The following is a 276,182-nucleotide window of genomic DNA, read 5'->3' on the forward strand; positions in this document are numbered from 1 at the left end:
TTGTCAGTTGACTCAATGAATAAAATAATGACTAAGTACAGCCCATAACTTTACATAGCTCAGCTTAAAATTCCATTATACCAATTACAGTTTTTATAAGTGACTATTAATCATAACGAATACATTAAAATTAAAATATTGGAAAAAATCAAGCCTCTCCAGCAGCTATTTACCTTACAAATTTGCCTTATAAAATCTTGCTTGTACATTGGTTAGTGCCATTTCTGAAGGTAACGACTTTTCACGATATCTTGATATCCTCATTAAAAAGCTATATTTTGACACATCAACCATTTTTATAAACAGACCAACAGCAGAACAGTTACAAATGATTAATCTTCGCCCAATGTGGTATAAATTAAATGAAGTCACAAAAAGTGAAAAAATAATCTGTTCTATTTTAGTGTTTATTCAAGAGGTGGTCCCCTTGCTTCAGATTATTTGATCAATTAGTGTGGCACAATATTTGATAAAAGTGAAAATGAACAGGAAGAAAAAACTTAAGGACCTAGGCTGGCATCAGTACCTGGCATCCTTGGGTAGCAGTCATACCACTACTGATGTTTACACTGTTCCAACTCCCTTAATTGGGGTGGGGGGATGCTCCAAGCAGCCCCAAGTGGCTGGACCTAGCCACCCTGTTCATTTCCCACAATGCACCTGATCTAGCATCATTCTGGGGCACTGTGGTAAACTAGAGAGTAGCCGGACACATTCATCAGGTGCTGCTTGGTGCACTGTCACAGCAACCAGCTATGCCCACAATGGAGAAGGGGACCAACAGTGGACATATTGTCCAGAGGTACCTCAAAGCTGGATCTGGCCCTGTTTAGGACCATATCACAAATTATGTATGAGTACATGCAGTATTTCCTATAAGATGTGATGCAAGTACACATTTGAAGCTAGCTTTTCAGATACACACACATGAGCACAGCCAGGATTTTTGTTGGGGGGCAAAACCGAAGTGATTAGTCAGTTATTGTTTTACTTGACTGGGGGGCAGTTGCCCCCCTGGCTATGCCCATGTACACACACTCAAACAAAGAGGTATGCTCAGTTCACCAATGTATTCACTAATCTGCAATACGGGAAACAGCCCTGAACTACCCGGTTATTACTGCCTAAGTTGCATTCCTATTCTCTGCAGAGAGGCATCTAAACCCATGTATTCCAGTGGGCTTCTTATGCATATATCTGCATAGGCGCCGACTCCATGGGGCCTGAGGGGGCCCGAGCCCCCTCAAAAATTCGTTTGGGGGGGCTCCGCCCCCCCAATAATTTAAGAAAATTATTACCGTATTTTTCCGGCATTCTGCCTCAGGGTCTTACTGCCCACCCTGCTCTGTTTCCTTGCTGTGTTTGCTCAAACGGATCAAAGAGCAGGGAAAGCCCCTCCCCTCCAGGCAGAGGGAAAGCAGAGTGTGTCTCTGTGCTCCGTGCAGGAGGGAGAGAGAGCGAGAGAGAGCGCGCGAGCTGGCTGACTTGGGTGGGTAGGTGAGGGGAAACTTTTGCCTTCCTTTCCTCCCTCCTCCTGTTATACCCCTCTCCTGCATTCTTAGCCAGCTGCTTCTCTGCACACCCCTCTCCTGCTCCGTGTCCCTTCTGTGTTTTTCCTTCCCTCCCCACTTAAAATGTGGTTAAAAAGCATGGATCCACATGGATCCTCAGGATCTTTGCATTGGGTCAGCCCAAATTCACCATCAGATCACATAGCATGTCCATGGCTACAGCCTGCCCCCCAAAAATCACGCACCCACTGTTGCCTGGGGCTGCAATGGTGCAAAAATGTGGTTAAAAAGCATGGATCCACATGGATCCTCAGAATCTTTGCATTGGGTCAGCCCAAATTCACCATCAGAGCACATAGCATGTCCATGGCTACAGCCTGCCCCCCCAAAATCACGCACCCACTGTTCCCTGGGGCTGCAATGGTGCAAAAACGTGGTTACAAAACACGGATCCACATGGATCCTCAGGATCTTTGCATTGGGTCAGCCCAAATTCACCATCAGAGCACATAGCATGTCCATGGCTACAGCCTGCCCCCCAAAAATCACGCACCCACTGTTGCCTGGGGCTGCAATGGTGCAAAAACGTGGTTACAAAACATGGATCCACATGGATCCTCAGGATCTTTGCATTGGGTCAGCCCAAATTCACCATCAGAGCACATAGCATGTCCATGGCTACAGCCTGCCCCCCCAAAATCACGCACCCACTGTTGCCTGGGGCTGCAGTGGTGCAAAAACGTGGTTACAAAACATGGATCCACATGGATCCTCAGGATCTTTGCATTGGGTCAGCCCAAATTCACCATCAGAGCACATAGCATGTCCATGGCTACAGCCTGCCCCCCAAAAATCACGCACCCACTGTTGCCTGGGGCTGCAGTGGTGCAAAAACGTGGTTACAAAACATGGATCCACATGGATCCTCAGGATCTTTGCATTGGGTCAGCCCAAATTCACCATCAGAGCACATAGCATGTCCATGGCTACAGCCTGCCCCCCCAAAATCACGCACCCACTGTTGCCTGGGGCTGCAGTGGTGCAAAAACGTGGTTACAAAACATGGATCCACATGGATCCTCAGGATCTTTGCATTGGGTCAGCCCAAATTCACCATCAGAGCACATAGCATGTCCATGGCTACAGCCTGCCCCCCAAAAATCACGCACCCACTGTTGCCTGGGGCTGCAATGGTGCAAAAACGTGGTTACAAAACATGGATCCACATGGATCCTCAGGATCTTTGCATTGGGTCAGCCCAAATTCACCATCAGAGCACATAGCATGTCCATGGCTACAGCCTGCCCCCCCAAAATCACGCACCCACTGTTGCCTGGGGCTGCAATGGTGCAAAAACGTGGTTACAAAACATGGATCCACATGGATCCTCAGGATTTTTGCATTGGGTCACCCCAAATTCACCATCAGATCACATGTCTGTGGCCACAGCATGAAGCACAAAAATGATACATCCACTGTTTCATTCAGAATGTTTTTTCCCCTTGTTTTCCTCCTCTAAAAACGATGTGCGTGTTATGGTCAGGTGCGTGTTATAGAGCGAAAAATACGGTAGTTATATTATGCTTTGTAAAATCACAAAATTATGTTGGTATTTTTTATTTTCCTTGTTTGATGATAGTTACCTTTTAAAATACATTCAGTAATGAGTTAAAACAAATAATTATTACGGTAGTAAAAGAGGCGGCGCGAGTAGTTTTGCTCGGTGCGTGCGACTGGCCCAGCCCCTCTTTCCTTTTCCTCTCTTCTGCTCTCCCGCCGGGCGCCTGAGATAGATAGATAGATAGATAGATAGATAGATAGATAGATAGATTCTTTATTGTCATTACACAAGTGCAACATTGCACAAGTGCAACGAAATTGGATGCCATCCCTTAAAAACAACAAAAGCAACACAACAACAACAACCAAACAAACCACATTCCAGCCACACCCACACCCACACCCATCAAACTCCCAGGTCACACTATCGAGTTACTGCATTTAAGAAGGCCACAGCTCTTGGATAGAAACTATTTTTCAGTCTATTTGTCCTTGACTTGATGTTTCTGTATCTCCTGCCAGAAGGCAGTAGTACAAACAGACTGTGTCCCGGGTGAGATGCATCCTGCAGGATATTGTTTGCTTTTCTAAGACAACGGGAACCGTACAGTTCTTCCAAAGATGGGAGGGGATGACCAATAATCCTTTGGGCTGTGGTTATGACCTTCTGGAGCACCTTCCTCTTCCTAGCTGTACAGCTGGAGAACCAGGCACAAATACAGTATGTGAGAATGCTCTCTATGGAGCCTCGGTAGAAGGACACCAGCAGTCTCTCACTCAGATTGTTCTTCTTTAAAAGTCTGAGGAAATAAATTCTCTGCTGGGCCTTCTTCACCAGAGCAGTGGTATTTGCGCTCCAAGTCATGCCCTGATCGATAGTCACTCCCAAAAACCTGAATTCCGCCACCCTCTCCACCCGTTCCCCGTTGATATACAAGGGCTGAATGTCCGCCTTTTTTCCCCTGTAATCCACCACCAGTTCCTTGGTCTTAGTCGTATTAAGAGCCAGATTGTTCTCTCCACACCAAGCACAAAGCCGCTCCACCTCGTCCCGATAGGCGGACTCATCCCCTCCTGAAATGAGCCCCACCACCGTAGTGTCATCAGCAAACTTGATGATTTTGTTGCTGGAATAAATGGCTGTACAATCATACGTATAGAGAGTATAGAGCAGGGGACTCAACACACAACCCTGTGGTGAGCCGGTGTTAAGGCTAAGGGCTGTGGACATATGTGACCCTACTCTAACCCTCTGAGAACGTTCTGACAAAAAGTCCAAAACCCAGAGACAGGTGGAGTTGGAGAGTCCAATCGCCTCTAGCTTGGACACCAGTCTATGGGGGAGGATAGTGTTAAAAGCAGAGCTAAAATCCACAAACAGCAGCCTCACATAACTCCCCGGCTGCTCCAGATGGAACAGAGCAGCATGGAGAGTGGTAGTGATAGCGTCTTCCGTGGATCTATTTGCCCTGTATGCAAACTGGTAGTTGTCAAAAGTTGATGGAAGACAGGAAATAATGTGACGGCGCACCAGTTTCTCAAAACACTTCATGATGATTGGAGTCAGTGCAACTGGTCTGTAGTCGTTCAGACTACTGATTGTGGATTTTTTAGGCAGAGGAACAATAGTTGACGACTTCAGGCAGGGTGGGACAATAGACTGGTGTAAGGACTTGTTGAAGATCTTAGTAAAGACCCTCGCCAGCTGATCCGCACAGCCCTTCAACACCTTTCCCGTGATGCCATCAGGTCCAGCAGCCTTCCTCGGATTCACCATCCTCAATACCTGTCTCACCTCATGCTCCTCTACAGTGAATGAGGGGCCCCTATGGGCTGGTGGCTGTAATACCGGCGTCTCAGGTGGCTCCTTCTCGAAGCGAGCAAAGAAGAAGTTAAGCTCCTCCGCCAGCAAAGGGTCACCGTCGACAGCACCAAGGTTACTTAGCGGTTCTGAGGAGCCGCTGTTGTTTCGGCAGGGGAAAAACCGCCGCCCGCGAACCGCCGAGCTCCCTCTCTCTTTCCAGCCTCTCTCTCTCTCTCTCTCTCTCGCGCTATGGCCAAGGAGGAGGAGAAGCCCTTCAGCCAGTCTATGGCCGAGTGGCGGAGGTTCATCTACAACCCCAACAGCGGCGAGTTCCTGGGGCGAACGGCCAAGAGCTGGGGTGAGGAGGGCGAGCGAGCGAGTGCGGGTGGGGAAGGGAGGGGAGGGGGCGGCCGGCACGAGGGGCGGTGGGAGGCGAGGCGCGGCGGGCACTTGCCTTGCCCACCACGCATCTCTCTCCTTCTCGGTCTCTCTCCCTCCCTCAGCTGGCGAGGGGGCCACAAGGCGGGCGGCAGCAGCAGCAACGGGCCGGGAGCGGATCTTAGAAAACTTCCCGGGGCAGGACCCCAGTATGGGCCCCCCCAATATTTTTTATAAGTCGGCGCCCCTGTATATCTGCAAAGCAATGGACTGAGAGTCTGTTGGGCGTTCTCTACAACTACTTTCTTCCTGGACTCGAGTCCTGCATGCATAGCTAGAGATTAGCTCAGGGCAACAAGTGTTTAGCTGGCAGTCATAAACTCTCATTAAACTGGATGATATCCTGGGTAGTACAGGCTAGGAGGAAATGAATACCTACTGATTTTTATACTCAGTGGAAAGCATTTGCCACTAGCTTAAAGGAAGAAAAGTATGAGGAAATTATGTCACCTTTGTATCACATCTCTCGTTCATGGATAAACTAAAGGAAAGCCCCTTCCCGTAAAAAACAGAGTATATTAAATGTAAGGAATTCAAATCCCTAAGAACACATCCCTGAGTGTGTGAGACTCTAAAGATTCGTCATAAGCTTCCATCGTGTTTTCACCTTATGTATGTCTACTCATAAGTAAATCCCACTGTGTTCAACAGGGCTCGCTTGCTAGCAAGTATGTTTATGATGGCAGCCTGAATGCAGCAATACATTAAGGAGAGTGCCCTTGTAAATCTGACGGACATTCCTTTCTTTTCCCTCCAGGGTTGCTGTTGCTTTGGGCTGGTGGGGCGGTGGTCCTGCCTGACAAGCACATGGCTGCCTCTTCAGGATGCAACTTCTGACCTACTATTTTGAATGAAAGCAGGTGGAGTCAAACAACTGGCAACTCCGGGGCCTCATCCAGCCTTTTTAGCTCATCGGTTATCAGTGCAACTCCCCCAACCCTTGGCCAGAAGCAGGCATTTCTGGCAGCCGTGAAGGAGAGAAAGAGGCAGCGAGAGAAAGGAGCCAGCGGGTGGGTCGTGGCCAATAATTAGGAGTAAGAGAATAATGGCGGGCCCTTGAAAGAAACTGGAAGGAAGCTCTGCGTGTGTGACCCCGCGTCTGCTCCCCTTCCCACGTTCCGTGCCATGCTTGCCCAAACTTTGGAAGTACAACAACCCCATAACCAGGCGCAGCCTAAAGTGCCTTGGCAACCTCCGCACCCCCTTCCCTCTTTATTAAGAGGCGTCTATATGTTTAAGGACCTCGTTTCGTCCTGCCGAAAGCCGGCCCCACCCACCCTGGGGCCCTCAGCCAATGAAAGGGCTGCTTCTGCCACTCGGCGCCCTTTTTTTGCAGGGAGCCTCGCGCGGGCAGCGTGGCGCGAGAAAGGCAGCTCCTGCCGGGAAGCGGCTCCCACCGGCCGCTGCAGCGCCACGCCGAAGCGCCGCCCCTGGCCGTGAGGCCCCCACTGCGGACGGGCACCCGCCGGTGGCAGCTCCTGCCGCGGAGGAAGGGGCCGGGCGGCTCCCCGGGGAGTCCAGGGCAGACGCCCCTGAGGGCTCTCTCCCTCTTTCCGTGGGCCTGGGGTGGGGCGTCGAGGGGGGAAGCGAGTCGACGTTTCCTCAGGGACGGGAGACTCTCAACGGTTGGTTTGTAGGTTTCTTCTGTTTGGTTGTAATATGCCCCATACCTGCCACTCTTGATGGAAGTTGGTTCCTCGTGGCGCCTTCTTTACCGGTTTGGGATATACCTTTAAAAAGGCACATTTCGAAGCGCGTTCTTCCCCTTGAATAATTCTGGGCCCTGCAGATTAAGGGTTGCTGGGACTACAGGCCCCAGAATTCTTTGAGCGGTGGGGAAACGGGCTTCAGATGTGTGGGGCGTCTGCAGCCCTCGTTGCCTTGAAGGCCCAAGGCGGTGGAAAGGTGAAATCCATTTTTAATACACAGCAGTGTAACAAAAATATCGCCACTTGACATGTAGAATTACAATGAAATAAAACCAGATACTACTGGCCTGGGGGTTAAGCAGTTTAAAATTATCTGTTTAGGATAGTTTAGAATTAAACTGGTATCCTAAATAGAAGCTGAATGAAGCTTTTTGGGTAGAAAATTAGCTGCTGTTCCTTTTCTGATGGTCAGTTGTTTTTGGTGAGTGGGTAAAAAGCTTACATGCAGAACGAGGGCTTTAGCCTGTTGAATTTTGGCCTGTTAGCTGTTAAAGGCATTGGAACTCTACCCAGAACAACAATTAGGGTGTGTACTCAAGATCGCTTGCAGTATCATCCTATGCATGTCTACCCAGAAATAACTTGCATTGAGGGAAGTGGGTTTTACTCCTAGGTACGTTTGTAAAGTAGTAACCAATCTATACTAAGGCTGAAATTCTAAACACAGTTTAGCAGTTCCCTTGTTCTCACAATCAGGATTGGAGCAAAGGTAGATTTTGGTTACCCTTTGATGTGTATTTGTTTAAAGCTGAGGATTCTGCTTCATGTTGGTGTTTGTGTGGTGCCATGGGGAGAAAGAGCAGGTGTTTTGCATGAATGCAGAGTCAAAGGGTGTGATCTTGTTAGGAGTTGAGTATTAGGCATACTAATATGTACTCAAACCCCTCCATGTGAAAGTTTCTCAGCTGGGGCTGGGTTGCTGCTTTCCTGTCTGCCTTAAATTATATACATAATCCACAATAAGACTAAAGAACATATGGTAAATACCCTTTCACTTTAAAACACAATGATAACCAGCAAGATTCCAGCTAAAATAGCTGTAAGATCCACAACAGTAAGATCCACCTACATGTTTACAAGAGTAAAAATGTTTTCATCTGGCACCAAAAAGTTATCAGTGTTGGCACTAGGAAAGCTTTCCTTGGTTCGGGATATGATTCCACAAGGTTGCCACCAGAAACAGCTAGTTCTCTTGCTACCACCCTCTGGACTTCTGAAGGAGACACCAGAGAATGTGTGACTTGACCTGTGTAAGTGTAAAACTAGCACTTAGATCATAGGTAGGCAAACTAAGGCCCAGGGGCCGGATCCAGCCCAATAGCCTTCTAAATCCAGCCTGCAGACGCTCCAGGAATCAGTGTGTTTTTACATGAGTAGAATGTGTCCTTTTATTTAAAATGCATCTCTGGGTTATTTGTGGGGCACAGAAATTCATTCCCCCCCATATAGTCCAGCCCTCCACAAGGTCTGAGTGGCAGTGGACTGGCCCCCTGCTGAAAAAGTGTGCTGACCTCTGTCCTAGATCTACATAATGGCTTATGAAAAGATAGGAGATGGCAAAGTTCTGGTTTCCCCAACTGAGAAAGGATATTGTGGCACAGGATAGCTCAGCTGGTAGAACATGAGACTCTTAATCTCAGGGTCGTGGTTTGTGCCCCATGTTGGGCAAAGTTGCATTGCAGGTTGGGTTTGATGACTTTCATGGTCCCTCCCAACTCTGATTCTATGGAGAAGTTGCATGAAAGCACAGCCCAAACGACCATGGGAGTGAAGCACCTTCCTTATGAAGAAAAGTTACAATATTTGGGGATTTTAGTTTTGAAGTAAGAAATGATGTAGTCGGCTGTGACAGGTCTATAACATTATTGCTAAGGGAGAGAAAGCGGATTTAGAAGTTTTTATTCCTTTTACATAACAGAGCATTGTAGAATCATAGAGTATCAGCTCATAACATCAGCAATATACCATGACTGTTAGCAGCGGATGAAACTGGCATATAATGCAGGATTGGCAAAAGAGAGACTTGTTTCACGTGGTGCACAATTAGTGTATTGAATTTATTGCTATAAAATGAGGTAGCGACTAGTTTAGATAGCTTTAAAAGGGGGTTAGAAAACTGGATGAGATTTTCTTTGGCTACTAGTAATGATAGCTCTGTGTGTGTGTGTGTGTGTGTGTGTGTGTGCGCGTGTGCGCAGAAGCAAGTATTATGCTACTGAATGCTGTTGCTGGGTAGCAGCAAGAGGAAAGATACTGTCATCGTGTCCTGCTTGAGTTTCCAGAGGCATCTAGTTGGCCACTGTTGAAGAAAGAAATACTTCTAGAAGGCATATTTGTATCATACTGGTCTTTTAAATCTTGGATGTAGGACCAACATCCACCAACTGATGTTCTTTTGCATGCAAACTAAATAATGGGTTACCAGTTGAGGTTGCTGCAGGAGGATCAGTGCTGATACACAGCTGGGAGTAACATAGTAAGGCATATTAAGAGAGACATTTTCTGTGAAAGGTGATCCATTTAGAACTGGGGCAACATCTGATGACTTAAAGGAACAGAGAATTTCTGATGACTAATGCTTCAGATTAAGATACTCATCAGTTTGGAAAATGGTTTGTTTTTGGCTTAATTTGATGTAATATGGAGACTGTAACAAAATTTGATGTGGTTTTTTTGCAAACTTTTTTCTGATTTCCAGTTGAAATATTATGCTTTTATACAGTTTAAAGAGTGATTTCCCTCCCTTATTTACCATTTTTTATAAATTCCTGTCCTTTGTGGAAATGGTGAATTCTTAGCCAACAAGACCACATAACACTGGTCTTTCAAGACCTACATTGGCTCCCAGTAAGTTTCTGAGCACAATTCAGTTTGTGCTGACCTTTAAAGCCCTAGTGTTGGTGCTGACCTTTAAAGCCCTAAACGGCCTTGGTCCTGTATACCTGAAGGAGCGTCTTCACTCCCATCGTTCAGCCCCGGACACTGAGGTCCAGCTCCGAGGGCCTTCTGGCAGTTCCCTCACTGTGAGAAGCAAAGTTACAGGGAACCAGGCAGAGGGCCTTCTTGGTAGTGGGGCCCACCCTGTGGAACACCCTCCCATCAGATGTCAAAGAAATCAACAACTATTCAACTTTTAGAAGACATCTGAAGGCAGCCCTGTTTAGGGAAGCTTTTAATATATGATGAATTATTGTATTTTAATGTTTTGTTGGAAGCTGCCCAGAGTGGTTGGGGAAACCCAGCCAGATGGGCGGGGTATAAATAATAAATTATTATTACCATATTATATATACCTTGTTTACTGTAATCTGGCAAAACAGGTTTATTGTTTTGTTAATTAAATTCTCAGGTGTGTTTTTTTTGCTCTTGTTCCAGTGTAAAATGTATGCTATACCGAAACAGCAAGGAATAATATATTTTTAAATAAGGGGTTAGGCGATCCACAAGTCCAAATTTACTTGGTATAGTGACCCATTGTTTTATTATCAAATGAATTTTGGATGCCATGTCTTTGTCAGCCGTTGGTTTCATGCATTTTTATTTCAAGTTTGCCTAATTATAACTGCTACTTGGGACACCCAAGTAAACGTTTACTTAATGCTGCTATTATGTGGAATTTGTTGCAATATTTATAAAACTTCCAAAGTTATTCACAGTATTGTTTATAGGAATGTTAAGAACACCAGCCATCTGATAGTACAAAATTGCTTCATAAGCTATAAAATGTTATTCTAGAAACATATGGTTACACAAGTAGTATTAAATACAATGGAGTATTAATATTTTTAATATTCACGATAAAGTTCATTTTAGCACGTAGCAGTGGCTTGTATTTGGCCAACAAGTTGGCCAGTGAGGCATTTGATGGTTGTCACACATGTACTAATGTGTGTTCACATTAGTAGCTTGAAACTCAGTGAGGTCATTTGTATGGATATGCCTTCATGTGACCTTTATGGTTTCCTTTCCCCTACAACCCCTATGGAACTCTTGTGCATTACACTTTCACCTTCCATGCTCATCTGCACTTGTGTGATGACTACTAGTGTCTTTTCACATTGCAGTTTACTCTGCATCTAGTTTTCTAATTGGATGGCAGCTAGTCTGAGTAAAAACACGTTCAACAGCAGTATTTTTCAAGGAACAACAGAATTGATATAGATTGTGGCTAAGGTTGTGTGAATTTGGCTTCCAGAGTTTTAAATGGTCCCTGAATTTTTGGGAGATCAGCACTCTTCCCCCCACCCAAATGTAGATTTCAGACAGTGTTGGAATTTTTTCCATAGTAAGGTGCAACACACCTAACCCTGTAGACTGCTATGGAATGATAGAGTTCTGCTTAAAATCTATTAATATTTTAATTTTTGAACTGACTTGTTTACTGTGTATTTTAAAAATTGAAATTGACAACCTGTGTGTCCGAAGTCATGTGCCTCAGAATGGGGTGTGAAAAGGTTTGCAGTATTGCTTGAGCAACTGACATGATCAGAGTTGCAAGAGAGGAAGAACACAGGTATTAACAGTTCACAAGTTCTTCTACTTCATTCCTGGCCATTTGGGCATATTGGAAAATCTTATACACAATGTATTTATTCATTGAAGTAAAGCTAAAATAAGTCTTGGGGATTGCTGACAGTATGATGGGGGAAAGGGCTGCAGTTTAAGAATATTCTTCAGCGGAATTACATGAAGGAAAACTTGCATAGCTATATCTTTTGTTTGTTTGTTTGTTCTGTGCACAGATTTTTTCTTCTTCTTTTTCCATAAATTTTTATTAAATTTCAATACACTTAAACAATTTTATCCAAATTTCACAAATTATCTCTTTTTGGACTTCCTTCAGCTTCTCTGATAATCATCCATATTTACCTCTTCATTACACATTCCCTTTATTTGTATTGCATAGCTATATCTTCTGCCTCAGGCTGCAGCCTTATTTTCAAGCATTACCACTAGTATTTTTAATTTTGTGCATGCTTTCTTAGGAGTACATCCCACTGAATTCATTAGGTCTTTCTTCCAAGATGACTTTAGGTTCATAGACCTTGATAGCTGCATCCTCAGAACTGTGTCTACCCCACAGAATCTGGTGCCTGACAAAGTGGAAATTCTGCTGCCATGAGCCCTCCAGCTGCGAATCCCAAGATTCTGTATCGGAATTCCCGCCTTCTCCGTATGGTGTTCCTGCAGCTCCACCGGCAACAGAGAGCTGACTTATTTTGTGATGTTGTCCTACAAGCAGAAGGTAATACTTAAAGCTGGGAGGGTTTAAGTTAAGGGTGCTTTGCTTCCTAACAGATTTGGAAATTCCCAGGTGCCTGGAAATTCCTGGCCAGCACTTCTGCTTTAAGGATCCAGCACCTAAAATTTTGACAGTGACTCCTAGAAATTTCAAGTATTTTTCAAGCTTAGACTGCATGGTTAACAAAAAGGAAACATCCGCAACAATTAATTAATGATGTTTATGGCCTATTGGATGTGATAGATGGATTTCCCAGAGCCTGTTCTCAGTGTCATAAGTTCCTTAGAAACGTAGGCAGCTTTCTTGCAATGAGTAGAACCCATTGGTCCATCTAACTCAATAGTGTCTAAGCTTAACTAACAGCAGCCATGGATTGAAGGGACTTTTTGCATGCAAACCTGAGCCACCACTGATTTTCTCTCCCAAAGCAGTTGACATCAATTAAACTTGGTCTGGTGGTCACTGGATAGGTGTGCTTCCCTTCTGTTCTGCAGTTCCAGGACAGCTTAACTCTCCCATTGAAATCAAGGCTTTGCAGTGCTGAACTTCGGCTGGATTATGCCTAGAGTTCTTAACCATGTGCCTCTCCAGTGTAGTGGTGTTTTTATGATAGCAAATTGTTCTTTGTTTGTAAAATGCCTGCTCACAAACAAATGTGAGTACAAATCCACTGAGAACTTCTCCTAAGCAAACCCAGTTGAAACAAACAAGAGTATAAGTGTACTGGGAAAAGTCTGTGTATGCTTATAATAATGTATAGTACATCTCATGCTGTGAATTGCTTTTTGTTAGTGCTTAAGTGCCCTCAAAGCTGAGAGGGCAGAGAACAGGGTGAGCTAAAATAACTTACTTTTTCCAACCATTCTGTTCTTTATTTTAATTGTATCATATCCAGAAGGAATTGTAAAAATAAGTTTAACAGTTTTAAATGAGCTGCTGAGACAGACTCATAAGCAGACTGATCGTAAAACTAAATGGTTTTATGCTATAATATGCCTCAGTATGTAAGAAGGATTAAACAGTACAGCTCTATAATTAGTCGTGAGATAACACTTGGGGAATCTCAAGAAAAATGTTTATTTAGGGGCTGGAACACTTTGGGACCAACTTCTGTCCAGAGGGGGCAAATATCTGGTTTTCTTTGTTGATACAGTACCTGCTAACAATTGTGTTGTTTCCAGGGGAAGCTGTTCCAGCTCACTGTTGCATTCTATCAGCCTGCAGCCCTTTCTTCACAGAGCGTTTGGAGCGAGAAATGCCCCCCAAAGGACACAAGGTGGTGCTAGAGATCCGGGGGCTGAAAATTGGGACTTTACGTAAGCTGGTGGATTTCCTCTACACCTCTGAGATGGAGGTATCCCGGGAAGAAGCCCAGGATGTTCTTGCAGCTGCACGGCAGCTTCAGGTGTCAGAGCTGGAGTCACTTCATCTAGAGGGAGGAAAGTTGGTCAAAAAATCCCTGGGCCCTAGATTAAATCGGGATTGCCTACAGCTATCTAGTCCATTATCCATCCCAGAGTTAACGCTGTTGCAGTCTCCCCCTGCCTGCAGTGGTAGTTCCTTGACGTCATGGCTGTCTTCAAATATGCAGCACACTGTAGTGAATGTTCCATGCACCAAGGAAATTGATAACAATAGCAGCATTGTCCAGAAAGCTGCCAAGAAGGAAAAACCAGAAGCATTCACGAGTGGGAATGAAGACCAGATGCCTAAAGTTCCAGCAGTTACTGCCGAGCCCCTTAGAACTAAAGTTAAAAAACGTCTTACAGGCATGGGAAAGAATATATTAGGCAATAATGAGCATGACAGTTTGCGGACACAGGATGGGACTGGCGATAGCCAAGCTACAACCAGCTTGCAAGAGTCAAAAAAGATTAAGCTCAGTCGCTCAAAGCTCCCCTCATCACCTTTGCCTGTACCATGTGCCATCAAAGACTCTAGCACTGTGGAATCCAGCAAACTCTCAAGGTCCAGCAGACGTCACTGGAGGCAGAAAAGTCTTCCGATCAAAGATGAGCAGAAAGAAGCAGAAGATAGCCATTTGTATGGTTTCTGGAGCCCGCCTCTCCCTCCAGAGGCTGCTAAGAGCAGAAAGCGCAACGCCAGTGAACCTTGCGTTAGCTGTCCCCAAAATGCAGGGCAGATTGGCCGTGTAAGGCTCAGAAAAGTTATCAATGGCAGCTGCTGGGAGGTGGTGCAGGAATCTCCCTCAGCTCAGGCCACCAGGCCAGCAAACTCTATGTGTGCTGTGAAAGAGGAGGGCTCTCGATCTCCACCCAGGTATCCTGAGCCGGAAGGAGTAGATGCACAACAGTCAGTCACCACAACTAGAGGGCTGCCAACAAAAATACAAAGTCCACCTCTTAATGAGAAGAACCTGGGAGAACAAACTGAGAACAAGGTATCCTTGGAAGATGGAGACCCTTATAAATTGGATCTGTTTCTGCTAGACCATCTGACTGAGGATGTGCAGTATGACAAGCTGGTTTCAGCTGGTGAGTTGGAACACATGCTTGATATGTTTCTGGCAGATGATGGTGATGCTGTTGAGGAGCCTCAAGAGGCCACTATTCCAGAAGGCATGAATATTTTATGGCCTGCACCAGGAGCAAATGAGTGTCCACTAGAATGTGCTGAAGTTGAAAGAAAAGATATGTGCTCTCCAGAAGTCTCTGACTGTCCTCTGTGGGTCAATACCAAAAACAGTCTCCTAAAAGGGGAACTGGAGGCTATTGACATGAAGATCAGCAGAGAAGCTCATGGCTCAGCAAATGGGAGACCCTTGCTAGACCCTGTTCCCAGCTACTTTCCATTTGTGAAGTCTGAAACCAGCAGTGACTGTTTTACCTGGTACAAACCAGCTTCTCCCCAACTGGATGATTGGACAGCTCAGCATCAACTGTCCCTGTCAGAGAATATGCCTGCAAACCTTGGTGATCCTTTGCCCATCACTTTGGCAGACAATGAAGACCAGGGTTTTTTGTCCTATGAAGTGGGTTTCTCTGGTGTTGAAACACAGCTCCATGCTCAGACATTGCAGAAGAGCCCTTTGCACCACCCCTTGGGCTATAAGGTGCCTTCATGCTTGGAAGAGGAAGAGATAGATGTCGGTGGGGTAGACGAACTCTTGGTTAGCATCGAATGCGTCAGGCCAGATCCTTCTCCGGTGTCCGAAACAGAGGTGGATGTTGTGAACTAGTGAATGCAGACCATGGGAAGGAGTTGCCTTGACTACCCAGGGGCTGTGAGGGGTCAGGCCTGATGTCAAAAGGTCTGCTGGTCAGGCTAAGAAGGGCCCACTGCTACCCTGCTCACCTCGGTGCCAATAGGATCCCATCAGGCATTGCTGCTACTACTTGCTACCATTGCCATTGGCTCATTATCCCTCTCCCTGGATGTATTTATCCTGGAGGCAACAGCACTTGTGGTTAAAGGGGAGCCTCAAGCCTCTGGTGGGCAGCCGCTATGCCAAGTCTCTCAAAATGCAAAGTATGTGGGGACCTTGGGGGACATTCAGCGTCATGGCTGCCTGCTGCAGGCCAAAACTGAACTGAGACTTGGCTGAGACATCTTCCCAACTGAAAGCAGGAAGCCTGCTTGGGGATGAGTGTGTGACACAGTAAGCAGCAACGCCCCGCCTCATCCCCATCCCCTCTCTCTTGGGGCCATCTGGACTGTTGGACTTCCTTGGTGTGGTGGTAATGGTGAGCTGCACTGCACCCTTTAACTTGGCTCTCTCCCCTGGCTTTGCTTTCTCGCTTGCCCAGTGCAGTGCACTTCTGATTTCAGCCTGCCATGGCCTCTCTCCCACACATGACCTCCCACTCCCTCATGGACACAGGTGACGATGTCAGCCTTCCTGTGATGCCTGCCAGGACAGAGAACTCAGCTGCTGAACTGAGCCTCCCCATTGCCAGGCTGCCCTGCTTGAAAAGGTGGAGAAGAAGAAACTAACACACACTGTCATGAGAGGAGGGTGCCTCAAAGTAGGGGCAGCATCATTGTGTCAAAGTCTCATAAAAGTCTGGCCCTGTGTGGGATAGACTTCAGTGCCACACTTAAAATCCTTGATGGGGCTGCGGTAAACAAATACATTAATAGTATCTTACAGTGCTTTTGGAGTGCTGAGGGAAAAGTGCCCCCCTGCGCAAATTTCAAGTGGTAGGAGGGGTTATTTTACTATCATCACCCCCTCAGCCTTATCTAATCATGACTGTTACGTTTTGTTTTCTGTACAGTGCAGGCTGGCAGGATTCCTGGTCTGCTTTATAGGATAGGTAGAAGCTAGAAACCAAAAAACTGAAACCTCTAGCAGTGGTTCTGTCAAAAAGTAAGGACATGTTAATGGTGGGGAAAGTCCTTCTCATGCACTAAAACTGCACATGAGCACAGTCTGTTTCAGTTCTGTTTATAGCAGGAGGGCCACCAGTTTCCCATCCTTGCTTTATATCTCTCCCCCCACCACCCCCAATAATGGAGGGTATAGCTGCCCCAAGGTGTGAACAAAAAGGGCTTTCGAAATACACAGGATGTGTGGCACTCACAATTCAGTGGACAAAGTCAGTTGTGCATTCTAGGGTAACTAGAGAGTGACTGTGTTCTCAGTGACTCAAACTTATAGTTTGTTTGTGGCTTTAATTTTAATTTTTAATGGTAGGCAGCTAAAGCAACTTTTAGGCCTTGCTCCCTGCCCCACCCTCTTAAAACCCAATCTGGTGAACAGTTACACCAGCAGCACAACTTGGGAGTAGAAGGGACTTTACAGCACTGAAGAAGACATGGGTGGTGGCCTACTGTTCCCACAAGCACACATCAAACACTTTATCACAAAGGTCACACTGGAGCTAGAAACAGCAGCATGACTTTTGCTGATGCCTCTCACTGCATCTGCTGTACTTTTGAGTGGGTGCTCTTTGGGCTGCACTGCAAAAGCTCTGGCCATTTATTGGAGCAGCTGCCTGGAAATGTTAAAAGCCCCTTCAAGGCTGTCTTTTCACTACTTCCGGTAGGACCGACCACTTTCACTGGCTGCTAATGCTGGCTATCTGTCTGTGGAAGCTGATTTAGTAAACAGTTACATACCCTGCTGATTTTGTTTTATTTTGTACAGAGATGGCTCTCCAAAGTCTAATAACAGGTTAAATCACTTGTTTTACATTCAAACCATTTCCCTTGTTTACAGCTTATTCAAGGAGAGGTGTATTCAAGTGCAGTGACCCATGCCGCTGTGCCAACTACTTCCTTTTGACAGCCCAAAGCTCTCATTGTACAGAAAACAATCTGAAAAGTAGATGGCACAAAGGCCATAAGAAATGTTGAGTTGTGACTTTGTTCAATTAAAGTTCCTATATTTCCCCCAGAGTCGTCTTTATTTTGTTTAAATTTATGGCAGCTTATGTTTTAGTTGCAGCACTGGTAGAAAAGAAACAAATTGCACGCAAGAAGCTTGTTAGAAACAGGATGAGGGAAAAACTGATATTACAGAAGAATCATCATCTAGAAAGGAAGTTACTGCAGGATATATATAGGCAGATCATGGCACCAGATTTGGTGCTTTCAGGCTAGAACAAAATGGAAAGAAAGGATTCCAGAGATTTACAAATGACATCCTTTTTGCAGTTAATTAATGAGATAATAATGCATGCTGAATGTTAAGGAAGGTTTGCAAAAACCCTGTGCAGTTACACAGGATTGTGATAGCAGTGGCAAGTCCTTCTAGCTTCCAACACATAAGACATGCCACACTGTTTTTTATGCTGCTTAAGGAAAGATAAGGGCTTCACTACTGAAGGGCAACTGCACAGCATCCAGAAGAACCACTTTTATTTAGGGGCTTGTCCACATTTATTGCTTACCCCATACTTTCTAAACACGGTTCTGTTTGCTCCACCGCTTTCCCCCCAGGAAAACCTGTTTAGTGCCAAATTGGAATAAACATCAATCTGCAGAAAACTCAATTGATGACAGGTTTTTTCCAGGGGAAACAGCAGGACAAGTGGAAGTGTAGATGGGGCCTTAGTGAAGCTGTAGCACATGCTGCACTAACGTTTGTCTAGCCAGATGCTGTCCTAACTGAACAGAATTAAGAAAGTATAAGGCATGACAACAGTTAAAGCTTTATTGAAAAACTATTATTTGCCCATCCCCAAATGACTAACAAAGCAAAACGGTAAAGGGATCAGGAAACAAGCAGCTGGTACGTTCTTCCTTTCGTGGAGGAGGGGCAGCAGCTTCAGAGATGCGACTGGAGTTTCATTATTTACCCCACTTAATCATATCCCATCATGGATGCTCCACCTCTCACACAGGACGAAGTGTTCATCGGCTGTGCTAGATGCAAGGACAGCCATTAGCCACAGATCTTGCTCAGTAGAAAGCAAGCTAATGCACCATTCATATACTATGCTGAGTAGCTGCGGGGGGGGGGGGTATGCTCTTGATTTCAACCCCTCCCCTTTCTCAGGAGATGCCAGCACAGATGGATAGCACAGCTATGATCCAAGATTCCCAGAGCTGAATCCATATAATTAGGCTAGTGGCTGCATACTGCCAACCTGTGCTGTAGGTGATAGTGTACAAGACAGATGGATGGATGGATGAGCAGTCCTCAAAGTATGTGACTTAATGATGGGAGCAGTTAATTTGCCTTTCTTCCCAATTCATCCTCTACCCAGTGGGGGGATAGGGGGGACACAACAACAGAGAGACCACAAAAGAATGACTAGCTTTTAGTCCTATTTCTTGCTCCAGCCAGGCAGTAATCATTTAAAACTACATAGGAATTGGGGTGGTGGTGAGGCCAGCCCAATAAGGCACTGACGTCCAGCAGATCTCGGAGAATACAGCTGCTACATTGTACAAACCTACCATTGGTAATCCTGCCCAGTTGTTTGCTTTATTCTAGGTTGCCCTTCAGCATTTCAACCACCTTGTTTGGTTCGGGAAACTTGAGCTTCCGTGGTGGCCCTTTCTTGAGGCCGCTCCATAACTCCACCTCTAAAAAACCCAATAAAGACAAAATCAATAAAGACAGAAGACAACTCGCCAGCAGCATTTGTATTGTGTTACTTCCAGTCAGCCACAAGCACGCAGCCAAGACGCCATGTCCCTCTGCTGGCTTGTAGGTAGGGTTGTGTGCATTCATTAAACTATTGGTTGCTCTCACAAATAACTCGACATAGCAGTAGCTGAGTAAGTTACATCTCCAGTTGCCCAAGATCTCACACGTTGAGCCAGTTCTACAGCTGAGCTTGTGTGTGGAGTGGTGGAAAGAGAAACCGAATCTAAAGATGGGATGACTGGGCTAAAGCTTGATCAAAGAGCTGCTATGTAGGTCTTGCCAAACATTCAGCCCAGTGTCCTGCTCCAGTTCAGAGAAACCCTGTGAGCAAGGCTCCAGGTGATAACTGGAGCAGCTAATGGTGCTGGAAGTTGTGCAAGCCACCTCTCTTGGCACTGCCTGCCCACTCATCTTCCAGCAGCAACTAGCTTCTTGGACTTGCAGCAGCAAAGGGGAGTAAGGGATAAATAAGGTAGAAAGCACAACAGAACTGGAAGGGGAACCTCAGAATATGGCTATGGTATCTGGTTGAAACCTCAGCTAGCCCAGCTTTTTGATACGCTAGAGAGAATGACCTGGAAGTAGGTAAGTCAGGGGTGGGGAGCTGTGGCCTTCCAGATGTTGTTAAGACTTCAGCCACTCTGGCCCATGGTCTGGGATTATGGGATTTTAGCCCAGCAACATCTGGTGGGCATGGATTGTCCACATCTGGTTTCCTTTTTATGCCAGCACACCCACTCTCTGTACTGTGTCACTGTTGAAGGTTGGAGGAGTATTTACTGAATCCATCAAATCTAATAAACTGTCACAGGCACCAGAAAATAACCATTTCACCTGGGGTGGGGGGTCTGGCAATTATTAGATCCTGCCACCAAACAGTTACAACATTATCAGACACATTCCGAAGCAGACAAAGACTACAGATAAAACATCTGACCGCCTCACCCCACTCCCGAAACAGGCAACCCATCCTAACAAAAAACACTCAACCCTCATATTTAAAACTAATTAAAAATTGGGAGAAGCAGAGGATTTTGGTTGGTGCTAAGTGGTGCCCTCAGATGTCACACTAAGGATCCCAGCAATAAGATGTTCAGCTGCTGATGTTTCAGCCTCAAATTTCTAGTTATGTACATTCTGATGCGTACATACAGGGAACCACAGCTACTATTTATGGTCACACAGCCATCCCCCACCCCCAAATTCTATGGCACAAACCACAGCTGGGGAGAGATACAGAGTGTTTTCTGATTTGCAGTGGGATACGGAGAAGAGCACAAGGCAGCCTAATTGCTTTTTGTACTTGGGCACCCTTATGGCTTGGTGAGTGGATTTGTGAACATCCGGTCACACATATTCTAGACAGATGAAAACTACACCAAGAACTCACTGCCGAAGGTTTCTCTACGAAGCTATATTTAGGGTATCACTAACCCCAAATAGATACGGCAACTCCAGGAAGGTCCCTACTGTCTCTCACTGAAAAGCCTCCCTTGAAAGCACTTACTGGTGCCATCTTCTTTCCACAAAGCAACCTCAAAGCTATTCCTGCGCGGTTTCTCAGGGTTCACCATCACCACGATGTCAGGAAAGGTCTGGTGCAGTGCCTCGCTGACTGCATCGGCACTGCGCCCATAGACTCGTCAGCTTTTACTGTGGAATGAAGAAAAGCTTTCAGAGAACCACCTGAACTGTGATTTGAAAGTCTCTGTTGAACCCATACAGGCCCAAAGCAATGAATGGTTTGACTACGTGGAAGAAAGCACAACCCCACCAGTGTTCAGAGAGTTCAGCCCAAACTTCCCATTCCATTTTCTACTTCATAGGAGAGATGCAGTATTTAGGGATGAGATTTCCTTTTCAAAAAATGTGTTCTTACTAGAGCTGTGGCAATACTCAGTTAAAAAATAATTATAAATTTGGTGTGTGTGTGTGTGTGTGTGTGTGTGTGTGTGTGTGTGTATATTTAAAACCTCCTGTGATTAAATCTGCTGATCAATTAAACTTTTAATACTAGTTCTGATACCAGTTTGCTTGGTGCCTACTGCATTGTCACTTGCATCTGTAGATGCAATTTTAGTCATACCACATTTATAATTTTAGGGCGTTTATTTTTGTATGAACATTTGAATGGTTTTACTCTTTTTTAAAAAACCATCCAGGGAATTGGATTCAAGGGTGATATAATAATTACTTATAAAGAAATAAGTAATCAGCCACAGATGGCAAACAACACCTAAAGAGAGTTATTTCCTCCCAGATGAAGAAAAAGGAGGAAATAATACTTCTACACATACATTATTTAAAACAAAAGCAAAAAAGGTGTGCTCTTTCTTTTGGAACCATTTCTCCCCTCAGATGCAAATGTATGTAGATTTAATCAATTAAAACTAAAATAATTAATATACTTAAGGGTCGCATCCAATACCATCAGTGTGCTAGCAGTTTTCACTCTCTCTTTCAATGCTGGGCAACAGGTCTGCTGGTGGAACTGCCTCTCATGAATGAAATGTCACAAAACTACCATTACTATTTCTGTCCTTAGGAACTGTACCTGCAGGTGCAAGTCGTTCACTTATGGTACTTCTTGTGCAAAAGGACCCACTATCAGAGCAAATTCAACACTGGCTCACTTTAGGATTGTGCTGGGTGCAACCCCAAGATTTCTTCTCCCAGGCAGCAGCCAGCTCTACCCAGGAATCCCTTCTAGAAAGCAAAATGCATGAAACAACCCATGAGGGTACCATCCTTAGTCAGATGATGCAAGTAATGGGCAGGTACACACCAATGCTCAATGATCACACGAAAGCCCAATTCTTCATCCTTCTTCGGTTTCTTGGGCGATTCCTCAGCAACATTCATCTCCACTCCTTCAGATGTTGCAGTCTTGGCCTGAGGTGCCTCTGCCTTCCTCTTCCTCCCTTTGGGGGCCATTCTACTACAAAAGAAAACACAGGAGGGTAGGAAAAATAATGCCCCACTCGCCTGCACATCTCAATGCATGTGGCTGGCCTTCCTAAGAGGAACAGCCAAGAAGATGCAACTCCTTTGGTTTGCTTTTGCTGCCTTATACCAAATCAGATTATGATGCATCTAGCTCAGTATTATCCAAAGGGAAGGATAGATCTTCTGCATGCAAAATACTGCATGCATGCAAGTAAGCAAGCAAGCAAACTGAGCCTTTCTGCAAAGAACATTATAGTATCTGTCAGGACTGCCGCTAGGTCCCAGCTCACAGAGGACCAACGCCCAGTGGATATTATATACAAAAGTCTTTATTGAAGTTTAGTTTCCATTTCCAAGCTCTGGGCGCGCAGGCCCACGTCTTAACGCTAGACCGGCTAAGTCCCCTCTGACTCACTGCTCCACCCACACCAGTTTAAGATTCTAGCCTGGCTCCACCTCTTGCGCTGCTCTTTCCTGCGTTGGGTCCTTCTGCCCTCTGGGGTTCCCTCCTTCCTGGACTCCTCTGACGCGGAGCCTCCTGAGTCTTGCCCCTCCCTCCGGCGGGCTTTAGGACCTGGCTCCCTTCCCGGGCTCCCCGCTGTGCCGCGCTCCTGTACATTTGAACTTGGCGCGCGCGCCCAGCCGGTGACTTTCCTTCTGACCGTTTCCCCGCTTCCTGATGTGGGTGTTGCCAAACCTGACTCCTCTCCTCCCTCTGGTGGTGAGGACACTGGTCCCGACTCCTGGGACTCCCCCTCCCCACTGCGCTCTGGTGGAGACGCTGGCCCTGATCTCCAGCTGCTGTTCAGAGACTCCCCGCTGGCCCCTCCCTCTTGAGGTTTCTCCCTTGGAATCTCCCTTGCTCTGGCCACCGGCGCTCCCTTCTGTGAGTCCTCCGATTCGCTAGAGAGGCTTGTGGAATAACTCTGGCCACTGTCACTGCCTGCGCCCCCCTCGTACTCCTCCTCCTCACTCTCCATTTGCTCCCCCTCCTGTGTCTCTCCTTCTGAACCCCTGACATCCATCCCCCCCTCGAAGCCCCCCCTTCCCCCCTCCCCCTCTTCCGGTGCGGGTTCCGGGTGCTCCATTGTTGTAGGGGTGAGTCCAGGATACAGCTCGTCCCCTGAGGCTTGCAACCATCGAGATAAGTCCGGGAAGTCCCCCATGGGCTCGTCGACGACGACCTCCTCCGCTTCCATCTCCTGCGCGGTGTGCTCGAAATCTGCGCTCGACCCCAAATCACCCAAGAGCCCTCCTCCCCCTGTTGTTTGATGGGGGTCCACCTCCCAGGGCCCCTTCGGCATGTCTCTGCGCCAGCCCACCTCGGGTTGGTCCTCCCACCAATAAGATCCCCCCGTGCCAAAACCTGAAAGTGATCCCTCCGGAGAGCTGCCTCCCGGAGCCGAGTCCTCAGCTGACGAGAAACCCCGGAAAGTGCTGGCCGAGAGTGTGGGTGTGAACAAACAATCCTCGAAAAAGCCCGCCGGCATAGGCTTGTGCGGGAAAAGTGTGTGGAATTCTTCCTTGAGCAACTGCTCTTCCACTGCGTAATCCGGCACCCACCTGTTGGCGCTGGCCGGGGTGTCCTCCGTGGCGAGAAGATATTCAATCCCGTCCTCCCCCCACCTTGAGTCTAAAATCTCAGTGGCTTCATTAAGTGGCTCCCCTTTCGGCGACCCCCCCTTTTTGGGCGCTTCTCTGAGCGGGTCTGGCGCCTTCCCCGGTGCTTGAAACCTGTGGGGCTCTCTGTAGGGCGTGAGCACTGATCTATGAAAGACCGGGTGCATTCTGGAACCCTCCGGGAGTGTCAACCGGAAGGCCACTGGGTTGATCTGCGCCTCTACTTGGTAAGGCCCTAGCTGCTTGTGCCCTAGTTTCTTCTTGGCTAACGATCTGGCTGGAACTGCTTGTGCTGCCAACCAGACCCAGTCTCCCACCTGGATGTCCTCCCCAACCCTCCTGTGTCGATCTGCCTGCACTTTGTAAGCCTGTTTTGCCAACTCTAACTGCCTCCTGAGCTGCTCGTGGATCTCCTGCAACTCCGCTGCCACTTCCTCTGCTCCCTGTGGCTCCCCCTCCCGCACTGTGTCCAGACCCGGGAAGGTTCTGGGATGCCTCCCGTAGTTGGCAAAAAATGGGGTCACCCCCGTGGACCCGTGCTTCGTGTTGTTGTAGGCAAACTCGGCCAACGGTAGATAGTCCACCCAGGTCGATGGCTGCTGGTTCGCGTAGCATCTCAGGTACTGCTGCATGATGGCGTTGACCCTTTCCGCCTGCCCGTTAGTTTGCGGGTGTCTCGCCGACGCCAGGCTGACCTTGACGTTCAGGAATCCCATCAGCTTTTGCCAGAAGTTGGAGATGAACTGGCGCCCCCGGTCGGACAAAATAGACCGTGGTAGGCCGTGCACCTTGAACACGTGGTCTATGAACATCTTAGCGGTCTGCTCGGCCGTGGCCACCTTCGCGCACGGAATGAAGTGGGCCATCTTGGTGAACAGGTCCACTACCACGAGCACTGCCGTCTTGCCCCTTGAGCTGGGTAGATCTGTGACAAAGTCCAGGGCTACCCTCTCCCACGGTACGAACGGTGTCTGTAGCGGTTCCAACAGGCCCGCCGGCGGCTGGTGCACAGGCTTAGCCCTTTGGCAGGTGTCGCACCTATTGACATAGTCCGCGACATCCCCCCGCATCTTAGGCCACCAAAAGTCTCTGGCTACTAAGTCCACCGTCTTCTCCTTGCCGAAGTGCCCCGCGCTGGGCGCGTCGTGCAGCTGTTGCAGGACCTTCGCGCGGAGGCTGTCTCCTGGTACGTAGAGGACTCCCTTGCGTAGGAGCAGGCCGTCTCGCACTTGGAATTCGTCGCCCCTCGCCTTGCCACTGCACACCTCCTCCATCTTGGCTCGGGCGAACGAGTCTGTTCGCAGCGCGCGGCGCACCGCGTCCAGGTCCACCGTGGCTGACGCGCATGCCCACGCCTGTGGTGTGAAAATGTGCTTGGCCGCCGCCGGTGCCTCTGCCTCCAGATACTGCGGTTTTCTGGACAGCGCGTCCGCCAAGACGTTGCTGTTTCCTGGGATGTACTCAATTCTGAAGTCGAAATCTGCAAAGAACTCCGCCCAGCGGATGTGTCGCTGGTTCAGGAACCTCGCCGTGCGCCAGTACTCCAAGTTCTTATGGTCTGTGCGGACCTGCACCGTGTGCTTGGCTCCGACGAGGAAGTGCCGCCACGCCTTGAAGGCTGCATGTATGGCCAGCAACTCCCTGTCCCAAATGGTGTAGTTCTGCTCCGCTTTGCTGAGTTTTCTGGAGTAGAAAGCGCACGGCCTCCAGTCCCCCTGGTGGTCTTGCTGCAACAGAACGGCTCCCACGGCCCTGTCTGAGGCGTCCGTCTCCACTCTCATGGGCCTGCTGGGATTTACGTGCAGTAGGTTCTCTTCGGAAGCGAAGAGCTGCTTGAGCTTCTGAAAGGACTGCTCTGCCTGCTCCGTCCAGACGAACCTCTTCTTCTTGGAACTGAGGGTGTCGGTGATGGCCGCTGTCTGCATGGCGAAACCCTTGATGAACTTGCGATAAAAGTTGGCAAAACCGACAAACCTCTGTACTTCCTTCCTATTGCGTGGGCTCTTCCAATCCAGTACTGCACGTACCTTGGCACCGTCCATAGCCAGTCCCTTGTCGGACAGTTTGTAGCCCAAGAAATCCACCTCCGTCTTGTCGAACTGGCACTTCTCCAGCTTGGCGTACAGCCTGTGCTCCCGCAGCCTCTGCAGAACTTCCCTAACATCTCTCTCGTGAGCCTCCGGCGATTCCGAGAAGATTAGGATGTCATCCAGGAAGCAGACGCACTTCTTGTAGAGGAGACCCGCCAAGACATGATGCATGAAGGCTTGAAAGCAGTGGGAACCATTTTTTAATCCAAAAGGCATAACTCTGTATTCATAAGTGCCCAGCGGCGTAAACATGGTTGTTTTCCACTCGTCGCCTTCCCGTACGCGAATGAGATTGTACGCTCCGCGCAGATCCAACTTGGTAAAGATGCGACCCTTCCTCACCGTCGCCAGCAGGTCATCGATCTTGGGCATAGGGAATGCTGAGGGCTTGGTCTTGAGGTTCAAGAAGCGGAAATCAACGACCAGCCTCTTTTGGGGCGTGTCCCGCTTCTTTACAAAGAACACGGGACTGCCTCCTGCCGCCTTGGACTCCCGGATGAATCCCCGCTTCAGGTTGTGATCTATGAACTCCCTGAGCTCTTGCAATTCATCCTCAGACATGGAGTACAGTTTCCCCGTCGGGAGCGTCGCCCCGGGCAGGAGGTCGATCTTGCAGTCGTAGGGTCTGTGGGGTGGCAGCTTATCCGCCTCTTTCTCGCAGAAGACCTCCAAAAACTCCTTGTATTTGTTAGGCACCGCTTGCAACATGCCCAAGTTCAGCTGTGGTCCATCCTCGTGCCCCTCATCTTCCAAGTCCGCCAGGATGCAGTGTTCTGCGCAGTAAGAGGAGCCGAAGGTCAGTTGCCGCTGGTACCAAGCTAATGCCGGGCTGTGCCTATCCAGCCAACTCATTCCCAACACTATGGGCGTGTCTGACAGGCGGGTGACGTTGAAGCTGATGACCTCACGGTGGTTTCCAATGCGCATCACCATTGGCGGCGTCTGCTGTAGCACTTGCCCTCCCAGTAGCTCCCTGCCGTCCACTGTGACGACTTTCAGAGGTACCGCCGCTGGCAGAAGGGCTATGCCATGTTGCTGGAGGAACTGCATGTCTATAAAATCTGCATTGCTCCCCGAGTCTACGGTGATGGGAATTTCCACCAGTAGCCCATTGGGGAGCTGAAGGGATGCGGTGAGCTGCACTACTGGTTTGGGTGGGAGGGGGTCGGTGGGCTGTAAGATCCCTGGGGATTGCTTCACTGACTTGTCTGGCTGGTCCCCAGAGATGCCATCTCCAGCCAGACAGTGGAGTTTTCCTGCTGCGACTCCCTCTGCTGAATTGCGTCTGTTACTGTCGCTGCGGCTGCAGTATGCTTGTGAAACCGCTGGGGACACTCTTTTGCCATATGCTGAGCACTGTCGCAGATGTAGCACTTCCTGGTTCCTCTAGGAGGCTTCATCTTGACTGCTCCCGGAGTTAGGGCTCCGACTGTGGAGTGAGCCTTAGCACCACCTATCTCCATCGGCTCCTCTCCCCCTCCCAGCGGAGGCATGGATCGAGCGCGCGCCGCCTCCTTGGGGAAGGGAGGCAGTCCTTTCGCTGGCGTGCGTCCCAAATGCCCTTCCTCCCTGCCCCAAGGGCGTCCTTCCAACCGAACCCCAATGGAGAGTGCCCGTTCCACCACTTCCTTGGTGGTTTGGGGTCTTCCCCCCCTTGCGATCTCATCTTTCACAGCTCCGCTCAACCCCTCCCAGAACAGGTCTCTGACGGCAGGCGATTCTTTCTCCCAGGCTAGTACATTCACCAATCCGAAAAAACGTGCATGATATTGCCTCACAGTGGCTTTACCTTGTCTTAGTCCGTGAATCTCCCTCCTAGCGATATCCACATCAATCTCAGATAAAAAACACGCATCCATCACTTTAATGAAGGCAGCCGCATTTTGGAGGGCTGGATCCTTGTCTCTCCATAGATTGCGCAGCCACGATTTTGCCTCCCCCCGCAAATGCGAAATAATAAATCCCACTTTCTCTCCCTCATTTTTAAAGTCTTTGTCAAGCAGCTGCAATGTATAAATCACATCTGCTCTGAAGTTAGGATACTCCTGCAGGTCCCCATTGAAGTGAGATACCAGGCTCCCTCCTCTGTTTCCCAGCCCAATCCCTTCTGGTCTGGTGGCTGGTAGCCTCTGTGTACTTAGCACTTCTAACCTGGTTCGCAGATCCTGGCAGGCAGCAGCTGCTTCCTGTTCTTTTTTTCTGGAAGCCGCAATTTCTGCAGTCAACTGCGTCACTGCGTTTTGCAAACTCGCTATCCTCTCTTCGGTAGTCATTTCCCTGTTTTTCGTGAGCTCGCGAAGCACCAATCTTCACCCCTCGCTGCTTTCCCGCACTCCACGAGGTTGCAAAATTGGTGAAAATGGAGAGGGGACTTACTGTCAGGACTGCCGCTAGGTCCCAGCTCACAGAGGACCAACGCCCAGTGGATATTATATACAAAAGTCTTTATTGAAGTTTAGTTTCCATTTCCAAGCTCTGGGCGCGCAGGCCCACGTCTTAACGCTAGACCGGCTAAGTCCCCTCTGACTCACTGCTCCACCCACACCAGTTTAAGATTCTAGCCTGGCTCCACCTCTTGCGCTGCTCTTTCCTGCGTTGGGTCCTTCTGCCCTCTGGGGTTCCCTCCTTCCTGGACTCCTCTGACGCGGAGCCTCCTGAGTCTTGCCCCTCCCTCCGGCGGGCTTTAGGACCTGGCTCCCTTCCCGGGCTCCCCGCTGTGCCGTGCTCCTGTACATTTGAACTTGGCGCGCGCGCCCAGCCGGTGACTTTCCTTCTGACCGTTTCCCCGCTTCCTGATGTGGGTGTTGCCAAACCTGACTCCTCTCCTCCCTCTGGTGGTGAGGACACTGGTCCCGACTCCTGGGACTCCCCCTCCCCACTGCGCTCTGGTGGAGACGCTGGCCCTGATCTCCAGCTGCTGTTCAGAGACTCCCCGCTGGCCCCTCCCTCTTGAGGTTTCTCCCTTGGAATCTCCCTTGCTCTGGCCACCGGCGCTCCCTTCTGTGAGTCCTCCGATTCGCTAGAGAGGCTTGTGGAATAACTCTGGCCACTGTCACTGCCTGCGCCCCCCTCGTACTCCTCCTCCTCACTCTCCATTTGCTCCCCCTCCTGTGTCTCTCCTTCTGAACCCCTGACAGTATCAATCCTGACAAAGTAAAATATCCTAATGCCATAAGGAGGACACTAGAAAGGCTTAAGTGTTAAGCATTTAGAAATTGGGTTATCAATTCTCTTGCAAAACACAGGAAAATCTATGGAGGTTGATTTACGTGTACACACTTTCAAGCAAAGAGAATGCGAGCCTGTAAACCAATATTCTTAAAAACCTTTTTAATTAGTTAGTTACACAGGGTGGGGTGGGGAGGAAGTGAAAAGCAGCTTTTACTGTACTTGCAAACCGCCCAGAGAACTTTTCTGTTAATGGGCGGCATATAAATACTGAAATTTAAAAGAAAAGTATTAGGAGAGATGGTTATCCCGAAGAAGCGAAAATAACGGCAGAAATAGACCCCTCCCCCCCAAAAAAGGGCGCCAAAAAAATCCAACTAGAGGAGGAAAAAGCAACAGCAGTTAACCAGAGCGGCAGGCAGGATGAAGCCAAACAGCACGAAGCGTATCCCATCGTTGGAGAGACCCGAAACAAAAGTGATAAGAGAGCCAGATTGCAAAAATTCTGGATAGAGACTCCTACCGTTGCACAAGCGAGCAATTTCCCGGGGCCTTTCTTCTTTCTTGCAAACAGCGCTCCAGCCCACGCGCAGCAAGACGACGACAAAGGAAATTACACTGCGGCACCAACCACGTGCGCCGATGATGGGAGGGGAGACCCGGGAATATTAACGCTAAAGTCGGGAAAGTCACAAAGCAGCAGTCTCCTATTTGCCAGTTCAGCAAATGGGGCGCCTTCTGAGGATGCCAGCCTTTGCTATCATTTTTTTTTGTTTTGATGAAAGAATAGCAATCGCAGGACTTTTAACCGCCCCCCCCCCCCCGTTCAAAGAGGTTTTGCAAGGTGGTTGCTACCTCTTACACAAGCCCCTCTGCAAATCGCGAGGAAGTTCTGCAGCAGCCAATCCCGGCTCGCTCCCGATCCTGGCTTCTAAGGTAGCGTCGCTGGTGTAGGATTTCGCTGCAATTCCCCGCTTAGTACTGATCGTGGGCAACCAGATTCCTTTTCATGCGATGAAGCAGTGGAAACATCCGCTGCACCATGCTGGGTTGGTTCTTCTACAAAAGATCACTTAATGCGGATGATCCCTATGTATGAGTTTTAAATATAGAGGGTCCCCCCCATCTATTCCGTTATGCTAATTGAAGGTATAAAAAGAGCGTGGCAGGGCGCAGGAAGTATTAGAGTTGAGTCATAAACGCTACTGTTTTGCACTGTTTCGAAGTCACATCGCTATTACCATATAAAGCTGGCTGTATATTCTAGCAAATAGGCATCAGCTAGGTATTGCAATAACTTCTGTCCGAGGTTTGCTGTTTAGCTCTCTCTTTTGCCTAAAAGAAAATTGGTTTCTTAAAACCAAATTCCCCAAACTCTCCCTATCTTCTAATGCAGTACTCTCTTGTGGCATGGCAGCAGGCAAAGGACAGATCCACACATTCACAGTACTCCCTCACAACTGTTCACATGGGAGTATCTGGTTGAAAGCAGCCATGGGAAGTGATTTTGCGCTGTCAGTGATGGCTGTGAACAGATGATTCAGACTCAAGTCATCATATGGCACTGTAGCAAACACAGAACCTTTTGTATTTTTATGTTGTGGCCACTCTGTAATCTTTGGATGAAGGGCAGTATACACATTTGATTAATAAAATATATGTGGGAAGACACATCCACCTCCTAAGTTAGGAGCCCCCAACTACTTTTAGGGAACTTGTTTCATTATCTAACCTAGCAGAACCACTCCCTAACCACCTTATGCAGTTCCATTGTAAACTGAGCTGCCTGCTTATAGTTCCCAAAGTTTGTGCTATTTTCCTTTCTCTGTTTATAGAAGTCATTCCAAGGATGATCAGCATGGCATCCCTATCCTCACTTTTCCTTCTACTTCATGCTTTCCAAATTGTTCCCATTTCTCAAATCTTTGTCTCTGATTGCATCTGCCTTTAATTAGGAGGAAACAATATAGGCATGCCCTTCAGAAGCACAAGCTGGCATTCTGATCTAAGCAAGGTCCTTCTTACAGGGCTACCATTATAGTGCTGCCACTCTGTGGCCTACACTGTCCTTTCACATCTGGCTTGGCAGTGGTGTCTTTTTTGGCCCAGCCTATGAACAGTTGCAGGTGGGGACGCAGGTGGCGCTGTGGGTTAAAGCCTCAGCGCCTAGGACTTGCCGATCGAAAGGTCGGCGGTTCGAATCCCTGCGGCGGGGTGCGCTCCCGCTGCTCGGTCCCAGCGCCTGCCAACCTAGCAGTTCGAAAGCACCTCCGGGTGCAAGTAGATAAATAGGGACCGCTTACCAGCGGGAAGGTAAACGGCGTTTCCGTGTGCAGCTCTGGCTCGCCAGAGCAGCGATGTCACGCTGGCCACGTGACCCGGAAGTGTCTCCGGACAGCGCTGGCCCCTGGCCTCTTAAGTGAGATGGGCGCACAACCCCAGAGTCTGACAAGACTGGCCCGTACGGGCAGGGGTACCTTTACCTTTACCTTATGAACAGTTGCATGTCTGGGGAAGACAAAAGCAATGCCTTTGCATGTGTGAGGAACAGCCGTACATCAGACGATCAGAGGAAGCTGAGGGCAGTTCTTCTTCAAACACAATTTCTTTTTTCTTTAAAGGTTTAAAAGCAGGTGTGTGGGGGGGGAGTCTGGATTGGTACTATGGTGCAGGGTGTTAACCCTTCCCCTAATTCAGCCTCACAGTTTTCCCCAGGGTGAAAACATACACCTATCTATATGATTGGCCTCAGCTGACTGTTCAGGAGGGGGAATTTTAAGAAGGAAAATAGAAGAGGAAGACTGATATCTCTATCTCTCCCCCTCCCCATTGTAGTCCAGCTTCAAACTGATGCTTCCTCCATCAAAAAACTGGTGGAGACCCTAGCTGGAGTTTTCCAAGATCCTCCCAGCAACTCAGCCAGCAGGCTGACTTCTACAGCCTGGTAGAGAGCACCAAGAAGGATACAGAAGAGTTGAGCCCTAAACAGTAAACAAAATTTACTTGGACACTAGGAAACATCCTTAAAAAAAGAAAGAAAGTACAGAATGCCCTGAGATCTATGGATGAAGGGACAGTATACAAATTTAATAAATAATAATGGTAATAATAATAATAATAATAAGCAAATGCTTGCATAAATCACTACAGACTGTGGAAGTAGTCCAACTCAGAAACAAAAAGGCCCCAGAAGAAGACATTCCCAAGTTTGTTTATTAGAGATAGCCGTATAAGACAATTAACAGAAGTGTGAAGGTGGATGAGTACAGTGAAGTGGAGCTTGTTCGTATCCATGAACAAGCTCCCTGGGTTGGAAATGGAGTTAGCAGCTATAAGAACCCTGTCAATTATGACTCTGGACGGCAGAAGCAGCTACTCCTCCAGTTTGGGGGCAGAAGGGACCCCCTTCTTACTGCACATCCTCAGCATATTACACCATGCAAGCAGCTGATGATGATGATGCAGAGAACAGGAAATCCAGAAGGACTGCATGGCTGCTGCTTACTCTCTGGCACAGCAGCACTTTCAAGTTCAGCAAAGAAACACTGTGTGTCCACCCATCGGCTTGGGATGGGAAGAGACCACTTAAGCTCTGTTGTCGGTGCAGTAGAGGGCAGTGGGTAGCAAGTAGTCAAAACTCTTCAGTGATATCTGTAGCTTCTCAGCCACAGATACGACCCTGGATAAAACCAATTCAAACAGGAGTGAGGTGTCACAGCTTTGACAGGAGGGAGTCAATTCCACCGAAAGTGGTGATTCCTCCCATCCTGCCCATTTACAGTGTCCACCAAGTTCTTGCTCCCCCAGTAGTTCTTATTCATTGCCAGAGAAGCCTGCAGCCCCACATCTAGATGCAGAAACAGGTTCTAGCTTCTATAGAGTTGGGGCCACATCTTATCTTGCTGAAACTACACCTAGCAACTCCTGGAAGGAGGATCAGGGGATGGGGGAAGTCCAAAAGAAATGTGTTGCTGCCAGCAGAGAGGCACTGAGCCCAGGAGGATAGAAGCTCCCTGGCAACTACACTCAGAAGATAGAAGCTCCCTGGCATGTACAATCATCTCCCAGCACCAGCGTTGTGGGCGAAAGCAGCTTGTGGCTGATGTCCCAGGAGAGAGATCAGAATGGCAATGGAAGAGGAATGGGGAGCTAAACAGTAAAGGAACACAGTCCAGTCCTCTGGGCTCTATTTGTCCTTCTTGCTCTCTCCATTGGGGACCTCAGGGACAGCAGGCTGTTCTGGAGACTCCTCTGGGACCTCAGGCTGCTTAGACACTTTCTTGGCTCTCTGGTACAGCTCGTTCAAGTTGAATTCCCGAATCACATTCTCCTGTGACAAAAATAAAGATCAGCATTGTTTTGTGTTACCTTGTACTGACCCCCAGCTTAATACAAGGCGCACATCTGATATTGACAGCATACAAATGAAACTCCAGATAAGAGTGTACCTCCGAAAAATTCCATGAGACTGCTCGTCCCTTTTTATCAATCTGTGGCCGGCGCATCACCTCCTTCCCACCTTGGAAAAGGATTAGTGTGGGCAACTGCTTAGTGAGAGGAGATGTACTGACTTTGTACCTGTGAAGAGACAAAGGGCTTGAGTCCAGGGAGAATAAGAAAAGGAATATCTAGCCAGAGATTGATGTGGGCCAGGAAATTTTCTAGTGATTTGTTTTTCCTTCAGGAAATATTGTTCCACAGTTTCGTTAGTCATAATGAATGCCAACCACAAATAATTATTAGGTCACCATAGCTGATTCTAAGTTTTTAGCCTTGTTTATTAAATTCAACTAAAATAAACATGCTAATTACATCTCTCTAGGAAATCAGAAATTTTTCTGATTTGAATTACCCTAATATGAACTACTCACAACACGGCATCTCCTCTTCCCACACTGCCCTGCTAATGCAAAACAAGTTTTCATGGTGCTGCATATCACACACTTAGCCTTGTGGTCTTCCTCATTCTCCCAAGGTTCCTACAGCAAATAGCTCACCTGGTGCTCACATCAGGGTAGCGGCCCACATCCACCTTCCCAAAGTTCAGTCCAGTGCAGTTGTATCTGGGGAGGCACAGCAATGGTTAGTATGCAGGAAGAAACACCATGAAACAAAGTAGATGCTTATTATTTCATTAATGGTCACATCCTGTTTTCTTCCTGCATGGACTCAAGACAGCATACATATGTGTCCCAGACACTTTCCCATCCAGACACTAACCAAACCTAGATGATCTCAGCTTCAACCAAGGTTGTGGCATCATGTGCTTTCAGACAATAACACAGAATATTAAAGAACACGGAAGGCGCAGCCTTAAGCTGATGCCAGGGGCTTTCTCACTTCTCTCAAGTTTGAACTACTCTGACTAAGCACTGGGAAGCTTCAGATTTTACTGTGTTGAGTTATACAGCCACCCTTTTCCTGCTTATGCAACCACGCACGACGTTGATGTATAACTCAACCCCACAGGGACTAAAAATGAAAACACTTTCTACACTAAGGCCATCTACTGGTCATTGCTGGAAGCAATGGGTTGCTTCAAAAAAAGCCATCGGCAGCCAGGCCCTTGCCAAGAGCCACTTAAAGAGTAATCCTTCACTTTGGTACCTCAGTACAAGGGGGTGGGGGGAGGGCTTTGCCTCAGTTGAATGTCTGGTGGGGTCACCAGAATCTCCTATGGAGTTTTATCCAGAAATTGCCAGTAGCTAATGAGCTATTGCCCCCACCCATCTCCCATTAGTTCAACTATTAGGTCTAATAAACCTCAGAACGGGAACCACAAATAAAGTAAACTCCCTTGGGAACTAATTTTCTTCAATTTTAAATTGCCATTCTATAGAAAGGATTAGCACTAGCCTTCTGCAACCACAAGGGCCTGGATTCATGGACATTCCCTATTTGTTAAGGTTCCTTCCCATTAAAGTTTGCTTTAGAGGATACTAAAGTTTCCTCTTTTAAACCATAACTTGCATGGCTATAGTAACACTCTTTCTTAAAAGCCAGCAGTACATTGGGGCTGCAATCAGAATAACCTGGTGAGTTTATCTTTGTTCACCTAACAAATGAAATATTGAATCTTAGAAATATAAGAATAAGCCACTTTTCATCCACAGATTTCAGGGCAGTTCACAGCATAAAAATACACACTCATCTTAGCCCAATAGTTATTACACTGGAACATACTGGACTCAATGACTTTCTGTACCCTTCAGCACAACAAAAATGCTGCGTGCTGGAGGTAAAGTATGCATCACACTTTAGGCATCACATGTGCCTGAAGTCTGCCTGCCCCTGCGCTAAGACACCATACTTTATTAAAGAGTAAACCACTCACTTGAGAGACAAGTCTGCATAGATGGGAGCAAATGACTGGCACTCATTGGACCAATTAGCAAAGAATTCCACAATCCAGGTTACCCGCTTGTCCCGTTCTAGTTCCTCCTGCAAAAGAGGGATCAAGGCTGACACAATGCACAACCTTCAAATGGCCACATACAACACTCCAATAGAGTTGAAAGGATACGGAAGGACAATCCCTATCCTGAGGCAGGATCACACAACCATCAACCCTCCTCTAACCTGGTACCCTCCAACATGGTTTGTATTCCAGTTCCCATCAGCCCCAACCAGCATGGCCAGTGGGGATGGATGACAAGAGTTAGAGCTTCATAACACCTGGAGGGCATCAGGTTGGGGAAAGCTGCTGCACAGGAGGATCAGCAATCACAATCCAAACCCATAGAGGTCCAGGAGTTGAGAGACACTGGCAAAGAACAGGAGGTTATCAGTAGACGCCTGCTGGATCCGAGCAGCCAGCCCAGCACCCTCTCTTACAGTGGCCAACCAGATGCCTACGGGAAGCCCACAATGGCAGAGCAGAACAGCACTTTCCTTACTTGTGCTTCCTAGGAACTAGGATTCAGATGCAAACCACCTCCAATATTGGAGGCAGTACACAGCCATCATGGCATAGCTCCAAATTGTTCATATACTAGGCCAGGGGTGGCCAACTTCCAAGAGACTGCGATCTACTCACAGAGTTAAAAACTGGCAGTGATCTACCCCCTTTTTTGGGTTCAGGTCAAAGTTGTTGAGCTTTTTTAAGGAGGAGGTAAAATGTTGAGCTTTTTTTAGGGGAGCCACAGTTGCTCAGCTTCTTTGGGGGAGCCAATGATCTACCAGTGATCTACCACAGAGGTCCAGTGATCTACCTGTTGGACATGCCTGTCCAACTTCATGCTTGCACTTCTCTCTGTGTTTAAGACCATCTAGAAAGTGTTCCCTTTGTCTGAACTTCAGAGCTCAGGGCAAGGCTTTTTCAGTTGGGCTGAACCAGTCCCATTCCACCACCAGTAACCGACATCAATTTAGACTGCCAATGACACTGTTTGTTCAGATCTTCTTAGGTCTCAATACTCTCAGTTCTCGTGTTAATATGTACCATTTCTATAAAATATTTTAAATAATATTTAATATTCCATATCTATAAACAAAATTTCCACAATGCTCACAGAGCGGTAAGACTGCATGCAACTTTTTAAAAAAACCAATCAGCAAGAGGAAACAGCAGTACAGAATAATAAACTTGGGGCCTCCTTAAGCAGAGCTAATGCAGTGCAATGGTTAGATAAAGTGTCAAACTAGAACCTGGAAGATCAGGGGTCAAATCTGCACTCAGTAGTGAAGCTCAGTGAGGGACCTTCGGCCAGACACTTTCTCTCTGGCCAATCTACCACAGAAGGTAGTTATGGGAACAAAGTGTGTGTGTGAATGTACAGAATATATGCCTCCTTGAGCTCCAAGAAAGAAAATGTAGAACATACAGTTGGAGCAGCAACAGTGACCATCTATGGCCTGGAAAGTGGACAGTTATCATCATCATCTCCCTGCTGGTTCAGTCACTGCTGGTGCCAGGAAAAGCCAGGAGCTGCAGACTATCCACTTGCCCGAGAATAAATGTTCCAGATCCAGGGACAAAAGTGGGAGGGGAGCATATTTTCCAAGGTGGTCACTGTGGAACCTTGTTGAAGCAGTGTCTCCTTTTCAGCCAGCACTACCTATTTCTGTTTTAACAAGGGTTTTTATTGTGTTCATTTTCTTACTGTAAAGAAACGAAGTCAGCATAATATAATACACTATACCCAAAATAATAAGCTATACCCAGTTTATCCAAGTCCACAAGAACAAATGAGAGTGCAGAGAATAAAATACTCACATCTATTGTTTTATCACTGAAATATTTGATGTATTCAGGACCCAGGTACAGAGGTGGCTTGCAGGTCATCAGGAACACTGAAAAGGCACACACCAAGCACAGCTTAGCTAGCACATTGGTAGGCAAACTAAGGCCCGGGGGCCGGATCCGGGCCAACCGCCTTCTAAATCCGGCCCACGGACGGTCTGGGAATCAGCGTGTTTTTACATGAGTAGAATGTGTCCTTTTATTTAAAATGCATCTCTGGGTTATTTGTGGGGCATAGAAATTTGTTCATTCCCCCCTCCCCAAATATAGTCCGGCCCCCGACAAGGTCTGAGGGACAGTGGACAACCCCACCCTGCTGAAAAAGTTTGCTGACCCCTGGTTTAGCACTATGCTGGGATGGGATTAGGAAGCTGCTTTATATGGGACCAGAGTTTTTGTCCACCTACTACAGTATTGAATTAAAATGACTAGCAGTTGCTCTCCAAGGTAGGTGCTCTACAAAAGCTGTGGTTCCTCCCTGCTTTTGAGATTGGCAGAATTCTCAAAAGCTTCCCTGGATTATATTCTCCCACAGCCCTCCTCCAATAGCTCAAGAAAATGGAATTCAGGCAGCAGATTCCAGCTGCAGTGTTAGATATGGCAATCATGGGGTAGTCTTATTTCCACTTAATGCAAGTTGGCATTGCCCTATAAACAAGAATAATGCCCAAAAATAGAGGGATTATGAAAGATTTATTATGTGGTAATGCAGAACTGGTGGATTTTGCATCTAAAGTCCTATTATTTATGATGTCCAAGTCCTCCTCAATTGATATAACTAAAACTAGAACTAGGATATAACTAGGATGACTCACCTATACAGAGGGTGAGGTAGAGCAGTCCCATTCTGATGTCAAGGCGGAAAAAAAGGATGACATTGGCTACTTTGCTGAACATGAAGATGTTTCCCACATGCTGGTCCACAGTAACTTGAGAGAGAGAAAGAAGCACATTCTTATGGCTGATAGGCCCAGTAACAAGCTGGAATTTTGACTGAAGCTTAACTTTTTAAAAATTTGTGGAAGCTTTCTGTGCAAGACAGATTACATATTTAGAATGCTATTGATAGACACACACACACACACACACACACACACACACAGTGTAGTTTTCTTGTCAAACGAGTGCTGTCCTAGGCTAACTGTACAGTTTTGTATTTTACAGCATTTGCTGTAGCTTTCTACATTTCCTGAGAGTAAGTGTGTTATTTTCATGCCTACAGGTCATTCCTGCTTCCCATATCATTTCAAGCTAAACCCCACATTCTGCATATCCTTTCATCTTAGGCAGTCACTGTTCTCTGCTATATTCTTATCACCTCCATGTTGACCTTCACTTAATCTCACCCATAATACACCAAGTCTTGGCACATGGAAGTTTTGCCCCGCTGGCCTCCATATCTTTGTATTATGGGACAGAAAACAAAAGAAACAGACAGGTCACCTTTTGAAGCCACTCCTACAGCAGGAATGCACAGGGACAATGCACCGATTGTAGCAGAAGAACAAGGGCCTAGCAGCAGCCATTCATCTTAAAACTTTTCAAATCATTTAGGTGCTTTCTGTTTCTGTGTGAATTTTTGCCACAACCTCATCCCACTTACATCCCATTCTGTACCAGCTATTTGTTCAAAACATACTGACTGGACCATACTGATTTTTAAAAAAATAAGATTTTGATACAGGTTAAAGATAGCTGTGAAATCTTTGTTTTCTGAATCATTTGTAAGCTTTACTCAAAAAAGAGAGAGATAAAGAACAAGCATTACTTACTGGATCTGCGGTTCTTCATCATCACAATGGCACTGAGGAACATAAGAATCTCCACCTCGCGCTAAAAAGAAAGATGGCAGTAAGTGGTTGTACAAGCAGAGGGGAAAAGGGACCAGCTGGCTTGTCCTTAGAGCAGATGTCACATTTATCCATCATCTAGCTAGTCATACTGCTAGTTCTAAGGGAAGCTTACAGTTGCTTGGAAGTTTCAGGACCACAAACCAAGCAGGTGCACGATGAAATAAAACTAGAGCTGACTTTTATGTGACAGCATATGCAAGGATCACCCTTATTTTGTACATTTAGTAAATTGTGCAAGTGCTCTATGTTACCTTTTTCTTGTTACATGAAAAACAAATTATGCAGTTAACTACCTCCACGTAAAGGAGGATTTGCAGTGAAAATATTTTTTCACTAAAACAGCTAGTGCAATCTTGCATAAACATCCTGCTCAAATGTTAAAGTGTTTTATGAGGCAAATACAAAAAGAATAGCCATGATATCTTGTTGCAGCAAAACCAAACAATTTTTGTGGTGCTTTATGCAACAAAATACAGCGTGGTACATCTGAAAAACTAGTGTCTAGCACAATATATCACTGTTGTAGACTTAAGATACCATAATAAAAAATTGTTTTTGCTTTATGTGCAGGGCAATTTACATTAAGCGGTACACACAAACTTTAGGGCCAATTCATTAATATGGGAATTGGTCTCAAGTACAACAGCAACCTACACATGGCGAGGTGTTAATAATAATATCAACAACAACAACAACAACTTAGTTATACCCCGCCCATCTTGCTGGGTTTCCCCAGCCACTTTGGACAGCTCCCACAGAATATTAAAAATAGAATCAAACATTAAAAACTTCCCTAATCTTGCAAGTGGTAACAGAAGTCCTCTCAGCCTGTTGCTTACCTGTTACAGAACCTATGGTCATGCCCACAGAATTACACAACCAGAGATGACCCAATTAATACTTTACTGCAACCCATATGATTAAAACATGTATCACATCTAAAGAATTCAAAGGCTGTCTGTCCAAATGTCTTTTTAAGACTGCCCATACACCAGATCCCACAACTAAACTAGTTTTGTGATCACTACGTTCTCCTACATGAGCAATTCATATGGGCAGGAAACTCCACAGTGTGACATGAGAACAAGTGCTATGGGTTACCACACTCAAAGCAGCTTCTTTTGAGGTTTGGACTGGAGATATGAAAGAAGAAGCAGCAGGAAAGGAATTTTGACTTACTGAGTTGCTGAGCACACATGTGCTTTACAACAGAAGGAGAGCACAAAATGAAATGGAAGTTTTCTGGCAGAGTTGCCAGAAATGAAAAAACTATCATAAGATGTTGAGAATTCAGAGACACCTTTATGAGCTCTTTTGAACTTTTGTATGCAGTTTAGTGCAAGAACAGGAGCCATTTGAGGAAAGGGCAGGAAATGGTAAGCAATAGTAGGAGGAAGAACCAGAGGAAGAATGCAAGTGGGAACCACTTTGAATTTACTATCTAAGCTGGGGCTGTTTGTCATGCAAACAAACACTCTGGTGGTATTATAAGCATTGAGATTTGAACAGGACAGCCAGACAAATACCAGCATATTGGGAAGTGGAGATCAGAGCAGGTCTCCACTACTTTAAAGGTAGGTTATGTGTGAAAGTTGGCAGATATTTCTGGAGGTCACTCCCATCAGAGGTTGGGAAGAAATTCACCTGTGCTTCGGGTCCTCTCCTGAGGTAGAGGAGCTTATTACATTAAACACAAACTATTATCATGTCTTGCCTTTGTGTGTGTCATTCTGAAAACCATTAAAACAACCGGGACCTTACGAGTGTAGGGTGATTAATAAAATACTAAACAGCAGCTAGTCTGCAGCCCTTCAGATCGGGTTGGCCTCTTAACTTCCACCAACCCCAAATGACATGCCCAGTAACCAAAGAGGGTGGGAATTGGGGCCCAACAATTTGGGGGGGGGGTATTGGGTTGTTTTATTTTGATTATGTATTCCGGATTTATATTTTGATTATGTTCTGTGAACCGCCCTGAGACCTCCGAGTACAGGGGGGTATATAAATTCAATAAATAAATAAACAATATCTGGAGGGCCGCAAGTTAGTCACCCTTCACTAGTACATGGCGAACCAGCCATCAAAACAACAACAGCGCCATCAGTTGATAGCGCAGAGGAAGAAAAGAAAGAAAGAAAGAAAGAGAGAGAGAGAGAGAGAGAGAGAGAGAGAGAGAGAGTCTTGTTCCTTCCAGTCGGAGAGTCGAGAGTCTCCGGGACGAGGATGCCAAACGGCAGATCTCGACTTCTCTTCTTGCCCTTCTGGGCAAAGGGGAGAAACGTTCCCTTCCCGGCAGTTAGCCGGATGAGCCCCACAGAGGAAAGAAGGCGTGAGGGGGGCGCCAGTCAGAAGGGGCTCCGGGCAAGGCCTCCTCACCCAGTCGAAGTCACAGGGGTTCCCGTCCTCGCGCTGGGTGGGCAGCCCGTGGCATAACGGCGGCACCTTCCGCACCAGCAGGAAGGCAGCCGAGAGCAGAAGCGACAGCGGGTAGTAGGGCTGCGCCAGCCACCGGCAGATTCCAGGCACGGAGTAGATCAGGGCCAGGAGCGGAGCAAGCACCGCCATCTTCACCTCACGCTGACCGAGCCCCTCGCCGACGGCTTCTAGCGCCTGCCGGCGGCGCACGCTCGTCGTTCCTCCGCTCAGGCTCGCTGGCCAATGCCTACGCCAATCAACGTAAAGGCGGAGCTTAGAGCAACACCGCGCACTATCATTGGCCGACTTCAGAATCGCTGGGATGGATTCGGAATACAAACTAGGGGGAATGCTCTCTTGAGGCCTCTCGACGCATGCTGCCGACGTCATGCAGCCATCTAAAATGCGTCACGAGAAAGCAGAGGACCGTCCAATCGGAACGCGGCCCAGTTTCCAGGTTAGTTAGCCAATCACACGTAAGAGGAGGGTTCACCGCCCTCCAATGAAAACAAGGCGAGCCGAGGGGACAGCCAAGATGCGAAGCCAATGGGAGGAGATTGCGCGAGGCACGCCGGGATGATGGAGAATTTCTCCGCTCTCTTCGGAGGGACGGAACCGCCTCCGCCTACCACAGCCGCCGCGCTGGGCTTTGGACCAGGGAAACCCGGAGGACCGGGGACTGGGCCACCTCCCGTCCCTGCCGTGACCCCCGTCGGAGAGAAAGCGGCGGCCGCCAGCGGCCCCTTCTACCTAATGCGCGAGTTACCAGGTAAGTGGCTGTTGGAGGGGGCGGGCTTCGGGGGGCCACTCAGCCTACCGGAATGTAGAGGCGGGCCTTGCATCCTTGGCCAATGCCAACGAGGCGCCGCGGGAGAATGGCCCAATAGAGATACGCGGTTGCGTCTTGATGGGCACTCCTCCCTGTTCCTGTGGGAACTTAGGCCCAACAGGCGAAGCTGACGACTTCGCGGAAGCGCAGGTAGTGGTGGGATTTCGATTGGCAGCTACCGGGGGCCAATGAGGTGCCGGATCAAAACAGGGAGGCGGAGTCATACGGTGCATCCGCATTTGGCGCTGCCGAGGCGGAAGCCGCTGAAGTTCATCATTAACTTCATGGCAAGCCCCTGTTTGCCTTTTCCTCCTTAATAGATGCTTGCTGTAATAATCTATATGGAAGGTCCGTCTGAAAAGCACTGTCTAAACACCACAAGCAAATGGGGCCCAGTGAACATGTAACAATAATATGCCAAAACCTGGCTTAGCACACAGAGCAAGCATTCCCAGAGCAAAGGCTGTGGCTGTTGCACTACCATGGTTTGGCTCAGCACTGCATGCCGCCTCGGGGGTCATGGCTGTCTCCCCCAAACTATGAGTGATCAACAACAAACAGCTCATGGCTTGTCGGGAGAGACAGAACATGAGCCCAGATTGGATGTCATGCATAGCCAAACTTGACCTTGAGTAGTGCATCAGCAGGACTCAGGAAGAAGCACAGCAAGCATGATTTGCGTGACGCCATGATTTGGCTTAGTGATGTGTGCAGACTTGTTTTGTTACCAGACGAGGGTCCTGCAAACCATTACCTGGAAGCAACCTCCCATGGCATAAGTGGGACTTAATTTCAAGTATACATGAATAGGACTTTAGGGATTTTCATCCCAGGATGCCTCAGCCTATCAAGAAGAGAAGTACATTTTCAGAAAGCAGAGCAAAGCTTTTTCTTGATCTGGCTTCACCAAAAGCATTTTGCGTGTATGAGGCTGGACATGTCCTCTTGTCATCTCAACAAAGAAGTCAGTTGCAGGTGCAAGTAGTGTCATATTTGAAGGATTTGCTTGCCAGATTTCTATCTGCCTTTGTCCTGTTAATCCCAACAAGCCAAACATAGGCAGTTCTGTCATGTCCTTTGTTCTTTGCCAGGTACTACAGAACTAACAGGGAGCACAAACCTGATCACCCACTACAACCTGGAGCATGCCTACAACAAATTTTGTGGCAAAAAGGTGAAGGAGAAGCTCAGCAATTTCCTGCCAGACCTACCAGGGATGATAGATTTGCCAGGTTCACATGACAACAGCAGCCTGCGTTCTCTCATTGAGAAGCCTCCCATCTGCAGCAGTTCGTTCAACCCTATCACCGGTACCATGCTAACAGGCTTTCGTCTCCATGCAGGCCCGGTAAGTTAGAGGTGGGGGCTGCAAGGGAGGAAGGAAATATTGACTGTCGGTGGGAAAATAATGACCTGAATGACAAAAAAATTATGCCAGAGTTGTAAATGGATGTTAGGGTGCACTGGAAAAATATGAGTACTGTGAGAAACTTCTAAGAGTCCAGCAGAATGGGATCCATCTCCCTTGATGGAATAGGCAGTAGTAGGTAGGCTGAAGTTAGGGAAGGATCCCAGGCAGGAGTCACAAAGAGAAGTACAGTGGAACCTTGGGTTACATACCGCCCTCCTTACGAATGCTTTGGATTACGAGCTCCGCTAACCCGGAAGTAGGTATTCTGGGTAGCGAACTTTGCCCTGGCATGCGAGTGGAAGTTGCATGGCGGCAACGGCGCAGCAGCAGCGGGAGACTCCCATTAGCAAAAGCGCACCTCGGGTTAAGAATGGCTTTGGGTTAAGAACGGACCTCTGGAACGAATTAAGTTCGGAAACGGAGGTACCACTGTACTGCCAAATTTAGTACTCTCTTTTGCAGAGCAGGTATGAAGAGAAAGGTTGACTCATATGTGAATTCCAGAGTAATGCTTTAGCCATATTCTGTGAAGGGTAGATTGCCAAGGAGCCTAGGGAGCTCCGAGCTCATAAGAGACCCAAGTAGTAAGCTTAGTGAACATAGTAGAAACTTTTCTTGCAAGTTTTGATGGGAGATAATGGTGGGACCAGGTTACCAAAGAGACAAGCAACCCCCTCCCTGCAAATGATTGCACCTGTGATTATTTTCTGGAACAACATTTGTGGTATTCAGTGGACTAACATGCTCTTTTGTTTCTTTTGCACCACCTCAGCTGCCAGAGCAGTGTCGCTTAATGCACATCCAGCCACCTAAGAAAAAAAACAAGCACAAACACAAGCAGAGTCGTACGCAGGATCCTGTCCCTCCAGGTAAGAAGCTTCCTCCTTGGGCCCTGTGGTTGCATTTGCCCTCACCAACCCCTGCCCTTCCTTTCCAATTTAGCATTCCACAGTCTAGCGGCCTAAGCTACCGCAATTCCTGCTTCATTCAAAGTTCCTGCTTCAGTTCCTTTTCTCTTCTTGGCAGAAACTCCTTCAGATTCTGACCACAAGAAGAAAAAGAAGAAGAAAGAGGATGACCCTGAGCGGAAAAGGAAGAAGAAAGAGAAGAAGAAAAAGAAAGTAAGTTGGGAAGAATGCTTCCACCAGCTCAAGTAATTGTACCTTCAGGTGCCAGAGAACTGAATGAGATGTGGGGCCTTTTCTCCTGGCCTTTCATTATTGTTGACAACTTTCATTCTCATTCTTGCATGTGTGTCCATTTTTTTTCTCTTTAGAATCGGCATAGCCCTGAACACCCTGGTGTGGGCAGCTCTCAGGCCAGCAGCAGCAGCAGCCTCCGGTAAAGTCCTGCCATGGAGTTATCTTGGATGGTGCTACAGCTTTGACAAGAAAAGGAGGAACAGCAATAATGGGGGAGTCACCACAGACTCATATACTTCCCCTGCTTCCCCTTCATCCCTACTGAGTGGAACTTCTGGGACTCCATTGATCTCACTATAAGGAACATAGACTTTGCCTGCGACACAATGCAGACTGGTGTCTTTATATGGGAGCCCTGTCAACTCGGGGAGGGGTTTTTTCTTATTTTTTTCCTTTTTACAGAATGGTCCTGACTAAGTTGGGATGTGTCTGCCTCGTGATTTAGTTAAACCTTTGTTGGAGCACTTGGGAGGGTCTGGAACCTCCTCTCATATCATGGGCTTGGAAACTGCACTGTGAATAGATAGGGAGAAACTCTAGAAGTGCTTTCTTTTGTAAAGTGTGGCCCAAGGCTAGTGGGTGAGTTAGTTGCCTAAGTAGAAAGAGCTAATGTGATCCGGCTATTTCTAAAGAGAAGACAAGGTTGGTTTTACCTTCCCGGAGTTGATCCATGCTGATAAGTAGGCCTGCATTAGTATCATCAGCTAGAGAGTTAAGTCGAAAGCATTGACCAAATTTCTTTTAACTGTGGAAGCATGTAAGTCAAGAAGCTATACTGTGAATCCAAGGACAGAACTGGGTATATGGTGATAATTTCCCCTAAGGGCTCACTTACCAGGTAAAGGCTTCTCTACATGTAATCCCTTTAAAAATAAAACTTGAAAACAAAAAAAAGGTGACATCATTTAAATCTTTGCCAGCAGAAGGGAGAAAGTGGAATCTTCAGCAACAGACTTCAGCTGTGAACAGATGGAAGCCTCTGTCAGGAACCTGGACAAATAGAAACCATTGTTTTCCTCTGTCCTATTCTTCTGATTTTTTTCTGAATTACTACCTCAGCAGAGCACCCTGGCAGAAATGGTTCCTTAAAATGTCAGCTGGTCATCTTGCTGGCTAGTCTGTCCCACTTTTAAAGACAAAGATGGTGATGAATCTGCCCCTATCTACTGCACCAAAATTCTTTGGAGTGACAAGAGGAACGTGCTTGGAAATAGCCTGCCGTCTTAACTGCTTCTTCTTTCCTATAGGAAGGGAAATTTTATCCACAGTAAAAACATCTCTTTCCTGAGCTTAAAAATCAGAATGAGGGTGAAACTGCACTTTGATCAAGAGTGCCTCTTAGGGACAAACTGGACATGAGAATGTCAGGAGCCTGATTGGAGTTCCTGTAACTTCTTAAAATCAGATTCCCCCAATATAAATTTTCTGCCTCAAGGGGTAAATGTGGGTCCCACCCCCAGTGAATAAGCTGCTCCAGGGAGACTTTTTATCATGGAAACAGCTAACCCTTTCCCCCCCGTGTTGTGGATCCAGTCCAAACCTCCCACCTGCCAATTTTAATGAAATTTTTAAAAAGTTGAGAGATCCCTGCACAGATCGCCTTATCAGTCCTTTCACAGAGATGATAGGTGTCACTTGGAAATGAAATGCAGGAAACTGCTCTGGCTGACAGTATTAATAAATTGCTTTCTAGTGATATGCTCTATACTGCTTGTCTCTTATGCTGGTCTACTTGCACAAGAAGGCTTGCTTAATGTCCAAGGACTCCTATGAAGTAGGAGTTTGTGCAGACTTCATGTTGCTCCATGGGGGAGCTTGCTTTACAACCAGTGCTTTTTGTGGAAAAGTATAGATTTTTTGGTAAAGTAGGCCTAGTTATGCATTCAGATACATAGGTCTTTCACCGATTGCAGCAAGATGCAGTAATTCAGTTGATAAGGTAGAAAGTGGAAATCATGAAAATCTACTCGTCTCATTTATTTATGTTTGTGTCCTACTTCCCTCTAAGAAGCTCAAGACAGCATACATACGGCCCTCCCTCTGCTCCACTTTATCCTGTAGGCTAGGCTGAGTGTGACTGGCCTAAGAACACCGAGTGAGTTTTTGGTTCCCCTACTATGACACCATAATCATTACACTACACTGCCTGGAAGGAAGGAGAGTTGGGTTCTCCACCTGTATATCCTCCTCCTGATATACCAGGCTAATAAATATTAAAAGAGAGAAGGGTGGTTGGACAGACAGTTAAATTGTTTCTTTTATTCTCTTCCCCTTACATCTTGAAGACATTTGTAACCAAAATTACTAGGTCCTGGATCTATTTTCAGTACACTCCCATTGCTGCCCCCTGAACAATCTGACTGCCATTTCCTTTGCTCTCAGTACTTTCAGAAGAGCAGTATGAGCTGTTTATTCCATCACCATCCTCTTCGCGCTTTTGCTACAGAGAGCAAAACTGAGCCGAGGCAGGAAATGGGGATCATATAATGCTTTGCTTGCTACTCTTCCATGTGCTTACAAAAGAAAGTTGATGATAATAAAGGGAAAGGATGAAAGTCTACTCCACTCCCGACTCCTCTCTACCCCCAATTATCCCATGCATCTAAATTAAAAGCCATTGCTAGTAGGAAAGGTGGGGCAAAACTGGCTGGTCCTGCTCCTCTAAGTCACTGGTGATTTCTGCATCCTGAAGAACAGGTAAGGAATACTTTCTGTTCCCAACCCAGAACCATCAGAAAAATACTGTCATCTCTGCAGCCCTGGGGATATGTTTCAGGAAAGGGAAACATGCCTTCAGTCTACCCCCCCGGAATGTTAGAGAACTTCAGCACCCATTGGCCATGTTCACTGGGGTTGATGGGCATTGTAGTTCAAGAACATCTGGAGGACCAAAGATTCCCCACCCCAGATCATCCTATGTGTCAGGTGGGTGTTCCCGTGCAAGTAGCTCCACAGGCAGCATTTAAGTATTAAGAAAAAAATCCAGGCTGAACTGGGCAGCATCAATGGGAATTGTGGAAGGTAACAGAAACTGGTTCTGCTTCTATATTCTTTAGAACAACGTAAATAGGCAGCACAGGCGGACACACCTGAGAGGAACGAAGTCACCATGTCAGCCACAAGACAATACAAGCAGGACTAACCATAGGGTTGCCACTATTTCAAACAGTGAAAATCCAGACTGAAAAATTGTTGAGCTTTCTTTAGTTTTAAGGGAAAATGAGCACTGCCAGCATGGGCTGCCATATGTTTGGATTTTCCCAGACATTTGGCCAATTTCTGCTGGAAAATGTGGTATTCCAGTATGTCTGGGAAATTCTGGATGTATGGCAATCTTACCAACACCCAAAGCATTGCACTGGAACAGTTTTGAAATGAGAAAACACCCATCAACTACTAGTAGCACCAGGAAGGTGTGCAATATTTCTCTGTACGTAGAAATGCATCACACCAATAATGCGCAAATCATACATTAACAAAAAAGGATACTGGCACTTTAAAAGACTTAATAGTTATTGTGTCATAAGGTTTCATGGGCCAGAGCCCACTTTGTAAAATGCACAAAACGGCATCCTTGGTTCACATGTAAAAGAGGAGGCAGCATTATAATGCAATGCAATCCTAGCAGAGTAGGTGCAAACTTTCCCAAATATTAACAAACTGCCGAAAAAAAGATGGTGAACAGGAACACCGAAAGTGGGACAGCTGTGACAGAGGCACTCCCTAACTATACTGAGACGTAAGTTAGGGTGTCAGATCTGAAAATGAACTCCAACTCGACAACATCATTCTGGAGCCTCCCTTTGAAATCTTTTTTGTTCCAAAGTATGGTAACTTTATAAAGTCTCTTACACAACGGCCAGACAGACTCCTGTAACATGAAAGCTGCCATACTTTATTAGCAGTTGGGAATGCGCCACGCCCTAGCTGATTATATCTTTCATCCTTTTGCCTGATTATTTGTGCTCTGCAGCATAATGTAGCACAACTCTCTCTTGTATTACTGAGCCCTCTGACTGTTGTGTTTCTGCACAGATGTACATCTCCACCCATTTAAGATAACACTTGGTGCTATCTGACAAAGTGATCTCTAGCTCATGACAGTTTTTTCTGCAATAAATTTTGTTAAAGGTACAATTAAACTGCTAAATTTTGTGTGGAGATTTGCATATTTACAGGAGAGCTTTGGGATGAAGGTTTGAGTGGTGTGCTAACTGCAGAAAAATATGCCTCTCTCCCTTTTTACTGGTTTCTTTTAAACTTTTATGTTAGCCTTTTTCCTCTCTGCACCCCACAGTACCTCTTCTCCTGCTATACAGCCACAGGGCTCCCTGCACCACCTGCTTCAGCCCACAGGTAAATCTGCACCACAAGCTCTTTAACAATGCAATAGACCAGCTGAATCAGACCAATAACCCATCTCATCCAACATTCTGCTTCACACCATGTTAAACCACCTGCCTCTAAGCAAGCCTATGAGGACAGGAGAGTGACAGCCCTTTGCTGCTGTTAACCTAACAGCATTTAGTGGCATAATGCTTTGTGAAGACCGAGGCACCACTGACAAACCTATTCTCCAGCCATCTAATGCAGCAACCATCACTGCTTGGAGCAGTGAATACCATACCTTTTAAGTATGCACCGGATGAAGTGCTCCTTTTTTAATCTTCAATCTACTCCCCAGCAAAGTTCACTTGGGAAACCCAATTTCTGGTGTTGACAGAAAGGCAGTAAAGCTCATCCAACATTATGCATAACATTACAAGCCTCTGCCATATTTTCTAACCCTCCCCCACCAATCTAAAAAGTTTACACATTGAAAGAGGTCCAGTCCTTGGCTAGCTTATCCGTTGACAGCTGGTAGCTGGTCCCAGATCCACTAGCAACCTTTGAATGCAGACACCTGCTGGTGGAATGATGTGTAGACAATCCCCCTCTTTTTTGTCTGGGTCCTACATATTCCCACAAAGGAGAAGAAATGGGTCACAAACAATGAGGTTTTGTCCTTCTGCCAAGGAAATAGTAAGCGGTCTGAAATCTGCTACCAGGTCATGCTGTATGGCAGACATTCAACTTTTGCAGACCCAGGGCCCACTTTTAACTCAAACATGCATTTAGGGACCCATTTCTTAATCTCTTACCTTCTATTTGCATGGTGGCACAGCTCCTGTTGCGACCCACCTTGGATCAGGCCCTAATGCACCAGCTGAAGACCAGTGGTGCATGGAACCATTATTTACATGCACAAATATGCCTCAACATTAAACATCCACTGTATTGAACATTTTGGTTTACCTATATTGACAGCAGATACTAGCACTGAAGTAAATTGCAGTGAAACAATGATTAAATTCAACAAAAATTGTGGCTTTCCCTTCAAAACAGAAGTCACAACAAAATCACATTCCATTCCTCCTTCTATGATTTAGGCACAAGTACCGGTAAGCTTAGATGGATTACAAGTGGCAGATACCAAGTTAGGCAAGGTTAAAGACTATTCTTTTGTAATTTGGGAAAAATTATGGCCCTGAAAGGTCTGCTTTGGTGGGGTTTCTTTCTTTTTTTGTGAAGGCTGTAAAAGAAATTGAGTGGTCCATAGGGCGTAGCTGCCTCGCAGACCAATGTATTCTATGCAAATACAGCAGTCTTTGTGGACATAACCATACTATACATACAGCTACCTATGTTTTTAGTTTTAGTTTTGCAAGTCACACAGATATCTGTGCTTCTGTCAGTTTTTTTGAGGAGTAAATAACACCTTTTTGAGTGATGGGAATACCTACCCATGCTCTTATCTTTGTCAAATGTACATTACTTTGATTTCTATTTTTGATCAAGTATTATATTTCATTTTGTGGGCAGCTGTTTAACATGCAACACAGCCAATAGTTAAAAAATCTGTAGAACAGACAAATTAATGTTACACAACTGGACTATTAACCATTAACCATTAACTGGACTATTACCCAAGTAAACACCATCACCAATCACGTCTGTGGCACTTTTAATTAGCAAAGTGTGTTACAATCTTTATTTGCGCCCTCACAACAACCCTGTGAGGTAGGTCACTGCTGTACTCCATTTTAAAAATTTGGAACTGGGATCAAAAATGATTTGCTCAGTGAGAAACTCTGCCAGAAGCAGAAAATGGATCCAGATCTCCTGCCTAGTGCTTAGCCCGATTCTTTACTCATGACCACATCTGCTTTGTGGGGGTGGGGGTGGCAGACTTACAAGCCTGGAAACATGGCAGCCTTCTTCAATGCTAACCATTAGCTTCTTGCAGCCAAAAGCCCATATTGTTGACTGAAGCTCAACAAGTCACTCCCTGTTCATTGGTTTCCCTCTGCAACGGTGTGACTCAAACATAATTTTAAGTTAATTTCATAACAAAGTTACATCATTACTCTCCAAGGGGGTCTCTTGAAATGTGGTATGGCAAGACTTGCAGATTCTTAATGCGTCACTGTGTGAGAGGGGGAGGGTTCAGTCCGACAAGCCTGTGCAAAGCTGTACAGCTAGGCCAATCCAACCTGTATTAGCAGAACCCATAATACTATTCTGTGCAGCAGTGTCAGAAAGAGATATTTAAAACAGAGTACCACAGTTCAAAAGAATATGAGACTTATGAATACAAGGAGAAGATAAGGAGCTGAGTGTGTTCAGCTCACAGAAGATTAAGGGATGCTGTTGACCATCTCAAAAATAGCAGATACAAAAGGGGTTATAAAACAAAAAAAAAAAGGGGGGGGGGGGCGACCAGATTTAAAATTATAGGAAAACTGCCAAGAGGAAAGGGCTGATCAGCAATAGAACCAGCTGCTTAGGAAAGTTGTAGAATCTTCTTCCTTAAAAGATCACCAAGGAAATGCTGGGAACGGAAGCTTAGAAGGTCATCAGTTTCAAGTAAGGACCCTCTGCACAATCACTTACAATACTGCAGTTGTTTTTCACACAGCACCATCTATGTGTATGGCATGTTATAAAGTACAGGTCTGACATGCCCTTATCCCAAGCAGCCTTCAATCTAAAAAAAAGGCAAAGAACAGAGGCAGGGACAGATGAGGGAAGAATATGCAGTTATCACAATTATATGTACTTCAGGTGGGAGGGGGACCGAATAAAATCTCCAAATCAAACTGCCAGCAGAGCCCATAGTTCCAAACAACTAAAGAAGCATCCCATAGGGGAAGCCCCCACCCTCTCTATCCTTGACAAAATATACCATGTGTTTCTCCCCTGCCCCCAATCCCAGTATGAGGCTGTGTCTAGCTGCTATATGTTGAGTAGAAATTCACCAGGGACAGTTTTCATAATAACTTCTGTGCAATTTGCAGCAGAAACTAGTTGAGGCTGTCCCTTCCAACTTACACTGCATGCAGATTTGCCGGTATGGAAGCGTACCATGGCAATGTGCACTGTTGTGGAAGTTAAGTTAGTCTTGTCTCCTAGCAAAAAGGCAAATGAACAGCAGCTAGTGAGAAGCCAGGGTTCCCAAGATTACTTGAATTAAAATTTATTACAGAGCAGCCTAATGAGTCCCACCCACAGGCTATTAGAATTACCGGTAAGCCTTTCTACAATCCTACTAGTCTTCACCAGGAACTCCCTTTTCTTGAAGACTGCCTGCTATAGGATTATAGCCTGCTTTTATGAATGTTTCTGTCAGATGCTTAGTCGCCATTACTGTACTACCACAGCCTTACTCAGCTCTTCCAGATGATGAGCAGGTATTGGGAGATACAAACTAGGTTCAAAGGCTTCTCCTTGAGGCAAAGTAAGCAACATCAAGGCTCTGGTTCAGAAGTGTAATTGGGGCAATTAGCACTCTTGCTGTCATCAACAAGAAGCAGAACACTTAAAAGAGCCGTTGAAGAGCTTAAGCACACATTCTGGGATAATTTAAACTAACTCACCAAGGTGGAATCATCTATGGAAACTGAATCACTCTAGAAGGACCAAGCAGGCCTAAAGCCATTACTGCTGTAGTCGGTTCTGAGCCAAGCCCCTTCCTTAGTCACTAAAGTAGAAGAATTAAAGAGAATCTGTTTCCATAGTTAATAAAAGAATGAATGAAATAAAGCACTGACTTTCTGAATGAACATCATGGTTGTTATTAGCACTTATGACATATATATTTCACATGTTTATCTACCAGAAATTAGAAATCATATTATGTGGATGTATACAAAAAGCAACTGTGCGTATTTATTTATTTAATGCACTTTTATACTCCACCCTTGTTCTATAAAGCATCACTCAGGGCATCTCTTTTACCTTTTATATAAACGGTACTATTTAGGTAATATTGGCATGTCAATAACTTTCCCACACTGGAATCAATGAGAAGCATGGGTTTAATACTGAAGTCAAGGGGACTTTGTCCTGCCTTGTTTTGGCTGGATTAAGACCTCTCACCCGGCAACTGTTGCCATATAGATAGCTGCATCACTTGCTCATAGCTTTCTCCAAAGTCCTTTAGATTCCTTTTCTGTGAAATTCTATTATTTGGATATAAAAATTACCGGCTGCAGAGAATGTAGACTTGAATGTAGTAAAGATGAAAATTTCACCAATAACACAGAACTTCAATTCCCAAGTCTCATTTGGAATGCTGTGCAGTTTTATCAATTGAGATGGAACACAATTTAGAATGTAGCAAGTGCAGTTGAGGGTTATTTACAAATTTTTTGTTTTAATGGCATTTTTAATTTGTTTTTTTACTTTTATATTGCAAGCTACTTTGAGGCCTAGCCCTCAACCTAGGATATAATATGAAAAAATATTAGAACAAGAAAGCTTAGGTTCTGAGATTAGGCTTTTTAGCTCCACAAAAAGATGGCAAAATACATTTGTACTTTAAATGTATAATACATTAAAGATAAAGAAAAACATTAACACAAAATGGTTCAGCAATAAATTCAGCTTTGCGATTAGAATGTTACTGGTTAGAAAAGAGCTACATGAATTTCAAGCTTTTCAATTAATATAATGAAATAAGGTAAGTTGTAATCACTCTTAATTGTTTCAGGTAGTGGCTGACAAAAATCTCCCCCTTGCTTTCTGACATGAGAAAGAACTGTGCTTAGACATGCTGAACTAGAAAGGCTGCTGAACATTAAAACTCACCTCATTAAAAAAACTGGATTTAATATTAACTTCCATACTTAAGGACGGAAGTTCCCCTCTTACTTTATTTGCTGGCAATCTTAACTGCTTTGTATCTTTTTCACAGTAGCACATCTTCTGTCATAACAGATAATTTTATGAGCCCCCAACATAGTACTATGGGTAAAACCTCAGCGCCTAGGGCTTGCCGATCGCATGGTCGGCGGTTCGAATCCCCGCGACGGGGTGAGCTCCCGTCTTTCAGTCCCAGCTCCTGCCCACCTAGCAGTTCGAAAGCACCCTTAAGTGCAAGTAGATAAATAGATCAATAGCTGGCCACGTGACCCGGAAGTGTCTCCGGACAGCGCTGGCCCCCGGCCTCTGAAGTGAGATGGGCGCACAACCCTAGAGTCGGACACGACTGGCCCGTACGGGCAGGGGTACCTTTAGCTTTACCTAACATAGTACTATAGTCCACTCAAAGGATGCTGATTGGAAATATTTGCTTTGGTTCAGGAGAGAACTGTTGGACTTCCACTTTCTATCTGCTTTAAAGTCATAACAACATTGAATTACAATTTTTATTCCTCCTCCTCCTGGCTTTTGAAACCATCTGCCACACTATGTAAGCAAGGTTACACCTTTTATTAGTACACTCCTTTTAGGACTCTTCTCTGTCTCACAACATCATCTTGCAAGCTACCTTCAAAAAGTCTTGCTGTCAATATTACCATGCTATAACACTTGCAATCAAAAACTGTGCAGTATATTAAGGTCAACAAACAGTATTTTAAATTCAGAAAAATATTATTTTCAACCCCTGAAAATGAAGTTAGTGGGAGGAAACTATATTTTTCTGTATGAGGTGCAGTCACCTTAGAGCACTTGTATGATCAAAATCTCCAGAGGTTCAAGATTAAGAGGCAAGCTACATGGACCACTACTTACACAGAAGGAATTAATGTACATCCTTCTCTAACAACTGCAGCAGGATTTGGACTGTGTTGGGCAGGGAGAGGAAGTTTAACACTTTCCCTGCTGAAGCCTGCTATTTGCATCAGAAGGGAAGTGCTGACAGAACTTCCCTCCTCAGATGAAGAGCACTTGCAGGGAGGGCTTTCTGGCAGAAATGTGGCTGAGAGGGGCAGGGAAATCACCATTCTGATCTTGCTTCACTCCCCACCCCACCCCCCTGTGCATGTTTACTCCTTTAATACAATGTCACATAGGTGGGATGGAACTATGTTCAATAGTTTTCTTTCAGGTTACTCAACAGAAACATATCACTTAGATTCTGATATATAATTATTTGGTTTTAAGAGGAAATTCTTCACAGGTCAGACTGATTGGAGGAATTGCTACTTCTTCCGGGAGGGAATTTTGCCCTCCCCCGTGGTTGATGGCTTGGTTTTCTTGCTTGAATTTGCTGGGATGTATTTGCTCTGCAATAACCTTGTGTGGGGCATATGAGCTATGCTTATGGTTTGGGTTCCAAAGCATAATGCAGTTGGTGAAGGATGGCCTTTGTTTCGTACTGGAGATGTGTAATAAATGGCGGTTGCTTCTTTTCCACTGCCTGAAGATATTCATTCTAGATGCAACTACTTTCTGAACCAGTCCTCCATTGTAAGCCTCCTCTGTAACGAGGTTGGAATGTAGACGACTGAATGAGCATTCCTCACTTACCTTCTTGGGAAACCTTTTGCACCAGCTCTGGGAATCAGCACAATGCCTGCAGTTCGAATTACCAAGGATCAGAAGCTAGTAATGTCCTTCCTATGGAACCATTTTGGGTGACACGGCAAGCAATACTGAAGGACAACCACCAGGACTTCTCTCCTCCCCAGGTTAACAAAACAAAATAAAACTACACAAGCATGGAGGGAGTGGCTCATTATATAATTTTTTATTCCTCATTTTAAAATGGCTAGTCATAATAAAAATAAAAGTGTGGCCCACTGCAGGCCACAGTAAAGATATTGCCATAGAGAAAGAGTCAGTAGCGACTGGAGATTGTTGGATTCCTGGGTTGCTCTGATTTTTACTCATGGGCTTTTAGGGGTTAAAAGATTTTTGGCATATGGAAAAATATTGCTTTTTGGTTTGTTTGTTTGTTTTCCCTCTTCTTTCTCTTGCCCAGTTTGTGAATAAAGAACCATGATACCACAATAAATCAATATGGAACAAATCATAAAAGCAATGTAAAAAAGCAGGGGAAACCACCTGGGGGAGGGATTTACTAAATACAAGTAATATATCCACATAGGCGACACAGCTCCAATGCCACTGCCACCCTCCTCCTGCTCAGCACCCAAAGCACGTTCCTGTATCCTAATAGTATGCAACTGGCACCTGTGCATGCTGATTGGCCTGGTTTGTAGGGTATGGCATCCTTTCACTGGGAGTCATTTTACTGAGAAGTCAAAGCCTGTTTGGAGTTGAAAACATGGGAAGCCAAACACTCCCATAGTCTTCTTACCCCCCCCCCCCCCGAGCCTCCCAGAAAAGAAGGATTTATTCATGGGGGAAATCTTCCAGAAGGATAGAGCAGGGATTAGGAAGCCTTTGTCTATTCCCTTCATCTCCTGGAATCCAGAGTGGGGCAGAACAAGCCAAACTCAAGCCTGGCCACAGGCACTGGGATGACCAGGTCAGTGGTACCAATTAGGTAACATATTAGTATTTCCTCAGCCATACTTGTCCAAGGATAGTGATTTAACAGCAGTTTTTGTATTCTGCCTGACCCATTCAAAAGTAAACAAAATGATTCATCTGATACAGCCCTTTGGACTCCTCAAAAATTAAAATGCTCCACACATGGCTTCCTCAGGCCCAGCTAATGGGGTCTGCCAGGGCCACCCCACGCTCCATATGGATATATATATATATATTTTAATATTTATATTTATATATTTATAGATATTTATATATACACACACCCAGTAACTCAGAACAGGAAAAAATAGCATCCGTTAACAATAAAAAAAATTTAAAAATGATCCACTCCTACCGCACTAGGCGAGCGATTGCACAAGGTCCACAACTGACTGTCCTGTTGGTAGTGGGGCAGCCTGCAGCCTGTACCTTCTCTCACAGAGGGTGCTGAGAGCAACTCCCTCCCCTTCTCTCTGGGCAGTGTGCGCTACAAATTGCAGTCTCTTTGTTGGTTGAGAGGAAGAGTGCAGGCTGTGGAGATGAGCAAGGCTAGAATCCTGCTGTAGTGTTTAGGGACTCTCCCAATCCCAGATACTTTAGTTTAAAAAGGTAGCTGTCCCTTCAGCTCTCCCCCCCCACCCCCCACAAAACTGTATTTGTAAAAAAAGGTCCATGCATCTGATGGGGCAACCATTTGGTGAGCAAGTCCCAATCTCCTGCTCATCAGGGATAGAGCATTTTGGAATCAGCCAGGGAGGAGTCAACAGTGGGGATATCACCTCCTCATACAGAGATCTCATACGTAGTCCCACCCACTCCAGAGACCTTCTTGACTCCTCCACGAGTGGGGCTGCTGAGAGGTGGCTGACCAGGGGTGGGTGAGGTTGAGCTCAGGCTTTTGGGCTGTCCATTGGACTTGCTGTAGGAGGGTCTCATCTGCATCTCGTCTCTGGGGAAAAGGAAGGATACAAGGATGTCAGGAAGTGACCACTCATTCAATGGCAATGGAAATGGAGGATGCCTCACACTCGGTAAGGAAAGGAAAGCTTGGGATACATTTTACACTGCTTAAGCAACAGTGCACTTTTTGTATCTACAGAGAACTTATTCTAAATACTTTCACCACCCAGGTAAACACACTAATCTAGAAGAGGATAGGATACTACACACAGAGAATTATTAAGAAAAGATGCTACATGTACCCAATACAACACTCTCTAGAAGGGAAAAAAGGAGGTTCAGTGGGAAGGAAGCTTTTCAGGAAACTGACAGAAGGGCTCATGCTTCCACCATCATGAGAGGAGCAGGTGATTTCTTACAATCTGTCCTTTCCCTGGTGGACCCAAGTGTCTCTTTCATGCATGCCAACAAGACAGGGAAAAGGACCACACTTGGGTAAGGTAGAAAGGCAGACTCATATATAAAAGTTTTATATATGAGGTAGAAACCAAGCAGCTTTCACACAGATCCGGGTATCTTCTAGGAAAGCCAATGGCCACCACACACTCAAGGAAAGTAGGGGTGTTCAAAGCTACACACACTTCACAAAAAGGAATGTGGTACTCTAGAGATATGCACTGCATTGTATAGTGGAGGAAATGGGCTGGTTCACACACTGGAGGGAAGGAAGGAAAGGAGGGAGGGAGGGAGGGAGGAAGGAAAGGGCAGACGAGTGCAGGCATTATTTGTAGATCTCCCCCAGCTACTCCCTCCAAATGCTGCTGAAAGAAACAAAAATTATCTTGGGGTCTCTGGTCAGATCAGAGATAGGACAGGGTTGAATGCGGCTGATCCTCCACCAAGTCAAGGAACACTTAAAGCGCGAGGCAGGTGTCACTTGTACTTACTTTGGTGCCAGTAAAGGCTGCAAGGCCACCTCCTCAGTCTCTGGGACAATGGCCTGCGAGGACTGTTTTTGGCTGCTGTAAGACACAGATTTGCCCAAGTGTGGGGCTGCAGGCTGGTCTGGTGAGCCCAGAGAGCGCACTCTGAGTGCATGTGGTGGTTCTGGCTTGCCAAAGCGAGGTGGCACTGGGCGGGTGAGTGGGTTCTTGCCCAGAGGTGAGCGTTTTGAATCGTCCGAGGAGGAGCTGGTACGTGGAGCATTACTGGAGCCTGGGGTGGACTGGATGCCTGAGTCCCCCAGTGCTGTATCCTCCTCTTTGGCCAGGGGTGGTGGCGTGGGTGACTGCTGTAGCAGCTTCTCTCGCTCCTGCATGGAGGCCACAATGTGGCGTGAAAGATTGTCATAACGGACCGGTGAAGGGTCCCGGGGTGGCTGGTGCTTGGGTGAGCCAGAACTTGGGAAACGACTGTGCAGGTCAGCCTCCCGCTGCTGGGCAATACGTGCCGAGAGGAAAGGAGATGTGTAGCCCATGGGGGCCTCTGGCTCTGGGCCGGCCTGCACTGACTCAAAGTCAGGGCTGTCAGAGGGTGTGAGAAGGCTGTCGTAGGACAAGCTCCCATTGCGCGTCTGGTTCACCAAGCTCTTGTAAGATGTGGATGTGGTGCCCTCGGAGCGGATCGACTGAAGATGGCCCAATTCAAAGCCCATGCCTTGGGCAGACTTGAGGCTGGACGAACGGGAGCCACTGGATAGTGGATCAAAATGGAAACTTTTGCCAAAAGTAGGAGACCGAAAACTCTCTGGCTCCAGACTTGGCTCAGAACGGTAGCTGGGGTTTCGACTGCCCTCAGCAATGGAGGTTGCCTCCTTCAAGCTGTCTCCTCGGCTTAGCTGCAGCAGGAGAGAAGGAGGGAAGAGGAACATATGTAATAGTCATTAGCAAGCCTCCTGGGATGTGGATATTAATTCATAACTATTGGGTGCAGAGTTTGCTTTCTCAAAGCTCCCATAAGCAAGGACCTCTGCTTAATGTAAATGAAGTCCCCACATTTCTTGATGCAGAAACCTCATTTTTTCAAAAACACTGTAAACACAATTATGTAAGCTAGATAATCAAGTTATTACTTATTAAGAGTCAATGTGGTGTAACAGACTGTCAGATTTGGACCTTGGTTTAAATCTTCCCCAAAGCTGTAAATTTCACTGTGTGCCATTGGCTCAGTCGCATTCCTTTATCTAACCTATTTCACAGGATTGCTTTATACATAAGGATTGAACCTGGGATCTTCTGCTTCCAAGCATATATTCTACCACTGAGTTATGCAGACCATTCCTTATATAAAGTAGAAAAACCTCATTTACTTCACTCAGAGCTCCACTAAGGGTATTTACAAATGTAAAAAGAAATTCATTTTTTGGGGCGTCTTATTTAATAAATCATTACTTCACTGATCAAATTCTAGCCAGCCATGGAAGAAGCATTAAGAGTTTAATAGGGGAGCATTTACACGTATAGTTGAAAATCAGCATTTTGAATTGGGCCCAGGAATTAATTGGACCCAGTGCAGTCTGGCCAGGATTGGCTTCATCTGCTCAAAATGTCTTATCCTTCCTCACATGCACTGCTACCAAATTTCCTTCTCCGTATTAATTTTTTTAGCGAGATTCGAACTCGGAACAAGGGCAGTCCTGGGGGGAGGGGGCACTAATATTTTGCTGTATATACCACTTGTCTCTGTCTGCTAACTGAAGACAATGCTTCATATATTTGATGAAGTGAACTCTAGTCCATGAATACTTATGCTGCAATTAGGTTACAATCATATTGCAGCACACTTAGCAAACAGGACTTGCTTTTGAAAAAAACAAACACACTATTGCACTGTAAGACTCTCAGCCCTTAATAATAATAATAATAATAATAATAATAATAATAATTCATGGGAAGAGACAGAGAACTGAAATTGGTGAAATGGTTGTTCTGGCCAATGAAAGACCCCTCTCAGCCCCACGATTCCCAACATTGTACCATGCTAGAATTCTCCATTTATGGCATAATAGCAGCTGTACAATACACTAGAGAAATTTCTTATAGAGAAATTGTCAAATTAAGGCACTAAACCACTGCACAATCTCAAAGAGAATTCCCTTTCCAACTCCACACCCTGCATTGTCTCCTGAAAACCCCACTCTTCATGTTTAACCCCCTTAGTTATTCATTACCTTGGCGCTGGTGGAATGAGGCAGTGCAGCTGAAGTACTGCTGCTGCTATAACCAGGTCGGTACTTGTACATTGTTGGAGTTGGAGGGCTGTCCTTGCTTAGCAAACTGCTGTCTGTGGAGATAAATGGGAATCACACACATACTTACAAGCAATGTAATATAGTTACTTACAGCTTTTCCTGGGGAGTTCCCAGCAATCCTGGTTTGAATGCTTTTGCTGAAATACCACATATCACAAGTGACTGATCCGTGAGAACCAGTTAAGAGCCTCAGGCAGGTGGACACACCATGGAGGTCAAGGAATCAGTCAGGAGGTAAGGGGTGTATTGCAGGAGTGGAGGTGAAATGGAGCAAGAGGAACATTTCCTTAATAAAGACATCACACAAGAAGCTTCCAATCTGTACATGCACATCTTGCTAGTCCTGACCCTTGGGGTGTTCAATTTTGAGCACTGCTAGATGGGAAACAGTAGCACTGACTAGAAAAGAAAGCTCCAAGCATTTCTCCATGAACACATTTTCTTTCAAGGCACTACACCCTGGAAACACTACAGCAACAGCAAAAGCAGGTGCTTTCACAACTACATGAACTGGGAAATAATTCTAGCCTTCTGTTACTGTTCTATATAAGCTCTATAACAGCAGAACAAAGCACAGACCTGTCCTTCCAAGTAACCCCTGTTTCCACCTGAGTGTGGAACAGTCAACAGAGGGAGGAACAGTCAATAAATCCCCAAATCCTGACAGCAGCCTTCACATGTGGACAAGAGCTAAAGCTGGAGATTTACATGAATCGTAACATCTAAAAGGTCATAACCTAGCTACCAACTCAACACCTGTTCTAATAACCTGCCTGAGCACTGAGGCAAGCAGGTGGCTGTATAGTCAGCAGTGCTGTGAATACCAGCACAGAGCTGCCACTGAGTTTTGTAAACAGTTCAGTACTGACCAGCTTCACTACTTGGCACTGCAGTCAGAGGCTACTTCTCTGATGGCAGATTGCTGTAGAAGTGCACAGCTGATTGGATCCCTTGTCTCTCTGGAATGCTCCTCTTACCCTCATTGGTGGCCAGGGTTAAATGCGTCCTCAGACCTGTGTAGCGGCTGAGGTCTGGCTTGGGTGGTGGCGGTGGCTCAGCATCAGCAGACTGGCTCTCCGTCACCTCAAGGCTTCCTTTGGACTGCAGAGACAAAGTGCAGAAGAATGAGACAGGACCCAAAGTCCTGAGCATTGTCCCCAGCTCTAAAATGTTGAAAGTGTTATTAGAAGGACCTGCAGCCATCTAGCATTTCTGCAAGTGTAGTTGTAGACTGTGCATGTCTCAGTTGCTGGATGGGAAGGGAAAGGGCAAGTAAAAATTATATAGGATATAAAAGGCGACAACTCTCATGCAGCAATAGTCACATGGGAGGAAAACAGACCTTCACTTGTCAGGGAAAACTAAGTACAAGTTGTGATAACATGGGGGAAGGATGTCCAAGAGGCTCATTTGGTTCCTACTCACGAATGCAGTGGCACCATCAAGGTCTGGAGAAAGCCAGTGCCTCGGTAGCACCTTCATCTCCTCCTTACCTTTGTTCTCTTTAGCTCAGCCTGGATACCATTGTCCATTATCTTTACAGCTATTTGTCCATCTGATATTTCTGGTCGCAGGAATGGTGGCTTCACTGTAACAGTCTGCTCTGCCTTTGGCCGACCAAGATACCTAGTGAATCATGGGAAGCCAGCAAAGATGAGACAGTGCCTCCTGCAAACATGTGAACCAATGATGATGTTTACATGCTCTGGCAAGAAAGTCTGAGGAATGTTGGAGGCATGAAGTTATTTGTATCCAAAGAACTACAAAGGCAATACTGCAGGTCACAGTTCTCTCATTCTCTAAAATCGAGTCCTGGTATCACCTGTGGCTTCACTGTACATTCCCTTATGCGCTTCCCTGCTGTACAGAATGCACTCAAAGTAGTGTCTTTACACCCTTTGAGTTTCTGTTACATTACAGGCCATATTGCCAGAGTGAAGGAAGAAAGTCAAGCAGTGATGTGACAGCATCTGAGAGAATGTACATTTCCCTGATGTAAGTGTGCTGTCAAAACAATAATTATTTTTAACAAAATACTTAACAAACTGATGTATAACAGGTCTCACTAGTTGAGAACAGAAACAAGCCAAGGTGCATTTTTTATCCCTTTGTTTCTCTGGATAGGAACCTAGGATTAAAAACTGAACACAGCCATCCTTCAAGGATATAAGGCATTGGGGAACAAGATACACCTTCTATCTAGGAAAACTGGAGAAAATTAGAGGCCAAGAGATAACAGTCACCAGAACAAAACAGATGAATAATTACAAAAAGTGTCAAATCATGGAGTAAATAATGCATTCCTTCTTCACAAGTTACATTCATTGATGTAATAAAAGTAAACAGCTTTTTCACACCTGTAGTCTGTTCACACTTACAGGCAGCTGTGATGAGTGCAAAACACAGAGCATGCTGAAATAGTTTATACAAGAAACACTAATAAATGCGCAGCAAAGAGTTACTGGATTATGATTTACATGAGTACAGACATGTAGTGATATAAAGTCATACAGAGTTCTGTTCTCTCTAATGTTACATACATATGTGTGAGGAACACTAGAGCTGTTGGAATTGGAGGTATCAAGGAAACATAACAATGATCTATTGTTAATGAGCCTTGCATATAACCTCAAGCAGGAAAACCAAATATTTTTGTTCCGTGGATAGTTCAAGTAAGCTCACAACCCACTCCCAAAGACTAATTATACTCAGTGGTATAGACACACCTTGACATACAGATCCCAGGAAAAACAGCCACTATAAAAATTACAGATAGGTAGCCGTGTTGGTCTGCCATAGTCAAAACAAAAAAAAATTCCTTCCAGTAGCACCTTAAAGACCAACTAAGTTAGTTCTTGGTATGAGCTTTCGTGTGCATGCACATGAAAGCTCATACCAAGAACTAACTTAGTTGGTCCTTAAGGTGATACTGGAAGGAATTTTTTTTGTTTTGACTATAAAAATTAATTAATCTTTCTGCCACATCTTTAGATAGTTGCCAGCAACCCCTTTCTTTACTTCAATCTACAAGAGGAAGAAGCTTATAGCTGCTGTGTTAGACAACTGTACTTCAAGGTGTGATCTGGCTGTGAGCAATGACTTCCCACATCCCACCACCTCACTGTTGGAACCATTCATATGACTGATCCCAGAGAATCTTCCTCTGCTTCTCTGCTTGTCTCCATTAGCAATCAAGACAATCTAGCTCTTCTCTCTCCAAGAAAGAATAGGGCCTCTACAAATTTCTTAGGTGAGGCAGAATTTACCTGGGGGCTGGGGAGCTGCAGAGAACACGACTGACGTTGTTACAACAGCCATTGGTGAATGGGTTTACTCCACCCCGGAATTTGCCTGTAACCTGCAAGGAGAAAAGATATGTCAGGGAAATAGAGACACTATGTAGTGAAGTCAAAAACTAACTGTAAAATATCTACCTGCTCATTTGTAGTACGACCTCTGGCTACCAAGACCACATGGAATCCCGTAAGGCCTACAACAGGTATGAAAAACAAGCCAGCCACACACATCACAGCCATACTGTCAACAAAGTCAAGGAAGCAATTCATGAAGGACCAGCCTACAACTTTGTTTTTGGGATTCCTTTTCCTCCCACCACCCATCAGTTGGCAGTATCTCAGGTGAACAGCCCAATTGTTCACCAGAATTTGATTAAGGAATTCTTTGCACTCTAGAAAAAGAGGATACGTGACAGCCATACGGATCCCAGAGAGCTCTTCAACTTGACACAGGACAAACAGCAAGCCAAAACCGAATACACCCATGATATGTGCTGTAAGTGAGAGCAGGAACAGGAAGAAATAGCGATAATTGCGCCGCCCAATACAGTTGTTTACCCAAGGACAGTGATGGTCAAATTCCTATCAGTGAAAGGATAAAGAACAGAGTTAGAAGGACATCACCTCTGTAAAACAATACAACACCTGTAGAACCCCTTGAAACTCCAGGAAACCTGAATCCCACCCAGATTTTCATTTCCACAACAGAAGATGCAACTCCTATAACAAGGGTAAGTAGAATGGCTGTGGTCAACCGGCAGATTATGAATTATAGTTGAATGGTGCCTCATCACCTCTCCTGCCTTTCAATATGTGTTGAAAACACTTGTACACACATCACCTTGAATTTCATTATGGAAGGTGAAAAATAAATATAAAATAAACAAGCACGAATACTAGATGAACGCATTTGCTATGGATTACCTTACCCACAATTATGCAATTAATTCTGCCCCCTCCCTCTCAAACCACCCTGGAGCACTGGTAAAAAAGGAAAGCATGCAAGTCTGAGGTGTCTATCCCAACCTATAACACACAAAACTGAATCTTGCAGCCCAAACAGTTCCTGAACTGGATCTCAAAGATTACAGAATGTCCCAAGTTCATTATCAACAATCCAACAAGCAATTCCAATCGCTCCAACACAGCCCTTCTCTTCCCAGTCTCTCACCTCCACACAGTTGTCGCAGACACTGCAATGAGAGCAGCGTGGGGGCCGGTAGAAGCGACACGTTGCACACCATTTCATGCGCACTTGTATACCCTTTATCTCCACAGTCTTGTATAATGGAGCTCGGAAATCATCCTCCTTGTCCTCATCTTCTTCAGCTGAAGCAGCAAGAAAAATTCATAAAATCCAATGAAGTACAGAGCATGTCCAACATGTCCTTGCCCCCAGTTTCACAAACCCATTCACCCTGGCACTGACTTTTTGTTTTTGTGCTTCTGGTGAGACACCCTATCACCTCTCAGAAGTCTAGAGAAAAGGGGATGGATTATGCTGATCCTTGATACATTTTGTAAATAAGCCCACAACAGCTTGCAGGGTTGCTGGTTTTTTTTTAAAAAAAGTCTAGGAGTCTAGTATTCTGCATTTCCATACTGGTCACAGGAGGAGAGGAAGTCCCCTAATTGGTGTCTGCTATGGAAACCCAGGACACCAGCTTCTTAGCAGGCTTGTAAAAACCTGTTTTGTCAAGAATGCTCCCATAGGCTCGGCAGAGCTAAAGGATTGGCTTCCCTTCCTCCTCAGCCAGTACATAAAACAGACCAGCAGTGGAAAAATCCATCTCTCCTCTACTAGCTCACTCAGCTGCCTGCATGAAATGAGCCTTGCCACCTACGGTTACCAGTGAGCTGCTACATACTAGGCTGTCCTGTAATAAGCCATGGAGAAGCTGTGAAAGCAGTGAGATGCCTGGGTCTTCTGAGTGATCCCAGGACAGGGATAAACTCCCAGTCAGCTTGATGAAGAAGAACAAGGTTTGTCCCCACAGCTAGGGCCTTCAAAAATTTGTAGTGTGACACCACAATCAATACTTCCCCCCCCACACCACCTTAGACCAGATTTGGTGGAAAGAACACATTTGGCTAGCTATCAAGACCAACCAAAATTTGTAGAACCTCCCCCCTCCCAAATATAGCAATAGCTTCCAATAATGAATCCAGCATAATTCACACTATAAACACTGTTGAGCTGGAAGATTCCTACCTATCCAGATTACAATAATTTATGCTCTGGATCTGGAGAGTGGAAGTAGCCATCCCTAATCAAAACATTTTCAGATCAATCAGTGCCTTGGAAATTGCTTCACAGGCAATTTTCAGTTCTCACCTCGAGGAAATATGCCTGGATCCATGAAGGTGGCCATACTAAAGTTGGCCAGCACAAAGAGGAAGACCACAGCATTGTAAATGGGGATGATTGGGGAGATATGCAAGCTCAGCCCTGGGCACCTACACAAAGAAAAAGTAAGTTAAAACAGATCTAGTAACATTTTAAGATTAACTATAAATTTATTCAACCTTAAGTAAAAGCACTGAGGTCATTCCACCTAAATAAACCTGGATAACCAGCAACTGAAAGAGAAAACTCATCAGGGGTTTTGGAGTAAAGTGTCATCTGTAAGCTGAGGGCACACATTTCTATTTCGCTATAACATCTGAATCAGGAGTAGTTGTGCAAGCCCTGGACCAGTACCTGAATGTGGTGATGGACTGGATGAGGGTTGAGTTTGAATTCTTGGAAGATGGAAGTTCCAAGTCCCAAAGATAGAACAGTTGCCTGTTCTGGATAGGATCACACCCCCTCTAAAGGAGTATGTAGGTAGTTTGGGATCCTACAAAGCCTATACTCCGCTCACTTCATGGCAAATGGCCAGCGTTAATCCAAATATGCACAGGAACCCATTAGAAGTGTGGAAGCATCACTCTGTCAAATCACTTAAGAATTAACAAAACAATATAAATATGCATTTGAACACATGGCCCCACACTACCCACTTTGGTTCCCAAAGATGTGGATAAAGTTCTTCAAAATTATTCACTGAACAACATTTTCCAGCACAAACCTGATTGGCTGTAATATTTGGATAACTCCAAAATGTGTAAAGTTCTTTAAGGTGAACCACTGCTTATGTACCACTGCCATCATGATCGTGTAGCATTGAGATCACCCAACTCTGTGTAGTACTGGTCTTCTGTGCTTTTAATAGTTGTATTTAAGTGGCATTTTCCCTTTTATAGCAAATGTCAGCTCTGCTGAGGCCTAAGTACTGTAAATATTTTTAGTTTCTACTCACTCCAGTGATGAAGAACCCATTAACATACATAGCTGGAATTCTTAATGATATAATGCTACCAGTGTTCCTATAGATACCAATGTGTACCTCTCACATTTATGTGAGCTCAATTTGTGCACTCGAAGTGCTGGGAAGTTTAAGCAAGCAGTATAGTAAAGTGCAAGCTGGAATGGCCCAGGTTCCAATTTTACCTCAGCTATGAATTCATTAGATGGTTTTAAAGCAAGTCAATATTCTGAGCTTCATTTACCAGTATGCAATATGATACCATTATTAACCACCTTGCAAAGCTATTGCAAGGATTATGGAGATAATGTGCATAAAGTACTTTCAACACTTAGTAAAAGTACAATAAAACAATTTTTTGTGAAATAGCAACTTTCATCATTGGTACATATATATAGCAGTTACCAGTTTTAAATGGTTATTGCTCTCTATTCAATGTATACAGCATGGAGCGTTAAGTTAATACTGCTGAAAATGTTTACATAAATAAGAAAGTACCATTAGTAACATTTGCTTTCCCAGACACTACTTGAGTTTGCGTATGAGCTCTATGAGGTTTGGCATTTTGGACACACTATAATCAGCTGTAACAAATTTGTCAACGAACAGAACACAGCAAGAAAGAAAAACAAGTTTAGCTTGTTTGACTAGAAGATCCATATGCAGAAGAACATCCCACATAAAACCTACAATAAGGCTACAGGTTAAGGAGGGAAGGTGCATCAAAAGTCTGCTTAGAACTAAGTTAGATAAACCTAAAATATTTGCCCACTAGATTCAAAACTTTAATGGAGCACAGCCAGAAGAGTATCAGAGCAAGCTCCTATTTATTTTTAATTAGGTAGACAAAAAAACTAGGCGTAGCCTTAAGTTATCTAAATGTAAATGTTACTAAACTATAAAGTTTGATCAAGGATGATCAAAAGTAGATGCATTGAGATCAATGAACTTAAATTGCTTTGGTCTACTGATTTCAGTGGGTTTACTTGGCAAACACTGGATACCACCCAATAATGTTCCCAACCCAATAGGGAAAGGAATTACACCTCCATTTGTATCTTAAGACAAATGAATTGACAAATGAAGTGCCTGGCGTGCTCTGGTCCATGGGGTCACGAAGAGTCGGACACGACTAAACAACAACAGCACTTTTTCATCCTTTTAAACACATGGTCATGAACGAATTAGGATTCTAATCTATGTTAGTAAATACAAATCAAGAGCCTGGAGATAGGTACTGCCAGTGAAAGAAAAGGATGTGGTTTTGTAAATTTGATGTCAAAATAAGCTCTGAGACTTTTAAAGCTTTCAACTTAAAAAACCCCAAACAAACATTATTTATACTGCTTTGGGCAACAAGGTTTTTGAAGTGGTTTGCAATAAACACCATAAAACTGATAAGTCTTAGATTAGGGCCTGGATGAGAGAAATATGTATAGCAGGCTAAAAAAATTAAATAGGCAGGCAGATAACTGCAACGGGTTCTGTACATAACAGCCTTATTCCCCAAGTCCACATAGTGGTACAAGAATAATTTAGAAATCTAAGGTTTTATTGGAGTCTTTAATTCTTTTATTATGCAAGAATGTAATTATAGGTGATATTAGAATTGTAAATAGCCATTTTAAAAACTGTCACACCTTTTATTATTATTTTTGGTTTGCAAAGGTAAACTGATGAGATTTAGAGGCTACCGCTACCCTGAATAAGATATTGCAGTTCAGCACAGGGATTGCACAGAACAGTCTGCACTAGTTCTATTGCATGGCTTCCCATGGGGTGGGCGGGAAAGGTGTTGATACGGCATGTCAGTCCTGGCAACTGTCCTGCTATATACTAGACACACTGGGTTTACATTTGCTCTAACCTGAGACATCTTTAGAATGAAAGCCAGGCAACTCCCTCACCTCGGCTTGTCTCAATCATAGGACATAACCTGAAAAGTAAGGTGTGTAAGATATACATACCACAATGCTTCTTTTAGCAGCACAACCTCACCCAATTGTATTAGGGATTACTCCAAAAAAACATTAAGATGCTGATCAAATGTACTTTAATTATGCTTCTGTACCAGCCAATTGGCTGTATCCAACACTGAAGCTCTGTTCGGAATACAAAACATCATCTTCCTCTCTTGTCCTCTCCAGCCCACAGAACACCCTTAAAATATTTTATTTTTAAATTGGGGGCATATATGGGGATGAAAGGAAATTGTAGTCCCATTGAACTAACAGAACTCTGCTTGTTCAGCATTCAATTCCCAATCTGACCCACCCTAAACACTTTCTTGGTGCAGTGAATCTTAACAGTGAGTTTGCTATTTTACTCTTCAAGTTATGGCATATGCTGTCATACCATCTCTAGTTAAATCATCAAGTATTTTTCTCGAGGACTTATTTCCCACTAAACAGACTGTGCATGAAAATAAGATGCATTTATTTTCAAGAGACCATGTATATCAGGCACATCCAACAGGCAGATCGTGATCTACCGGTAGATCACTGGTAGATGATTGGCTCCCCCCAAAGAAGCTCAACAACTTTGGCTCCCCTAAAAAATGATCAACATTTTAGCCCTTCATGCCCCACAAAACAGGGCTTTCCTCCTGCCTCAGAAAAGCTTAACAACTCTGACCTGAACCCCTGAAAAATGGGCCTTCCTCCTTCCTAAAAAAAATCTCAACAACTTTGACCTGAACCACTAAAAAATGGGGGTTTCCTCCTCCCTAAAAAAAGCTTATCAACTTCAACCTGAACCCCCCAAAAGGGGGTAGATCACTGCCAGTTTTTAACTCTGTGAGTAGATGACAGTCTCTTTGGAGTTGGCCACCCCTGATGTATATTGAAGCTATGTTGCTGTGCAAAATGCAACTTAATACACAAACTTGAGCTCACCACTCTTAAAAGCTGTTTTTAATTTGGTATTTACCCAGTGCTGTAATCCAGGAGTTGCCTGGTCACCAGTGGGAAGAGAACAATTGCTCCTGACAACTAAGACTGGCAGAAAGAAAACCTTGGCACACCTGCAATACCATGTGGGATATGGGTGTGCCTATGCCCTCTTCATGGGCAACTGGCCTTTTCATACAGAATGGTAACTGCTGCATAATGCTGCACATGCCACCCACCAAGTAGCCAGGGCTGCTCCTTTCATTACATTACTTGTTTGAGCACTACATAGAAATAAGTGGGATGTGCAACAAAATATTGCAGTTTGGAGTGTTCATGTTCAGCGTGCCAGCCAGCAATGTATTCTCCTAGAAGGACACTTGATTCCACTCCTCATCACATCTAGTAGCTGCAGTGTATGCTCAGTCCTGACTGAGAAGCGTAAATAAAAACCAATTTAAAAATTATAAACATTTAAATCAAGATTTTATTTTATTTAAAAAGATAAGTGCCAAGTTTCTTTTCAGGAAAGTTTAGGATATTAATCTGAAGAAATGGATATTAGCTCTACAGTTAGTCTCTTAACTATAGCAATGCTGAAGGGAGATGGGAAGGATTTCTCTCAGTATTCCCTGTGCTTGCTTTGTACTTTGTACCTAAGAAAGATTGCTCTCAAGTACTATCTGCAGGACATTCCTGTGCTAATCCTGTGCTAATCTTACTTCTGCAAATTTCGGCTAGACAATTAGCACACCGCCAGCAAGTGTTTGCTAAATTTGTCTGGCGGGTCAAGAGTCCGTCTCTTAGCTTGCAGAAATATTTTAGCTGCTGTTTGCAGATTTAACCAGGCCTGCCAGAGGCCCCCTTCCTGTGCTTATGCTTACTAATGCAAAAATAAGAAAAGACACGTACAAGCAAGAGGGGAGGGGGAGTGCTTAACTAGCAGAAAGACACGTATGAGGAAGTGCTTAGCCGGCAGAAAGATGTGTTAAGCAAGCAATAAAAGGTTGAACATTTGCCAGCTGATGGGGAAAGTCTGTAAAGGGTATGGGAGGGGGGAGAGTGTTCAGAAAAGTATAAGAAAGTCTGCTGAAGTGTCTTGAGACACAACCAGTTCTTAGGAACTATCCTGCTGGTTGTCTCTGCGCACAGATTGTCTCTGTGCACAGATTTCAATAAACTTTTTCTCCAAAGAAGATTTTGCTTTCCTGGTACTTTTGTTCCCTCCAAGGTCCGGGGATGGCGAGGCTGATGGATCCCTAGATAAATAAGGCTTCATTTCTTTGGGGGCTCGTCCGGGATAAGCCTCCTCCCCAATACGGACCGGAGGGCCAGGCTCAACCAAGGTGAACAGCTCGGCAGCGTTTTGCAGGCTCCCGTGCGCACCCCACCTGTTTCGTGGGGGGGAGCCAGCCACACTGTTCTGGAGTGGAGACATCTTGTTGAGGGAGGAAAAGAGGACGGCGCCAAAAAGGGACAGGTCCGCAGCGGAACAGGTAAGCCCGACGGAAAGGGCAGCCCGACGGGAAAGGGCGAGGCCTGATCAGCCTCACCTGGTTGTGCAGTACAGTGCCAGCCAGGAACAAGGGGATCGGTTGTGCAGTAGAGTGCCAGCCACCAGGAATAAGGGGATTGGTTGTGCAGTAGAGTGCCAGCCAGCCAGGAATAAGGGGATTGGTTGTGCAGTAGAGTGCCAGCCAGCCAGGAATAAGGGGATTGGTTGTGCAGTAGAGTGCCAGCCACCAGGAATAAGGGGACTGGTTGTGCAGGAGAGTGCCACCAGCATAAATTTGGAACAGAGGAAGGAGGGGAAATTATATTGATGTGATTTGTATGTTGTGTGTGTTGCATGTCAGATACTCCAGTGATTGAATTGTCGAGTGTGGGCCGGGGTATTAGTGCCCCTTGGCCGAGCGGTTGCAGGATTGTGCATTTTCTGCCAGGGCGACCTCGCGCAGATCACAATCTGTAGTATATGAAGTGTGAGAGAATTTTTACTGTGAATAGGAGCGGAGTATTTGGAAGAAATGGGTTCTGACCAAAGTAAAAGTACCCCTTTGGAATGCTTTTGGGGATTTAAGCTGATGAGGGGAGGATGAGGACATTGTGAATTAGATTGGCCCACTCAAAAGAATAAATTGGCCGTCCACCAGGACCCTTGATTTGCAATTCATTAATCCATTATATCAGAACATTTTGAATGTCCATTCTGATCAAATCCCCTATATTTCCACATGGAAGACCAATGTGGAAAGGAACCCCCCCCTTGGCTGAAGTCATGATGCCAAAAAATCTCAGGCAGCCGTATCTGCTCAGTCAGGAAGACAGGAGGACAACCCCCAGTCCTCCAGAATTTAGAGAGGGAAGAAGATAAAGTTTTAATGCCCCCACCGCCTTATGCCCCGGCAACAGCCCTGGCACCACCCCCGCCACAGGGAGCAGATGACCCAGCCCCCAATCCCGTGGACAATGCATTGTTAGACCTGGACAAAGATGAAGAAAGGGAGGAAAGAGAAGAGGATGAGGATGAGGAATTTGTAAAAAAAAGATTAGTTAAGTTGACAGATGATAATAAGAACAGGCAGAACGTTTGAGGAAGTATGTGGAACCTTATGCAGGAGAAGTGGACGTCAGTCCCCATTTGTTAAAAACAGTGGGATGTATAGGGGAACAGAGAAGTGGCAGAAAGAGTGGGGAAGGCAGTGAAAAGTGTGACCCTCCATAGGGCACATAAAGCACAGGAGAAGGGCGCGGCCAGAGTGATGCCTCTCCGCAGAGTGTATGACCCTCTGGCCCCCGCGGGACCTGATGGGGTGGTGCCCAATAGAACTTATACAGTTCAACATGTCCCCTTCTCTAGTGCAGAAGTTTGTAATTGGAGGAACCAAAACCCTTCATTTGAAGAAAACCCAGCAAATCAGACCACTGAAGGGCAAAATACCCTCACCACTTATCGCCAGAATGTCTTAAATGGCATGAGGAGGGCAGCCAGAAAACTCACCAACTTTGTGGAGGCCAGAGAATTAGTGCAAGGAACAGAGGAGGCCCCTGGAGCCTACTTAAAGAGGCTGAAGGAAGCCTACCGCCAGTATACCCCCGTGGACCCAGATGAGGCTGCCAACGCCCCAATTTTTAAAGCGGCCTTTGTAGCCCAGGCAGCACCCGATATCCGCAGGAACATTTTTATGGGCCACACCCTTGAATGGATGCTAGAACTAACCCAGACCACTTATGATCAGAGGGAGGAAGAGGCCCAGAAGAAAAAGGAGAAGTTGATGGCCCTGAGGACGGGAGGTCCACCGTTAGGAGGAACCGCCCGGGGAGGAGGGCGAGGCCGCTTAGGAAAGAATCAGCATGCCATCTGCCGAGAGGCACCTACTTCCTCTCCCAGGCTAAAATGAGGAAATATCAGATGCTATTATTACATCCGCGTTAGAAATTCCAAGTCACCACAGCCCTCAACCCAGCTGCCCTATTACCGGTAGGAGAAGGTGGGGAGCCCACGCATGACTGCATTGAAGTAATGGATGAGGTGTACTCTAGCAGGCCTGACTTTAAAGATGAAGCAGACCCCCAGTGGCCATCATGGTTTATGGATGGAAGCAGCTTCATTGAGGCTGGACACCGGAAGGCAGGTTATGCAGTGGTAGCCCTGGAAGACCAGGTGATCAAGGCAAAGCCACTCTCGCCTGGAACATCGGCCCAGCTGGCAGAATTAACTGCGCTCACCAAAGCCCTAAACCTGGTGACAATGAACCAGCCTTTGTTCATTTAATGTTGCAGGAATTGGCCAAGGCACTACAAATCAACTGAAAGTTGCATACAGCACGCAGACCCCAGAATCAGCTAACCAAGCTGACATAGGAAACTGGGTCTAATTGGGTGACAATGTTACCCCTGGCATTACTCAGGGTCCGCAATCTCCCATTAAATTGTGCTTGGGAGACCGGTCCCATATGTCAGAATGTTGTCCCCACATGTTGGTCAGGATATGCAATTGAATAATTATGTCCAGACATTCTTCTGAGTTTTCTTTTGTCTCGACAGGTGGACCCAGGCTCGCAACCCCTGTGTGTTGGCTGCATCAGTTCGAGCCAGGTGATGAAGTGTGGGTAAAAGATTGGGCACGGACGCCGCTACAACCGTGCTGGAAGGGACCTTATACCGTCCTGCTCTCCACACCCACTGCCGTGAAAGTCGCCAGCATCACCCCTTGGGTCCACCACACCAGAGTGACCGCTACAGATTGGACTGTGCAACTAGGACTTCCGGGTCGGCGCCATCGCCGAATGGCGGGCTCCCTCCGAGCTCCGGAGGGAGCCGGCTTGGCAGGGGCTGGGTCCTACCGCACCGGCGATGCGGGGACCCTTAAAAACCACGGCCAGATTGAGGCCGTGGACATGGAGACTCGGCTGGCACCGTTAGCGCTCTCCCGACTCGTGAAGGAGCCTTTTTAAAGGCTACGGATCGGGTGCCGGGGAGAAGCGTGGTGCTTTGAGTTCTCTGCTATCCCTGCCGAGCGCAGCCGCATGCCATCCGGCGGAGAGCGCTGACTTCTTCTATTGAAAATTCGGCTCTAAAGAAGAACCCGTGAGTAATTGGAATATGGACTAAAAAAAAAGGGGATAAATTTCTAAAATTCGGAGCGAACGGGGGAGGGGGAAAAAAGGAAGTCAGCCTACCCCTAAATTGTAGAAGAGCCAAAACAAAGGACTGGACAACTAAGATCGAGTGTAACTTTATCTTGCCGAATCAGCAACTTCGCGAGGGAAAATTATAAGATTGAGCTGGAGGAGAAAAGTGGAATTGTTTTAAAAAAAGCAACCCCCCCGGAATCCCTGGAGCGATTCGTGAAACTGCCTGGAGAAAAGTGATGGAGGTTTTGACAGCTGTCAAAGAGCTGTCAAAAAGGAAGATTAAAATAGAGACTTTGTTATGAGGACTTTGCCGGTTATATTTGTTACAAATTGAATACAAACTGTTTTAAATATCGGTCAACAAGCTACTTGGTCTGGTGGATGTGATTCTGGAAGGGAACTTTGTTACTGCAATCCACCTAGAGGAGCCGAGGGACATTGCATGTGTTTTTCACAGGAAATGTGAACAGCTGAATGGAACTTTCAATCTCCTGGGAAACTGCAGGAATGGAACACTATTTTGTCTACAGAGGTCTACATACTACAGGAAACAATGGAACTATTTGTTGGAAAATGAAAGGAACATGATGCAATGTTTTGCTCCATGAATAACAAACCTCTGCAGAGACACTAGAAACTTTTGGAAAAAGAACATTTCTGTGGGAGAACAGAGAAATAAAAAGGAGGAGAATGATTGATAAGAACAAGGAAACAACAAGAACTGGACAGAACTGGGGGAACATTTGGGATATTCAGGTTTGACAAGCTTATGGATACAAAATTGGAGTTTTTACTCCTGGATATAAAAACCTGGATAGAAGAAATGGGCCCTTATTTGATAGACTCCTTCTACGATTGGACATCCGTAATTAAAGACTGGCAAAGAACCGGAGGGACATAGTGTAATGTGGGAACTCCGGGAAGATATTAGAAGTGGAGGGATAGGTGAAACGCAAAGGGGAAAGAGGGGAGGGAAAATTGGAATCCAAAGGCTGTAAAATTATTATTCATATTTATCTTATTTTCATCTGTACTATGTTTGAAAGGGGGAAACTCGTGGAAGGGTATAGATCGATCTTAGGGGATGAGAATTTGGATAAATTGGGTTATTGATGAAGAGTGTAATTTGGGGATAAGAATTTGTTGAATTTAATTGCTTATTTGGAAGATTTGGAACACAAGAGGGGGTAGGGAGGGGAAGTCCTAGTTATTGGCAATAGATTGGATTTAATTTGTTTTGATTTGTTTTAATTTGGAAAACTTTAATAAAAATTATTATAAAAAAAAAACAGATTGGACTGTGCAACTAAATCCTGATTAACCCCTTTGGCTGACCATCTCCAGACCCTCCGCTGACGACCGCTCTGCTGATATCACACCGGAAGCTGATATCTCTACGCACAGCTGAAGAATTGGATGGGAGGGGCGCCCGCGGGCAGCGTCCCCAACGTGAAAACCCATGCCGGGACTGATCCAGGAAGTCCACCAGGACATTTAATATTTTCATAAGGACTTTCTCTTTTCTTTTTTTTTCTGTTATCTGCTCTATGCCCCACAGCCCTGATCCCACTGAGCCATACCGCCCCTACTGGCCTGCTGGCCTCTGCTACGAATGGTTCGTCTTGCCGGTGGTAAGAGATGGCGTACTCTTTGGCTATTGGAAACTGGGGATTGATGAGATTGCCGTATTGAAACACCCCACTGCCCCGTTGTGGCTCCTCTCCCACACCACTGTCCAGCACGTGTGGATAGTGCTCATACGGGAAGTTGCAGAGACGGTTGAAATCTATCGAGTTCTGGACCGCTCTTGCTGTTGTGGGAGGGTAGTCAACTGTTATCTGGGGGGTAGAGCACTGTACCAACCTCATTTGATAGACCAGGTCCTACTCTTAATCCAGGCGTTAGATGGGACGGAACCTATCTTAATGCAAGTGTTGCAGGGATGAGAGCCTTAACCAGGTGTGCATTGAAATTGCTAAACAAGTGCCAGTAAGAGTTGCCACCCCAGGATTTCAGCTTCCATATGTTCTGGTCAGTAGGGAGGCAGCACGAAAGTTCAATCCACCCAACAGGGTTAGTAGAAAAGTTGACCCACATAGTGGGAGCATCAGCTCACCGGTGGGCCCTCATCCTTGAGGTTCAACAGGTAATCAGGCACGAATATCAGTGGGCTCTTCAACAATGAGCACACCCCCTGAATATTGCTGGGAGGAACCATGGAGTGATTGGGGATGGTGGATGGGAGTTATTACAACTGCCCTTGCCACATGGATGTGTCTCTTTTTCTGCTGGCATGAGCGTCATAGGCTCTGCGGGAGACGACGGCCCGATCCTTCTATCCCCTTGATGATCCTCCTAGTGTTCCTCGTTCTCCTAGTTGCAGGAGACAAGGAAGGTACTGCACCTGGTGAACATGGTCAGATGGGGACTAGATTATTGAGTAAAATATCACGAGGAGAAAATTATCATAAGATGTGGAAAGACAATATTTATATCAAGGATATGTTCAAGTTCACCACAATGTTAAATCTTTCCAATTGTTGGCTGTGTATGCACATACCACCCTATGCTAAAAGGCCAGGTTTGATGCTACATGGAATTCCCATTGATGATATTTTTAATATAGAAAATAGAAAAAACCCTGAAGAAGCTCAGTGGCCGCCCGTAAAATTGGCCCTGTCCGAGCCAGCTTTTATTTGTTTAAAATTTTCTGAAGGGTCAACCCCACGAGGGATTTACCCTGATTGCTTACATGTATTGAATTTTGTATTTGATAGGGCCTGCTCTGCCTTCGTTAATTATGGAAATACCTCCCGGTGTTATCAATCCGATACTAGCGCCAAGTTAATGACTGATATGCACCACCTCCACAAAAGCTCTAGTTCCAATTCTTCTGTTCAGACCCTATTAAATTTTACCCAGGAGCTATGGCACATAAGCCTTCTGTTTTCACAAGCTTTCAAGTGGTCGGAGCAACACCGAAACATCAGTCACCTTCTTCCGGAAGAACTCTGGCTAATTTGTGGCGATGCAGCATTTAAATCCGTTCCCCGAGATCTTACTGGAATCTGTACCCTAGGAGTGGTGGTTCCCCTTTTATATAAGATAGGAGAGTTACCAACATCTCTCAGACTGCGTAACCGCAGGGCAGTGAATACACCTATTAACCATTATGTTGGGACCCAGGTATCGCGGGGCCTACTACCTTCCTTAGGGGCAGCCATGAATTATAGAGATCTTCATTTGCTCGCCAATTGGACAGAAGGACTATTTAATGATACCATTAAGGCATTAAAGGACCTCAACCAAGAAGTGTCTGCTATGAGGGAGGTCGTTTTGCAAAATCGTTATGCTTTAGATGTAATGTTGGCCTCGAAGGGAGGAGTTTGTGCGCTAGTTCATTCTCATTGCTGCATGTTTATCCCAGATAATAATGTCAGCATTTCGGCCACAATTGACCACATGGAAACAATGATAGCTGAAAACCCGCTAAAAACTACAGAAGGTGATCCATGGAATTGGTTATATTCTTGGCTGCCCGATGGTAGTTGGATCAGGAATATTATGGTATTAATAGTAGGGTCACTTATAATCCTTTTGCTTCTCTGCTTTTGTATTCCCTGCTTGATGCAATGCTTGCAGAATATGATGGAAAAGATGATGTCTCGCATGATGGGACCTCGTGTAATTGCTGTAATGAGAGAATATAGACCCCTACCCCAGAACGAATCTAAGTAATAGATTGTTCAAAAGAAGAGGAGGGAGTGAAGGGAGATGGGAAGGATTTCTCTCAGTATTCCCTGTGCTTGCTTTGTACTTTGTACCTAAGAAAGATTGCTCTCAAGTACTATCTGCAGGACATTCCTGTGCTAATCCTGTGCTAATCTTACTTCTGCAAATTTCGGCTAGACAATTAGCACACCGCCAGCAAGTGTTTGCTAAATTTGTCTGGCGGGTCAAGAGTCCGTCTCTTAGCTTGCAGAAATATTTTAGCTGCTGTTTGCAGATTTAACCAGGCCTGCCAAAGAGGCCCCCTTCCTGTGCTTATGCTTACTAATGCAAAAATAAGAAAAGACACGTACAAGCAAGAGGGGAGGGGGAGTGCTTAACTAGCAGAAAGACACGTATGAGGAAGTGCTTAGCCGGCAGAAAGATGTGTTAAGCAAGCAATAAAAGGTTGAACATTTGCCAGCTGATGGGGAAAGTCTGTAAAGGGTATGGGAGGGGGGAGAGTGTTCAGAAAAGTATAAGAAAGTCTGCTGAAGTGTCTTGAGACACAACCAGTTCTTAGGAACTATCCTGCTGGTTGTCTCTGCGCACAGATTGTCTCTGTGCACAGATTTCAATAAACTTTTTCTCCAAAGAAGATTTTGCTTTCCTGGTACTTTTGTTCCCTCCAAGGTCCGGGGATGGCGAGGCTGATGGATCCCTAGGTAAATAAGGCTTCAATGCCTCTACCCGATACATTGAGTTAAGTGACACTTTCCTATAAAAACTAAGGATAAACAATTTCTCCAATTTCATTATTTACACTCATCCACCAGACATTAGCTTTTCATTTTCACTTGAATGAAAATAGCCAGCTCTACTCTGCCCACTAATTATCTGGACATACTTGGATGTCATGGGTATCCCCCCCTTTTTTTGTTACTTTTTTGACAAGTGCAAGATGCAATCCTTTGTTTTAAGAAATAAACCATATAAATTCCATTTAGTTGTAAATTAACATGATTTAATGGTCAAATATGCACCATTGTGTAGGAAATATATGAAGAGGAAATCAATAGAAAAAATTATTTAAATCAGCCTTTTCCCCTTTGCAAATATACGCCAATTTAGTCAAACTTAATTCAAGCACTAGAGCTAATCACAGATTGTCTACATAATCCCCCCTGACAACGACAGAACCTCATCCCATCACTCCTAGGGGGACTTGCTATATTGCATTCAAAGTGCATGGCAGCAAGGCGTATTGCATTCTAGTCACTCCAGGCTGTGGGCAGCTGGATTACCCATTTTTAAAATGCTAAACAACAGAAACTGCTTTAAGAGGGAGTGCTTCAGCCCTTGGACTACCTTGTAAAGTGATCTGCAAGGCTGTGAATTCTGAAGTGGACTCATAATCTGACGCAGGTCACCATCCACCTGTATCAGATTAGAATTATAGAGTTAGAAGGAACCCGAGGTTCATCTAGTCCAAGAATTTGCTGATCCTTATTGCGATCCTTAATATTTTTTATGTTTTGCAGATATTTTTAAGCTGCTGTAACCTGCCCTGAACATTAGACTACAATGGAAAGGCAGAAGATTTTTTTTTCTAAATCCATGCACCATCAACATTTAGCAACTTGTTACTTCACACCCCATTAGCCACCCTGGATAGCCACACTAATTTCCCAAATAACTGTGAACCCACCACTGTGTTCACTTGGCCTCCAGCATATCCTATAGTAAGATGAAGGTTCTGTGAATGTGGTGGTGGGGAGTTAAGGAAGAGAATATCCACCTTGAATCAGTATGTGGTACTGGGCGACATCAGGAAAATTGAGAGCAACAGTGTGATTATAACTTGTGCCTCTCTGGGCTTGTTCACTGCAGGGTGTGTGGCCATATTCAGTGATGGGAATGGGGTGGTGGTGGTTACCTTTGCATCTGTGTAGCCAGGTATTTCAGCTGGCCACAGTATCTATGTGCTGCTCAGAATAGGTGCTAATTACAACTCTGGAAATATTAGTAACACCACAAGTTAATATGCCACAAACACTATACATATCTCACATGCAACTGTGTCTTAGGACAGAAGCCAGACCTATGTCGTATAATTCCATTCCTTAGAGGGACAATGCAGGTCAATTATTCCAAGACAAGGTACTCATTCATATGACTAATCCACAAGCAAACACACAGGCACAGTCTTGGAGGTTGGAAAATGTTAAGATGGTACCCACTGACAAAAGTACTATACTGAAGAATCCTTTCCACAGAAAAGCCTGGGCTCAGGACCCAGCGGGCTTCCCCCTTGAAGACGCCTGTGTAATACCCTAATCTGCTTTGCTGCTGGGAGTTTAATCCCATAGATTTAGGGCAGCATCTGTCCTTCTTTCTCCAATCAGAGCAGTCTGTGATAAACAGATGGATTTGGGCAGCAGGAGCAAAGAGCGGGGAAGGGAAATGCAAGGCTACCTCTAAAAAATGACATATGGAGTAAACCAATTGACAGAATGCTCAGAGCCCACTAAGGGTATCTAAGGGACATATATTAGATTAGCAGGGAAGGGTGAGGCATCCCTCCCAATATAGTCTTCCTCTCCTCCCCCTCATTATCAAAATATCTATAAGGCAAAGGCCAGTTCAACTCTTTTCATTTGTGGGTCAGTGAGAACACAGGCTTAATCTATAATACAGGCCAAAAAGAGGCTGAAGCAGCAGCTAAAAACCGACTCAACAAACCCTGCCTACTGGCATCAGGCCTGTGAATCATTAATGGTGGGCTGGTAGCTAGAGGCAGGGAGGTACTGTCAGTGTATTCTGAACAGCAGAATTAGGCAATGCAAACACACACCAAAGCTAGGAAGGCAATAATTTGCTATGTAGAGAGAATACAACACAAGTTGATATTTCCTGTATGAGCTAAGGATAGAAACTTGAGCTTATGGGTGAATCAAAAGAACATGATATGGAGCCTTTTTGTTCCATGAGACTAGAGCAATGTTGTCCAGGTGTCACAGTGATATGCAAAAGGATAAATGAACACATTCAAATTATTATATATGTACACATCTCAAAGCCACTAGCATTCAATATGTCTACAGAAACAGTCTTAAGGCCAGACAAAACCATGGGAATTATAAGCCTCTTGCAAAGTGAGATAGTAGATGACAATGATGTTGCTGATTCTTGATAATTTTTTAGAGAAGTTATTATGTACTGCATATACATCACAGGCCAAGCATCTAAAAGCTGGGAATTATACATCTTTTACCTAGGATTCACATACCTATATTTTAATGATAAAGCTTTTTCTACTGTGGAAAAAATAAAAGAAATGAGAGAAAACAAGTAAGAAGGCTAGTGACAAAATGAAAGGTAGTCAAGGTATTCAAAGTAGACAGGCAGGTGCTGGAGACTCCACCCTGTCAGAGGAGGTAATATTTAAAGAACTCAGACAGGAACTCTCAAGTCCTATCCCAGTAGTTAACCCAATTTATTTTATAACTTTCTCCCTACAGAAGAGATCTAGGTCAGAAACCTTCCCAAACATCTAATGACACAGACATGCCCAGCCCGTGTTTGTATTTTCTCTGCTACAACTGAAGGGATGAAGAGGTGACTCATTCGCAGCTCCACATCCATTAGTGAGCTGTTTTAGGCCTCCAAGCTATACACTAGTGAAGTTCTTGGCTGTTGCAGAGACAGCTAATAGTGCAAAAGGAGAATAGAATATAGACCCTACTCTGAAGAAGTTGGATACCCACATGGTGTTCCTGATCATGCCAGTCATAATTACTGCATTTCTGCTAAATTACTGTTTCAGTCCAACTTTCTCATAACTTCTTATATGTAGGCCAACCTCCAGCCTCTAACATTCAACTTCTTAGAAATTCCTTACGGGTGCTACAATAATCTATTATGTTTTGGACAAATGGAAAAGTTACTCAACCAGGTCGGAAGCTTCAAAGTGATTGTTTTACATGCAAAATAAAATATGAAAAGTATACATACTTATATGAGAAGCCACTCGCCAGTAAGCACACTATTGACATAGTTAGTGCCCATTTAATCAACTACCTTAATGTAGGAGGGATGGTGCTTCCAAAACTCTACATTAAAATCTCAAATTGTGATATGGATGAATGAAATTTTTGTGGCATCAATAATCCGTTGGTTCCAACTGTTTTTCACCTAGACCAGGGAAATGGGCCTGGACAATGTATTTCAATGACACATGGAAACTGAGACTTATACTTAATGGAACTTTCTCTATTAGAAGCATAGCCCATTCAGTTTCTTAAGATGCCTATGTAACCTGTGTCTAGAACCCTGACACAATCAGGATCTACCAGTATTAGAGAGAAAAGTTCAGTGGTTTGCTCTTACGATTTTAGCCTTCTAGTTCAGGCATAGGCAAACTCAGCCCTCCAGATGTTTTGGGACTACAATTCCCATAATCCCTAGCTAGGGATCATGGGAGCTGTAGTCCGAAAACATCTGGAGGGTCAAGTTTGCCTATGCCTGTTCTAGTTTCTAGATCTCCTAAGAAAAGAGATGCAAATGGTATGTTTAAGCAAACTGCTTCACTAACATGCTTGCTCAGGTTTTTTTTCCTTTCATTTCACTTTATACATCCTGTCCATCATGCATGAATGGCATTCTATTAGTTGAACTCTAGAAATTCTGTTCACATTAACGTTCTGGTTTATTATCAGGGGGGGCGTAAAGAAGAGGAAGGGGGAGCAGGTTTCTGGAAATGTGAAGCTGGTACTAAGGCATTTGCAACAAATTTTAGCTCTTTATTTTTGTACAGCCATAAATGGAAAGGCAACTACATAATATATACGAGAATCATTTAACCAAGTACTAGTGTTCTGAAGATTAAAATGAGGCAGCTGCCTACTATTACTCTAAAGATATTTGCAGGCAAATATGCCAGTTAAGCTTGCCAGAAGAAATATCAACAACCTCAGATACGCAGATGACACAACCTTGATGGCAGAAAGTGAGGAGGAATTAAAGAACCTTTTAATGAGGGTGAAAGAGGAGAGCGCAAAATATGGTCTGAAGCTCAACATCAAAAAAACGAAGATCATGGCCACTGGTCCCATCACCTCCTGGCAAATAGAAGGGGAAGAAATGGAGGCATTGAGAGATTTTACTTTCTTGTGCTCCATGATCACTGCAGATGGTGACAGCAGTCACGAAATTAAAGGATGCCAGCTTCTCGGGAGAAAAGCAATGACAAGCCTAGACAGCATCTTAAAAAGCAGAGACATCATCTTGCCAACAAAGGTCCATATAGTTAAAACTATGGTTTTCCCAGTAGTGATGCATGGAAGTGAGAGCTGGACCATAAAGAGGACTCCCTGGTCCTGAATGGGGTTAACTCTGCCCCTGAAGGACCAGGTGCACAGCCTGGGAGTCATTTTGGACTCACAGCTGTCCATGGAGGCACAGGTCAATTCTGTGTCCAGGGCAGGTGTCTACCAGCTCCATCTGGTATGCAGGCTGAGACCCTATCTGCCCGCAGACTGTCTCACCAGAGTGGTGCATGCTCTAGTTATCTCCCGCTTGGACTACTGCAATGCACTCTATGTGGGGCTACCTTTGAAGGTGACCTGGAAACTCCATCCATAATCTAGCGCAGCTAGACTGGAGACTGGGAGCAGCCGCCGAGACCACATAACACCAGTCTTGAAAGACCTACATTGGCTCCCAGTACGTTTCCGAGCACAATTCAAAGAGTTAGTGCTGATCTTTAAAGCCCTAAATGGCCTCGGCCCTGTATACTTGAAGGATTATCTCCACCCCCATCGTTCAGCCCAGACACTGAGATCCAGCACTGAGGGCCTTCTGGCAGTTTCCTCACTGCGAGAAGTGAGGTTACCGTGAACCAGGCAGAAGGCCTTCTCGGTGGTGGCGCCCGCCCTGTGGAACGCCCTCCCATTAGATGTCAAGGAAATAAACAATTATCTGACTTTTAGAAGACATCTGAAGGCAGCCTTGCTCTGATGTTTTATTGTATTTTTAATATTGGAAGCCACCCAGAGTGGCTGGGAAAACCCAGTCAGATGGGCGGGGTATAAATTATTTATTATTAATTATTATTGTTATTATTATTACTACTACTACTACTACTACTACTGGACCTCCAAAACCTACCTGCTGCAATAGGAGTGCTAAGAAGCTGGCAGCTTCCAGATAAATCCCAGAAGGCAAACAATCCACCCTGTATTAAACTGCAGCTTCCAGCTACATTATAGACAGTTTCAGAAAGGTTGGTTGCCAGGGATTTTTCTCAGAGGCTACAAAGGCCTTAAGCTCCTCCCCCCACAAAAAAACCCCACACCTGAGCAACCCATTTTCATGCAAGATGATGTAAGAATTTTGTAACTTAAGAATGTGGTGACTGAGACTGCTTGTTTTCCTCTCCCCTCTACATCATCTTCCCTCTTCTGTTATGGCTTTTTAGACTACACTGGAGAACAATTGATTTGTAAACCACTCTGGGCAGTTTTCCATCAGAAGAGTGGTATATAAATATTTTGAATATATAGACATGAAATAATGTATGAGAGGCCCCTCAGAGGCTCTAGAAGAAACTCAAAATGCCCTGTAGTAAGTGTATTTTTAATAAGCTTCCAAAACATTTAAACAAAGGGGGTAGGGTGGGAATAAAAGTGGGATTCCTGGAAAAACCTGAAATTTGCAGTTGGGGGAGCGGAACTGAAACTATCAAGTAAAAAAAAACAAAAAATCTAAACTACTTTAAAAATATGAACAGCATTATACATTACATAAAATTGTATCATTCAGTCTATGAAGTGTAAAAGTATTTGTAGCAACATTTTCCAAACAGCAAATATTTAGTCCCAAATGTTAGAGCGAGCTGCAAACACCTGCACCTTAGCATACTCAGTAAGAGTTTAGTTTGTACCCTTGCATTTTGGAAGGTTAATTGTGGGTAATATTCCTACCACAAGACAGGGCTGTCCACTATCACCATTATTGTTTATATTGGCCTTAGATGTCTTGGTGCAAAGAATAAGAAGTAATCAGGAGATTAAAGGAATTGCAGTGGGGCAACGATCCTATAAATTAAAACCTTTGCAGATGATGTGGTGTTATCACTAGAAGAACCATTGGAGTCCACCCCAAAGGTTTTAGAAGAAAATTTTAAAAATATTGAAGACATAGCAGGCTTTAAACTGAATTAAAGCAAAATTTTAGTGAAAAATATGAAGGAGCGGGGGGGCGGGGGAGAATTACAGGAAAAAACAGGTCTTATAATAGAGAAAAAAGTAAAATACTTGGGGGTATGAGAAGAAGCAGTAGTTGTGCTTGCACTAATAGGTGAGGAAATGTATTTAGGAAGCCCTGGAAGTGAAATTTAGGTTGTGAGGTAGGATGATGAGAACCAGGACTTTCAAGATAGCTTTCTCTGAAATCCTACCAGTTTCACACACAGAGCCAGCTAGACAGGCACAGCTTTGCAGTATCAATGAGTGGATGAGATGGTGGTGTCAGGAGGAAGGATTTGGATTTTTCAGACACTAGGAAATGTTTTAGGACAAGCTGAGCCAAAAGGGTCTAGCTGGCTTGACAAAAGGGTCAAGCTCCACTTTTAGGACAAGCTGAGCCAAAAGGGTCTAGCTGGCTTGACAAAAGGGTCAAGCTCCACTTTTAGGACAAGCTGAGCCAAAAGGGTCTAGCTGGCTTGACAAAAGGGTCAAGCTCCACTTGAAAAAGGATGGATGATGCTTAAAATAAAAGATGTGCCACAGCAGTTTTTAAACTGATTGCAGGGGGTGAAGCCAACGGAAGCAAATCTTCCCACTAAGGCGTAAGGGGTATGATTGTTTAAATGGGTACTGGCACATGACAGAAGTTCAGAAAGACGAAAGCACCATAGACTAAAATGAAAAATGACAAAGACAGTCACTTAATGCTATGTTGCATACAACTGAGTAAGTGTCCCATTAGTGCAAGGATTTCTGCTTGTGCGTTGGGACTTTCTTCCCTTTCCTCTCATCTGGTGCCCTCTTAATCTGTTCTAGGGATTCCCCCACCACTCTGAATAATATCTGAGGACAGCAAAGAGAGCCATTTACTTAAAAGTAGGTTGGATACAACCAACAAAATTAAAGTGTTTATATGCTAGAAGACTCGAGTCAAGATGGATGAGCTGGACTACTTGGACTTTGAGGAAAATACAGTAATGGTAGGTGTTGTGTCTGGAGTTTTAATCCTAGAATAACAGGCAGGTATGATTTTAGAATGTAGTAATCTGATTGGCTGTTAGAGCCGTCCAATCTGGCTTCAGAAGGGAAGTTTAAATCAGCCTATCAGGTGTGACCTAGGGTGTGAATAAAGGATATATAGCCTGGGGTCTGGGAGGGTCAAGCAGGCAAGCACAGACAGAGCCACACCCGATAGGCTGGTTCAAGCTTCCCTTCTAAAATTTTACATTCTAAAATCCTACCTGCCTATTATTCTAGGATTAAAGCTTAAAACATAACAGTAGGCATAACAGAAACCTGGCAGAATGGACAGAACCAATGCACATAGTTATCTCTAGATACAAACCCTATAGGAAGGACAGGATGGGGCATACTGAGGTGGTGTCACTCTATGTATGCCAAAGAGGACATGGAGTCCAATAAGCTGGAAATTCCCAAAGGCACAGATTCTTCCTTAGAGTTGTTGTGGGTAGTGATATCGAGCCTCAAAAGGTAATTTAGCACTAGAGAAATGCTGTTGCTCCCCCTGACCAAAATGCTCAATGATCTTGAAAAGGAGAATGAGAAATCAATGGAGAATTGATCCGATCATAACGCGTTGAAAATGGACATGACACTATTACCAACCGGCTCCTTTAGATGGAAGATGAATGACAACTTGTTTAGAGATCAGGAGATTATTAAGAAGGCCAAAAAAACAATAAAGGACTACTTTGAGATAAATTTGAACACTGCAGTGGAAAAAAGAACAATCTGGGACGCAAGCAAAGCTGTGATGAGAGGGTTCTTGATACAACAGAACGCCATAAAGAAAAGATTACAAAATGAGAAAAAGGATAAGATTTTGGGGAAAATTAAAGAGTTAGAGAAGAAACTAAGAGTAAACCCGAAGTCACAGCCGATCTTGAGAGAAATTAAACTTCATCAGGCACAATATTCCAAACTGATAAATCAGGAAATAGAATGGAAGATTAAATTAATGAAACAAAAAACATTTGAATCGGCTAACAAATGTGGGAAACTGCTGGCTTGGCAGTTGAAGAAGAGACAAAAGTTGAACATAGTAACAAATTTGGAAATAGAAGGAAGATATATTCAGAACCCGGTGGAAATTAGAAAATGTTTCCAGAAATATTTTAAGAAATTATACACTCAAGGGCCACAAAATGAGGAAGAGATTGCAAAATTTTTGGAGAAAAATGGACTTAAAAAACTATCACAAGAAAATAGATCACTCCTGAATAGTAAAATAACACGATTAGAGATAGAACATGCCATTCAGAATATGAAGCTGGGCAAGTCTCCAGGGCCAGATGGCTTGACCTCCAAGTACTATAAGACATTAAGTGACTATTTGATTCAACCACTGATGGAGGTCAGCAATGAAATTATGGAGGGAAAGAAGGCGCCTGAATCGTGGAAGGAAGCTTTCATCACATTGATACCAAAAACAGAAACTGAAAAGACACAACTTAAGAACTACCGTCCCATTTCCCTTTTAAATGTGGATTATAAAATATTTGCTGACGTTTTGGCAGGAAGACTCAAAAGAGTTTTAAATGAGATAATTCATAAAGACCAGGCAGGCTTTCTCCCAGGAAGACACTTGTTTGCTAATACAAGGAACATTATTGACATTTTGGAACTTTTGCAAACAAATATTAACACCAAAGCAGTTTTAATTTTTATAGACGCGGAGAAGGCCTTCGATAACATCTCTTGGAAATTTATGAAGGGGAATTTAAAAGAAATGGGAGTGGGGCGGGGTTTTGAAAATGGGATTGATGCGATTTACTCAGAACAAAAGGCAAAACTGATAGTTAACAATGTGGTTACAGAAGAGTTTAAGATTGAAAAAGGGACACGACAAGGCTGCCCGATTTCCCCCTTGCTGTTTATTTCTGTCCTGGAGGTGCTCTTGAACTTGATTAGAGGGGACCGGTTGGTGCAAGGGATTCAGATCGGAGCGAAACAATATAAACTTAAAGCTTTTGCAGATGACTTTGTTTTGACATTGCAAGAGCCAGAATCTAGCACAAAAAGAGTGTTACAATTGATTCAGGACTTTGGTCGGGTAGCGGGCTTCAAACTAAATAAACAGAAGACTAAGGTGTTGGGAAAAAACTTGACAGATGTAGAGTCAGAACGGTTTCAGAGAGAAACAGAACTAACTGTGGTTAAAAAAGTAAAGTACCTAGGGGTAAACATAACAGCAAAAAATCTGAGTCTATTTAAGGACAATTATGAAAAATGTTGGTCTGAAATTAAGAGAGACTTGGACAGTTGGTCAAAATTGAAGCTTTCTTTGCTAGGCCGAATTGCTGCTATTAAGATGAATGTATTGCCTAAGATGCTGTTTTTGTTTCAAACATTGCAAATTGTGGACAAGACGGAGTGTTTCAGGAAGTGGCAGAGAGATATTTCTAAATTTGTCTGGCAGGGCAAAAAGCCCAGAATTAAGTTTAAGATATTAACTGATGCGAAAGAAAGAGGGGGCTTTGCCCTGCCAGACTTAAGGTTGTACTATGAAGCCGCAGCCTTCTGCTGGCTAAAAGACTGGCTACTTCTAGAGGACACTGATGTTTTAGATTTGGAAGGTTTTAACAATGCATTTGGTTGGCATGCATACTTATGGTATGATAAAGTTAAGATCAATAAGGCCTTTAAGAATCATATTGTCAGGAAAGCAGTGTTTAATGTCTGGACAAAATACAAAGACCTATTGGAAAATAAAACTCCAAGATGGCTATCACCTCTGGAGGCCAAGGCTCGAAAAAGACCCAATATGGAGGCCAAATGGCCGAAATATTGGGAAATAATAGAGAAAGAGGGTAATAATTGGAAATTGCAGAGTTTGGAAAAAATGAAAGACAAAGTGCGAGACTGGTTACACTACGCTCAGATCCAAGAAATTTTTAAAAACGATAAAAAGTTAGGATTCCAGGTGGAGAAATCGAAGTTGGAAACAGAATTGTTAGAACCTAAGACCAAAGTACTCTCAAGAATGTATAACTTGCTGTTGAAATGGAATACACAAGATGAAATGGTTAAGTCGGCCATGATAAAGTGGGCACAGGATATTGGGCATAATATTATGTTTGAGGATTGGGAAAGGTTGTGGACCACGGGGATGAACTTCACGGCATGTAATGCTCTGAAGGAAAATGTAATGAAAATGATATATAGGTGGTACATGACCCCAGTTAAACTTGCCAAAATATGCCATGTGCCAGACAATAAATGTTGGAAATGTAAGGAAAATGAAGGAACATTCTTTCACCTCTGGTGGACTTGTCCCAGGGTGAAGGTCTTCTGGGAAATGATATATAATGAGCTGAAAAAGGTATTTAAGTATACCTTCCTTAAGAAACCAGAGGCCTTTCTCCTGGGCATTGTCGGCCAGATGGTGCCAAAGAAGGATCGAACATTCTTTTTGTACGCAACAGCAGCAGCAAGGATACTTATCGCTAAGAAGTGGAAAACTCAAGATCTACCCACGCTGGAAGAATGGCAGATGCAGCTGATGGACTATATGCAACTGGCTGAGATGACTGGCAGAATTCGAGACCTGGGAGAAGAGAGGGTTGAAGAAGATTGGAGGAAATTTAAGACTTATTTACAAAAATATTGTGATTTGGTGGAAAGTTAAGTAGGATGTTTGATCATAAATAATTGGCCACCACAAAATCGGATTGGAATGGGATGTAAAGCGAGACTAAGAGAAATAAATTTGCAGAGGACTATATTTAAATAAGTGGTTATAAAATTTGCAAACTAGATGATAAATTGCATGGAAAAAATCTATGATGATGAAAATGGCAGCGGGAGATGTGAGGAAGTCCAAAGAAGTTATGAAATTCTGTTGAGATAAAAGTAAGGTTGTTTATTGTCTTTGTACTCTATTCTGTAAAAACCCCTAATAAAAATTTTATTAAAAAAAAAAGAGAAATCAATGGAGAATTAAATCAAGGAGGCATCTAATAGAGGAAATGCTGCAGTAATAGGTGACTACCATTATCCTCACATGGACTAAGTGCATATTTGATTCTAGATACTCAAAATGACCCTGCCTTAGAACAACAGGTAATGGAACTGAACAGAGGAGTGATGACCCTGGGGACTTAATCTTGAGTGGCCCCCAGGACCTGGTGCAAGTGTAGTTGAATCAGTTGAGAACTGTGGTCATAATACTATCAAATTCAATGTATGTGAACAGACAATTGCAAAAACAAACAAACAAACAAACAAACAAACAAACAAACGAAACAACAACCCCTGAACCCAGTCACATGTGACTTCAAAAAGAGGAAACTTCCCAGAAAAAGGAAGTTGAAAGGCAAAGTCAAGGAGGTCATATCTACCCAAAATGTTTAAATGTTGTTTTAAATTATAAATTAGAAGTTCAGCTAGAATGTATTCTAGAGATCAAGAAAAGTACACCAGGGCCAAGAGAATGCCTGCATGGTTAACAAGCTTGAATGTGACAATCAATCTCTGTATATTTTGCTAATGAATAATGTTACAAGGTAAGATATTCTGAAGACAGCAAAATAAGCCTACTAGAAAAACAAGATTTTTTTCCCTGCTGTCACTCTGCAAAAAGAGTAATCAGCATTTACAATACTATAAATTTATTGCTCAGATTCTCAGGACCATACCCCAAACTAAATGAAAGGCGAGGCGATTGAGAAATTCATAGCATACAACACAGAATGAAAAACAACTTCAAGTACTCTTGAATGTAGACACCCCCAAGATCTGTTGAATCATGTTTTTCACTGTAGATAACAGGCTTCTTGGAAGCTCAGCTATTACTGCCTGCCAAATATACTGAGTCACATCTTCAGACCTAGAAGGCTCTCTTTTAATCAACAACTGGACTGAGATATTTGCTCCAATTTTTTAAGGCAAAAAGACGCTTTAAAGCACACATTCAAGAATCTTGCATCTAGTAACCTGCAAGGTTAAGCATGTCTGCTACAAGCAGCAAATAAATTAGTGAAAGAAAGCTAAATTATATGTGTGTACTGCTGAGGAGCTCAGCTAAATGAACACTACAGGAGCTAAACAATAGTTCTGCCCTCATCACAGCATAGCAGAATTGCATCATATTGTGAATGGGAAACCGTGTAGCACAGTCCAATGATCACTGCTGACATGCCGGCTCATACTAATCATCATCAATGTATTATTAATTACTATTTATTTATTAATTACAGTGTTCAAAACCCCACAGGTGCCAGGCGCGTTTTGCGACTGGCGCAGGTTGAATTATTACCATGTGGAGATCTGTGGATGCCAGGTTGGCGACTAATATCTCCATCTGTCTGGGTCCTCCAGCTTTCTTAAGCAGGTAAGCAGAAGAACTTATTTATTGCATTTACATCCCATCCTTTTCTCCAAAGAGTACATGGTTCACCCTCCTCCTCAGTTAATCCCTACAACAACTTTGTAAGGTAGGTTAAACAAAGAGGCTGTGACTGGTCCAAGGTAATCCAGTGAGCTCCATGACTGAGTGGGAATTTGAACCCTGATCTCCCAGGTCCTAGTCTGACACTCTAACCACCACACCACACTGACTTCCAAGAACACTTCTGCTATGGGGCAGCTATAAAAATTAAGTGGATATATAAATATGGGGAAAGCAAAATGTCAATTACAGAAGGATCTGAAATATTTTCCATGAGGCTTGAATTTGTTTTATTCAGAATAATGTTTTAATGTGTTGTAAACCACTTTGAGCTTTTTTTCTTTAAAATATAAAGCAGTATAGAAATAATAGCTATTATTATTATTATTATTTCTTCAAACACACACCCATGGCATCTTGGTTTAAGATATATAAGGTTAGCTTATACATCTAAGTTCCTAACACTGGTGATGAAGTTGACAGTAGACAACAAAAGCTTATGTCATAATTAATTTGAACTTTTGTATCCTCTCAGACACAAGGCTTCAATGGAATAAGTACAGAATCAGCTTAAGTCAGTCAAATGAGAAAATAAGTGATGCAGATGCGGGAGTTAAAGTTATCTTTATACTTCAGTAACACCCTGCATCACTTTTGAAAGAAATTATTAAACTCGTACCCCTATTCCTACAACAATGTGAAAATGCTACATGCCCATCTCAGGGAAGTATTTTTTAAAGTATGCTTCAGACACTACATGTTAACAGGTCTTCAAACATCAGGAGTACAACTATGTTGCTTGTGAAACTTTCAATTATGAGACAGAAGCAGCCCTCAGAAATAGAGGTGATGCTCAGAAATGCCATGGAGCATGGAGAGAATTACATTAAATGACTCTGAATAAAACTTAAATGTCAGGAGGGCTTCAATCCTTCTTGAAGAGAAGCATAGTTATGATTCAATTTTAAAATGTTATAAAGTAGGCTAGCCAACTTCAACTAATCTAGAATTAACTGACTGAATTTTCATTCTGAACAAGCCATATATATGTATACATATTTCTAGCTTATAAAGCGTAGGAACATCCAGTAAATACAATTGTAGCTCTCTGCAGAATGCTTCTATAGTATACTTATGGTGGGGAAAAAATTTAAATGCTGTACTACTTTTTATGAGTACCTTCTGTGGATCTGAAAATACATACCTGTTACAACAACTAGCCCCATAAATGCCATCAAAAATTGCTTTCCTGTTACTAAGTTCACTGATTATGTATTAAATAAAAGGAGTAACTTAAAGGATTCCACTAATAGAATTCAAGCACATCACATGGAAGTGATATATACATTTCAGACAAGGTCTGCTAACAGTTGTGGTATATCACCGAAGTTATGAGCTGCTGAGATAGCTGTTGGTAGAACATGAAACTCTTCATCTCAGAGTTGTGGGTTTGATCCCCATGTTGGGCAAAAGATTTCTGCATTGCAGGGAGTTGGACGAGATAACTCATGCGGTCCCAACTTTACAGTTCTATGATTCTAAGATAGCCTCTTCCTTAAGCATTACTCGTTATACTACCTGGTGAAGTAGTGGTATATTTATTTATCCAGAGGCTATGTGCTAGCAAACTTAAACTTTCTGCTATGCAGCACTTTAAACAATCATATTTTGTATGACCAAAAACTTCTGTGCACAAATCACTCTTCTCGCCCTGTACATTACTTGACTTCACAAAAAACTATCATGGAAAACTATATCACTGTGTGTGTGCAAATGTTTTAAAAAGTATTTGAATCATATACAGTGGTACCTTCGGTTAATTCGTTCCGGAGGTCTGTACTTAACCTGAAACTGTTCTTAACCTGAAGCACCACTTTAGCTAATGGGGCCTCCTGCTGCGCTGCTGGAGCACTATTTCTGTTCTCATCCTGAAGCAAAGTTCTTAACCTGAAGCACTATTTCCGGGTTAGCGGAGTCTGTAACCTGAAGCATATGTAACCCGAGGTACCACTGTATTGCATAAAATTATCCCTTCAAGTGTGCAAAATTTAGCCATTTTTTCATACACATCACTGCAATTATTTAACATGAAGACGAATAACAACCTCAATGGTAAACCAGAATAACAGCTCATGAGACAATCCCACCTGTGGCTTATTTTCCTGCCCAAGTATCCAAACTCCTTGTATGACAAGCACTCTGTTCATCAGAAACTGATGTTTTTGTAGTATGCCATTCACAATCTCAGATTGCCTATTGCAATTCTCTTTAATAAATGTCAGTGGACATTTTCCACAGCAACAGATTCTGAAACACAACTGACAACTTTGAAGGTAAGGAGGCTTTCAGTTTTTATAATTAATTGTAATTGATTTTACTCACTGTATGATTTTTAAATACACCATTTAGACTCTGGTCATTAAGCAGCATATAAATATGTTAAATAAAACAAATAACAACCAGACAAGTTATTTAGGCTATTATAATGGTCTCACAGCCTTCAATTAAGTTATGCTTAACAGATATTACTCTATACAGTCAACATATCTGATTATTTTGACTACAAATAAGCCTCCCAATGCTGAGGAACCTTTCCCTTTTTATCTGGCAGATAAATCTTCCCCTATTCACCATGGCAAAAAACATCACTCCTCTGCATTACAGGTAGAATTGTGAACCCAATATATACAGTAACCTCAGTGCTTGTGCCCAAACTAAGCTCTCACACTTCCCAGCACAGTGAAACATTATTTTATCTACTGGATGGGCATTTTAATCTAGGTTCCACTTACATTTCTTTCCAAGAGGTCCCTATAATAAAAGCTGTAGGAATGGCTCTCTTCCACCAGAGAAAAACTGAAGTGTAACCTTGGCCATTGCAAGTGAACAAGATGTGGTGGCCTGGTTTGCACAAACAAATCCTGCCTTAGTAAGACAGGATATGCCCGAGTATTATACACTCACATGGTGGTTCTTTGCTAACTGAAAACTATGGCTTCTCTGGCAGTCCTCTTCCAGAATCTAAAGCCAACTTCACTTCACACATAATAGGAAACTATGTGTAACTTTGGCTTCCTGGTTTGTTTCCACATACCTATACAGTATGTAGGAGCAAAAGCAAGTGCAGATACAACCAATACCTTTCCCCTTAAACTTATATTTAATATGCCCATAAACATGACTGCGAAGTTCAACAAAACTAAACAAATTTAGTCATCAAATCAGTGGGTTCTGAGTGCCCTGATTCAGATTACCATTTCTGTAAAGTCAGCATAACAAAAATGAGTACACGGCTGGTTTTTTCTATCCAGGAGTACTGGATTTTCTTAACAGCCTCTAGACTTACATGCAAAACTGCCAACCCAGTCTATCCATGCCCCCCTTCCCCAAATACTATATATTTTCTTGACTCACGTAAAAGCAAAGAAGAGTGTGGTGGATCCTACTAGGAAGATTGCAGCCGCTGATACAGGGACATACTTGCTGGGTTTGAATCTCTTTCCAGATGCTGCTGGCATGTTGGAGCTCTGATCGATGATCCGCCCTGCAGCATAGCCTAGGCCCAACTGGAGTCAGAAAGGACAAGAAAATGCAGGAGGGACCTTCAAAAAGAAAAGCAACTGTGCAAAGGAGAGACTTTTAAATCTGCATTCAAGTTCTTGTAGTTAGCTGTTACGAGTCAGATCAGATTTATGAGTCAGTATGATCCAGATGAAAATGAATAGTAGTATGCACAACCAAAGTAAGTGTCACAGAAGACAACAATGGGAATTCTATATGTAGTCCCAAGATTCTTGTGGGGCAAGGAAAATTAAAAATATAAAATGAGAGCTTGTACTCCAATTGAAAATTCTAGTGGTTCAAGAAATCGTACCAGGAAAGCCCTGTAAAAATGTGCACTTCCTAGAGTAGAGATGATCCTCTTCTGAGGTGACACAGAGTTGAAAAATGCAGCAAATGAAGTATCAGAATTGGGCTAGACGTTTTAGTGCAAGAGTGCAGGATGAGCCAAATAAGCACCCCAAGGAAGGTGATCAATGAAAGACACAAAGTATATACTAGGTTTTGATGGTTTGCTTTGTTATTATTTTTGTTTCAGAAAACACGTGGTAATTTTGCAATGTAGACTCTGGAACAAGTTTCTCCTTTTTAATCTGTTTGTTGTTGCTCAGCAGAAGGTTATTGTGTTAGCAAATCTGCCATGCTTGTGCACATCATTCTCTGCCCCCCACCTCGTGCCATAAATGTTCTCTTCTTTTAAAGTAGGAGCACTCTCCCCTGATTTCACCAGGAACTAGGGTTGTCTGGCATTCGTTGTTTAATTTTGTTTATTTCTCTCTTGACTACTAAATCCGGGTAACAGCTGGTGCAAGGTTGAGCTGAAAATCCTTTTCTTTCAAGGGGGAGTAGGGGGCACACTGCAAGGCTGGTCTTGTGTTTTAGTCTCCTTATTTGTTCCCTTGTGTACAACAACAAAAATCCTTCAACAAGTCCAGTTTTACTGGTAAAAATTGAAAATTAAGTTTGAGATTGCTTCATTAATTATGGATCAGTTGTGTCTGGAGTAGACCCAGTTAGAGACTGAGTTTTCAAATGTTTTCCTAAAAATCCAAAATGTAACTGACAGTAAAAAGAAAAGATGCCTAGGACCTCCACACCCATGTCCTAGAGCACTTTGTCTGCTCCAAACTGTTGCATTCTCATGCCCCCTTCACACAAATAAAATTAATCCTTATTCATTCATATTAGCTTTAAAAGTCTTTAAATCATTTTGCCAACTTGTCATCTTGAGCTTCTTGTACCTAGAAGAGATAAAAATAAGGTTAAGCATTCAAGAGAAAGTGCAATGCAGTACTGATCCTTAGTACAGATCTGAGAGTTAAGAGCCAAAGTACTTTTCCCATATGAGAACCTATAATTATGGGTAACAGTCTTATGTGACTCAGTTTCCACATCTGTAAAACTTGTGAGACATGTTATATTTAGGACACACATCAGGACATATTTTGCACTCAGAGAGCTTCAAACATCCATTAACTCATTCCGGATTTTGGGATTATCTAAAATTATCTATTAATGTTAATAAAACTGAAACCCAAAAAGGCTTACCTTTATTTTCAGCATATTCAGAGCCAGGACTCCACTCTTTTAAAAAGGCAGATTTACAAAATTACTACACTTCAAAAGAAAGTGTACATTAAGGCAGCTAACTCTTTGTTCTACTAGAATTAGGTGATTGTTTCTCAAAATGTCAGGGTCAAATATTTCATGGCTCATATCTTAAAAGGCAGACTCTTTACTATTATACAGTTTTTATCCTTAAAATAGATTTGCAGAACCTAACTTTCAGATCTGTTACTTTGCCCATCAATCCTTTAAGCCTCTCCCCAGCTATGCACATGCCCTTTGACTGTATTTCCCATTGGTCAGATTCTCTCTCTTTCCTTCTGAACTGCCTTCTGGATGTTGCTTGCAAGATGATTAATAGCCCTCTCTTTCCCTTGTAGGTTTAACAAATAGATTCCTACAAGCAGGAACCTTGTAGTGTTTTCCAGCTCATAATGCTGTTGTGCATCCCCAACTAATAAAAGAACTCCTGTTCAGCAGCCAGCCTGGATCAGGAGCTTTGGAATGCTGGTCAGTGTTGCTCTCCCCCCCCCCCCCGCCATGGGGTGGGGTTTCAGGGAGGTTATTGCTGAGTCCCCCAAGCCTTTCCTTATCCCACTATATAATACCAAAGGGTTCTGTACTGGTTGCAAGCCCAGTTGATAACTAAGCAGTTTATAACAATATGCCGGGGGGGGGGGGGGCTTCTAAGAAGTGTGGTAAAGGGAAAATCTGTGCTTTTTTCTTTTTATCTTCATGCTATTTTTCTGCAGGCACATATGGAAAAACACCTTGCCCTGAAGGAAGGGGAGAAGAAAGAAGCTTGGGGATTTCACCCATCCTGCTCCCATTGTGGCCCCTCCATCATCCAAATGTCATCACATGGATTCCTGTAGAACCAACTTGCCCTGAGGAGACTGGAAAAGAGAAACAGCCTGGTGAACAGCCAACACCCAGCTGCCATAGCAACCCTTCCCCCAAACTGCAGTCACAGTTTAGCTTCTTTGCTACCTATCAACAAGAACATCCCACAAAGAAGGGAGGTGTGATCAGTAGTAATGAAAAACTCATATGAGAAATGAGACATCTGAAGAGTGAACTAATTGACATGATACAGGGAACTGTGGGATTAAATCATTTAACAAAGACGTTTCAGAACTTTAAAACCCACTTTTCCAATTATTTACTAAGTAAGATAGTACTGTCTCTCAGAACAACTTTTGAAAAAGAAACATCAACGATCAGAGTAGAATAAGACTATTGTTTGAGATTACAGGATGAGTCAGGTCCCTAGAAATACAGTAGGAGGTCTGTATACTTTGACTACCCAAATCCAAATAAAATTTCACGAAAGAGCTATTCCCTAGGGCCTAGAGCCAACTATAGGCTGAGTTATTTTAACTGGACCAGACAACAAATTCCAAGGCCAATAGAAACATAGCAAGAAGGTGTGGTACTCAATGTCTAGGAGTAACTATATTAAATGTGATGATCCCACTAGAATATCACAGAACCCTGCAGGACGGTACAATAAATGAATATGTACAGAATTTTTTTTACAATACCTCAAGTTCAAAGTTACCCATCTCCAATAAAAAAGGGAGTCGAAATACAGAGGACAAAGGAACTAGAGAAAGGAAGAACATAAGGGGGGAAAGGCAATGAATCTGTATATAATTTAACTGTACATCCAGAATGTAGCCATTTGGGCTCTCTGGAGCAAAGGGGTAAGAAATGGTGCTAATGGAAATTCCAGGGCAGGCAGTGAGAGAGGACAGGCAAGACCTTGCAGACAGTAACTATACTAAGACTATTTACTTATGGAAACCATCCTCCACTGCTGTTTAACCATGCTGATCCCCCTTTGTCTTATTTGCATCTTTTTTGAGCAGTGACATGAATTTTATTTGACCTTCTACATAGCTTTAAATAACTTCCAGGCTTCCTGGTGGGATCTGATACTTCTGTGTCTTACCACTTCTGTGTCTTACCATCTTCCTTTTAACAGATTCAAAGGGTGGGATTAAACTAATGGGTCCCCTCAGCGGAAGTCCTGCGCAAAGACTAATAATAATAATAATAATAATAATAATAATAATAATAATAATGTATTTATACCCCGCCCATCTGGCTGGGTTTCCCCAGCCACTCTGGGCGGCTTCCAACAAAAGATATAAAAATACAGTAAGACATCAATCATTAAAAACTTCTCTAAACAGGGCTGCCTTCAGATGTCTTCTAAACATGAGATAGTTGTTTATTTCTTTGACATCTGATGAAAGGGCGTTCCACAGAGCAGGCATCACTACCGAGAAGGCCCTCTTCTGTTTCTCTCTGCAATGGGGCTTCCCCCACCCCATACACATGCTAAAAGTAATTGACTCTGGGAGTATCAGGGAAAACCCTGGAGGAGAGGGGGATTGCTATGCATGGCAAGGAAGAACATGACACTAAATTTCTAATTTGGTAGAACTGCTGCACTCTACACACACACACAAAGAAATATAGTGAAATGTTGGCCTTTCTGGGAAATTTCCCACACTCACATGCTAAATTAAATTAAAAATAAATCTGATAGCATTTGTTCAATTATTTCCAAGCAGACTGACAGCATTTCTAGAAGTGACTAGAGGAGGAATGACTACTTCAGAGAGTGCAGAGAGAAGAAACACCAAGATGCATCTGCAGCAGCAGAACAATCTGCCCCAGTTGCAACACCCATGCTTGTCCCATATCAGTCTCTACAATCACAACAAGCGCTGTAACCTTCCAACAGTTTAACCCTCAAATTGTCTCCTATTGTCTCCAAAGACAGACGCATGCCAACCAACCGGACAGCACTTACATCTTCTATTAGATCCTGAGGACTGCTTTGGATAATTCAATAGTTGCCTCATTTTATTGGTTGTATGACTAATTGTTGCATGGCAAAATGTGTGGGGTTTTTTTAAACCAGAAATGTTTTCTGACAGACCTATGGTCCCCCCAAAAGCTTTTGTTGCTTTGCCCACCAGCAACTGAGTGAAAACAACAAGCATTTATGTTCCTACATTTTCTACTTATATGCCACTTGAAAAGAAAGTGGTTAAGAATTCAGAAACTGATGCTAGTCAAGGCACACTGAAATTAATGGATCTAAGTTAATCACATCAATTAATTTCAACAGAACTTACTATGAACAGAACTAAGATTGGAAGCAATCCTGAAAACTAACCATGATTTAACTCTTGCATGTAACAGCAGTAATTTAGCTGTTATTGTCAACCAGTGATGTGGGGTTTCTGGAAAACTTCTGGAGGGAATTTCGATACAAATTATAGAGTAAATTGCATGAGATAATTTGTGGTGCCTTAAGTGATTTAAATTAGAATATTTATTTTATCTGTATTTAGAGGCTTTTAAAATATTTATTAGTAACTGGCGTGCATTCAGTATTAGGAACAAACTTATGAAAGTGAAAAGTTTCTATGGAGAAATAAAGCACTGGAAAATGTTACACCCACATCACTATCTCAGCTAGACAATCTACTTCCAGAATCCTTTTAAAAGCAGCAAATCTATTTGTTTGCTCCATTACCTTCAGTATAGGTCCATCTTTTCCCAGGTACAGGTCAAATAAATGCATTTCTCTCTAGAAAAATACCAGTCGCAATATTTTCCTTTCAAGATGCCCGTCCCCCCCCCAAATGCTCAAATTACAACCGCTTATATGCAGATTTGCACCTCCATAAATTGTACAGTTTCAACAACATCCTGCTAGAGGGAAGGGCATATGCCTCCCTACAGCCCCCCAGGATGACCTACCATACTGTTTTGAAAAGTACCCCAGTGCCCTATATCAGCTTTTTAGGGGACACACAGGGAAGAGGGTATTGGCAAAAATCATCTCCCTGTACCCTTCCTCCAGCACACCACTACTCTTACCACAAGACACAATCCAAATCAACACTTGCTATTTCAAACAATTGCCCTAAATTTCAACTGTATATAATAATGGAAACTCAATGAGTACTATGTTGTTTGCTGGCATACAGAATAAGAATTCTAATTCAGGTAAGAGCTTGTCAATGGAGTTTCATGCTGCAGCATTACCTGAACCATCCTCAGCAAACTGCTTATTCTGTTATTTATGTTATATCAAATTAGAACAAAATACTTGGTGTTCAGTTTTAATTTTCTGCAATCTCTTCTTCCAATGTGACTCAGATATCTCATTTCCAGCACATCTGATATTACCCTCTTTATTCACTCTTCCTTCTTAAAAAAAAATATTTTCTGACTTGAATTATCAGCCCTCACACTTTTCACACATTATCATCTTCCTATAGTTAAATAATGAACATGTACAGTGGACGCTTGGGTTGTGAATGTGCGGGATGCACGTTCGCAATCTGCATCTGTGCACGCGTGGATTGTGGTTCGGTGTTTCTGCGCATGCACAAAGCGCGATTTAGCACTTCTGTGCATGCACAACTGCCGAAACCCAGAAGTAACCCGTTCCGGTACTGCCGGGTTTTGGCGGTCCGCAACCCGAAAAAACACAACCTGAAGTGGCTGTAACCCGAGGTATGACTGTATTGCTGATTTTCACCCTGAAGCCCTTTCATTCAGCCACCATGCTTCCCGATTTACCAAGGTTACCAATACAGTATAAGTAAAATGACTCTCTAAAGTGTTCCCTGGTATTATTTTCTTCATGTTCAAATATTACCTTCTATAGCCTTTCTGGTTGTCTCTTATCCACCTAAGCTTCCTTTTATTAGAAGAATCTGTTTCGTGATTTTCCCCACCTTTCCCCAGACACCATTACTCAGGTCACCATTACTTACTTACCCACACTGTTTTTTCACCTCACTGAACTTAACTCCAAACCCTTAGTCAAGGCAGCCAGTTTTGAAATTCACCCATTCCCCCCCCACAACTTTCCCCAATTCCTTATCCATTACATTTTCATTAAAGCGTCAATAGTCTCAGGTGAACCATCACAGCAGTACCTTAAATCTGCCTCCTTACACAAGCTCCACTATTCTTTACACCTCCAATTCATACATATACAAAGGCTGTACTACTGATTACAATTTCTTTAGCTCCCTAAACCCATATTTTTCTCACTCTAGAACACTATCAACAGTGTTTATATTAGGCATTAGTCTTCCTGAAACAATACCATATTCTTTTTTCAAAAACTTATTGGCATCTCACTCACCACCTCAAAGTACCGTATTTTTCGCTCCATAAGATGTACGTTTTTCCTCCTAAAAAGTAAAGGGAAATGTCTGTGCGTCTTATGGAGCGAATGTGTGGTCTCTGGCAGCGGCGGAGCTGGGGACTTTGGTTTCCAGAGTGGCACATCGCCCGTGCGAGCGTCCCCCACCTGTGTGAGGGGGTGGGGAGAGGTGAGGCGGGGGAAGAGGGCTTTAGAACACTCTTTAGAGTTCCTTCCATCTGAGGGCCTCTGTGACTTGCATGAGAGCAGCCAGGAGCCAGCACAGAGGGGGATCTTCCTCCCTCACACGCTCTGTCAAATTGGGACGGGGAGTTTTTTTCTTGCTTTCCTCCTCTAAAAACTAGGTGCATCTTATGGTCAGGTGTGTCTTATGGAGCAAAAAATACGATAATGCTATCTGTATTCACCAAGGCTTACTAGACTAGAATTCTAAGGATACAATTCTGTGCCACGTGCTGCAGTGGGTTTTTAGCTTTTTCTATTTTATCTGTAAGCTGCCTTGAGTCCCAGACAGAGTAAAAGGTGGGAAATAATGATCATAATAGGTGGAGAGGAAGTAATGGCATATATGATACACAAGCCCACTTCTTCAAGCCACTTTACAAATTAAGCTGTTGTTTTGTTTCTCAAGCCACTTTGCACAATATAGATGTAACTGCGAAGCTTCCTAAAAACAATCTCACAAGAGCTAGTAACTGTTTAAAGATGTTTATCCAAATAAGGCCCAGTTTTTAGCTCTAGTGCTGCAAAGTTCCAAGAATATCTTTATTCAGATCCTAAAGAGGAGTGTCTCTTAAACAGCTAACTTCAAATTATTGTCAACAGTTTTCCATCATATTAAAAAAAGTTTGGCTTGAATAGTTGTTTTTAACAATGTCAATTTCCTGCCGTCTTAAACAACTAGGTTAATATTAATTTAGCCATAAGAATGCTAGTTCTACAGTTCATCATCAAACAAAATCAATGCCCTAACACAGGGATGTCCAACAGGTTGATTGTGTTTTACTGGGATCCCCAGGAGGTTCTGACCTGAACCCCCCCCCCCCAAAAAGGGACATTCCTCTTCCATTCCTCCCTAAAAAATAGAAGCTCAACAACTTTGACCTGAAACCTCCCCAACAAAGCAGTAGATCACTGCCAGTTTTTTATTCTGCGAGTAGATTGCAGTCTGTTGGGAGTTGGACGTCCCTGCCCTAACAGATTCACTGTGTGAAAAGAAGATATTCTATGTAAAATTAAGAACCATTTTTTCAGATATGAATATTTACACCTAAACATATGCATTTCATTCTCATTGATAAAAAAACAGCTCTAGTGTAACCAGTCACCATCAGATCTTGCTTCTACGTGTAAGTATGGACTTTTTTGCAGGGTGGGAGGCTGGACCAAAGCAGAATAAAGTAGAAAACACATTACAGCAGCAATGACAATATTACCCAGTGTGCAGGTTCCTATATTCCCATATTCTTATATAGGGATTTTAAGGACATTACCTCTACAGTGGTACCTCCGGTTACGAACTTAAATCGTTCAGGAGGTCCGTTTGTAACCCGAAACCGTTCTTAACATGAGGTGCGCTTTTGCTAATGGTGCCTCCCACTGCTGCTGCGCTACTTCTGCTCGCATCCCGGGACAAAGTTCCCAACCAGGAGACCTACTTCTGGGTTAGCGGAGCTCGTAACCCGAAGCATTCATAAGGTGGGCGGTACATAACACACGGTTCCACTATATAGCAAAAAGAATAGCATGCAAAATATATACAGTGCAATGTCACATACTCAGTTGCTAGATATTGCACTGCCCTGATGGACATATGTCAAAAGATGTTTTGTCTCACAAACCAGGCCTAAACAGAAGGCCCATAATGCAAGACCTGTGCTGCTTCACTTTCCCTCCCTTATAGTCACTTTTAACCGTTTGTCTTTTCTCTCTTTCTGCTTTAAATTTATGTGAGTTATAACCACTTTTAACTATTTGCTTTTACCCCTCTCCTCTTTAAGACTTATGTGCTTTATTTTATTCACGTGTTTGTATCTTATGCTGGTCTGCGACCTTAATAAAGTTTGTTGTTGTTGTTGTTGTACAGTGCAATAAAGAAACACAGTCTTGCAGTAATATCCACGCTGCTCATATTAAATTAAAGCTTGCTGGCTGGGTAGACTCAAGCTGGTGCTCTTGAGCTCACTAAAGAGCTTCTGAACCAGCATATGCCTCTACTAATGGAAGTGTGGGGGCTATATTTGCATATTATCCCCCCAGCCCCTGAAAACAGGCTGCAGATAATTGGCAGACCTGTCAGAAGAGGGAAGAAGGTGACACAGAGGCAGGAGAGGTGAAATCAACAAAAACTGCTTGCTTTCTCTTTGCTGGATCAAAAGCACTTATGTGAAAGTAAGGGCACCAACTGAAATACACCCACACTCAACTTAAAAACGTACACTTATTCTTTAAAGTGCTTTACAATTCTATTCGGGTTCAATATTTCCTGCTTTCCTTTTATTTTTCCAATCACATTTGAAGGGATCTCTGAAATATTCTGATATGTGTCCTTGCCTGAATAGTTGCTAGAACCTTCTTTCTCTTCGTTATCTACAGGGAAGGGCAAAGTTCTCATCATACAGTACAGGATACGTTTTCCTGCACAAAGATCAGCTTATCACTATATACTGTCTCTTCTAAGTGAACCAGGTTTTCCAAACAACTGGAAAGAACGGGAAACACATATACAGCTATGATTCATTACTGTGATTTATACTTTTCACGATAAAATACATTTAAGGAATGGAGACATTACCACAGTATACTCACTAATTAGTTAAACTTTATCAAGATTTAGATATGATGTAGTGTAACTTTTACCTAATCAAAGCCTCTATCACATGTGAATCACACTGGCCCCACCTTCAGACATGGGTGTTGATTTCACACAAACACACCATGGAAGCAAAGCTGAAAGCCCAATAACTCTCTGTGAACCACATGTACATCGCCTTGGGTTCCATAGTTGAAGAAAGGTAGGATATAAAAAGAATAAATTTTCAGAAATAAAACAATGCCATGTGAGTCTCGCTGGGTATGCCACAGATGGGCACTACTACCAAGAAGGCTATACTCAGATGACAGAAGTGCCTGGAGTGAAGTTTCCAAAGAGGACCTTAATGCACATACAGGTTGGTATGAGAGCAGGCAGCCCTTTGGGTACTTGAGTCCTAAGCCTTGTAGGACTTTAAAGATAAGCTGCAGCACTTTGAATGGTACTTGGAAATGGACTGGAAGCCAATGTAAGTTTCTGAAGACCAGTGTGATGCGTTTCTACTGATCAGCCCCAGCCCCTGGTGGCTATATCTAGAACTAACCGCAGTTAATTCTTCAAAGATTCCCACATATAATACATTTCAGTAATTAATCCTAGGTGTTACAGAGCATAGAAAACAGTGGGCATCAGAATACCGTATAGGTGACATGCCATATAGAACAGAGGGGAACAGTTGGGGTTGCAGGGAGAATTATCAGTATGGAAATATAAAGGAGGAAACAACTGATAAATGATTGTACTGATCAAGGAGTTGTGCATGCGGTATAGGTGCAGAAGGAAAGAGGCTTAACAGAGAGAGGGGTTCAGGAAGAAAAAGGATTAACAGGTAATGACTTAAAAGGAAAAACAACAAGCTAGAACAGTACCCCCAAAAAATTTCCTAGTTAATGTTACCATGCAATCTAAGTTAATATCTAAAAGCAGCCTTCAAATTCATTTAAATTGTACATGCCTGGTATTCTTGTTGAGGAGTTAGGATAATAAGGAAAACATAAGATACTTCAATTCCTGAAGTGCTTCTGCAAGCAAACATTAACAGATGAGGGAGGACCTGCTCCATCCATTACCAAGGTGACTTTGTGTACAGGAGATAAAAAGGTTTACTTCCTGAAAAGCAGGGCAGAGGCAAATGCTGGGATGTCTTCTTAACACTTTCAATCAGTCTTCCTTAAGTAAAAACATGGGGTCTATATAACTGCCCAGGAAGCATTTGTGAGAAATACAGATGGCATGCTCTCCTGAATAATCCCTAGAGAAGAAACTAAATTTCTTCACTTTTCCACCATATGAACACAAAGTAAGAAGCAGAGGAGAGGAGGGCTTGGTAAAGGTAAGAAGTGAAATATGATGTACAAAATATAAAAGTATCAGCTAGTTAACAAGTAAGTATCTTTGCTTTTCAGCAAGATCTTTCAAAGGGTTACTTATGGAAAGCGTTATCGTCAGGAGAATAAGTAATGCCATCTACATTTTGCAAGGCTATGATCACACACCCAACACAATATGGAAGACAAGCCCCGTTTCTACATTTCCAACTTGGTCCCCTCACTCCAGCTATCGCCACACACCTACAGGCCGGGCCCAAAACTATAATTACAAACCTATTAGTAGATACGATACCCTTAAAACAAGCGGCCTTAAGTAGGCCACCACCTTGTCAAGTGACCACGGTTTTATAGAACAGAAAGTGGGGGGGGGGGGGAGAGTGGAGAGAGAGAGAAGGAGCTTATCGGGAAAGGAACTTATCCACTCATGAGTATTACCGACAACACAAGCTGCTACCGGCACGGAACTCAAAAGAAAAACACTTCGCAACCCCTCTAAAAGCGAAAGTAACAGTAGCTGTCGCAAAGAGAGAGCGGGGGTGCGGCTGGGGCCACCTACGCGGGAAGGGCCCTGAGGGGACGTAGGTGGGGTGGAAGTTACACTCTCGGCCAGCCCACGGCAGGAAAAGGGTGGGCTGGGAGGTAAGGCAAGCGAGGGGGAAGCACGCGACGCGGCTACTTCCTTCTCTACTCCCTCACTCTTCACTACCCCGAGGAAGGGCAGGGAGACGTTAGGCCCCGCCGAGCCGTTGCTGATGGAGTCCCTCTCCACGCCCGCCTCGCCCTTAGGTGGAGGTAAGCCTCTCCCTCCCGTGCCCTCGCTACCGTCACCCCCCGGCCCGCCTCGCCTGGCAACTCACCCGCCAAAAACGTTCCCGCTGGTGCCGCCGCCGCCGCCGCGCCTGGCTCCCGCCCTGTGAGGCGAGGAACTCGCTCGCTCGGCCCAAGCAGTGAGGAGAAGCACCAAGCAAGGGGCGCGGGGCGCGCACGCGCGCTCTCAAAGCCGTCCGGGCTCGCGACGCGGCTCGCCGGTTGGTCAGGTTGCTGCTCGCCCGCGCTCCCCCACGCGCGCGTGCGCACTCGCTCCCCAGTACACCCCGCCTTCGCCTTCGCCTTCCTTCGCTCGCGCTCTCGCGGGCATGCGCGGGAAGCGATAGGCTGAATGAAGGAAAGGATTCGTTTGCGTAAAAGGGGAGGAGCCGCGCGTCTACAAATCGTGATTGAGGGAAGAGAGGAGCAGCAGCAATAGCAACAGCAGCATTTCCACACGCATGCGCCGTCTCGTGGTACCCGAGAGGACCAGGACCACCTTACGAAAGAACTGGGAGGGGTAGGGACGAAAGTATAGGGCGAGCATGCGTGAATCGTCCTCCCGTATGCAGATTATTTCTTGACGTCCCACTTCCAAGCACCTTATTGGCACGCTGAGGCTGAGATTGACAAACCTGATATCCAGTCGTCTATTAGACTTCATATAAGGTGACGATCTAGTGGTGTCATTGATTTAACACGGAATTGCTGATTAAAATCTCTCTTGCAGTTTGTAGTGGATCATTTGTAATTGTATTTCTAGATATCTCAACGTTCTTTTAATATACATAAATGTGGTTTGTGTATGTATATATATGAGTTTAATTAAACATTACGCAAACATTGTCATCTTTTTAAAAAATCTGTTCTTTTTTTAATTTAATGTTTAAAATGTGCTGGGCACTGTCCTGCAGCACAACCTTTTACGTGTATACTCACAAGTAGTGCTCATTTATTTCAAAGGGTCTTAATCCCTGGTAAATTATAGGATCGCTGCAGCATTAAACACACTTCTACTTTTGACAAAAGGACTCATTGCACAAGACAAGTTTGGACTCTTAAACATAAACATTTCATAGTCAGCATGTGTGAAAACAAATTTGCATGTCATCTCGTGTTCCTACCTTAATATTTATACAGTTCTGTATCTGAAGAAGTAGGCTGACCCTGATCAAAGCTTCTGTTATATTTAATATTAGCCTGAAAATGTATTAATTGATCTGTACTTTAATAAAGGGTGACCATATTTCATCTACACCTTGTGAAGCAAGCTCTCCATCTAGCTGTGAGAAATGTGATTTTTTTTAAAAAGACCATAAGTTGTGGAGAAAACAGAGAAGCAAGATATGTTGCGGTAACAAGGATTGAAAGCATATCTACAGTACTGTATAGACTTAAAATAGTTTAAACAGCCATTCATTCCTTCTTCCCAAGGAATGATAATTTTGTGCAGAAAGGCTATAGAAGTTTCCAGCACATTTGCTAAATGGTAGTTTACAGACATGACTGTTAAACATAGAAGTTTGTGCTTTAGATATATTCAGTGTTTTTTTCCAGGGAGTACTCAAGAGTACACAGTACCAGCACCTTTACCCCCAAAAGTTAAAAGTGTGGCACTTACTGTAACAACTTCATGGTGAGTACTGGCACCATTTTTCTATTAAAAAACAAGACTTCAACAGAGTATGTTCTAGAAGGAAGCACCAAGATACACTGTATGGTCATTTACAGTGGTTTTTTGAGATATGCAGGCATCGTATCAGTGTGTGACACTGAATATTTTTAGGGGGCACTGAATACTTTGAACCTACAATTTTGGTATGGCTGAATTAGCATCTGCTACAAAGCAGGGTGAGAAATGTCACATAAAACTGCTCCATAGCACATATTTTGTAGATAAATAGGGCTACAGTAAGATAACATTACTAAAATAAATAAGCTTTTGTATTAATGATCATATGATCCCTTGATCACTTTCCTCTGTGGTGTAATACTTCACAAGAACTAAGATTTCCAGACACAAGCCAGGCAATTTAAGTAGCAGTGGTTGGAACAGACTAAACCGAAATGATTTAGTTCCACATTATTAAATTACAGCTACAGTTTTTTCCACCTAAAATCCAGTTGTAAACAAATGGCAATTTGAAGAAGATATGCAGCAACTGCCCAGAGAGCCAGGGGCTTTTGAATGGTACTTCTGAGACTAGTACAGGCTGACAGCCATGGTTGACTCAAGATATTTTGCTTCCTGAGGCAAAGAACACAAGCAACCCCACATTCTAAATGGACTGGCAGCAAAATCTTATTTCCAACACTGACAATCGAACAGCACCCTCTACCACAGGCATAGGCAAACTCTGGCCCTCCAGATGTTTGGGACTGCAATTCCCATCATCCCTAGCTAAGAGGACCAGTGGTCAGGGATGATGGGAATTGTAGTCCCAAACATCTGGAGGGCCGGAGTTTGCCTACGCCTGCTCTACCATACCTGAGGACAGAAGGCTAGCTTAAGGGACACAGGGCAGCCTGTATGGCCCACACAGTTCTTTTCTCGCAACACCCAACTACTCATTCACTTCTTTGCCTAGCCCTGTCTGCTGTCCACACAAATAACTGCTCATCTCACAAGCAGAGCAATGCATGCTGGAGTGTGCAAGCTAGCCTGGCTCCCTTTCTGCCTGCTTGCTAAATCAGGAGCCTTTCCCAATTGTGATACACTGAGAGAAGGCAACTATGATTTGAGAAAGCTAGCTAGCCAGCCAGTCTGCACAGGTCCAGGAACAAGGAAACATCACCACAGCGGATGAGCAGGGAACAGCCAGTGGTCTTACTAGGAACGGCTTCTTCACCCCCACTCCCTCAGTAGCTACTGCATGAGGCAACCATCTCTCTCCCCCTAACAGTAGGGTCAGCTCTGCCTTTGATGGGCTATATCATTGGGCTGCAGCTAGGCTGCCAGACCTGCTCTGACAGTGGTACAGAGGTCTTCTTTTTTCAGTCCAGCCAATTGCTGTTAACTCTTCAGATTTTTATCACACAATTCTGTGCACCTTTATGCAAAATGAGATTTTACAGTGCTCAGTGTGGCTTATGCCCAGGTAACTGTGAACAGAATTGCAGCCTAAACAATTTAAATGCAATTTGTTAACATCTTTAATTTGTGATCTCAACTCCATGTTTCTTTCTTTTTTCTTTCACTATCCATAATCACAGATGTCTGTTGAGAAAGTTTAAAACAGCAGGCTTAACTTCTCACAAGATCTGACAACTGCAATCCATGTTGTGGAAACAATTAAAAGAACAAGTGATCACTTGATGAACTGCTCAGGGAAACCTACCATTTAACAAATCAGTTATGTAAATACTGATCCTTATATCAATACAAAATAAAAAAAAATCCTTCCAGTAGCACCTTAGAGACCAACTAAGTTTGTTATTGGTATGAGCTTTCATGTGCATGCACACTTCTTCAGAATTATTTAGAATTTAGTTAGTAAAAATAGGTTTCAACCACCACTTTAAGAGCAACACTGAGCACTATAACATGGGGGAGGGGAGTACCCTGCAGGGGACAGAAATGTTGTCTTCTTCCCCTTCCTCACCAGGATGTTTATCTTCACTCTCTGGTCTGATTTTCAAACTTTAAGCAGCAGGATTTCATCCTGCCTGCTGTTTGCCAGCTTTGGAAGGGGTCACAGAAGCTCAAACAATCGCAAGCGTGTATGAAAATTCTCTGACATTACTTTTGAGTATTCATGTTTTATTTAAATTGGGGTCACTTGTAGATCATTGGATCACTTTTTAAATACAAACTTTTAGCCTGAAACAGTAACCTGATTTTAGAGGTATGGGGAGAACCGAACCGTTCTATTCTAGGTCAGGTTCAGTTGAGACTTTCTAGTACTGGTTCACATTCTGGGAAACAGTACAATCCTATTCAAGTCTATTCAGAATTGTGTTTGAGTCACTTGCATGAGTAAAGCAACTAATAAATATTAATATACTAATGATGATATCTGATTTAATTCACTGGAGCTTACTCCAAGGTATGTAAAGACAAGACTGAAGCCCAAATTTGGTAGTTTTCAGTGCAAAGCTCTAGCACAGGGTGATAAAATGGCCCTCAACATTTGACACCCACCAGCCCTTGCACACAGGGAAAGCTGGGCTTGGCGAAGGAGGTGTGAGGCTCTGGCAGGGTCCTAGAGTCCTCCTACCTCCTTCCGAAAGCCTAGTTTCCCAGCTTTCAAAAAGAGGTGGGAGGTTCTAGGATGCTGCCAGAGCCAGCTTTGGGAAGGCAGCATGAAGCTGGGGGGGGGGGGGGACACATGTCACAAGTACTCTTGTAGCCCACTTGGTATGAAAAGTTGGACCGCCCTGATCTAGCGTATCAGAATGGATTTTCATACTATGTTTCCATTCATAAGCCTAAGTCATGTGCCTAATTGTAAGCTTCCTATATGAAAATGGCTAGTGGTATTTGTAAGCCATGTTCTTTGAAGTCAAAATTGCCACTACTTTCTTATGCACATTTTTATGTATGTCTTTCTGCCCGATGGAATATTTCTTCTCATCCCTGTATGCTTATTACCCAAACAGTCCCCCTTTGTCCTGCCTTACCCTGTATCTATATGTATATGTTTTTTAATGCTGAAACAAAGTTTAAGTTACATGTAGAGAGAAACACAAACATGAAACTATCAATATTTGGGAATTTATTAAAGTTAAAAATATTTATATATAAAGTTTTTTTTTTTAAAAAATGCCCTCTTTTCACTATTGTCACTTTCAGATAAGACCAGTTTAAATGAATGACACCTCAAAGGAGACCAATTAACTAGCTAGCAGACAACACTTTTGTCCATTATAGCGGTTCAACAAGTCAAACTGTGAATTTTCTAAGCTTCATCTTCTACCATTCTACTCAGGGATTCATTCCAACAATGAAGAGAAAACAGAAAGGACTATTTCAAATTGTTCAAACTATGTTCATCACTTATTGTGACTGCTTTCTCTCTCTTGCCTGGTCCGTGTGAGATGCTGTTCCATCCAGGATTGTAATGGGTTTGTTTGTGAGGGAGCTAGCAGTTACCTGGTGGAGTCTTATCATTTTCTTGCAAAGGCCGGTACTACTTAAGATCCATGAAACGAATGTCCATGATGAGCAGAAAGTTCTTGGGCAACGGGCGAGGTGCTGGTGAAAGCACGGTGAAGACCTGGCGTTCAAGGTCAACTCCGGTGACTACAATGAAACCAGCCACACTTGTTTCAGAGATGTTCTCATCAGTGCCATCAGCAGTACTAACACTTAACAGATGGTGTACCATATCACGCCCAGGTGTAACTGGTACCAGTTTGAGTTGGTTGTCTTCCTGCGACATGCCCAGAGGCAGGCAGGAATCAGGGATAGTGGGAGCACCCACTTTGTATATCTTGACATCAGAGAACTTCACATCAAAGGCATGTGGGTAGAAGCTTCCTCGGAAACCATAGAAATATTCGCGTATGCGGTCATCACGAAACTCCCGCCGGAAGTCCTTGGAGCGCTCGACCACTCCACCTGACTTAGGGAGCAGCACTGTCCGAACAAAGTGAGGCAAGTCCCGCTTCAGTTCATTGTAGAGGCGCTCCTGGTCCAGAACTACCACAACATCAACTTCAAAGGCAGAGGCAGCATGTACAAGTGCCTGGTACCCAGATCCCTTCACCCAGCCACAGGTATTGATGACACAGCCACTGACCGAAGCCCGGCGGTTCACCTCGCAGCGCTGGTTAAATACATCGGCCAAGCGGGATGTAATCTGCAGAAAAAGATGAAGCAGCAGCATGAACCAACAGGAAACCACACAAATCTCATGGGTGAAAGTCTTATGAAATAGCTGGCCTCTTTTAGAAGCTTCCGTCCTTGGAAATCTCCAGGTTGTTTACTAATACTGAAGTTTTAGCTTAGTCACACCCTACTCTGCTTTTCAAAAGTGAATCTGTATTACTTTTCTATAAACATATGAAGCTACTTATTCTGAGCCAGACCATTTATACAATTAGCTCATAATTGTCTACTCTGACTAGAAGCAGTTCTGCACGGCCTCAATAACTTTCCCAAGCCTGTGACCTGAGAACCTTTTAACTGTAGATGCCAGAGAAATAAGTTGGAAATTTAAGAGGCAGAGCCTACCTTCCCCAACCTGCTGCCCTCCAGATATTGTTGGATTTTGATGGGAGTTAAGCTGAAATAAGCTCCATGACCAATTCACTATGTTTGCAAAAGACTAAAGCCTGCTGTTTTAAAGAGAAGTTTCCAGATCAGCCAAGCAGCATCATATGTTTATTTAGCGCAGATGTTGTCTTCATTAATGTTTTCTTCAATAATGAAATAATCAGAGTGGTTTTTAAATATTTGCCTTCATCAGAGACACATCAAGTCAAACATATTAACAAGATCCTTCCTAAACTGTCCTGCCTTACACAATTTACTTCTTAAACCAGTAAAACCAGCATGTCTTGTGTTAATGTCTTTGTGTAAAAGATAATGATCTTTAGTTTCATTGGTGTGGTTTTTAAGGATTTGCCTTAATCAGAGAGAGGTCTGTTATCCAAGTCAAATATATTAACAAGACTCTCCCTAAACTTGTCTTATACAATTTACTCCTTAGGTAAGTAAAACCAGCATATTTTAGTTTATTGCCTTGTATAAAAGATAAGGATCTGAAGAGTTATCGACTATTAACAGCCTAGTCCTATGATGAGTTGTAGGTGCCTATGCCTGTTCAAATAAAAAGGCTTAGGCAGCCCTACATCTACATTGGTCTCCCAATTAATGACAGTTGGAATATAACAGCATGATGAAGCAGATTAACAGGGTTCATGATAATAATTTATTGACTAGCCATCTCTTGTTTGTCCTCCAGCATAACATAGTCAAAGGTGAAAATGGAAATTCAATTTCTAACTATCATCCCTATTCTCAGTTTGATAAGGATATAAAAAACCTAGCCCAGCCCAGCTCCATGGGACTAGGATGCATGCAAAGGATACCATATCACATACTGTTTGAAATATGCTGCTTACCTTGTTATAGAGTTTGATGTTAGTGCCAGGTGTGGTGGACCCAAAGTGATAGACCAGAGGGGCCTGAACCGAGAAGCCTTCTTCAACATCTGCAGGTCGCTCAATATAGAGTGCCCCCATGGTGCCTGGGATAGAGATTGAGCCCTGCCCTACATCCAGCTCCACAAAAGTGGGCCGGCGCCCTAGGCGCACAGCATAATTCAGCAGCAGACGGCAGACTGTTGACTTTCCTACATCTGTGGGGCCCACCACCATGACACGAGGTCCCCGTTCATCCTCACGCTCAGCCTGCCACCGCATCTGTTCCAGGGCTGTATGGGTGTTGAGGTACAGCAGCATGGGAGTGTCCTTGGAGACATAGGCTACTTCAGTCCGACCGGTTAGCTGTACTGAACAGCCATGCCAGGTGAAGACAGCCACTTTGGCACCAGCATCAAAGGTGAATTTCTTGTTGCGTGTCAGTTCCGTTCCAAAGACCTCAGCCATGCCTGTCAGAAGCTCTAGTTGGACCATTTGTGAAGCTTCAACCTCAAAGCGGAGCTCAGTCTCCCTCTCCAACTCAAACTTGGCCACCAGTTTCTTTTCATCTCCAGCTTCCTCTGCCATCTTGTTTCCTTTGCAACTGCTATGGAGACAAAAAAAATTAATTAAACCAACTCATGTTTTAAAAATGAAACATCTACTCTTGTTAGAAAGCTTGCAAAAGTACTGAGGTATCTTTCCTCTCCTGGTGTCCCACCTTATATAACATGTTAAGTTGGACAAAAATGCCCCCTATTATATATGCATTTTTCAAAGGGTGGACACCTTGCTTTCCTGTTTATTCTCTAACCTAAATATGTTTCTGGTTAGGCAGGAAGTTTCCCCAGGTGGTCCAGGGAGTCTGAGGGTTTGCCGTGGCTGGGGGACTGCTTATTATCACTCGCCAAAACGATCTGGATGGGCTTGTTAAACGATACATTGAATTGTAAAGATCACAGTTGCACACTCAAATCTCAGCTTGATCAGCCAAGATATGCACAACTTTCAGACACCTGCACACATCCCCTACGCATTATGCTTTGTGTGAATGAACAAACAAGCCAAGAAACTGCAGATAGCCACAGCTTCCATTCACATACAAACCAGGAGCAACAGTGAAATACTTCCAAATAATCTAGGATCTGGAAGCCAACTTTAAACCATAGCTTTATATTCTGGCTTTAGAAGCCATTGGCAGCAACGATTAACCATAGCTTTATGAGCTGTTTTGCCAAATGAGCTGCCTGAAAATGCTTGAAGCTTCTGCGCATCTCAGCTTAAACTGAGATATGATTGTGCAAACACAGTACAGCACAAACTTCGTCCATCCCTCTTCTTTTGCTTGTAGTACACATTGTAAGCTGGATGATGCGCCTCTGTAAGTGGCTGCATGGCTGGCTATGAACGTGTGCCCGGTGGCTCCATCTGAAGACAGCTAAGGCTCCGTTTTATTTAGGTCCCTAATCAGCAACCAGTTTCACTGGAGGATCCTTCTGAAGAGAGGGTGGAGGGGAGCAGGCCAGTGCTCCCATATCATAGCAGAGTCTCAGCAAGACTTCTAGCGGCAACCTTTCCCCCCACATGCTTAACTACTGAATTGGCATTGTACAAAGGAAGGAGGAGTTCGATCCTGGGGCTGAAAGTTGCTGATCTGTCATTTTGATCCATCTGGAACAGTTTCGTTTCCGTAGAAGCGAAACCGTTCCAGATTTAACCAACAGCCAAAGATTAGGATCTATCCGTATGTCGTCGACACTGGGCGACACACTGCTTCCCCAGCGGGGTTTTAACCCCCAACCCGTTTCGAGTGTTGACAACCGCGTAGCTATCGCCGCGTTTTAGTGCCCCCCCGGCAGAATAGAGGGGAAGGGGCCTAAAGCGAGGCGACGGGCAAGACTCTTCCCCACGAAGAGGCAGTTGCGCTCCTGCCTTCGCGAAGGCTGCACGTCTCCATGGAAACCGACCCGAGGCCTTGAGGAGCTGAGGAAAGTCACCCACCTCCTGAATCCACAGGGATCCAACCACACGAGTCCCGGATCGGGCCAGGCAACGGAAGTGTCGGTTGTCCTGGAAGTGACGGCCGCAGCGATTGTGTGATGTACGCATGCCCCTGAGCCGCCTCCGCCTCCTGCAATTACCTGACGGGGAAGCGGTTGGTGTTCGCGCGGCCCGCTGGGAAATTTAGTTTCTGACCTCCATTTTTAACCCTTTGTTGTTCAGCTGCTAAATACAAACAAACAACCGCGGAAGCACGTTTCCTACGCTATAGGGTAGGGTTATTTCCTTCTCACTACCTCGGATCAAAAACACCCATCTGGAAAATTTCACTCTCCGTGGTTCTGAAGAAAGAAAGAAAGAAAGAGAGAGAGAGAGAGAGAGAGAGAGAGAGAGAGAGAGAGAGAGAGATTAAACCCATGCAGCCATGAATAATTTCTGCTCCTCATCTTTTGGCAGAAAAAGGCATATCATGGTCTTTGATTATTTGCTTACAAATTCACCAAACATCCACCCAAAGAAAAACAAGGCAGCACACTAACGATTTATTGTGGAATAAACTTCCTTGGACCAGAGACTATAAAAGCATATGCCACAAAAGGTCTAATGAAATTTGGGTTTCCCCCGGATTCTCTTTTACTATTTGTTTACTTAGAAAAATACACAATGTTGGGCATCAAAGCCAGTACTAAGTCTTCCCAAAATAGTCCGTTTTGTTTTAAGGGTTCAACTGATGAACTTCCAAGTTCTTACTACTCAGACAGATTGTACCTGCTGCTTGCTACTCTGCACTGAGTCAGTTGTGGTGTAACTGCCCACCCCTGCAAATCTCCAGTCATACCATTACAAAGTTCTCCTTCCCGCCAGCATTGTTCAGTAGCTAAATGTGCTTTACTGGGTTGAGCAGCAGCTTAGAGGCAATGAAGTTGCAAGGATGTCACTTATGGAAGAATCCTATACATGTCTATACAGAAGTAAGTCCCATTGATTTCAATGGACCCTACTCAAGGCAAGTGGCTATGCGATTCCTGCCTTCGTCTGCCTTGCTGCCCTGAACAGGTCCACCCAACAGGATATTTTATGCTTTTTCCATTTGCATCTTTTAAAATGTCAGTTCTAAATTAGGGGAAATGTTCATAATATTTTATTATTAAACCACAACTATGTTACATAGCTTTTTTGGGGGGGTCATGTTGCTCCATTCTTCAGTTGCAGCTATGGAAGGTACCCTTCTCACTCCACTTAGTTACTGACTGAAGCAGAAACAACAGCAAGTGTAGGTGGGGGGCTTTTTGGAAGTGGTCCCCAGACTGTGGAACTTTCTCCTCTTGCAGCTCTTTAGCCTCCAACCTGCAAACCTTTCAGTGAGTTTAAAAAGCCCATTTATTTCAGAATTGCCCTCTCCTAAATAAAGCCTTCATTGTTAGTGGGGGGGGGCAGAGACAAGGGGGGACTACCCATTTTAAAATAATTCTTCACATTTGCAGGAAATTTACATTGCTGTTTTGTTTCAACTGGTCTACCTTTTCAAGTATTTGCTAACACTGCTGCTGTTGCTGGGTTTTTGGATTGCTGTATGTATTGTGTTTTTATGACATTGTGAACCACCTTGAATGGGCTGTGCCAAAAAAGTGGCAAAGGGCCTATAAATAGTATTATAAATAAAAGGGACCCTAGGTGTCTGGATGTAGGCTAAGTTTGAAGGAGATCAAAGAGGCAGCAGAAGGTAGGGAGAAAAAAGATTAAGCGAAAATGAGAAAGGAAACGAAGTATAAGTCAATATAATCAATTCCTTTGGTACAGCCCATATTCATCTTCAGCAAGAATAGAGTCATCTTCAGAATGCTATTACCATGACAGTGATCTTGGTTCCTTTTTATTTGAAGGACATAACAAGATACAGCTTCCAGATGCTTCTGTACCAAACATGATTGGATCAAGTCTGTTGAAGTCAGTAGCACAACCAAGAATGATGTTCTGAGCATCAGACCACTGATTTAACTGTAAACATCACTGTTAATCAAAAAAAGACTTTTGCCCCCTGTTTGTGGTTTGTTAAAGGTGGCTTATTAACCACAGAAGACCCAAACAGTTTTTATACTACTATTTGAGTGTTAAAATGAGAAGGAAAGAATGAGATGTCTGCAACTTACGAAAATGACATAGTACTTTGATGGAAACTGAAGTACAAAGGATCAGGGAGTGCTGTAATTCTAAAACAGCAAGAACAGCCTGTTTGTTTTATTAGGGCCCTACTTGCATGACTTTCATTCAGCTTGCGGCAACTTAGGTTTTGATCCATCAATCGGGGCTTTTAGCACCGGAAGCAATTGCAGCTCCTCAAGGCAAACATAAATACACAAAACAGTTTAGCATGTAACCTTCCTAAGGGAGATGAATTGGGTGACTGTGGATGTCCTTAAAACAAACATTGATGCATTGATGCAGCACCTGCTTGCTGAAGAACTCAAGAATTCAAAAGCTTGCACATTTTTAAGCCGGCAGAAGCTGATCTATCATATCAGATAGGTGTGCCTCCAACTTGTACCTTCAGCCTGAGTGGTGTATGCTTCCACGGAAGAAGGCTAGTGTTTCTTAGTCTCTATAGCACCAGCAGGACGTGCTTGGTCTTCCTGCTGCTGCTTAGTAACAGACTAAATGGATGCTACTCCTCGTCGACAGAACTGGACGCCCAAACTCCTCTTGGAATTAATGGCCCCACATTGATCCCAAGCCAAATTCGTCTGGCAACCACGTTGCGGGGCGGGGGAGGGGATGATGAGGTTGTCAACCTATTCGTTAGGGGATGCCAACTGGGGTGCGGGGTAGCGAAGAGAAAGTCTAAGCAATGACAGAGCCTGTCAAGGTTGAAGCGCGTTGAGAGATCTGGGCCTTTGCGTTTCGGAGTGTCGCCAGGATCCTGGAAGCCCTAAAGTGAGTGGCTAGATGTTTTGGGGGCTGGGGTGATGGTGGAGAAGTGCACCGGAGAATGATATTGCAGATTTGCAGCCCGTGACCCTGAGCTGCGTTTCTCGCCTCTCTCCCTGCGTCAGAGTTTGCCACGGGCGCGCAACGTGGGATTTATCACCTGCGCGTCCTTCTCCCTCCCCACCGCCATCCTGGTCGCCGGGGCCACCCCAGCAGAGCCCCCGCTTGCCCGGCTCCCTGGTCGCCAGCTGCCCGTTCCGCCGATCTCTCCACCCCAGCGTTCCCATTGCGCCTTGCATCCCTGCTGCGGTGGTGCTGGTGGCCCCTGCTTATCCCCTCCCTCTCTGATCCGTGTCTCCGGCCCCTCTCTGACGTAGCAGCAGGCTGAGAGCGGGGAGGGGGGGGGAAGGAAGAGAGTCGAGGAGGAGGGAGGGAGGGATGGATGACTCACAATGTTATGATGCGGTTCCACAACACACAGCCACATTCGTCTACCGACGAAGCACAAAAGCAGCCCTTCGGCGGCACTGAAGCTGCGCTCGCCTGGACGCGACCCCTCGCCGCTCGGCAGCAGGAGCAGGAGCAGACACGGACAGGCAGCTCCTCGCCGCCGCCGCCGCGCACACGCGCCCGGGCGCAGGCTTCAAGGTGAGCAGCGCGGAGGGCAAAGGCGGCGGAGGCGGAGGCGCCGCCGCTGCAACTGAAACTTTGCCTCCCTCGCTCGCGGGGCTCTTGGGGAGTTGCACGTTTCGCCTCCACCTCCGGGCCGCGCCGAGAGAGCCCGATCGCCGCTCCCCCCCCCCACCTTCGGCCAAGTCCCTCTGGGAACTTCGCGACGCCAAATCCGCCTTTATTTTCCTTCCGCGCAGGCAGCCACGTGAGTCAGACTCTGCGGTGATTAACGCTTCGAGTCTCCCCCCCCCCCGCACGCCCCCGACACCTGGACTCCTCCCACTTCACTTCTTTTTCCTACCCCTGATTTCTCCCTTCTTCCCCCCGCCCTTCTAGGAGAGACGAAGTGGACGGGTGAAGTGCGAAAAGCAAGGTAAGAAAGCAGCGCGCAGGGCTTTCTGCTGGGACGCTTCTCGCGCGGCATTGCTCTGGACCCGGGCTGCTTTTTGGGGGGAGCTGGAGTTGCGCGCGGCGTTGCTGCTGCTGCTGCAGGACGGATTGGGAAGCGCTAATGGCTCATGCCCGCACGGTGGACAAATGCATGAGGCTGCTGCTGGGGCTTCCGAAAGTCAGCTTTTTGCGGGGGTTGTAATGCCGCTTTGCTGCCGACAGGGGGCGCGCCCGCACGCCCGAGAGTCGCTGTCGGAACGGGGGCGGACGGGAGGAGGCTTTGAATGAACACGCACGGAAATGACGTCGAGGCCCCGGTAGAGGGCCCTCTTGCAGCCACAATAAAAGGCCCGTGACAAGGGTGGGTCGGAAAAGAGAATATTATCCGAGGCTGCTGCTCCTGGCGGGGGTCGTTTAGTTCAAGGGGCAGCGGGGTACATCATGAGAGGGTTGGGTTTAGGCAATGCAACGTTGCTGACCTCTTTTCTCAAAGGTTGCTCAGAGGCACTCTGCATATTTCAGAATGTTTTCCAACGTTGCCAGTCATTGGTTATGTGACATGCTGTGTAATAGCAACATCTACAATTGGAAGGCTGTAGCTCAGAGGGAGGACAGCTGCTTTGCATGCAGAAGGTGCCAGGTAAAATCTCTGCGTAGGTCTATGACAGCCCTCTTCCTGAAGCCCTGTACCCAGTTAGTGTAGGCAACATTGAGCTGGAAGGGACGATGACCTGAGTCAAGATAAGGCAGTGTTGTGTGTTCATATGAATAAGAGCAAAAGCAGAAAAGCTGTTTCTTAATCAGATGGGCCTTTCAGATCATGGGCGTTGTGAAACCCAAGACTCTGATTCTGTGCAGGCTTAACTGGGAGCAAATCATACCATACTCAGTGGGATTTATTTCTGAGTAAACATATGTAGGCTTGAGCTGCATGGATACAATTATGCTTTAAAGCAAAAGCATAATGAAACCCTGGCCTTAACCTACAATTAGCTGACCAGGTTACGAAAGCTGTGAGGATAAGCTGAACATGTTGTTCAAGGCACCTGAGTTGTGGGCCTGTTTGTGTAAACAATGAGAACAATAGGCTGAACCAGGGATTTGAATTGTGCAGACCCCAAACCACTTAGCACAAATTACAGTGGTACCTCGGGTACTTAATTCGTTCTGGAGGTCCGTTCTTAACCTGAAACTGTTCTTAACCTGAGGTACCACTTTAGCTAATGGGCCTCCCGCTGCCGCCGCGCCACCAGAGCACGATTTCTATTCTCATCCTGAAGCAAAGTTCTTAACCTGAAGCACTATTTCTGGGTTACCGGAGTCTGTAACCTGAAGTGTATGTAACACGAGGTACCACTGTACTACAGTCCTGTCTCTCTTTGAGTTCCCTCTTGAACTTGGTAAAAACCAGGCTGATTTCCTCCTCCCCCCCCCCCCCCCGGTTTTCATTGCCTTTTTTATAGAGGTGGGTGGAGGATTCTAATTACCGAACTGTCTGAATGTAGAGCAAGGGCCCAGTGGTAATTATTCCAGACGGATGAATCCACTGAGCTTTCTATCTGCTCAAATACACATTCCATGCTGTGCAGTGCAGAACATGCCATAACTTCCACCTCCAGAAGAGGCCCAAATCACCTCCTCCTGGTTCTGACACGCACAGTAGGCTTCTCCCAGGGCTGATAATTACTTGCCGTTGTCTCTCCGCAGGTGACTCCGCTTTCGGTCTGGTTCTCATCTGGGGGGGCCCTGGCAGTGCAGCCCCCCCAAACTTCACTTTTCTGAAACACGGCTCTAGCCAACCTGCTTCGCTGTTTCACTTGCGACCGCCTGTGCGGGGGCTGCACAGCGCCGGCTCCCCCCCCTCGACAGGGCATTGCTCTCCAGCCTGTCATGCCCAGCTGTGAGCCAGCGCCACCCGCCGCCTGCCTCCCTACCAAGACCTTCCGCAGTTACCTGCCCCGGTGCCATCGAACGTACAGCTGTGTTCACTGCCGGGCACATCTGGCCAAGCACGATGAGCTCATCTCCAAGGTACGTGCATCCCTGGGACATGGCAGCAAGTTTAGCTATACTGCTGTTATTTATCTGTGGTCTTCCTGGATCTCTGGCATTGTGTGACCCCCCCCCCCCAAAGCAGTGCCACCCCAGGGCCCGACTAGGACACTTTCTAAAAGATGGCACCCTACTGGTGGGATACCTTGCTAGCAATACCTATCGGTCTGTCCAGGAACAGACCTGATCTTTCTGGGGATTTTTGCCTTGAAGCAAAGCAGTTGGGTTTGTGGGGGGAGTGGGTCAAAGAGCCTTTCAAGGGAGAGGGTCGTAACTCCTATACTTTATTTCCACAGTCTTTCCAGGGAAGTCATGGTCGCGCCTATCTTTTCAATTCTGTGTGAGTCTCCTACTGCAATTGGTTTTATTTGGTGTGGGTGGGGATGCGGGGGAGATTGGAAGAAGCAGAGCAGAGGCAGAGGGAGAGAGGTGGTTTCGTTTCACACCGGAAGAATGTAGAGCACTGCTACATCTCATCCGTTCCATTAGAAGGAGGGAAATCTAGAGTGATGCTGCTAGGGTGGGTTGGGTTAGGGTTACATTTGAGTATTTCCAGGGGGAGGTCTTATATATAATGGCCTTGATCCATCATATCTCACTCAGCATTCCATACTATGTAGGCATTCTGATAATCTGAGCTTGACATACTGAGCTCTGGAACTCAAGAGGAACAAAGCAACATTACCTCTGAATATGTGCCCCTCAGCACCCACTACCTGGGGCTTGGGATAAGGGCATCAGCCAGCAAGGATGACTTCTAGCTAGCCTTACACCTGAGCCATTCTCTTTTTAGAAATGAAGCACATCTAATAGAAATTAAACAGTGCGTAATTTCTGTCTTATTGTAGTCTTTGTTCCCAAAGTCTCATGGTCAATCCTTAATTCAGCGCTGGATTCCTCCCTACGTCATCCTGCTGAACTTAATGGTAGCACCACCAGACCTTGCACTGGAACTCCTCGCATCTTGCTTTGTGTCCTTGCAGCTCTCTCTCTCTCTCTTGGGTGCTGGCTCAACCATCCACAGGATGTTGCACTCTTGACCTTCAGGCATGATCTACCCTTGATTCTGAATTGCTGGCAATGAGAACTCTCTTCCCTCTGATCTAACAATCAATCAGAATCTCTACAAAGTGTTTCTTATTTATGTTGTTTCCTTCAAGATGAACCCTTCGTACCTCTGCTCTTTTGACGACTCTTGCTGAACGCATCTGCAAAAGCCAATGTATGAGTAATCTCCTGCCTCACTACATAGAGATGTGTCAGAGGATTTGCTGGTCATCCTTCAGACTTCTCTAATATATGCAAAATATAGCTCATAGTGCGGAAGGCTCTCTCTAGCTGCCTCCCTGTGTGCCATGGTTTTGACAGTGAAGAAAAGCACATAGTTTTTCCTTCTCTTCATTTCTAATTGGCCTTTGGCAGGGAGAAGGCCTAGTTCCAGGGCAGACCGACGTGAGTCATACAGATCTAGCATTCCTCTGTCATACTTGTTGAACCTAGCCAAGCAAACTGTTGTTTTGGAGTTGCGAATTCTTTCTGCCTGAGAAGTAGATGCTCTTTTCTCAGTGGTAGGAACCTGTGGGATTTGCAAAAGCAAGGACCTGCTGGGCCAGTTCTGCGGGGAATGGCGAATAGGATGGCTTTTACAGTTTGTGGAAAGTTCCTATTGATAGTTTCATATTGGTGAATTGACCATTGTCTGACAGCTGGCGCATTTCATAAGCGAATGATGATTCAATGGCTCTTTTCCGGCAGCATTCTGGTTTTGCCCTTACTTGGGCAAACGTGAATGGAACAGTTCATCTAAACAAATGTTATAGAATAGCTTTTATTCCAGCTATGAAACTGGATTTATCGTCCTTTTGGATGTCAGCCCAAAAAAGAGATAAGGAACACAGTTATGCTTCCTTACACCTCACTGGAGAGTTAGTCAGAAGTAATTGATGGGAGACCAAATCTTAGTGTAAGGGTAAGATCTGAATTTCTTTCCCTCTGCCCCAGAGCCCCCTAATTCCACATCTTAGAAGAATTTAACTTTTCTTTCAATGTAGATCGGTTTGAAATCATGAGGGGAAAGCCCTAGTCTTTTGATGGTCCTTGGCTCCAGTAACTCAAGTCTGGCTGCCTCCTGCTTCTACCAGGTTGATCTAGCATTGACTAGGATAAGAACATGACCTAAAGACATAAGAAGAGCCCTGCAGGATCAGGCCAGTGGCCCATCAAGTCCAGCATCCTGTTCTCACAACGACCAACCAAATGCCTTTCGGAAGCCTGCAAGCAGTACATGAGGATTCTCTATATAGTAAGAGATTCTTACGACGAGCTGAAGAACCTTATATTTAGGAGATGATATTTGTACTTTCCAGGGTAAATGAAAGTGACACTTCCTGAGTTATTCTAGGTTCCTCGTTGTTTCTAGGCCCCTAGTTAACAGGGGACCCTGTTGTTTTGTTCCTTTCCCTCTGCTGCTGGATTGGAGAGCATTTTTAAGCTTCCCTGAAGTTTAAACCTTTGGCACTACCTATGGCTCTCAAGTTGTCATAGGCCGAACACCCCACGTTTCAGCTGACAGAACAGCAAGCTTTTAAGACAAACTCCTAAGACAATTGTTCAGCTGGCTGCGGTAGCCTCTGTGTTACAGCTAAGCATGTACCATCAAGCCTGTGATGAGGCAGAGATATCGTGCCTTGAGTAAAGATCAAACACATCTGTCAGAGCTTTCTCTTCCCAGGGACCAGTGTGGAATTGGAATGGTTCTTCCACTACAATGTGAATGTGTCCCAGTCACACTGGGTATTTCTCCTCATGGCCACAGGAGGCCGCTGTGGGATTGAATTCAGAACTCTTCTCTTGTTTTCAGTGCCCCATCTTGGTTCCTAGATGATGAATAGGTTGGCTTTTCTTTTCTTTTTTGAGACAAATGGTAAAGGCATGAGGAAGTGATTTATTTGTTTTATTTAAAAAGCTTATATCCTGCTCTTTCCCACCAGGTGGATTAAAAAGTGGCTCACAATGTAAACTTATTAAAACCACATCAAATGTGATTATATTTTAAACTGCCATATAAAAACAGCAAATTTATACACTAGTATAAAAGAACCACATGTATGGGAGCAGCATTAAACACATTATCAGCCAAAATCCTCCTTAAACGGCTTAGGTTTCAGTCAGACGCCTGAACGAATATAATGTTGGGGTATGACTGTTCTTAAATCTATTTATTTTTAAAGCTTAGGAGATGTGACACTTCTGCATCCTAAGAAAATAGGTGCTTAATAGGTTTTTATCTGGAAACAGGAACTGCTGAGATGTGGTTTCTCATAACCAATTGTGTAAGTCATGTTTCAGTTGCTGAGAACTTTCCATGAACCAATCACATGAAAAACGTAGTGGTGGGGCTTGAAATCCTTTCTTCTTCTTCTATTTTCTTTTGTCTGTCTCTGTCTGTGTGTGCGTGTGTGAGAGTGAGCAAATGCACAAATGTTAGGACAAACATAGTTCCTCACACCCTCTTTGCGTAGTGTTTGTGGTAAACTCCCTGTGAGGTAGAACAGAGCAGGGTGGAACTCTGAGAAGGATAAAAAGAGATAGTGCCTTCTAATTTCTTTGACTGCAGGGTTAATGTGGGCTGTGGTCCGGCCGAACAGCGCCTCTTGCTCACCGGCCTCCATTCAGTCGCTGACATTTTCTGCGAAAGCTGCAAGACAACACTGGGCTGGAAATATGTGAGTAGTGAATACTGGTAGCTTACAAGCCTAGACAATAAATCCCCTTTCGAAACAGGATTCTTGCAAGCAACCTTGTTGGAAAGAGTCAAAATGAGGCAGCCATGGAAAACCTGTCTCTGACTCTGCCCAATTGAGAAGAAGGACCAGGCTGACCCCCTGCCCTACATGTGGGCAACAAGGTCCTTGTCAAAGCCTTATTTATTTATTTATTTATTTATTTATTTATTTATTTACCTACCTACCGCCTTTATCTTCCAAGGATCTTAAGGTGGTGTACATGGTTCTCTCCATGCCATCCTCACAACAACCCTGTGAGGTAGATTAGGCTAAGCGATGGTGACATGGCTTAGTGGGGATTTGAACCCTGCTCTCCCAGGTCCTGTCAAACCATTACACCACACTGGCCCTGAGAAACCATGACACTTAGAAATGTCAGCCTCTAGCTGTCAGGCCACACTAGTAGAAACTCTTGATTCCTACTTCCCCTGTTGAAATTGTGGGTGGTTTTTTGTTCACACACCCCTTTTTAGAGCAACTTTTGTGTTTGGGGTGCTGCAGATTCTATGGAGTTTGTGTGTGTGTGTGTGTGTGTGTGTGTGTGTGTTTTTAGGCAGATGTCTGAAGCAAATGGGGTTAATTCTCCCAATCTCCTCATTTGCCAGGAACAAGCCTTCGAGACCAGCCAGAAGTACAAAGAAGGGAAGTACATTATTGAGATGTCACATATGGTGAAGGACAACGGCTGGGACTGAGGGGGACTCTGGGCGCACACCCTCCTGCGTAGCATGCCTTGCCCTTTCCCAACCCCACACCCACAGCTGGCATCCCGGCACAACCAACCCGCCCCACCCCCCACCCCCACCCCTCCTGCATAGCATCACCTGTGGGAGTGGAGATACCAGGACCCTTCTCCCAAACCTCTTGTACTTTCTAAGAATGCTGGATTTGCAGAGTGGAGGACCCCATCCCTGCCCTTACAGCAGAAGGGGAAGCTCAGAGGGTTCAGGGGACAGTGCTGGGGGTGTTGGATTGGATTCCACATGATCTATATGCTGCCCTCCCCACTCGCTGACAGCGCCTTTCGGGCGGAGCAAGCGGTGGCACCCAGAACCGCACGCAGGTTTTGCACTTTTGCAGTCCGTTACGTAGGACATAAACAGTCCTTCCTGGAACAGGACAGAAAGGGCTGTGGGCACAGGGCAAGCTCTTGAGGAGATGCCATGGCTTAGCGGCAAGTGTTGCATGAAGGAGGTTCTAGGTTCAATCTCTGGAATCTCCAGTTTTTTTTTTATTTTAAAAGAACCTCACGGGACGGCTAGAACAGGCCCTGGATAACTGCTGCCAATCAACATTAACCAGGTTGAGCTAGAAGGGCCAAGGGGGTCTGAGTCAGGAAAAGGCAGCTTTTTATGCTCTTCTCCTTTTTTGGGAGAAATAAAAATTGCGTTTGACAGCCTACCAGTGTTGGGGAGAGGAAATCCCTCTCAAACAGGAAACAAAGGGATCCTAGAGGTAGGGGGTGGGCGGGGGGGGAGAGCAGCCCCTCTCCACATGGAGCCATGGTAGTTCACAACCCCTTTCACCCCTCCCGTTCCCTGACACTGCCGTGGTGTTTCCCCCCATGTCTACTCTATGGAGTCTATTTCTTTTGTTTTGGGTCGGCGTGTGCTTGTGATCCTTGGGCACCATGGCTCCCCCACATCCCCCCACCCCACATGAAGACAGGATGGGGGGCAGGTGGGGGTAAAGCCTTAGCACTGTCACCAGCGCAGGAATTTTTTTTGTATAATAAAGGTGTTTTATATTTAAAAAACAAACAAAATCAAAAAGAGCCATGCTACTAATGGCTTCTCTTTTCCTGCTTCCTTGCGCAGCTGCAGCCCAAAGCTAGCAGTTATATTCACAAGGATTAAGCTTGCTGGCCAAACGTCCCAAGAGGACTTCTCTAAAACAAGAGCGGCTGATTGCTTGAACTTGGAAAGCCCACTATGCTTCTTTTTCTTTTAAAATAACCAAACATCAGCACCATTGGGATGAGCATTTGGAAACCCACATATACAAAAAAATACAAGCCACAAAGTTTCTCCCCATTTGAAAACTTAACAGAACTGTATGTGCAAAATTACCATATTCTAGGAAGTCGCTGCCCATGTCTTCCTTTCCACATCTAGAATGAGTCAGAGCTTTCTTTCCCACAAATTTTAACATTTACCAGCAATTCAGCAACTTTGAGAACACAGGAGGCACCCAGTTAAAGAAGCGGTAACATTTATTAGGAAATAGGCTGCTGTAACGCCTCAGAAAGAGGTGATTTGTAAGAAAGCAACACAACCCTTCAGCTTCCACTCAGATGCCAAACCATGTTGGCTGTGAACAGCTGATGCTGAACAGCCCCATATATATTTGGGGTGGATGGGAGCACTTCAGCTGTCACAGGAGCTATGTTTTGCTGCTGCTGGGCACTATCCGTTTTCTCAGTTACACCTTCCTTTTGCCTCACACAGCAAGGCTCCATGCCTATCCCCTGAATATTGCCAGTAATGGACGTATAGAGGCTTCATGCTGCTGTGGCCACCCACCCAATGCCCTTTTTACATTGCACTGCTTGCGTTGGGCTCAGACAGTAGCACAATGTGAAAAGAGCCTTGGACAGGGGCCATGCCCAGTGCCACAGGAGGCTCTTCGCACACTCTTTCCCTCTCTCCGAATTCCTATGCGGAAGCAAGAGAACCACCTTCTCACCTCACCCAAGATGAAGGGGGACTCATTTTAACTCAGTTTGCTTTCTTTAGGGTGCCCTCTGGGCTGCTGTAGTGCCCAAATAATTTCAACCGTCCTCTCTCGTCTTCATTCAGCAGGAACATCCAGTGTTTCTAGAAGGTGATTCAGAAGGTCCACCTAGAGAGGGAGGGGAATAAAAGTAGATGGAATAACTTCTTTCTACAGCTGAACTGCTCTCTGTCACTGCACCCACCAGCTCCACATCTGCACTGAGAAGGCTATTCACTAAGTGTGAACTGGAATGGCAGAAGATTAAGGAAATGTCTGTTCTTGTTAGAAGACGGCTAAAAAACTCCCTACTTGCCACATCAGAAAAGTCTTTATTCTAGTGCAAGTATGGTGTCTCATTGGCGTAGCCACTGAACAAACAGCTAGATCCAGAAAGTTGGATTCAACTCTTATCTCTCCCCACAAATGCCTCTGTCTTAGTATTCTTTTAATTCCAACCTGAGATTTGTGGGTTGTTGTTTTAGTTCTACGGAGGGATAATACTTTGCATCAAGATGGGAGTATAAGAAATAAGCCACCTTAAAAATAATAATAATTAGATACTAGGATGGTAGGATTCTTAGAGATGCAGGTGACACTGTGGTCTAAACCACTGAGCCTCTTGGGCTTGCCAATTGGAAGGTTGGCTGTTTGAATTCGCTCAACGGTGGTAAGCTCCCTGGTGAGCTCCCATTGCTGTATCCTAGCTTCTGCCAACCTAGTCGTTTGAAAGCACACCAGTGCAAGTAGATAAATAGGTACCACTGCAGTGGGAAGGTAAACAGCTTTTCCATGCACTCTCACACTCATCACAGTGTCCTGTTGCACCAGAAGCGGTTTAGTCATGCTGGCCACATGACTGTGGACAAACGCCGGCTTCCTCGGCCTGAAAGCAAGATGAGTGCTGCACCCCATAGTCGCCTTTGATTGGATTTAACCGTCCAGGGGTCCTTTACCTTTTAAAACCTTTTAATAGAATTCACGTGTTCACATTTCTGGGTATGGATTCAAACCTGTACCGCTCATCTCTTACTTTTGGCCCTACATACAATCTCATATACAAATACTGAAGATCTGGGATTCTCCATTTCCATCATGCCCTTGGAAGATTGAGACAAATGGAGAAAAAGTAGCTTTACACTCCAAATCATCTAGTAGGCAGCAGAGTCAGGGATAAGCAACGTTAGGTTTCCTGATTCCATGTCTGTTACTGTAGCTATCAGCTAATCCTCACTAATATTCAATACACAGAAGACATTTTTCCATTAACAACAAGTATGTATCTCTGCGCCAACCAAATGCACATATTCCAATCTAGTGGTCTGGTGTATATGACAAGAGTGTGATTTACATGTGAACTACTATATGCGCCACAATATATGCTGAATGGTTGATATAGGTTATCACCATGCAGAATTTTGTGTGTGTATGTCCAACGAGCAGCCTATAAAGGCTTTACCATAGCTCTGCCAATATATGCAACAAAGTCCTCGACAGTCTCTCCTGCAACTGTTGCCAGATGCAGACAGACAACTGCTGCATGACTGGTTTGGCTGTGGTCTGTAAGGCTTGAGGGCTGAAGCATTCACTTGACCTAATCTCTTGATCCTATGGAATTCACTATGGATGCTATAAATATCACCATGGGCCTCCAGCAGGAACTTTGGGTGGAATTGTTTTCACATAACAACCAGAAGCTCTGTTGCGGCAAACAGGGTTGAAAGTACAGGGTAAAATACATGCTCTACCCAGAGGAACTCAAAGCAAATAGATACTAAGGGGCAGAATGGCAAACAGGTGCAGGTGTGGAAGGTTTATTTTCCAAAGCTATGAGTGCTGTCAGTCAAGGCTGGGAGTCTCACCCCACTGCCTTAACCACATCCCATGCTAATCACACCACAAGACCTTGGAATTTGATTCATGTGAACCCTAGGTTAAAAAAAAAGTTGTAACCCAAGGCAAAACTCTGTCCCCCAGAACCAAAACCTTGCTATCTAATATGGATATGCCTACGGAGACCTCTGAAAGAGAACCAGCAAACAGCTCACCAGTAAAAATTAATGCAGATGTATTTATAACAAAGTGCCTAAGTGGTTTGGCTGGGAATTGTGCCATAAATGAAATGGAGAGGCCGACTGATTGTTTTTGTGACGTGGGCTGGTGGGAAAGGGTGCCCTTATTTTTCACCAACAGGTCATTCACCTGCCAGTAGTGCTGAACCTTGCAACTAGAGATGAAGCAATTGGAATTTTTGGGAAATGACAACATGCTTCTGGAGCAAAGGGAGCAGAGAAGAGGCTTTCAAGTGAAAGAACTAGATAAGTGAGCTGCACCACAGATATAATCTCTCCTCTCTCATAAGTCTCCCACTCCCTACCCATATAGGCTTTTATATTCTGCACCAGGGGTGGGGGAGTTATGCCCTCTGGAAGCTGCTGGACTACAACTTCCATCAATGCCAGCCAGCATGGCCAACGGTCAGGGACGATGGAAGTTGTAGTCCAGCAACTCTGGAGGGCTACACCTCTTCTTCTACACACAGGGATCTTTGCTGGATCCCGACTTTTTGTTGCATTTAGTCTGCATGGCTTTCTTGGCTGCACAAATTCAGTGGTAGATAGCTGCAGTGATCTAACAAAGATAGTGTAGGCAAACCTCTCCTACAATGCAGTTCAGTTCAGACTGTATTATATTGGTTGAGGCCATTAAATATATATCTAATCACTGAAGCTTTTAAAGAGGGGAACCGTATGTTTGACAGATAGTGGCTGTATGTTTAATCATTGCTAACTTCTAAAAATAATAGAGACAAGGGCAACCCAAGGCATTAACAATCCGCAAAACCTTGGAAGACAAAAATACCAAACTTGGCTTCATATAAAAGTCAAAAAAAGTGTAAAAGCAAACATAAATGTAATTAACAAAATCAAGATGATCCAGAGAAATGAAATGGAAGTATGCATGACCTTGACAGAGACAATTTCTTAACTGAACTCAAGCATGTTTTCTGATACATTAAGGTAAGTAGTTTACTGGGTGGACACCTCCAAGGATTCACAAGCGTGCAAGTTTTGTTGGAACTACAAGAAAATATTGCTGCAATGTGACTGAGCTCAGGAGCAAGGGAACTGCTTGTGAACGCAATACTACTGTCAGAGTTGCCTCCAGGTCCCAGCTCACAGAGGACCAACGCTAGTCAGTAATAACGTATAAAAGTCTTTATTGAAGACTAGTTTCCATTTCCAAACCGCAGCGTGCAACTCTACGTCTTAGAACCTAGACCGGCGAAGCTCCATCTGAGTCTCCGCCTCTTAGACACCAGTTTAAGACTCTAGCCTTACTCCACCTCTTCCGTTGTTCTTTCCTCCTCTGGGTCCTTCTGCCCCCTGGGGTTTCCTCCTTTCTGGACTCTTCTGACGCTGACCCCCCTGAGTCTTGCCCCTCCTTCCGGCGGGCTTTAGGACCTGGCTCCCTATCCGGGCTACCTGCTGTGCCGCTCGCCTGTACATTTGAACTTGGCGTGGGCGCCCAGCCGGTAACTTTCCTCTTGACCATTTCCCCGCTCTCCGATGGAGGCGTGGCCAATCCTGACTCATCTCCTCTCGCTGGTGGTGAAAACACTGGTCCCGATGCCTGGGACTCCTCCCCCCCACTGCGCTCTGGTGGGGAAGCTGGTCCTGATTTCCAACTGCTGCTCTGGGAGTCCCCGCTGGCCCCTTCCTTCTGGGGTTTCCTCCTTGGCACCCCCCTTGCCCTGGTCATCGGCACTCCTTTCTGTGAATCTTCCGATTCGCTGGAGAGGCTCATGGAATCCCTCTGATCACTGTCACCGCCTACGCTCCCTTCGGATTCCTCCCCTTCGCTCTCCATTTCCTCCCTCTCCTGTGCCTCTGCTCCTGAGCCCCTGACAACTACGTAAGACAAGGATGAACGCATTTGAAACTGCCCATTTAGCCAAGAACTTTGCCCTTTTCACAAACAAACAAAACCAGCCTCTAGTATACAATATAGAGGACAAATAGTTAAAGACCACTGAAGCATGTCACCAGAACTCCGATCAGCATTCCCCCAAAGTTATAGTGCTCTAAACAGAAAAGGTAACACAGGGACCTTCTAGAGTTGTTCCGAGATTACATATATGGGTTGTACCATAAGGACATCACATCACTTTTGAATAAGACAGTTTAAATTGTAGTTACTTCATGTGACCCTGGAAGAAATATTTCGTCGCGGTTTTTGTTTGTTTAAAAAAACAAGACCGTTTCAAGTTTATTACACTCAGCAACAGAACGGATTGAGTGACACATGTAACTAGAATATATTTTTAAATGTTTTTAGAAGAGCACTGGAATCTAAAATTCTGACTAGGTGTAAAGACACAAAATTCAATGATGCTCACATGTCCAAACTTGAGTGTTAGGAGCCAGTATACAGAGTGGAGGCAGTTTGTCAATTCACACTGATGCTTGAAATCAGGTAATTGTGCACGTCTGTGAAAGAATGTTGGTGGGCTGCATCAATTTATGCACATTTAAGGCCTTAGTATTTGGTGGCAGAGCAATGGATGCTCTGATTTTTCTCACACACTCAGGTGGTCCGATCAGAGTTTATGGAACGGTCACTCCAATACAACTGCCCCATACCAGGAAGCAATGTTGTAATCCCAACCCTTCTTACCTGGGAGTAAGCTCCATTGAATTCAATAGGACACACTTCTGAATAGACATGGTTAGGCTTGCACTGTAAGCGATCACCAGATCAGGGAGAACAATGGGAGTTTCAAACACTGCTAAGAGGTACCTCACCTTGAAGCTCCCACCCTACTCCACTCCAACTACTTAGAAATGTAGTATCTTAGTACTCTATATAGGCTATCAGAACATGAAATCTAATGGAGAACAAAGATTTCCAAACAGGCTATGTAAAAAAATTGCTGCCTTCACCACTGAAAAAAAAAATCAGATTGTTGGCATAAAGATGCTTACAGTATTATGTTATTGTTTCTAGATAGGGTTACTACCTACTGAAATAAAAATTGTAGTCCCTGGGCAGGCCCAGTGTTTTCCAGGACTCAGCAGTTACCAGGGGGTATCTATCCACCCAAGATGCACAGCTCCAGAAACAAGCAAACTGAGGGGGGGGGGGAACCCCTGACGTTTCCTGGTTTTTCTGACAATTACTTGAAGCAAAATAAAAATTGGCCAAGTCAGTTCCTCTTCTCCACCCTACCCCATTGGGCTGGCAACCAAATTTGTATAGAGTCTAGTCTTGCTGGCAATACTTATTTAGCAAATTGCTTACTCTCTCAACTTTAATTCTCACTTTATGCAAAAACATGATCCTCAGGGTCCCTTCCAATTCTGATTCTATGATTCTATCCCTTCCTCTGTTTAAATTGCAACCCCCTTCGGGAAGCTGCTGCTTTATTATGTATGAACTGACTCTGCATTAATGATGGCTGTGTACCACCTAGTTAGGCTTCCTCAACCTTGGCCCTCCAGATGTTTTGAGACTACAATTCCGATAATCCCTGACCACTGGTCCTGCTAGCTAGGGATCATGGGAGTTGTAGGCCAAAAACATCTGGAGGGCCGAGGTTGAGAAAGCCTGACCTAGTTTAAAGGAACTGTAATGATGGGAACTGAAGGTCTGACTTAATACGGTTTAACATTGGCAGCATACCATAAACATATACCTTGGTCAAACTGCACCCAAAGCAAGGATGAATTGCTGAGGTCAGGGATAACGCACACAAATATTTCTTAGGTCTTTTTCTCAATCTGTACAACATATATATATTGTCTGCACTGATTGCGCTCGTCCATTGCCAACATACCAGCCATTTGAAATTGCCTTTAGCCACGCTGTGAGTAGATGCTTCTGCCACAGATGTGCATAAAACCCAGCAGCCTCTGCTAAAGCTGAAAAATAAACCCCAGCAAGTAACCTTGCATGTTTCCCCTTAAACGGGAAACTATTCCCCAGGAGGCAGCAGTGCTATCCTAATGAACATCACTTTCCCCCGGACAATGCAAACATAGGGAGCTGATTTATATTGGATCAGTCTATGGGTCCATCTAGCTCAATATTGTCTACCCTGACTGGCAGTGGCTTTCCAGGGTTGCAGACAGGGTTCTTCCCAGCCATGCCTGGAAATGCTGGGGGTTGAATCTGGGACCTTCTGCACGCAAAGCAGATCCTCTACTACAGAGCTACGCCCATTACATGTGCTTGGTTTTTGCATAGGCTTGGATTTCCAGTGGGCAAAAATGTAAACAGAGTCACCGGGCTGGAGAAGTCCTCTAGATATTGGGAGCTTGAGGTCTTTAGAATCCCTCTTTTACAGACATCCTAGGCAGCCTTCCTCCTCAGACTTGCTGGTTGCTGAGCTTGTAGTGTGGCCAATGAGGACATGCAAGCTCCTCTCAACTCAAACCCCAATGTGCATATGTCCTAGTTTGGGGGGATCCAAATATGAACTGAGAAGAACACAGAACTTTTTGTACACGTGATACAGGGTCCCCGCCCCCCAAAGAGCACACTCAAAGCACCTTTTGCGTTTCCTGTAAAACATCCATAACCATGGTGGCTGGAATTGTGGTGTCTACATAAAACCCTTCCAGCTTTTTCTACCCTGCATTCACATTCACAAAGGAGCGCAAGCCCTGAGAGGAAAAAGGGGGTCCGAGGTACCTTCGTGTCACATTTTGGGGGGACGGGACGGACGGGCCAGGGAGAAGGGGTGCCTGCAATCCGGGACTACACTTGAAGACCTGAAAAAGCTCGGGGGTGGGCTCGCTCTTCCGGACACTCTGATTCCCACGGGACCCCTCTTTCCTGGGCCCAGGACACGGGAGAGAGTGGCCTCCCGAGGGATTTTGGGGGACTCTCGCCTCCTGCTTTTTTCACCAGCCAAGGGTTGGCCGGAGGAAGCCTTTCCCCCGCCCTGCCCTCCTTCACGCCACTCCCGGAGAAGCCTCGCTGGAGTGGAACTGGCGGGGGGCTGGAAGGATGGGGGCGGGGAAGGCAGGTTAAAGACTCGGAAGGTGGCCGCCCTCCGTTCCCCGGGGGTCTCTAGCAGCACTCCGGGCGGGGCCCCGTCCAGCCTTCGCCCCTCTCCACAGAGCCGCCACACCAAAACACCCCCGAGCCCCCGCGCTTCCGACTCGGAGCTTGTGTGAGGGGCGCCGGAGGAGGGGAGGGGGCCCCCCTCGCGAGCCATTGGACGCCTTTACCCTTTCAGCAGCTCTCGGGCTTCTCCTCGTCTCTCGCCTCCCCCAGTGGCAGAGGTGGAAACTTGCGGGGAGTTTCCTCCCCCTTTCCCCCGGGCATGGAAGTGGAAGGCGCTCAAAGCAGCAGCTCCCGCTTCTCCTCTCCGCATTCCCTTCCGTCCATCTTGAATACTTGAGATTCTTGAATGGAGCGTGTGGGGGATCCGCGCCGTGCGGCTCCCATTGGCCGCCCGTTAACCCTTTCGAGAGGGGCTTCGCCTTCTCATTGGACGCGGTCCCGTCCCCGCCCACGCGCCGCGGCCCCCCACCCCTCGCGCGCGCCCCCGGCAAATAGGGATTCTGCTACAACCTTTCGATCTGTTGTTGCAGCTTGTTTGTTTCGGTGGTCGGTGCGTCAAAGTTCGTTCAGAAGCAGAGGCGCCCGAGGGGATCGTTGTTAGAACAGCAATAACTACTACTACTACTACAACTACAACTGCAACAAGGATAACAACTACAACAACAGTACCCTGCCCATTTGACTGGCTTGCCCATCTGACTATACTTGTATAACTAAGTTGTATAGTTATTCATCTCCACTTCAGAGAAGGCCCTCTGCATGGTTCCTTGTAACTTCACTTCTCGCAGTGAGGGAACTGCCAAAAAGCCATCAGAGCTAGATCTCAGGGTCTGGGCTGAACGATGGGGGTCAGGAGTGCCAACTTGAATGAAATGGGGGGGGCAGGTAAACCCCTCCCCTCATAATCGATTACAAGAAGCAGTGCACACACACCATTTGAATGGCAATACCCATCAACTTGGGCAGCCCCCACAAATATTTTATGGGGGGGGCGGGCGAAGGGACTTTGGCTCCTAGGAGTTGGCTCCAATGACGGGGTTGGAGACACACAGAAGCAGTGAAATGGGGCGTCTTGCCTAGTTTACATGAGATGGGGATGAGGAAGCAGGAACCCACTCTTCCCTTGACTCCTGGTACCAAGAAGGTGGGTGGGGTGGGGTGAAAGCAGGAGCTACTGTCTGAAAAGGGTCGTGAAAATGTTGGCCTTTGCATGCTTCATTTTGGCTCTGCATCCGCAGCAAAATGCCCTGGGCTGCAACTGCTCTCAGCGCTGGCATGCAGCTTATGTGCACTTTTGGGGGTGTTTTTGTGCTGTCATTCTGCCTTCCCTGGATGGTGACAACCCAGCAGATGGTGCTAGTGCCAATAGACATGTCAGTTTTGTTCTGACAATGGCCCGGTTTCAAAGCTGCATTCACACCTGTGGAGGAAAAATTGCCCCCACATCCTTTCCCCTGAAGCTTTGAGATCACATGGGTGGAAGCAACTTTCAGCAAGGTAGCTGGGATGGTGAGTCCTGTCCTCCAGCAACAACTGGAAGGCTACAGGTGAGTCACCCCTGGTATTAAGAGAACCAGGGAACTCCCCACAATGCATAGTTTTGCCCTTAGGCACTTTTATCAAATCCTTCACCCCAAGTGACCACAAATTAAAGGAATGCAGAGGAAACAAGTTGCAGACAGAACACGGGTGAGAAAGTCCTCACAGCCTGTGTTGACATCTTGTGTATCTCCATTAGTAGGGCATTTCCTAAGAAAGGCAATACTCTTGACATAACGTTTGGGACATTTTGTATTCACTTACACCCTGCACATCTGTGAGACAAAGACTGTTCAGGTTTTCTGAATAAGTACCTATTTTCTACATTTATTTACATATTTTCCCAAAAGCATCGTCATTATTTTTTTCATTGAAGTATGTCGGTTTGTACATCCATTGTTTTTATTTATGGATATGGTAAAGCTAAAGGACCCCTGGATGGTTAAGTCCAGTCAAAGGCGATAACCCGCGTCTTTTATAACAGGAAGTTATGCCAGCCAGTCATGGGCACTGTTAAAGAATGGTTTGGGTGGCAAATCTAAAAAAAAATGTAGTATGAACACTGGCAACTGGGAAACATTGGCCTGCGAGCACTCCAATTGGAGAACAGCCTTGACCAAAGGTGTCAAAGGTTTTGAAGACGCTTCAAAGGTTTTGAAGACGCTCAAACTCAGGACAAAAGGGAGAAACATGCTAAGAGGAAGGCATGCTGGGCAAACCCTCACCATGATCAACTCCCTCCAGGAAACCTATGTCCCCACTGTGGTTAGACTTGTGGATCCAGAATTGGCCTCTACAGTCACTTACAGACTCACTTCTAAAACTGTGTTTATGGAAGACAATCTTACTCGGCTACGAGTGATTGCCAAAGCCCCAGGTCTTTTGTGCTGACTCCCAATAGCTCCTGTCAAGATGACCAAGGGTCTGGAAAGCAAGCCTTATGAGGTACAGTTGAGGGAATTTGGTATTTGTAGCCTGGAAAAGAGGACACTGAGAGGAGAGATGATAGCCATCTTGAGATATCTAAAGGGCTGTTACATGAGTGATGGAGCAAGCTTGTTTTCTCCTGCTCAGGAGGGTAGGTCCTGGATCAACAGCTTCAAGTTACAAGCAAGGAGATTCCAACTAAATATCAGGAAGAACTTTCTGGTGGTAAGAGCTGTTCGTCCCTCAGGAGGTGGTGGACTCTCCTTCCTTGGAGGTTTTCAATCAGAGATTGGATGGCCATCTGTCATGGATGTTTTAGTTGAAATTCCTGCATTGCAGGGGTTAGAATAATAGAATCTTAGAGTTGGAAGGGACTCAAATGTCTTCTAGTCCAACCCGCAGCATTTGACTCAAATGGTCAAAATGATGAAGAATGGGAAGACCAATGATAAAACTTGCTGACATATATTCAACATCACAAGGGTATAGAAGAGGCTTCTGGACACCCTCAGAATATCACTATAGTGCTTTGAGGGAAAATAATTTCCTGCTTGCAGATGCTGGGAAAACCAAACATTAGATTTCCCACAAATACCTCCCACAGGCAAATACGTACAAGCAGAATTTCTCACGCACAATCCTGTTTGATTACGGTAAGAGCAGCCCCAAGCAATGCTTTTTACATCATTTCCCGTTAGAGAAGGAAACACAGGAAAGCTTCCACTGGGATTCAGGGAAGGCTCCTCACAGAACCATGAAATAGCAGGAGATTATGGGACTTTTAACACAGTTATTTGTACTGGAGGCTATCATCGCACACGGCTTGCATAGGAAAGGTCCGCAGGTAGAAATAAAGAAAAGTGAGCAGGGTGTGTTGCATAAAGAACAGCAATAAAAACTGAATTTTAAAAAGTTAGGAACTTTTCAAGACAGGTTGAGATACTCGAAATCAGCATCAAGATCAGAGAAGACATTCAATACTTAAAAAGCTACAGATTATTATTATTATTAGAATTTATATACCACCCTATACCCGGATGCCTCAGGGTGGTTCACAGAAAAGATCACAATATATAAAATCAAAACAATAACCCAAAAATGCGAGCACAGTGCATTTTTGGCATGTTGTTAAGGTTAACTAAATTGAAAATTCCTCAGATTTGTGTTAAACATTGCCGGGGGGGGGGGGGGCGAGTTTAGACAATGTTGCCAAACATTTTGTGCTTACCAATCTTGGCTGTTGTTCACAGTTAACTGACACAGAAGTCTGAAGATGGCCATTGACCAGCTCCACCCATCCCTTTGTGGTCTTCCAGCGATAGGCAAGGATTGTGAAGTCTATCCTCTGTAGGTTGTCAGTATAGGAACAATCCTATCCCATTGTTGTACAAATACAAACATACAACAAAGTAGAAGGTAATTGATGGAAGGAGAGATGGGAAACTGAGACTTCCCTGTAAGAATTCACTTTCTTTGTTTAGATAGGGGCTGAGATAAAGGGTCGAGTCTTCCAGCATTAGGGGTGTTTCCAGACAGGAGCTTTATTTGGAAATGGATCATTGAGATATTGCAAATGGATAATTGACAACAGGTTTTGTTTTGCTTTAACTTACTGGAATTTTCCTAGAAATAGTAAATCTTTATTAAATGGGTTGTGGGGATATGGAATACAGGCAGGCAGTTTCATACCGAAAACATTGTATGGATGCTGCATGCAGGAAGAGCATTGGCCCCACAATAGAAGCCTCCAGTGTGTTTTGTGTGGAATTGCCACCACTTCATTCACTTGTTTTTTTTATGGGGCATCCACACAGATGAAGCTATCATCCAGTTGTTGTCATGCTGCATTTTCCCATGTGATTTTTCTGTCTTTCTCCTATTTTGAGGGAAGGATTTAAGCATATACCTGGAAATTTAGATTTGCGTAATTAAATTGGATTAAACTCAAGTGCAACAAATTAAGATTTCATAAGAAACAGACTTTTGTGGTTTGGAAAGGGACAAATACACTGGAAAATGTGAAATGAATGACTAACAAGGAATACATACTGTATATATGCCCCACAAGCAAATCAGGATGAATGTTTGTGGTTGTATAATTTCTCTGCAAAGAAAACAAATGCTTAATAAAGACTGGATATAATCTAACATCTGCAAATCATGACAAAAGTTTGAATAAATACGTCATCTGGAGCAGCCCTCAGGACACAGGAAGTTCAATCTCCCCCCCCCTCCCGAAGAACTGAAGAACAATCTAGTCTCCACAGGTGTAGATGCTCTTAGCACTCATTACTTCTCCATCTGTATAAAAGGTGGGCTTTTCATGTGGGCAGCAGCTATCGGACCTATCACAACTCGGCAAACATTTACTGTAACTTTTGGGGTGGATTCCATTTACCCGGTAATCACCCTATTTTTAAATCAGTCTTTAGCACTAAGCATATATATATATGAATGAGTTTGGGGTATTAGGCTGTATGCTGATACCCTTATAATCCCTGGATCCAGCCAGTGTTTGATGATGCATGCTCTAGTCCTCTTCAGCACACCTTTGCAAGAGCTTCAGAATGTTGCAATTGTGCACAGGAGACTTTAGCTGTTCACACAAATGTGAACATTTTGAAATAACTTGGAGACTTTGGAAGAAATGCCCAAAGGATGTTTTATCCTGGAAGAAATGTGGTGCCATCAATTACTCTCAGTAATTGGATGCTAGTCAGTCACACCCTTTCTTTAAGAACTTCCCAGAGGAATTCAGCACTTCTTTTGTGTTTCCCAGTATTGCTCCATCCCATAAAGTGATATAAAGTTACTGGAGCACCAATAACTTACAGTCGTCATTTCACATTTCCACATCCGTAACTTTTGATTTATGAATCCACCATTTCCTCTGCCTCCTGGGGGCATCTCTCAGATTTTTAGCTTATTCACCTTGCCTGTCATCTCTTATACAACATCTCCGCAGACGTCTGGCTCACAGCATCATGCCCACAGCTGTTGCACATCTTAGAAGATCTAATTTGCATTTTGAAATTTTAAGAAATCTCTTCCTCTTAAGATAGCCCTTCCTTTATACTGGTCCCCCCCCCCCGCCCCTCGTGCATAGACCTTTCCACAAGTAACTTTTTCACTCGTGCTTTAGTGTTTACTGTTTATTTACCTTTGGCCAGCAGTTAAGTTTTCACAATTGTCTGAAAAATGAAAGCTTTTGTGTGCATGGTTGCTACATGTTAAGTTTTATAATAAACTAAGCTGTACACTGGCTCCCTCGGCCAATAAAGCGAAATGAGCGCCACAACCCCAGAGTCGGTCACGACTGGACCGAATGGTCAGGGGTCCCTTTACCTTTACCTAACTAGACTAGCTTACTTACAACTTTCATATGAACATAAGAGCCAGACCAGCATCAAGGGTGCAGTAGAAGAGGCCTACTAGATTTGACCCAGGGCCCATCTAGTTCAGCATCCTCTTCTCAGAGTGATCATCCAGGTGATTGTGGGAAGCCCAAAAGCAGAATATCAACAGCATCCTGCTCACTTGTGTGCCCTGTGACTGATATTCAGAGGAATACCACCTATGATACTGAAGGTAACACACATCTATCAAGAACAGCACCACCAATAGCTTTATTCCCCATGAATTTGTCTTAATTATCTCCTTCCAAAGTCTTGCTCGTGTACCTTGAAATCTGGACTTCTACACCTTGTGCTTGCTGTTGAATCTGTCCCTATTACTATTAGCTTGAACAAAGATATCTTCCTTACTTTCAAGGAAGGGTTACTGCCATTGTGTTTTGGGGAGCCTGACAATGATATTTAACTGTTCTTATTTGGGTTGCTGTTGCTGATTTGGTAACTTCTTGGCTTTGAGTCCTGGAAGATCTGCTCACTGCCTTGCAGGCCTTTTCCCACCTGGTCTGGGAGGGTAGGGCCCTGGTTGACTCCAGCAACAGAAGCTGAGGCTGCTGAACAGAATCTTGGACTGGGGTATTGTTTAGGGGTTTTTGTTGGGGAGCCCTTATGGGTGTCGTTGATGCTAATTCTTTATATCTTTATTTTGGATCTTACGATTTATGTGGAAATTGTTCCGTTTGGTTGTGTACCTTTTGATGTTTTGCGTATTGTTTATGGCTACTTTTGTAGATTTTTAATATGTTGTAAGCCACCTTAAAACCATAACTTCGGAAAGGCGGCACACAAATAAGATGATTGACTGATTTATTGAAATAAAGTTGTTGTTGTTTTTTTAAAGAAAATGCACAGGAACCCAGTGAAGTTGTTTCAGAACTGGTGGGATGTGTTCCATATAGCCTCCATCAGCATAGCTGTCAACTTACAGATTTGAAAATAAGGGACCGGCAGCCAAAATAAGGGACCTGCAGCCTCACCTGTTCCAGGCACTCCAGTCTTTCTGTCCTCCTGCGGTCTGGTCAAACTCATGCTGGTAGCCTCGAGAACACTGTCCAACCAACTTTGTAACCAGAGGTTCAACTGAATAGAATCTGAATCACATGCACCACAAGGCCTATGCAGCCTCAACTTAAGATGGCTTCCCGGCCTGGCTTTGCACTGCAAAGTTTGCAGCAGCACCTGCAACAAAATGGCGTCCAGCATTCAAAACCCCCCTCAGCTTGCATTAGCTAGCCACACACAAGGCATGCAAGCTCCACCCCCCAGTCGTTCTTAGACTTCTTATTGGGCGAGCAACACAGCCAAGCAACACAGTTGGAGCCTGCCTCCTCCCTGGCCAGCAGGGAGGGAGAGGAGCTGCTTCCTTTGAAATTTGAGGGACATCATTTAAGGGACATTTAAGGGACATCCATCAATAAGGGACAGCAGCGGGACATGGCGCTGGAATAAGGGACTGTCCCTTCAAATAAGGGACACTTGACAGCTATGTCCATCAGTCAGTAGTCTAGTCGCTGAATTATGAGTTAGCTGAAGTTTCTGAAAGGTCTTTTACATATTGATTGATTGTATTTTTACACAACCCTTCATCCAACAGGATCCTATCATAGTTTGCAACTGGGGACCCTCCAGATGTCTCTTTTTATTGTGCATTCATGCTTATGCATGCTCATGATGTTAATGGGCCGGTTATACACAGTGCCACTTCCAATACTGTTTGCACCTGCAAGCACTTTGGGGCATACATACTGTTTCCTTTCCAACTAGTATAAGTCCAGTAGCTTCCTGTGACAATCCTGTAATTTTTCATGCCACAGATGTTTCCAGCAGATGCATGTATTTGTCCTACTTTTGTATATGTTCTCATATATAGTGCAAAAGTGCCACCCCTCTGGGTGACAATAATGAGGGTAAGATTGGGGAAGTATTGAAGAGCAGCTAGTCAACAGTCCAGTGTAAATCCACCGTTAGTTCACTATATAAGACCTATACCTCAGGGTATAGGGCAGTCTAGTGCTTTTTTTCTGGGGGTAGGCAGGGGTACGCATACCCCTAAATGTTTTGTGAATCTAAGTTTGGCCTCACTGAGGGGCAGTATTTCAATATGAGTAGGAAAATGAGAGCACCCCTAAACATTTTTTAAGGGAAAAAAACACTTGGGGAGTCTAAAAATTCAATTAATAATACAGTAATAATAACAACAATGCAAAAAAGCCTCTGCCAGTCTGCAGGGGCCCTATCACATTAGAAACAGGAAGAAAAGCAGTGCTAAAACAAGACTTCAAGCAAGAAATACAACTATACAATAAATCCTATTACTGATTTGTCCTGTCATGTGCCTGTGCCCCCTAGTCCTTTGGCTCTTGAAGGGAAGCCTCACATGTAGCATATTTCAATAGATGAGTCCAAGATAGGTTATTGGGACATTTCTCTGTCCACTTCCTTCATGCCATGCATAATTTTATAAAACTCTTGCCATGTCTCTGCTTAGTCATTTTCCCGCAAAAGAGCCTCAGATGCTCACGTTCCCTCAGAGGGAATGTCCTTCAACCCCTTGGTCGTTTTTCTTGTCTTTTTATACATGTTCCCCAAATCTATGATACTCCATCTTTAAACGGGTCAACCAGAAATGTGCACAACATTCCAATTGTGGCCACACCATGGATTTCTAGTAGGCCATTACAATACCGGCCAATTTGTATCAAAATCTCTTTCCTAATACCCACTAACATGGACTTTGCCCTTCCCTCTCACTAACTACTACATACTGCCTACAGAGTTGACATTTTTGTTGAGCTGTCTACCTCAATCATTACAACTTTTTCCTAGTTCAGTTTCACTTAGTCCAGATTTCATCAGTTTATCTGTTAAAGCAGGGAGGCTGTAAGCCCTTGGGTTCTTTGTGTCAGGGCCCAGATCTCCTGCCCCTTGCCTCCATTCCTACATGGTGCCCTCCAGGTGTCCTTGGACTACAACTACCATCAGACCCAAGCAGCGTGGCCAGAGCTTAAGGATTATGGGAACTGCAGTGCAGTCATGCTGTCTACCCCTGTCTTGTGGGGTAGCTGGGTGCCACAGGTGGTCCTGTCAGTGAGGGGACAGAAGTGAGGAGCAGTAGGAAGGTGTTGGAGGACAGAGCTTTATTATTATTATTATTAGTAGTAGTAGTAGTAGTATTTGTACCCCACTCATTTGACTGAGTATTTATGCTACATAGCCTGTCTTGTTCCCCTTAAACTAGCCTGCTACTTGTGGCTACAGTGCAGCTCTGCCACCAGTTGTTGCTGTTGTTTTTAAATACTCATTTATTAATTATTTTGCACATGTGTTACCATGTGCAAATCAAAGGCAAGCAAGAATAAACTTTTAATATAATTTGTTTCTGCTGTATACACTTGTGTATAAAGAAGAAACTGGGAAGGGGTTTCAGGAGCAATGCACAACATCAGGGTGGGTTGGCGATCATGTTGAATCTCTCCTAAGGCTAAACAAGCAAGGCCAGCAGCCTCACCTCCTTCCACCAATTCAACAATACTTGCAACGTGCAGAAACTGGACTTCCTCAAATGTATCCGTCTTGGATTGGCCCTTACTCAATCTGGTGTTGTGCGTCAGTTTCTCAGACAAGGCTATGTACTAAATTTGCCTGTACTAACCAGTAAAAGTGATGTGCAGTAATGTTTTCCATCCCCCCAACCCGCCACTATCATGCAAGCAGCCACGAGTAGTGAGATGACGAGTGCCTTGCAGAATAGCTCAAGAGCAGTGAATAAGAAGACGAGAGCTGGAGGAGCAGATATTGATATACTTCATTTTGTTCCCAGGGGCAAGTGGTCAAAAAGCTGGTCCAAGAAGCGTACTATGTGGAGGCAGTGCCACCACATATGCATGTAGGTACTGTGCTGCACACATTTTCTCCAGCACTTAGCAGACATGGTAAGGTAAAGGGGCCCCTGACCATTAGGTTCAGTCAGGACCAACTCTGGGGTTGTGGCACTCATCTCGCTTTATTGGCCGAGGGAGCTGGCGTACAGGGTCATGTGGCGAGCATGACTAAGCCCCTTCTGGCAAAACCAGAGCAGTGCACAGAGACACCGTTTACCTTCTGGCCGGAGCGGTACCTATTTATCCACTTGCACTTTGACGTGCTTTTGAACTGCTAGGTTGGCAGGAGCAGGGACCGAGCAACGGGAGCTCACCCCTTTGCGGGGATTCAAACAGCCAACCTTCTGATTGGCAAGTCCTAGGCTCTGTGGTTTAACCCACAGCGCCACCCGTGTCCCAGCAGACATGGTAGGGCTCAAATAGCTTAACTTGAGCGGCATAAGTTACCTGCAGTGGGTTACTTTAAGAACACCTTCCCTGATTGCAGGCACCTTCTGTTCCAACTTTTAAACACCTGCTGAAAACTTTATGTTCCACCTGGCTTATGCAGGCAATTAAGAATACATCTTTCCACAATGGTCTGTTTTTAACTTTTTAATATGGTTCTTAACTATATAATATGTTTTTCACTGTATGGTTTTATGTTGTAAACCACTTTGATATATATATATATTATAATTTTTCTATATATAAATGAAGAAAAAAGCATGGTTTGGAATGGGGTCTATTTCCACATTGCCTTCAAGGTCATTTCAGCTATTGATTTTCCAAACCAGATGCTGTCCTCAGTGCGGAAGTAAGATTCATCTGGCAATCTGGCTCACTTTTGTTCCTGGCTTGAGGTGGGGAGTGTGCCACTTTGCCCTTTGTGCAGTGATGATGAAGCCCTAGTCACTCATCCTCTCCATTTCACCCAGAGACATTCTATTATTATTATTTATTAAATTTCTATACAGCCCTTCATCCGAGGATCACAGAACAGTTTACATTCTGTACCCTGATACTAGCTTTTCCCAACCTGGTGCTCTCCAGATACGATGGGCTGCATCAGGGGCATACCTAGGCTCCCTTGTGCCCTTGGCAAGGAGCTGGCAAGCCCACTGTCCCTTTGTCTGGCCTCCCAGAGCAGGGGAGAAGTGGCCCCAGGGGGTACATGGATGGATGGGCAGACGGGCTTCTAGGCACCCTGAGCCAGAGTGGAGAGGCATTGTTTCTTCACCCTCTGGGCCTGCCCCTTGGCGGCTGCCAACCTGTTCAACACCTGCAATGCACCAGCCTCAGCCACAATGGCCCAAGGTCAAGGAGGATGGAAGTTGCAATCTAAAACATCCTGGGGAAAGCTGATTTATGCAAATTTCGGTTTCGTGTGTGCCTGTTTCCTTAAAGTACCCAGCAACATTCCATATATATTAGCATATGAACATGTGTTTGTATTAACTTTTTTGGCTTTATGTTTTCCAGACAATATCTGCCACACTTTCATGCATCCTCTCCAGTTTCTCAACATCCTTTTCAAAATGGAAACATCAGAACTGGATACAGGATCTCAGCAGTTCATCCTGCAAATTCCCCAGCTTGATGTGAGCAATTTCCTTGGCTTGGAAAACCCCTTTTTGTTGTGAAGATTGACACTTGCATTCCTATCCTTCATCTCTGAAAGAGAAGAAGAGAGGCATTCAAGACTAGGCATATTCCACAATTACAAAATCACTGGCTTGTCTCCAATTTACCTCTACTAAGAGTAGACCCATTAAAGTTAATAAACCTAAATCAGCCATGTCTATTAATTGAAATGGGTCTTCTCTGAGTATCACTAGCACTAAATATAACTCAGTATGGTTTTTTATCAGTATTTCTTACATTTTTATTTGCAAAAACAGGTTTCTCATCCTTCAGGTTGCAGGATCTAAACAGCAACAGGTTGCAAATTTCAGCTTTTGAAGAATTTCAGATTGCCCCAGTGCAAATTGTAGTGGTCACACCACATGTGGGTCACACACAGCCTCTTCTGCCTTATTTTTTTCAGCTACAAGCCCTTGTCATCAGCCTTTGTCCCAAAATTCTTAGCAGTGCAGAAGGACAAATATGAGGAAGGTGTGTAATATGCATGAGTGTGTGTAAAAGATCAATTGCACGAGCAGCCCTTACACACTTAGTAACACTGTTTGAACTTTTCTCTTTGGCCAACCATGAGAGGAGAGGAGAAAGTAAAGCAGGTGCAGCCCAGTTAGCTTCTCGTAGGAAACACCCACGCCCCATATCAAGTTTGGTTTTTTGCTCCAGGCGAAAAAAGTCAATAACAGGCCAGGCCAAGGGGATGGGGGTTGCAACTAGGGCAGAGTTGGGCCAAGTCTAAGATCAATAAAGGCAATTATCATACTAGAGGCTTGATAGGTGGTTTCAAATTGATCAAGGTGTCCCTAACTGGTCTGTCTCACTTGCTCCTTTTCCTTTGCTCTTCTCAACCTGGGAGGGAAGCTGCAGATGTAAAGATCAGTGTTGCCCCCCTTCCGACCTTGCTTCCTTCCTATGCCCCCCCCCCCCCGTCCTACCAGACAGCTTGCCAACAGCTTGGTGCGCACAGTGGTGGAGTGCAGAAGTGGGAAGGAGAAGGAAGCGGAAGTAACGTTGTTAATAGAGTGCGCATGGCAATCCATCCACTGGGAATCACGGTCACTTCTCTGTTCACTCCACTTCTCTGTTTTCCATTTTCTGCACGTCTCTGTTATCTTTTTCTTTTCTGTTTTCTTTTTTCAGTCACTTCTCTGTTTTCTTCACTTCTCACTTCCCTCTGTGGCCCCCTAATCTCATGCCATGCACCCCCATTTATGCGATTTCCACCTGTGGCCCCCTTGGAATATCCTGGGGGTCCCCAGAAGGCCATCTGGCCCCTAGCTGAGAAACACTAATCCAGGGCCATGGAATTTGTGCCCCTCTTACGACTTCCATCATCCTTGACCATTGTCCAGGAGTTGATGCAATAGGCCCAGGCAGAGAAAAACTGCTATTTAATTTACTCCAGCCGTATACCCAGGCTGTATATGCACTATGCTTTTAAAGCACATTTTCCCCCTCAAAGAATTCTGGGCAACGTAGTTTGTTATAGGCTGCTGGAAATTGTAACTTCATGAGGGCTAAACCGCAATTCTTTGAGGGAAAACATGCCATTTTGAATGTGCTTTAAAGGCATGGTTTGTACACAGCCACAGTAATTGATTGTAAAAATAAACACATGTCTCCTCAATAGACATTGTGCATTTTTCCAGAAGGATATCTGAGGCTGCAATCCTATACCTACTTTACTGAGTAAGCCCACTGAACTCAGCAGTTGCCTCTGAGTAGACATGCAGAGGATAGTACTGTGAAGATTCCTCAGGACATGAGTATTCTGTTATATAGTTCTAATATCATACATTGTTTCCTGACATTGTGAGTTTGTTATACCTCCACTTGAAATTATGCCTGCTACCTATTATAGGGGGTCATCTGAAAATGCTTGAAGATGATTATTCAAGATCACTGACACAAAAAAAAGACTTCTAGGATCAATGTGATCATGACATTGATCTTTTAAGAAGCATTGGCAGAAGAGAAAGAAACATATCCAGAAAGAAGAGAAAAAGGGGGGGGGGGTTTGGATGATCTGATTCAGCAGAAATAGAATTGAGCACCTCTGCATAAAAAGTTGTTGAGAGATTAAAAACTGCCTGAAGAAAACAACAAACCAAAGTAGGATTCAGTTGCAGCAAGGAGTTCTCTCCTAACTTTTTGAAACTTGACAATTGAGGTTTTTTTCTTTTTCACTGAACAGAAACAGATCTAGGCTAGGGGCTCTCACACTTTCTTCTTTGGGGAAGTATAGTGTTCTGATCAATGGAAGTAATAGTACCACTCTATTCTGCCTTTGTTAGACCACACCTGCAATACTGTGTCCATTTCTGGCCACCACAATTTAAGAAGGATGTTGACAAGCTGGAACATGTGCAGAGAAGGGAGACCAAGATGATAAAGGGTCTGGAAACCAAGCCTTATGAAGAATGGTTGAGGGAGTTGGGTATGTTTAGCCTGGAGAAGAGGAGACTGAGGGGAGATGTGATAGCCACCTTCAAATATCTAAAGGGCTATTGCATGGAAGATGGAACAAGTGTATTTTCTCCTGCTCTGGAGGCTAGGACCTGAACCAATTCAAGCTACCAGAAAGAAGATTCCAACAAAACATCAGGAAGAACTTTATGACAGTAAGTGGTGTTTGACAGTGGAACAGACTCCCATCAGAGGTGGTGGAGTCTCCTTCCTTGGAGGTTTGAAAGCAGATGTTTGCTGGCCACCTGTCATGGATGCTTTCGTTGGGATTCCTGCATTGTAGGGGGTTGGACTAGATGACACACAGGGTCCCTTCCAACCCTACAATTCTATGATTCCAGATTCTATGATCCTTGCCACCAGACCCAGCTTCTCACGCAGGACACCTCCATAGATTGCCCTGCCCTGCCCTGCTCAGAAGTGTCCAATGAGTTCATTCTACACAGCTGAATTACATTACCCACATCCTGTTCATTCACAGAATTTCACAGCCTGCTTTTCTCTAGAAGTGATGTCAGACTAGGGGTGTGATCAGCAGTAAACAGGTGAGATATAAGGACCCGGGGAAAGCAGTAGGTAGAGGGACAATTAAGGAGTGGAAAGGCATCTAACTTGAAGCAGGATGAGGCAGCGTAAGTAGTAGAGGCTGCTGGAGGGCACTCTGTTGCATGCATGTTTCCTTGGAAGACAGTGTGGAGAGATGGGCTGATTGGCTGAGAAGTTTATCTGGGCTGAGCTAGTGGAGGGAAAGTCTTCTTCAATAAACTGGTCTGTGGTATGTGTGTGTTATGAGTGGGACAAAATGTTGAGGCAAGTGTTTGGGGAGATGGGAGGTAGGGCAGGTTCTGGATGTTTCCTAGAGAAAAGCCAGCAAAGTAAAGTTGTACAGTGGATTGTAACTCTTCCAGTGCTGAGTTCTCTCAGTGGTGGGAGCAGAGTTGCCAACACATGTGTGATTTGTCATACTGGGCAGCACTGGCGACGTGGATTCTTGTTTGGGTGCTTGAGTAGAAGCAGAGATGTTTTTATTTTTTAAAAAAATCTACCCAAGGTGAGATGTCATTGCTGGATTCCTGGATTCTTCTGTTGCTATGCAAGATTTTTCTTTGAACCTTTGGGGCATAGTCGACCTGTGTATAAACAAGGGGCAAGGGTGTTTATCATGCTTTGCCCACTGTGATGAGTTAAACAAAAAACAAAAACAAAAAAAGGTTGAGAATGCCTGAGGGCCTGCTAGGATGTCAACAAGGCTGTGCATGCTTAGAGCAGGGGAGCCCTGGCTTCCAGCAACAGAAGGCTGAGCATTTAAAGCACATTCCTCTCACCCCCCAAGGAGTCCTGGGAATTGTAGCTTGGTAGCCATGAGCTTTAAATGCGCATTAAATGTGCATGGTTGCAGGGCTTGTGTGACTGTCTGATGAGTAGCAATTAAACAGGTGGTGCTTTCTTGGTGTGGAAATGTAAAAGCAGAGGAACTCTGCCATGGGGGGTGGGGGTGGGGAATGGAAGTGAGGATTTTGTTTCCCTCCTGGCAAGACTCTACATATTTTTTGTTAGCAGGAGTTCTGGACTTGGGACAGGACTGAGCAGCTCTAGGGAATTTTGGTGTTGGAATTTGGTTTGTAATTTAGGGTGTCATTACGGTTTTGGGCCCCCCACCCAAACATGAAGTGCATTACTGTTTTGAAACCCAGGTCTGCACCCCCACCCCATTTCTTCCATTTGTGGTTTTGTAAGCTGATGATCTGACCCACTCACATCTCCCTAGAATGATGAGAGCTGTGGGGGTTTTATGGTCGCTTACACAACGTATCTTTAAAGCACGTGGCTCACCCCTCCCCTCAAGATGTAATTTGTTAATGGTGCTGAGAACTGTAACTCTTAGGGGGATACTACAGTTCTCAGGAATCTTGGGTGAGGGAAGAATATGCTATAAATGTGCTTTAGATAGATAGATAGATAGATAGATAGATAGATAGATAGATAGATAGATAAATTTATTGTCATTGTCCGTATATACACAGTATACACAACAACGAAAATCAAACACCCAAGACTGGATTCACATACACATTCGCACGTATCTCCAACACTCTCATCCTATTCAGACATAATCTATTAGAACATAACATAATCCAGAATATAACATAACCTATTAGAAGCATAGCATAACCTAAAACCTATCTCATTCCTTACTACTCACTGCTTGCTATTTCTTACAACTGGCCCTGAGATCAGTATTTAGTGCAATCAGAGCTCTTGGATAGAAACTATTCAGAAGGCGTGTGGTTCGTGTTTTCATTGTCCTGTATCTTCTGCCCGAAGGCAACAGTTAAATGTATGGTGTGTGCGTAGCCTTTTGTACATGGTGATAGCTTGCCTAGAATACCAAGGAAATGCAGGCCAGCCCTATCATGAGGCAGCCACCTCAGGCAGCAGGTGCTGAGGGCCAAGGGGCAGTGTTGAAGTGTTGGAGATTGAAGCTGTGTGTGCCACTCAGCCTGTCCTGCGCTCCTTAAGGTAGAGGACACCACCCCATGGACCAGACTGCCCATTTGGCTACTGTACATGAAGTGTATGTCTGTGTGTGCACCATGCCTTTAAACAAGAGAATTGTTTGACTTTGATGTAGTTTTATTAGATGTTGCTAAAACTGTTTCGTTAGATGATAGTAGACAATAATCAAAATTACTGTAGAAGTTGAAGTGTAGGTATTTTGGGCATATAGTTTTTTTCCTTTCATGAAGTTTTCTGTGAACTGCCCTGAGACCTCTGGGTATAGGGCAGTATATAAATTCAATTTAGAATTTAGAATCTTGTCCTTTGCCTCAGGCAGCAAAATGTCTTGGATCAGCCTCAGAGATGCCAAGTTGCTCCCAAGATCGAGGGGGCCCGGCGCATGCCATGTGCACATGACATCACACGTGCAACATGTGTGTGTGTGATGTCACATGCATGTGACATCCCGCACACAATGCATGTGCGACGTCGCATCATCTGGAGGAGGCTGAGCGCTCTGGAGGAGCCAGCCACCAAAGCTGTGCTATACTTGGCTCCACGCTCAGCCTTCTCCACACTGAGGGGAGCCGAAGGGGCATGAGTTGGTATGAGGGGGAGCTCAATTGATGAAGTATTCAGAGATTTCGGCCAGGAAACTTCATGTGACACTGCATGTGACAAGGCAGGCAGCCTTGACTTGAACTTCACCACAGCTCTGACCTCACTAAGGTATTTGGCCTTAGCTACTCCTAGTAAAAGTTGGTGCTGGAATTCCACTGTTCCTTCTTGCCTGGCGGAGGGGGAAAAGTCCCTCTTGACTGTCTCTGCTTCTGGGCACAAATAAGCAAAGTAGCTTCACGTGTCTTGTGACAGCTGCCCCTCAGGAGGGGAAATGTTGTCACTCTGTTACTCTGCCTGGTCCCATTTGATGCATGGGAGGTTGCAGCCACATTACCTGACTTACATTCCTAGGACTGGTGTGTGTGTGTGTGTGTGTGTGTGTGTGAGAGAGAGAGAGAGAGAGAGAGAGAGAGAGAGAGACCCACCCTTACCTGTTGCTACCAGGAATCTGTCCCTTTGGTTTCTCATGTGAGGGGTGCTGGGGGAGTGTCTGTTGGGTGATTGGAGGGAAAATGGCAGGAAATAACCCATAAGTGCAGCCTGGCAACATATTTATCAATTTTTCTTCTCACAGCTGCATTCTTCTCTCATTCAAAACAGCCCCCCCCCTTTAAAAAAAAGATGTTTTGATAATCTGTCTGTATGGTGCTGCTGGCAAAGCGCTATGTACAGTGCATGTGCAGCCTCACTACGTACGGTGCATGCATCATAAGTAGCAATGCCGCACATGCACCCTACGTAGCGACGCCCCACCCCTTCATTCGCCCCTGCCTTGGATTCTACCTTTACTATTTCCATGTTGGCCTTCTTGTGTGGAGATTAAGGCCATTAAAGCACCCAACCTATGGATACGCTCTTGAGAGTAAACTCCGGTGAATGCCATGTGACTTCCTTTTGAAGAAGTGTGAAATAGCATTTCACTGCACAATTTGTCTCAATGTAAAGTCTGATGACGCAATCCTTATGTTTATTACAGGACGGCGCACATTTGTATTGGTGGTGTCACTGATGACTGTGCTTTGCAGTTTGAGTCAGGGATGCCCCACTGAGGCCGGACCGACATGTGCAGAGGAACTGCCCAATGCCATCTCCATTATCAGTCGCTTGAAGAAATGCCTGAGGGATCTTTACAAGACCTTAGTGGTATGTAAAAGAATGAATCACCTGCTTTCTGTGTCACTTCCTTCCTTTGTCTCTAAAGGACCGTTCCTTCCACTCGGCTAAGAGTAGAATTTAGTAGAGCCATTCCAGATGTTGAAAATTGTGGGGCCCGCAAAGAAATGTGCTTTGGTAAACTGGACCAGCTCAGCCATGAGTTACTGGCATTGTTGGCAGATGTTGGGGCTAGAGTGTCAGCTGAAAGAGATCCAAATATTTTGGTTCGACTGGAGTCGCTGACTAAAATTACATAAAATCTAATATTTAGTTGGCTTAATGCTGCTGGCCATGCACTCCTGTGTTTCCGAGCAGCAGGCAGTGTCCTGTGTGGTGCACGTGACTTCCAGGGCAGGATCAGTACCAATTTGTCCTACATTTCAGCAGCAGCAGCAGCATCTAGATACTAAGAATGATCTCAGGTTTTTGAGTCATCATGCATAAGTAGCCAAAACATCCACGCACAAGAGGGAGGTATCAACAGCCCCATGTTTTGCAGAAGCAAAACTAATAATATTTCGGGGAGTAAATTAAGGGGGTTTAACCTTCCTCCAAATTGCTAAGTGAGGACTGAACATGCTCAGTTAGTATGGAATCCTGGCTATTGAGTTGGGGGGGTACAAAATACTTAGTGGGAATAGGAATGGCTTGGAGTGGTTGGAATCTTGAACAGAAGCATGTCACACAGCAACTTTTTGTTGTAGGTCTCCCTTGTCCCTGATTTTCAGTATACAAAGCCCTGCTTATTCCCACATTCTGCAGTCATTAGGACATCAGCAATGGAAGGTCAGGCATGATCTGAAGCATGTGGGACTTGCTTTCAAGTGAATGTGTTCAGGATTGGACTGACAGCCTTTAAGCTTTGTACCTCGACCTTCCCACTACAATCTTGTGTGATGGGCCATTATTTTCCCACTCTTACAATTCATAGCCTTGGAAGGAAACAAGAGGTTATTGGGTTCAGTCCTCTTTCACAACTCCCATCTGTTTCCACCTCCAGCCTATCAATCTGTAGAATCTACAGTGAGTTATTTTGGAGAACAAATAGCTCCACTTCAGATGATTCAAAAGAAAAACACAAACCACAAGCTGCAAAGGATGGCAGTTCTGCTACCCTAGTGAACATTCCTGCTTGACTCTACTAGAGATGATGAATCAGATCCTAAATATAAGTAAATTCCCTTCACCCTTATTGCATTTGTGGGATGGTGACTCCTTTAACACCCTTATTGGTCTACAGGTGAATTGTTGAGTCCAGACCACAGGCAACTCTGTTGACAGGACTGCACTGGCTCTCAACATTTTACTAAAGTTTGTGTGGGGGGGTATAGGAATACTAAGTTGTAATAAAATCTTTCAGCTGTTTCAGCAGAGGAGGGGAAGCACACCAAATTTCATAATAGTAGAAATAGTTTCAAATGCTTGAAAGACAAATAATATATAACTTATTTTTCACAATTAAAATTGGTTTGGCCAGTTCCGGAATCCAAGTTTTGTTTTGTTTTTCAAATTTGCAGGACGATGGTTATGGAGGCAGAGAGCTCAGAGGACCTGTGTGCATCCCAAGAAACAATGGCATTGTGGCCCAGCCCACCGACCTGGTAAGGAGCCATTTCGCAAGAGGAAGAGCGAGCCCAGTATCTGTGTGTAGGGCAGAAATGGGCAAATCTGTCAATTTTGGTTTCTCCTACTTTTTCATTATATTATTTCAGTATTATGTTCAGTTCTCCACATTTCCACATCAATTTGCAATTTCTTTTTAAACAACTTTGCCTAATATACAATTTTTTGCAAAGCAGTATATATTTCAAAGCAGATGGAGAAACGTTTTCCTCCCTCTCTCATAGCACTAGAATGCACTGACATCCAAATAAGCTGAATGTTGGAAGATTTAGGACAGATAAAAGAAAGTAATTCTTCATACAGCGTATAGTTAAATTTTGGAACTTCCTCACTCGGGAGGCAGTGATGGCCCCCCAATCTGGATGGTTTTAAGTGAGGATAAGGCAGATTCATGGAGGTTAAGGCTATCAATGGCTACTAACCACGATGGCTCTGCTCTGCCTCCTCAGCTGGAGGTAGCAATGCTATTGAATACCAGGGAAAATGCTCTTGCGCTCAGAGCCTGCTTGTATGTTTCCCACGGGCATCTAGTTGGCCACTGTGAGACCAGGATGCTGGACTAGATGGGCTCAGGACAAATTTTAGGGATGCCAGTTTCAACGGGAGGTAGGAATTTGGTAGTTTCATAGAAAAGAGTATCTGAGTGGGTGTTGCATGTTTGACCTGTTGTGGAAGCAAAAAACATACAGTCGTACTTTGGATCCCGAAAGCCTTGGTACTCAGACATTATGGCTCCTGAACACCGGAAACCCAGAAGTGACTGTTCTGGTTTGTGAGTATTCTTTGGAACCCAAACGTCTGACGGGGCTTCCATGGCTTCTGATTGGCTGCAGGAGGTTCCTGCAGCCAACCAGAAGCCGAGCTTTGGTTTCCGAACATTTTGGAAGTCGAACGGACTTCCGGAACAGATTGCCTTCAACCTCCAAGGTACGACTCAACTTTCCAAAACTCTGTCTTCTACACCTCTGTTAACAACACGGTACCTCAGCCCTGTCCTGAATCTGAGAGTTCTAACAAACCATGAACACTGCACTTAACATTTCCAAAATGCAATCTGGCCATCTTTGCACGTTTTACACAGAGCTGCTTAAATAGACTACTCAGTAAAGGTGTCCATCTTTCTTGTGTGACAGGGCACCATTGACACGAGACTGTGTCAGTACACAAAGTGCTTCCAGCATTATGCAGGCATCATCAGACCAATTGCCGGCAGACTGAGACCCAACATCCATAGGCAAACTGAATATTGCCAGAAGTACCTCAACCAGCTGGAAAACACCGTCAAGAAAATGAAGGTAAAAGAGCTGCTCCTTCGGGGCTTGCTTGTAAAACAAGCGTTCCACAGTTGTTATATGATGCTCCCGGGATAACAACCTGTAGTTACATTAAACATCCCATTCCAGGGTGTTTCCTCCACAGAAAGATGCGGATGATCAAGAGTTGGGCAGGCTTCCCATGTTTCTGTATGGGACAGGGAATGCCACCTTGTTGTATTGCAACATCCCCCCCTTTTCCTGGCAAATGTGACAGGAGTATCTTTCCGCAGCAAGAATACAAAGTAATGGAGGAAATGCCTACTGAATTTCTGCCTTTTAGCTGTTAATTGGGCTAGAGTTCTGCCTGAAAAATGATGGACACCCCCATTTGCCCATTACTGTCATCCTGAAAAGAGAAACCTACTTTTGGGTCCTAACTGATCCTTTAAACTTGTAAATGTTACAGGTGCACTTAATGGAAATCTTCAATATTCAGATTTTTGATTTTTTTAAAAAAAGAATCATGTGGGAAGAATCTCAAATAGATTTCCTAATTTATGAGACCATTAATCTGATTGTGAGACCCAACAGTCCCATATACAGAGCATAGGAGCCAACTCCTAGCGGCCGAGGTCCCATCGCTCCCTCCAATAAAATATTTGAGGGGTTTCCCCCCAAAATGATGAACATTACCATTCAAATGGCGCACCGTGTCTTGTGATCGATTATGCTGGGCGGGGCTTACATGGACCCCCCCCCCCGCATTTATTTAAGCTGGCATTCCTGATGTAGAATGCTCTCCTCCTTCAGTTGCATGTTCCATTGCATGTGCTGAACATGCAGCATTTGTATGGTTCTGCTTCGACATTTGACTCAGGTTCTTCATGCCTTTTATTTCCAGCTGCTGCCCACAGCCCCATGTTCTGCTGATTCCTGCAGAATCTCCTGGACTTTCACTGATCAATGGGACGAGCTCACTAAAGGAACCCGCCTCGCCCAGGAGCTGCTGGAGTATTTGGAGCACCTCAAATTTTCCTGCAGCTGAGATGACAAGTGCACATTCATGTGCCTACTCCGAACCATGGACTGAGTAGGTACATCACGATTGCCTCAGCCTCCATATGTATGATTTGACCTTCGTTCAGAAGGTGGGATGTAGAGATGCCGTGAGGCTCTTTCTTCGCAAGAAGAGGGAAAGTGCCTATGTGTGTGTGCAGGAGGCCTTCTATGAACAAGCACCACTCTATACAAAGCTGGGTCTCAAAGTGCGTGTCTGTGTGTACAGGAGGCAGAGGTGCAGTCATGCATCTTGAAGTGCAGAAACTCATCATTGCAAGGAGAGTCCACATACGCACATACCCAAAGGTCATCAGTACCCAACAGTAGTTTAGTGGTCCCTTCTGAAGCACAGTCAGTCTTCATGGTCACTCCCTATAGAACAAACATGAATTTTTGGCCAGGTGTTACAGCTTCAATACAAAGCCAGCTTTTTCCTCATCCACCCCTCCTCCTGTTTCATTGTGGAATCAAACACTGGCTCACAATTTTGTGACATTTTGATTGGCGATAGCAAAACGACTCTGGAAATATATTTTTTTACGTTGCAGTTAAAGCCTTAGCCATGCATATTCATCTTGCAACTCACTTCTTCCTTTGCTTATTGGGTGGGTTTCTCCTTGAGAAAAACTTATTTATTTGGAATGTGGAGGACTGGCAAATAGCACCCCAAGAGATATCATCATCTCTGCTGGGGCGCCTGTTTTGCTAAGCATTTTCAGAGGGTTAATTAGATTCACTGTTGGTCATTTGTTGTTAATATTCTTAGCTTACAATTTAATGATGCTTTAATGATTTGATTGTATACTACTATGATTTTTTAATGAGCTGGTGGCATATAATTATATTGCACAACACTATTATAGATATATATGTATATTTATGAGTTATAGATATTTTTATAAATAAAATAAAGTAGAATTTCTTAGTCATAAAGCTGAGATGTTAAATGTTAAAAGCGGTGGAGATTTCAAGCAATGGATTTGATGTAACCAATTTCAAGCCAAGGATTTGCTTAACAGGTTTCATTTAACATTCTTCAACCACCAGCTTCTATTGCCAATAGACAATGAGGACATTATACGTTTGGTATGTGTCAACAAATGATTGGTTAATTAAGGCCACAGTATGCTGCAATTGGCTATGTTACCCTCATGAATCCGGTGCATGGCCCTATTGGCTACTAACTGGTTAACCTATTTATGTATGATGATAATAAATTAATAATAATATTAATAATGTATTATATTTTTATTGTAGTATCTTGTATAATATGAAGTTGAACATTGTGTAATATCAGTTTTTTTAAATAAATAAATAAATAAATAAATAAATCAACTGAAGTATGTTTAAAGAGATATCCAGCTGTGATGTCGGAGTCTGAAATTTTTTAATAAGCTCAAATGCTTTTCTATGTGTCTAACTCCAGGAATATAACACTTTTTCTATTAGAAAATGATATGTGCTCCCTTCATTCTGGGGTCATTTGTCCACCTTTGGTCTCCACCCTGCACTCAGCTCTCACCTGTGGCTCCTAGAAGCTGTCACCATGTGACAACGGCCAAACACTGGGAATGCCTTTGACTGGCCAGCTACACCAGATGAAGGTAGTTGATGGGTTTCAAACCCTTGGTGAGTTAGGGACTTCCCCTGCCTGCAAAGACAAGCTCCAGGCAGAATGAGCGGATGAGACCAATACCAGGTTCAACAGTCAAGAAGGCAGGTTTTTGAAGTGAGGGTCAGGTCAGGTCAGGTAGCCAGCCCATCTAGGAGAAGGAAAACTCTGATCCTCAACCTCAGCTGCCTTGCGGGATGTCTTCAGGAGAAGAAAAGGCTAAGGAGTAATGCCTACACAAATCAGGAGCAGAGGCCCTAAGATGGCTGGGTGGTGCTTTATATGCTTCTTCCCAGCAACTCCTGCAGCCCAACTGGTGCCAAACGTGTTGCTCTGCTTTCCTTTGAACCACATCAGTAAGGCCAAGGGGGCGGGGCTTGTTATCTGGGCCACCAAGGCCCCCCATATACATTGCCTAGGCTTGCTCTTTGCAGAGGTCACTTTGGTGCTGCTAACACAACGGTTTGACTTTGCCGTTGGAGGCACACTCCATTTTCTCTTGAGATAGACGGATGCCAACGACAACTCATCTAATTCTGAAATGAATTGGGGGATGTGGGAAGCTTTCTAAATATGGGGTGGCCTAGGAAAGATAGGCTAAAGAAGCCTCTCTGCATTTTCACAACCCTTTCTAGAGCAAGTGGCTCACTAGTCATGCTCTCCACTCCAGGAGTCCTCATCAGAGGAGGAAATAGCAATCGCGGAAGGGAACTATATGGAGCAAGAGGTGGAGTTAGGTAGCAGCAAGGCCAAACCAGGCCAGTCAAGCCTTACAGCATTCCAGCTGTCACCATATCTGATAGACTGATAGCTGAGCCACTTCCAAGCCTGAAAGACCACAGGCACATGAGGGTACAGTGCTCTTGACCATAGACTGTGGACCTTGGACCTTAGTCTCTGGTCCATCCCATATGTGTGCTCTGACTCCTGACATCCTTGTGTCCTGAAGCAAGGAAAAGCGTAAGGGGCTCTCTCTCCCCCCCATTTTTGGCTCTGGGTTGTCCTTTTTTGCCCCAACTCTGCCCATTATGGGCACGCAGGCCATGACACAATCCGCTGAGGGCATGTAGCTAGTGGTGGTAGGTTCCCTTCCTTGGTCTGGAGAATCATTTAATTGGCTGAGCCTCCACTTGCAGCCTAAAGCAACACAACACAGGCACACTTCTGCCTCAGACATGGCAGTAACACAGTCCCGTGAGCCAATATAGTTTCGCTTTATTCCTTATGAAGGCGAAATGGAAGAGGCTGAATGGTTTGTTGCAGTGGTTACATGGGGAAAAGGAGGAGAAGGAGGAGGAGGACCTCTTGACAGAGGAGATCTCTTTTCCAGCCTTCTGCATAAATGGGAACAGGTGGATTGCTCAGTGATGCAAAGGAAGGACAAAAAAACAAAAACAAAACAAAAAAACAACAACAGAAAAATGACAAGGGGGAAGGAAACCAGCTTTTTTTTAAAAAAAAGGCATAGGAATGGGAGGATAAAATTATAACGCAAAGGAATAAAATGGGAGGAAACACCAAAGGAACATGTTACAGCCACTTGCACAAGGCTCCATGTGTAAACAGTGAGGGTTGAACCGGGGCAATCCTGTGGGTGTCTGGCAGAAGCTGACAGGAGCAAGGAGGAGAACGTTATGCTGCCTGTGGGTTGTTGATGCGCCCCATGAAGACTGGGAACCCATTATCCCTCATCACTGCAACAAGGAAAGGCTGAGACACTTCAAAGATATTGGCTGTGCGTGCCAGGGAGACAACTGTGGCAGCCGCCGCTTCCACTCCTTCCTCGCTGATTTCCAGCACAGCCCTGTGGTGAGCACTGGACACGGCCAATTCTTTATCCGTGGAGATCTCACACAGATCGGCATCATAGAAAAAGCCAAAATCTGAAAGAGAAGGTTGGATTAAATGCATAAAGATAATATCGGATGAAACCTGAACTCTCTTCTCCTTTGGCTGGAAATGGGCTTCAAAGCAGAGCTACGGGGGAAGAGATCCCTGTACATTCCTGCAAACATTGTAGTACTTCCAAGGCAATGCTTTTCCCACAATTAGCTAGAGGTAGAATTAAAATGGAGGTGCCACATAGCATTCAATAGTGTTATGTTAACCAGCAGTGCCCTTCCCCAAGGAAAAGATCTTCTTATAATGTTGACTTAGAAGTATTTCCCAGTCAGCAAAAGTCCCCAGCAACATTAATTAAAGGCTTCCCTTTTGCAGGTTTAGCCCAATTTATTTCTTCTTGTTTTAGCATGGGTAGGGAATTAGTGATGCATGTCTCCTGAATTAGCCACATTCTGTTTGTGTGTGTGTGTGTGTGTGTGTGTGTGTGTGCACGTGAGAGAGAGCGAGAGCAAGAGTGAGAGAGAATTGGTTTCCTTCAATTATTATTTCCCCCTCTTATTTCTTTATTAGCACCACAGCACAATTTCACACACACAAACACAGAACACCCCAAGAGGAAAAGACGTTGGCTAATCTAGAAGCAGACACAAGAATCTTTAAAAGGCATTGTGCTTTGCTTAGCCACACCGGATAGGTTGGCATGGCAATTCTTTCACAGCAAATAAATGGTAGCAAATCAGGTCTGTGGGGAGAAGAAAGGACAGAAAGACAATACTGTTAATACTGGAATACATTGAGGTTGGTGGTTTCCAGCTGAGGCATTTATTGTGCAATAACTATGCCCTTTGAACTCATGCTTAATGGACATATGACATGGTTACTGTCCTGTAAACCACCACCCATGTTTTCCCAGTGCTGCTTCCATCTGTTTTTCTTATCCCAAGAAATCTAGTTTGGGGAGAAGGAGTGGAGTAGAAGCACTATCTCTCTGCAGTTGAGGACACTTAAAGCCATGCAGCCAGTCCTGCTCTGTGAACAATGGTGTGAAATCAGCTTCTTCCTGGGCTTGAGTCAATTAAATATACTGGTGACAGGGTGGTGGAGTGTGGGGGTTAGCGTTTCTTTCTATCACTGACACAACCTATCCTTCATGCTGAAAAGGAGCAATGCTTCTTTGCCTTTAGCTCATTTCTCCTCTCTCCAGCTTTACTTTTCTTACCCATCTCCCCAATTATGTTCATGAGGTTCTGGGAAGTGTCCGCCTTGAATCTGGGTAGGTAGACCACGGTAGGCTTGAAATGGGTGCTCTCCAGCTTGGCCATCACTGACTTGAAGACAACTGCACTGAGGCGCTCCTCCACCTCGGTGAGATTTTGAGTTATGGAGCGGGGCATGATGATGACCAGGCTCATGTTGTTAGACAGCTGCAGTCGGCCAACCTAGCAAATTAAACACCATCAGTCTCCTGCCTTTCTCCCATATTCTCATGCACCCTGCTTTAGAGGAACACCCCATTTTTCCAATGCTATATTGGTTGAAACACAAGATTCCCCACACTGTTAAAACGAGATCTCTTTGAAACTATATCTACGTACTGTAAGTATCTGGTGTGGTCCAGTGCTTTTTACAATCTAAAAACCCCCACACAAAACCAGATGCAGCTTCTGAACTCATCTCACAATGAACAACTCACTGGCCAATCAGCACCACTTGTTGAGAAGGGTGTGAGATCCTTTTACAAAAATGGCTGAAGTTAACAGACAGATGCACTGACCCATTGCACCACCTGGAGAGTAAGCCATCTTTGTGGTTTCCATACATATATATATGGTATATGGTTGTTGTTGCTGTTTAGTCATTTAGTTGTGTCTGACTCTTCGTGACTCCATGGACCCAAGATCCAGGTTTGGGGCAAGTACCCCAGCAGATATTTAAAATCACAAAATATCTCAAAATAAAGCAGGGGAATATAGGCTGCTGGACCTTTAAAATATGCCCCTCCAAATGAGTTCCAAAATGTAGTCTTAAAAGTTTCTTCCCAGAGTTCCCCTTTCCCCCCAGCAGAGGAAAAGACCACATGTTTGGCAAGGTAATTTTTTTTCCTTTACTTACAAACTCTCCAAAGGTCAGATTCATGAACTTCAAAAAAGTTGCACAGGCAGTAAAGCTTAGCTTAGTTACAAAGTGGTGAAAGTTCCTAAATTATTGGTATAGAAACTCAAGAGTGGCTTGGCTGGTGAGAGACATGCAGCTAAGCTGGAGCAACCAGCTCAAACCTCTTCACATGTGGCAGAGACAATAGACTTGCTTACCTATTACCTCCCAAGGCAAGGGGAAATGACCTAGAAGAAACCTGGTAGGACTGCTTCCACCATGGCATTAAACCTTTCATGCATTAATTAGACTTAAGCATGTTGCTTATATTAGACTGGCTATCCCACACTTAGGTTTTATACAAACCAGAATTGGGGAGACACTGTGGCTTATATTCAGACCAATATGGTATAGCTCTAATTTGCTGCTTTCCATTTTTGCTCCCCCCTCTCCCTTTTATATTTGGAAAAGAAGAAAGGGTTTCGTGTGGGCTCAACAGAGTAAAGTTTACACACAAAAATCATAAAACGGTTAGTTATATAAGGAACACTAAGCCTGTTTGGTGTTGATTCTCCTGTTGGATATGGGGTGCATGTTTTGTGTTGTGGTGGTTTTTTGGGTGACTGCAATATATTTGTTCTGTATTGTTTTAATTGTTATTTGATTGAACTGTATTTTTGTGTTTTATTTTCTGTTCTACAAATTGCTATGGGACTTCCACCAGCTGCGAGAAGCAATTGACAAGTCAAACTAGCCTAAGTCTTTACAGATGTGACCCAGTTCAACAGCAGGAGCAACTGTTCAAGGAGAAACCCAAGACAGGCACAAGATAGTCAATCTGGTGGGACCACCAGAGAACAGGAATGCCTTAGGAGCTGAGGGTATAAGGGCATCTCTGCACTGCAAGTTTCAACAAGTGTGAAACCAGTTTAAGAAACCTGGAAACTGTAGTTTTGCTAGGAACAAAAACAATTCTTAGCACCTTAGAACTGCAGTTCCCAAGGTTCTTGGATGGGAGTGCTAAACATTAAGCCAAGCTGATACTAGTTTTTGCTTCTATAGGTATGTTCATTGCATTAATAATTATTTTTTAATATATTGCTTTCTTTGTTGCAAGCCATCCTTACTAGAGTGTATGAACCAGGTCTTAGAAATTGAAAATGTAAGCCTCTCCCAATCCTCATAGGCATTACCTTAGCCTGCAGGCTGTGGTCAATGAAGGAGGCCATTGGGTATTTCTTACTCATCATCATTTGAACATTGATGGGAGCTAAGCCTGGGCGGTAGAATTTTGCCTTCTTTGTGTCTTTCACTACAAACATTTCCTTCCACTTGGCTGAAAAGATGAAGAGCTTGGATCAGCTTATTGAGGCATAAACACCAGAAGAGCTCTGCTTGAATCCAACTAAAAAGTACACATTACACATTGGCCAACCATAGGCCTCCAGGAAGCCTCGCAAGCACGACATAAAGGCATCACCACCACCAGACCATTTATATGCTGCTTTTCCGCAGACAGAGGTTTACAGTTAAAACTACAAAAACACAAATATTCCATCCCCATGTCTTGTCGCAGTGAGTTCCACAGCTTAAATATGTGCTTTTTGTCTTTCCCAAGTTTCCTGCTAAGAAGTTTTGTTGGATGACCACATGTCTAGTATCATGAGAATCCACCCTATCATCAGGTTGCAGAGTAAGTTATGCATTTTTGAAGACTGAAAGAAAAAGACACCATATCTCATATTTAATTAACCCACAATCTAAACTTGCACCTGTAAGGGTAATGCTAAAGAAAGTCCCTGAACTTTCCTACTCACTCCTCTTTATATGTTTCACAACCTGGCATTGATGAAGCACAGTTCTGTCCCTACTAGAGTCACAGCTTGCCTGTCCCAGCCAAATACTGGCTGCTTCCAGAATGGATTTGTGCTCTCCAAGCATCATTGTTACTAATTGTTATGGAGCAGGAAGGATCTACACTACTCCCCCCATATATATATATATATATATATATATATATATATATATATATATATATATGACACGGGTTAGAGCTCAACGTCGAGCCTACCAAGTGGCAATGGTGACGGCGAAGAGGGCCATCTTCGCCGCCTCCATTGCATCTGCAGAAAACAGCAGCAGGAGACTTTTTCAGGTGGTTCGCAATCTATCGGAACCACCTGTACCACCGGGGCCTGGTAGGGACCCCAAGATCTCCTGCAATGCTTTTGCAAAGTTTTTTGCAGATAAAATCGCTCAGATTCAGAAGGAGGTAGACTCCACTGTGGGAGCAGGGCCAGGGCGGGAGAGTGCTAGAGTTCTGTCTGGTCCTGTTACATGGGATCAATTCCAATCTGTTACCTCCGAGGATGTGGACAGGCTGCTTGGACGAGTGAAACCGACCACCTGTCTCCTTGATCCTTGCCCATCCTGGCTGATAAAAGCGAGCCGGGAAGGGCTGGGCGATGGGCTCTGCGGGGTGGTGAATGCTTCCCTCTGTGAGGGAGCCTTCCCAGACCCGCTGAAAGAGGCGGTCATTAAACCGCTTCTTAAAAAAACATCTTTAGACCCGGCCAATTTGGCCAACTATCGCCCAGTCTCAAATCTGCCATTCTTGGGCAAGGTGATTGAGCGGGTGGTTGCTGAACAACTCCAAGCACGCCTGGAGGAAACGGACCATTTGGATCCCTTCCAATCGGGATTCAGGCCTCACCATGGGACTGAAACTGCCTTGGTCGCGCTGGTTGATGATCTCCGGCGGGCTAGGGACAAAAGTGAGAGCTGTTTCCTAGTTCTGCTGGATTTCTCAGCGGCCTTTGACACCATCGACCATAACATCCTTCTGGACCGTCTAGAGGGGCTGGGAGCTGGGGGCACTGTCATACAGTGGTTCCGCTCCTTCCTCCTGGGCCGTGTCCAGAAAGTGGTGGTGTGAGGTGAGTGTTCAGACCCCTGGGCTCTCACTTGTGGGGTGCCTCAGGGTTCTGTCCTCTCCCCCATGCTTTTTAATATCTATATGAAGCCGCTGGGAGAGATCATCAGGGGGTTTGGACTGGGTGTTCATCAGTATGCAGATGACACCCAGCTCTACCTCTCCTTTAAATCAGAACCAGCGAAGGCGGTGAAGGTCCTGTGTGAGTGCCTGGAGGCGGTTGGAGGTTGGATGGCGGCTAACAGATTGAGGTTGAATCCTGACAAGACAGAAGTACTGTTTTGGGGGGACAGGAGGCGGGCAGGTGTGGAGGATTCCCTGGTCCTGAATGGGGTAACTGTGTCCCTGAAGGACCAGGTGTGCAGCCTGGGAGTCATTTTGGACTCACAGCTGTCCATGGAGGTGCAGGTTAACTCTGTGTCCAGGGCAGCTGTCTACCAGCTCCACCTGGTACGCAGGCTAAGACCCTACCTCCCCGCGGACTGTCTCGCCAGAGTGGTGCATGCTCTAGTTATCTCACGCTTGGACTACTGCAACGTGCTCTACGTGGGGCTACCTTTGAAGGTGACCCGGAAACTGCAATTAATCCAGAATGTGGCAGCTAGACTGGTGATTGGGAGTGGCCGCCGGGACCACATAACACCGGTTCTGAGAGATCTGCATTGGCTCCCAGTACGTTTCCGAGCACGATTCAAAGTGTTGGTGCTGACCTTTAAAGCCCTAAACGGCCTCGGTCCTGTATACCTGAAGGAGCGTCTCCACTCCCATCATTCAGCCCGGACACTGAGATCCAGCGCCGAGGGCCTTCTGGCGGTTCCCTCATTGCGAGAAGTGAGGCTACAGAGAACCAGACAGAGGGCCTTCTCGATAGTGGCACCCGCCCTGTGGAACGCCCTCCCATCAGATGTCAAAGAGATAAAGAATTACCTGACATTCAGAAGACATCTTAAGGCAGCCCTGTTCAGGGAAGTTTTTAATATGTAATGCTGTACTGTTTTTAACACTGATTGGGAGCCACGCAGGGTGGCTGGGGAAACTCAGCCAGATGGGCAGGGTATAAATAATAAATTATTATTATTATTATTATAAGAGCCCAGCATGTCTACATCCATTGTGTGGGATAAGGGCGAATAAGTCATTTGCCCTGCATCAACCATCATATTCCTGTTGCTGGCTTCACTGCCTTCCACTTGTAGGGAGACCTTTCTACCAGTGGAGGCTCCCTGTGCAGTTAAGAATCCTAGAAGATGGGAGCTATATGTAGCCCATCTTCTTTCCCATCAGTCACACTTGTATTGCGTGTGGGCTTTGTATTTCTACATCATATATATTGATTTTTGTTGAGACAAGTCAACCAATGGGAAGTCTCTTGAAATTTAAAGTGATATAAAAGCTCAATAATGGTCGAACCTCGAGACATGCCATGGTGTGGGGAAAGGGGTTTAACTGGAATCTGCCTGGGGACCAGTGTTTCAGGAGTTGAGTGCCAAAGGGGAGGGAAGCCAAACTGGCTTTGGGTGAGCAGTCTCTCTGGATCAGACGTTGGGGGACAGAAGGCCCTAGAACCTTCCTACTTACAGTAGAAGTAGACAGCATTAAGGAGTATCATCTTGGCATCAGAATCCAGCTCATTCACAATCTTCTTGATCTTCTTGTTAGTACTTTGGCTCACCCAACTGTTGATGTCCGCCACATCCTGGTTGCTGTTATTAGTAAGGTGAGCCAGTTTGGTTTTATAGAACATCCTTGTCAGGTTGCGGAAATCGTTTTCCAAGGGGAGAGCTGCTCATGAAGAAAAAAACAGAGACAGAAAAATACTCCCTTGAGACATACTTCTTGCTCTCGTGGGTTATCTTGAGAGGACTTCTTAACCCATGCTAAACGCCAGGTATTTACAGAGATGGCTCTCATGGCTGTGGAACACATGAACATTTTCAGTAGCGGCAGATATGGTGGTATTGCAGAGCTGCCTTCCTGGCATTGCTGCTGCTGCTTATCTGGATGGGGTTTGTGCGCAGGGCAGTGGTGGGGTCAAGGGTGCAAGGTTGCACCTGCAGGACCGCTAATCCAGCAGCTTCGCTGTTGCACCTGCATTGTCACAACCTTCAGTGGTCATGCTGGTGCACATGTGTTGCCCCAATCTTGCTACCCTACCTCACCCTGCTAAGTAGCGATCAGGGCTGCCTTAAGCATATGCGGTGCCAGGGTGCAAAAATCTGCCCGGCACCTCCCTGCCTTCTGGACAGAGCTGCTGTGGCCAGAGCTTGGTTGGATGCTGGGTATTGGCGACAGGGAGGGGGGTACAAATCAAATGAAATGGCCAGGGACTCCGCTGAGCCGATTTCTTTGTCGCCTGCATTGCCCTCCCTGCTCATATGTTGCCCTCCGTCTCCAGCAAGGCACCTAAAATTTGGGAGGCAGAGAAAGGGAAGGAGGGAAGTTAAGGCTGGTGGCCACTGGGCACCAAAGTGGCAAGCCTCTGCGGGCGGCTTGCGAAAGCCTGTCTGGGGACCCTGAGCACCCGCTCACTTTGGTCCTGTGGCACCTTAAGACTTTGATGACGACTCTGCCGTCAGACGCTGGGCAGGAAGGTTGGGGGTTGGGGTGGAGAGCTGCCCGCAACAGAAGACGGGTGGACTCTTCCCCGGACTCAACTCTCGGGTCCTGGACTCTTGACTTGGCACCCCTGATAGCCTGGCACCCGGGTGCCCCACACCCCTAGCACTTATGGGTAAGATGCCCTGGTAGCGATGCCAGTGCCAGGATAGCAGCTCTTCCCTACCTCACATGCCCCTCCTGAACATGTTCCCACCATGTTTTCACAGGTCAGTCAGCCATACATTTAAAAGGCATAAATTGGTAGTTGACAACCATAACTAATTTAAACATGAAGTTCTATGCTCATGGATTTTTTTAAAAGGTTCGTGTGAGTGGGGGTGTTACATAGGAATTGGCTAGCCATATAATTCCCTGTAGCCTAATCTGGTCAAGAGCAGCAGGTATTAACTAGGATCCTGTTCACAGATCCATCTGTTACAACCTCCTGGTCTCATGAATGTTCATTATTTCTGCTCTGCCGCCATACTTCATATTGCAGGGTTGAGATGTGCACCAGGACATACTCAAATCAAGCTTATTAGCACTGCAGTAGGGGGATGCTTTAGCCCAGAGATTGGTAACCACAAGAGATTGAATATCTGATGTAAACAGTTTGGGGAATTCAAATTGTTAAAAAAACGGGTAAAGGACCCCGGACAGTTAAGCCCAGTCAAAGGCGACTATGGGATGCGGCGCTCATCTCTCTTTTCAGGCTGAGGGAGGTGGCGTTTCCAGGTCATGCGCCCAGCATGACTAAACCGCTTCCGGCACAACAGGACACAGTGACAAGTGCCAGAGCCCATGGAAACGCCATTTACCTTCCTGCTGCAGCGGTACCTATTTATCTATTTAGTGTGCTTTTGAACTGCTAGGTTGGCAGAAGCTGGGACAGAGCAACAGGAGCTAACCACTGTCATGCGGATTCAAATCACCAACCTTCTGATCAGCAAGTCAAAGAGGCTCAGTGGTTTAGACCACAGCACCACCCACATCCCTTTAATTCAGTTATAATCCATAAATGGAGAATATGGAGAACATTTCAGCTATGTTCCACAGCTATAAAACCAATTTCCACAGATGTTTTCTGTTTTGAGACACACATCTGTCAGTGTGAATAAGATCTTACCTGAGAGAAGATGGTGCATGGGAAAAGATGGTGTATGGGAATCTTGAACCTGGTAGTTTACTCACCTGGTTGGAAAAACATTGCATTGGCGGAGGTCAAGACCTCTGATTTCTGGAGACCCTCTAGTGCTCTATGGACACATGTGAATCCTTCAGGATAAAAGAGCAGCCTCTCAAGACGGTCCTTGGTTTGATTGCAGGTGCCTGGATGGCAAAGACAGGGTTGTGAGGAGCAGGTATCTGTCGGTGCATAGGCCATGGATTCCCTCAGTTTGGTGAGGAATTTATTAAGGAGTGAGTGACAACCCGCCCCACAACACCAACAGGACCAAGAAGAGAGCAGGGTGACTCAAGGGAAAGTGGGGTGCTGACCATTGGTTATGTTCCCTCTAGCCCTGACCTGTCACTGACCTGAGGAAGCCTTTGCCAAGCTGTGCTGAGCTGAGGCATTCATTGTTGCTTTTTGTTATACACACTGGCACTTTTGGTTTGAGTGATGGAGCAGGTAAGGAGGAAAGCGGGGACAATGAATTGAATAAATGATAATATATGAGGGGCTGGAGGTCCACCAGGTGAAGCTGAGAAGGAAAGGACATGCTGAAGCTCTGGGAACACCATTTAGGGAAATAATAATAATATTAAATCACGTGGCTGGCATGTGCTGCAGTGGCTCATTGCCAGAGGAGCAATCATGCTGTACTTTATACATCTTGATATATGCCCGTTTTTCTACACAGAGATTATTCCATGCAGGGGAAAAAATTATCAGATGCAGAGGTCTTAAGCCTGAAGTGATGATGTGCACACCTGAAGGTACGTATGGCCTTACCCAGCAATAGGTTGGAGAGCATCACTGCGACACTGAAGGGTGAAAAGATCAAGTTAGAGCCAGGCTTCTCATGTAGGATTGCTGCTTTATAGAACTCCACAGAAAATTCAGTTAGAGCCTCAAACAACTTCTTTTCATCCTCTGTAGTGGCACGAGCGCACGTGGCCCATGGATTAATGCGTGGCTGGCACTGTTTGGATGTGCAAGGGGTACTTGTCATTGCCTCTGCTGTTGCTGGTATTCTTGTGGCTGGCTCTGTTGTGTTTGTGGTCCCAGCAGGCATCTCTGGGTCATCCAGACATTCCTTGACACCAACCTCAGAGACTCTTGACTGTTTACATTCATTGCCCTCTGCTTCCCCATCTCTTTTGTTAGATGCAACTTCCAAATAAGTAGCTTCCTTTTGCTCATGGCTCCCTTCGTTTTCTCTCTCGCCTCCTTCTTCCAGCTTCACTGTAGCATTATCCTCATTCTCAACTGGAATCCCCTGTGAAATAGTGTTAGCAATATACCATAATAGATGATGATTAAAAATGCCATTTCAAATCCTGCTTGATATATAAAAATATATATCTAAGAGGTATACAGGAAGCTAAAACAACAATAAATGCGACAAAAATACACAATGCAATATTAATACAAATTTCTAATAAATCTATTCTTCCCTTCTTGGGGCCACAGCTCCCCACACAACACCTCTCAGCTTCCTGACTCTTACCCAGGACTCCACACATCCACCCTCACTTTCCCCCAGGGCCCAAACAAACTCACAAATCACCCCCAAAATCTCCCCAAAAATAGGGTTCTTGGAACCTGCTGGGATCCCCCTAGTTCCACCCTCTAAGGTTGCTTTTACTGGCAGGCACCTGGGTTGATGGAGCTGCCCACAGCTGTGTAGCCTCAACTCTATACAAAACGTGTTCGAAATCACAATTGTACTGCTACATGCTATCTCAATCTCTGAGCAGAGGGCAATTCTAGGCATTCCAGGGTGGGTGCTTGCCCAGGTTTTGGTTTCCTTGGAATGAAGGCCAGCAGAGCCGAAGATGGGGCAGGGGGAGGGGCTCACAGCATTAACTCCCTAACTGATCTTGCTTCCTCAGTAGGCTCCCAGGTGAGCCCCAGAGCCCAGCACCAAGCAAACATGTATCTGAAACATGTCTCTGTCTCTCTACCTTCTTGCTCAGCTCACACACAACTACTCTTCCGTTGTTCTTCTAACCACCAGCCAGGTGGGAAAGGGAAAGGCCCATCCATTTGCCCTAGGCAGTGAGCAGCTTCTTTGGTAATACTAATGAGTGTACTTAAGCTAAGGCCATTATCTTACACTTGGCTAGTTAGAACAGAACAGCTTGGACTACTGCAATGCGCTCTACATGGGGCTACCTTTGAAGGTGACCCGGAAACTGCAATTAATCCAGAATGCGGCAGCTAGACTGGGGGCTGGGAGTGGCTGCCGGGACCACATAACACCAGTCCTGAGAGATCTGCATTGGCTTCCAGAATGTTTCTGAGCACAATTCAGAGTGTTGGTGCTGACCTTTAAAGCCCTAAACGGCCTTGGTCCTGTATACCTGAAGGAGCGTCTCCATCCCCATCATTCATCCCTGACACTGAGGTTCCCTCACTGGCGGTTCCCTCACTGCGAGAAGCCAAGTTACAGGGAACCAGGCAGAAGGCCTTCTCGGTAGTGGTGCCCGCCCTGTGGAATGCCCTCCCACCAGATGTCAAAGAGAACAACAACTACCAAACTTTTAGAAGACATCTGAAGGCAACCCTGTTTAGGGAAGCTTTTAATGTTTGATGTATTACTGTATTTTAATATTACGTTGGAAGCCACCCAGAGTGGCTGGGGAAGCCCAGCCAGATGGGCGGGTATAAATAATAAATTATTATTATAATAATTATTATATCAGATCTAACCCTTAATAGATACAGGACCCCAGGAGTTGGAAGGGACTAAAGGCATCATATAGACTCTCTCTCTCTCTCTCTCTCTCTCTCTCTCTCTCTCTCTCTCTCACACACACACACACACACACACACACACACACCAACTCACAACAATACTTAGACCATAAATCAACGTTCTTTTGGGTGTTGCAACTAATAAATGTGCTTCTTATTCAAATGTAAATAGAGTCTGGATCAGCTCTAGCAGCCAGAGCACTCTTGTCTTTTGTTGGAGATTGTGGTGGTGGAATTGTATATCAGAGCTACCCCAGAGGTACCTTAATCATGCTCATGGCATTTAGATTAATTACTGAAAAGATATGTAAGAGTACAGCTGAGAGAGACTAGAAAGCTGAGTGTTAAAATTCAATAACTAAGGTACAAATCTCTAATGCAAAGCAAAAAATTAAAAATAAATCCCGATTAGCATTCTCAGACAACAACTAAAATCTAAACTAAACAGGGAGCAAAGGTGAAAGAAGTAATTCCCAGCAAAAGGCCACTTCCAAATATTCATAGGATTAATAGTCACACCTGAGAGTCCTGAAGGTTAAGGATCTTGCTGAGGGGGCGCCATGTTCCGGTTTCCTTGTTGTTGCTGCTTCTCGTGGCCCGGGTTGGCTCTTCTGTAACCTCAGGACCCTGAAACGAAGGACAATGTGCTTGAAGTTGCAGTGGATCGCTTGATGGAGATGTCTGCCGAAAGTTCGGCAGCTGTGAAAAAGGGGGAAATTCCATGCTGGGGATCATTAGGAAATGAAAATAAAAATGTTTATAGCACAATGCCATTATAGAAATCTGTGGTGTGACTTCATTTGGAATACCGCGTACAGTTCTGGTCCCCTCTTCTCGAAAAGGATACTGTTGACTTGGAAAAAGTTCAGAAAAGGGCAACTGAAATGATAAAGGAGATGGAGTGACTCCAGTCTGAAGAAACATTGCAGCTTCCAGGAATTTTTAGTTTGGAGAAAATGCGAGTAAGAGGTAGCATGATAGAAGTTTATAATATTATTATGCATGGTATGGAGAAATATTTCTTTCTCTCTCTGGTAACACTAGAACTTGTAGACATATAGCCAAGCTGAATGTTGGCAGATTCAGGGCAGATAAAAGAAAGTACTTTTTCATTACGGAATTTGCTCCTGCAGTGTCCTGGACTTCACTGCTGGATGATGAACGTGAACTTGGACTCAGAATGCATAAAACTGAGTGGAAGGAAAGCAAAGTTTTAAAAAACACAGCAGATGAATTACATGGCTAAGAATGAGCTGAGATTATCCAAGAAGAGACACCCGCCCCCATCTTCTTTTTGAAAACAGGGTAAGCATAGCCCTTAGGGCGGAAAGCAGCACACATCTCAGGACTAGGCAAGCAAATGGGAATTCCTCCAAGTGAGTTGGACCTGTGAGGTTTGTTCATGCTGGCACTGGTGTCTCCATGTGCTGGGAGATGGAGGTGGAGTCAGTGCTGGCTCAGTATCCAACTTACTGTAAGGACCTCCCCAGAAGGCAGAGTTTTCTAACTGACAGGAGGAGGTGACGGTGGCTACACTTTAGGGAGTTCATGACTAGAGGTGTCTGAAAACACAGGGGTGTAACACCTCTCTGTCAACCTGCTTGGACTCTTCCCAGTATCCAGCTCCTGACTCCATTGATCACTGGCCCCCTCCTCTGGCTCAGACATTTTTGGGAGGCCCAATTTCACTTCCCCCAACCTTCTAGGATCCTCCTCTGAGCCATCAACCTCTCTCTCTCTCTCCTCAGGATCTGACCATCCCTTCCATGACATCTCCATAGGGCTCAGTGATGGCCACCAACTTGAATATTACTTACACCCTGCCTATCTGACTGGGATGCCCCATCCACTCGGGCCAGCTTCCAAAAGAATACAGTGGCACCTCGGGTTACAGATGCTTCAGGTTACAGACTCCGCTAACCCAGAAATAGTACCTTGGGTTAAGATGAGAACAGAAATTGCACGACAGTGGCGTGGTGGCAGTGGGAGGCCCCATTAGCTAAAGTGGTACCTGGGGTTCAGAACAGTTTCAGGTCAAGGACAGACCTCCGGAACGAATTAAGTTCTTAACCCGAAGTACCACTGTATAAAAACACAGTGAAACATCGGACATTAAAACTCCCTGATAGAGAGCTACCTTCAAATATCTTCAAGAAAGTTGTATAGTTGTTTAATTCTTTGACATCTGATGGTGGTGGTGGGGCATTCCACAGAGAAGGCCCTCTGCCTGGTTCCCTGTAACTTCACTTCTTGCAGTGAGGGAACCACCAGAGGGCCCTTGGAGCTGGACCTCAAGCTGGTTCAGGCTAAATGATGGGGGCAGAGATGCCCCTTCAGGTATACAGGACAGAGCTGTTTAGGGTATTAATGGTCAGCACCAACACTTTGAATTGTGCTTGGAAACATACTGGGAACCAATGCAGGTTTTTCAGAACTGGTGTTATACAGTCCTAGGGACCATTCCCAGTCACCAGTCTGGCAGCTGCATTCTGGATTGCTGTAGTTTCTGTGTCACCTTCAAAGGTAGCCCCCCCCACAGAGCACATTGCAGTAGTCAAAGTGGGAGATAACCAGAGCATGTACCACTTTGGCAAGACAGTGCGCAGGCAGGTCTCAGCTACTGTAACAAACAGAGCTGGTAAACAGGTACCTTGGACACAGAATTAACCTGCACTTCCATGAACAACTGTGATTCCAAAATGACTGCACACCAAGGCTGCACACCTGGTTCTTCAGGGGCACAGTTACCCCATTCAGGACCAGGGAGTCCCCCACACATGCCCCATGTCCCCCCAAAATAATATTTCTGTCCTGTTGGGATTCATCCTCAATCCATTGGTCACCATCTGTCCTCCATCTGTTTCCAGACATTCACACAGGGCGTTCACTGCCATCACTGGTTCCAATTTAAATGAGAGGTAGAGCATATTAAATGAGAGGTAGAGCATATACCCAGTCCAACCCCCCTGACAAGGGGTTAAAGAAAATGGACCTAATTCCCATTCTAATCCAGATTAACAAGCACACCTGTCCGAAGATATTCCAGGGCCAATTCCATCTGCCATTGTTTGTGGTCTGGGTCAGCTCAGGTCCGTCATTCTCAGCTTCTCTTATGCTCTTTTCTGGCACCTCCTTGTTTCAAGAGGTCAAGGAGAAATAAATCCCCATTAGGAAAGTCTTCATTCTCTGGTTTATCATGACCAATAAATGTGCTTCTTTCTCTTAATCAGAAACTGTGTTGGGTTCTAGATCCCTGCTGCAAACTGGGGTAAAGAGAGGTGAGGCAGTAGCAAGGTTAGCACAATCAAACATCCTGGTGGGGACACTGGATTGCACTGGTGCATTTGCACCACACTGACCTCACCAATGTCTCATCCCTTCTCCTCTCTGTCCTGTTATCCAGAAACATGACTGGAGCTCCCTCATTCTATTGCCCACAACATAATTTAAAAGGGGGTGGCAGCTAAAATTCAAATATGTCTACTTGGACTAGTAGTAGGATAAAGTAATTTCCATTCTAGTCCATATTATTAACCACACCTTCTGCTCCTGTATTTTGCTCTCAGTTGTAAGTGCATAAGCCCCTATAGTACTTTGCAGCTCTAATTCTTCATTTTCATAATCCTGGAAGGGAAGAGGGATCCCAGAATCATTTATTCCTGCATCTGCAACCTCTGTGGCCAACACCCCCCACAGAACATGGCACCCTCCAGATTCTTTGGAATACAACTTCCTTGTGTTTTTAAAATGTCATGGAGAAACCAATCTCCATTAGAGAAATTGTTGTTCTCCTGATTATCATAACCAATTAAAACAATTCTTTCTTCAACCAGAAACTGTTCAGCTATCAATAGCTTCTCTTTCTAAACAAATAATTCAATAGTTGCTGCTTTGGGGACACGGGGCTAAGGCTAAAGGACTTAATTCCCATTCTAATCCAGATTAACAAGCACACCTGTCTGAAGATATTCCTGAACCAATTCCATTTGCCATTGGTTGTGGGTTCAGTTGGCTCAGGTCCATCATTCTCAGCTTCTCTTATGCTCTTTTCTGGCACCCCCTTGTTGCAAGAAGTCACAGAGAAATAAATCCCCATTAGGAAATGTTTGTTCTCTTGGGAACAAGGGGTTAAGAATAAAGGACCTAATTTTTATTCTAATCCAGATTAACAAGCACACCTGTCTGAAGATATTCCAGGGCCAATTCCATCCACCATTGTTTGTGGGTTGAGTCGTCTCAGGTCCATCATTCTCAGCTTTTCTTACGCTCTTTTCTGGCACCCCCTTGTTGCAAGAAGTCACAGAGAAATAAATCCCCATTAGGAAATGTTTGTTCTCTTGGGAACAAGGGGTTAAGAATAAAGGACCTAATTTTTATTCTAATCCAGATTAACAAGCACACCTGTCTGAAGATATTCCAGGGCCAATTCCATCCACCATTGTTTGTGGGTTGAGTCGTCTCAGGTCCATCATTCTCAGCTTTTCTTACGCTCTTTTCTGGCACCCCCTTGTTGCAAGAAGTCACGGAGAAATAAATCCCCATTAGGAAAGTCTTTGTTCTCTGGTTTATCATGACCAACAAATGTGCTTCATTCTTTTAATCAGAAACTGTGTTGGGTTCTAGAGCAGGTGGACAAATAATTGCACTGAAAAGGTGGGAGAAACTGGGTGACTTGGGGAAGGGCTCAGGTAGGGTGAGGGAGGTGAAACTGGAGCCTCAAGAGGTGGCCGGGCTGACAGACGGGGGACAGTGATCAAGAGAGTCAGGAGCTGGATCCTGGGTAAGTTTCAAGTGGTTGTCGGAGTGGTGCCCTCCCCCTGAGATATTGGATATGTCTAGTCAGGCACCTCCTAAAGAGCTGCTGCCGCCAGCTTTTCCCGTCATTCCTGTCTGTAAAGACACTCCTCAGGGGAGATGCCTGAGAGTACGTCAGATACTGAAACTGCACTCCTGCACCAAGGACATAGAGGTGCTGGCGCCAACATGAACAAATATCACAAGCCCAGCCCATTCGCAAAAGTTCTTGTTTGTTTGCCCAGAGCAGAAAGGACTGTTGTTGTCCGTGCTAAGGTTTGGGCCTTCCCTAGTCTTCAAAAGGAAGGAGGAGGAGACACTGAGCTTGTTGGATTGATGGCTCAGCTCACACTTAGGAGCACTGGACTGCATCTTTGCCATACCAGCCTTGCCACCACCTGCCCCCTTCCACCATCCCTTCTGGCATGTAGCAGTGATGTGGGAGACTGGAGCTCATGTGAGTGCCGCCATCCCATTCTGCTGCCCACAAATGAATTTAACAGAGATTGGCAGCTAAAATTCAAATGTGTTTATTTGGACTAGTAGTCCAAACATGTGGCATCATATATGATGTTGGATGTGGGCCAGGTAAAGACATGGCTGGGCCAAAAGGGGATTGTCACCTGTTAACCCCGCTCAAAAGACCTGGATGCAGTGGAGTTTGTGATGTCAGGTGATGGACAGGTAGGCAGGCCCACTGGATAACTTGTTATTTACCCTGACAAATATGACGAAGGAATTAAATATATTCAAGATGTCATTGAAAGCATGCAGCTATCTGAGATGGGGTAAGCCCAGGAGATGACAACATACACAGCCTTCCTCTCTTTCTCATGTACACAGATGAGGCTCATACCACATCATAACACGCCCCCCCTCCCAATCTTTCTCTCTCTCTTTCAATACTAAATGCAGGAGAATTAACAAGGAAGTAGTACTGCTGTCCTCATGTCCTACTTTTAAGGTTGCCAGATGGTTTTGGCTGTCCACAACCACACACACACAGAACATTGGACTAGACTGAGACAAGTGTCCAAGACCACAAAGCAAATACAAGGCAGAGGTTAGATCTGAGTCCTAAATACGAAACCACATATTTGACCCTGAATTTGATACTGCAACCCAAAAGCACCCATTTCACAGAAGGCAAACTGATGGTGCTTAGAGACAAGTAGCCTGCCCAAGAACCTGAGTGCAAAGCAGAGATTGGGTCAGAGACCCCAAAACACCCAACCACTCTTGAATCCTACATGTTTCTGCTCCAAGGGGACACCCAGGTCACAGAAGCACTGATGGTGCTTGGAGACAAGTAACCTTCCCAAGAGACTACAATGCAAAAAAATGAGATCTGAGTACCCAAACACTCCTCTGACCACACATTTTCCTGCCTCAGCATAACACCCACAACACTGAAGGCAGGTCAGCTAACTTCCCATTCATATCAGTGCTACTTCAGTGAATTTACTTACCATCAATTACCCACCCTGATGACCCTTCAGTTGATTAATTTGCAATTAATTTCTGACCCCAATTCTGCCCTAGAGGAGCCCCTCTCTAATTAACCCTCAATGTCCTCCATTCAACCACTGCCTCAAAAGAAAGCAAAATCTGAATCTTGGGCTTATTTTCCTGCCCAGGCAACAGAGCCCAGTTCTCCTTGCCTCCTACTTGAAAGGAGAAACTTGGATGGGAGAAGGATCTTGGGAAGGCAGGTGCTGTCCACTCAGTGTTCCACCAGCCAGGCTGCCTTGTATTTCCTTCACATACGTTCCTCCTCATTGCAGCACTGAGGTTGCCAATGGAGCCTTAAAATAATACGGCTTTAAAAATAACCCCAAACCTGAGCATGTGCATGTTGATTTTTATAGAGTTTGGAGGGCCCTTTCAAGAGGCATAAAGGTGCCAAAACTCTGGGAGCAGGGAGCACCACCGGTTCCCCAGAAGCCACTGAAAGACTCCCATAGCTTTGCTGCTCTCATTGGCTTCAGCATCCCATGTGTTAAAATAAGCAGGACAAGGAGGAGCCTGCTGGCAGATGGTTCAGCACTGCAATCTGAATGTGGATCCTAAACTGTCCTGGGGCCCTGCTGGACACACCTGTAGCAGCGACAGATTCCCACAACAGGCTATAGGTTTTGAGAGTTAGTTGTTTCAAATGCAACTTGAAAACCAGGAAGTAACAGTGGTAATGTTAGGTAAGGAACATTACCAGGAATCTCCCAGTCTGCATCTTGGCATGACTCCAGCTCTCCTTGGGACTGATATGTGTCCAGGTCAGAAGCCGTCTGCAACCAGTAGAAGGACTATAACCAAAACAAAGTAGTGCAGGCCAAGCAGGTGGGGGAGGCAAGGGCTGGGCAGAGTGCATTTCAAAGGTGCAGCTTTGTCCTGCATGTTAGATTTCAAAAGGAGAACTAACAGTACTTCCCATTACCAAGTCCTCTGCACTTTGAGGGGAGTGAACTTTCAAATAAGCATGCTGTGGATCATTTAGGACAGGGGTGGACAATATGTTGTCAAGGGCCACATTACCTCAGGGAGTAAACTGTCTGTGGCGAGTGGGACTGAAGCTGACAGTGGGCAGGATCAGAGCCCAAAGTGGGCATTCTATACCCTTTTAAAACATGGGGGGTTTGGGGGGGATTATTGGGCTGTTGTTTTTATTTTGATTATATATTTTGTGGTTTTACATTCTGATTTTGTTCTGTGAATCGCCCTGAGACCTCGGGTATAGGGTGGTATATAAATTCAATAAATAAATAACACAGCCATTGCCTCTTCCTGGCTTGCTGTTGTCTTTTGTAGGGATCTTTCTGAAGCTGGGGAGGAGTATGTAATAACAGAACAGCAGAGCTGGAAAGAAGGCCAGCTGAAGATATTTGGCTGCTTGAAACCGAACAACGAATGTTGCTTCCTCTCCTCCCCAAGTCAAGCTGCATAAATAACTACCCAAGACTGGGCAAGTTGTTTTGGCACCCGAGGCAGAACATCCCACAAGGAGCCCTCCCTTTCCTGGCATCAAAAATGCACTAATAAGTTGTTAAATAAATAAGCCCTCTCCTGCTTTTCGTGGCACTCCAAACCACTCTGCCTAATATTAGGGAGCAGGGCTGGCCCTGATTGGAAGGTAACCTAAGATGTCATCTAGTCTGATCCCTTTCTGTGTTGCTTACACCTCTGCTACTCACCTGTGAGAAGCTTGGGATCAGAGTTGCGGCCAGGCCTAGGAGGATCAGCCAGATCTTCATGGTGGCAGAAATCCTGCCAAAGAGAGACACTTGAATTTAATCCCCAAAGAAGATGAATGCACTTGCTCCCTGCATGGGACTAACACAGTTCCTCACTGGAGAAATTTCTGAAGAATATCTGCTCCAGTCAGCTGCTTCCTCTCCTTGCCCCCCTTCTCTGGCTGCTTGCAGGCTCCTCTCTCCCATTTTTCGCAATCTCGGATCACGTGCCTAAAGAAAACATTAGATTCACGGACTTCAGGGGAATTCCAGTTCCCTAGTTTCCCTGGCTTGAGAGGAAATCATTAGAAGATGTGGTGAAATAAGAAAACTGTCAAAGGAGGGGAAGGCCGAGGACAGAATTACTTCTCAAGTAGAAAAGAAAGCGTTCAAGAAATTACCTTCTCTGTGGGGAATTCTTCAAGCGATATGGCCCAACTGTTGTGACATACCTTATCTACTTTCTGAGTGGATCATGGGGGAGGGAAAAGGGGGTTTATTTATATCTCATTGGTTGGCTGCAGGCAGTAGTTAGTTAAAAATTAAGGATTAATTCTCAAAAAAATGAGAATTCCTGTAAATCATGAGGCAGGAATGGGAGCAGGCCAGCCTGAGGACTAAGAGGATTTTATTCATTTATGGTGGGAGTGAGCTAAGATGAAGGAACAATCGGTCATGGTTGCCGCCTGCCAATATTATTAGAGAAATGTTTTAGGACAGGAGTCTTTTTAGATTGCTTCTTGTTTCTGTTCAATTATTGGAAAAACAAAATCTATTCATCAGACCCAGTGTCTGTGTATTTAATAATGGTTAGGATGCTATATGCCAGAAAATGGAAAGATAATCATAAATCTAATGAATTCAATTTGATAAGGAAATTTCAGGAGCAATTAGGTATAAATAAAGTTGGCTGTAATGATAGAAGTATAGAAGTCTTAGATGGTTCAAAGTTGGTTAAATAACATATTAAGAAGATATTAGAAATTTCAGGGAAGGGAGTTGATTTTAGGTATATATGATTAACCAGCTTCCCCAAGATGGTGGTCTAGGTTGTAGTCAGCAAGGCTTGACTCCTGTAGTGTAGTCTTCCTCAAACTGGTATAAACAGGGTAGCTACTTGAAACAGCTCCAAAAAATAGGAACTTCACCCCCCAAGTAAAAGGATAATATTTGTTTCAGATTTATATATGCTAAATATATGAGGAAGGAAGGTTATTGGTTTGTTTTTGTTTTTGTTTTGTAATGTATTTTGTCTTTTCATTTTGCATTTTTATGTTGGGAACTACCCTGCAGCCTTCAGATGTAGGGCAGTATACAAATTTAAAATAATAATAATAATAATAAACAACTGGTGCCGTCCTGACATTTTGTGTTGTCTGGATCTCATAGCAGCTGTAGTCCCCAAAATGTCTGGAGAGCACCAAGTTGGAAAAGCTTGCTATACGAGTATATTTGAGCTTTGCAAGTCACATACCCCACCTTTATGCCCAAGAGTAGTTGAGGAAAGTTAGGCCAGTGCAGACTCATGAGAAGACTTTGCTAGAATAAAGATTTATTTGCAATGTTTGTAATAAGTGTATGTTTTGTGGATAGAATAATAGAATTATAGATCTCTGTACGCACAACAAACTTTTGCTTTCCCTGAGCTCTTTCTGTTCATTCCTTCGCCGATGGGCTTCCATGCACAGCGCTATACAAATATGAGCTACCTCACCTCTTTGGTGATGGGAAACAGCTGTAGTTCAGTGGGAGAGCATCTGCTTCACGTGCTCCTCTGCTCCTTAAACACATGCACATCTGGTCTGCTCCTTTGGCTTTACTAGCAGAAACAAAGCAGAAGGTGTGTTGAAACTGAAAGTACATATTCATGCATTGTATAAAGTCCAGTCTCCTGGTTGCTGGAAATAGCATAGGTCTTTAGCTCCTGATTCCCCTGCCTGCCTGGAACACTCTGTGCTACTTACTTTGCCTTGTTGAGACTATGCTTCATGTTGGACCCCGCTCTATTTGGTAAGTATTTTGAGAAAACGGACTGAGATCCTAGCCCCTGAAGTCCCCCAGGAGCAATAGAGTATGTCCCCGCCCCATGGGCTGCAAAAAGAGCAACACTTGTTGCCATTAGCAACAAGATACCTCTGCCCAGGAGGGATGGCAACAATGGGAATACCAGCCTCAGCTGATGAATAGTACTTCATATTACAGGGGCCATTGGGGCCTTTTATGGTAAAAACTGGATCTAACAGCAAGTCTGGCCCACCAAGGGGAGAGCAACTCTGTCCAGAAAGACTCTGAGACAGAGAGCAACTCTGTCCAGAAACACTACATCAGACAAATCATTCACTGACAACACCTCCATCTTTTCTGGATTGAACATGAGTTTACTAGGCCTCATCCAGGCTCTAACTGAACCTAGGCACCAATTCAGCACTTCCACATGACTCCTCTGAATGTGGCAAAAAGGAGAAAAAGAGCTGAGTATCATCAACATACAAGCAACAACAGACAGACTCCAAATCAAGCTTTTAGCTCTTTCACAATATGTGATCTCATCTGTTTTTCTCCCCGCATTTGGCACAGAGGTATCATTTGGGGTGGTCAAAGAAACAGTTGTTGCTCACTCCTCCTCACAGTGAGATGGCAGCATGGCCCAAGTTTGGTTTCCTTGGCTTTACCTACAAATAATCAAGTTGAAGAATACATGAAGGCAATTGGCATGTGCAGTGGAAACTACCCTACTTCAGATCCCAAGAGAGAGATCCTGCCCCTCCAAAATATTTCTACTGGTTCCCAGCTTTTTGTGGTTTCACTGTGTCCTCAGGGACTACATTGTTAATGTGAAGTCCCATTTTTCTGGTACTCGGCGCATGCCCTGAAATTAAGTATCTATTTTGGCCCTGCTTTGAGAAGTGAGTGCAGCATTGTTGCAAATGAATCAGAGAAAGCAACATCAGAGAAAGTCAAGTCTCTTCTCACAGCAGAATCTGTGTGTGTTGTTTAGTCGTTTAGTCATGTCCGACTCTTCGTGACCCCATGGACCAGAGCACGCCAGGCACTCATGTCTTCCACTGCCTCCCGCAGTTTGGTCAAACTCATGCTGGTAGCTTTGAGAACACTGTCCAACCATCTCATCCTCTGTCGTCCCCTTCTCCTTGTGCCCTCCATCTTTCCCAACATCAGGGTCTTTCCCAGGGAGTCTTCTCTTCTCATGAGGTGGCCAAAGTATTGGAGCCTCAGCTTCACGATCTGTCCTTCCAGTGAGCACTCAGGGCTGATTTCCTTCAGAATGGATAGGTTTGATCTTCTTGCAGTCTCAAGAAGAGTCCCGCCAAAAGAATCTGTGTAGTGAACTACAATTTAAATGCAAGCTGAATCAATCCCCGCTACCTTTGCCATAGCTAATATAAGTGACACCCTAATATATCCCTTAGTTTTAATGAAATATGTTCTCTGGGAAGCATCTGCTGTTGGCTGGGCAGCTTGGTCGCCAGATGTGGGCCAGGAGGAGTCACCAGAGCTGAGACATGGCATCTCCTTTTCAGTGTTAGGACTGAACCTTTGCAGGGAGGGCACATGTAAGACACATTTCCCTCGCCAGAACCACAGACACTTCTCACACATCACAGTTTAGAGGAGACAGAGCTAATAAATTCAAGAATTTCCAGATTTCAGTTGCTGCAGAATTTTCTAGAGATTAACCACTTCACCTTCAAAATAATAATGCTAGTATCAAGGATGCTTCTTAAATGTGTGCTTAATATAGTATTAATATTGAGCACTCTTTTTTAAAAAGTATGCTTAACACCACCACTTTTATTTTGAAGGAAAAGCAGCCGTGGGTCCCCTGATCTGGCCTGAACTCTGGATTTGTATCTGGGTTTCCAACTGACTTTCTCCCCTTGTTTGCACACACACACACACACACACACACACACCCGCCAAAAAAGTGCTGTTTCAGCACTTTAATGCTAAAAAGGAGACTTCACCTCCTGAATAAGTTATGATGATGCTATGGGCTCACCCAGCTGCCAGCATTGCATCTTGAACTATGCAGGCAACCCAATGCACACTAGACACGTAACGCAAGCTATTTCCATGGGCCATGCAAAAGGGGAAGTGACTGAGGTGGGCTCAGTGTGGACTACAAATACTTGAGACGCTGAATGTAGGAATGCCATTCCTTCTCAGGCCAAGCTCCTTTGCCTTATACAGGTACAGGTTGGGCAAAATTTCAACAGGTCAGGCTCTTTCTTTTAATATTGTGTCAGCTCCATGGCAGGAAAAAAACTGCTTCTCTGGAGCGTGTGTGGGGTGTGTTGGGAGTGTGGGTGGAGGGGTGAGAAACACACACTAAACAGCAAAGGTTTCCATGCAAAATATTCTGCAAGCAAGGCCTCTCTGACTCATCTTGTAGCTCTCTCAGAAACATCTCAAAAATGCAACCCACCCTTTGTCAAGGTGTGCCTTAAAGAAGCAAGCACACTTCCTGCCAAGAGCTTCCTGTGGCTGATGATGGGTGCCATTGTGACATTTCAACTATTAGGATAGTTTGGAGCCCATCACAGCAGGTGATTAAGTTGGACTGGTGGTCAATTTGTCCAGTTTTCAAAACTTTGGCAGAATGTGTGGGATGCAGAACAGGACACTTGCGATGCAAAGAATTGTTATCAAAAGCAGGCATTTAGTTCGGCGTCACCGTACTAATTAAAATATGAAGACAGAAGCCATTGTCAATGTGGCTGTACATATTTAGCACCAAGGCTGTGGTATTCTCTGCAAGCCCCTTGTTCCAGGTTGCTTTGCATAGGCACTGGGTACCTGGGGCCTTAGGTGTTCCAGCCCCTACAGCATTCCCCATGAAGGGGCCAGGCACCCACAAATTTTTGTGCCAGCGCATGTGTGAGCACATGACGTGTGCATGCTGACATCAGGCATGCTGGCAGGCAGGCTGACATCAAATGCCTGCGTGTGTGCAGTGGGAGCACCCCTGGGAACATAGGGCTCCAGGGCCAAGCCAGTGGACCTGTTGCCCTGTACATTTTTTCCATCCAGAAGACTGTGCTGCCTGAGTTTTCTGGCATAAAGTAGTAGGATTCTATGAGAGGGGCAGCACTGCCCACCATTCAGTGGACATAAAGGCTGTATACACACTCCTGTTTACTCTGCACTCAGTGAACTCCCTTGTGTGTACATATCTGTATGTGTTTTGTCGCCTGAGGCGACAAGGGCATGTGCGTCTGTGGCTGAGGATGACGTATGGCTACTTGCCTCTCTAACAGAAACATCTGACTTATCCTTAGGGCAAATTGGAATGACTTACACAACCAAGAGACAGTATCTTTAGAAGGAACACCAGAGAAGTCCCATGACTAATCTGTAGAAGGAACACCAGAGAAGTCCCATGACTAAGGTCACAGGTGGGGACAGGTGGAGGTGTCTCCGCTGTGATTGTCCTTGCACAAAAGCATCTGGTGGGAAACAGGGATAGGTGCAGACAGACACACCAGTAAAGGAGGAAATGGAAGCACAAAAAGGGGAGAGCTTTTGACATGAGGTAATTGATCAGGTCAACTACAAGGATGGGAATGAAACCAATTTTTTTAGTCCCCGTTTTAGAACAAAATGTCAATGAGCAGAAAGAACATGCCCTTGACTTATAAGAAACTGGGATATCATCAGGCAGTTCCTCTATTCCCAGTTAAATAAACTACAGTATAAGCTTACTTGCCCTGTCCTTATTTAACTTTGCTCTGCATTTCTGGGTCCAGGCTTTCCAGGTTTCATATCTGAGCATTTGTTTGTTTGTTTGTTTGTTTCCCTGTGAAGCACTGCACTTTACCGCTGAGTTGGAGCAAACATCAATCCATGGACCAAAATTGCCATTTGTTCTGATTCAGTGTTTAATAGCGGGTTTTCCTGGGGAAAGTGGTGGGGCAAAAAAGAAAGTGTTCAGACATGAACCAGGAAAATGAGGGCCTGCGCCTAGAAAGTGCAGGGCAAAATGTAAGTTTAGATGAGTCCTAGGCCGGAGTGGGAGTGACAGTAACAAGGTGGGAAACATATTGTCAGTGGTCTATGCTGCAGGGTGGGATAGTGGCCCCCACTGCCATACTTGTCTCCACTGCTCATGTCACTGCAGCATTTGTCAGTGAAGAAGGAATTGCTGTTCACGACTGATTGGCTCTAAACAGTGATGGCTCAAGAAATATCTTTGTGACATGAAATATGCCCAGGCCTAGTGATGTTTTCCTTTTATTCTTGAGTGCTTGATAAAGTTGCACTAAAATGCAGAAGAAATTAATTTGCTATTTGTAGGACTGAGGGGAAAATTGGATTCAGTTTACATTTAAAGGGGAAGCTCCCTGATCTGCACTTTCCAAAGCAATTCCACAGCTATCCTTCAAAGTTCACACTTTTCTGAATTTTGCAATGTAGCTCTCCAGCCAAGTAACATGTGCAAAAATGCATATCCCAGGGCAAAGTGTGCATAAAAATGTGTGTAGTCATGAAAACAACACACAAAAATGCATAACGTAAGGGAACATTGCTTTAGAATAAAGTGCGTATGTTAGGCGACATTGCATACAAATGTGTATGTATGCTGGGGGAAATTAACACTAAAATGCTGAGTAACTTTCATTAGAACTTTTACACATGAATGTGAATAACTGAAATTAAGACTGGAAAACGAGAAACTCAAATTGACAGATTCTCCCATCCCTACTTATTTGTCTCTATTCACTTTGGGGGGAAATGTTGCCCAGCCGTTTCCCTCCATTCTTTTTGTTGTGGATATAATCAAAAGCATGTTGAAAATTTCACAGTTATGCAGTGCATCCCTATGAATGCATACTCAGAAGCAAGTCCCTAGCAAGTGTGTTTAGCATTGCAACCGAAGGATCTCTGGATGTACACAGCTGCCTACTGCTACTAGTGGTTTGAGACTCTTAATCTCAGGGTCGTGGGTTTGAGCCCCATGTTGGGTGAAAGGTTCCTGCATTGAGGAGTTGAACTAGATTACTTTCGGGGTGCATTCCTTTTTTGCCAATTAAAAAACTGGAGGGGGGCAATAAAGATTAACAAATCAGAGCCAAATAACATCAAATTTAATACAATATTTCCAAAAAGTTGACTTAATCAGGCAAGGCCTTCCTCCACCTGCCTTGCTCCACCCTCTAGTCTCTGCTTCTCAGTTTGTATTGTATTATTTGATGTACTGTGGTTTGCCGTTGTTTTATTTATTGTAGTTTATAAATTATTTATTGTAACTGTTAAGAGTGAATCTCTGTTTAACTTTTATATGCTGATATTATTATTTTATACTGTTTTAATGATAGTTGAATGTTCCTTTTTTGATGTTAGCTGCTTATTTTAAAATTATGTTTTATTATCACATTGTTGTATTGCATTAGATTGTTATAAGGTGTACATTCTCTGTTTCTTCAGCTTGTAAACCGCCTTGAGTATTGCAAGATAGAAAGATGGTATGCAAATTAAAATGATGATGATGATGATGATGATGATCCTAGATGCTGTTTCCCCCACTGCTGCTTGATGTTACATATTTATCTCTGGCTCACAATTCTTTCCTTATATTCAATTCCTTTTATCCAATAGGTGTTGGTTCACCAATTCCTGCTCATACATTTATAAAACAATATTATATACTTTTAAAGAACAAAAGAAGCTACACCCCCCCACCTATCTATTTTATACCCTTGAGGTCCCTCACAACTCTATGATTCTATGATACACAGAACCTGGGTGACAAAAGCAACTTCTGGCAAGTATTTCAAGAGATACAAGCAGGTGCTGTTTGACTGGGATTGTGCAGCCTGTGAAAATTAGCAGGTCGTCCTGCTCTGATGTCTCTAGTCCTGGGAACACTTGAACTGTCTGAAACCTGCCTAACTGGGTCCTTTGCCAGCCGCTGCCAGCCAAGTTATGGAAAAGTTCAAAATGGCTGTTGCCTAATAGTGACAGAGTTGCTTTCACATATAGAAGCCTATTTGAGACCTATGGAAAAGTTCAAAATGGCTGTTGCCTAATCATGACAGAGTTTTATAAAAGCCTATTTGAAACATATGGAAAAGTCCAAAATGGCTGTTGCCTAATCATGACAGAGTTTGAAAATAAATATTTATTTTCAAACTCTGTCATGATTAGGCAACAGCCATTTTGAACTTTTCCATAGGTCTCAAATAGGCTTCTATATGTGAAAGCAACACGGCTGAGTCCCCCCACCCCACTTCTGTGAGGTGTGGCATCCCTTTCTTGGAAACAGACACTGCCCATTCATTTCAGCTAAGACCAATTTGGTGGCCGCAGAATGTGGCAAACAGTGACTCAGGAGGCAGAGGCTTCAACCACCAAAATGTTTTGAAAGCAGAGTGGTCCACAATGTTCTGAAGGGTGCCTACCTGAGTTATGTTTAGCACCCCTGCCCTACAGTTTCCCACCCTTCTTCGCCTATTCCCCTCTTTCCTAGTTAACTAGTTATTTTTGGTAGTTTGCTGTGTGAACTGAGGTACTTCAGTCATATTTCAGCTTCCTCTAGGTTGGCTCTGCATCCTATGAAGCAGATGGCCGTGAGGGGCAGATACCCAGCTGCTGTTAAGGATGACTGCTTCAACTGTGCCAGGCCCTGACTTTTTATTGGGTACACACTATACATCCAAAGCACATTCAAAGCACATTATTCACCTCAAAGGATTCTGGGTACTGTAGTTCATCCCTCACAGTTACAATTTGCAACAACTCTTAATAACACCCATAAGTCTTTGAGGGAACAAGAGTGCTTTAAATATATAGCATGTAAAGGTAAAGGGACCCCTGACCATTAGGTCCAGTCGTGGCCGACTCTGGGGTTGCGGCGCTCATCTCGCTTTATTGGCCGAGGGAGCCGGCGTACAGCTTCCGGGTTATGTGGCCAGCATGACTAAGCTGCTTCTGGGGAACCAGAGCAGCGCACGGAAACGCCGTTTACCTTCCCACCGGAGCAGTACATATTTATATACTTGCATTTTGACATGCTTTTGAACTGCTAGGTTGGCAGGAACAGGGACCTAGCAATGGGAGCTCACCCCGTTGCGGAGATTCGAACCGCCGACCTCAAATGTAACTGCTTTTACACTCATGCTGCCATGCTGACTTTATTACATATGTTGAAGAGGGGGGAATGTTGTTTGAAGCATGTGTTGTTTGAAGTATCCTCACATTCAGGTAAGCTAAGTTTTGAATCCGTGCGTGACTTCTTCACAGCCATGTCTTTGAGTTTTTCTCTGCAGCCATAAGGAGTAGAAACACACACTTTGTATATAAGGAAAGGGGGATGTTCTACGGGTTGGGGTTTTATTTTATTTTTTTAAGCCGCAAGCCGTTTGATTGGGGATAAAACCCTGAGAGATGGCACCCTTGTATTATAGACAGCCACACAACATCACCATCCATGCACAAGAGGGAAGTACTAGCAGGCTTGGAGGAACCCCAAGATTTGCAGAAGTACAAACTATTTTTAAGAGAAACGAAGGAAAAAACCCCAAAGAGGAAAAAACCCTAAAACACCCCAATGAGGACTAAGGACAGTGGCACAGAATGCTGAGTGTCTGGGAGGAGGGGATCTAAGAACGGAGGGGCACCTTGAAAGCTCCAGTTTCCCTCTTTGCCCCTGGAAAGTAGCAACCCCCAAGTCCGGTGGTAATCTGAAATATAAAAAAAGAAAACAACCTTTTATGCAACAGGTTGTTGCTGCGTTTTTTTGCATCCAGTGTGTGCATGTCGTACATGATGCAAATAATGTCTATGGTTCACTTTAGGAAGTGATTCCGATTAGCTGACGGGAGTTTATTTTGGAATCGGTGCTGCTCCTGCATGCGGCGGGGAAATATAGATCTTAACCCGGAGAGAGCTTTTGCCCGCTCTTCCGAAAGTAAAACCCTCTCCTCGCATCTCGCGGCTCTCTCTCCGAGGCGGAGCAATAGCGCAACTTGCAGCCAACCACCCGGCGCACCGAGAAGCAGCAGCAGCAGGAGCCTCGGAAGGCGCTTCAAGCGAAGATGGCGGCGGCGCCCCGCCGAGTGGCGAAGGTAGGCGCGGGGGGCGGCGCGGCACATCCCCGACCTTCTCGGTCCCGCGCAGCTGCTCTTTCGCGGCCTCTGGAGATCCGCTGCTTAGAAAGGGCTGAGAGGCGGGCCAGGCGGGCTTGTGAAGGTGGGATCTTCGAGGGGAGGGAGGGACACTTGCTCTAGTCTTGCCGCCGCTTTATTGTAAGGGGGCGCTTCGATCCAGCCACGGTTCCCGTCTTAGGATCGGGTCGCCTCTTTTCTGCCGGGGAAAATGGACCCTCCACAGATGGCCAGATGACGGGCGAAGCGTTTCTCGTCGCGGCACCGCTAGGCTGAGCCAAGGCCTGCCTCTCGAATGCCTGCCTGCCGCGCAGTTGCCCAGAGCACGGAAGACCTCACCGGGGTGATATGCATACTTGAACATATAGAAATGCATGGGTAATAACATGCTTTTGGCAGGGGGGTGCAACTTGCCCATCTCTCACTTTTACAACAATCAAAATCCAAGTTTAGAGAGACTTGCAAAAAATAAATAAATGGTGAGGTGGGCAACAGACAGCAAACCCTTAAGTACAACTTTCTTGGATAACATTCCCTATTAAGGGACAGTTCTGAATTCATTGTGGAACAGATAAGCATATATCAAAAACTACTTACAATTTGGTACCTTTAGTGAAGGTGCTGGGAATTGTGTATCTGAAGACTAAACTGTTGTTCCCAGGATGATGGTGATTAGTATTACTATTACTATTATTATTTTAGCAGGGGGAATGTTGACTACAATTTTCAAACAGACTGAAGCTGAAATACTGGTTTGAAGGGGAAATGTCTGAAGGAGGGAGGCTGTGTAGCTGCCAATTCAGTTGCAATGGAAAAATAGCTTTCAGTTTCTGTTACTGTTAAGCTTGAAAAGAGCAAGGAAATTGCGCAAAAATATAATGCTGTTGGCAGCATGTCAGTTGTCCTGTGGATGAGAAAAGCCATAAAGTTTGAGAAAGGAGATATGCCTGCTGTTATGATCTCAACTTCTTGAGGAAGTTTCTGTCAATAAATTGAAACTTAGAGGCAAGGAAGAGAGGGCAGGCCAGCTGGGACCAAATTAGGAAAGATCTTTCTCACTTTTAGAAATGTACTGATACCCAAGATTAATATTTTGCTATCTTTTCTGAAGGCAGCTTGTGACTTGTTTGAGTGAGGGGAAGAGAGACAAAAATAAAGGTGGTGGATATAACTGATTTACAGGAGGTAAATGACAAACACAGATCCTGTGTCAAGCATTTGGGAAACTTGACATGTGGAAATGGAGAGTGAGGGTCTCACTTGTTCTTGCTGCCAAGTCCTCCATGGTATGGCAAGGCTATATTAGTAGACCAAAATGAAGGTGTTCAGTATGCAGACATTGGCAGCATTGAGATGTCACAAACCAGAGATGAAAGAAATTGGTGGCAGAGGATCGGAGAGGGGAAAAATACTTTGAGACATATGAGGATGGGATATGAAAAATATAAAAGAAAAAGTTGTCTCCACTTAGTGCCTCTGGATCAGCAAAATCTTCCTAGAAGTGGGAGGCTGTCAGAATACCTTATGAGTAAATGTCTGTACTTAGCTTGAGGAAAGCCGAGCTCTGGTGCTCCTTGCTATAAGTGAAAAGACGAGGAAGGAATGGAGTAATTTACAAAGATGGATTATATACCTGTAGAAAATGATGTCAGTAAATGCCAGTGGATTATGCTAAACTCTGCCTCCCTTTTGTGGCTGGTGGGCCTCAGTAATTTTCAGGCAAGTGGTCCTTGCTGGAGGTGAAAAGTTTGAGATCCCCTGGTCCAACAGGATGGCCATGCTTTGCTGGGCAATTGTCACTGCTAGGCCTGGAACCATCTTTTTTGCTTTTTCAGGAGCTGGATGGAATTAAGAAGTCCGGGTTCCGCTGCCTTCGGGATGTTGAAGTAGATGTGAACAATGTCCTGCTGTGGAAGGGACTTCTAGTGCCGGTGAGTTTAGGAAATTAGGAAATGGCTGGGCCTGAATAGCCTCAAAGGCAACACCAATGGCTCATAGAGAGATGACCTTTGGGGTAGGGTGAAGTGACTGCCTCAGGCAATGTATTTGGGCATCGTTAAAAGGCAGCACCGTATCATTTTATTTTACAGAGGAAGGTCCAGATTTTCCATTTGCCTTGAGGTGGCAGAAAGGGTCTGCTTGAATATGGGCTTTTATTTTTTTAGATCCCCACAGCCCACATACAGGGAGGCACCATTTGCACTGTGAGGTGACTACTGCCTTTTCCTGTCCTTGTGCTCAGGATGACCCCCCGTACAACAAAGGCGCCTTCCAGATTGAGATCAGCTTTCCAAGTGAGTACCCCCTCAAGCCTCCCAAGGTCACTTTCAAGACTCCGATCTACCACCCCAACGTGGATGAGAAGGGCCAGGTGTGCTTGCCGATTGTCAGCAACGAGAACTGGAGACCTTCCACCAAGGCAGACCAAGGTAGGGCCAAGAAAGCTGTGTGTGTCAGTGCACAGGGAGAGCCAACTGGCTGTTGGATGGCCATGGCTCATCTGTCCATTCTGCTGCGCTCTCTCTCCTTGAAGTTATTACATACGTTATGCTCTTTTCTGACCCTCCTACCTTTTTCTGACCCACAGTAATTGCGGAACTGATAGGGCTGGTGAATAAACCTGACCCAGACCACCCATTGCGCGCTGAATTGGCCGACGAGTTTATCCAGGACCACGAGCGCTTTTTGTCCAAAGCTGAAGAGCAGACCAGCAAATTCAGTGAGAAGCGGCCATGCGAGTGACCACCTGCCCTCCTGAACCACTGCCTGCCTCACTGGCTGGCTGGGGAACCTTCCACATAGGCACAGTCCCAGTGGGATGAAATGCAAGTGGGACCACAGAAGCTGTCCCCACCATTGCATTCTCAATAAAAGAATGTACACGGTGGGATCCTGCATTGCTCTGGCTCATGACACTAATTCTGCATCTGAGGGGGAGGAGACTTCAGCCCTGGGGAGGAGAGACTTTGCTTTGGACTCTGCTCTTGGAAGTGAAATGGTGCTCTTAGAAGTGAAATGTTGTGCTTTCGCCTTGCATTTGCTGGGGTTTGGATGACCTTTCTTGCTTTCTTACAGTTTTGCTTTTCACTTTAACACCGCCCCCTGCTCTAAACATTCCTGGGAAGAGGCACAAATGACTTTCTTTAGTTTTTCCAAGGCAGCTTTCTCATTGGGCATTTACCGTAGTACACTTTGTCATCCATTTTTTTACAGAACATGTACATGCCATTTGTAATCAAAACGTCCTCCTCCCATGTTTTCCCTGTTCATCTTCCTTCCCTGCCTCCTTCTCCAAGCTAAAAAAATAAATAAACAAACAAACCTTTTTTAAAAAAAAAACAACAACGATGGAGCAGCTCTACAATTTCCTCAGACGACCTGTTATGCAGGTGTTCTGCTCTATTGCAGGCTGGTGAAGGGCTGTACAGTCTGTGCTGTAACCACTTCCTTCTTGATGTTTTGGATCTCAGAAATCAACTTGGCATTTTAATTCTTCCCTTTCCAAATAGAACTGCCTTGCACGTATTTCTTGTCTCTCTTTGGCCCCAAATTGGAGGGAGGGGAGAAAACATCGTAATCATGAGTTCAGTGGCGAAAGGGAATGAAAATCTCCCCCTACCTGCAACATTTGGGGTTGAGGAAAGGGGGTGGGGACTGCCTCTGTTCCCAGATTTCTAAGACTCTCTGAGCAGCTACTCCACTTCCACCTTAAAACATAGCAGTGAGGACGGAGTGCTGCTAATTGTTCACGTCTGGAACTGGAAGCAGCGATGGCAAGTGGCCACTGGGACTCTTGGGGCAGAAGGCAGAGGGAGCAGTAAGTGGAGCCAGAGCCTTTGATAGGCGAAGGCAGCTCATTTTAGTTTTGACTACATCCTCCTTCCTGCTGAGTCCTACAAGGGTAACATTGAGTCTAAGAAGGGGGAAGCTGGCTGCTAGGAGCACTCCCTGAACTGGTTGCAAGAAGGTAGGCAGGTGGGAGACTGAAGTTGGTGGGTCAATGCCCCATTCTCCCTAATGGGCAACGCTCCACTGCCTAGAAGCACCCTAACTTAGCTTGGAGATTTTGAAATACAGTAGGTAAGTAATGACGTGATAAGTGAGCTGGAAGGCTCTTCCGAGTAGAGCAGGGCAAACGTGGAGCTGGCAAACAATTGGCCTATGTTGCCAAAAATCTGAAGTTAGATTTTATTTTATTTTTAAATCACTTATACTGTTCTGTTCTAAGCAGAACATATTTAGAGGCAAGTTCTTGCTTCAGTGGAATCTTGCACCCTAGGAAATGGGAATGCCTCGCACAGATATATGTGAGTAAATGCATTTTCTAATAAAAAAAATGTTCTTCCTCCTTCTGTTGTGGCAGCTGCTCTTTCTCATTCTCACTCTGCTGGACCTCTTATTGTTGGGGTTATCTGGCCATATTCCTCCCTGGCCACAGTCTCTCATGGGGCTTCCTTCCTAGTAAGCAGGCATTGGATGAGGTTGTGTTTTCCTTGTACCCTGCACAGCTCTAGTGTGCCTTGTGCTTAATATCTTCAAGGAGAGCTGTTCGTACTATCTCCTTGGTAACCTCACCATTGATGGATGGGGCTTGAACTGTAGTTTGCTTTTGGGGAGGCGGGCGGGAATCACAGACACTGCCTAGTTGCCTTGGACTTCAAACAGTTGTGCTTTAATGATGCTCGGTAAGGAGAAGTGAGCGAGGTTAAAGAGAAGTGCAGCATGGGTTGGAGGAGGACTTGCCAGCATTTGCAGCCAAGAGAATAGTATATGAAATGGGCAGTGGTAATTTTCTGGAGAGACTTCCTTGTTCCACGCCATGCCTGTTTATGACAGAGGCTTTTGGTTCCTTGGAGGCCAGATTGCTGAAGGTGACTAGAAGGACCTACAGGACAGAGTTAACAATCCCTTTCCCCACACATCTCAAAAGCACACAGGCAGAAAGTTTGTGTATAGCAGACTTAAATGCTAGTGCAAAAAGCCACTTTGGTTTGATCCAGTGCAGCGCACAAGAAATGGCAGAATAGAGACCAGGGGACATCCCATGTCGCCTTCTCTCTGAAAAGCAAAAGAAGAAAATCCTGAATCTGAGTCCACTTTAGCCTAAGAGAAGCTGTAATTTCCAGCGCAGATGAGGAGAATCCAAAAGGGTTGGAGGGACAGATACAGATGGACCACAGCCATAATCTGCATCATAAACCCCACTGGTTGGTGTGCCCTGGTTGGGTTGGAGGGGGAGACCAGTAGTAGGATTATGGTTAGCAATGTCCCTTGCTTCCACATGTTGCCTGCCACTAGCCTGTCACCAGTGCTGTCCACAATTGCCACTTCACACTCTTATGCTGGGCACCCACTTTCAGCTCATAACCTCCCATTTTAAGCCCTCTTCCCACTAGCCACTGCCAAACCTCCAAAAGCTTCTTACCGCTCTGTAAGCCACCTTGGGTGCTTCAAGTTGAAACTGTAAGGCATGGTATAAATTTCTACTAGCCATTATATATATACGAAAGCATATATATATATATATATATATATATGCTTTCGTAGATTTTCACGGGTACAGGAATGCAGGTTTTGGTGTCCTCGGGTGTCTTCCCGTGTAAAAGTTGGGGTGTCTAGGCGACGTTTCGACGAGGTCTCACTCGTCATCTCACTCGTCACAACATGAACAAGCGTGACGACACATCCCGCTTGCCAGACATCTGGAAATTAGCCCTCCCCACAAAAACTGACACCAGATCCAGAGGCACACAGAACGCCAACACCAATCAACCACACCAGACCCAAACCCAGACCCTCTCCACAGATGAATTACTGACACCATCCAGTAGCCAATCCATGGTGGCACCTCCGGATGCTGCACCCCCCTGCAATCCCTACACAGATCTGGCTGACACAAGCCACAAAACCACAGCTCGCCCCTATACACGAAGCCAAGCCAAAGCACAACTAAGTGCAATACAGCCATCTTCTCAGGAAAACTCTTCACAAAGTTCAAGAGGTCAAGACACAAAGACTTTAGCAACTAATCCACACCTAATGACCCACCTAAGTGGTACTCAGGATATCACTCAAGAAATCACTCAAGGTATCTCTCAAGTAATTAAGGAACAAAAGAAGAAAAGGCACACTAGCCTGGGAACTTCCTCTCTGCCCAGAACATTGGAGGCTAGACACCACACCCCCTCTACAGTATTTATAGGAACTCAAACATTGAGATCCCGCTCTGTTCCAGTAACAAGAAGCCGAAAGCACCAGCCTGAAGATGACGAGTGAGACCTCGTCGAAACGTCGCCTAGACACCCCAACTTTTACACGGGAAGACACCCGAGGACACCAAAACCCATATATATATATATATATATATATAAGCTAAAGGACCCCGGATGGTTAAGTCCAGTCAAAGGTGACTATGGTGTTGCAGTGCCCATCTCGCTTTCAGGCAGAGGGAGACGGTGTTTGTCCACAGACAGCTTTCCTTGTCATGTGGCCAGCACGACTAAACTGCTTCTGGTGCAACAGAACACCATGACAGAAGCCAGAGCACACAGAAATGCCATTTACCTTCCTGCTGCAGTGGTACCTGTTTATCTACTTGCACTTGCATGCTTTCGAACTGCTAGGTTGACAGGAGTTGGAACAAAACAATGGGAGCTCACCCTGTCAAGGGGATTTGAATCGCCGACCTTCTGATCGGCAAGCCCAAGAGGCTCTGTGGTTTAGACCACAGCACCACCCGCACCCCCTACTGGCCATTATATTACACTCTCACTTAGTGAAGAGGTCCTCCATGGAGCCCCTCTCACCTGTTCTGCCAAACCTTCCCTCCAGCTTCCAGTAAGCCTCAAACGCAAGCCTGCCTTCCGTTCTCATTTCTTCTTGGTCTTCACAAGCCCTTTCTGCACCAGGCTGCGATAAAGCTCCTGGACGTAGGTGTAGATGCATTTGTTGTCAGGGACACTCATGCGCACCATGTCGGCCACATCCAGAAGCTGGGGACAGTCAGCAAGCTCCCTGAGAAGAGGATGGCAAAGAGCATCCAGATTTAGCTTGACACCTTTTTCACCTTCACAGATGCTACAGGGAATCTCTTGAACATAACTCTTAAACCAAAAAACAGTGAAGCCGCCCCATCTCTTTGACTTTGGAAAGTTGGCACAGGATCAAAGAGAACTGTGATCTAAAGCGCGGGTGTGTATGTGTATGTGTGTGTAATGTGCAGTGCTTTGGGTGCTGAATTCCAACTCCCATCATCCTTGGCTGTGCTGGCTAGGGCTGCTGGTAGTGGGAACCTACAGTGGCAACACCTGGAGGGCAGCAGGTTCCCCACTGATGAACAAACCATGGCCCATATAATACATTACATGCTAGGGTACAGATGGCGAGACATCCCTGTTAGTGCTTTTTGACTCTGGCTTGGTTTATGCCATGTTCCTCAGGCAGATGCGGAAGGTGTAAAGAGACCAGAGGTTTTGGACTACAGCTCCCTGCGGCTGGCATGGCATGGGAAAGGCTGTCCTACTCCCAAACAAGCCTATTTGCATGCAGAGATCACCTTCCGAGGCCCTTCTCCAGCTTCCCCTGCTTCCAGAGGTCAAGTGACAGGAGAAATGGCTTCCTTGGGTATAGCACCCTGTTTCTGCCCCCCCCCCCCCATGTTGATATTTCTTTGGTGCAAAGTGAAGATCTGTTTATTTGCCCAAGTGTTCTTGTTGCACTTTGATATTAACCTGTGCTGAAATGTACAAGTATTGCTTTGTTGTTTTTTGCTGCTCAGTTGTTTGAAATGGTTTAGCTATGCTTTGGATTGCTGTTATGCACACACAACTTTTCCTCTGCAGTTTCCAGGCACAAGTCCACACTTTAAAGATCTGTGTCTGAGAGCTGCCCCCCCTTTTTTTGCTTTGGCGTTTTCCCAGTGAAAGCCAGTTCTTTAAATCTGAATCCGAGCAAACAACAATCTGTGGAAAACACAAATTGCTGTTTGTTATGCTTCAGCTTTAAAGAGCAGGCTTTTGCAAGGACACAGAGCTTTAAAGTGTGGGCCTGTGCCTGGAAAAAGTGGAAGCGGGGGTGGGGGGGAGAGGTAAGTGTAGATAAGGCCCAAATGTTGTTACATGTACCAGGCAGAGGGCCTAGTTGGTAGTGGCACCCGCCCTGCGGAACACCCTCCCATCAGATGTCAAGGAAATAAGCAACTATCTGACTTTTAGAAGACATCTGAAGTCAGCCTATTTAGGGAATTTTTAAATATTTGGTATTTTATTGCCTTTTTATTCTGTTGGGAGCCGCTCAGAGTGGCTGGGGAATTATTATTATTATTATTATTATTATTATTATTATTATTATTATTAACAACAACAACAACAACAATAATAATTTGAAACAGGTACAGTATAAATTTGTTTACATGTTCACTGCAGCAAACAGCAATGCACCCACAATCACCAGGATGTGGGTATGTGGAAGTGTGGCCTGGCTCTTCCACCCAGCCCAACCTGCCCTATGGTGGTGGGATCCTGGGGTCTGGGAAGGTGCTCACTCTGCAGTGGAGAAGGCCAGAGTGAAGTTCTCTTTGCGGTTTGCTGGGTCAAGTGCAGCGTAGTCAAACGCATCCGGGAAGAATTTGTGGATGAGAGCGCAGAAGGCCATGCCACTGCTCCAGCTGGAGGAGAAATTCTGGATGTCCACGTGCTGGGGATGAGAAAGAGAAACATAAACAGGGCCACCTGTCTTCTCTCCTTGGGCATACACTCAGTCTCTACGCCCCACACCCCAGCAGCTGCAACAGGCGTTAATTATGATTAGCAGCATATCTGCACTAGTTTGCTTATTCGTCCATCCCATTTATGCCCCTCCTTCTTCCAATCATTTCAGGGTCATGTGAATGGAGTTCTCATTTTAAAAAAATCTTTATAACAACCCCGGGACGTAGGCCAGGCACCAAATGAGCATCAAGACTGAGTGGGAATGGAAACATCCAAACCAACATTCTAGCACTGAACCACACTGCCTCTTTCTGCTTTGAGACTCAGGAATACGTATCTGTTTGCACCGAAGATGTCTGGTATAGCTGTGGTCATGGCATTACTATAATACTGAAATGGTTGGGAAAGGCAGGTTTTCATCACAGTTAAAAGACTGCAGTACAAATGTGTAGAAGGAAAACTGCTGAATCTGTAATAAACAAAATTACTTGCCTGCTTAGGAAGTGTCTAAAGTCAGGAAAAAGGCTTGGACGATTGTTAGCGTCTACCAAAGCCCTTTTAAAGCCAAATAGCAGTCCAGACTGCTTTTGCTCCTTGATAATCAGTTGTGGGAATATTGCAATTACTGCTTTGAAACAGAAGTTCGGAAGTGACCAAATGGAACTTGAAAGATGCATTACTATTTGCTTTGATATATTTTTTTAAAAAACCAACAACCTGTGGGTGGAAATCCCATGAATTTGTCACTGTGGCTGGCACCTCTGTGTAGGGTGAATCTCAGGTTTGGTTTATAGGTACATTTTCTCCAACAGTTTGTTCTTGGCAAGATTGCACTGTTCTGGGGTGTGTATTTGTGTGTGTGTGTGTGAGAGAGAGAGAGAGAGAAAGAGTGAGACAAATAGTGCTACTATTTTGAGGAATTACAAAATGTATCTGAGGGTGATAAGCACAGAGTATTAACATAAACCTGAGGTTACATTGTGCCTATTTATAACACACCACAATCTGAAGTGTAGGGAAATGGTAGCAGTTATATAGCCCTTCTAGAATGTTCCAAGTGCTTCATTTTTCATGGACATTTTCTCAATTTTCAGTGAGGTTGCCATGTCAGTCTGTTGTAGCAAACACAAAAAAGAGTCTTTGGGCATCTTTAAGGAATTTATCAGGGCAGCAATGTAAAAGCTTGTGCCATAACACATTTGTTAGTCTTTAAAAACGCCACACGACCCGGCTGGATCTGCAGTTTCTCAGCAACACTTCAGACAAGCCTCCATGGTCAGTAATTTTATGTCAAGGCATTCCAACACGCATTGCAGGGATCACCAGCCTTTTGGATCAATGGGCGCATTTCAAATTTTGAGAGTGCTGTGGGTGCTAGTCATAAAATGACTGGCATGGGGGGCATGGCCTAACACAAAATGAGAGAGACAGCCACCTTTGACAACCTGTTGGGACCGACTGTGGAGATCACACAGTATTGATCACACACTGATGCTGATGTTATATAATAAGAACAGGGAACATTCCTCTGTACCAGGAAAAAAATACACTCATATTTCACAAGAAATCATCTTATTGTCATAGAGCAGCTGATCACACACACAAGTTGCATGACCAACACCATTCTCACAAGGGAAATGAGGGTGCCTGCTGCATTCCTGGGGAACAGTGGGGTCATGAGCTGAAGGACCACTTAAGGAGGCATTGAGTTTCACAGTTTATACAGACTCATTACCTCATAGCCACGGGTCTTCGCCCGGCACCACTCCAGCAACATAGTCTTCACTGTGTTGGCACCTCCCGTCTTCTTGATATTGGGGGCAGGACCGGTTGCAGCCCTTTGGAAGGGAAGTAGGGAAATGACCAAAAGAGGGAGAAAATAATGAGTGACTAGAGCCAGAATAAAAAAGACAAGTTTCTCAGGAATCCACAGATTATATAGAATTTAACTGATTTGATTTACATTTCCCTATTCTTCTCTATTGGACAGCCTTGGGGCACAGATCTGCCTCTTTAGGATGAAGTCCTATACTTGAGACGCAGGTGGCGCTGTGGGTCCTATACTTGAGACGTGTCCTATACTTGAGACGTGTGGGACGCAGGTGGCGCTGTGGGTTAAAGCCTCAGCACCTAGGACTTGCCGATCGAAAGGTCGGCGGTTCGAATCCCTGCGGCGGGGTGCGCTCCCGCTGCTCGGTCCCAGCGCCTGCCAACCTAGCAGTTCGAAAGCACCTCCAGGTGCAAGTAGATAAATAGGGACCGCTTACCAGCGGGAAGGTAAACGGCGTTTCCGTGTGCGGCTCTGGCTCGCCAGAGCAGCGATGTCACGCTGGCCACGTGACCCGGAAGTGTCTTCGGACAGCGCTGGCCCCTGGCCTCTTAAGTGAGATGGGCGCACAACCCCAGAGTCTGTCAAGACTGGCCCGTACGGGCAGGGGTACCTTTACCTTTACTTATACTTGAGATGAGTAACCTCAGGCTAGATGAATGAATGCAGGCCTTTGTCTGCTGTCCCCTGGCTACACCCCTCATCATCCCTGCTGCACGCCTTCCTTGAGAGCTTTTGCTTGGCTGGAATGAGCCCTTGAACTCTGATAATGCCTCTTGTTTACCTGGCTGGAGAGGGATGTGCATGTACAGAACCTGCTGGCTTCTTTGCTGTTTAAATGTAGCCTACAAGAGTCCCACCCTTTGCTCTACCCACTATTCCCTCCAGCCCCATTTACACCTGGAACGTGGCACCTGGAATGTTGTCCACACAATAATAAGATTCCTCGTCAGTGGCCTTTTCTCTAGTCGATTGCTTAGATTCTTATCTATTCACTGATCTGCCCAAGAGAAACCTCTCTATCCAGGCCAGTTGTAGGTTTGACGGCCACTGGGCAACGTGTCTTTTGCTGGGTCCCCTCCTCTCTCTGTGTCCCCTGGCGAGAGGCACCATCTTCTTAAGATGATTGAAGGGGCCCAATGCAACGTCCCGATGCCACATGACGTGTCAAGGAGCCAGCGATGCAGCTGAACACCCTCTGAACATTGAGGGGGCCCAGCCACCTCAAAAACAAAACAAAACAAGACATTGAAGGGCCCAAAACTGCTTCGGCCCCAGAAAAAGCAGGAACAAGGAACAAAAACTTTCTCTGACTGGCCAGAACATGGGAAGTCTTTTTAAAATATATAAATTGGAATGTATAATTGGTTTTATTATTTGTATTATGATGTGGCAAGATTTGGCATTGTAGCAACTGGAGTATTATTAATGAAAAATTAATAAAAATCATATATATATATATATATATATATATGCTTTCGTAGATTTTCACGGGTACAGGAATGCAGGTTTTGGTGTCCTCGGGTGTCTTCCCGTGTAAAAGTTGGGGTGTCTAGGCGACGTTTCGACGAGGTCTCACTCGTCATCTTCAGGCTGGTGCTTTCGGCTTCTTGTTACTGGAACAGAGCGGGATCTCAATGTTTGAGTTCCTATAAATACTGTAGAGGGGGTGTGGTGTCTAGCCTCCAATGTTCTGGGCAGAGAGGAAGTTCCCAGGCTAGTGTGCCTTTTCTTCTTTTGTTCCTTAATTACTTGAGAGATACCTTGAGTGATTTCTTGAGTGATATCCTGAGTACCACTTAGGTGGGTCATTAGGTGTGGATTAGTTGCTAAAGTCTTTGTGTCTTGACCTCTTGAACTTTGTGAAGAGTTTTCCTGAGAAGATGGCTGTATTGCACTTAGTTGTGCTTTGGCTTGGCTTCGTGTATAGAGGCGAGCTGTGGTTTTGTGGCTTGTGTCAGCCAGATCTGTGTAGGGATTGCAGGGGGGTGCAGCATCCGGAGGTGCCACCATGGATTGGCTACTGGATGGTGTCAGTAATTCATCTGTGGAGAGGGTCTGGGTTTGGGTCTGGTGTGGTTGATTGGTGTTGGCGTTCTGTGTGCCTCTGGATCTGGTGTCAGTTTTTGTGGAGAGGGCTAATTTCCAGATGTCTGGCAAGCGGGATGTGTCGTCACGCTTGTTCATGTTGTGAGGGTGTTTCTCTATCTCGATGGCTTCCATGATTATTCTCTTGTGGTGATGTTCCGTGTTAAAGAGCAATTTGGAATCTGCAAAATTAATTTCGTGTCCTGTTTCTTTCATGTGTTGGAAAAGAGAGGAAGTTTTTTCTTCTTTTTTGACGGCATTCTTGTGTTCTGCGATACGTGCATTTATTCGTCTGTTTGTTTGTCCAATGTACGTGGCTGGGCAGACTTTGCAGGGTATTTCAGGGTAAACCACAGCTCGCCCCTATACACGAAGCCAAGCCAAAGCACAACTAAGTGCAATACAGCCATCTTCTCAGGAAAACTCTTCACAAAGTTCAAGAGGTCAAGACACAAAGACTTTAGCAACTAATCCACACCTAATGACCCACCTAAGTGGTACTCAGGATATCACTCAAGAAATCACTCAAGGTATCTCTCAAGTAATTAAGGAACAAAAGAAGAAAAGGCACACTAGCCTGGGAACTTCCTCTCTGCCCAGAACATTGGAGGCTAGACACCACACCCCCTCTACAGTATTTATAGGAACTCAAACATTGAGATCCCGCTCTGTTCCAGTAACAAGAAGCCGAAAGCACCAGCCTGAAGATGACGAGTGAGACCTCGTCGAAACGTCGCCTAGACACCCCAACTTTTACACGGGAAGACACCCGAGGACACCAAAACCATATATATATATATATATATATATATATATATGCACACACAGCTTCGGCCCCTAGGAGTTGGTGTGCTTGCCTTTGGCAGGCTTAGCTGGTTGTGGTGGCAGCACTCCAAGCAGTGCTGCATGTCTAGGTCTTCTTACAATGCCCCAGAGCAATGCTTGGATGTGGGGACACTGTGTGAAATGAAGAGAGTGACTAGATCCTGCCAGTTGGGGCAGAGGCAAGGAATAAAAAACTGAGGGTGGTTCAGGGCAGCATACAGCAGCGCCAGAATGGCAGTTCTGGCAGTTACCTGAGGAGGACAGGCGGTGATGCTGGCCCTGCTCTTTCTCTTTAACATGGAACAATCTATTTTGCAATCTCTTACAAAGCTATCTTTTAAAGCTGCCTTCTCTACCTTGTTCGGCTACCCGTGCACCAGAATAAAGAACATGCTATAGTTCAGGCCTCTTTTTTTAGCTTGCCGTTAACAATTTTAAATATTTTGGCTAATGATTTTAATTATTGCACTGCTTTTATTCTTGTGCTCCTCCTGGAAATGTTTACGTGACAGGTGGTAAATGAACATTTTAAAACAGAGAGATTATAAAATAATATCTGGCTGCATACAAATGTGGTACTGTTTGATGAAAAGTGTAAAACAACTGAAGCTGGCCCCCTGTGTACCTTAACTGAAAGCAAGTTCCCTTGAACCTAGTCAATGCTTGTGGGTTTAGGCTTCACGCCTGCTCCTAAAATGCATTGCACTATCTAGGAGTTAGGGACGCGGGTGGCGCTGTGGGTAAAACCTCAGCGCCTAGGACTTGCCGATCGTCAGGTCGGCGGTTCGAATCCCTGCGGCGGAGTGCGCTCCCGCTGCTCGGTCCCAGCGCCTGCCAACCTAGCAGTTCGAAAGCACCCCCGGGTGCAAGTAGATAAATAGGGACCGCTTACTAGCGGGAAGGTAAACAGCGTTTCCGTGTGCGGCACTGGCTCGCCAGAGCAGCTTCGTCACGCTGGCCACGTGACCCGGAAGTGTCTTCGGAGAGCGCTGGCCCCAGGTCCTCTTAAGCGAGATGGGCACGCAACCCCAGAGTCGGACACGACTGGCCCGTACGGGCAGGGGTACCTTTACCTTTACCTTTATTTAGGAGTTGTGGCAGAAGGAAGCATGCATGTGCTACACAGGAAGTACAAAGGCTGTGGGGCAATGAAGAAAGAGAGAGATGAGAAAATCAGTGAAGGATTGCAATGGAGGCACCCAGGGTTGCAGTCCCAGGCTTACCCTCCAAACTTATCCATGATGGCCTTGCGGGACTGAGCTCTGGGTGGCATACGAGGCCTTGTCATCTCTCTTCTGTCAAAAGTGGGTCTCTTCTTCTTCTCCTGGGCAGCGGCTGCTCCCTCAGCAGCTGGCAGTTGCTTTTCATCCCCCTTTGGGGCTGCTTCAGTGCTGAGAACCAAAAGCAAGTAAACAAACAACCAAACCCAAGAAGGCTGAGTGTTATTGGATGAGGGCATGGCAGTAGGTAGACCTGTGATCACCTCTCAGTCCAGAACTTCTCAAAATAGGAGGAAAAGGAGGAGGAGAGGCCAAGATGGCAGCCAGGAGAAGGCCCTTCCCCTCACTACTCATGGAAAAGCATCCCCATCAGTCCTGACGAGTGCCACTCCGAGGGAAGGGGGAAATATTATAATGGTAGTGGTCCTCCATGGCAAGAGCGGGAGACCTAGGGTGCTCCAGATGTGGTTGGACCCCCATCAGCCCCAGCCAGCATGGCCAGTGGTCAGGGGTGATGGAAGTCCAACATCTGGAGGTCTGCAAGTTCCCCATCATTGCTCAGTATAGTTTTTGCTGGCTTAAAATCTCAACTTGGTGCTCTTTGCAGGGTAATGTTTGAATTTCCAGTCCCCAGGCCCAACACACAGGGCTGTGGTGGTGGTCTTTCCTCCTCACACCTCAAATCTCTTGCCCCTTTCCCCAACCATCTTACAAGGTGTCTGGGTGCATTGCAAAATGCAGTGCTGGTGAGCCCTTAGCAACCTGGCATCTTAATATGCCCAGAGGCACACTATGCATTTCATGGACATTTGTGTGATGTGGGCCTGTGACTGCCTGGAGCCCGTTAAGTACCTAGCAGCACTCCTCCATGAGGCAACAGTTCTTTGTCATCACCATCATTGCTGAGCTGTGCTTTCTGTGTACGTTGCCCCGTGGTAGCAAGGGGTCACACAATACAACTCTACTAGGCCAGGGTTGCTCTCAGAGACTCTGTCTCACCTGGTGCTTTTCCCCGTGGCAGCTTCAGGGGCACTTGGGCCTGAAGGAGTGCTTCCTAGATGGAATTACAGAAAGTTATACCTTTAAAAAAATCACACTTGTGTTGAAATGATGTGAGAAATGACAGGAGGAGAGGGGGAAACAACACACAGACACCAAACACTTCTCCATCACTGTTCTTGGCTTTGCTTTTGAACCCATTCCCAACTTGTGAAATGTGACTGAAGACTCTGAGGGATCCCATGCAGTCAGGCAGGAAATTCCCGTATGTAGGAAGTGAAGCTACTGCTTGCTTTCAGTTATGCCTTCAGAATGATGAGGGCTAGAAACATGCTTTAAATAAAATAAAACTGAGTTTCTCAGGATTCTGTGTCTGTTGCCACATTCCATGTAAGGTACCTTTTCAATCAATAAATCAAGAGTGCCACCTAGAGCTTTAATCTCAAGTGTATTTCATACTTCCTATTAAATGGGGAACCTCCCCCCCCTTTTTTTTGCTCCACAGCACAGATTCTTCTCAGGATCAGCCTTGCAGGCCCAATCTGAGAACTGAGTGGGGGCCACACATCTGTCAATCCTGTGATGTCACTGTGATAGTATATAATTGACAGGCAGGCAGGGCAGACCACCTGTCAAAATCTGCTCCGTGGCTTTGCTAAGTATCTTTTGATCCTTTAAAGGAGACAGAGGCTGCTTCAAACAGCACTGCTTCGAACAGGTGGATGGCAGCAGTGGAGAACTGTGACCTTGAATAAGTGGGTGTGGCAGCCGTGGCTCACCTCCCATGCCCAATGAAAAGAACAGGCAAAGGGTTTTAATCTCTGCTCATCAGCTCATGAGAGAATATTAAATCCTGCTGCCTAGACTGTGTGATCCTGCTGGGAATAGGGCAGCACAACCTAGGCAGAATTAAACCCTGTCCTCCCGCCCATCAACTGATGTCACTGGTTATGTCAGCCAATGGGTGTGCTTGGCTTGGTGAAAACAGTCAGGCAGGTCAAGATTGGCTCATAGGCTGCAGGTTCCCCACCGCTGGTTTAAATTTTCAGTGCACTGAATCATATTTTTCTTACCCGTCTCCACGTTTTTGAACTCTGTGGGGCATTGTGGGCTCTCTTCAGGAGAACTTGGAGAGAATTCTGGCCAGAATTCTTCTTCCTCCTCTGGTTCTGGTGAGAGAGGCTCATCTGAAGTGCTGCCAGTTCGGCCCTACATGAATAAGAGAGAAGGGACAAGCCAAAACACATTTTCAGTGCGGTTATTGCAAGCTCCACTGTCTTGTGGGATAAGGAGTGAACCCAACATTAATCTGGAGTCCAACATCTAGGGCTGGGTGATATATCAATACATCGTCCCCAGTTGGTTTGAAGTCCACGTCATGATAATGGTTTCATAATATCTAACATAATTTCATTATATTTGACATGGCGATAAACTGTCAATCACTGTGTCTGCATGCTATGTAAAAAGACATCGTGATGTGAGGAAAACTAAGAAGCCGATCGTCACTTCTCTCATGATTCCTGTTGCCCCTGTTGTTCTGTACTATAAAATAACAGTTGTAACAATATGTTAACAGTAAGTAAAAGTATATCAGTTTTAGACCCCCTAATCAGGAGCAGTTGCCAGGACATTACCCCATTCGCTTCTGCGTAGTTCCATCCTTATTTCAGACATTGTGATATATCGGTATATTGTGGTATTTAGTCGATGATATATTACAATGTTGAAAACCAGGTATCACCCAGCACCACCAACAACCAATTGTAAGCTGCCTTGGGGCCATATGCGATAAGACAGAATGAAAACCTTATAAATAAGCCAAGCCCTGTGAATAGTCTCCATGAATTGTAGGGTGAGACATTTACCTGTCACCTTGTTCACCATTCCCAGAGCATATCTATGTTCTTTCCTGCATCCTCAGTGTTTCCCAGAAACTATTTTGAAACCTGGTGCCTTAGCTTTGCAAAGGAGCCACTTACACATGGAGACAGAAACGAGTGGCTGACACAATTGTATGTGCATAAATTCCTCCTAAAATCAGTCTTGTTCAACTTCTGTTTTTCTTTCTGGCTCAGACGGCTGGTCCAGCCCCATGGCAGTTGCATGGCCTGCTTTGCTTTAGTGTCTGGCCACTGCCAGGCAGTGGCGTAGCATGTGTTGTCAGCACCCGGGGCAAGGCAAGTAATTTGCGCCCCCTAACCCGTGGATTTGCGCCCCCTAACCCCCAGATGTTGCGCCCGGTGCGGCCGGCCCCCCCTGCACCCCCCACGCTACGCCACTGCTGCCAGGGTAGGGGACCAGCCAGAAATCCCATGGACACCACCAATATGGGGAGTTCCAATATGGGGTTCAAGACAGCATATAAAGCTACTAATTAACTATTGGGAGTAATGTGTTAATGGAAATGCAAAAGGTCTCAGGGAACCTTAAAGACAAAGAGGTGCAATAGACCTACACAGAATTGGGGTGCTGGCTGGGTCTGATGGGAGCTGTAATCCAAATCATCTGGAGCAGTGAAGGCTGCTATAAAGGAAAGAAACTAACATAGAAGCTAAAAGAGAGCAAGAGAAGCCAGCCAGGGGAATGAGATGCACAAGACAGGGAGTGAAACGCACTCTGTTCCCACCTCTGCGCTGGAAGTGCTGGTGTTTCTCTCCAAGGCATCAGCTTTTGCTCCTTTCTCTTCCTGCCGTTCTTCTGGTGTTCCAGAAACCTCGGCTTCTTCCTTGGGCTCTGCTCCAGATACACCCATGGCCACTCTATCCTCAGAGGCTGCCTGGTTGGTTTCTCCGGCTTCCTCTGCTTTCTCTTTGGTCTCAGATCCCAGCATCTCCTCGGCCCCCGAAGCCTTTCCTGCAGGCTCATTCTCATCCTTGGTCTCCTTCCCAGCAGCAGCCTCTGTTTTCCCAGCCTCACTCTCTCCATGAGCCTCAACCTGAGCATCTCCTGACTTGCTCTGTTGCTCCTGTCCATTGATTTGCTGGCTCTCCTCCTGCTGCTCCTTAGTGCCTTCGGCCTCCATGGTGTCAAGTTCCTCTGGCTGCTTCAGTGGACGATGAAGCTGGTGGCCTCTTCCAGCTCCAGTTCTGAAAATTCACTGGGCAAGGGACAAAACGTGAAAATCAGAGGGCGAAAATATGTCACTCTTAGATACCAACTGTTGCAACTATTAGGGCAGGCACACGGTATACATTTTATGCATATCCGGAGCACGTTTCAAGTGCACGACTTCCCCCAAAGAATCCTGGGAACTGTAGTTTGTTAAAGGTGCTGGGAATGGTAGTTCTCTACAGGTCCCAGGATTCTTGGGGGGTGGGCGGGAGTCATGCACTTTAAATGTTTGTTGAATATGTTTTAAATGTATAGCCAGTTACATAGTTAACACTTGACTTCTCTTCGCTTGATAACCTGCAGCTACATAAGCGACTCCATTGAAAAGCACTGGATTTTTGAGGCATTGTGACAAATCTATCTATGGTGGCCTATTCACACATGCAAATCATCCGTGTCTGTGGCAGTCATCATGTGATCAGCATACGTTAAAGTTACCAGACGTCCCCATTTCCCAGGGACAGTCCCTGAATTTACAAATCAGCCCCCGTACAAAATCCACTGAAACTGAAAAGTGTTCCTGGACTCATTGAAAAAAATCTGGTAACCTTAGCATACATGTGTGAGGTGGCCCATAGAAGAGGGGCAGCCCTCCAGTTGTCATGGGATTCCAATTCCCATCAGCCCTAGCCAGCATAGCAAATGTCTAGGAATGATGGGAGTTGTAGTCCAGCAAATACCTGGAAAGCTACAGATTCCCCCATCCCTGCTATACTACACCTTTTGGAATACAAATACTTCCTTCTCAAGTTTCACCAAGAATTCCACCAGCAGTACTGGAGGGGCGGGGGAGAGTAAAAGGGATACCCTCTGCTGGGTGTATGTTATAAATAGTCTTTAAGAGCTATGGAAATATTAAGCTACACAGCAGGAGCCCAGCCAGGCCAGGGGTCTTGCTGTGTGTGATATAACTATGTGAGAAGGTAATTACACTCGAGGCAGTGAACACAGATTCTTGTTTCATGCATGGTGCTGCTTTAAATGTCTCTGTCACTCAAGGAAATGGTGTGACTGCGCCATCCCCACAATGTGGTAGACAATAATTTTCAGCCAGAAGGTAATATAGGATACTTGGGTGTTTTAGAATAGCATCTGGACAAGCTCCTTGCTTCACAAATTCCAGTGAAGGGTGCACTGCACTGATGTGAATCAACCTGTGTCTAAGTAAAGGAAGCAGCCTAGCTTATAGTTCAGGAATCCGGTGGGCTCAGAAGTATGGCTTGGCGTAGATCCTGCCCAACATGTGTCCTAATCCTGCTTCTTTCTACGGAGACAGGCAGAGCTATGCAGAAGGCTAAATTAGTCACGAGAATCCCTGGCAAGCCTTGTACCAGGACTGGGCCAATACGTGTTGCTGCCCAAGGTGGAACAGCAAATGGTGAGCCCTCTCCTCAAGTCAAGGTACATAATAGTCTCAAAAGCTGGATGAGTTATTTTGAGTGGCCAGATGGGCCGGGTATAAATAAATTATTATTATTATTATTATTATTATTATTATTATTATTAAGCATGTGGGGCAGCAAATCCTCTGAGCACCCCTCCCAGGCAGAAAATATATTACAATAAATTAAGTAACTAAAAATGTGCTGCCCGTTCATAATAACACCCCAAATCAGCTGCCTCAGGCAGCCACCTCACTCTTTGGTCAGCCCTGCAAAACAGCAGCCATCTATCTGAAACAGAACTTCAAAGATCCTTTAAGGCGAGGAAGCAGGGGTAAGCCCCTACCCACTCCTTCCTTGTCACTTAGTAAATCATCTTTAAATAAAACCTGCTGACAAACGCCAGGAGCAGCCAGTGATTCAGGGATGTATCGTGCAAGAGGCAATTATAGGGAGAGGGGCAGGTGAGCTGCGCTGTCACCTGCTAAAAATAACCCTCTGACATTTTCAGATACAGTCAAGAGGTCAGGATGCCCAGAACATCTGAGCAAAGAGCGGCTCAGTCTTCCTAAGACAATGATCCTACATGTTCTTACCCAAGAATAAGTCCCACTGAACTCTGTGGGACTTGGGATTATGTATTTATTCATTACATTCATATCCCATCTCTCCTCCAGGAAGCTCAAGGCGGTCCATATACCCCTCCCCATTTTATCCTCGCAACAACCCTGTGAGGTAGGCAAGGCTGAGACTGAATGAGTGACTGGCCCAAGGTCACCCAGGGAGCTTCATAGCCGAGTGGAGATTTGAACCCTGGCCTCCAAGGTCCTAATCCAACACCATGATACCACTAAGGACTATCCGTTTGTAGGATTGCACTGAAAATGAACGGGCTCTTTTAGTTAAGGAGGCCACACATTCTTATCCCTCTTCTGTAGCCCTTCTGCCATCTTACAGTGCTGTTAAGGAACCATGTTTGAGGTTTGTGTTTGGAGGGGAGGGGAGAGGAGGGGGTTCGATTGAAGTAATGGATGTTAAGGTAAGGGAGCGGGGAGCTGAAGGAAGTACTAAATGGCAGTTGGGGTATGGGTGGGAATATTGACATTAAGTGTGTGTGAGAGTATGGATGGAATTACCTTAGGTGGCTGGGAATGCATTTAGATTGCTGGGTTGAATCACATTCACCCCAGACTTCAGTTTACTGACAATTTGTTTTCATCACTCCTCAAATAAACACTCTTGTCATTAACGCTGCTTCATTGTCAGTGCAGCCCACGCTTAAAGGGTTTGAACACCGACCCCAGTTCTTAACGCTTCTGCTGTGCTGTTAGCACAGTAAGGCCTGTCAGAGCCCTATGCAGAGAGAGACCCTAGGAAGCATTCTGACACCTTCAGAGAAAGAAGCTCTTATACAGGAAACTAGGACTAGAGGGGAAAGGCAGCTCTGCTGCCAGCTAAGACTGTGCAATTTACCCAATAAAGCTGTATTGGCAGCTGCAGTATCAAGACATCTGAGCAGTTATGCAGAAGCAATCGCCTGCTCCCCTCCAGTTCTTCCTGGTCAGTCCCTGCTGTGATCTCATGTCCCTACAAATGTCCCTCAAGCTTATCCTCACCCACCGGTTGCTATTCCATTCTTGGATTTCCTACAGGCACCTATACAACTCATTGACACCCTAAATTCTCACACTATGGCAGCTTAGGAAGCTGCCTTATACTGAATCAGACCATTGGCCAACCTAGCTGAGTGTTGTTGACACTGACTGTAAGTGACTCTTCGGGATTTCAGACAGGGATCTGCGAGTCCTGCCAGGTGATGCCAGGGACTGAACCTAGGACCTTGTGCAGGATCCCAGCAAAACACCTAAGGGGATGGAACAACTCCTCTATGAAGAAAGATGACAACATTTGGAGCTTTTGGGTTTACAGAAAAGGCGAGTAACATGATAGAGGTGTGCAAAATTATGCACAGTGGAAGAAAGTGGACAGAGAAAAGTTTCTCTCTCTCATAGCACCTGAATGTTGTGAGATTCAGGATAGACAAAGAAAGTACATCTTCCCCCAGTTCATTGTTAAAACTATGGGATTTGCTCCCACAAGAGACAGTGATGGCCACTTTCCATCCTTGCTTTGTCTGAAATTGTTTGGTGTTCTTCAGACATGGAAATCTGCTGAACTAGACCGACTGTGAATACTATACAAGCATTGTTTTCCCCTCAGAGGTGCTCAGTGGTGGCATGACTGAGTGATGGGAGCAACTTTGGGTTCACTGAAGAAAGGAACCCTTCAAACTAGTATGGCTGACCAGTCACAATGCATACGAAGGTCTTCCTAGAATTGAAGGAAATAGGATTATTAGCTGTTGTTTGAGCTGACTAATGGATAATGGGGTGAGCTCAGGAATTATGGGGCTCTGCATCAATTTTGCCTTGAATTTTGCCTCAGCTGTTTTCCCAATCTGTAAAGCTGAAAAGAAACCAGTCTTCACAGAGACCTCCTAAAACTCCTTCCATCAAATTAAACTGCTCATTAGGAATAAAGGAAGATCCCTTACACCAGTCAAACCAATGGTCTTCCAAGGTTTTAGATAGAGGTCTTTTCCAGCTCTTCCTGGAGTCGAGTGACTAGATGAAAAAGAAGCCAGGGCCCCTATACCTTGAATAGTAGTGTAAAAGAGGAAATTTCTGTAACTATACTTGCTGAATTCCCTCTTTTTCACCTGGGCAACCTAACCAGGAGATTCTGGGAGGTAAACCTGGGACTTTTCACACATAATACATTTGATCTACCACTGAGCGACAGGCCTTCCCCAATTCACAGACTGCCCTGGATGCTCAGGAGGCAAGGGAGCAAAGTTTGATGTGGTCTTTGGCCATTGGCCATATATACAAAAGCCTCATTCATGGTCTGCCTCTGCAATCAGAGGCAGCATCCTTCTGGTTACCAGTGGCTGGAAACCACAGGGAGGGACAGTGCTGTTATGCTCATATCCTGCTTGTAGGCTCCCCACAGGCATCTGGTTGGCCACTGTGAGGACAGGATGCTGGACTAGTTGGGCCATGGGCCTGATCCACCAGGGCTCTGAGATTGAGCCTGAGGAGCTTTGGCGTCTCTGCTCATCTTTCCCCTGAGAATATAGGTGCACAAAGGTGGTGGGTGACTGTACGCCTTCCAAGATTTTGAAATGGATTATTGGAGGCATAAGAAAACTAGTTGGCTTGTTGAGATTTATTCAAGCTCAGCTCCTTGTACTACCAGATAGTTGGAGGCAGATCATGAAGGCTGAATTATACACACTTTCCTGAGAGTAAGCCCCAGTGAATACAGTGGGAGTGTGTTTCCAGACAGGGTTTATCGTGGCATCACTGTTCTTCATGCATGCAGGGTCTTAGCAGCCAATTCGTTGCCATTAAAGCACCAGCCTATATCTCCCATTTCATCTGAAGTTACCTCTCCCAGGGAAAAGCTGGTAAGTAAATAAATAAATAAATAAAAACCCAACAACCCGAAACCCCAGCTCTGTTGCCAATATCCCATTTGCAATATCTCAGTGTCTCGTTTGCAAATTAAGCCTCTGTCTGGAAGCAGGCTGTCTCCAAGTACCTTACTTCCCAGTACATACAAATAATGATAATGGAATTTTCTTGGCTTGCCAGCATATGTGCATTTGGAATCAAATAATGGTCTAGGGCACTCTGGCCAATATGTTTAAACCAGAGCCACTCACCAAAAGCCCTCTCCTGAGAGCCAGCTCAGCCAAAACTGCCAATGGTCAAGGATGATTGGGGGGGGGGGGACAACAATGTCTGACAGGCCCCATATTGGCTACCCCTGCTTGAACCCACTGTGCAACAGCCAGAAATTCAGCAGGTACAATATTGCACATTACTGCATCTTTCCATCAGAAACCACTTTCAACTGTGACAGGCAAAAATTCAGAAGGTGAAGAAACAGAACCTTTGCCCATAAAATATGAGATAACTCTAATATTCATTTTAGGGAAACCTACTCAGTCTTTCATTGGCTCCCGATTTAAGACAAAGCACCGAAGACAACAGGGTTTAAAAGAGCATCATAAAAGCAATCTGTAAAAGTGTCGTAATGTTCAGATTGTGGGACTGTGAACTGGGAGACCACTCAGCCAGTCACCATCTCTTAACCTAACCTGCCTCACAGGGTTGTTGTGAGGGTGAAATGGAGTGTGGGGAGAACCATGTACACCACCTTGAGCTCCATGGAAGAAACAGGTGGTTAAATAAATAAAGAGGAGCAGTAGAGGTAAAAATAGGTTATATTAAAAAGCCTACGGACATAGAAAGGTCTTTGGCAACCAAATAGCATCAGCATAGACACCAGGTAAGCCTCTTTTTGGGAGTCTATTCCCATGAGGGAGTCACTGCTGAAAAGGCCCCTTCCATACCTGAAGAAGGGCCCATATTTCAGAGATGCTAAGTAGTCCCACACAGCCTCTGTAGCCCTACTTTGCCTCACTTTTTGTGGCTGTTTCTGCTCCTTGGGCCCTGAATGAACAGGAGAGCAATGCACAGGGTGGACTTCCACCTCTATCATTCTCTCTTGAGTGTCCAGGAGCTGTACTTGGGACCTGACTATGGCTCCAGAGCCACCATTTGCCCATCCCGGCATGTTTGCAGAATGGACACTTATCTAGACTCATGCTCACAAACAGTTCTTTTCGAGTACTGAACCCCTACAGTGGGCTGCTGGGAAAAGAGAGGGCTTTGGAAATGAGGTTGCACCTACCAAGCGGCTGGTCTTCTGCTCAGTCTCTCCCTTGCTCTCTCCTTCTCCTGCTTCCTCCTCCTGGCCTCCTCTCAGCCTCTCTTCCCCCCTCCACTGTGCATGCTGTGCCTTTTCTCATTGTTTACTACTCTGTTGATACACCCACCCTCCCTACTGTGATGGGTAACTGGATGCTCCTATTTTTATCAGGAGGCCAACAGGTGCCTCTTTCAATCACAGCTCCCACTTCTCAGAAGGGGCAGATGGAGCCGGGGCAAGGTGAAGAGAAATCAGTTCTCCCAGCAGCCTCTGAGCAACTCCGGTCTTAGTGGAGAGAACTACAGGAAACATTTTTCTCCCCTATAGGGGAGAGTGCTGTCTAGCAAAATGTCCGCTAGAGACCCAATGCCTTGAGGCATTGCCCACGTGGAGGTACATTGGGAACGAGATGTATTTCATTGGTGGCAAAAGTCCTGGAACTCTTAGCAACAGGACTACTCTTTATGAAGCATGAGGCATTTAGCTGAAAGGCGGAAGAGAGGGATTCAGAGACCACTCAGATGAAAAGAAATGGAGCCAGCAGAAAAGAAGGAAACAATACTTTGAAGAGAGCACGCATGAAACAAATGAGAATCAGGAAGACCAACATTTTTAATAAGGAATGGGAAAAATTTATAACTTATCTTAAAGACAATTGTAAACAGCTAAAATCATTAGTAGGACTGGAATATCACTTGTAGTTTAATGGTGAATTTTGGATACAATGGAGTGATAAAAGATTTGGATTATTATAAAAGATGCAGGAACAAACGATTAACAGTAGGAAGTCCAAGAGATTCCTTGGAATCTTGTTTTTATGTTGTATGTTGGATATGTGACTGTAAAATTTTAATCTGAAAAACCAAATAAATAAATTTCTAATTTTCTAATTCCTTTTTTTAAAAAAAAGTTGCAATGCACTGGCTGAAATTAGGATTGAAATTTGTACCCATGCTGTCAAAACCTAAATAAATAAGAAATCTGGGTTCTGTTTTCATATCTAGGCCTGGAAGAAGGCTGGAACAGGGTGCCTCATTTTCCTACTCTCTGACACTTTATTATATTGTTCCCACAGCAAGGCCCTAGGACTGTCTCTATCCTGGGAAGGTGAGGAAATTTTACAGGAGCACAGTGTTTGGAGGCAAGCTGAGATATACATTTCCATCTGGGCCAAGGTGTTCATCCTTGAGATGGGGTGAGACTTATATAGGTCCTAAGCTGGCTGGACACAAGAAAACAGTATTTTGCTGTGATATGAGAGCAAAGCAGCCATCTGCTGAAATGGCTGTGTAGCATGTGGGATGTTGGAAGCACCCACTCTTCTAAGAGGTAAGGGCAAGCAAGCCTTGTGGTCTGAACCTCCCCCGCCCCCCCAAAAAAAAGCTGGTCAGAAATGCCACTGATTTCAATAGAATTTAAAGACTAGCAGATTTATTTAGGGTTGCAACCTTATTTCCATAAAGGGACAGATTATATAGCTAGTACTTTACCATATAGAAAATGTACTAATAGCCTAGGGACAAGACCCCAAAGCATGTTAATATTCTGACCTGAGCAGTCCCTAGGAATAGAATCCCAGTCTGTGTCAGTCCAGCTTCCTCTGGGAAAGATCTTCCTCAATGACAGAGACCTAAATAATGTTTTGCTGGCAACACAAGCTACACAAATATTGTCACTGTCCTTTTTTGCATCTTTCACAGCCTGACAGAGCATGTTTCCTATAAACATTGCTATGGGAACTAAACTACGATAGTTCTCAGTTGAGAGAAACCCATGGTTCAAACGCCTTGTTTGCCAAGGACTTTATCCTTTCTAAGCCTGTTTTAAAATGTCTTCCTAGGGTGACAGTGAAAACCTGGTGAAAACTATGGGATTAACCTCTTCATCACAAAACCCACTCAATCCACTCAAGTAAACACTCTTCCCACCACATCTTTTCATTTCTGAAGCAGCTCTGACCTCTTGTGGCCAAATAGAGACTGAATGGGTCCCTTAACCAGGGCTGTAACAGGAGCAGGAAGGGGTGTGTGTATAGTGAGAAGGAAGAATTGGACCGGGCTTCAAAGAGCAGACAGTCCTACATTTAAATATCACATGGGCCTTTGTAACCTGCAATAGGACTGGCAGATTTGGTAGTGTATTATGAAGTTTTTTGTTTTATCCTGGTTCACAAACAGTGTTTGTGAGTGTATGATATGTCTGGGAAATCTGTCAGGGCAGAAGAAGACTCACTTGTGACCAGTGCTATATATCCAATAGCTAATAAAGGCACAGGAGAATCGTACAAGACAGATGGTGGACACACCGAGGTGGTCCTGACCATCTTCCACCCAAAAAAGTTCTTTTTACTGGTCTTTCTGCCGCCTTGCAGCTTTCCACTGCTGATTTATCCAAGTTACCACCCTAGCGGTAAAATGACCCAGGGGTTAGAAAAGTTGTTCATGTTCTGTCTGACTGATTTGCTGTGTGATCTATGTTAGGCCTCCTCCCTTTTCCACCATGCCTGTTTGTTTTCCTAAGTACTGTAAATGGAGAGTAACCAAAGTGATCAAGAAGGAGCGTCCCATCAAGGCAGGAGACATTGGTGGCTCATGGCAGAAGTTGCTTTATTCACTGCTTGCATAAGAAGGCTACACAAGGGTGGGTTCAAATTTGTTTCCAAACATAAAAAGAAGCAAACTGCTGCATGGCTAAATATAACCATGTAGCAAAGAGTTGACTCCTGCCAAATTGTTGAAAAATGCCTCAAGAAACATCACCGCTTGCACTGCTTTGGCCCCCCAAGCAGACAAGATTCCAAGGAGCTGGAAAGAAAACCGAGCCAATTTGTCACTTGGGTGTCAAAATTCAGCCTTGATGAAAATAGCTCTAGTGACACACTTCATACAATTCACCTAAAAGCTTGGCAGCTGTCGGCGCTCAAATCTCACTGCAAGCCATGAATGGAAATAAATGACTGCAATTTGCCCAATCTAGATTTCCCAGCTCAGTGGAGCAGGCTTCCATGTTACAACTGTGTCATCTGAAAATGGCCAGAAATCATTTGAAAGCAAGTGTGAATTCCACCCACAAATGCAAAGAATGTCATCAGAGTTCCACACCACTTTCACTATTAATGGCTGTCTTGTTTAAGTCAGTTAAGCCAATGATGTAAATATGTCCTCAGGTGAGCAACCAAGTACAGTACAAGTCTTTTTCTAAATACATAGTGTTCAGGTCTTTGGCAATGGTATACTTATGATGAGATAAATATGAACCCTGGGATCACATCATTGTTTCCTTCTTTGGCATTGTGGCACCATGTATTGTGGTGAATGTCAAGGGGTGGGTGGGAATCTAAGGACTACAATGTGTTTCAGGTTTGTCTGGCATTGTATGGTCTCTAAGGTTTGCATCACTTATGCATCTGATTCTCGAAACTGCTACTGAATTAGAAATGAATATTAGCTTATCCTGTAACAAAAATGGCTGTCTTGTTGCATTAGCACAGGGCTTTATTTTCTTCAAACCTTGTCAACAGAGTTTTTGCCAGGCTTGTGTGGTCACAGAGTGCGCTGCACATAAATACTTTCAACGCAAAAGAGAAAGGCAAAAAAGAAATGAGTCATGTAGCATCTAAAACACTAGCAAGTATATTATGGCATAAGGTTTCAGGAACCTAGATGCACTTCATCAAATGCATGAAATTATATCCTCTGCTAGCAGTTTACATACAGTGTATATGTACACATGTGGGTGCAAAGGAAACAAATATTCGGTTTATTTATTTAATTTTTTCTAACTTATTACAGTGGTACCTCAGGTTACATACGCTTCAGGTTACAGACTCCACTATCCCAGAAATAGTACCTCGGGTTAAGAACTTTGCTTCAGGATGAGAACATAAATCATGCTCCGGCAGCACAGCGGCAGCAGGAGGCCCCATTAGCTAAAGTGGTGCTTCAGGTTAAGAACAGACCTCCGGAACGAATTAAGTACTTAACCCAAAGTACCACTGTACTTTTATATACCACCTTTTTTCTTCCAAGTTGCTCAAGGTGGCGTACATGGTTCTCCTCCTCCCCATTTCATCCTCACCCTGTAAGGTAGGTTACTCTAAGAGATGGTGACTGGCCCAAGGTCACCCTGTGAGCTTCAGTTACACACAAAGCAACAAAGCTAGACTTTAGCTGCAACTCATATAAACAAGGTGAACTGCCTTGTACCAAGTCAGACTGTTTGTCCACCTACTTCTGTATAGTCTACTAGGATTGGCTGCTACACCATCTGCTACTACAGAGCCTTTTAACAGGATCCAGGGACTGAACCTGGGACGTTTTGTGTGTAAAGGAAGTGCTGTACCATGGAGAATTGGTTCCATCCCAAATCATCTTGTTGGTATGATATCAGTTTTGTTTCAGCCAGAATATGAACAGCAAGGAGGAGCAATCTAGCTGAGTTCACACATAACAACCTTGGTAGTTAAATATGGAACTAACACACCATTTTTGTCCCCAGACTGTTTTTGTGTCATTTTCTGTTTTACAGGGGTCATTTGCCCATTTCAGGGCAGTGCATTGAGAACTGGGCATCGAGACAGCTTCTGTCCGTGCCCACCTCATTTCCATTGCAGAAATAAATCAGCCACAAGCCAAATCACATTTCATCTAGCACTGACCGACAGCAAACTCGGAATGCGGAGAAGCATCTAGTCTCAGAAAGTAATTGTGCAGACAGTCTGTCCTCTCTAGGCTGTCTCGTTACAGGTTCAGAAAAGCACAGCGAGGGCTCTTCATAAAAGGATGACTCTGCAGAGGGCTCCAGCTCAGTTAAGCAGCAGGGCATAAGCTACATCAGAGCCAGGAGTCCAGGGTAAAGTTTTAAAGTCTCAAAATTAATAGCATTTCCCCAGACATTATGACTCATATTTTCAGTTTTCAAAGCCCTGGATTCATTTTTCATGCAGACAAGTCATTAGGTTTGCCCTAGGCCTGAGATGGCAGTGTCCAACCAGAACTTTGAGGTATAGGTGGTACATTAGAGTTGGAATATAGATTTTCCTGTTTTTCTTCAAAGTCATATATTCTGTTTCTACTTTAATATGACTGCTGATCTTTTTCTTCCTTCTAACACCATCAGGACAGAATACTGTACATAAAAGGCTGATAAACAAATAACCTTTTCTGACTGTACTGGCTTGGTCCTTTTTGGGCCAGTATCACCAAGTATCTGAGCATTTTCTTGTCGTGCTTTCAGTGACCTGCCACACTCCTTCTGTCCTTTTTCAGGGGACTGTCACACAGATGCCCCCAGGGATTTTTTGTTAGGCAATCATAAATTTTGGGCATGCTTCCAGAAATCTGAAGGAGAGTAAGAACATCTACTTGCACTTGATAAAAGAAACTGAAAGGTTTAGGATGGTTATATTTCCAAAGGTGTCAGCTTATGAATATAGCTTTTTCTTTAAGCCTGCATATAAGATCAGTGAAACTATGTGGCTGATTCCTTAATTGTCCAGGTCAGATATTAAAAGCTTGCTTCAGGAGCTGACCAAACAAAAAGCAAATAAAAGCACATCTAACTGTTACATGTTATATAACCTATTATAAATGTTTGCTTTCTGAGAAGTCTTGTTGTTCAATGTAGTAGGCAGCACACAGCACAAGCCTGTGCATATTTACTCAGAAGTAAGACTACTAAATCTAAAGGGCCGTAATCAAATAAATATTCATACAATCACTGCCTTTAAAGCTCCTGGAATATGAAAAGATAGAAATAAACATGCAATTCCTTTTTAGAAAGTCATCTGTTGAAAATCCATTTGTACTCACAACTGCCCAAGAGTCTATTATTATTTTCCAGCTAGGTAAACAACAGCAAGTTCGGTGGGTCTACTCTAAGTAAAACTGAGTACCACCCATGGAGTATTTAAATATGTAAATCAAACTGTTTCCCCTCTCCTTTTGATCAGTTATCAAACAAATGTTTGAAAGGCAGCACATTCTTATAATTCGTTGCTGTAATGAATTATGAAATATTGTGTGTGTGTCTGTGTGTGTGTTGCACCTTTCAGCTTTTGCTGGATTTCATAAAAATAAACACATAAGAAGCGGAGGGAAAAGCCCTCCTGTGAACTGCTGCGTCTTTGTGTTGCTTTGCAATCCTCCATGCATTTTTATTTACAACCCCTCTCCCCTTCGGCCTGCGTTTGCAGACAAAGGCAGACAAGAAACGCACTAAATAATACACAAGGTAAATAATGCAGGCATGAGGCAAGAAGCCCCTCCGCGGTGGGCGATGACGTAGCCGCTTCTCATCCCTTGACAGCGCAACTGAGGAAATCCCGCCTCCTTCCCAACGTCCATCACCCCCTCCTGAACTCTATGGCAACACGGGCCATGGTCCCTCGCTGGGGAAAAGGAAAAACAGGCCGCCTAGAAAGGCATTATACATGCCAGGAAGTCTCTATGGTTTCCCTGAAAGGCGCGCTGCGGAAGAGCCTGTTCCTCGTGCTTCCGGTTGATATTTGCGGCTGGAGGTGAGCGTTGCTCGTGGTGAGGTAGACATGCTGTCCAACTGGCGGGAGTTGATGGGCAGAGCAGCCCAGGCGGGGGGACGAGGGGAGAGGACAGGAGCTGCCGCCTGGGGGCTCTTCGCTCCCTCCGTGTGCGTGTACGAGAGGAGGGGGGTTCACACGGGCTGTGAGGAATGAGGGCGGTGCGAGGGTCAGGTTGGGAAGCAGTGAGCCGGCGGGATGGACGTTGCCCGTTTTAATTTTGAAAAACAAACAGAGCAGCAGCTCCTGTGCTGTCTTTTTGGGTCCATATTCCCACATTCCCTCACCTCAAGCAGTGGTCCTCTGCATTCAGGTCAGACATCCCCTAATGCAGGGAACCTCTGGACCTCCAGATGTTGCTGCACAGTAGCTTCCATCATCTCTGGCTATGGGCTGACTATCTGAAGGGCTCCCTGTCCCTGCTGCAGAGGGTTAGCGTCTGCTCTTGTCACAGCACTGATCTGTTAGGTGGGGCGCAAACCAGCTCACACTTATCTGCCCTTTTACTGCCAGGACTGCAGATGGACCTGACCACTGAAAAACTGAGCAGCGATCTAAAATACAGACTAAGTGTCAACCTTGTTGATAGTGTTTGAGTGTGTATGTGTACTAGAGTCCTTGGGTTCTGATCCTTTGTGTTTTCCAGCAGTGTCAAGGACAAATACTTGAATGTGTGATGGATCCTGTGAGGGCTCAGCAGCTGGCAGCTGAGTTGGAAGTGGAGATGATGGCTGATATGTACAACAGGTACCGACTAATCACAAGCGTGAAGGCACTCCTCAGTGGTGCTCATTTAAAAGAGCTATGAAAACAATAGAGCTATGAAAAGAATACGGGCACTGTATGCTGTGACTTGTGTTTTGCTTCTCAAAGTACCCCAGACTTTCCAAGATTATTCTCCCACAAAAATGTACTATTTTAGGACCTATACCTTACTAGACATTGTACAGAACATGTCATTAATGTATACCACCCTTCATCCAAAGATCACAGGGTGGTTCATAAAATAGAAACATAGGATAACATCATAGAATTGCCTTTTTAAAAAATCTGACCAAGGCTTCATGTGGTTGAATTGGGAAGCTTACAGGTAGGACATACAGGCAAAGCATCCTTCCCTGTTTTCTGTCTAGCAGCTGGTGCTCGCAGGGGTACTGTATTTGAACATAGAAGTTTTATTTAACCATAGTCGTTGAGAGATCTAGGTGTCATAACCTGGTGTCCATCATTGCATCTTGTGTCTGAGAATTCCTTATTGGGTAAAATACTTACGTTTGTCCACCCTGAACCTACTGTATGTTAGTTTCATTGGGTAACATTGAATTTCAGTATAATTAGAGATGGCAAAAGATTCCTCTGTTCAGTCAAAATTTGATAAGTCTCTACCATGTTCCACTTAGCTAAATTTAAAAACCCCAAATGCTCTAGTTGCTGCTTGCTAAGTGATCTAGCTGGCCCTGCACAGGGGAAATTATATCACAAATTAATGCTTTTATTGTGTTTTTATTATTATGCTCCATAAAATGTGTTCTTAATGTTGTATACTACCTGGGATCTTTTGATAAAGGGTGGTATTTAAATCGAATTAATAGTAATAATAATAGACAGACAGACAGACATGGTGGGGATTTCAACAATTGGTTAAAAATATGCTTTGCCACCTTTTTGTTTTTAAGCACCAACAATCTGCCTTAAATGGAACTGATTCCTTTTATACAGGCCCAGCTTATCCAAAGACATTCCCAAGGATCTGTCAAATCCAAAGCCCTCCTCCAGATGCCACCATTTCATGCATGCATTGAGACCACACAGCTGTTCCCTGTCTAGCTGGCCCTGTGCACATCAGAGAAAGCTACCTTGAAGTTCTTGACTTTAAGCCTCCTAGCTAGCAACCTAAATTTCTCTTTTAGGATCACACAAGTACTTTTCTCTGTGTCACTAGTGCCAACATGCACCATGGCCGTTGACTCCTCCCCAGCAGTGTCTGCCAGTTCACTCTACAATCTGCATAACAGTCACATACCCAGTTATCTATATCTCTAATGATTGAATCACCCGCGACCAGGATACCCCTGTCTCCACTTGGAGGTGTATCCTTTGCATGAGAGGATAACAGCTCATACCCCAGTGACTGGGTCATTCTAAGAGTTCATTTTCCTCTTGCTCAGAGTGGTGCACTCCTTCCCCTAGAGCAGGCATGTTCAAAGTCCATTTCGGGAGCCTAATCTGGCCTGCCGGTCAATTTAATAATTTAAAATTTAATCCGGCCCCCGTGGCAGTATATGTCATGGGGTAAAATTGTAAAAAAAGCTCAACAACTTTGGTCGGCCCTCATGCATGTTCACTTCATCAAATCTGGCCCTCTTTGAAAAAAGTTTGGGCACCCCTGCATAGAGAGTCGTTCTGTATGTCAGCAGAGGAGTTGTCACCTTGGGACACAGCTTGTCCCCAGAGGCTTTGTCCACCAACCTCTCTTGGCCTTATTTCAGGTCATCAAGGGAACAAACTGAGGACCAGGAGCTCATTTTACTAAGCACACATCCATTACTTTTATCCAAAAGGAAGATAGCTGTACGCGTGGCATTCTGTACAATTTATTGTTTGTTTACTTGGGAGCTTGGGACATGCTGAACTCACTCCTTGATGAGGCATCCACAGCTGCTGAACTCACTCCTTGATGAGGCATCCTCAGGGGCTCTCCTCTTGCTTGTGGACCAGGCTCCCTGGCTAGGTTTTTCCAGATTTATGTCCCTGGCTAGCTTTCCCCACTTGCTAACGCAGCTGGTTAGATCAGGAAGTTCTCATTTGAAAAACACCAAGTTGTAACACAACTGCTGGGCTTGTTCAAATTCCGGTGAGTAGGAATTTGGAAGGGGTGTGTGAATTTAGGTCATTTTAACACCCTGGGTATGGAGATTTTTTTTTTTTATCGGGGTGAGCAGTGATTAATTGGGGATTAACTTGCTGTGAAAGTTTGCTTTTAAAACTGAAAATAGCTTTTAACTGGTATATATGGTGCTGAAGCCAATTCTTTGACTTTTGCTTGTATGCTGCACTTAATAACTTTAAAGCAATCCTACACTGCACTTGTACTGTGGCTTTTTAAAGTGCAAATTACTGTAGTGCAAATTACTGTAGTTTTTAACTTGTAAGTTACACTCTAGCTTTGAAAACCTGAACTAGTTTTATTTAAACTGAACTGAAACTTTCAGCTGAATCTTGCCCTTGTGCATTAGCTTCTATACCAGGGGTAGGCAACCTAAGGTCCGGGGGCCGGATGCAGCCCAATCACCTTCTCAATCCGGCCCGCGGGCGGTCCAGGAATCAGCGTGTTTTTACATGAATAGAATGTGTCCTTTTATTTAAAGCGCATCTCTGGGTTATTTGTGGGGCAGAGGAATTCGTTCATTTCCCCCCCCCCCAAAAAAAAATAGTCCGGCCCACCACATGGTCTGAGGGATGGTGCACTGGGCCACGGCTGAAAAAGGTTGCTGACTCCTTTTTAACTGAAGTCTATACTAAGCTTGATCTAAAAGCTAAGCCTGCTTTTTAAAATCTAGGCTTACTCTTGTCACTAGTTTATTTTTGTTATTTATTTATGCATTAATTGTTTAAACAATTTGTATACTGCTTACCTACAATACTCTCTAAGCAGTTTAAAAAGAGACAATCCAAAAATAAGTATAAATTAGAACTATACAATCAAAACTACAATTAAAATGCCTGCTGGATTTTTTTTTTTTTAGTCCTCAGAGATTCAGTCAGGAAGGGGCCTGTATGACCTCAAGTGGAAGAAGTTCCATAAGATTGGGCCCACAATACTAATGGCAATACTGGTGGATACAAGCCTTGCATCTGAGCCTTAGGGAACCATTAACAGTGACTTCCCCAAAGTGACTTCCTCAGTGATTGGACAGGAATCTAAGCCAATAGATGGTCCTTAAGATATTCTGGACCAAAATGCTTAAGGGTTACTTTGTTGCAAGGGGAATCATAAATCTGAGGTTGATTTTATGTTGTTGTTTAATACCACTTCTCTAAAATTGAAATTTTATCTAGGTGTCTGGTATACTGTGGCCCTGCTTGAGTAGAGATGAAAGATAGGCTTCTACAGACTTACTACCGCTAGAATTTATAGCTCCTGAGTTCTAAGTTTTACAGGATTAAGCTTTTAGCACACAGTGGTCTTACTGTGTTGTTTAAACCAATGATTTATATAAAAGGATCGTACTTACCCTCTAGTTGCTCAGCTGTTTAATTTGCTTGTTGCCTTGACACTGGAGCAGAGACACTTTGTTGCAGGGAATCTTTTTCAGACACCAAATAAGGCAAAGGAGTCAAGCAGACACTGACTGCCACAGTCTTCGGCTGGAGGAAAAACATTTATTGAGATTTTTCTAGCCTGGAAGGCATGCAGTCTGGTCCTATGCACATTTATTTGAATGTTCGCTGGGGGCTTACACACAAGTAAGTGTGGAGGGACTGTAGCCTTGCAAACTGATTCCATGCATGTTTATTTGGATGTAGCAGCTTAGATGTTCCTGAAGCTGGTTGGCTACTCAGAAACACTCCTTGTCTACCTTAATGTACGTCTTAATCATTTCACTGTGAAGTGGACTGTGTGTCCCTGACAGAATGATTGCCTAGGGCTCAGTTGGTTAGTTTTTAAATGGGTATGACAATATCGTGTGTGTTTGTACAATTGGTTAGAATTGTAAACTGATATATTATGTTTGGGAAATAACTTGCAGCACATTCCTAACCATGTCTACTCAGAAACTAAACCCTATTGAATTTAATGGGTCTTACTCTCAGGTAAACAGGGTTAGAATTATAGCTTTAGAATCTTACACCTAATCTGCCGAAGAAATAGTCTAATTGACAGAAGTTGCCTGGAGTATGTGAAGGATGTCATTTGGGAGAGACAGTTGAAGGATGATGAGGGTTGTAAGAGAGACAGAGGAGGAGGAGGAGGAAGTTAGAGTGGTGATCAAGGGTTTATAGGGGAAAGTTGCCTGAGTGGAATTGTTTACAGGTAAGATTATGCAGACAGAAGATTTGAACTTGCTGCAGTAGAGAAATAGAGGTGTTTTAATAAATTTCTTTAATCCCAAAGTTCATGATGCTGATTGACATTCGGTAGTGGTTATTCTGTGAACCACCCTGAAACCTTGTGATGAAGGGCAGTATATGAATTTAGTAGATAATACATAAAATAATAATAGAGTTTTGCATTTGAATGCTTTGTGGGGTTTTTTGTGGGGGGGTTTACTAATACTATATCCTGGGGCAAAATTGGCAGCAGGCGAGTGAAGTGGTGCTGCCCATTTTTGCCAGAGTGTCAGGCAGATTAGGAAGTCCGGAACTGAGATAAACCAGGTTACTCTGTTCTGTGGAGTTACATACAGTTCCTAAGGGACACCAGGCAGCTGCTGGGTGACCTTGGGCTTGTCACACTTCTTTGAAGTCTCTCAGCCTCACTCACCTCACAGAGTGTTTGTTGTGGGGGAGGAAGGGAAAGGAGAATGTTAGCCGCTTTGAGACTCCTTCGGGTAGTGATAAAATGGGATATCAAATCCAAACTCTTCTTCCCTTCTTCTGCTTTGCACATGTTCAGAGCAGCAGAGGCAAGGCCATTGGTAGCCCCAAAAGTGGCATCTCCTGCTTGAAGTGGCAGGTTGCAGAACTTTGGCACTGACGAAAACACAGATAGATTTCTTTAGGATGACTGTGTTGGTGATCATTAGAATTTGGGTGGTGATAGGGGAGAAACATCATGGCTTTTTAGGCATTGATCGAGAGCTTTTAGGCAAGAACTGTGATGTGCTTGTTTTAGCTGAATATAAATAAAGCCGGTTCGGAACAGCCAAAAGATGGCCACTTCCTTCCGCTCACACTCTGTTCTTTCCTTGCTGTGCCCCAGAATGACCAATGCCTGCCATCGCAAATGCGTCCCTCCACATTACAAGGAGGCTGAGCTGTCCAAGGGAGAGTCCGTGTGCCTGGATCGCTGCGTCTCCAAGTATTTGGACATCCATGAGCGCATGGGCAAGAAGCTGACGGAGCTCTCAATGCAGGATGAGGAGCTGATGAAGAGGATGCAGCAGGGGGCTGGGCCAGCGTAACACCAACAAATACACGCGCACACTTTTGATAATGGACAACATGTGCTTACCACCCCCTTTCCCCTACTTTGTGCCTGGACTCTGTGTTGATCCCTCCTTTTGCCAATAAAATGTTGAACATTATATTATCTGTTAACAACCAGGTATGCTGGAGTTTTCATCCTTCCTTGCTAGGCCTGATGGAAGATGGGGGCAGCCTGTGATTCTCTTGCCAAGGGAGATCCTCTTCACCTGTGGGATCCTATAGAGCTTTCTTGTGCCAGCACATAAATCTGAAGGCTGCAGAGAGACTGAATGCCTTTTGGCACATCCCGTTCTTCTGGGTGAATTCACTTTCCTAAAAGCCAGTTTCACAGGTGGTTTTGGTGACTTCTTGCTGCTTTCTTGCAATGGCAGAACAGTGGTAGAAGCAGAGTTTATAATCTTTCTTATTTAGGCAATGCTTCAATTACAAGACGTGCTATTTAGACTAAAAGAGTTGAAATGTAGTCCAGTGTTTCCGACCATGGCCCCCTTCTGACCTGGTTTCCTTCCTGTGGCCTCCCCATGGCCGGGGACGGGGGGACGGGGCAGCAGCACCCAAATAAGTCAAAATCAATATAAATCTGAGGTTCTGCCCCCCCTAACAAAAATCCTGGCTATGCTCATGCCCCCCTCATGCCTCTCCGGTCGTACTGGTAGAAAGGGCCTATTTAAATGTTTTGTTTGTAAATAGAACATGTTTTATTTATAATTTTTATAATTTAAACAAAATACAATACATAAAATGATAGGAAGATAATGAAATGATGTTGAAGCAGAAAAACAGAATCATAGCGCTGGATAACCCCAAGGGTTATCTTTTTATTGCAACCCCCTGCAATGCAGGAAACTCAGCTAAAGCATCCATGGCAGATGGCCAGCCAACCTCTGCTTAGAAACCTCCAAGGAAAGAGATTCCACCACCTGAGGAAGATCCACCTTCCATGTATTATTAAAAGTTAACAACACTTATTTGACCCAAGTTATTTGACACAGAGGGGGAAACCTACAGATACAGTCCAAAAGGTGCACATGGAATTCTGTATATATGGGAGAGTTTTAAAATGCAAGTGGTCCTCACCAACCTGGTGCAAAAAGATATTGCCATCAGGAGGAGCCCTAGCTGCCTAGATAAAACACTATAGCCCCCCCCCCTTACCTGGGAGTAAGGCCCACTGAACTCAGTGCAGCTTTCTTCTGAGTAGACACTTAGTTATTTACTGGATGCCAGTCAGCAGCACCAGATGACCCCGATCAGCTAGGCCCTGTGGTGGATTTCACTCCACATCTTGCAGAGCTGAACTGACAGTGCCAACGGACCCTGCAACCCTCGGCAACATCCAAAGGCCCTGATCCACTAGGCGTTGGGATGGATTGGACTCTGCGCCTTGCAGAGTAAGGCCAGCACGTGGCAGCAACAAGCAGCTCTGGCTCACCCAGCCCTACCCATTGCCACCCCACCACTGCACTTAACTGACCTCTAGGGCTTGCCGACTAGAAGGTCGGCGGTCCGAATCCCTGCGACGGGGTGAGCTCCCGTTGCTCAGTCCCTGCTTCTGCCAAACTAGCAGTTCAAAAGCACGTCAAAGTGCAAGTACATAAATAGGTAAATGTGGGAAGGTAAATGGCATTTCCGTGAGCTGCTCTGGTTCACCAGAAGCAGCTTAGTCATGCTGGCCACATGACCCGGAAGCTGTACGCCGGCTCCCTTGGCCAATAAAGCGAGATGAGCGCCGTAGCCCCAGAGTCGGCCACAACTGGACCCAACGGTCAGGGGTCCCTTTACCTTTACCTGTGGCCCACTAGGCGTGTGCTATGGCCCCCCATTTACGCACTTTTCACCATATGGCCCCCGGTTGGGAAACACATATAGTCTATGCCCTGCTATTTGCAAGATCATCTGCCCATAACAGTGGGAGTGCAAGGGTGCCACATAATATTGTTAGCACAGAAAATCACTTCTGATTATTCAAGCAAGTCAGGAAAGCTATAGTGGAAGTCCAAAAATAAAAATCTGAAGTCACCTGCTGAGCTAACTGCAGAAATAATTCCTAGCCCTGTATTAGATGGTTCAGTGTCCTGAGTCTTCTTCAAAAGAAGTTTTGAGTAGAGTGTGATACACACATTACCTGGCAGGCTATGCATGTTAGCACAGTTAATTTAACTATGAAAAAATGAAATGAAATGAGCATTAGTTGTCACACTGCTGTTGGCAAGGCACCAGAAAGAAAGAAAGGGAAGCTGTCTGCAATTGCAGAAGGCAACCGCTAGAGGGAACTAAAGCCTGTAAGATTGTGATTTTGTTCATATTTATTTCCTTTTCTGTGCCTGCAGCAGTAAGGCACAGGGTTTCGCAGAAGTTCAAGGGTGATGCTGGTGAAGGGATAAGCGTGGGCGGCATCTGTGTCTCTGCCAAGAGCAGAATGTATGTCAATCTTAATAGGTGCACTCGGAGGAGAAGGCCATGCGGAAATTCTGACACTGGAAAACTGGATATGTGAGAAAAGAATAATAAATGGGTAAACTTCCAGCAGCCCTCACCATATTTGCTAAAACTTAGTTCTTTCGATGTGCTTGTTAAGCCACCTCCATTCTGGTGCTTTTCGTTGGGAGCCCTCAAGCCATTTCTCTGTACGATTTGAACTGGAGATCCGACCTCCCTTCCCTTTGATCCTTCTGCAAAGGAGAAGGCACGATGCTGTTTTTCATTAAACTCTCGCCCCTCCCTCTTCTAGCATGATTGTAACCAAATGGCCCGTGAAGAAGTGTTTTGTTTCTGGATTTAAACATTTGCTGTGTTTTTTCATTGTGGCCAGCTGGGGGCATTGCAAAACACGTGCCTTTTCTTTCTTTTTATTTTTTTTTTACCGACAGTGTGTGAGTAACAACTTTCAGGCACTCTTACTGCTATTTTTTTATGAGTATACCTCATAATTGGGCCCCTTTGATTTCTTACAGCCTCATTCTGCATTTTCTAATTAAATACCAGCTGTGTTTAGCCAAAGGGTGACTTATTCAATTAGAGCTGCTTAAAGCAATTAGAAGTTATTTAAAACCACATGCTGGAAGTTATTTGGCAAGCCTTCCTTGTGGTTTGATGCCTGCACAGGGCCAGGCCGTTGTGCTGCGGCTGCTTTGGCAGAGCTCTCAAGTCCACCCCGTGGTGGCTGGAAAGGGCAAGGGGGAGCTAGAGGCACAGTGGCGGGAGCAATTAAGGGAGCTAGTAAAAAAATCAAGACCTCTCACATCCTGCTAGAAAAGCTCACAGCCTCAGCAGGGCTCAGGGTGTAAGGTAAAGGTAAAGGTACCCCTGCCCGTACGGGCCAGTCTTGCCAGACTCTGGGGTTGTGCGCCCATCTCACTTAAGAGGCCAGGGGCCAGTGCTGTCCGGAGACACTTCCGGGTCACGTGGCCAGCGTGACATCGCTGCTCTGGCGAGCCAGAGCCGCACACGGAAACGCCGTTTACCTTCCCGCTAGTAAGCGGTCCCTATTTATCTACTTGCACCCGGAGGTGCTTTCGAACTGCTAGGTTGGCAGGCGCTGGGACCGAGCAGCGGGAGCGCACCATGCCGCAGGGATTCAAACCGCCGACCTTTCGATCGGCAAGTCCTAGGCGCTGAGGCTTTAACCCACAGCGCCACCTGCGTCCCACGGGCTCAGGGTGTATTGGATGTTAATCTGTTGCTTATTCCTCCTCATGATTTTCTGCAGCGGTGAACTTCAAACGTTATGCTTCCAGGTGCTGCTTCCTACATGGATGCGGATGCTGAGGAGTTCCTGCTTGTTTTCCCTGGAGAGCCAATGTAGTGCAGTGGTTAGACTAGACCGTGTTGGACTAGGACCTGGGATACCAGGGTTCAAATCTCCACTTGGCCAGGAAGCTCCTCCCACACTTGGGCAGGTCATGGTCTCTCAGCCTAACCTAACAGGGCTGGGAGAGTTAAATGAGGGGTAGAATTGCTTATGCTACCATGAGATCTTTGGAGGAAGGTAGGATGCACATGCAATCAATAACAAATATTCTGAGCCGTGGTCTAGGGCAGACTTGTGTGTGGGGGTGTACTTTGGTTCTTATTAGAACACTGATACAGAAGCAAAAAAGTGGCTAAAAGCTGCAGTCCTGCTTACCAGGGCTTGGGAACCTGTGGCCTTCCAGATATTGAACTCCCAACTCATCCCTGACTTGGTCACGAGAGCTGGGAGTGCTTGCTACATGCATTTACCTGGGAACAAGTCCCTATGAACTCAGTGGAGCTTCCTGCCATGTAGTATTTCAGAAGACGCTGCTCTAAAGTGGGATGCAGAGAATACAGTTAGAAATAAGGAACAGGGAGGCCTGTAACACACTGAGCTGAGCCCAGGGATGGGATTTGTGCACCAGATTTGAGCTTGCTGTTCTTTTCTCCAAAACCCCACTTCTGCACTCCCCCTTATACACTCTTCATTAACCAGCTGAATTTGGGGCCAGAAAACCAGACTTTTGGATCCAGTGGAAGTCCAATTGCTTATTATTGCAACTGATCCAGAGGTTGTCTGGGAAATCTTCATCTATTATTACTTTCACACTTTTGTTTAAAGAATGTAAGTCACACTTCAATTTAAAAAAGAATAATTCTCGGCATCTTACAAATAAAACAGTAAAATACATAGTAATCTACCTTCCCTCCCTGCCTATGTTCAGTTCATACAGGTACTTGCCTGGGATAGAGAACATAAAACCATGAGGTCCTCCAGGCTACTCCCCCCATTGGCCTTGCTTTGCATCCCAGCCAGAATGTGCCTTTGAACTCTGATAATGCCTCTTGCTTGGCTGGAGGGAGGATAGAAAGTAGAAACAAGCCTACTGTTAAAAGGATAACATTCATATTCATGACTCTGCCCACCATTGACGTGCGGCCCTCAGAAGGTTGTGCAGAAGAGAAGGTGGCCCTTGAGCTGGGAAAAGTTCCCTTCCCTTTGTCCTAGACTCTGGGCCTCACCATCCTCTCTTGCACCCACCCACCCACCCGCTGTGTGAACTGGGAATGTGGTGTAGCACAAACTGAACCGTCTTGGCAGGTTTCAGAAGTTTATCTGTGGTTACATATCTTCTCATTGGAGGAACCCTCCCAAGTTTTCTAAAGAACATTGTCCTGTGGGCTATTCTTGGAATCTGCTGTCATGTATGTTTTGGCAGAAGTGTACCAAAAAGGAAGGGACTTTGCAGAGTTCATTTGGAAGCCTCCACCTGCAGCCACTGATGCTTGCAATTTGCTTTTAATTGGCCCAACTGGTTTTATTTCCTATAAAGGTAAAGGTAAAGGTACCCTCTGACCATTAGGTCCAGTCCTGACCGACTCTGGGGTTGCGGCGCTCATCTCGCTTTATTGGCCGAGGGAGCCGGTTTCCTCAAACAAGTTGTTTTCCTGGCATTTCTCCACTCCAAGGATATGCCTTGCAGCCCAAATGTACGAGTCTATTGGGGTGACGGCAGCCCAGCTGATCCCGTTGCTGGAACTAGCATGTAAGTCTGCCATGAGACAGTTCCCATCACCTTCTGACATGTCACCCTGCCCAATGCCAGACTTGTGTCTGACTGGGCCCATTTATGCAGGCCTATCTTTCCACTGTAGGGGTTTCAGTAGCTCACAGGGTAGAGCTTTTTGTGTCAGCTATACTTTCCACATGTACGATGCTGCAGGAAAGCAAAGCTGCGTTTGTTCCTCTGACATGAACGCTGCCCCATAAGCTCCAGGCTGACTTGCATGATACACATCCAATTAGGCCTGGAGCCACTTCCCTCGGGCTCCTTTGCCTTCCTTGGCATTCATATGGTACATAAGCGACTCACTGCTGGTTATAACCTTTAAAACCCTCGTCTGCATATGGGGGCATGTAGTTCCGTTGCCCAGCTCACCTCCCTCATTAACCAGCTACCTTGATTTCTCCAGTCCTGCCCTTTCCAGAATCCTTCATTGCATTTCCAGCTCCGTTTGCCCTTCCAATTAAATTGGACAGGACTAACTCATCATTGCTTGCTTCAAGGTTATTTTGAGCAGCTATTTTATGCATTCTGTCCTCATTACCTACCGGTGCTGTATCCGGCAGCAGTTTTCTCCTATGGGCCGAAGGCATTTAACATCTTCACTGCATACCCAGGAACCCTTGGAGAGGGGTTGGACAAAGGGTCTTATATGTGTTCAGGATGTTGAAATGGCCTGGAATAGGCTGTGTTTCTTAATTACAGGAGGAGCTTTGAGCTATTTCTCTTCTGGCATGGTTCCACATCACACTGTCATAAATTAAATGGAAAGAAGAATGGATTGGAAAGCTGCCTCCTGTAAGGTGGGGGGATGTGTTGGGTTGTGGAAAAAGTGCACTCAAAATGTAGCCAGGAATGAATCACAACGAATGAAGGAGCAAGGGGTTTTCCAAAGGAACAGCTGTGGGTCTTCCTGCTCTATTTGCTGTTTTAATAACATGCACAGAGGAGTGTGGAGGATGCTCATCTAGTTTGCTAGGAATACAAATCCACAACTCCAGGTTCAGCAGTCCAGGAGTTGCCAATGTGATGTCCTCAATACAAGGCTGGAAAACAATTTCCACTCTTCCTGACCATTGGCAATGCTAACTGGGATCGATGAGAATCAAACAACATCTGGAAGGCACTGCATTGGCTGTGTCTGGACTAGACAATGACATGGATAAACTAGAACCCGGGGCTGAAAAGAAAAAAATAAGTCCTCCAGCTAGCAACGTAAGAAGAGCCCTCCTGGAGCAAAACAAAAGACCTGCCTGGTTCAGCATCCTGTTTTCTGCCATGGCCAGCTGGACAATACGAATCTTATGGTGCGCCCACATTTGGAATACTGAGTACAGTTCTGGTTGTCTCTCCTCAAAAAGGATACTGTAGAGCTGGAAGTTTCAGAAAAAGGCAACCAAAACAATCAAGGGGAGGGAACGACTCCTCAACGAGGAGAGGACATTTGGGGCTTTGTAGTTTAGAGAAAAGGTGACATGATGGAAGTGCATAAATCTATGCATGGTGCAGAGCAAGCAGATAGGGAAAAGTTTTTGTCCTTTCCTGCATTAACACTAGAACTCATGGGTATCCAATGAAGATGAACCTTGGAAGGTTCAGGACAGACAGAAGAAAGTTTTTCTATACACAGCACATAGTTAAACTATAGAAACTGTTTATTTCAAACCAAAGCATGGCTCCTGCACTTCAGTCCAATAGGGTTGAATGTGTGCAGAGAAGAGAAAGGGGAAGCACAAGGGTGTTCTGAGTTGGATTTTTTAAAAAAAATAAAATAACCAATGACTCAGTTACACAGAGGAATGGTTAATTTAGAAACATGCTGTCTTGCAACATTCCCTGCACCCTATGCATTTAATCCAGCTGCATTGGTATACAGATAGACAATAGTGTATCTGAAGACAATAGTGTATCTGAAGAAGTGTGCATGCACACAAAAGCTCATACCAAGAACTAACTTAGTTGGTCTTTAAGGTGCTACTGGAAGGATTTTTTTTTTGTTTTGAGATAGACAAGGGTTGAATTTCTAAGCAAGCTTGTTCTTAAAAGCTTTTCAGTATTTACCTCTTTTATTTTTACTTTGAAAATACTTTTTTCATATTCGCACACAGCACCAAGGGATGCATATCTGCACCTGCAATATGAAAAGCACGGTAATAGGCGTTAGTACAAATTCTACTCCGCTGCTGCGCATAATAAAGAGCGGCAGGAGCAAAAGCGCGGTGGGTCAATTTTATTTCCCCCATAGGGGAGAAAAGCGAGGGGACACACACACACGTGCTCACATAGCCACCCAGCGGTCCCAGCCTCATTGTGTGTGTGTGTGTGTGTGTGTGTGTGTACATACATATACATGCACATACATGGAGTCCCGACTCCGTAGCCTGGGATAGCGGTGAATTCGAATCCTGCGCTTCTGCCCCTGGCTACAAAGCCAGTCCTCTAGCGCCAGCTGCTTATTGCTCCAACTGCTTATTGCTCCAAAGCGAGAGAGGCGGGCGAGAAGCGCTTAGAACAAGAGGCTCTGTGTGTGCGCGCAGGCTGGGGCGACGATGCCCCACGTGGAAAGTGTTGCGCTCCTTCTTTTCCTGGCCTGGGGCTCTTTTGCTCCACTTTCCCCGAGTCCCATGTTCTTTCCCCCCTCTTGACTGATCGACACAGAAACACACACACTCCGATGGCCTTATAAAGTAACACGCGCCTCCGGCTCCCTCCCCCCGCCCTCCCCCGAAGGCCAACACTTCCTGCGCGGGCAGCCCGCTGCGCGCCCTCCCCAACCCTCCAGGCGCGCAACACGCTGGTTTCTCCGGGGCGGGCGGGACCAGCCACCCCGCGGCTGCCGCTGGCAAGACCCGCCAGCGCGGCGTGGCGCGTAATCTTCGCCGAGGTGGAGGGCAGGGCCAGAAGGAGATCCCTCCCGAGCGCAGCGCCGGCAGCACCTCGCCAAGGAAGAGCAGGCGCGACTCCATTGCCGCCCGCCGGAGATCCGGCGCCCAGTGTGAGTTGCTCGACGGGCGGGAAAGGGGCGCGGGGTGGCGGGAAAGGGGCGCGGGGCGGCGAGTGGTCCGGGCGGGGCTCGCCCTGAAAGCCTCCTTTGTGGACTGCGCTCCGCTCGCCTGCCAGGCAGGGCTCTCCTTTCCACGTGGCAGCCGCTTCCTCTAGCCTGGGCTGGGAAAAACAAATAACTTCGGCCATGTGTTGATTTTGCAGCCATAGATATTTTGGGTGTGCGGCAGGAGGGAGAAGCAGGGCCGGCTCGGGCCTGGCCGAAAGCTGGAAGAAAGAGGGGAGGGGGGGGGAAGCGAAGAGATCGCTTCAAGGGGGGATCGAGTCGCTAGAAAGTGCTGGTCGTACTAAAACCAATGATCTCCCCCCTCACCTTCCTGATAGCTACCGAAATGGGGTGGCTCCTTCTGCATGGAGATAAGGATATTCTGATCGCTCCCCCTCCACCGCCCCCATTTCCAAGTCGATGGGCGTCCTGGAAGGCAGGATCTCCGGAGGGCACAGGATACTCCTAGGGTATCTTTGGGCCCCCAATAGAATATTTGAAGGGGCTGGGACCCCCCCAAATTTATGAGCATTGGCATTCAAATGGTGTTTGAGCACCGCATCTTGTGATCGAATATGCGAGGCGGGATTTACAGACCCCCCATTTTTTTATTCAAGTTGGCCCCCCATACCGGAGGGCTTTGCGGGGTTCATAAATGGGGGTAGGCGAGGTCACCGAGGAAATGGGACAATCCCTGCAGTGCTTGAAACATATGTGGATTTGCTTAGGATCATCTCCTTCCTACCTGTTGCGATGCCCCACTTTGCCCCTTTCCTTGTGGGTGGAGAGGCGACGGGGAGCATGGTTTGGCTTCAGTGGGGCAGTGGCGGGAGGGTCGGCCAGGGCTCTGTGGGGAACTTAAGGACCCCCTCCCTCCAATCCGAGCACTGCCCTTTAGCAACAACTGAATTCCCTCTACTGAAATCCTAACAGATGTTCTTCCCTCTTCTTCACACCTCCGGAGACTCCACAGTTTCCTGGAGCAACTTTTTCCTCTTTTTTTGCCGTTAGGGCGCTCAGTCTGATGTTCTTCCCCGGAAATCGCATCTTCCTGGAAACTGTTGCCTTTTGTTCTCCTCCCCCAAACTTCAGCCCCTGGCATATGGGAACTTGTAGCTTTTCTTCTGCTGCTTATTTCCCCCCAGGGGGATGCAGATAGGACAGGGTCTCAGTTACAGAGAGGGACCCATTCCTAGCTCTGCTAGACTGTTTGGTGTCCATTGGGCAGAAAGCCCAGTTGTGTTCCCCCCACAATAGTCATAATAACTGACAATCTGCTGGTGTGCAGTGCTGCCCAAATGCCCTAGCCTGCCTCTTCTCAGACTCTCAGATCCCTGTGATGTCTGGAGAAGATGAAAACATTTCCATCCCAGGGCCAATGCTGGGTTGATGATGCCCAGCTAGAACCTGCCCCTCTCAAAAAAACCCCAATACGTTCCACAGATTTCCCACCATAATCTTCAACTCTTCTGTAGGGAAGAATGGGGTCCATTGGACATCTTGTCCTCCTCTTCCTAATGGTCTTTCTTAAGGCCAAGTCACATTATTCCTTCTGTCTTGGTGGTGGGGAGTTTCTCATGCCCCCTCCAACCTTACCACTATCAGAGCCAAGAAATGGTTGTTTGAAGGTTTGTGCAGACATCTGAAGCAGCCACTTTGGGGCATGGCAAACCCATTCGCCGTGTACATGCTGTCATCCAGCTAGTGTGAGCGAGAGAGTGATAGCATGCATTGTGTTGATGCATCCTTGTTTTTAATACACCTGGATGACTGACAGATTGGTGCCTGCCAGGCCAACATTTTAAATTGCAAGTTCCTTGGTGCAGTGACTTGTCTTTCCTTTCCTCTTTTGCTTATGTTGAAGTGTCGTGCACACATATGTTACTTTCAAATATGTGTGTGTGTGTGCGCCTAAATATAGACTTCTGGAGAAGGTCGCTTCCAGGGTTTGGAATGAATGATGCAACTTTGTTTCGATGTTCTTACGTCTCACTATTTGTTTTTATTGTAACCTTGCGATGGTCAAATAACTTGTGGAACTTCTTTCCTCTTTCTGAAGTTTTTTCGGCTAGAGTGGCTTTGTGCAAAGGAGGACAGCAGCAGAGCTTTGGCAGGACACACAGTGTTCAGAAAAGCTGAATCTATTGAACTCCCCTCTTCTGTTAGACATCTAGGAGCTTTGCCTTCCTGTGCAATTTGATCACCTTACCTTAAGGGGTGTGTGGAGCACAGGAAAGCAGAGAAACTTAGATGGGCAGCAGGAGATACAGGCACACTAGACCGTGGGGAACTGTGCAGAGTTCAATAACATCTTTCTCTCTCCAATGTTTATTTCAGCTCCCATCTTAGTTAATAAACACTGGTTCCCAGATGTCTTCCAGGTTTTCCTTTGCCTCCATAAGAACAGAAGCTTGCATTCTTGTAAAATGAAATTTCAGAATCTCTAGGGTGGATTCAGCTGAGTTGTTGCATTTGCAGGAGCCAGCAGAACAAGTCACACTAGGGCAATGGGGCTGGCTCCCTCTGCAATGGGGCTCTGGGTGGCCCGGAGAAGAGGAGAAGATCATTCTGCCTGGCAAGCAGAATGGCTTGTGCTAACAGAACAATTGCCTCCCCGCAACTTTGAATTGAACAATAACATGCAACCCTATAGCAGATCAGCATATTTCACAGCGATTTTTCTCTATCGCTGCTGGAAGAGACAGGGGGAAAAATATTTATTTATGTATTCTTTAGTTCTATAATTCATACCCTTTCCTTCTATAACAGGATGTACTCGGAGGAAATAAGAGAATAAAGACATGGAAACATACTTCCAGTCAAATGGCTCAGCCTTCTCACCTGTCTTTGTAAGCCAATTGCCTGAGGAAAAATTATGGGGCAGCAATAGAAACATTCCACCCTTGGAATTCATTTCTCTTTAGGGCAGGTGTGGGGAATCTTTTTCTGACCAAGGGCCTGGAGTAGTTGGGGCCAGATCGCACAGGAGGTGATGCCAGACACGTACATAATCACACATCCTTAATGCACAAATGCACACATACATTGCTCCTCTGTTCCCTCTCCTTGGCTGACGTGTGCAGGTCAGCTGAGGAGCTGGGAGTGATGTTTTCTTCTCCTACCATGTGCACACACAGCCACTTGTAACCAGACAGTCACACACATACAACACACTTCATACACACACAGACCCCTTCTTTTTCCTGCTCAGCTTCCCTCTTCCTCAGCTGATCTGTGTGGAGTTTGTGTGCATGTGTTTGTGGAGTTATTTTTATTATGAAACTAATGCGCACAGTGACAGACACCAACTTGGATGGCTTTAAAAGTAAGTTAAGTAGGCTCATGAATGACAACCCTACCCATGCCTGCCATCCATGGTTCTCACCACTGTCTGGGGCCTATGCCTTTGAGCACCTGCCAGTTGCTAGGAAGGGCACTGTATGAAGAGAATGCTTAACAAAATGACCATTGGACTTGATTCAGTAGGGCTTTTCCAACGTCCTTAGCAACATCATGGTGCTGGGATGGGGATGAATCCTAAAGTTTAGAGTTTACCTACACTCACCTGGAATGTTCAAAATGTTTCAAAAAGACCACCTGTCCTCACCTCCTTGTCTCCTCTCATTTCTGTTGAATGGGACACCTTTTAAAAAAATAAATAAATTCCACCATGTTCCTTATGTTCGACAACACATTCCCGTAACGGCAGCTTCCTTCAAGCACTTCAAGAAGCAGCTGCTTTCTGGCATTGTTTCCCAAAGGCAACATCTGTGTTTACGGCTCCTCTTTCTTTTGCTTCCATGCGAAATCTTGTGGTGGCCACATTTCCTTGGTCTTCTTTCTTCTTTTGGATCTATCAACACCCCGCCTCCGTCCCCCTGATGTTGCTTGTTTACAAATGCTGCTGGGTTGAGTGTCTTTTCTGAATTCCATTGCCAAGCTGTTTGCTTCCCTTTCTACCTTGCCACAGGAAGTGTTAAGTCTTCTGGGAGCTCCGCTGTATCTGTCGAGCTTCAGAAGTCTCAGCCCCAAATGCTCAGAAGCAAAAGGCTGCCTTCAGGACTCGGGAGCCCAGCATAACACTTGGAGCCCTTACAAGTAAGGATAAGGTTCTGCGGTTGGGCAATTTGGCTGGGGCACTTGTAGTTAAGTCTCATGAGGGAGTCATGTTTTCAAGCTTTCCTTTGCAGCTCCTAATATTTGAGCTTTCTGCTCGCTCATAGAACATTTTGCCTGCATTTTACAGCAGCGCTTTATGGCAGGACAACGTTAGTATCATCCCATTGTTTTAGATGGGGACTAAGATATAGCAAGTTGCCTATGGCTGCTTTGGGAGTTCATGGCAGAGGGGAGGTCTTAGCCACGCTCACATCATACATCTAAAGTACATGACTTTCCCCCAAAGAATCTTGGGATCTGTAGCTTACTCCTCATAGAGCCCAGCATCCTTAACGAATGACAGTAGTTGGGATCCTTTGGGAAAAGCTATGCATTTTAAATGTATGGTGTTGTCATCCTGAAATAGAGGCCTCCTTGGTTCACAGCTAAAATATCACACAGATGTTCAAACTATGCCCAGTTCACATGTGTAGCTGGATTGCTGCCTATCCCTGATGTAAATATAATTAATATCTGCATGGAACCCATGAGCATCTATACATATGTTGCTGTTTGCAGACATCCAACTGAACATGTGGAAGTCCTCTCCTTTTGGGTTTTAATTCTGTGTAGTACAACTACACAAGCCACCATGCTATTTTGTTTGCTCAGGTTCTGGATAGCTATATGTAAATCTTTTCAATTTCACATTTTTTCCTTTCTAAAAGGGAAGGGGGATTTCTCTTTCCCCAGGGAATTCTGGGAATTGGGTGGGGGTTCCTAAGAACTCTCAGCACCCTTAATAAACAGCACTCCCCAGGAATTTTAGGGGGAAGCCATGACTGTGGTATGATACAGCTTTAAATGTAGAGCATATATAGGCTCTTAGAGCAGTCAGTGCTCTGCAGCAGAGAGTGGCTGGCAGGTCTGCTATATGCTCTTGCAGGGAGGGTGGGCTTGCAACTTTCTTTGCAGTTCTTACCCCTCTGAATGGCTGCTGTTGCCAGGCTCTCCTTCCCTCACATGAAGAGCCACAATGCAGCTGAGTCGTCTGTGGGAGAGCAGCCATTGGTCCTCTGGCTGATGGCTGGGCCAGGAAATGCACTTGTGACTTGGTGGGAATTGTATGCTCTCCCTCTCCAGTGCCTTACCCCTTCCTTATCTTAAGCCTGCTAGCAGTCCCCATCCACTTAATAATAATAATAATAATAATAATAATAATAATAATAATAATACAACTCCACCATGTAGTATTAACATGCAGACAGGATGTTGCATCAGGATTAGTGCTAATACAGTGTGGAGAATAGAATATTTTGTTTTCCTCATGTTTAGATTTTTCAGTCCCTTCCTTTCTCCCTTTCTGAATCAGGACACAACAGCTGTTGTTCTGCTTTGCACCTGTTTACTTTCCTGCGTCAAGATACATCCCTGGTCATAGTTGTCAGTGGGGTGGCAAGCTGCACACTACTCCCCCATCTCTGCTTTGCTTCAGCGATGGCTGTTTTTCGTGCCTCTGATAAGACTGCCAGGTGTGAGGAGTGACCTCCACCTTCCTTTTCTTTTCAGCCTGGTCTCCAAGTCCAAGGGAAGATGGCGCCAAGCCTGCAGCAGGCGTACCAGCGGCGCTGGTGGATGGCCTGCACCGCAGTGGTGGAAAACCTCTTCTTCTCTGCCGTTCTGCTGGGCTGGGGCTCCTTGCTCATCATGCTCAAGCACGAAGGGTTCTACTCTCATATATGCATAGGTGAGACAGGGGAAATCCCAGGGTGCTGCTTGCACATTTATGGTGAGGGAGAGAGTGGGGTAAGGCAGATGAAGAATGTGGTAGGGACTGGGCAAGGTGAATTTCAGAAAAGATCCTGAGCAGAACCCTTGACTGATGGTTTCCAAAAAGCTCTGCAGAACCCCTTCCTCACACTCTTCTCTTTTGAGATTCCTAATCATCACAAGGATGTTTCTAGCCAGGTCAGACTTCTTCTGGCCATGGGTCTTGGTTGGAGCAGAGTTTTTATGAACTAGCCTGATAGAGAAGGTTGTACTGTGTGCAGTAGAAACTCTGGTGTGGATATGAGACCAAGCAAAAGGACACATCCACTTCGGCCTTGGTAGGGCATTCAACTGCCTCTGGTTCTACCCTGACCTTTTGACACTGCACATAATTTTCTTTTATTACTATTTTTTGTAATTATTTTGTAAATTGTAATTTTTTTGTAAATTAGTTTTCAATTACTAAAATCCAATATAAACCACATTTTATCAATACCAAATTGCAATTCAAATTCAAATATCATTATAATTATTAAATTAAAAAGCCAATTGTACATTTTGTGTGACCCACTGAGCGTGCTAGATTTCAAGGTAAAATAATTTTATTTCATCCTGCTTCCGAAAGCTTATTTAATCCAATTACATTCAGTCTTGATCTTAATCCCTTATCAACAGCCACAGAGTTTTTGACTTCCATTTTTATTAACACTTCTAATGAATTTTATTTCTGCAAAAGGAATTCTGTATCCTTGCACACAATTTTCTTGATTGTAATCTGTTTCTGATACTGTATTTTTATATCATAAGCCACCCTGGGACCTCTTGGAAAAAGGCGGGTAAGAAATTAAATATGTACTGGTACTACCACTACTACAAAGATACCTAATTCATGTGTCTTCCCCACCCTACCCCACTCTCAAGCATGTGGGGTTTTTGTGACTGACTGAAAGTCAAAGCAAAGTGGCATGTTAGACTTATCACATGGAGGCTGTTTGAGAACTTCTAGACAATGCCATACTACTGATGCCATCATAGCACACGAAGTAGGACGCCACATACATCCACATCATACCGTATTTTTCGCTCTATAACACGCACCTGACCATAACACGCACATCGTTTTTAGAGGAGGAAAACAAGGGAAAAAACATTCTGAATGAAACAGTGGATGAATCATTTTTGGGCTTCATGCTGTGGCCACAGACATGTGATCTGATGGTGAATTTGGGGTGACCCAATGCAAAAATCCTGAGAATTCCTGTGGATCCATGCTTTGTAACCACGTTTTTGCACCGTTGCAGCCCCAGGCAACAGTGGGTGCGTGATTTTTTTGGTGCAGGCTGTAGCCATGGACATGCTATGTGATCTGATGGTGAATTTGGGGTGACCCAATGCAAAGATCCTGAGAATCCCTGTCGATCCATGCTTTGTAACCACGTTTTTGCACCATTGCAGCCCCAGGCAACAGTGGGTGCGTGATTTTTTTGGTGCAGGCTGTAGCCATGGACATGCTATGTGATCTGATGGTGAATTTGGGGTGACCCAATGCAAAGATCCTGAGAATCCCTGTGTATCCATGCTTTGTAACCACATTTTTGCACCATTGCAGCCCCAGGCAACAGTGGGTGCGTGATTTTGGGGGGGTAGGCTCTAGCCATGGACATGCTATGTGATCTGATGGTGAATTTGGGGTGACCCAATGCAAAGATCCTGAGGATCCATGTGGGGAGCGAAGGAAAAACAAAGAAGGGACATGAGAGGGGTGTGCAGAGAAGCAGCTGGCTAAGAATGCAGGAGAGGGATTTAACGGGAGGGAGGAAAGAAAGGCAAAAGTTTCCCCCCACCCAAGCCAGCCATATCTCTCTCTCTCTCTCTCTCTCTCTCTCTCTCTCTCTCTCTCTCTCTCCCTCCCTCCCTTCCTCCCTCCCCCTCTCTCTCTCCCTCCCCCCTCTCTCTCCCTCCCCTCCCCCTCTCTGTCTCCCTTCCCCCCTCTCTCTCCCTCTCCCCCAGCAGCACAGAGAGGAATTCCCCTCTGCTTGCCTGGAGGGGAGGGGCTTTCCCTGCTCTTTGTTCTGTTTCAGCAAACACAGCAACGAAACAGAGGAGGGTGGGCAGTAAGACCCTGAGGCAGAATGCAGGAAAGCAGCCACTTCCTCTTTTCAGGTTTCGCTTCTCTGTGCAGTGCCGCGATTTTATTTTTGCATGATTTTTCGGCTCCAGGGACCACACATTCGCTCTATAACACACACAGACATTTCCCCTTCCTTTTTAGGAGAAAAAATCTGCGTGTTATAGAGGGAAAAATACGGTACTTTTTTATCCATATTTATTTAATCTATAACCTGTTCCTCTCAAAGGCGCCCAGGATGTCAGACACGGGAATGGTAATTTTAAAAATTATTATTATTATTATTAAGAACAATGAAAAACTGTTAAGAAACACTCTAAAAACAGTGAAAATCTTTCACAACCTGTGATCTCTGGGTTGCTGGGGACAGTATCTCCCTGCCATCACATACCAGGGTAAACAAGAATGTTCTTAAATTCCTCCTGAAAATCAGACACGCCTCACTAGGGAGGGTTCTCCGCCAATGGGGAACCACCTCTGTAAAGGCCTTGTCATGGGTCCCCACAAACTTGGCAGCCCTCTGGAGTTTCCCCACGCTGAGGTCAAGTTGGTAGGGCTGGTGGGAGACGTTTCACACCTTGTGGAAGCACAATATGGCAACTGCGGCTACCCATTAGGGCAGTAGTAGGCAGAAGCAATCACACAGAGGCTGTTTCAAACATTCTCCACGTGATAAACATAGCCTATGGGCCTGTCTTGAAGTGAGAGTGCCTGGTTCCCTCCTACAGGCCTCAGGGCAAGACACTTGTTCCCCTCCCAGGATGCTAATTTGCAAGCCGCAGATGGCCATCTTATCTTACTATGGGGCAAAACTTTAGAAACACCTGCTCCCATTATAAATTGAAGAGATACCCTCCCTTCTCCAAGCCCTTGCCCCAGGGAACCACTTTCCCCTCACACTGATGCTTCCTGTGATTGCATATCTCAGGTAGATTCCTTCCCTTGACCACAATGTAAACGAGGCAACCATTCTATAGCTTTACAGGTCCAAGACAGCACTGATGCTGGATCCCCAACCTTATTCCACCCCAGGCTCTGTGGCTCAACCTGCTGTGGAGCAACATTTCCTGCATTTCCTCCAGCACATCAGGGAGGGGGAAGGATGAGAAATGGGACCTCAGGGGTAGAGAGCAGCCTGCTTGCCCTAGGACACTGTGGGGGTGAAAGTGAGAGATAAGTCAGAGATAAGTCTCTGACTCAAGCTGCCTCTTTCTCTTCCTAGGTGCGAATGACACCAATGCCACTAACGGCTCAGTTGCGACTACCTCGTCTCACCCTTGGCCCAGCTGCGTGAAGCAGGAGGAGATGCTCAACCTGGGCTTCACCATCGGCTCCTTTTTACTGAGCGCGGCCACTTTGCCTCTGGGGATCCTCATGGACCGGCTTGGCCCCAGGCCACTGCGCCTGGTCGGCAGGTATGGATCAGAGATTGAGAGGAAGGAATGGGGAACCTTTCTTCAACTGAAGGGCCTTTCTGGACAATGTTCTGAGGGCCACTTTCCAGGGGTGTGCAGAGCCAGTAATGTACATTTTGCCTTTGTATGGTAGATGAGTTTCTAGACATGCCCCTTTCTCTTATCTATCTGGACAAGCAAGAGGCATTAGCAGAGTTCAAGGACACATTCCAGCCAGGCAAAAGCACTTGGGGGTGAAGAAGGCCCAGGGAGGGCTGTGGCCTAGGGAAAATTTTGAAGGCCAGATAGAAAGACCTAGAAAGCCAGATTTGGCCCGTGGGCCTGAAGTTCCCCACCCCTGGTCTAGGGACAGTGACAAATTTGCCCTGAGAGTGCTGGCAAGTGGGTTCTTGTTTCAAAAGGGTCTGGAATAGTAATAGTAATTTATTTATTTATACCCAGCCACTCTGGGCGGCTCCCAATAGAATAATAATATTAATAGCGATAAAACATCACACATTAAAAACTTCCCTAAACAAGGCTGCCTTCAGATATCTTCTAAAAGTCAGATAGTTGCTTATTTCCTTGACATCTGATGGGAGGGTGTTCCACAGGGTGGGTGCCACCACCGAGAAGGCCCTCTGCCTGGAATGGCAGGGTGGGGTGTACTGGATAGGCCGCAGAGAAACTGAGAATGGGTTGTGGTTTGGGGGGGATGACTTTCTGACATGGTTGTGGGGCATCTCATTGAAGGCATGACTTAGCTTTGCATTGTTCTCATACGTCTGTCTTAATTTCTCTGCAGTGCCAGCTTTGCTGTTTCCTGCGCTCTCATGGCCCTCGCAGCCTACAAACCACCAGGTAAGACTGGCCATGTGGCACTTTACTTTCAGTAGCAGTGTGGAGAATTCCCCCACCCTCCTTCCCTCCCACCAGCAAGGAGGATGGTTCTGCAGCATCACCCCTCTTGACCAACTCCCATAGCCCACCCTCCCCCTCCTGCTGTGCCTCCACAGTAGGCAGCATGTGGGCGTGAGCAATGGGGCTTGCAAAGGAGAGTTGCTGCAGAAGCCGTGGTTGGATCCCCTTTTCTGGCTGCAGAAACCTAAAGACAATGGGAGGGTTCTTTAGGCTGCAGTCTGCTCCACCCCCTTCCCTTAGCAAACTCTCATGGTACTCTCAAGCCCTGTGGACAATGTCACCCCACTATTTTTTGTGCCCCCATTCTTTGCAGCATCCCACTATCTCCTTTGTGCTCACCCCACATTTCTCTTCTCTTCCCGCTAGTTCTTTCCCCGCTGATTTTCCTTGGCCTTTCCCTGAATGGCTTTGGTGGGATCTGCCTGACCTTCACCTCCTTAACTGTAAGTATGGGGGAAACCGACATATTGCATAAGGAGATGGGTGGCGATAGTAGGAGATACCGGAGCAAGATTCTTCACCCATATTCATTCCAAGAACGTTGGAGAGCTTTCCTCGTGGCCTGAGTTCAAGATGAGTTTTAAGTCAGGGGTGGGGGACCTGTAGCCCCCTGGGTGTTGCTGGGCTCCATCAGCCCCACCCAGCAGGACCAATGGACAGCAATGATGGGAGCTGTAGTTGAGCGATCTCTGAAAGGTCACAGATTCCTCACCCCTCCTTTAGGGTCTGTCTTGTACTGGTGGCCTCTCTCCCATTTTCACAGGAGCTGAGAGGGGTGGGATACATTGCCAGAACCGTACAGCATCCCCCTCCTTCCCTGCCCTCCTTCAATAATACCACCCCAAAAGCCAGATCTCATAAAACCTGCAGCGAAAAAGAAATTGCGCAGAATGACGTTGCAAATACTTTCAGTATACAGTGGTGCCCCGCAAGACGAACGCCTCGCAAGACGAAAAACCCGCTAGACGAAAGGGTTTTTCTGTTTTGGAGGCGCTTCGCAAAACGAATTTCCCTATGGGGTTGCTTCACAAGACGAAAAAATCTTGCGTCCCCCAGTGGTTTTTTTTTGCTTTTTTTGCCCTTTTCCTAAGCCGCTAAGCCGCTTATCAGCTGTTCCGCTGATAAGCCGCTTAACAGCTGATCGCTGGAAGCCGCTTGACAGCTCTAGCACTAATCCGCTAAGCTGTCAATGGGCTTGCTTCGCAAGACGAAAAAACCGCTAGACGAAGAGAATCGCGGAACGGATTAATTTCGTCTAGCGAGGCACCACTGTACAGCTTAAATATGTTTTTATTGAAAGATTTTTCATAGGTAGCAAAAGTACATTCAGTGTCGCTGTTTTCAAATGGTAAAATCCTTCATACAGGTCAGTTGCAGTCAGTTTGAGGCCTTTTTTGTAGACAAGGTGGGTTGAGGGAGAAAGAGAGGTGGGGAGAGAAAGAAGAGAGAGAGAGAGAGAGAGAGAGAGAAAGAGAGAGAAATAAGAGGAAGGTGAGGGACACATTAAACTTTCATTCTTTACATAGTATATGAGTGGAGCTTTTTTGTCACCGTCGTGGGGTTAGGCACTATGAAAACACATACGCACATTTATTGATCTGTATGATTTGGTTTAGGCTGGGATTTGGCTTCATCTATTGAAGAACACTCTTTTTGCTTTTTTTAAAAAAAGCACCGTCCTCATTGAACTCAGACAGCCCCCTTCCTCAACTTGATGCCCTCCAAATATTGCTGGACAACAATTCCCATCATCCCTGATCACTGGCCATGCTGGCTGGGGCTGATGGTAATTGCAGTCCAACAACATCCAGAGGGCACCAGGTTGGGGAAACTGCAGATGATAATGACGTAATTCCCCTGCCAGGGAGATCCATGAGGGCAGGGCTTCTGTCTCTTTAACCCTGGTGGACAAGTGCAGCTTTGGGCACCTGTGGCTTTCCAAGCAGGGTGTGGCGTGCAAAAGTTGAACCTGCCAAAGGCTCCCTCTTTTGTACAGCTATTGAGCATACAGAAGCCCTGTCCTTGTTTATAATTGATTGTCCCAGGCGGTAGCTGCTACTTGTTTCCCAAGGAACAGGGTAACCAGCAGCAAGAAATGGGGACGCACACAGTGATTGGCTCAGAGGCAAGGTGTGGCAGGGGCAGGGCACTGCACAGGACTGGCAGGGTGCCTATCTATACTTTGCAACAAGTATTGCTGCAGTCCTGTGTCAAGGCTGAGTATGTGGCTGCAGGAGTACTTAAGAGAGGGCAGAGCTGGCCTCCTTGTCATTTGCATTTCTCACTGAGCTTCTTTGCATCGCTCAGGAGTTAAGGTTTTTCTTCTTTGATAGCACCTGAGACCATTTTGATTTCTTTCATAATTTCTGATAACTTGAGGCAAGAACTAACTGAAGTGCTGGGCCCCTCTCTCATTTCAAACACAGCTGCATACTTGCTCGTATCTGAGCTTAGGCATCATCTTTTATTCTGAGCTAAATATACTGCGTTCTGTGTATAAACACCTACTGGGAATCTCAGCCCCGCTCCTGCAGTTGAGGCTGCAAGGAACCCAGAAGGTGTGATTTTTACATGGGGACATCCTATATCCACTCTCAACCATCAGTTTACATCTGTGTCCACAGTCTGCTCTGTGAACACCATAGACCCCACACTTCATGACACTGCCATGGTGCAAAAAACTAGACCAGATGCATGAATCCTCATGATATCTAAGAGGACGTACCAGAGATCTGCTGCTGCTGTTAATGTGTCGGGTTTCTGAGATCTGCATGTAAAAGATCTGCATGATGATCCATGGAATCATAGAATGGAAATTTGGAGGTTAGCCTCTTTTGCTCAGAACTTTAAATTTTATATTAGTATTTATTTGTCAAATTTGTATACTGCCCTGCATCCAAAGATCACAGGGCTGAATGACAGATGAGACTGCTAAGAGCATAAGAAGAGTCTTCTGGATCAGGCCAGTGGCCCATCTTGTCCAGCATCCTGTTCTCAAATCTTGTTGCCTGGATTTGAGCACAAGAATCTTCTCCCCTCCTGTGGTTTCCAGCAACTGGTATTCTGAAGCTTTTTTTTACCTCCATCTGGAGGCAGAGGCGACCCATCAGGGCTAATAGCCATTGATAGTCCTCTTGCCTTTGTATAGTAAGCTGTGTTCCAGCTATGCACAAGTCAGGGGTTGCTCTGCACACACAAACACATCTCCCTAACCCCCATTCCGGCCACTGAGACGCATGCGCATTGTTCAAGGACATGTTCCAGCCAAGCAAAAGAACTCAAGGGGGTGAAGAGAAGGACCAATGACAAGTTTGTTTTTTTTTTTTTTAATAAAATTTTTATTAGGGGTTTTTACAGAATAAAGTACAAAGACAATAAACAACCTTACTTTTATCTCAACAGAGTTTCATAACTTCTTTGGGCTTCCTCACATCTCCCGCTGCCATTTTCATCATCATAAATTTTTTTTTCCATGCAATTTATCATCTAGTTTGCAAATTTTATAACCGCTTATTTAAATATAGTCCTCTGCAAATTTATTTCTCTTAATCTCGCTTTACATCCCATTCCGATCCGATTTTGTGGTGGCCAATTATTTATGATCAAACATCCTACTTAACTTTCCACCAAATCACAATATTTTTGTAAATAAGTCTTAAATTTCCTCCAATCTTCTTCAACCCTCTCTTCTCCCAGGTCTCGGATTCTGCCAGAGGACCAATGACAAGTTTGGCCTGGGAAGAGTCCCAGGGGTCAGATAGAGAAGTTTCATCTGGCTCCTGGGCCTGAGGGAGACTCATGTGACTGAGCACTTTCCCATGGAATTAAATCTTTGTACACAGAAGACAAATGACTCACATCGTCTTCACCCTCCTCTTTGTGTGGAGGACCATTAAGTCATGCCAGCTTCCATCTGCATTTTGAGGTTGTACTGTCCAGAAACAGGCTTTTTTCTTCCTTCGCTGTATTTAAAAACAAGTGGGGAAAGCAAAGCTCGGCTGCTGTATGGGTGGGTTGGTGCAGGGAAGGACACCTATGCAGGATAAAAGCACGAAGAAATAAGTAGTCTCCCTTTGAGACCATAATTAAAAGCCCAGGTGTTTGTTTTCTACTAAATCTCTCCGTCCCGCTAGCTCTCTCATGCCTTGTTTCTCTGCGCTGTGGTATAATTTGCGTGATTTATGATGGAAGTATTGGCAACAAGTTAATTTGAGAAAAATCCGCCCTCGTAAAGCTCAGCAATTAAAGTGATGCAAATCTGTGTGGTGGAACTCAGCTCTGCAGGTTGAGACATCTCTCTGCTCTGCATGCGTGTCTTCTTTCCAAGCGCAGAGAGTGTTCGTGTAAAATGTGAAGCCCCTTTTACTGGTTGGAAGAGCACCTCTCTGTGCGCGTGCAAGTCCACAACTTGTCTGTTTTGGCATAGGGTGTGCGTATTTCATTGTGTAATCCGTCTTCTGTTCAGGTATTGGGAAGGACATGCGTGCCTTCCCATTCCTGTTGTGTAAGATTCCAGGGAGTGCAAAGTTTTGAGGACAGAGCTCTGTGGTGACATGACCTGGGAGAAGTGACCGAAGACACCCTGTACCTTTTAGAGCCATGTCAAAGAGGGCATGTTGTAGGCATCTCATCATCTGGGACTGAGAAGAGCTGCACTTACTGGAATTCCCTCTTATTATACTTTTTTTTAAAGGCACATGAACCCTTTCCTTCTGTGCTACAGTCACCCTAGCACAAGGTTTCCCAAACTTGAGTCTCCAGCTGTTTTGGAACTACAACTCCCATCATCCCTAGCTAGCAGGGCCAGTAGTTGGGGGGTGATGGGAGTTTTAGTCCAAAAAACAGCTGGAGACCCAAGTCTGGGAAACCATGTCTAGAAAAACCCATGTTGCAAATCCATGTCATGGGTGGTGATCATGGCAGGAAGAGTGGCAATCGTCTCCCACAGTTTGTTTGTCCCTGTTGTGCCAAACCAATCTGTGCTGGCAGAAAGACAGGGAATATGATATTGAGGACGGGGGGGGGGGGGGAGAGATATCTTACCTGGTGCTTACCTCATTCCCTTTGTGGTGGTGTTTGTGTGCATGCTCTGATTGTTTCCAGTTCTTCCCAGAACACATAAGGAACGGTGCTTGCCTCACTATTAGATCACAGTGCCTTTTTGTGCCTTCTTGTACCCACAGGGTACATATACATAAGCCAGGAAAGGGTAGCATCTGGCCAATCAGAAGGCAGGGTTGAGTGCCCCACCCGCTTCCCCCTTTCCTTTGGCAAGGGCATATGTTGAAGAGCTGGAGTGTGGCAGACTCTCCCTGTGTGCCACTGTTTACCCAAGCAAAGTGCTTGGTTGGCAGCACGCCACAACCCCGGGGCTGTTGCAAAGGAAAAACAGGTGGATAACTAGAAGGTTCTCCCTCCAAGTATAAGCATATTTTCTTGGGAGTGGAGTACAAATAGCTCAGTGGATGTAAATGTTTGGCACTCGGAAGGCCCCAGGTCCAGCCTCGGACATCTCCAGTTGAAACGGTTCTAGTCATAGGGCTGGGAATTTTATCCCTGCCTGAGATATTGGATGGTCTCTGGTGGGTCAATGGCCTGGCAGAATAAGGCGACACCATATGTTCGGTTATCTCTCTCTGATGCAGTTTACATCTTACTAAGGATTCTGAGGGCCACAGCTGTTCCATACCCAACCTTGCATTTTTAAGATGCTGCAATCAATCTAGAAATTGGAGTTTCCCTTCCGGAACAGTAAACTAAATGGAAGCCAGGTTTTTATTTCTCCTGCTCCCCACTGACTTATACACATTCCTACCTGGAGGTTTCTTAACTCTTCACAACACCTGAACTCCCCTCCTGATAAACAGGTGGCTTTTTTTGGTGTCTCTGAGACACCCAATAGTTTTACCAGCCTCTGCTCCCGTACCTTAAACAGCAGCTTGATTTGCAGAGATTAGAAGACAATAGTCTTTATCTTTTCTGCTCTTGGATATTAGCCACATCTTTCTCTGCTTTGTTTTACTGTGGATTAGTAAATCTGGGCTAATGACTCTCACCTCCTAGTTCTCCACTTGCAACAAACCACATGTATCCAGATCTTCTGCATGTATCCACGTACCATTCATTTTCTTTCATGCATTCACCACCCATTTTATTTGTGTGCCGCTTTTACACCCACACCCACACCCACACACCCACACCCACCCACCCACCATGCTCAAAGTGGCTTACAACAAAGAAACAGATGCATTTCAAACAAACACAATAAAAACAATATCATAGTAACATAGCAAAACAACATAGCAACAATTTCAAAACAAAAGCAATTTCATAATAACATGGCAAATAGCAAATATAATAACATACCAGAAAACCACATTCCAAAACTGTAAATATAGCATTCCTTAAAGAACATGCAGAACCCAATAGCAAAAATGACAAGGGAGCTTCACAGTTTCCCCTTCATCCTAGAAACACCCCTCCCAAGATGAATTGAAAGAGCGAACTAAACCCCACTTTTTACCTTCTGTGGACTGAACTTGGTTAAAGTTGCAACACTTACCTGGGATTAAGCCCCCTTGAACTCTGTGAGAAATACTTCTAAGCAGGCATATTTAAGTTGGGCTGTAACACATGTTGGATTAAGCTGTGATACATTTATGTAGAATGTGCCTCATCTGTAGTAAATGAAAGCTCAGAATGAGAGATGCAATGAGAATTTGGAAAATAAACAAGATTCCAGCCATTTGGTACCTGGAGTGTGATAATTCTCCAGCACAGTCTTTGGAGCTTCCATGGTGTTCTGTGAAGTTCTTGAATAAGGCAGAAGGACTCTAACAGCCCTACAGAAGAAGCCCTTGAATTGGAGTGGAAGCAGGACATTTCTGCTAATTCTTTTCTCCTTTTGTTTCTCCTCAGCTGCCCAACATGTTTGGACACCTGCGGTCGACCTTCATGGCCCTCATGATTGGCTCGTATGCTTCCTCTGCTGTTACATTTCCTGGGGTAAAGGTATGTAGCAAACCTGAATCACCCCAGCTGCCTTGTGTGGAGTGTCCCACTATTACTTAGGGCTTGAGACAGCTCCCAGATGTGCTTCTCTCCTGGCTGACGGAGCCTTACAGTTGAGTCAGAGATAATATTTCCTCCATTAGACCTGTTAGGGGTATTGAAGGGAGGCATAAGGCGAGGCAGGGTAGAATCCAGGAGGCTTTGGTTGAGTTCATACATAACACTAAACCATCGCTTGCTTTAGCCATAGTTTGTTCAACAATCCACAGGGTGTCTCTCACATGAGCAAACAAATCATGGCTTTCTTCTCTGATACTTGCCCCCCCCCCCCCGAGGCTCTTGCCCTGTGCCTCTGTAGCTTGGCAAGTGTCTAGGGTGGGGTGGCCAAACAAGCCATGGTTAAACAAAGGCTGTTGGGTTCAGACAGAACGCCACACTTAGTTAAAGCAAGCCATGGTTTCTAAACCAACAACAAACCATGGTTAGTGCTAGACTGGGTTTAATGCTCAAAGAAAGGACACTTTGGCTAAAACCAATCGTGGCTTAGTGTGGGGCAGCCAATGTGGTGCCCTCTAGATATTGCAGGCTGCAGCTCCAATCTTCTCTGACTATCAGCCATGCTGGTTGGGGCTGATGGGAACTCTGTGTTCTCCAGGTGTTCTGGACTACCTGTTGGCTTCCCCCTTGATTCTACTTTGGGAGACTGCCCAAGCCCACCTGAGGCCTCCTCTGCCGCCCTCTCTCTTCTCCCACCCCTTCATTTCTGTCTCCTGTCCCGTTGCTGTTAGCTGATCTACGACAGCGGAGTTTCCTTCATCACCATTATGCTCGTCTGGTCAGGCCTGGCTTGCCTCATCTTCCTCAACTGCGTGATCAACTGGCCCTGTGAATCCTTCCCGGCTCCCGAAGAAGTCAGCTACATGTAAGCAGCAGCCGGTTCAGCCTTAACTGAGGAAGGTTGCTCCTGTTCCCGTCACCTGGGGCAGGCTGTCCCCTGGACAGAGAGAGCTGCTTTCTGTGAGGGAGGGAGTGGGGAGGTGCCTATCCCAAGAGCAGCAGCACTTTGGGTACACTGAGTGGCCTTCTCTGTTTGGGCAAACTGGGCAGCTGGGTCTGGCAACCTTTTCTGATTTCCTAGGAAATGAGCACTGTGGGAAATTTAAAGGGTGTCTAAAACCAGCTGTCTGGTGCTGCTTGGAGTGCCAAGCCAGGAAAAAAACAACCAAAACAGGCAGGGCAGCAGCAGTGGGCCCTGCCAGTCGTGGCACATGGCCAAAGACGCCAGGTGCTGCTGCTGACCCCTGACCCTGAGGCACTTCTACCAAATATGCCTGTTTCCACTCTAAGCAGTCCACAATATCTGAGACTCAGTTTTATCGCCCCCCTTCAGCCCAACGCAGCTCATATTTGGACTTGGGCCCATTGGGCTCTCTCACTACTCCAGAGGTGGGCAGGCTTTAGGCTTGCAGGGTCCACTTTATTTTCCACTAGAGCTGTGGCAGCGTGTCCTGTTTTGCCGCTTGAGGCTGCTGGTGTAGAAGTGGCACTGGCATTGGCACCAATTTCCCATGAGACAAGATGGCGTCCATCATAGCACAACACTGAATTTCTCCCATAGGCTTTGCCCAATGTGGGGGGACTGCAAGCATGTAACACTCCCTCCATGTCCTTGAGATAGCAAGAAGATCAAACTGAGCAGCTTAGCCCTCGACCACAAGGTGACGGGCGACCGGTTCTATGTGCACGTGACGGCCGTGGGGCAGCGACTGAGCCAGAGAGCGCCACATCTCGATGGCCTCTATCCATCTGTGGAAGACCTGCACCGAAAGCCCATGAAATCCTCTGATCGTGAGTGCCCCCTCATTACATCACCACAGCTCCCCAAGAAGGAAGGAAATCCCGGCTTCCCCGGCTAGTCGAACAAAGCCTGCGGTTTGGTTTAGCGCCCATCTAGTGTTCCATGGCTTGCACACAAACACACACAGGTCTCTTGCAGGTCAAGGGGCTTCCTCGAGGCTTCCTGAGGGATGGGAAGTGCTATAGATTTATTCCTGCAAGGCCTTGGGCCTCTTGCGTCAGGCTCCATTCCTGGCAGTGGCTGCAAGAGCTGAGAACAGGCCCTGGCATCTGGCTCCATCTATCGGCAGGAGCAAGCCATTGCCGTTTCCTTTTGACATCTGTCTCGCTCTTGTGAGGAAAAACAACTTCTAGGGAGTGGCTGGGCTTTCTCTGCCTGCATAATGTAAAGGAATTAAACTTGAGGAGGAGGTTATTCTAGTTCATAGCAGAAAACAGGGCTGAAGCCCATTCCTGAGTCCTTCCTTTTTTAAAAATAAAAAACCCTTTCCTGTATTCAGGCACAGTACACTAACTACACACTGTCCCCTTAAAGAGTCTCACCTCCCGTCCCATAAACCAGATGAATCCCCTGCTGCAGGCTGGAGTTAAGAGTCCTGCTGGGGAGATGTATATAGCCTTGTAAATAATCCAGTGGAAGTTGCCAGCAACTGTGTTGAGCCTGAATTCAAAAGGTAAAGGTTTTACAAAAAAGCCACCACCTTCTTGTTCTCTAACAAGGCATAATATCCAAACCTTTGAGTCTCAGAAGTGCCTTCATCTCTACTAAAGCTCACCTTTTCCTAGAGCTGAAATGATAGTGAAGCTAGTGCTTTTCCATGAGATAATCTTTCCCATCATCCTTTTTGGTGTTTGCCACCCGCAGGGCTGTTCAGATAAAACCCCTTATGCCTTCAACGATGATGGATAGGGAGCAGGATTGCCCTGTTAGCCCAGCCAGTGTGCTCCATGTTGGTGTATGGGGATGGGCAGCAAGTGGAAAATTCGACGCCCCCATATACTTTAAGAGGGTGGCGCTGTGGTCTAAACCACCAAGCCTCTTGGGCTTGCCGATTGAAAGGTCGGAGGTTTGAATCCCCACAATGGGGTGTGCTCCCGTAGTTCTGTCCCAGCTCATGCCTACCTAGTAGTTCAAAAGCATACCCGTGCAAGTAGATAAGTAGGTACTGCTGTGGCAGGAAGGTAAAAGGCCTTTCCGTGCGCTCTGGTTTCCGTCATGCTGTTCCATTGCACCAGAAGTGGTTTAGTCATGCTGTCCACATGACCCAGAAAACTGTGGACAAACGCTGGCTCCTTCAGCCTGAAGCGAGATGAGCGCCACACCACCACCTTTGACTGGACTTAACCGTCCAGGGGTTATTTACCTTTTTAACTTTACCTTAAGTGAACACAAGATTTTGCTCTGCTTTGTCTATCTGCACAGCCTTATTAGTCCTTCTGGCTGCTGTGCCACATCAATCCTCTAAATTAGGAAGGGGAACCTACAAATGATTGGCCCCTTAGGCCCCAGCCCACCATAGCCAGTGGCAGGGCTTGTTGGTGTTGCAGTCCAGGGAAACTTGAAGTTTTCTCCATTCCTGATCTGTATTCCGTGCTCTGTTTGGCTCCAGGTACCACCCCCTTCCGCCGCAGTGTCTGCTCCCCCATCTTTCTGTGGAGTCTCTTCACCATGGGCATGACCCAGCTGCGTGTCATCTTCTACATGGCAGCCATGAACAAGATGCTGGAGTTCCAAGTGACAGGCGGCCAGGACCCTGGTGAGGACTGATAGGGGAAAGATTTCCCAGCTGCCAAAGGACACCAGGAAGCAAAGGAGAGAAAGATGGGAGTTGGGGGAGAATAAACAACATAGGAGACTGGGAGAAGTATTGCTTGCAGGGTGACCTACAGAATAATTGTGTAGAGTTTCCAGGGGAGTGAATCTGGGTCTGTAGGGACAAGGTCCTGGTCCAATTACTGTGATGCAGTCGCGGATGAAGCTGAGGAAACAGGTAGGAACCCTCATGTGAGATGAGCCTAGTGCAGACCTCTCCATGTATGTATGCGGTAAACAAGGCCTCTGTTCATCGCTCTGCCTGCCCAGGCTTTGGGTTGGTTGGGAACTTCCATTTCCTAGGAAACAAAGCCTAGACAAGGGATCCCAAGTCTCCTTTTAAAATCTCAAAGCTGCCTCCCTGCAAACATAAAATGGTTCTCAGCCTGCTTTGGAAAATTTAATAAGTCCAAGTAGCAATTTTTCACAGTGGCAAGTTATGAGTGCTGATGGAGCAGAACTGGCCCATCTTGACTGATAACCAGGGCTGCCTCTGCAGCTGCTGTTATTAATAAATGAATTACCTTTTACATGTGTCTCAAAGCAACTTACAAACAAACCATAAGAACAGCTAAAAATAATTTTGAAAATGGTAGGAAACAACAACTGAAGCAATACAAAATGAACACCTAAGGCAAGAAACCTTTTCTTCTAGCCGGAAAAGCTTGTCAGAGCAAAAATGTCTTCAGTTGTTTCTGGAAAGTACAGATAGTGCTGTATCTCCACAGGGATGCTGTTCCACAAAACAAGGGATAGCCACAGTGAAAGCCCTGCTCTGAGTTACTTTACTATGGGGCAAGCTTCTGATATTTTTGGCACTTTAAGGAGAAATTCTCTGGCTGAAGGCACTGCCCTTCTGGGTATATAAGGGATAAGACAGTTTCTCAAGTAACCTGGTGCTGAGTTGTATACAAAATGGAGAGACTGGAAATGGGGGAAAAGCAAGTTTTATCCCATGGGAGGAATACTGGGTTTCTGGTCCTTTGTCTAACATAGCAGGTGATGTTAGGCGCTGTTGAGTGGTAGTTTATTGGTTTACAATTTTGTTTTCTTCTTTTTATCTTTTGAATGTTAGCTGCTTAGGATGGGCCCTTTGCCCCGAGAAGTGGCCTAGAAACATTTTTAAATAAAAAAAGCTTACCTGGGGAAAGTGAGGGCCAGACTTGATTAGCTGAGAGAAATAGAATGGGAAGCAGGGACAAAGAGGAAAGGATGAAATGTGGAGTGGTGAATTCATGCTGTGTGGACAGGCCTAGACCAAAGCATTTCCCCATGGCAATTGGTAAATACTTCCCACACCATCTGCACTGGGCGCAAAGGATTATTATTTCTCCTGTGTTTGTTCCACCCTGCCTCCAGCGAGTTCAGAGTGGTGTTCATAGGGCCTCTCAGATGGCAGTCTAACCACTGCTGGTTAGCTTCAGGTGAGGAAGTCTTTTGGACTGTTCTCTCATTCCTACCCCCTTTCTTTTTGCTGGGCAGTTGGCTTCTACGCCTCCATCTTTGGTGTCATGCAGTTACTGTGCCTTCTCACCTGTCCCTTCATTGGCTACGTGATGGACTGGCGCATGAAGGACTGTGTGGATGCACCAGGGAACGTCAACAGCGCTGGATCGGCAAGGTGAGAGTCACAATTCTCCTAATTTCAAAAGCGGAATCGGTACGAAGACTAAACCTGAATGCTCTTGGTGTGAGGATGTTGATGCAGTCACAGGGGGCTGACCGTTCTCCTTTTTTCTCCTTAGGACCGAGACAAAAGGAAAGCCAGCCAAAGTTCGCTACTGTAAAATCCAGAAGCTCACCAATGCTATTCGTGCCTTTGTCATCACCAACCTACTGCTGGTGGGATTTGGTACCACTTGCCTGATCAACAACCTCCCTCTCCAGGTAACTTCTGCCCCATGTCTCATTTCACCCATGATGCCCCTTGGCATATGGCCTCCCTCTGATCCTGCCCTTCATCAGATCAGCCCAGTGTGGCTTCCTTCATTTTGTTTCTTTCTCCACAGTATGTGACCTTCATCTTTCACACCATGGTGCGTGGCTTTTTCCATTCTGCCTGCGGAGGTCTCTATGCCGCTGTGTGAGTTATGCCACTGTGTGGAGCGCCCTTGCCCTCCCAGCCTTCAGAGTGGGAGCAAGATTATGGTCAGCACCAGCTTCTCCCCAACCTGGTGCCCTGCCCTCCAGATGTAGTTGAACCCCCAACTCCCATCAGCCCCAGCTAGCATGGTCAGGAGAGAGAGGAGAACTTGCATTGTGCTTCTTACGCTACACCAGGGATATGGAAATCTCAGGCCAAATAAGGCCTCTTATCAAACGCTTTCAAATGTGGATACGCCCTGATTTGGGTCTAGTTTTAGTTCCCCCTCCCAAAGCTATGTGGCTAAAGCACAAGGCATGGGGATTGTTCCACAGGAGGTGGATGAAGCAGGAGAGACAGCCAAGTGTGCTCCTTTCCCCTTCCTAGTAGCAGGTTCCGTTTTGGAGCTGCAAAGCAAGACCCTACAGGTGGGGGAGAGGGAGGGCCCTGTGTGTGTTTGCATTCTGGTAGGATTGTCTGCCACTCCACTCCAAAATCTCATGCTGTGACACCTGCGTGAAGAGCAGCTCTGCTCTCTGGCTCTACTCATTGGCTGACAGGCAAAGAGAGCTGGAAGGGAGGAGGAGGAGATGTCCTATCGGCTGGCTTTCCCCTTCTCTTTATCTCTAGTTATCTTTTTTCTAAAGGCAGCATATCTTCCCTAACAGTTGAGAGTTTGAGCAGGGGGAAAGGAGCAGCAATAAAGAGGCAGTTTATCTTTCTGTTTCTGTTGCCAAACCTTAAAGCTGTTCCTGCTTTTCAGTAGAAGCTGTTGTTCATGTCACTATTAACTTTGTCCATTCACACATTCTTTCCCTCTTCCTGTTCATAGATAGACATCCTTATGTGTTTCACATGTCCTTGCTCAGCCTCTGCCAATCCAGTGCCCTCCAGATGTTTTGTATCACAATACAGTACTTTTTGGGGGGGATTTAAAACCCAAAGCAATCTGGAGGGAACCAGGTTGGCAAAGGCTGCTTTGAAATATGGATAGATTTTTGTATCTTTTGAGCACTTTCCAGATATCTGGAAGGTGCCTGCAATGGGTCTTGGGAGTGGGGGAGGGTTGTTACTATCTTCTGCGGCATTTTGAGTCTCACCCTCTGTACGCAATTTCTGGTTGCCAGGTATCCGTCCAATCACTTTGGTACATTGACCGGTCTACAGTCCTTGATCAGTGCTGTATTTGCTCTCCTCCAGCAGCCACTCTTCATGGCTATGGTGGGACCACTACACGGCGATCCCTTTTGGGTGAGTTATGGCTTCTCGGGATGAAGACTGAGGTTGCTTTTTAAGAGGGATCGCAGTGAACTTTTCACTTGCAGTGTGGATCCGGTCAGGGCCAGATTTAGGTTTGATGAGGCCCTAAGCTATTGAAGGTAATGGGGCCATTTATATGTCCAGCTGTCCTTTCTCAATAACAAATTGTCACTGTTTTTTGTGTTGAATATATGCTATATGGTAATTTATGGAGCTAATAGGTATCTAAAGCCATTTGCACATAACAAATAGGAGCCTACACAACACAAAACACTGTTGCTGTACGTAGGTTTTATTTTATTTTATTTTATTTTATATCTTATATTTTTGAAATGAACATTCACTTTAAAAAAATTGTGGGCCCCTAACCCAAGAGAGTGGGGCCCTAAGCTATAGCTTGTTTAGCTTATACATATATCCAGCACTGGATCTGATTTATACTTGTACACTTCTTTTAACAAAGAAACAAGCATCAACATTTGTGCATTCACCCCATATCTTGCAAAAAAAGAGAAAGAGATTCGCTAACATTTTAAAAACAGTTACAAAACTACCCTGCCAGTAATTAGTAATGTCACATGTGCTGAGCAATAGGTGCCTGCTGTAGCCAGCTTTGCGCTCTGACCCTTTCTCAAGCATGCTGGTGCAATGTGGGAAAGGGGGCAATCACAGGATGGTGGCTGAGTGGGCATGTGCCTGCACATCATTACATTGGCTCCCAGTACATTTCTGAGCACAATTCAAAATGTTGGTGCTGACCTTTAAAGCCCTAAATGGCCTCAGCCCAGTATACCTGAAGGAGCGTCTCCACCCCCATCATTCAGCCTAAGGTCCAATGCCAAGGGCCTTCTGGCGGTTCCCTCACTGTGAGAAGCGAAGTTACAGGGAACCAGGCAGAGAGCCTTCTCGGTGGTGGTGCCCACCCTGTGGAACGCCCTCCCATCAGATGTCAAGGAAATAAACAAGTATCTGACTTTTAGAAGACATCTAAATAAAGCTCTGCTTAGGGCAAGTTTTTAATGTTTGATGTTTGATTGCATTATTATTATTATTATTATTATTATTATTATTATTAATTTTGTTGTTATGAGCTGCTCAGAGTGGCTGGGGAAACCCAGCCAGATGGGTAGGGTATAAATAAATTATTATTATTATTATTACATGTGGAAGCAGCAGGATGCATCCTTCTAATTCATTAAAGGGAGGATATTAAAAGTTTATGTTCACTTGACTTCCTTTTCTGAGTTGGGACTTCACAGTGAAGACAGTATCCCACTTTAAGGGCAGGCCAGGAGGTGGAGCCAGCATTTTCTCTGCCCCTCATCAGCATTTAGCATAAGTGTACATCACTGGGTCTGCACTCCTGTTGCTGATTCTCCTTGCCCTTCTCCCCAGGTGAACCTTCCCCTCCTCATCTTCTCTTTTGTGGGCTTCCTGCTTCCCAGCTACCTCTACTTCTACCGCCGCAGGCTCCTCCAGGAACAGGCAGCCAAAGAAGGGATTCCAGATCAGGCGAATGGTGCCCAGATGAAACTCCAGGACAATGCAGCCACCAATGGCTTGTTGAGCAATGATGCCACCACTGTATAAGCCAGGGACAGGGAAGGTGGGGAGCTTGCGGGTGACAGAGAACAGAATGTGGAATCCGAGTGCTGAGCAGATGGAGTGAGATGCTATTAGAGAGGGGAGGGGGAAATACTGTGACAATTTTATATTTGGGAACTATGAAAATAACCGAGGTGCTTTTAAATCTCAACAAATGCCTATCTATATTTATGTCTATATTTTATATATATCTATATACAGAAAGAGAACTCTATTTTTTTGCAGAGTATTTTAAACGGCCCTAAAACTTTTTAAATAGATGCTAGGGCAGTGAGCATTAGAGGACTAGAATAGTTTCTAGAAAGGTCTCTCTCTTGCTGGCAGGTGCCAGGTCATGGTGTCTATGTCTAGTTCACACCACTTAGCCAGCACTTTCCAATCATAGTCTCAGCATTCGGAGGCTGTGCTGCCAAATTACCCTTTTCAGTTCCCTCCTCTCTGCCATGGTGGTTATTGCAGATGCAATCAAGGGATGAATGAAGCCAGCCTTCCCCAGCCTGGCGCCCCCCAGATGTTTTGGATTTCAACCCTAATTGACCTCATTTATGGATCTGGAGGGCGTTGAACTGAGGAAGGCTGAATTAACGCACACAGATGTCTGTCAAATTTTAATGCTCTTTTCTCTCTCAACTGACTCTCATGAGTCAAAGATGTTTCCTCAGCTTCCTTGTATTCTGGCAGCTGCTGTTGGGGATTCAATATTGGGGCATCATTTTACAGCTGACACTGCAAGTCCCTCTCTCCAATCTCCTAATCCCACACCAAGCTTTATGAAAACAAGCTTATCTTGTCCCGAGACTAAACTCTGCTGGCCTCTTGATTGCTATGTGTCTCTCTACGGGTTTGGACCTTCTCTTGACAGCAGTTATGACAAGATGTGCAAATTACAGAACTGGTTCTGGATTACTCTGGGGAGGATGTTAATGTAACAGGATTTGTAATAGAGGAGAACAAGAATGTAATTTTTAATGACTTTCAGCTGAATTATATCCTAGCAAGAGCGACTGTAGCAGTGCTTCCTAGAGGCTGGATTTCAGGTATTATACCAGGTATATTGCCAAACTCCAACAAAAAGACTTATTTATTTATATTTAAATTTCTAGTGTTGCCTTTCTACCAAAAATTGTCCTCAACATGGCTTACAGCAAGACAATCAATCAACAATAAAACGAAACCGGTTTTGGTTCGGTTTTATTACTAGCAGTAGTTAAGCTTCTTACAAATCACTCAAAGCAAGATACAGTAAAATACACCATACAATTTATGAAACACAAAGTAATTTAAACCAAAGCACAACACAAAGTAATCAAATCATAAAAGCAATACCTCCATCCCTTAACATAAGTCTGAACCACCACAGACCGCCGCCAGAGGAAAATGGAGAGCGAGAGAGTGTGCATGCTACAAACTGTTGGAAAGGAAAAAAATAAATAATGCTAAAATTCCTAGGAGGAGAAAAGCAGCTTTGGCAGACAAGCCTCTCCTGTAACAGCATTCTGCTGGGGGCACTAAACAGGGGTGGGTGGGGAGATGGATTTGGTCGTGGTACTCAAGAGATTAAAAGCAGGACTAAAACACGTAAAGGTAAAGGGACCCCTGACCATTAGGTCCAGTCGCGGACAACTCTGGGGTTGCGGCGCTCATCTTGCTTTATTGGCCGAGGGAGCTGGCGAACCAGAGCAGCGCACAGAAACACCGTTTACCTTCCTACTTGCACTTTTGTGCTTTTGAACTGCTAGGTTGGCAGGAGCAGGGACCGAGCAATGGGAATCCCTGTCACGGGGATTCGAACTGTCGACCTTCTACAAAAACCTGGTAGTTCTTACTAGTCACCTAAAATAACAACTGGTTTTCTGGGACTAGCAGGTCTCGCTTGTGGATGAGTTCCGTAATGCCACAGCTAGCACCGAAAATACAGCTGATATTTTCCTGGCCAAGGAAAATGTTGCTGGTATCTGGAAAAGTTATTTTGCAGCAGCTCTCAATCCACTGGTTGTGATTGGGGAGGGGTCGGGTTAAGGACAGAAGTGCACATAGGAGAAGGTGCTACTGAGGTATCCCAGACTCAGACCATTCACAGCTCTAAACAGAGATGGGGAACCAGATGCTCTTGGGACAACAACTCCCACCAGCCCTGTCTATTAGCCATGCTAGCTTGGGCTGATAGAAGTCCAGCAACATCTGGAGAGCCACATGTTCCCCACATCAAACCCAGCATGTTGAACTTTGCCTAGACACAATGTGGTAGTAAGTGCAAGTTTTTGTGTATGGAAAGGATTAAGTTCTATGTACCCTGTGGCCTATGCCAGCTAAAAGCAAAGCTGTCATCTTTTGAACCACTTTCTGAACAGTTTCCAGGGACAGCCTTACATTTAGCACATTGCCGTTGTCACTTAGGGAAGTTGCCAGAATGTGCACAGCAGTGGCCAAGCCTTTAGTCTCCAGAAAAGAGCACAACTAGTGAATCAGCAAACGTGGAAATAAACCAAAAGCCAAACCCCACACTCCTGGCAATGGCTATCGGCTCTCTGTGTTAAGGTAACACTAAATCCAGGATCGTTCCCAAGCTGCGAATCTTGATGGGAGAAGGAACAGGTAATTCCCCTGACATCTGGATCAGCAGATCTTCCCATCATCAGCAACTTCATTTTGCCTGCATTGAATTTCAGTTTATTCACTCTCGCCCAGTCTATTACTGATTCGGGCAGTCATTCATCAAGCGCCCTCACACCTGATGCAGAGGGAAAAGAGAAACATAATGGGACATCAGAAGCATACTGATGACACCGTGCCTGAGTCCTGTGAATCGCTTATCCTAGCAGTTTTGTGTAGCTGCTAAAAGGAGACAAGATGGGAGCTTGAGGGAAAATTCTCACAGGGAAGAGCACTTTCTGGAACATGGCTGTGAGGGAGGGTAGAACTCTTTAAAAGTCGCTCCTGCTGCTCTCAACATGTGCAAGTATTTCAGGAGGACACTATGGTCCCAGAGATCCTGCAAAATCAAGAAACTCCTATTGGCACCCTTTACGGCAGGGGTGGGGAACGTGGCTCTCCACACATTGTTTGGACTCTCAAAATCAAGTCTAGAGATTAAAAGGTGGCAAAAGGCTATGGAAAATGACCTGATGAACTGAGTATGAAATGATGGTGGCCAGAAACGGGTGGAGGGTCCATGTTTTAGCACTGTGAAGCCCTGAACATGCCAAAAATGTTCAGATCCAATTAGGTAAAGGTACCCCTGACCGATAGGTCCAGTCACGGATGACTCTGGGGTTGCAGCGCTCATCTCGCTTTACTAGCCGAGGGAGCTGGTGTTTGTCCGCAGACAGTTTTTCTGGGTCATGTGGCCAGCATGACTAAGCCGCTTCTGGCGAAACCAGAGCAGCTCACCGAAACACCATTTACCTTTCCGCCGGAGTGGTACCTATTTATCTACTTGCACTTTGACCTGCTTTCAAACTGCTAGGTGGGCAGGAGCTGGGACTGAACAATGGGAGCTCACCCTGTCACGGGGATTCGAACCACCGATCTTCTGATCGGCAAGCCCTAGGCTCTGGTTTAGACCACAGCGCCACCTGCGTCCAGTTATGGAGGTCCAATTTAGAGGTTCTAAATGGAAGGTCCATGTTGGTAAATAATGTTAATTTTAGAAACAGGTTATGGTTTGGAAGGGTTCCTGCAGATTCCCAGACCATAGTATCATCCGAATCCCTTTTACACCTGAAAAATGGCATCTAGAAATGGAAACTAACATAGTAGCCATTATAAAATAGAAGAAAGAAGACACTGTGATGCCGTGAAGAGCTTTTAAACACACACAAATGTGCTAACGTTGAGGATAGGGCATATCCACGCAGGAACACTTTTCAACAATCTGTCTTTGCAGCCTTTTAGCTGTTGTGACTTGGGAGATAAAATGGGCCTTGTACCAGCTTCTAATGAAGTAGGCATTACTCTTCAACTGCCAGAATAAATCAACCACTAAGGCATCACAGCACTTGTCATTGTCGTCTTTGTCTTATTCAGCTAGAGAAGGCTTCTGTTTGACACACACCATCAGCTAGAAAAGCTAGTGCATGATAAGCAGTGCCTGACAGTGCAATCCGAGGCTTGCCTGACTCCGAGGTCTCTCATATGGAGTTCAATGGGGCGTTTTCCCAAGCTAAGTGTGCATAGGATAGCAGTCTCCGGTGCATTAATGATTCCAGCAAGCTAGTGGTCTAGCCACTGCACTGCCGGCCTAACTGCCTTGGTAGGAGGAGTGACAAAACGAGAGGGAGCAGTGGAGCAAAATGAACTACACTGACAAAATTTGCAGCTCTGGGAATGTTAATGTCTGATTGGACTACAATATGCAAGCATTTCCTTTTGTTATTTTTGCATCCCTGAGCTTTGGAGCAGATTTGCTGTAGAGCAGCAGGAGCAGGGGCGGTGCAAGGCTTTTTGCTGCTTTAGGGAAAAAAGTCCCCCCCCCAATTCCATGTATAGAAACTGACTGGACTGGCAATTTTAATCTTGCTTCAGCACTAGCAACGGGACAGCATTCTCCTCTCCACCTGAGGGCAGCAGACTCATTGAAAAGGTGTATGGTAGGCTGTGTGGAGCCCAGCTCTGATGTCCCAACAGAGGAATGACGAAGGAACTCGGGAGAAATGGCTGTGGTGCAGGGGGGCTTCTGTCTCACCACCAGGGACAATTGTCCCACTCTGCCCAACGGCAGGGTCGGCCCTGAGCAGAAGCAGCGAGAATGAGTGGGAATGTAGTATTTTTGGAGCTCTTTGAGGCAGCTATTCAAGAGGAAACACAGCCTTTTCTCCAGATGGCGCCCCCATTGCTACCGCGACTGCAGCCTGAGAAGGAGAGGCCGTGGCTCAGTGTCAGAGACCATGCTCTGCATGTATAAAGCCCCATATTCAGTTCCTGGCACATCCAGTTAAAGGTTTTCAAATAGCAAGGCTGAAAAGAGCTCTGTGGGTGACCCTGGAGAGCTGCTGCCAGTCAGCATAGACAGATCTGGGTTATGTGAATAATTGGTCTGACTCTGTATAAGGCAGCACCTTCCACTTAATTAATTACTATCCCATCTTTCGTATCCAAAGATCCCCCAAGGCAGCTCTCTCACACACAAAACCCCAGTATAGCTGTAGTTAACGAGGAGTCTACAGGTGTCACAAGCGCCGACTGGATATTCCCTGTGACACATACATTGACTGGCAAAGCAAGTTTTTCTAACCTGTCCCTACCCTTTTTGGGTCCTTCTGTTTAAATATAGAAAATCCACCTTGTTACTGTCCTCCCTCTCTTCTTCACCATCCAACTGTTTTGCAAACCCCTTTTCTTTGTTGGATCTTGCTCGTTTGTCTCCTTCTTCTTCTTCGGTTATTTAAACAAGGGTGATGATAGCCTGGCTAACCGTGGGCCCCTCCACTAGGTGGAGATAGCAGGTCTTATAATTTCTTGGGACTGAGGCTTGTGGGATTATCATATAGATTAAAAATACAGTTGGGGGAAGCTTCATCTGAGCAGGCTGCTAAACAAAAATAGGCCGTTGGGGAATGAAATCTGCTTCATTAAAAGTTCGGAAATGCAAAAATGTACTTGCCACTCCCCTGCCCCCGCACTTGACAGAGGCTCTGTGCCTTTTTTTTTTAACAGCTGAATGACAGGCAGATTATTCAACAGTTGAAGATGCAGTAAAGAACTCAACAAGTGTAGCTTTCCATATCTCTCATGCAGCCGTTAATGCAGTATCAGTACTTCTGACCTTTTGTTTAACCACAACAAAAACACACATAGCTGAATGTGTCTATGAAAGGGCAAGTAGCTAAGATTAAACACCTGATGTTTTGCTGCCTAAGGAGCAGCAGAAATCTCACTCACCCCCCACCGCCCTCGAGTCAAGGTATATAATATATTATCCAATGTTTGTTTTGGCAACTCAGAAAATCTCCCAAGCACCTCTCTCCTTCCCTGGCAATAAAAATTCAACAACCATTTAAATAGCTAACAATCTGCTGCCCTTTCATGACACCTCGAATGAGGAGCCTGATGGCATTTCATGCTTGCAGGGACGCCATCTCCCCCTCAGGATTGTGGGTGCTCACCGCTGCAACGCAGACACGCAACGTCACATGCACATCACACACACTATGACACCACATGACATCATGCACACTATGTGTTGGCATGTGCATCATGTGACGTAGCATGTCCACATTGCAACGGCCAGCGGTGGCAGCTGGCGAGTTGCGGAGGATGGAGCTGAACTGCTTTTCTCTCGGAGGCAGCCCCGCTGCTGCCTGCTGGCTTTTTAAATTGACTTTGTGGGTGCCTGGCCCCCACAATTATATTATTGTGGGTGCCCAAATACCCATGGCCCCCTGAAGTTGGCTCCTATGATTGGGAAGCGAATTGAGAAGACAGGGATGAGAAGGTGAGACAGGAATGTGAGTGGTAGCTCAGGCTCCATGTAAAACAAAACATAGGAATGCAGGAAGCTGTTTTACACTGAGTAAGACCATTGATCCTTCTAGGCCAGTATGGCTTACACTGATTGGCATCAAATGTCTTGGGTTCTAGGCAGGGGGCTAGCCCTGCCTGGAAGGATTGGCAGAGGCTGACTCTGGTGCCTCCTGCATGCAAAGCAGATGCTATGCTATTGAGTTATGGCCCTTCACCAACAGACCACTTCACTGATTTACTTCTACAATTTGTACTCAGCACCTTCATTGCGACAGCTAACACACTCCATTCATCTGCTCTTGGTGAATGAGATAAAGAGGAAATAGATTAGCAGCCTCTCTAGTATGTTTAGGCTCTTGAAGAAAGAGAAGATAAATATTTTTCCCTCCAAGGTGCTTGAAACAGACAAGCTAGGTTTTGTTTTTCTTCTTTAAACTATAAACCCCCATGATGAATGAAAACCTTGGTTTCAGGAACATTTGACAGCATCTTTCAAAAGCTGTCTCTCTCTCTCTCCCCCACAGTCACACACCCTTGTTTTCTATGAGAAGCAACGCTTGGAAAATGTCAAGCGGCTTTGCTCTGGTTTCCATTATTCATAATAAAAGAGGGAATAGCTCAATTGAACCGAAAGGCAAAGTGTCAGAAGAAAAATTATCTCAACAGAGGGCACAATGAATTTGGGAAACTTCTGGCCACAAAAGACAAGAGACTTAGAACAGGAGGATTTAGAAGAGAGTAGGGATAAGACTTTCATTGGGACAGAAAGCTTTATCAGGGCTTACAACAATAAACATTCAGTGTTAATTACACAACTGGGGCATCTATATTCCAAAAAGGAAAGCACTTTTTCCCATTGAAAGGGTCTAAAACAAAGTGATATTCTGCAGGTATGGCTTTCCTCACTGTTCCAAACAGGAAAGGCTGTGTCTGTGGAAATTATAGCTTCTTCAGAAGTCCTACCCATTTTGGAATGTGGTTACATCATCATCATTATCATTATTCCCCATCCATCTGGCTGGGTTGCCCCCTACCCCAGAACCATTTGGGGACCCTGAGACCTAGGGAGCTGAATACACTGCAGGGGTTTGGACTAGATGACCCCTGCTGTTTAGTGATAAACAAATCCACTTATTGTAAAGCTGGCTTGCATCTTATGTGGGGGTTCAGTTCCAACTGTAATGCGTGAATGCGATAAACACATATAGCCAAAATCACATTACCCTTACTTTCTGTAAGGCGGCAGGTGACAGGCAGTATCTCTACCAGTCTCAGTGGTAGAGCAGGCCTTGTCTGGGAAGCAAGGCCGAGAGCTTAAAAGCTTTTCTCGTGCCAGGGCAGCTTGGGGTTACCCAGCATGAAAAGAGCTTTTAAACTCTGCACACCAGCTCTGGGATTGGTAGGGATGCTCTTGTGAGATCTCATGGGACAATCTGACTTCTCATGAGATCTTGCGAAAGGATCTCCATCATGCCCACATATTGCTGAAATGGCACAAGTTAAATGTGTGTAAGATTCGAGTGTACTGTATATCCAACTCATATAACGTTTTTAAAAATAGGCTGCATATAAATATATAAATCAAGTGATTCCATGGAAGCTCACTGTGTTTTGGTCAAAAGGACCATTTCTCTTCAGGGTCAATTTCAGTCAATACCAGATTTTATTTTATTTATTCATTTTACAGAAGAACTGGCTGTGTGTGGTGTTTGTTCGTTTGTTTGTTAAATTTATATACTGCCCTTCATCCAAGGATCACAGGGTGGATTACAGTACAAAAACACAGAAATACAAAACATCATAACAAACAAAACAATACCCCATCCACCCAGTTTAAAAGGTCATAGATTGTTTAATAGCCAAAGACCTGAGTGAAGAGGAATGGTTTTGCCTGGCGCCTAAAGATATGTAATGAGGGCGCCAGGTGAGCCTCCCTGGGGAGAGCATTTCATAAACAGAGAGCCACCACAGAAAATGCTTGTTCTTGTGTTGCCAGCCTCTGGACCACTCATGGAGGGGGCACACAAAGAAGGGCCTCAGATGGTGATTGCAGGGTCCAGGTCAGTTCATATGGGGAGAGGTGGTCTTTGTTGTATTGTGGTCCTGAGCTGTTGGTTGGTTGACTAGTGCCTGTGATATCATGAAGCCACCTGCACCCCTCAACTGAAAAAAGCTGGTTGTGTCTGGGTGTGCAGGTGTGTGTTTAAGTGCTGGAATGGAAAGACATGCAAGTACTCCTTTTAAGCAAAAGAGGCAGGGTAGGGTAAGGTGGAATGGAAAGTCTGTGTGGTAGATCAGCATTCAAAATGGAGACAAGTACAGTGGTACCTTGAGTTACAATGCCTCAGGTTACAAACGCTTCAGGTTACAAACTCCTCTAACCTGGAAGAGTTACCTCTAGTTGAAAACTTTGCCCCAGGATGAGAACGGAAATTGTGTGCCTGTGGCGCAGCGGCAGCAAGAGGCACCATTAGTGAAAGCACACCTTTAGTTAAGAATAGTTTCAGGTTAAGAATGGACCTCTGGAACGAATTATGTTCATAACTAGAGGTACCACTGTACTGTTATTGTTTGCATTGTGGAAGGTGGAGACCAGGGCTCAAAGTACAAGAGAGAAAGTGCTGATCCCTGCTTTCAGATGTGATCTGTGTACAGATTAGACAGGGCTATTGCATGAAGCCACTGCAGTAAGGGTCGGGGCAGTGAGACTGACATTGTGGTACAAGCAACAGATGAAATTACACTTTCCTAAATACATGCTGCATTTGGCCAGGCAGACCTTTTTCTCAAGGCCTCTCAAGGCCTCCTTTCAGTTTGGTAAAGTGGCGCTATAAGGGGGAAGTTGTGGGGCCTGGGGCATCCTCTCCTTTGAGCCAAAGTAGACTCCAGAGCTTACTGGAGATGGTTGTGCAGATGTTTCAGACCAGTACATTGATAGAGATGACTGTAGGAACCTGTCCATTGTGAGGCTGGAATTAATCTCATTATAGACAGCTCTGCAAGATGCACTACTTTCGTCTGAGTTGATTTTAGCATTCCTAGCCCAATCTGTGGCCACTATGCAGAGGGAATCAAGATTTTACCGCAAAACCATCTGGATCTCAACTGCATCAGATTACAATGCTTCACCTTGTTAATGGAAAAAGGTGTTAGAGAAACAGTTCAACAGTAAGTTAAGAATTAGCTTAACAGGCTTTGTTAAGGACTGGAAGGCACAGATGAAACCTCACTGAGCTCAAAAGGACTTGCAACCATTGTCTCTCTGGTTTTTCTCATGTTGCAGCTGAGCAGCAGCCCTGACCTAGCAAGTGCCATCAAAGTGCAGGCAGGTTTTTTGTGATCAGGGTTGAAGCTGCACTATTCTCAAAAAAAACAAAAGAGGTTCTTGTTTGAAAGGAAGCGGCTCCTGCAGCTGTAGATCAGGCAGATACAGAAGACGGAAACTATTGAGGTTTACTTTGACACGAAAAGAGAAAAAGAAGGGGGGCTGCAGGTGAAGTGGAAGGCGAGCACAGCTTCTTCTTGCCCTATAACAGAGCCAGATTAAAGATGATAGGAGCCCCAAGGCTATTTGGGTTTGCACACAGTGGGGAGCTGACTCAGATTCAAAGAGCCCTAGTTTGGCTTGTGTGGCTTCCTCTATGTATTTTTAACATCTGCTTAAATTGCCACCTGGTAGACTTCCACACTCCAAAGTATGTTACAGTTAACCCAAGACCTGTAAAGCACGCTGGTATGTTTTGCCTAGTTATGTCTTTCAACTGTCAGCAAGGCAGAGCTGTTGCTTAGCACTGCTGCATGGAATATTCTGGCACACCAGTAGAGCATTGTGGGTAAAAAGTCCCTTCTTGTCATGTCTGCCAGATGGGCTACGCCAGAAGGATTTGGGGGACCCTTGGCATTTTAGTGGCAGCTGGGCAGCAGTTGCCCACCATTTTAATTTACTCAATCATACATTTTTTAGATCTATAAGGGCATTGAATTTTGGATATATTAAAAGGACAGGGGGCCACTACAAATGGGTGCCAAGCTTCAATCTCATTCAAAAGTGGCACCGCCTATCTCTAAAAGAGCCGTACAGGTCAGTGAGAGGCAGTGCAGCTGGGGCTGGCTGCTGAGGGGCTCCTTCTGACCCCCTGGAGCCATTAGCTAGTGCCTGACTTGGTACTGGGCCTGTAGGCTGGTCATGCAATGAGGTGTTACCATCAGCATGCTGACACCATGCTTTCCTTTCTCTCTTTCTCGATAGGCAGAAGTGAAATTCCAAGGGAATTGGGGTATTTTTTTGGGTGGTGGTGGGAGCATTCAGCTTTCAGCCCCTCTTCTTCACCAGAGAGCAAGGCTGCTTGCTTTTCTCTCAAAATCTCCCCCTACTCACACAAAGGCCTGACACAAAATAAATGCACAAACTCCAGCAGAAAATATTAGGAGAGTTTATTAAGAATACGTCTAAAGAGAATAAAGGGGAAAGGCAAAGAAGGTGCTTAAAGAAAATAGCTTAAACTTTAATGCAAGAAACAAGCTTATTTTCTAGAGTCATATACTCACACAATACAAGGGTCACCTCAATAGTAAACCCATGCAGAAACATTGATGGTGAGGAATGAGGGACCAAATCATAGTTATGTCCTTCTATGTTGATGGGGTTCAGGGCTTCGTGACTTTGAGTGATAGGGGCTGCAGGGAGGGACAACCTATGAGATGGAGTTGCAGGTAAGCAAGAAAGTAGGGTTAGGACCTTTTTGTAGGGCTAGAAGATGACATGATCAAGGTGTCAATGGCAAAGAGATGCAGCTACCAAAATATCAACTATTGCTGGAGTGATTTAGCTTCTCTGCTTGGCAGCAGGGTTTTTCAGCTTCAGAGGAGGAGGGAAAGATGTGGTTTGTCTGCCTCTATGAAATGGAGGTTGAAGGAACGGTATGTTTTTAAAGAGACTGATGTGGGTTGGGTAGGTTTCCATGACAACCCCCCAGTTCAAATGTCATTTCAGCCACAAACTCACTTGGCAAAACTGGTCTTGTCTCAGACTCATCTCCATTTTGTAGCCGAGGAACCTATGCCCCAGTTGTGGCACTCCCTCCAAAAGCAGGTTGGGCTGGTGCCTTCTCTGTTGGCCTTGAGATGGGCAGGCAAACCATTTCTTCAATGTTGCCCCAACCCCGCACCAGCCCAATTTTATCCTTACAACAACTTTTTAAAGCTGACTGGCCTGATGTCACCTAGTGCACTTCATGGCAGAGTGAGGATTTGAACCTAGATTTTCCCAGCCCTAGTCCAACACTCTAACCACTACACCTTACTGGCTTCCACTAGGACAATTTCTCCCACCACCTGCCTCTTCCCTGCACCAGTTCTAATGCAAGTATCCCTTTGTAGTCTCATCCCCACTGACTATGGTGATGGAAGCATAGTCTGATGCTTGTGTATGCATGCATGTCTAGATATCTATCTATATCTATAAAATGCTCCAGTATGTTTGGGGGAATCTGCTCATGCAGCTGCTACACTCTTCCTTCCCTTGCTACTTCTATTGAGACCTTGGAATACAGTGTGCTGCAGGCCCATTTTACATTTGCTCCCAATAGGTTTCCGAGCACAATTCAAAGTGTTGGTGCTGACCTTTAAAGCCCTAAATGTCCTCGGTCCTGTATACCTGAAGGAACATCTCCACCCCCATCATTCTGCCCAGATACTGAGGTCCAGCACCGAGAGCCTTTTGGCAGTTCCTTCCCTGCGAGAAGTGAGATTACAGGGAACCAGGCAGAGAGCCTTCTTGGTAGTGGCACCCACCCTGTGGAACATCCTCCTATCAGATGTCAAGGAAATAGACAACTATTGGACATTTAGAAGACATCTGAAGGCAGCCCAGTATAGGGAAGCTTTTAATGTCTGATGTTTTATTA

At 45.2% G+C, this 276,182-nt stretch overlaps 13 protein-coding genes and 4 long non-coding RNA genes across 44 annotated transcripts; 9 read left to right on the forward strand and 8 right to left on the reverse strand.

Moving 5' to 3' along the window:
- The first annotated feature begins 6,602 nt into the window (after positions 1-6,602).
- On the forward strand, positions 6,603-17,621 carry BTBD18 (BTB domain containing 18). 6 transcript variants are annotated; one of them, XM_083700817.1, is made up of 3 exons: positions 6,603-6,938; positions 12,047-12,267; positions 13,446-17,621. In XM_083700817.1, exons 2-3 carry the CDS (start codon positions 12,141-12,143, stop codon positions 15,461-15,463), a joined length of 2,145 nt encoding a protein of 714 aa, XP_083556943.1. In that variant the 5' UTR covers positions 6,603-6,938; positions 12,047-12,140; the 3' UTR covers positions 15,464-17,621. The 6 variants fall into 6 exon arrangements, with proteins under 6 accessions (XP_083556943.1, XP_083556944.1, XP_083556945.1 ...); XM_083700818.1 differs by having other exon boundaries at positions 6,628-6,938; positions 12,106-12,267; XM_083700819.1 differs by having other exon boundaries at positions 6,674-6,946; positions 12,106-12,267.
- A 747-nt stretch (positions 17,622-18,368) lies between these two features.
- SELENOH (selenoprotein H) lies at positions 18,369-29,774 on the reverse strand. The gene is made up of 5 exons (XM_083700967.1): positions 29,668-29,774; positions 22,110-22,262; positions 20,832-20,977; positions 19,132-19,260; positions 18,369-18,594 (listed from the first exon to the last, which is right to left on the reverse strand). Exons 2-4 carry the CDS (start codon positions 22,256-22,258, stop codon positions 19,160-19,162), a joined length of 396 nt encoding a protein of 131 aa, XP_083557093.1. The 5' UTR covers positions 22,259-22,262; positions 29,668-29,774; the 3' UTR covers positions 18,369-18,594; positions 19,132-19,159.
- Positions 29,775-32,343: 2,569 nt separating this feature from the next.
- TMX2 (thioredoxin related transmembrane protein 2) lies at positions 32,344-42,582 on the reverse strand. 2 transcript variants are annotated; one of them, XM_083700932.1, is made up of 8 exons: positions 42,476-42,582; positions 39,163-39,223; positions 38,206-38,319; positions 37,364-37,440; positions 35,483-35,589; positions 34,146-34,211; positions 33,597-33,726; positions 32,344-33,478 (listed from the first exon to the last, which is right to left on the reverse strand). In XM_083700932.1, exons 2-8 carry the CDS (start codon positions 39,203-39,205, stop codon positions 33,335-33,337), a joined length of 681 nt encoding a protein of 226 aa, XP_083557058.1. In that variant the 5' UTR covers positions 39,206-39,223; positions 42,476-42,582; the 3' UTR covers positions 32,344-33,334. The 2 variants fall into 2 exon arrangements, with proteins under 2 accessions (XP_083557058.1, XP_083557057.1); XM_083700931.1 differs by lacking the exon at positions 42,476-42,582 and adding an exon at positions 41,620-42,052.
- MED19 (mediator complex subunit 19) lies at positions 42,205-45,994 on the forward strand (the record flags this gene model as incomplete). The annotated part of the gene is made up of 5 exons (XM_083700959.1): positions 42,205-42,427; positions 43,579-43,835; positions 44,671-44,767; positions 44,925-45,019; positions 45,175-45,994. 5 exons carry the CDS (start codon positions 42,205-42,207, stop codon positions 45,241-45,243), a joined length of 741 nt encoding a protein of 246 aa, XP_083557085.1. The 3' UTR covers positions 45,244-45,994.
- A 10,105-nt stretch (positions 45,995-56,099) lies between these two features.
- Positions 56,100-108,061, reverse strand: ZDHHC5 (zDHHC palmitoyltransferase 5). Its single transcript, XM_083700802.1, has 12 exons — positions 107,840-108,061; positions 95,921-97,308; positions 66,645-66,766; positions 65,481-65,638; positions 64,719-64,891; positions 64,448-64,550; positions 64,280-64,371; positions 62,507-62,639; positions 61,991-62,114; positions 60,933-61,045; positions 58,711-59,600; positions 56,100-57,812 (listed from the first exon to the last, which is right to left on the reverse strand). The coding sequence occupies exons 2-12, from the start codon at positions 96,022-96,024 to the stop codon at positions 57,647-57,649; spliced, it is 2,178 nt and encodes a 725-aa protein (XP_083556928.1). The 5' UTR covers positions 96,025-97,308; positions 107,840-108,061; the 3' UTR covers positions 56,100-57,646.
- A 4,426-nt stretch (positions 108,062-112,487) lies between these two features.
- Positions 112,488-120,385, reverse strand: CLP1 (cleavage factor polyribonucleotide kinase subunit 1). 6 transcript variants are annotated; one of them, XM_083700877.1, is made up of 4 exons: positions 120,253-120,385; positions 117,141-117,217; positions 114,858-115,482; positions 112,488-113,590 (listed from the first exon to the last, which is right to left on the reverse strand). In XM_083700877.1, exons 3-4 carry the CDS (start codon positions 115,461-115,463, stop codon positions 112,919-112,921), a joined length of 1,278 nt encoding a protein of 425 aa, XP_083557003.1. In that variant the 5' UTR covers positions 115,464-115,482; positions 117,141-117,217; positions 120,253-120,385; the 3' UTR covers positions 112,488-112,918. The 6 variants fall into 6 exon arrangements, with proteins under 6 accessions (XP_083557003.1, XP_083557002.1, XP_083557001.1 ...); XM_083700876.1 differs by having other exon boundaries at positions 117,017-117,217; XM_083700875.1 differs by having other exon boundaries at positions 114,858-115,479; positions 116,877-117,217.
- YPEL4 (yippee like 4) lies at positions 120,312-128,474 on the forward strand. Of its 3 annotated transcripts, none has more exons than XM_083700978.1 (6): positions 120,312-120,449; positions 120,810-120,846; positions 122,571-122,894; positions 123,212-123,255; positions 126,532-126,640; positions 127,306-128,474. In XM_083700978.1, exons 3-6 carry the CDS (start codon positions 122,754-122,756, stop codon positions 127,393-127,395), a joined length of 384 nt encoding a protein of 127 aa, XP_083557104.1. In that variant the 5' UTR covers positions 120,312-120,449; positions 120,810-120,846; positions 122,571-122,753; the 3' UTR covers positions 127,396-128,474. The 3 variants fall into 3 exon arrangements, with proteins under 3 accessions (XP_083557104.1, XP_083557105.1, XP_083557106.1); XM_083700979.1 differs by lacking the exon at positions 120,312-120,449 and adding an exon at positions 120,474-120,678; XM_083700980.1 differs by lacking the exons at positions 120,312-120,449; positions 120,810-120,846 and adding an exon at positions 120,910-121,503.
- Positions 128,475-128,894: 420 nt separating this feature from the next.
- LOC310826238 lies at positions 128,895-136,902 on the reverse strand. The gene is made up of 2 exons (XR_014555659.1): positions 136,648-136,902; positions 128,895-129,541 (listed from the first exon to the last, which is right to left on the reverse strand). It is a non-coding gene; the product is annotated as an uncharacterized lncRNA (long non-coding RNA).
- On the forward strand, positions 136,001-137,095 carry LOC310826249. Its single transcript, XR_014555662.1, has 2 exons — positions 136,001-136,101; positions 137,014-137,095. It is a non-coding gene; the product is annotated as an uncharacterized lncRNA (long non-coding RNA).
- A 13,810-nt stretch (positions 137,096-150,905) lies between these two features.
- LOC310846233 (uncharacterized protein) lies at positions 150,906-159,826 on the forward strand. Of its 2 annotated transcripts, XM_083742462.1 has the most exons (5): positions 150,906-150,955; positions 154,420-154,586; positions 156,116-156,199; positions 157,355-157,516; positions 158,379-159,826. In XM_083742462.1, exons 1-5 carry the CDS (start codon positions 150,946-150,948, stop codon positions 158,520-158,522), a joined length of 567 nt encoding a protein of 188 aa, XP_083598588.1. In that variant the 5' UTR covers positions 150,906-150,945; the 3' UTR covers positions 158,523-159,826. The 2 variants fall into 2 exon arrangements, with proteins under 2 accessions (XP_083598588.1, XP_083598587.1); XM_083742461.1 differs by lacking the exon at positions 150,906-150,955 and having other exon boundaries at positions 154,346-154,586.
- Positions 159,827-161,343: 1,517 nt separating this feature from the next.
- On the reverse strand, positions 161,344-182,027 carry SERPING1 (serpin family G member 1). 11 transcript variants are annotated; one of them, XM_083742352.1, is made up of 13 exons: positions 181,959-182,027; positions 181,519-181,591; positions 177,938-178,042; positions 177,715-177,819; positions 177,492-177,596; positions 176,564-176,668; positions 174,056-174,163; positions 171,569-172,055; positions 170,806-170,943; positions 168,595-168,798; positions 165,278-165,420; positions 163,210-163,429; positions 161,344-162,031 (listed from the first exon to the last, which is right to left on the reverse strand). In XM_083742352.1, exons 2-13 carry the CDS (start codon positions 181,576-181,578, stop codon positions 161,781-161,783), a joined length of 2,031 nt encoding a protein of 676 aa, XP_083598478.1. In that variant the 5' UTR covers positions 181,579-181,591; positions 181,959-182,027; the 3' UTR covers positions 161,344-161,780. The 11 variants fall into 11 exon arrangements, with proteins under 11 accessions (XP_083598478.1, XP_083598475.1, XP_083598479.1 ...); XM_083742349.1 differs by lacking the exon at positions 181,959-182,027 and having other exon boundaries at positions 181,519-181,742; XM_083742353.1 differs by lacking the exons at positions 177,492-177,596; positions 181,959-182,027 and having other exon boundaries at positions 181,519-181,751.
- Positions 182,028-191,342: 9,315 nt separating this feature from the next.
- Positions 191,343-196,030, forward strand: UBE2L6 (ubiquitin conjugating enzyme E2 L6). Its single transcript, XM_083742511.1, has 4 exons — positions 191,343-191,639; positions 193,514-193,609; positions 193,921-194,107; positions 194,266-196,030. Exons 1-4 carry the CDS (start codon positions 191,610-191,612, stop codon positions 194,418-194,420), a joined length of 468 nt encoding a protein of 155 aa, XP_083598637.1. The 5' UTR covers positions 191,343-191,609; the 3' UTR covers positions 194,421-196,030.
- A 298-nt stretch (positions 196,031-196,328) lies between these two features.
- Positions 196,329-216,757, reverse strand: SMTNL1 (smoothelin like 1). Its single transcript, XM_083742506.1, has 9 exons — positions 216,604-216,757; positions 209,976-210,435; positions 208,420-208,555; positions 207,347-207,401; positions 206,351-206,518; positions 202,122-202,224; positions 200,221-200,372; positions 198,485-198,692; positions 196,329-196,736 (listed from the first exon to the last, which is right to left on the reverse strand). The coding sequence occupies exons 2-8, from the start codon at positions 210,369-210,371 to the stop codon at positions 198,548-198,550; spliced, it is 1,155 nt and encodes a 384-aa protein (XP_083598632.1). The 5' UTR covers positions 210,372-210,435; positions 216,604-216,757; the 3' UTR covers positions 196,329-196,736; positions 198,485-198,547.
- Positions 210,810-217,517, forward strand: LOC310846273. Its single transcript, XR_014565211.1, has 2 exons — positions 210,810-211,861; positions 216,823-217,517. It is a non-coding gene; the product is annotated as an uncharacterized lncRNA (long non-coding RNA).
- Positions 217,518-222,994: 5,477 nt separating this feature from the next.
- On the forward strand, positions 222,995-229,404 carry TIMM10 (translocase of inner mitochondrial membrane 10). 4 transcript variants are annotated; one of them, XM_083742524.1, is made up of 3 exons: positions 222,995-223,138; positions 223,803-223,903; positions 229,080-229,404. In XM_083742524.1, the coding sequence occupies exons 2-3, from the start codon at positions 223,833-223,835 to the stop codon at positions 229,279-229,281; spliced, it is 273 nt and encodes a 90-aa protein (XP_083598650.1). In that variant the 5' UTR covers positions 222,995-223,138; positions 223,803-223,832; the 3' UTR covers positions 229,282-229,404. The 4 variants fall into 4 exon arrangements, with proteins under 4 accessions (XP_083598650.1, XP_083598652.1, XP_083598651.1 ...); XM_083742526.1 differs by having other exon boundaries at positions 223,000-223,138; positions 223,806-223,903; XM_083742525.1 differs by having other exon boundaries at positions 223,138-223,272; positions 223,806-223,903.
- Positions 229,405-237,734: 8,330 nt separating this feature from the next.
- SLC43A1 (solute carrier family 43 member 1) lies at positions 237,735-265,008 on the forward strand. The gene is made up of 16 exons (XM_083742480.1): positions 237,735-237,820; positions 241,845-241,972; positions 243,542-243,719; positions 247,093-247,285; positions 248,070-248,125; positions 248,552-248,628; positions 255,104-255,196; positions 255,985-256,118; positions 256,875-257,044; positions 258,664-258,810; positions 259,021-259,044; positions 260,349-260,487; positions 260,612-260,753; positions 260,876-260,949; positions 262,077-262,200; positions 263,605-265,008. Exons 3-16 carry the CDS (start codon positions 243,566-243,568, stop codon positions 263,797-263,799), a joined length of 1,722 nt encoding a protein of 573 aa, XP_083598606.1. The 5' UTR covers positions 237,735-237,820; positions 241,845-241,972; positions 243,542-243,565; the 3' UTR covers positions 263,800-265,008.
- On the reverse strand, positions 249,464-255,109 carry LOC310846268. Its single transcript, XR_014565210.1, has 3 exons — positions 253,229-255,109; positions 252,044-252,218; positions 249,464-249,574 (listed from the first exon to the last, which is right to left on the reverse strand). It is a non-coding gene; the product is annotated as an uncharacterized lncRNA (long non-coding RNA).
- Positions 265,009-276,182: the final 11,174 nt, after the last annotated feature.

The sequence above is a fragment of the Podarcis gaigeae genome (genome assembly GCF_964106915.1).
Source record: "Podarcis gaigeae genome assembly, chromosome: 1".
NCBI classification, from domain to species: Eukaryota; Metazoa; Chordata; class Lepidosauria; order Squamata; family Lacertidae; genus Podarcis; species Podarcis gaigeae.

Coding starts and splice junctions, on each gene's coding strand:
- ZDHHC5 (XM_083700802.1), bottom strand. CDS start 96,024: ATGCCAGCAGCATCTGGAAAGAGATTCAAACCCAGCAAGTATGTCCCT. Junction 65,639..66,644: donor TCCAGGCATATTTCCTCGAG/GTGAGAACTGAA, acceptor TTGCTGCTTCAG/CTGAAGAAGATGAGGACAAG. Junction 59,601..60,932: donor CTCATTCCACCAGCGCCAAG/GTAATGAATAAC, acceptor CTCCTGCTGCAG/CTAAGCCGAGGAGACAGCTT.
- SERPING1 (XM_083742352.1), bottom strand. CDS start 181,578: ATGAAGATCTGGCTGATCCTCCTAGGCCTGGCCGCAACTCTGATCCCA. Junction 176,669..177,491: donor TCAGGAATATCTTCAGACAG/GTGTGCTTGTTA, acceptor TCTTGAAACAAG/GAGGTGCCAGAAAAGAGCAT. Junction 165,421..168,594: donor TAATGCTGTCTACTTCTACT/GTAAGTAGGAAG, acceptor TCATCTTTTCAG/CCAAGTGGAAGGAAATGTTT.
- TIMM10 (XM_083742524.1), top strand. CDS start 223,833: ATGGATCCTGTGAGGGCTCAGCAGCTGGCAGCTGAGTTGGAAGTGGAG. Junction 223,904..229,079: donor ATGGCTGATATGTACAACAG/GTACCGACTAAT, acceptor GCTGTGCCCCAG/AATGACCAATGCCTGCCATC.
- YPEL4 (XM_083700978.1), top strand. CDS start 122,754: ATGCCCAGCTGTGAGCCAGCGCCACCCGCCGCCTGCCTCCCTACCAAG. Junction 122,895..123,211: donor ACGATGAGCTCATCTCCAAG/GTACGTGCATCC, acceptor TTATTTCCACAG/TCTTTCCAGGGAAGTCATGG. Junction 123,256..126,531: donor GCCTATCTTTTCAATTCTGT/GTGAGTCTCCTA, acceptor CTTTGACTGCAG/GGTTAATGTGGGCTGTGGTC.
- CLP1 (XM_083700877.1), bottom strand. CDS start 115,463: ATGGCAGAGGAAGCTGGAGATGAAAAGAAACTGGTGGCCAAGTTTGAG. Junction 113,591..114,857: donor ACATCAAACTCTATAACAAG/GTAAGCAGCATA, acceptor CTTTTTCTGCAG/ATTACATCCCGCTTGGCCGA.
- LOC310846233 (XM_083742461.1), top strand. CDS start 154,407: ATGTTTATTACAGGACGGCGCACATTTGTATTGGTGGTGTCACTGATG. Junction 154,587..156,115: donor ATCTTTACAAGACCTTAGTG/GTATGTAAAAGA, acceptor TCAAATTTGCAG/GACGATGGTTATGGAGGCAG. Junction 156,200..157,354: donor TGGCCCAGCCCACCGACCTG/GTAAGGAGCCAT, acceptor CTTGTGTGACAG/GGCACCATTGACACGAGACT.
- SLC43A1 (XM_083742480.1), top strand. CDS start 243,566: ATGGCGCCAAGCCTGCAGCAGGCGTACCAGCGGCGCTGGTGGATGGCC. Junction 247,286..248,069: donor CCACTGCGCCTGGTCGGCAG/GTATGGATCAGA, acceptor ATTTCTCTGCAG/TGCCAGCTTTGCTGTTTCCT. Junction 256,119..256,874: donor CCCGAAGAAGTCAGCTACAT/GTAAGCAGCAGC, acceptor TCCTTGAGATAG/CAAGAAGATCAAACTGAGCA.
- BTBD18 (XM_083700817.1), top strand. CDS start 12,141: ATGAGCCCTCCAGCTGCGAATCCCAAGATTCTGTATCGGAATTCCCGC. Junction 12,268..13,445: donor TGTTGTCCTACAAGCAGAAG/GTAATACTTAAA, acceptor TGTTGTTTCCAG/GGGAAGCTGTTCCAGCTCAC.
- TMX2 (XM_083700931.1), bottom strand. CDS start 42,048: ATGACGTCGGCAGCATGCGTCGAGAGGCCTCAAGAGAGCATTCCCCCT. Junction 38,320..39,162: donor GATGAAGAACCGCAGATCCA/GTAAGTAATGCT, acceptor CTCTCTCTCAAG/TTACTGTGGACCAGCATGTG. Junction 33,479..33,596: donor TCTCATGGAATTTTTCGGAG/GTACACTCTTAT, acceptor TTTTTGTCACAG/GAGAATGTGATTCGGGAATT.
- UBE2L6 (XM_083742511.1), top strand. CDS start 191,610: ATGGCGGCGGCGCCCCGCCGAGTGGCGAAG. Junction 193,610..193,920: donor GGAAGGGACTTCTAGTGCCG/GTGAGTTTAGGA, acceptor CCTTGTGCTCAG/GATGACCCCCCGTACAACAA. Junction 194,108..194,265: donor TTCCACCAAGGCAGACCAAG/GTAGGGCCAAGA, acceptor TCTGACCCACAG/TAATTGCGGAACTGATAGGG.
- SMTNL1 (XM_083742506.1), bottom strand. CDS start 210,371: ATGGAGGCCGAAGGCACTAAGGAGCAGCAGGAGGAGAGCCAGCAAATC. Junction 200,373..202,121: donor CGAAGACCCGTGGCTATGAG/GTAATGAGTCTG, acceptor TCTCATCCCCAG/CACGTGGACATCCAGAATTT. Junction 198,693..200,220: donor CTGGCCTTCTCCACTGCAGA/GTGAGCACCTTC, acceptor TCCTCTTCTCAG/GGAGCTTGCTGACTGTCCCC.